This window comes from Bos indicus, chromosome 19 (assembly GCF_029378745.1).
Source record: "Bos indicus isolate NIAB-ARS_2022 breed Sahiwal x Tharparkar chromosome 19, NIAB-ARS_B.indTharparkar_mat_pri_1.0, whole genome shotgun sequence".
NCBI lineage: Eukaryota > Metazoa > Chordata > Mammalia > Artiodactyla > Bovidae > Bos > Bos indicus.
In genome coordinates this window covers 45,726,894-45,948,907 of record NC_091778.1, presented here as the reverse complement: position 1 = coordinate 45,948,907, position 222,014 = coordinate 45,726,894, and the positions used below count along the sequence as shown (strand labels likewise).

The 222,014-nt window shown below is 49.4% G+C and overlaps 10 protein-coding genes across 23 annotated transcripts; 5 read left to right on the top strand and 5 right to left on the bottom strand.

Annotated features, from left to right (window-relative positions):
* The first annotated feature begins 37,847 nt into the window (after nucleotides 1-37,847).
* Nucleotides 37,848-45,243, top strand: C1QL1 (complement C1q like 1). Its single transcript, XM_019980477.2, has 2 exons — nucleotides 37,848-38,732; nucleotides 44,598-45,243. Exons 1-2 carry the CDS (start codon nucleotides 38,136-38,138, stop codon nucleotides 44,775-44,777), a joined length of 777 nt encoding a protein of 258 aa, XP_019836036.2. The 5' UTR covers nucleotides 37,848-38,135; the 3' UTR covers nucleotides 44,778-45,243.
* A 7,061-nt stretch (nucleotides 45,244-52,304) lies between these two features.
* On the top strand, nucleotides 52,305-74,124 carry KIF18B (kinesin family member 18B). Its single transcript, XM_019982605.2, has 16 exons — nucleotides 52,305-52,457; nucleotides 62,307-62,633; nucleotides 63,178-63,335; nucleotides 63,653-63,757; nucleotides 63,963-64,073; nucleotides 64,154-64,351; nucleotides 64,814-64,990; nucleotides 65,601-65,675; nucleotides 65,802-65,902; nucleotides 66,530-66,716; nucleotides 67,074-67,201; nucleotides 70,415-70,620; nucleotides 70,855-71,380; nucleotides 72,310-72,399; nucleotides 72,940-73,043; nucleotides 73,280-74,124. The coding sequence occupies exons 2-16, from the start codon at nucleotides 62,315-62,317 to the stop codon at nucleotides 73,384-73,386; spliced, it is 2,592 nt and encodes an 863-aa protein (XP_019838164.1). The 5' UTR covers nucleotides 52,305-52,457; nucleotides 62,307-62,314; the 3' UTR covers nucleotides 73,387-74,124.
* Nucleotides 74,125-82,664: 8,540 nt separating this feature from the next.
* GFAP (glial fibrillary acidic protein) lies at nucleotides 82,665-91,964 on the top strand. Of its 3 annotated transcripts, XM_070773634.1 has the most exons (10): nucleotides 82,666-83,137; nucleotides 84,051-84,111; nucleotides 84,309-84,404; nucleotides 85,193-85,354; nucleotides 86,691-86,816; nucleotides 86,977-87,197; nucleotides 87,920-87,963; nucleotides 88,316-88,435; nucleotides 89,676-89,761; nucleotides 90,369-91,964. In XM_070773634.1, the coding sequence occupies exons 1-10, from the start codon at nucleotides 82,689-82,691 to the stop codon at nucleotides 90,408-90,410; spliced, it is 1,407 nt and encodes a 468-aa protein (XP_070629735.1). In that variant the 5' UTR covers nucleotides 82,666-82,688; the 3' UTR covers nucleotides 90,411-91,964. The 3 variants fall into 3 exon arrangements, with proteins under 3 accessions (XP_019837251.2, XP_070629735.1, XP_019837250.2); XM_019981691.2 differs by lacking the exon at nucleotides 88,316-88,435; XM_019981692.2 differs by lacking the exons at nucleotides 89,676-89,761; nucleotides 90,369-91,964 and having other exon boundaries at nucleotides 82,665-83,137; nucleotides 88,316-88,440.
* On the bottom strand, nucleotides 91,330-94,409 carry FAM187A (family with sequence similarity 187 member A). Its single transcript, XM_019981693.2, has one exon. The coding sequence runs from the start codon at nucleotides 93,965-93,967 to the stop codon at nucleotides 92,705-92,707; it is 1,263 nt and encodes a 420-aa protein (XP_019837252.2). The 5' UTR covers nucleotides 93,968-94,409; the 3' UTR covers nucleotides 91,330-92,704.
* Nucleotides 94,410-94,524: 115 nt separating this feature from the next.
* Nucleotides 94,525-99,374, bottom strand: DNAAF19 (dynein axonemal assembly factor 19). Of its 5 annotated transcripts, none has more exons than XM_019981698.2 (4): nucleotides 99,322-99,374; nucleotides 97,166-97,317; nucleotides 96,355-96,487; nucleotides 94,525-95,691 (listed from the first exon to the last, which is right to left on the bottom strand). In XM_019981698.2, exons 2-4 carry the CDS (start codon nucleotides 97,306-97,308, stop codon nucleotides 95,260-95,262), a joined length of 708 nt encoding a protein of 235 aa, XP_019837257.2. In that variant the 5' UTR covers nucleotides 97,309-97,317; nucleotides 99,322-99,374; the 3' UTR covers nucleotides 94,525-95,259. The 5 variants fall into 5 exon arrangements, with proteins under 5 accessions (XP_019837257.2, XP_019837255.2, XP_019837256.2 ...); XM_019981696.2 differs by having other exon boundaries at nucleotides 99,272-99,360; XM_019981697.2 differs by having other exon boundaries at nucleotides 99,278-99,360.
* A 195-nt stretch (nucleotides 99,375-99,569) lies between these two features.
* On the top strand, nucleotides 99,570-136,047 carry EFTUD2 (elongation factor Tu GTP binding domain containing 2). Of its 2 annotated transcripts, none has more exons than XM_019981689.2 (28): nucleotides 99,570-99,722; nucleotides 102,745-102,853; nucleotides 110,652-110,817; nucleotides 111,525-111,603; nucleotides 112,989-113,064; nucleotides 113,546-113,611; nucleotides 114,407-114,442; nucleotides 115,918-116,008; nucleotides 117,046-117,128; nucleotides 118,555-118,721; nucleotides 120,451-120,575; nucleotides 124,149-124,212; nucleotides 124,595-124,685; nucleotides 126,049-126,184; nucleotides 127,339-127,466; nucleotides 128,225-128,418; nucleotides 129,598-129,709; nucleotides 130,329-130,469; nucleotides 130,955-131,056; nucleotides 132,007-132,089; nucleotides 132,736-132,822; nucleotides 133,042-133,168; nucleotides 133,374-133,461; nucleotides 134,077-134,195; nucleotides 134,291-134,385; nucleotides 134,831-134,984; nucleotides 135,142-135,249; nucleotides 135,582-136,047. In XM_019981689.2, exons 2-28 carry the CDS (start codon nucleotides 102,749-102,751, stop codon nucleotides 135,675-135,677), a joined length of 2,919 nt encoding a protein of 972 aa, XP_019837248.1. In that variant the 5' UTR covers nucleotides 99,570-99,722; nucleotides 102,745-102,748; the 3' UTR covers nucleotides 135,678-136,047. The 2 variants fall into 2 exon arrangements, with proteins under 2 accessions (XP_019837248.1, XP_019837249.1); XM_019981690.2 differs by lacking the exon at nucleotides 99,570-99,722 and adding an exon at nucleotides 100,054-100,185.
* Nucleotides 136,048-136,415: 368 nt separating this feature from the next.
* On the bottom strand, nucleotides 136,416-139,011 carry HIGD1B (HIG1 hypoxia inducible domain family member 1B). 2 transcript variants are annotated; one of them, XM_070773636.1, is made up of 4 exons: nucleotides 138,918-139,011; nucleotides 137,947-138,148; nucleotides 137,181-137,315; nucleotides 136,416-136,556 (listed from the first exon to the last, which is right to left on the bottom strand). In XM_070773636.1, exons 2-4 carry the CDS (start codon nucleotides 138,044-138,046, stop codon nucleotides 136,492-136,494), a joined length of 300 nt encoding a protein of 99 aa, XP_070629737.1. In that variant the 5' UTR covers nucleotides 138,047-138,148; nucleotides 138,918-139,011; the 3' UTR covers nucleotides 136,416-136,491. The 2 variants fall into 2 exon arrangements, with proteins under 2 accessions (XP_070629737.1, XP_019837259.1); XM_019981700.2 differs by having other exon boundaries at nucleotides 137,947-138,097.
* Nucleotides 139,012-147,508: 8,497 nt separating this feature from the next.
* Nucleotides 147,509-180,561, top strand: GJC1 (gap junction protein gamma 1). 4 transcript variants are annotated; one of them, XM_019981969.2, is made up of 3 exons: nucleotides 147,509-147,978; nucleotides 173,902-173,977; nucleotides 174,912-180,561. In XM_019981969.2, exon 3 carries the CDS (start codon nucleotides 174,932-174,934, stop codon nucleotides 176,120-176,122), a length of 1,191 nt encoding a protein of 396 aa, XP_019837528.2. In that variant the 5' UTR covers nucleotides 147,509-147,978; nucleotides 173,902-173,977; nucleotides 174,912-174,931; the 3' UTR covers nucleotides 176,123-180,561. The 4 variants fall into 4 exon arrangements, with proteins under 4 accessions (XP_019837528.2, XP_019837529.2, XP_019837527.2 ...); XM_019981970.2 differs by lacking the exon at nucleotides 147,509-147,978 and adding an exon at nucleotides 148,328-148,522; XM_019981968.2 differs by lacking the exon at nucleotides 147,509-147,978 and adding an exon at nucleotides 148,826-149,079.
* LOC139177784 (uncharacterized) lies at nucleotides 148,003-148,956 on the bottom strand. The gene has a single exon (XM_070774451.1). It carries the CDS (start codon nucleotides 148,954-148,956, stop codon nucleotides 148,003-148,005), a length of 954 nt encoding a protein of 317 aa, XP_070630552.1.
* Nucleotides 180,562-197,192: 16,631 nt separating the features above from the next.
* ADAM11 (ADAM metallopeptidase domain 11) lies at nucleotides 197,193-217,829 on the bottom strand. Of its 3 annotated transcripts, XM_070773633.1 has the most exons (27): nucleotides 217,691-217,829; nucleotides 217,038-217,213; nucleotides 207,980-208,056; nucleotides 207,727-207,793; nucleotides 206,680-206,765; nucleotides 206,515-206,590; nucleotides 206,043-206,109; nucleotides 205,907-205,974; nucleotides 205,489-205,563; nucleotides 205,335-205,406; nucleotides 205,007-205,173; nucleotides 204,387-204,471; nucleotides 204,175-204,265; nucleotides 204,007-204,058; nucleotides 203,421-203,520; nucleotides 203,259-203,330; nucleotides 203,063-203,155; nucleotides 202,607-202,687; nucleotides 202,074-202,124; nucleotides 201,907-201,970; nucleotides 201,590-201,689; nucleotides 201,270-201,389; nucleotides 201,010-201,178; nucleotides 200,806-200,920; nucleotides 200,628-200,718; nucleotides 199,933-199,950; nucleotides 197,193-199,402 (listed from the first exon to the last, which is right to left on the bottom strand). In XM_070773633.1, exons 1-27 carry the CDS (start codon nucleotides 217,758-217,760, stop codon nucleotides 199,387-199,389), a joined length of 2,319 nt encoding a protein of 772 aa, XP_070629734.1. In that variant the 5' UTR covers nucleotides 217,761-217,829; the 3' UTR covers nucleotides 197,193-199,386. The 3 variants fall into 3 exon arrangements, with proteins under 3 accessions (XP_070629734.1, XP_070629732.1, XP_019838182.2); XM_070773631.1 differs by having other exon boundaries at nucleotides 197,193-199,950; XM_019982623.2 differs by lacking the exons at nucleotides 206,680-206,765; nucleotides 207,727-207,793; nucleotides 207,980-208,056; nucleotides 217,038-217,213; nucleotides 217,691-217,829 and having other exon boundaries at nucleotides 197,193-199,950; nucleotides 205,911-205,974.
* Between the last annotated feature and the right edge of the window lie 4,185 nt (nucleotides 217,830-222,014).

Genomic DNA, 222,014 nt, shown 5'->3' with positions numbered 1-222,014 from the left:
ACCGGAGGGGCTATGTGGGGGCAGGCGAGGACACAGCGGCAGACTGGGGGGTGTCAGGCAGCAAGCCCACCTGCCCCTGCGCCTTGAGTGGCCATAGAAGCTTCTCAGCCACTGCCCAGACCCCCACCCTCTCCCTGATGCTCACCTTGCATCCTGGGTTAGCCTCAGCGGGAAAGAGGCCATGGTGCTAGTGCTAGTGGGGGGCTTCCCAGGCAAGCATGCTGGGGGAGCAGACAGGATCCCTCCCCATTTCCTGCCCAAAGCACCCCTTGAGTCTCCTAGAAAACTGTTTTTCTGCCAACCTTCCTTCTCTGCCTCCAGCTCCAGCCCACCTGGGGATAAACTTTTGCTCCAGTACTAGCCCTGAGGAAGCAGAATTGGAAAGAACACCTGATTCTTCAGAAGCCCTGCAGAGCCTTCTAGTGGGATTTGGGATTATCTGCTCCAGGGATCACTCAGCCAGTTTTCCACCTATTAAATAGTTGAGATTTGACTACCGGCTAATCTTTCTGAGCCTCAATTTCCCCAGCTTGTCAAAGAGACAGTTGGTCCCAGCTGACCCCAAAGGTCCCTCCCAGCTCTGAAGCTTGAAGTTGTGTGCTGTGCTAAGTCGCTTCAGTTATGTCCAACTCTTTGCAACCCCATGGACTGTAGCCCACCAGGCTCCTCTGTCCATGAGATTCTGCAAGCAGAAGTACTGGAATGGGCTGCCATGCCCTTCTCTAGGGGATCTTCCTGATCCAGGGATTGAACTGGCATCTCTTAGATCTACCAGCATTGGCAAGTGGGTTCTTTACCACTAGCGCCATGTGGGAAGCCCTTTCAACTAATTCTCTCTGTGTCATCCTGAGGCTGGACAAGTCCCACCCTAGATTCTCGGTGGCCAATTCCAAGGGGACCTGTGCGCTCCTCTAAGCCTTGCAGAGCCCTGCTTCCCCAGCAGCTGTAGGGTCCCTCCCCATCCCTGGGCCGGAGCTCAGCCAGTTGCTAGGTAAGAGATGGAACCTGGGGTTGGAGCAGGGGGGGCAAGGGCGGGTGTGCCCACAGTTGAAGGGTCTGGAGGAGAGACATGGGAAGGTCCACCATGTTAAGAAGATTATCTACTTATTATTTAGTTTTGACTGTGCTGGGTCTTTTGCTGTGTGCAGGCTTTCTCTGGTTGCATTGAGCAGCGGCCACACTCTAGTTTTGGTGTGAGGCTTCTCATTGTGGTGGCTCCTCTTGTTGTGGAGCACAGGCTCCAGGGCTTGTGGGCTTCAGTAGTTGCGGCATGTGGGCTCAGTAGTTATGGCTCACGGGCTCTAGAGCTCTGGCTCAGTAGTTGTGGTGCACGGGCTTTGTTGCCCTGTGGCCTGTGGGATCTTCCCAGACCAGGGATGAAACCCATTCTCCTGCATTGGTAGGCTGATTCTTTATTAGTGAGCCACCAGAGAGGCCTGGCAGGTAAATTCTCAGCCACTGGACCAGCAGGAAAGTCTGAAGGTCTGCCTTTGACTCCATCTCCGTGTGTCTCAAGGAGGAACTTTTACCCATTGCCTTAACAAACAACAGGTTGGCACTTAAAAAAAAAAACTGCTTCCAAGCTGCCATTTTGGAGACTGTGCTATGGGGAGCTACTCACAGCACGACTGAATGTGCCCCTCTGCACGTCACCCCCAAGACGTGGGCACCTGGGATGCAGTGAGGACTGGCCAGGCCATGGTGGACCCCAACACCTGCCAGTCATCAATAAGCATTCTCCAGGCACTTGGTGGGCACAGGCGGAGGAACGGTGAGGCAGGTGCAGAGGGTATAGAAACTGTCCATTAAATTCATTCACCAGTTATTAATCACCTACTGGCTATTAGGTGCGGGACCAGTTCCTCCTGGGAGAAGCTGACAAGCTTCCGAGAGACAGGACATCCCTTCCCAGAATAACCTGGAGCTTTGAGACTTCACAGAAAAGATGGTGGGGGAAAAAAAAGCCTCAAGGTCTCAGGAGCCGTCAGTCTCAAATGATGAAACCAAGTGGACTTCCTGCAGGAAGTGTGTCTGGGCCTGGTTTGGCCATGGGGAGGTTGGTGGGCTTTCTGAGGGACCTCCCAGCTGAGACGCACTGGGAGAAGGGGCAGGGAGAGAAAAAAGGTAAGCGTCATGTTCATGTTCGCATCTTGGGCCTCACAACTCCCTACCCCAGGGGAGGGGATGAATTTTATGGTCTCCATTTTACAAATTAGGGTCCTGAGCTGAAAAACAGGTTCAAACATTTCCGGGGTCATGCAAAGCTATGAGGGACAGGAAGCAAGGTCTGCCTGTGCCCCTCAACCTGTCTTTCTGGGGTCCCCTGGGCTGGCCTCACAAGAGCATCAGCAGGCAGAAGCCCAGCGCTCTGTTGGAAATCAGGAACCTGGTTTCCGGGAGCTTCTGGGATCTAGGAGGCTGAAGGAATGAGATCTGAGACAAACAGGTCCCCACCCTCCTGCTCAGGAATGGAGTTTCAAAGGCGCAGATCACAGGGGAAAATTATATTGTCAAAGAGGAAAACCGGCGCTGCCATCCCTCCTTCACTCATTAATTTCTGGGGAAGTATGAGCTGTCAGCAAGCAGCGGCCTCCAATTCAAATTACAGAATTTGAATTCTTAATTTCTCCTAATCCATCAGTGAGCTGCCTTCCCGGGCTAATATTAGCAGCGCTAGCGAGGCTTGTCGTGGAGTCATTGATGTCTCCCCTCCTCTGAAGAAATCCCTAATCGATAAGGCTGGCCGTGGGGTGGGCCCTTCAGAGGCAGGCACCCCTCCTCCCCACTCCCTAGCTGTGTCCAGTCCCAGAACGAGAGTGCGGAGTTTAGGGAGGACCCTGGAGAGCAGAGGAGAGGTAGAGAAGATGGAAAAGACTTGGCACAAGGGAGGGAGGGTGAGATGGGAGGAAAGACAAAATTAGTGAGACTCAGAGACGGAGGGGCAGAGAGTGATGGAGAGACCAAGCCAGAGGCCCCAAGAGATGGATGGAGACTGAGGTGGAGAGGAGGGAGGGAGCCCTCTGGAACCCAGGGCCAAAGCACACACTTTGACTTTCCTCTGGGAGAAAACACAGCAAATCCAATGCAAAGCCCCATAAGATTCTCACGGTGCCACGGAGAGCATTATGTCCCAAGGAAAACGGGGGCCCCAGAACGCTAAGCCCACTTGTCCAAGGAGTGTTGTGAGACACAGATGTAAACAATAATGTGCCAGTCCCCTTCTTTCTCTCTCTGCCTCTCCTCCCTGTGCATCTCAGCTGTGTGACCCTTCAGAAAGACCACCAACCTCCCCACGGCCAGACCAGTTCAGACCCCCTTCCCGCCAGAAGTCCACCTGGCTTTGTCCTCTTGAGACAGATGGCTCCTGAATGCTTGAGGCCTTATTTCTTCACCATCTTTTCTGTGAAGTCTCAAGGTTCCACTTTGCCCAGAGGAGTTCTGGAGTCAGATGCTTTGAATCAAATCACAGTGTGAAGGCCTCCTCTGCCAGGAAGCCCTCTTGGTTTCTGTCCAGCAGCATCATCTCTTTCCAGATCCCCTGGAGAAGGGAAAGACTACCCACTGCAGTATTCTGGCCTGGAGAATTCCATGGACTGTATATAGTCCATGGGGTCACAAAGAGTCACACACATGACGGACTTTCACCATCACTTTACCTTTGGGTAATAGCGCCCTCCCCTGGTCAGCTACCTGGGTACTGGAGACACTCTACCACTACTCTGGACACGTGGGGAAAGCATGGGAGATGACCACCATTTGTACATTTCTTCTTTTTAAAAAAAAATATTTTTTATTTATTTGTTTGTTTTCTTTTTGGCTGCACTGGGTCTTTGTTGCTGTGCTGGCTTTCTCTAGTTGTAGCAAATAGGGGCTCCTCTCTAGTTGTGATGCATGGGCTTCTCATTACAGTGGCTTCTCTTGTGGAGTATGGGCTCTATAGCTCAGGCTCAGTCGTGGTGGGCCACAGGCTTAGTTGCTCCGAGGCATGTGGAATCTTCAGGGATTGAACCTGTGTTCCCTGCATTGGCAGGCGGATTCCATACCACTGAGCCACCAGGGAAGTCCCATCTGTGCATCTCTGATTTATCTCTTCAACAAGGCCAGGAGGTAAGTCCTATTATTACCCTTGTTGCTGGTGAAGAAGCAAGCACATTTATGCCATTTGCCCAGGGTCATGGGGCAGTGAAGTCGCTGTGTCAGGATTTGAATGCAACCAGGCTGACTCCAAAGCAAAGTGGTTAATACCATGTGACAGGATGTTGGGCGAAAATCTCAAGGAATTGTACCTGGTGTGGTCCCTGTCCTTGCTGAACTACGGAAGGGTGAAGGACACGCCAGGCTGGCCTTGTGATGTCCTCACAAGACCCTGGTTCCATCAGCCAATCCTTTTATTAACATCCAGACAGCCTCGTACCTTCCGCCCCCTCATCCAGCTCACACTGCTGCCTTCTGCCTTCCTGTCTCCCCGAATCTGATCCTTCATCCAGGAGGCCTGATTCACGTCAGCCCCTCAGCCAGTCACCTTCCTGTAGCCCCTGTCCCTGATCCTGGTGGCCTGTCCCTCCCTGACCTGTCCTTGTTCTTTCTGTGAATGTCCTGCCTGTTCAGCAAGTTGTGAGCCTGCCTGTGTACCCTCTGATGTCCTAGGGCCCAGCCTTGCCGGCTTGAGGACTCAGTAAATATTTGTGGACTTATCAACTGATTGATTGGTGCGGTCAGACAGGAGGCCTGGGACAAAGATGCCTGAGAACTAAGAAGTGTCCCTCTCACCCTGGGCCCAGTGTCAGGGAGCTGGAGACACACAGGTGGAGACTCCAGGGCCCAGCAGGTATGAATGGCCTCATGTGGACAGTGAAGCTCTCTGCTGGCCCTCAGGGGACCTTGTCTCCCCAGGTTGGAGGATTTGGGGATGCGACAGGGGAAGGGAGAAGAGGGGCCCCTCACCTTGGGAAGTGAAACTTACAGGCATCCCTTGAAGCTCCCTGCTCTCTCCAGGAGGTTCTGCCCAGGGTGGGAGGCAGACTCCAGACTCTTCCTCGGGGTCATTGTCTCCACCCCTTTCTTAGCTCTTGCTACTCCTCCTCTCCTATCCAAGAGGCTGAACCTGAATTGAACTATTTTGAGCCAAACCTCTGAATTATAGATGGTCTGGCCAGTAAGCCCGCCACTCCAGATCAGTGGCAAGGGGAGCTGGGAGGAGGCGGTCACTGCCTTCCCTCCTAGTGCGAGTGAGTCTGTGCAGGTGCCAAGTGGAATTCCAAGGGCTGGCATGCCCTAGTGGGTATAGATTTGGTAACTAAGGAGTTGTGGGTGTGCATGAACAATTATGGATAGGAGTTGTGGGTTCTCAGACATTTTCCCACTCTCTGAAGTTCCAAGATGGTGGACCCCTGGGCTCTGAACCTTGTGGACCCCAAAACTTGTATCTCGCCAACAACCAGGATGGATGGAGGCCCAGCTTCACGTGGGATGATGACACAAGTCATCCTGCCCTCATCCCGCCCCTGCCTTGGGGTCCTCAGGAGTCAGGTGGACAGAAAAGAGATGACGCTATCAGGGCCGGATCCATGAGGGTGAAGGAGTGGCCATCGACTGCCTGAGGACAGCAGCAGAAGGAGCATCAGGACCGCCTCTGGGTTCCAGCACCGCACACACTGGAACTCAGTTATATGTCACACACTTGTGTTGTTGCTGCTGTCCAGTCACTCAGTCACGTCCGACTCTTTTCGACCCCATGAACTCCCTGTCCTTCAGTATCCCCTGTGGTTTGCTCAAGTTCATGCCCATTGAGTCGGTGATGCCAGTTCAACACTTCTGTACTCTACTCCTATTATCCCCATTTTACTGATGTCGAAACTGAGGGTCAGAAAAGACTGTTCCTTGCTCAAGACTGCACACATAGAAATAGCAGAATCAAGATATAGACAGCTAAGAAAATAATAAGGCAAGTTACAGCCGAGGAGAAAATATTTACAATACATATATCTGACAAAGGTACAAAAAAATACATGTACATGTGACAATACATGTATAGCCAACGAACGTTCATGACTCAGTAACAAGAATACAATCTAATTTTTTTTCCTTTTTGATCACACCAAGTAGCTTGCAGGATCTTAGTTCCCCGACCAGGGATGGAACCCAGGCTGCATGAGTGAAACCACCAAGTCCTGACCACTGAACTGCCGGGGAATTCCCCACAAACAATCTAATTTTTAAATGGCCCAAAGAACATACAGAATGGCCAATATGCATGAAAGAGATATTTGACATCACTCATTATCATGGAAATGCAAATTAAAACCACAACAACTACCACCACACATCCATCAGAAGACTAACCATGCTAAGTGTTGGTGAGGTTGTAGAACAACTGGAACTCTCATAGGCCAAGAATAGAAATGTTCGATGGTACAACTACTCTAGAAAAGGTGATCTGTTTCTTTCAAAGTCAAACATACAATTACCATAGGACCCAGTCATTCCACACCCCCAAGAAACATCTTCACATGCAGACTTGCCCACCCATGTTTGCAGCAGCTTAATTCACAGCAGTCCAAACCTGGAAACAACGCAAATGTCCATCAACAGGTGGCCAAACTGTCATACATTCCAACAGTGGGATCATACGCAGCAATAAAAAGGTATAAACTACTGGCAAAACAACAACGTGGATGAATCTCATAAACATCATGAAAAGTGAAAAGCAGCCAGATGCCAAGAGTACATATTACATAATTCCATTTATATGAAACTCTAGAAAAGGCAAATCTAATCTGTAATGACAGCAGATCAGTAGTTGCCTGGGGCTGGGGGGAGGGTGGGGATTGACTGGGAAGGGGCACGAGGGAGCTTTTGGGGATGATGAAAGTGTTCTATATCCTGATGGTAGTGGTGCACATAAATTTGTCAGAACATCTGATTGAACACTTCAAATGTGTACATTTTATCGTATGTAAATGATGCTTCAATGAAGTTGAAAAAAGAAACCCAGGTAAGCTGAACTAAAATCCACACCTATAACTAATATACCCTGTGTCTCTCGAGGTCATCGTGGTTCAGTAGCAGGCCGCCTGGGCTTCCCAGGTGGCACTAGCGGTAAAGAACCCACCTGCCAATGCAGGAGATGCAAGAGACGCGGGTTCCATCCCTGGGTTGGGAAGATCCCCTGGAGGAGAAAATGGCAACCCACTCCCGTATTCTTGCCTGGAGAATCCCATGGACAGAGGAGCCTGGCAGGCTATAGTCCATGGGGTTGCAAAGAATCGGACACAACTGAAGTGACTTAGCATACAGCATGCAGTGGTCACCTCAGGCCCCTTTGAGCAAGAGAAGGGCCCTGTTTCTACAATTGATTACCTGTCCCCACAAAAAGGAAGCATCCAGCTTTCATTGGCCTTACTGTCCCTCCCCCTCCCACCACCACCCCAGGTGCCTTATGGCTTTCTCTGTAACCTTGGGAACTGACCACCTGGGAGTCTCTAGTTTCCCCTGGGGCCCCTCCTTGACCCATCCCAAAGGAAGCATCTCTGTAGCTTCCTAAAGTAGCATCCTGATGGGTGGACTGGAAACCCTCAGGGAGACAAAGTTTTTTTCCTTCCATACCAAGAGGTCCAGTCCACCCCTGTATATTCCCTCTCCCGTCCACCACCCAGGGACTGGTAATGAGCCTTCAGTGTAGTGGGAGGGGGCATGGGCATTCTGCTCTGGGGCAGGTACCAGGCTTACCCACTCAGCAACCCCCAAGGAAGGCCAGTCTACTGGTGCTCAGAGCCCTCAGACTTGCTTGCTATGGTCATCAATCATTTATTGAATGCCTATTAAGTACTAGGCTTTGAATTAAGCCCTGTGCCTGCATTTTCCCTGTTAATCCTCTGGATAAGCCTCAGAGGCTGGAGCTACTGTTGCCCTCATTTTACAGATGGGGAGGCTGAGACATCGAGAAGGTCAGTGAGACCACACAGCTAGCAGGTGGAAAGGAGGCTGACAATGGCCAATACTGTTAATTTCCCAGCAATACCTGTACCAGCCCCATCTGAATCCCTCGGGGGGCAGTTTAAAAATACAGATTCCAGGGCTTTCCTGGTGGCTCAGTGGTGAAGTCCGCCTGCCAGTTCAGAAGACACGGGTTTGATCCCTGATCTGGGAAGATCCCACCTGCCACGGAGCAACTAAGCCAATGCCACAACCATTGGGCCTGTGTTCTAGAGCCCATGAGCCGTAACTACTGAGCCCATGTGCCACAACTCCTGAAGCCCGAGTGCCCTAAAGCCAGAGCTCCACAGCAAGAGAAGCTGCGACAATGAGAAGCCCTCACACCTCAACTAGAGTAGCCCCTGCTCACTGCAACTAGAGAAAAGTCTGCACAGCAATGAAGACCCAGCCAGTCAAATATAAATAAATAAGATTAGTTTAAAAATACAAATCCCAGGATCCAGTGGCTAAGACTCCGTGCTCCCAATGCAGAGGGCCCAGGTTTGATCCCTGGTCAGGGAACTACAGTCCACAATCTGTAGCTAAGAGTTCACATGAAGATCACTAAAGATCCCGCTTGTCATAACTAAGACCCGGCCCAGCCAAATAAGCAAAATTAAAAAAAAACAAAACAGATTCCTGGGCCAGTCAGTCCTTTGCTGTGTCCTTATTTCCTCTAGATTCTCAGGGGTTTACGCAGGGAGAGAATCTGCTCTGCCTGCCACAGCGGGCTCCAGACTGATCCATTCCCACCCCTACCCCATCCCCACCCCCAGGTACCAGGTGCCAAGTCGCACGTGGCTGGGCGCATTGCCATTTCATCTGACTGAAGAGGGAGGCAGGGCCGAACCTGGTCAGGACTGGCTGGGGTCGAGGGCCGGCAGAGAAAGGAGATCTACAAATAGCAGCAAATTGCTCATTGATTTCTGTCCTGTTGGGGGGAGCCCTGGGACCAGCATGAACGGGATTGGGTTTTAACTAGAGAAGTGGAAAGGGCAGCTCAGCCGAAGGCAGGCTGGTAAAGCCAGGAGGCAGGCCCCCGAGCCTCAGAGGTGCCAGGGCCTTGACTGTGTGCCTGGGAGAGTCACACTCCCACTTCTGTCTGCCCCTGGGGATGAGGTTTCCTGGAAGACAGGCCCCAGAATCTAACTGGTGTGACCTGCCACAGGGAAAAGAGGAAAAAGACACAAGAAATAAACATTGCACAGCCAAAAGTGCCTGCTTTTCCAAGATGACCCATATTTCAAACATCTGGCCCCATCAGGCCCTGAAGCACACTTGACCAATCACACCAATGCTCTGATTTGGGGATTAGGAAGTAGTGTTCAGGGACTTTCCTAGAGGCCTAGTGATTAGGATTCCGAGCTTTCACTGCCGTTGCTGGGGTTCTATCCTTGGTTGGGCCGCAGGCTGCATGCCGCGGCCAGAAGAAAGAAAATAACGTTCATGCCGTGAAAGAGTGTTCAAGACGTCCCCTACCCACTTCCTTCAGTTTCGCCTGCACGCTAGGCTTCTTAGAACTGGTTCCATGTTCCCCCTCAGGGCTTCCCAGCTTTCCCTCTTTGTCTGCAAGGCTGTTTCCTCTTCCTGGAGGGTCTTTTCCATCAACTCTCCAGAAATCCATGTCTTATGCAGTCCTGAAGACCCAGACTCAACTAACTCTTGCCTCCAGCTGATACCTCCTGGCTGTTGGCAGCCTCCTTCTTTTCTTGACCTCCTATGGTCAGACCCACACAGGACCCACACTTCACTCCTGCCATCTCCCTTGAGTGTGTGTGAATGTGAAATGTTCACACGCAGAGGTCCATAGAAGGCTGAACTCCTGTGCTTTCTTCGTCAAGAGTGTGGAAAAGCAGGGACCTGGCCGTCAGGAGCCAACATCTTTTTTTTTTTTTGACTATGCTGAGGGGTTTGTGGGATCTCAGTTCACCGACCAGGGGTCAATCGAACCCGGGCCCTCAGCAGTGAAAGCGCAAAGTCCTAACTGCTGGACCACCGGGGAATTACCAGGGGCCATGTTTTAACCATCTCTGTCATCCTCACCCCCACAGCAGACAGTACAGCAGATGTTTGCTCCGTGGTCAGTCTTAGGCCTCAGAGAGTCATGGAGCTAGAAGGCACCACAGCAGCAGGGCTTCCCTGCTGGCTCCCTTCCCTGCTAGCAGTAAAGACCCCACCTGTCAATGCAGGAGATGCAGGTTCGATCCCTGGGTCAGGAAGATCCCCTGGAGAAGGAAATAGCAACCCAGTCCAGTATTCTTGTTTGGAAAATTCCACAAACAGAGAAGCCTGGCAGGCTACAGTCCATGGAGTCACAAGAGTCAGACATGACTTAGCGACTAAACTTGCTCAGAAAGTTCTAGTGATGGAAGCAGTCCTGGCATCACCCTAGGAGTTTCTATCCCACCGTCTGGGGGTGACAGGTATCTTGACTCCTGTTCGGTCTTCCTTTTCCTCCAGTTCCAATTCCTTCAGCTCAGAAGACCCCCATGTTTTCCCTGATTTGCCCTCTGTTCCGAGCCAGCAGACCCTGGGCAGCTTTCCACCCCTGAGAGCCCACCCTCCTTTTAAGCGAAGTCCCGATCCCCTCCATCCCCACCCCTCCAACCACCTGGGCAGACAGTGACTCTCCTTGGGTCCCCAAGATGGGGCTAGAGAGTAGAAAAAGGGTCCAGAATACAGGAGACTTTACCAGGCTCAGCCTTGGGGCCGTGCCCAGGAAGGGAAGGGAGGAGCCCGGACATCACCCCTCAGGGCGCCTGGGGCAGCAAAGTTCCTTGAGGGAGGAACTGAGCCTCCTCATTGGAATGATGGGGGAAGTGAAGGACATGGACTTCCCTGGTGGTTCAGTGGTTAAGAACCCTGCCTGCCAATGTAGGGGACACGGGTTCGATCACTGGTCCGGACAGATCCCACATACCGAGGAGCACCTGAGCCCATGCACCACGACTGCTGAGCACTCACTCTACAGTCCCGTACTCTGCAACAAGAGAAGCCGCTGCGATGAGTAGCCTGTGTATCACGACTAGAGAGTAGTCCCTGCTTGCCACAACTAGAGGAAGACGGCGGGCAGCAACGAAGACCCAAACAGCCATAGATAAATTTTAAAAAATTTTAAATAAAGAGAGAAACTGAAGGATGTGACTTCACCGTGGATACAATAGCCTATCAGAATCAAATCCAGGATCTGGTTTCCCATCTGGGATATGGATTCTCCTGGGCCCCGCTACCAAGGATGGCAATAGGCAGGGGTTGCAGTTGGCTCACGCAGGCCCTGGATGGGCCCTGCAGAGGATGAAGATGGACAGACAGCCGCCTAACCCTGAGGCCAGGGCTGGACCAGAGCTTCCAGGGACAGAGTGATTTCCTGTCACTTGGCCCCAGAGCAGCTGCTCCCTCAATTAATTAATGGCCCCCATTCTGAGGAATTGATGAAGGGGGATCACACACAGTGGCCTGTTGGAGTCTCCACGGAGCCTTTCATTAAGTAAGGGCAGCAGGACAGACGGCAGGGGCTGGGCAGCACACATGCCACATGCTGACAACCGTGCCCGCTGCCCCCTCTCATCTTCCTTCCTGTCCTCGCCGTTTCTTAGCTCCTTGCTTCCTCCTCCCCTTGCCCAGGTCAGCGCCCATCCCCTGCCCTTACAGGCCCCCTCTGCATCTATCCTCCACCCCTTCTCAGAGCCTCCCCTGACTCGTTCTCCTTGAAGTCTGGGTCTAGGAGGAAGTGGGCACAGAAGGTGCCCCCTTCCACCTACAGGTCACATCAAGGGTGGCAATCTTTTTTTCTGAGTATTTGTTTATTTATTGTTTATTTTTACTTGGCTGTTTTGAGTTTGTTTCAGCACGGGGGATCTCCGATTTTCATTCTGGCAGTCATGATTTTTAGTTGTTGTATGTGGAATCTAGCTCCCTGACTAGGGATCTGTCATGGGGGTGTATGTTCCTCGGTTCTTTGTCTCATCACAACAAAGATTTGGAGTGACGGACATTAAAGTCCTCGGCGTGTCACAGCTCTCGGGTCTTGGACAAACCGTACTACAGCTCTTAGGCAAATCAGTGTTACAGCTCCATTTTATTTAGAAGATAGCAGGAGAATCCAAGACTCGAAGAGAAGAGAGTGGAGGAGTGTGTGCGGAGGGGTGGGGGGAGAGAGAGAGAGAGAGAGCGCACGCACGGGGGAGAGAGAGAAAGAGAAAGAGAGAGAGAGAGAGAAAGAAAAGAGCGCACGCACACGGGAGAGAGAGTCCGAGAGAAAGTGCTTTGGCTCCTCCTTTTATATGTTTTTTCTTCCACCTGGGCCTGCCCTATGCAAATTGGGCTTAGCCAGGAGTGCTGTTTGTTCTGCCTGAAGTTTTCACTCTGGTCCTCGGACCTTCCTTTGACCTTCCTTGTCTTTTAGCCACCGCCATTTTGGACTCCTTTTCCCTATTCTACCTACCTAACAGATTGAACCTGGGGCCCTGCATTGGGAGGGCAGAGTCTTAGTCACTGGACCACCAGGGAGGTCCCCAGGGAAGCAATCTTGGGACTTTTCAGCCCAGCCTCGAGCCATGACCTGCCATAGATGGTCACTTCTGGCAACTAACATCCTAACTTGGGAGTTAGGAGGGTGATGGAGGTGTCCAGCAAGCAGCAGCCAGACTTCTCTGAGGACAGCTCAGGACAGTGAGAAAAGCCCTTCCCAGTCATGCTCTGCAGTGCTGGCTTAGACGAGTTGTTGGGCTGGTCAGATGGAGAGGAACAGGACAAGAGACCCAAAGGCGCCACTGCAGGCTGACTGGATGGGTCCCAGGAGCTGGTGGAAGTTCAGATTAGTGCTGGTCAGGGTTATGGCAGTCTAACTGTGACCAGCAGACATCTGAAGAGCTGCAAAAGCAGAGTCCAGCAGAAAGCAAGCAACAGCAAGTAGTCAGTGATGGGAGTGGAGACCTTGTTAGGTAGCATCTTACATGGTCAGTGAAGAGGGGTCAACCTAGGTGGTTAGTTTGAGAGATCTGTACAGAGGGTCATTCCTGGATGTTGAGGTAAACACGTTGGTGATGTGCAGCCAGTGATAAAAGAGCGTAGTAGCCTGCTTATTTAACTTATATGCAGAATACCTCATGCAAAATGCCGGGCTGGATGAAGCACAAGCTGGAATCAAGGTTGTTGGGAGAAATATCAATAACCTCAGATATGCAGATGATACCACCCTTATGGCAGAAAGCAAAGAGGAACTAAAGAGCCTCTTGATGAAGGTGAAAGAGGAGAGTGAAAAAGCTGGCTTAAAACTCAACATTCAGAAAACTAAGATCATGGCATCTGGTCCCATTACTTCATGCAAATAGATGGGGAGAAAATGAAAACAGTGATAAACTATTTTCTTGGGCTCCAAAATCACTGCAGATGGTGACTGTAGCCATGAAATCAAAAGACACTTGCTCCTTGGAAGAAAAGCTATGACAAACCTAGATAGCTTATTAAAATGCAGAGACATTACTTTGCCTACTAAGGTCTGAATAGTCGAAGCTATAGTTTTTCCAGTAGTCATATACGGATGTGAGAGCTGGACAATAAAAATGGCTGAGCGCGGAAGAACTGATGCCTTCAAACTGTGGTGCTGGAGAAGACTCGTGAGAATCCCTTGCACTGCAAGGAGATCAAACCAATCAATCCTAATGGAAATCAACTCTGAATATTCATTGGAAGTACTGATGCTAAAGCTGAAGCTCCAATACTTTGGCCACCTGATGCAAAGAGGAAAAGACCCTGATGCGGGGAAAGATTGAAGGCAGGAGGAGAAGGGGATGACAGAGGATGAGATGGTTGGATGGCATCACCGACTCAATGGACATGAGTTTGAGCAAGCTCTGGGAGATGGTGAAGGACAGGGAAGTCTAGGGCACTGCAGTCCATGGGATCGCAAAAAGTCGGACATGACTGAGCAATTGAACAGCAAAGCACATTGATGTCAGGCCAGTAGGAGTGGCAGATATTGGACAGTTCATTGGGTCATCAGTGTTGGGAGCCTGGGCTGGGTTGACAGGTCGTCAGTACTGCTGGGTCAGTATGGTCACTTGATTAATCAGTGTTAAGAGGTAGACGTTGGGATTTCCTTGGTGGTCCAGTGGTTAAGAATCTGCCTGCCAGTGCAGGGGACACAAGTTCGATCCCTGGTCCGGGAAGATCTCATATACCTCAGAGCAACTAAGCCTAGGTGTCACAACTACTGAGCCCATGCACCGCAACATGAGAAACCACTGTGATGAGAAGCCTGCACACCACACCAGAAAAAGCCCGAACTCAGCAATGAAGACCTAGTGCAGCTAAAACTAAAATACGTTAAATTTAAAAATAAAGAGTAGATGTTGAAAAGTCAATATGTGAAGTGCAAGTGAAAGTAAAGTTACTCAGTAGTGTTCGACTCTGCGACCCCATGGACTGTAGCCTACCAGGTTCCTCCGTCCATGGGATTTTCCAGGCCAGAATACTGGAGTGGGTTGCCATTTCCTTCTCCAGGAGATCTTCCCAACCCAGGGATTGAACCTGGGTCTCCTGCTTTGTACGCAGACGCTTTACAGTCTGAGCCACCAGGACAAAGCGGTCAGTTTCCAGTCTGAGGGCATGGCAGGCTCTGTGTGACTTTGCATGGTAACTGATAAAGCAGCTGAAGCTCAGCTCCTGGTTCCCTGCCCCAGGGTCTCCTCCAGCCCCAGACTACACTCCTGGCTTAGTCATAGCAAAGCTGTCCTGGGGCTGAGGTGGGGAGCTTAGTCTCTTGGGATTGTGGCCAACCTAGAAGCAATGCCTGGGGCATGGGGGATGGAGCAGGTTGGGAGCTGGAGTGCTTAGGGATGCAGCAAAGCTCCACAGGGGCTGTGGGCCTCAAGGCCAGGATGCTCATTGATGATTCGATTCCCATTATTGATGCTGGGAGAAGTTTCAAAAGATGGAATCGGGGGAGAGGATGGGGTTCTCATGGAGAAAGCGATGGCATAGCCTGGCCACTCAGAATACAAATGAGACCATCTGCTCACCTGGCCCTTCACAGCTGCCCCTTACAGTGCTGAGGGGAGAGGGGAGGACATGCTTCTGGGCATGCAATGAGCTGCAGATGTGGGTGTTGGGGGACCCCCGGTAGGCAGTGAGATGCCATTCTTGAATGGAGCACCCCAGCTTTGGAAAAGCCACAGATTTGCAGGCAGACGTGAAGGGAACACCAAGTTCGCATGGGGCGGTCACAAGGAGATGGATTTTGGCTTCCACTGGGGACAATTTGTCCAGAAAACCAGGCTGTCTCCATAAAAGAAAGCTTCCCTACTTCCAGAGGCACTGAATGCCATGGACTGGAGGTGTCCAAGTAGAATTTGGAAGACCCTCCTCGCAAAAAAGATGGTCTCTGAGGCACCCTCCTCCCACCAGCCCTGCCCCTATATGGTCATCAGGGTCCCCTGAGTGATGTGAATGGTGGGAAATGACCATAACCAGCCAGGGGCATTTGGTTGGTTCCCGTGAAGAGCAAGGCGTGGTGGCTCTGTTGACCATCCTGGATAAGGGGCCAGGCTGAAGGAAGAGTGACAGCTTGGGAGAGCTGCTCCCATGGGGAGCAGGTACCTGCAAGGAAAAACCAGTCGGCCCTTGGGCAGAAGCCAGGAAAGGACAGGATAACTCACTGCTAGGAGGTGGGGCTGGGGGTGGGGTTCAGGATGGAGCCAAAGCTAGAGCTGCTGCGACCCTCAGATCACAGGGGCAGAGGCTGGGGGCGGGGAGGAATCTGATGGGGGAAGCACGATCTCTGCCTTAGGTGAAGGTTGGTTTAACGGGGAAGACTCAGTTCCTGCCCTGGGAGCCCGATTTGATAAGAGAGATATAGTCTCTGCCTTGCGGAGCCCTCAAGTCTAAAGGGGGAGACAGTGCCTACCCCCAGAGTATCCATCCCTGGGGCAGAAAACAAGAGGAAAGTTGTCCTGATTGGAGCAGATAGGCAGTGCCCCAAACCTGAGAGCGGAGGCAGGAAGGTGGAGGCCAGCACGGCCCCAGGTCTGCAGCTGAGAGGGCTCAGGCTGAGGACCAGGCATGCTGACTTCTAGTCTCCGCCTTTCCAGTGCTGGCCTAAATTCAGCACTGCTGGCTGTGCCACTCCACACCCCATCCTCTGCTCACAGCTCTGTCCCTGGTGAATTATTGAAGATGCTCAAACCGGCAGGCCAGGGCTGCCACTCCCTGGCCAAGAGGTGGCATTCTCCAGGTGTGCCTCCTTTACGGAGCACACGTGTGCACGCTACGCCTGCTTGGGGTCCATGCCCTCTTCCCAGGGAGGCCCGTAGGTCTCCCTTATCCCCCGTCGCCTGAGCATCCCAGCCACAGGAAATCTCCAGGGGGATAGGCTTAAATGGGGAGACACTCCCTCTGCATCAGACTCAAATCCTCAACAGCTGCGGTGACAACTTGCTCTGGGACTCTGGGCAAGTCCCTCTCCCTCTGTCCCTCTGGATGATGGGTGGATTGGACCCAAAGGCCCCCTGGGTCCCAGTAAGCGCTGACCCTCTCTGAGCAGAAGGAATGATACAGAGCAGTATCTTGAGGCTCTGCCACTAAGCGACATGTGACCTTAGGCATCAATTTTACCTCCTGGAGCCTCAGTTTTCTGTAAAATGGGCACAAGAGGATAAAAGGACACAAGAGCTAAACTGCCTTCTGGGGTTGTTATGAAGACCAAGGAGATAAAGCCAGTAAAGTGCCTGGCACGCAGGAAGTGCTTGGGAAACATGACTCGTGACTCCTGCTTTTTGTTTCTCTGTCTGTTTATTTTAATACTTATTTTTATTTATGTATGTATTTGACTGCATCAGGTTTTAGTTGCAGCAAGTGGGATCTAGTTCCCAGACCAGAGATCAAACCCTGGGCACCCTGCATTGGGAGCTCGGACTCTTAGCTGCTGGACCACCAGGGAAGTCCTCAGGACTCTTGTTATTGTTGCTATTATTTCCTGCCCAGGGGCAGCAAGGTCTCTGACCTCTTCTCTGGATCCATTCCCCCTTCTCCAGGCAGCTCTGCCACTGCTGGGCCTTCTGCCCAATCCTTGCCCCATGTGATCAGCTCCCATAGAGCCCACCATTCCGTTCTCACAAGTGCCACCTGCCCACAGGCCCCCCCTTCCCGGGGACAAGGCTGCATAGCCCCCTTTCTCTATACCCGCTACCACTCAGAGGGTCCGGTCCCCCTCCCAGTCCCCTTCTCCTGCAATTATGTAGAGCAAACAAGAGCAGCTGATGGGAAAGGAGCTGCTATTAGCTTAACCTTTCGGGACTGGAGCTGCTGGGAGGAGATGGGGAGGCCCATGGGAGGGGGCTTTTGAAGCAGGTGGGGCTGGGGAAGGGAAGGGAGGCAAAGGCAGGGGCACTAGCTCTGAGCTCCTAAAGGGTAGGATGCAGGCCCTGAAAAAGTAAAAAAAAAAAAAAAAAAGGCGGGGCGCTACAGAGAAGGAAAGGAAGATGTAGAAGTGGAATTAAGGAGATGAACGAAGAAATAGTAGAAGAGGAGGGAAGCAGAGGAAAGGCGAGGAGACAAAGCCCAGCCCAGAGAGCTGTGGCGATGGTCCCTGCAGGCTCACCACAGTCCCAGGGTCTCAGAGGCTGCAGACAGGGTTACTCCATCTGACACCACGGAGAATTGTAGAATGAGGATTGTTGGAGCTGCCAGAAACCTCAGACACAGCACAGTCCCACTCTCCCATTTTACAGATAGAGAAACTGAGGCTCAGAGAGGGCTTCTGCACTTCCCAAAGTCACAGTGAATGTTCAGCGAAACCAGGTGAGCATTCAGGCCCCTGACTCATGACCCTGAGCTCCTCCCTTCACATCACCTCCCATCTGTCCATCCTTCCAAGCGGGCAAGGCCTACTTCACAGCCTGAAAGGGCTTAAATAGGGTGAGTGTGACCCACAGAAATGAGGAAACAAAACATAGAGAAGACAGAGTCCCATAGAGAGACAAAGTTCCCACTGGGCAAGACACGCAATGGCCTCTTCTCAGTATGTTTAATATTATGAAAGTGTGTACAGCATGTCCTTCCACGTGAATCAGGAAGACTTCAAAGAGGAGGTGACTGTGGTCTGGGGCTTGAAGAATGAATTGGAGAATGTTGTGACAATTGCAGTTTGCCCAGCAGGGTTGGCTCAGGTGCAAGTAGAAGCTGGGGTTTCAGAGGAGTTCCTTCCTCCTTTCTCCTCTGGGAAGGAGTCCTGGGAAGCAGAGTGAGGCAGGAGTGCAGGGAGGTGGAGAAGGGGCCTCAGCTAAGTGCAGGCCTCTCCCTCAGAGGTGGGAGAGGTGATGAAGGGGGTTCCTGTGAAATTGGTCTGGAGCTAGGGAGGTGGTCAGGTACCAGAGGGCACTCCTGCCTGTCTTCCCACCCATGTCTCCCCTGCCTCTTCCTGCCCAGTTCCAGTGGCCTAGCTAGGAGGGGGAGGAGCAGTAGGGAGTCAGAGATTTGGGGAGGCTTCAGAGTCTGACACAAGTGACGTGACTTAGCAGCAGCAGCAGCTGGGGTGGATGAGAGTTCTGCCTGACCTTGGCTTGACCAGGCCCTGAGGTCGCCCTGGACCTTTCACCCTGAAGCCCACCCAGGGGATCAGGGGAGGGGTTGGAGGGGGGCAGGGGGTAGGGAGGCTTGACTCACACTTAGCCCACAGCCTTGGTGGCGGTGGCGAGACAGCAAGGAATATTTTTAGGAGCTCATTAAACAGGGAAGAAAGAAAGGGAAGGGAAGGGAAGGAAGGAAGACGAGGATTATGCATTATTTTTCATCCAAGTGACAGCTCTGAGCATCTCCACTGGAACTGTCATGCAAAAGAAATGGCATGTCTAATATTATTACGGAACGGGAGTGAGCGTGCATGTGTGTGTGTGCGTGTGTAAGCACGTGTGCCTCCGGTGAGCACCTCTGTGGGGCAGGGGGCCAGCAGGTGAGCCTGAGAGTGATGACCACGTGTGTGCAAGCGTCGGGTCGGCGGGGGGGGCGGTGGGCAGTGTGTGCATTCAGGACGTGGCGTGTGTCACTGTGGGAGACAAAGCTGAGGCTGAAACTGTGGGAGAAACTCTGTGAAACTGTGTGTAATGGGGCGTGCAGACTGTGTACAACTCTGTGTAATTGGCTGTGTGTAACTCTGGGTGCGTGAGACGTCGCCGGAAAGCTTGTACCCCTGAAACAGTGGGGGGTAGGAGTGGGGATCAAGGGGACTTGGTCATCTCAGGTGAGGCTGCACAGATGGGAGGGGGGAGTGGGCATGACTCAGAGTCAACCCCCCAGAGAGTGATGGGAAATGGGAGGGTGAGGGCAGCCCTGGGACCCCCCCCCAGCCCCCCACCCTCTCACTGTCCCCTCTCTGATCCACCTGACTGCCCAACCACACTTGCCCTGTGGGTGTGAGTGCAAAGTTCTCTCTGAGCTTCAACTCTGCTAGGTGCTTCAGAGGGTCTCTTAGAATTTTCACCCCTTCTGGTGAGGCAAGTACTGTTATTACTCCCATTTCATGAGTAAAGTGCTCCCCAGGGTAACTGAGGCTCAGCAGGGTCAAGAGATTTCCCTGAAGTTGCTGGAGCTAGCAGGAAGCAAAGCTGAGATTTGAACTGGCCTCTGCTGAGTCTCCACTTGGCTTCACGGGACTGAAGAGCTGAGCACAGGGAGTCGAGGTTAGAGGGAAGGGGGTCAGCCTGGGGGGCTGTGACTGTGAGCTTGGGGTTCCAGGAGCCTTCCCAGGACTTCCATGGGGCTCTTGGGGGGTCTGTCTCACCATGGGTATTCAGTTTGGGAAGGGGACCCCGGAGAGCTGTTGGGATGCTCTGGAGCGGCTGGTCAGGCGGGGAGTAAGGAGATTCGCTTCCCTCAGTTGCTGAGCAGTGGCGCAGGCCATGCCGACTCGGTAACTAAAGCCAACCTCGTAAGTGGCTAATTGATTTCTGTTCTCTGATTAAATGTGCAGCACTTTACATGGCAGCAGAAGGAGGTCAGTGCTCCCCCCACTTCTCCAGCGCCGCGTGCGGAGAGACAAAGAAATTGATTTTCCAATCGATGCTTTGAGCAATGATTAAATGTTCTCTGCACAGTGGGCCTAATGAGTCCCCGAGGGGCGTGCCGGTCCTTTAATTAGAGACTCCCATAGGGGCCAGGGGTAGGAGCTGCCCTAGAGAGAAGGATCGGGCCAGGGGGGCGGCCTCACCACCCCAGGATAGGTGGGCTGCGCCTCTGGGGGACCATCCTCACCTAAGAGATGCTCTCTAGAGGTCCCTGAACATAGACTCTCTGTGGAGGGGTCCCTGGGTGCTCAGGCCCGTGCCAAGGCCTTCCTGCCTCCGCTTATCCCCAGCATCCTGGTAGCCAGGGTTCTTATTTCGGTCAGTTCAGCTCTTGTGTCCTGGCAGAGACCGGACCGGACAGGAAATGCACACCCCTAAGTGGCTGCGTTTTCATTGCCCAGCCGCCCTATTGGAGGAGCCGGCTAAAGACTTTAGAAATTCAAATGAGGCTCTCGGGGGAGAGCGGGGCTTAAACATTCCCCTGCGCAGGCGGCTTTATTGAAGGAATAAACTATATTTGCAAAGTAAGATATTGAGGCTGTCAGTTTCTCTTAGGGATATAATGAGATCCTGGGAGGGAGAGAGGCCAGCAGGATGGAGCTCCCGAGGGCGGGAGCTGGAGCCAGGAGCTGGGGTGAGCCGCCTGCCGTGGACCAGGCAGAGCCCCTCACCCTCCCCATGTGACTGCTCTTTGGTGAAACTCAGCCCCTCTCCTACCCCATGATCCTCACCTTCCCTGTCAGGGTTCCTGAGAGATGTTAAGGCAAGAAAATAGAATGGCCCTGCTGGCCATGGACAGAGAAGGCAATGGCACCCCACTCCACTACTCTTGCCTGGAAAATCCCATGGACAGAGGAGCCTGGTGAACTGCAGTCCACGGGGTCGCACAGAGTCGGACACAACTGAGCGACTTCACTTTCACTTTTCACTTTAATGCATTGGAGAAGGAAATGGCAACCCACTCCAGTGTTCTTGCCTGGAGAATCCCAGGGACGGGGAAGCCTGGTGGGCTACCGTCTATGGGGTCGCACAGAGTCGGACATGACTGAAGTGACTTAGCAGCAGCAGCAGCTGGCCATGGAAGCCCCAAGACAGCAGAGCCCCCCAAAGTCCCAGACATGCACACAAACTTATCCACCAGCTCTCCTCCCCTGTGTAGAGCTCTGTCCTCCGAAAGCAGAAGTAGAGGGCAGGAGTCAAGTCTCTGGTAGGGCCAGTCAAAATGGCCATCATCAACAAATCCACAAAGAATAAATGCTGTAGAGGGTGTGGAGAGAAGGGAACCCTCCCATACCATTGTTGGGAATGTAAATTGGTACAGCCCCTATGGAGAACAGTATGGGGGGGGCGGTCCTTAAAAACTAAAAATAGAACTGCCATATGGTCCTGCATTCCCATTCCTGGGCATGTATCTGAAGAAAATCATGATCCAAAAGGATACATGCACCCCGGTGTTCATTGCAGCACTGTTTACAATAGCCAAGACATGGAAGCAGCCTAATGTCCATTGACAAAAGAATGGATAAAGAAGATGTGGTACGTATATACAATGGAATATTACTCAGCCGTTAAAAAAGAATGAAACAATGCCATTTGCAGCATGCATGCATGGACCTAGAGATTGTCACACTGAGTGAATGATGTAGGTCAGACAGAGAAAGAGAAATATCGTGTGACATCCTTTAAAGAAATGACACAAATGAACTTACTTGTAAAACAGGAACAGACCTACACTTAGAGAATGAACTTAGTGCTTGTAGGTCGTGAGGGGAAGGATGCGGGCAAGGGACAGAGAGTTTGGGATGGACATATACACTCTGCTACATGTAAAATGGATAACCAGGGCTTCCCTGGTGGTCCAGTGGTTAAGAATCTACCTTGCAATGCAGGGGACACAGATTGGATCCCTGGTCCGGGAAGATCCCACATACCGTGGGCAACTGAGCCCCTGCACCACAACTACTGAGCCTCCTCTCTGGAACTCAAGAGCTGCAACTACTGAGCCACGGAAGCAACTATGAGAGCCTGTGTGCTTCGCGACAAAAGAAGCCACTGTAAGGAGAAGCCCATACACCACAACTAGAGAGGAGCTTACCAAAACTAGAGAAAGCCCAAGCGCAGCAATGACGATCCAGTGCAGCCATAAATAAAGAAACAAAATGGATAACCAACAAGGACCTACTGTATAGCACATGGAACTCTGCTCAATGTTATGTGGCAGCCTGTATGGGACGGGAGTTTGGGGGAGAATGGATACGTGTGTATGTATGAGTCCCTTTGCTGTTTACCTGAAACTATCACAATTGTGTTCATTAGTTATGAGATGAGTTCAGTTCATTTCAGTCACTCAGTCATGTCCGATTCTTTGCGACCCCATGGACTGCAGCATGCCAGACTTCCTTATTCATCACCAACTCCCGGAGCTTACTCAAACTCATGTCCATCTCATTGGTAACGCCATCCAACCATCTCATCCTCTGTTGTCCCTCCTGCCTTCAATCTTTCCCAGCATCAGGGTCTTTTCCAATGAGTCAGTTCTTCCCATCAGGTGGCCAAAGTATTGGAGTTTCAGCTTCAGCATCAGTCCTTCCAATGAATATTCAGGATTGATTTCCTTTAGGATTGACTAGGTTTGACCTCCTTGCAGTCCAAGGAATGCTCAAGAGTCTTCCCCAACACCACAGTTCAAAAGCATCAATTCTTCAGCGCTCAGCTTTCTTTATAGTTGAACTCTCACATTCATACATGACTATTGGAAAAATCATAGCTTTGACTAGATGGACCTTTGTTGGCAAAGTAATGCCTCTGCTTTTTATATGCTCGCTAGGTTTGTCATAACTTTTCTTCCAAGGAGCAAGCGTCTTTTAATTAGTTATGTCCGACTCTTTGTGACCCCATGGACTGTAGCCTACCAGGCTCCTCTGTCCATGGGATTCTCCAGGTAAGAGTACCGGAATGGGTTGCCATTTCCTTCTCCAGGGGATCTTCCCGACCCAGGGATTGAACCCGGGTCTCCTGCATTCCAGGTAGACGCTTTAACCTCTGAGCCACCAGGGAAGCCCTAATTAGTTATACCCCAATACAAAATAAAAAGTTTAAAAAGAAGACTCTGGTGGGGGCTGGGTCTGAGTCTAGGCTCTGCTATTTGCTAGTTGTTGATCTCAGGCAAGTTACTTAACCTCACTCTACCTCAGCCGTCTCATCTCTAAAATATTAGTACTGCCTCATTGGGTTGTTGGGAAGGTTAAATGAACTGTTACATATAAAGTACTGAGCATGCACCTATATTGTGAATGACACTCAATAATAGTAGCTATTACTAAAGAGGTGGGGGAAGATGGAGAGGAAGGTAGTGACCAGTCAACCCCCTTCCCTCCAGGAGGCCCGACCTTACTCTGATCATCACCATCGCCACCACTGTCACCACCACCTCCACTGCCCCTTCCTTCATCACCATCATCATCGTCTCCACACCATCATCACTGTGACTCAGATAGAGTCAGACACACAGCTTTGAGACTGAAGGGATGATCGAAGGGGTTAGAGAGAGTGGAACTGTATGGAATGAGTCCTGGCAGGCTTCTTGGGGGAGGGAGCCTTGGACAACATGCCACCTGGGCACTATTCTTTGTCTCCTCTTCCCTTTCTCACTAATTCCTGGGGGTCAAGGTGGAGCTATCCATTTTTTTTTTTTTTTTTTTCGAGCAGGAGACTAAGATCCAGGACCAGAAAAGGATGAAGATCAGACCCCCATGCTCACTACCTCAGAGCTCAGACAGGGGTGAGGGTGGAGGATGTTAGTTTCCATCCCTCCAGCTCAATGCCAGTCAGAGTGGCTGCAGCCCAGTGAGCAGGCCAGAGCCCACGGTCAGGTCTGGGGGAGGGGTGTCAAGTGTAACGGGTCAGGCGGCAGCTGGGCGTCTGTCAGTCTCACTCTGAGGCTGGGGAAGCAGACTGGAATTGACAGTGTAGAGGGTCACAGGAGGACGGGTGGTAGATTCAGAACCTGCCCTGGGGGCCTGATGAGGGTGGGGCTCTGTGCCTCTGTCAGGGCTGCAGGGGGATACATTGGAGGTCCTTCCATCCTCCTGAGTGAGACCTCTGCCCTTGCTGAGATCTGGAACAGAGAAAACAGCTAGGCTTTGCTTCTCACTGCTGCGTGACCTTGGGTAAATCAATTAACCTCTCTGGGTCTCCATTTCCCTACTGTTCATGTGGCATAAGAAGGAACCTGGGGCTAGGAGTCAAAGGACCCAGGGCTTAAGTAGCTTTCCATGTCTTACTAGCTGTGAGCTGGTAGCCAGGTCACTTGTTCTCTTTGAACTCAGTGTCCTTATCTGTAAGAGGAGACAGTGATCTCTGTGCACTGCTGTGGAAATGAAGTGAGCCCCACAGGGCCTGGTACATGGTAGGCCCTCAACAGATCAGCGGGAACTAGGCTTCTTCCAGCTGCCAAAAATCTGAGCACAGGATTCTGAAATGAGCTCCTACCACTGCTATCACTACCTCTACCACTCAAACTACTATTACCTCCACCATGACTTCCATCATCACCACCCCACCCCCACCAATACCATCTTTACGTCCACCGTCACCTCCACCATCACCACCATCACCCTCCATCACCACCTTCACCATCACTGCACCATCCCCAGCAATACCATTTTCACCTCCACCATCATCTCCATCACCAACTTCACCAACATCACCATCCCCACCAACACATCACAGCCTCCACCATCACCTGAATCACCATCTTCACCGTCACCACCCTTACCAATATCTTCACCACCTCCACCATCACCACCATCTCCACCACCCACCAATACCATTATCACCAGAACGGTCACCTCCATCACCAACTTCACCATCATCGTCACCACCACCACCCCACAACCACCACACGCACAAGAATGCTTGTTTATACTTGAGAGCCAGAGAGCGTGGACACAGAATGAAGAAAGGGGCTGTTTTCCGGAATGTGCAGGTGGTCCAGGAGGCAAAGCCAGATCTCTCCAGTCTTCTTACCTGCAAATAAGAGGCTTCCCTCAGAGTAGAACTGGACTCCTGGGAGGACTGCATGAAGTGCAGATTCCTGGTGCATGACTGTCAGGACTTCCCAAGCCCCAAGCCTCCCCTCAGTTTCCTCCCCCTGCCAGTGAGGAGAGAAGCAGTGCAGACTTCTGGCAAAGGGGTAGAAGAAGAGGCTAGCATGAATTGAGGCCCCCACAGTGTGCCAGGCTTAATATACATAATATTAGCTTTATTGGTGGTTCATACACTTAGTCTTTGGTGTTTTATATACTTAATCTCATTTGATGCTAAAGGGTACCCCTGTGACAGGTTTAAGTCACTGCATTTTATTTATTTATTTATTAAGTCACTGCATTTTACTTATTTATTTATCTCTTAGTATTTATTTATTTATTTAGCCATGTTGGGTCTTAGTTGCAGCACACAAGGTCTTCATTACGTCATGTGGATATTTCATTGCAGTGCACAGACTCTCTGGTGGTGGTACGTGGGCTCAGTAGTTGTGACACAGGGGCTTAGTTGCTCTGTGACACAGGGGCTTAGTTGCTCCGTGCCACATGGGATCTTAGTTCTCCAACCAGGGATCCAACTGGGATCCCTTGCATTGCAAGGCAGATCCTTAACCACTGGACCACAAGGGAGGTCCCTGCATTTTAAAAAGAGAAGGAAACTGCGACTCGATGAACGATTTGCTTGAGGTCACCCGGGCAGTGGGTGTCCAAGCGAAGAGTCAGTCTCACATGTACACTCTTTCCGCCATGCTTAGAGGGCATGGCTGCCCAAGAAGGCAGACCTGCAGAGGTGGAGAGGGATGAGAAGGGTTTTGATCCTGGAACGAGAGAGGGATTCTGTGTCATTTTCACAACATTCGGCTGCAAGAGCAGGACATCTGGATTTGTTGTTGTTTGTTTTTTCGTGTTTTTTTGGCTGGGCTGGTTGCATGCATGTGAGAGCTTAGTTCCCCAACCAGGGCTCAAACCCATGCCCCATTCATTAGAAGCACAGATTCTCAGCCACTGGACCACCAGCTAAGTGGTGACAAGAGCAGGACCTTCTGGGTTGCCAGGCGGGGTCCCTAGATATTGCCTCCTGGCCTCCTGGGGGCACCAGGCTTTGTTGTGCATGTGTTTACATGTGTGGGTTCCCCAGGTGCCTCAGTGGTAACGAATCTGCCTGCCAACGCAGGAGACTTGAATTCCATCCCGGGGTCAGGAAGATCCCCTGGAGGAGGAAATGACAACCCACTCCAGTACTCTTGCTTGGAAAATCCCACGGACAGAGGAGCCTGGCGGGCTGCAGTCCATGGGGTCGCAAAGAGTCGGACACAACTGAATGACTGAGCGTGCACGTCCTCACGTAAACACCGTGCAGGCTAGAACCTTGCCTGGCGTTTGCCCTGGCTCCCAGGAGGCAGCACACGGCCTGGCACCTGCATGAGTAATGGTTGTTGAGCAGATACGTGAATGAATCCATGAAAGCATGAGTTAATCAGGACCTCAAAACAGGGGTGGAAAGCTGCACTGACAACTGAAAAACAGGAAAACAGCAGTCGGCCTAAGTTTCCCCATTTTCCAAGCTTTTCATTATTATTATTTGTTTGCCTTTCTAGTTTTATAGAAATGGTTGCTCCCAGATGGCAGAGCACAAATTGACTGATTGATGCCCCAGAACTAATACCCTGAGACAGACCCACGGCGAGCAGGATGATTATTTAACTCAGCACCCAGGGGCAAAGTGTGGGGACATCATTGTGCGAGCGGGAAAGCAAATGGAATACAAGTTTATGCCAAAGATATGTTTAGTTCCTCCCAGTGACTTTCCTTCCCTCAAGCCCCTGCCTCAGGTGCGGGTTCCTGTCCACGTCTGCTGGATCCGGGGAATCCTGGGAGCAGAGAGTAGGCCCTGCTTCCCAAGTCCAGGCCGCAGGGCCTGGGCAAGGTTCGGTTTCACTGCCTGCTTTGGGAGGAGGGGGATCTGGTTGCCTCCCTCCCCCTCAGTGGCCCTGAGAGGTAAGGACAGCCAGGCAGGTCACTGGTCTCATCTGGGTCCCTGTGGGTGATGAGATGGGCACTGATGGGTGAGTTGGCAGCCAGGCTGGAGTGGCACAGCTTGCTGCCCTGGGCACTGTCTTCCCTGCTTGTCACCACTCCCGGCTGCCCAAGCAGCAAAGCAAAACCACAGTGACAAGATCCAGAGGGGAGAGGCTCCAGCTGGGGGTTGGTGCTGGTCTCACAGGCCACTGGAGCAGCAACGTGACAGCTTCTCATGGAGGGAGGGGGCCCTCTGTCCCCAGTTCCCACCCTGTCTGCCTTGACCCTTGTCCATCTCCATTCCCTTGGCCTGCCTTTGCGTCTGTCTTACTTCAGTTATGGGCTGTTAGCAGCTCTGAGGGGCTGTTAGTCCACACCTTCTCCCGCTCCCTTACCCCTTGACCTCAGGGCCTATTCCCTCCTGCTATACACACACACACACACACACACACACACACACATACACACCCCTCAGACATAAAACAGGAGGCTCTCTCCCAGGACCTCTGATTAAGACCTGTAAGGAGTAACTGGGATCTGGGGCTCCAATGGGTTTGTGAGTGTGAACTGGTGTGTGTGTAAAGCAGGTGCGTGTGAGAGTAAGCATCAACATGGATGTGGGAGTTAGAAAGTGTGTGTGCGCATGCCTGCATGTGACACTGAATGTACAAGTCTTGCAAGACTGTGTGTGAGGGCAGAGTCAGCGTGGTGATGGCTGCGTGGATGCACCGGTGGGCTGGGGTGAGGGTGCCAGGATTTGATGATGAGGCAGACTCTGAGGGTGGAAGCAGAGCCCGGGAGGTGGGGGGGCAGATGGACAGATACATCCTCTGAGGTGGGGTGTCTCAGTGTAGAGACGGCCGGCCCCCACCCGACGTGATCACCCCCATCTCTGCCATCCCGGCTGGGCTCCCTCAAATCAGGTCAGGGGGTGGGGAAGGCGGGGTGAAGTCGCTGAGCTCCATGCAGGGCCCCTGCCCGCTCCTTGGGCCTGTCAGCCACTGATCGGTTCCATGTTCCTATAAATATTTACAAATCCCAGCTGCTGAAGAACAAGACATTCTCCACCAGCTGGGGCTCCCAGCCTGGAAGCTGAAGGGGAGGGAATGTGGGGGAGGAAGAGGGGGCTGCCCTGGAGAGACAGGACCCCCAAGACCCCCGATTTCAGCTCCTAGTTAAGCCACAGATTAGCCTAGGCACCCCAGTGTCTTCCTCAGGGACTATGGAGCCAGAAATCCTCTCCCTGAGGCCTCAGCCTCAGGAAGTCTGTACCTCCCCCACCAGATGGAGAGGGGAACCTTCACAGCCAACCTGCGGCCTCCTATTCAAGTCTCTCATTCGAGGTAAGGGGAGGGTGCTGTGCTGTGCTTAGTCACTCAGCTGTGTCCAACTCTTTGAGACCCCATGGACTCAAAGAGCCTAGTAGCCCACTAGGCTCCTCTGTCCATGGGGATTCTCCAAGCCAGAATACTGGAGTGGGTTGTCATGCCCTCCTCCAGGGGATCTTCCCAACCCAGGGATAGACCCTTGGTCTGCCACATTGCAGGCAGATTCTTCACTGTTTGAGCCACTAGGGAAGCCCAAGGGGATGGCGGTCTTACTTTTTTTTCATTTTTTGGCCACCGCGTGCTCATGCAAGATCCTAGTTCCCCAACCAGGGATCGAACCCACACTTCCTGCCTTGGAAGCACAGAGTCTTAACCACTGGACTGCCAGGGAAGTCCTGAGGGGGTCTTACTTTTTAAAAAACACAGAGAATTTTCCTCGAGTCCCTGGAAGGTATTTTTTCTCTCCACTCAAAATCTTCCCCAGGAGAACAACCTTGTTAAATCCATCTGGATATTTCTAAACTGGAGGCTGGAGGACTCGCTGTTCAGTCACCCCTCCCCATCATAAGAGCCCCCTCAGTAGCCCTGAGGACAGCTTAAGCATGCTTACCTGATCTCAGGTGCCACCCCTTGTCACTTTCAGAGCTGGGCTGCTCGTGGGAACTGGGAGGAAGAGGGGCTGGGTGGGACCTTTCAACACCATGGCCCAGGCTGGTGGTCAGACACCCTGGTGAACCAGCTCAAGAAAGTAGCCCTTGTCAGGCAGAGATTGATTATTGATTACTGAGAGATTGATTATTGATTATTTCCTCCATAGCTGGCACCCAGCACTGGGTCAGACACACCACAGGTCCTCCAGCAATTGTGTGGAGTCATCAATCATGTGCCTGGATGTCCAAAGCAAGTTTTCCCAGCTTCCAGCTCCTAGTACTACAGGGCATGTGCCTGAGGAGTGGCCCTACAGTCAGTCCTAGGTGTCCAGGGCATCCCAGCACAGGCAGACAGGAACTCCTGTAAGCTGAGCTCACTTCCCCATCTTGGCTAGAATTTCGATTTGTTCGTACTGGACTTTCCTGGCCCATGGGACTCCCCTTGGCCTTGCCCAGGTAATACCTACATCCTGGTGTAGGTCTGTCCAGGAAGTCAAGACACTGGAGTGGGAGAAAAAGAAGGACAGGGACCTCCACAATATTGTGGGGGCTCTGGCTGCTGTGTGGAACACCCAGCTGGAAACACAGACCTAATGCAGCATCGAAGTCAGGCTGGCAGGTGCTGCTGCTCTGTGGCTTCCCATCTCCCTCTCGAGGGCCCAGACCAGCTGTTTTCACTAGGATCGGGGAGCCTAACTATCCCGATTTCACAAGATGAGAAGAAAGGGCTGGATCATGCTTAAAATGGCCAATCTCCTTAGGCCAGAGCTGTGATGAGGGGGAGAGAGAGGGGTGCAGGGTTCAGGGGCCACAGATGGGCACTTTCCTTGGCAAAAGGCACCTGGCCCCACCCCCAGAAAACTGTCCTTCCAGCTGCCAGAAAGGAAGAGCAGGGGCCAGGGTGGGGGCAGAGGGAACAGGAGGAAGACAGCCCGGAGCTGGCATGCCCTCTGGAAGAGAAGTCCAGTGTTGGCAGTGGTATGGGAAGAGTTAAGAATATTCCTAAAATAGTCCAGCCGGAGCCTAAGCCAGCCGGCTAGTGCCTTTCCCAGAGAGCAGATCTATAGCTGGAAAAGTCAGCCTGCTCTGTGCCCACCGCCTGCTGCCTGGCTGGGGTTGCTAATTAAGCCTCCCTCTCTCCACCAGTTCCTCTTACTTTAGCCGGCAGGGATGGGACTAAGCGGAGGGGCCACATCTTCCCAAGAGACAGGGAACTCCTGCTGGGACCAGGAGTCTTATGGCCAGACATCCCCCTCCAAACACGCCCCAACCTGGGTCATTGAAAGGGTCAACCTTTGAGGGGGTGGGGACCCCCCAGTAGCTCATTGAACACCATCTTCTCCTAGCTCTGTGCTTCCCTCCACCTGGGGCCTCTGGGGGTAATGTTGGGTCAGGGAGGAGGCAGGCTGCCTTGTTTCAGGGCAGGACCAGCTGCAAAATTTACTGGCCCAGAATGAAATGAAAATGTGGAATTGCGTGATCAAAAATTGTTAAGAACTTCAAGGTGGTGCTAGCAGAGCATTAAACCAAGTGCAGATCCCTTCTGAGTGCAGGCCTCTGTCAGTAAACAAGTTGCATGTCCACGAAGCTGGCATGGTCAGGGTGCATTTAACCAACATTTCCTAAACACCCACTGCTCTGTTCCACTGCCCTTGTGGCTCTGCCACCTCAGAGATCCCCTCTCAGTCACTCCTGTTCTCAAATGTATGAAGATGAGGTGCTCAAAGACCCCTCTCTGAACACGGAAGGGAGGCTGGGCCACCTCCCACCCCTTGCTGACTTGGACTCTCCAAGAACACTGCAGCGAGAGTTCCACCCCCTTCTCCGAGCTCCACCCTCCACTACTACCCTCAGAGGGTCTTTGGGGATTACCCAGTATGGGGGTGAGCAACCAATCCTCTTCTCCTTGCTCCCTGACCCCCACCGGTGGGGTCCTAAAAAGAGCCCCTGTGCGTCCCATTTGACTCTGTCTCAGACTGGCCAATGACCTTGGGCCAGCCAGTTCCCCTCTTTGGGCCTCGGTGTCCCTGTCTGTCAAAGGAGACTTCTCTAAGACCTTTTTAGACCCTAAGTTCTAGTTCTCCTGGGTGAGAATGCAAGGAAAGGTTTTTTTCTAGAAGTGGGAGGGCTTCCCAGGAGAAAGCCCTCCACAGTCTTCCTGGGGAGCCGGAGGCTTTCTCCCTTGCACCCCCATCTTTAGGCCTGGGGGTGTCTTCCCCAGGAGGCAGGAAAGCCAGCTGACCCCCATCAGCCAGGTCCCTCCTCCTCCACCCTCTCCCCAGGACTCCTCCTCCTCCCTTCCCCAACTCGGGTCTTGGGGATTTGGAGGCTCTGGGGGAGCTGAGGCCTGCCAGAGAGGGTGGGAAGCCCGTGCACTGTGCTGGCCGGGCGGGGCCTTCCCTCTGCTGCCTTTGCAAGAGGCTCAGCATAATTGCACTGCCTGTCACTCCTGCGTCCCGCTATCTGTCTCTCAGGCTGACCCCGCGCACCCGCCATTATATTGGTTCCTGTTGGGGCTGCAGAACCTCATTACTTATACATGCAGCTGGGAAATGCAGGCTGGGCTGAGGGGAGACGGCCCCTCCGATTAGGTCTCCCCTCCCACAGCTGGGGCCTTTTCAGCGCTGCCTCCCTGGAGCTGGATTGGGATGGCCTGCCCATCAGAAAGGGAGGGCAAGGGAGGAGGCCTAGGGCTGGGCAGGTCCCTAGAATCTTGGGGCAGGAGATCCAGAGTCCTTTGGCAAAGGAGCATCAGAAAACCTGCCTGTGACCTGGGTACCTGGGCTCAGACCACTTCATCCTACTCTCTCTTCCTAGGATATGGGGCTGGGAGAGGGGCACCTGAAGGAGGTTCCTCACCAACCTGAGTCCCAGCCTGGTGTGTCCTGCTTCCCCACCAAATGACAACACAACTTCCATTCTCCCAAATGTCCCCTCTTTAAAGAGGGGCTGCGATTATGGAGGCTTTTCCTCTGGAGGATCTGCAAGTGTCTGAGTTGAAATGTCACGAAGGGATTTTAAATATTTTAACAGATGACAATGAGGAATTTTCTTTTAAAGAGAACCACAGCCTCTCAGAGCTGCCCTGGACAATTCTCCAGCCCACAGAAAGAAATGGAAGCCCTAAAATGTGATAGACATCTCCAAACACACAAGGCAAGTTGGTGGCCTAACCGGGCATTGATAGCCAGTCTCTGCCTCTTGGTGCCCAGTTTCCCATTCTGCCCAAGACAGGACTGTAGACCAGTGGCATCAACCAAAAACCATAAATCTGCCCTTTTATACAACTGAGCCTTAACTCAAGCTGTTTTCATCCCTAAAGGATCTACCCTTGCTTTATCCACCAGGTATGCACCTGGTGGGCTGAGTGGTGAAGAGCCCCCACTCAAGGTCAAACAGACCCAAGTTCTAATTCTGACTTTCTCTCCTCCTAGCTGTGTGATCTCAGGGAAATACCTTCACCTCTCTGAGCCTCAGGATCCTCATCTCCAGTGTAAAGATGACAATGCTTATTATTCCTTACACTTCCAGTGAGTATTAAGTGAAAGAGTACATAAAGTGTCTGGCACATATTGGTACCCAGGTAATGGCAAAAACACTCATCCACCCTTCATTAATTTCATAAACATTTACTAATCTTTCCAGAAATCTGTAAGTCTCCTGCTCCCTGTTCTACCCCCATCCCATCCAGATCAGGCCACTATAAGCTCTCACTTCTGCTTTAATCCCTCCTCCCCACAGTAGCCAATGTGATCCTTGTAATCTGAAAAAAATCCGATACCACTCACCTGACACTCTTCAGTAGTTTCTAATTGCCCTTAGGATAAATTATACATCTCTTGTCACAGCCCATGAGGCCTTGCAAGCTTGTCCTTAGAACATGCTGTTCCCTTTGCCTGGAATAATCTTCCCTCCCTCCCTCCCTCTCTCCCTCCCTCCTCCATCTTTGGCAGCCATCCCTTCACCAGTGCTATCCTTTCATCAGGGTTTAACTTAAATATCACCTCCTCTAGGAAGCTTCCCATGATTCCCCACCTCCAGATGAATTTAGGCATCACTGCTGCATGTTCCTATAGCATCCCACACATTCCCAGGCAGCACATCCAGTTAGATAGCAGTTGTTTGTTTAAGTATCCAGGTTTCTACCATATGCTGTAACTACACAGGGTCAGAAGACTTTTCATGCTCATCACTATATCTTGTAGTAATATGAGATCAACTAATACGGGCTTATAGAATAAATGGAGGATGGACAAATGGATGAATAAACAAATGGAAGAAAGTAATACCTCTCCTGTAGAGTCCTCTGGGCAGGGAGTTTTCCATGGATACCTCAGAATACCTAGTGCAAGCCTCTACCCAAGCCTTAGTTTCTTCAGCTATAAAATGGGGGAAATAATAGAATCTATTTAGTGGGGCTATTGATACAAGCTATGTAATAGTTAATATAAGCTATGTAATAGTTCTTAACTTATCATTAATAGGCTGTTAAATTTAAATGAGATAATACACGTAAAGTGCTTAGAACAAGATCTCATACTTAGGGATGTCCCTGGTGGTCCAGTGGCTAAGACTCTTTGCTCCAAGTGCATGGGGTCCTGGGTTCAATCCCTGGCCAGGGAACTAGATCCTACATGCTGCAATTAAGAGCTCACATGCCACAACTAAGACCTGGCCCCGTCAAATAAGTAAATAATTTGTTTTAAATCTTGTACTTTACCCGTGGCTGATTTATGTCAATGTATGGCAAAAACTGCCAGAATATTGTAAAGTAATTAGCCTCCAATTAAAATAAATAAAATATCTTGTACTGAGTAAGTACTTTTTAAAAAGTTAATCATTCAGTTCAGTTCAGTTCATTTGCTCAGTCGCGTCCGACTCTTTGCGACCCCATGGATCGCTGAGCGACTGATCTGATCTGATCTGAATCGCAGCACGCCTGGCCTCCCTGTCCATCACCAACTCCCAGAGTTCACTCAAACTCATGTCCATAGAGTTGGTGATGCCATCCAGCCATCTCATCCTTTATCGTCCCCTTCTCCTCCTGCCCCCAATCCCTCCCAACATCAGGGTCTTTTCCAATGAGTCAACTCTTCGCATAAGGTGGCCAAAGTATTGGAGTTTCAGCTTCAGCATCAGTCCTTCCAATGAACACCCAGGACTGATCTCCTTTAGGATGGACTGGTTGGATCTCCTTGCAGTCCAAGGGACTCTCAAGAGTCTTCTCCAACACCACAGTTCAAAAGCATCAATTCTTCGGCGCTCAGCTTTCTTCACAGTCCAACTCTCACATCCATACATGACCACTGGAAAAACCATAGCCTTGACTAGATGGACCTTTGTTGGCAAAGTAATATCTCTGCTTTTCAATATGCTATCTAGGTTGGTCATAACTTTCCTTTCAAGGGGTAAGTGTCTTTTAATTTAATGGCTGCAATTATCATAGTATTTATCATTTCTTTCTGCCTGTTTCCCCTGCCAAAGTGTGAGCACCTCAGGAATACTGCTTAGGTCTTGATCATTTGGGGACACACCACCACAACCACCTCCCCACCTCCTAGGGCCCAGCTAGGTGCTTTCAGTAAATGTTTACTGAGTGAATAAATGAACGCAGATTTGCCAGCCAATGAGTCAGGGCACTGCACTCCCTTTCATCACTCACAAACCCAGACACACACTAATGCAAACAGTCTCTTACACATTCACACCCACTCACATTCATTCAAAGAACCCCAAAATACCACAGAACCACCTCCCAGCTTCCTGATGTCAGCCGTGCATCAAAGAAGAGCCTTACCCACTGTCCTGCATCCACCGTACTACTCCACCAATGCCCAGTACTCCCGCCTCACCTCTGGAATGATGGGGGCTGTAGGAGGAAGGAAAGCCAAGCTGGACCTTTAGCTCCCAGCATGGGCAGTATCCAGCTACAGATGGCACTCCCCTCCTCCCTTCCTTGGGGCTCACTTCTTTCCTCTGCTGAAAACCTGGATCCCTGGGCTTGGCACATTGAAGAAGAGGCCTGGGAACCAGAACTCCTGGGTTCCTTCCTCACTCATCTAGTCCTGTCTCTGAATCCAGGCGCATAGTGGGCCATTGTCCTCCTCTCCTAGCACCAGCACAGCAATTTGTAGGAAAAGAGCCAGGACGAGGAGACCCCATGCCCAGAGTGGTGGAAGGGCCTTAATGTGAAATAATTATATTAGCCACCCTTTACTGGGCACCTAATAAGGGTCAGATACTGAGGCCAGTGCTTTGTTACCTTCATGATAACTCATTTAATCCTTACAACAACCCTTTTCCTGAAGAATACCCTTGAGGAGCCGCTAGTTAGCCTAAAACCACCAGCTGAGACTGGCACGCAGGTCTCGAACCCCAGAATCATCAACTGTCAAGATTTAGAGAGTTGGGGGTGGGTGGGGTGGAAGTGCTGGAGGTCCTTAGGGATAAACCTGGGGAAAGGGGTCCTGGGATTCCGGGATAAAGGGGCTCGGAGCGCCGCAGCGGGGGTCACTCTCCTGTGGGTACCTGGGCGGGGCCGGGGCGCTACCCGCTAGCCCCGGGAGGCGCGGGGCGGTGGCCCAGGCTCACAGGCCAAGATGGCTGTTAATTAAAGTGCTGGCACCAGCTCCTCTCTGCAAAGTTTGAAGCCGTTATTTTCCACTCCAGCGAAGCGGGGAGAATCCGGCTGGGCTGACAGAGACGCCACACCGCGCCTGGGGAGCGGGCGCTCTTTCTGGGCGGGGGGCGGACCGCCCTGCCACACCGAGCGCGCCCTGGAACCCCAGGGCGAGGCCGGGGATGCGTGCTCCCGCCCCTCCGCGGCCTCGGGCGGCCAGCCGCAGTTTCACCGGCGGATTCTGGAAGGACTCCCGGTGGCGGACGAGCCCCGGCGGCATAGCGGAGGAGGGACCCGTGTGCGCGCGAACTAGGGGGCGGGGGGAAGCGGGCTTGTATATATCACACATCGATGACCGCGCACTTGTCCCTCGGGTCAACAGCCTGTCACTCTTGGGGGGAGTGACTTCCTTCTCCTGCGCTCCAAGCCTACCTCCTTTCGGGCAGTAAACGCTATCCAAAGACCCATCAGGAGGGTTAGAGGAGCTTGGAGTCAGGCTGCCAGTTTGAATGCCGTCTCTGTCCCTTAATAGTTGCGTGACTTTGGGCAAATCTCTTAACTTCCCAGAGCCCCAGTGCTCCCTCTGTGAAATGAAAATAATGATGGGCTTTACCTCTTTGAATTGCAGTTGAGATCTGGTGTGATGGTGTATGTAAAGCATTCAACACAGGGCCTGGCACACTGTAAGCCCTGAATAAAATGCTATTGATTGCATTTTTAGCTCCTTCCATGGTGAGGGGATCACTCTAACCAGGGCTCAGCTGTGCTTAAAAAGTCCTATCTCACCACCCCTGAGTTGACATCCTCTTGTCCCTGTCCTCCTCCCGGCTCAGGTGGGGTTAATCAATCCCAGCTTTGGGAGGGAAGAAAGGAAAGGGGCTAGAGGGTCATCTTTTAGCAGCAGCTAGTGGCCTCTGAATGGCAGAGCCCTCCAGAGTAGACTGGATACAGGAGGGTGAGAGAAGCAGTGGAGCAACATGAACTGGGCTTCATATAATGTGACAAATATTTTGATGGAAGCAGACGCCTTTTAGTTTATGCAACATAAACACTTTACTGCACTTGAGGACAAGGATTGCCTCATACAATCTGATGGAGAAAAGAGTTAGAAGCTCAGGAGGCTGGTGGCAGGGAAGGAGGGTGTGGAGCCAAGGGGCTGGGTGAGATCAACCCCTCTTGGAAGCTGGGAAAGGGGGCGTCACCAGCCAGGGACATGTCTATACTGGTCAGAATGGAGAAATTACCTGGGGTGCCCACTTTCTCAGTGCCCCAATTTCCCCCTTGTCTAAAAGCAGGGAGAAAGGAATTGATCAGAGTAAGATGGAGGAGTCCCTGGCCCCATCCCCAGGAAAAAGCAGCCTGACCTGGCCTGGAGCGCAGGGAGGAAGAAGTAGAGGTTAAGGAGGTATGGGTAGACGATCCTGCTCCTCCTGGGGTAAGGCGGTCCCGGGAACATCCAGGTCCCCCCCCCCCAAAAAAAAGAGGAGGGAGCAGCTGCGGTTAGTACTTGGAATTCTGTGGGCACCCTGACAGGCGTACCGGCCCACCTCCATCTCCCAAACAGGCGATCTGAGAGACCTGAGTGTGGACTCGCCCCATCGACGCCCTCCTGCCTTCCCCTCTTCTCCCCGCTCATAACACGCTTCCTTGTCCTTCCTTCTTGCTCCTCTCTTCGTCCTCCTCTCAATCTCTCTTTGTGCCCTGAAGACCGAGGCGCCCTACTGCAGCCCCCGCCTCCTGCGGGCAGTGGCCCCTCGCGCCTCTCTCTGCTCTAGGTTTTCTTCATACCAGACCCTCGAAGCCTCTCCTCTCCTAGTCACCCTCGGCGCTCTCTAGTTCTCCCTAGGGCTCCCTCTTCTACTAGTTCTTTGGTTCCTACTCGCCCCTTCTCTAGGGGAGCCTCTTCTGCGTCCCGGACTCTAGCCCCCTCTCTATCTCCAACGCTCAGTCTCTTGCTCGCCTTGGGTCTCGCGGCTCCAGCCCTCTACCCGGCGGCCCCGCCCCGAGCCCCGCCCCTCTAAGTGGGCGGAGCCACACCTCTCACAACCCAATTAGGCGCCGGCCCAGCCTTCAGCCCCACCCCTCGCGGCGCAGAGTGGGCGGGGCTGGACCGCGCGGAGGGGGCGGTGGTTCCAGCACCGGGAGGCGGGAGGAATCGGCAGCAGGCGGCTGCCGCTGCGCTCGCTCAGTTCGGCCGCGCAGCGGGAGGGAGGCGCGAGGCAGGAGCCGGCGGCTGGGCTCGGCAGCGCATCCAGCGCAGCGCGGCGCCCCGGGCCCGGCCCCATGCCCGCAGTCCAGCTGGACCGCCCTTGAGCGCGGGCACCTCGCCCGTGCCCCCTGCCGCCGGCACCATTGCCCCGACGGCGCGGCCGGGCGGCCCGGCGCTCCCCAGGCTCCGCGCCGGCCGGAAGACGCTGCTGGCGGCCGCCGCGGGCGTGGTGATGCTGCTGGTGCTGGTGGTGCTCATCCCCGTGCTGGTGAGCTCGGGAGGCCCGGATGGCCACTATGAGATGCTGGGCACCTGCCGCATGGTGTGTGACCCCTACCCCGCGCGGGGCCCCGGCGCCGGCGCGCGGCCCGACGGCGGCGACGCCCTGAGCGAGCAGAGCGGCGCGCCCCCGCCCTCCACGCTGGTGCAGGGCCCCCAGGGGAAGCCGGGACGCACAGGCAAGCCGGGCCCCCCTGGGCCCCCCGGGGACCCAGGTCCTCCGGGTCCTGTAGGGCCACCTGGGGAGAAGGGTGAGCCGGGCAAGACCGGCCCTCCCGGGCTGCCAGGCGCGGGGGGCAGCGGCGCCATCAGCACGGCCACCTACACCACGGTGCCGCGCGTGGCCTTCTACGCCGGCCTCAAGAATCCTCACGAGGGTTACGAGGTGCTCAAGTTCGACGACGTGGTCACCAACCTCGGCAACAACTACGACGCGACCAGTGGCAAGTTTACGTGCAATATTCCCGGCACCTACTTTTTCACCTACCACGTCCTCATGCGCGGCGGCGACGGCACCAGTATGTGGGCGGACCTCTGCAAGAACGGCCAGGTGGGCCCGCCGGGGGCATGGGGCTGGCCTGGGGGCAGGGCACCCAGGGAGCCCGGGGCCCACGGGTACGGACGGGCGCAGACGGAGACCCGGAGCGGCTTAGACATTACAGGCGGGGATGATCCAGGCTAGCGGGCACCCCTGATTCCTCGGCTTCTGGGCGCCAGCTCCAAGGCAAGTGCTGCTGGGCACCTGCGGCACGGAAATGCGGGAAATAACATCCAACTAATAATCAGAGCGCAGGCCGCGCGGACTGGCCCTTGGGGGCTTGGCCCGTGGGAAACAGCATCTCAGAGCTAGGATTCTGGTTGATACCAGCTAGTGGTGAGGGGCCGAATCAGGATGGGCTCTGGGGAAAGGCAGCGTCTGCGCCCGCGGGCGCTTGGGCGCACCGCTAGGCGCGCAAGCGGAGAAGGCGAGCTGTAGGAGATGTTTTGCGCACAAAGGCAAAGGGAGCCAAGCGCACAAAGCCTTAGCTACAATACATCCCCCGCCCTTAGGAAGGGACCATTGGGCAGATCTGCCACCCTCTGCAAAACCCGGGACTGCGCGGCCCCTTCCCACTGTGTCAGAGCTAAGCGCCCAAAAAGATGGCCAGAAGGGAAAAGTTTTTCCTTCTGAGGCAGGACAAAGAGGTGGAAACTCCCCTTCCTCTTTGCCTCTCAGCTGCAATTCCTGATTCCTGCGGTGTCAGGGCATCCTCTTCCTTCCCTATCCCCATCGGAGAGACCAGAGCGGAAGGCACCAAGCTCACGAGGTCTTTGGTACCTGGGACCAGCGATGTCTGGTGTTCTCCTTGGAACTGCTGCCCCAGGACCAATCTTGACCTAACCCTGCCCCAGGGTGGCAGTTTTACCGAGCTCCCTTCACTTTGGTTCCCCCTCCCTTCCCAGAGCTCCCAGACCACAGGTGACCTGGGGCCCCTGCAGTAGTCAAGCAGAGCATCCTTGTGGAAGCAGGTGCCTGTGTGGATCAGAACTAAAGCTTTAGTGGGAGTTGGGAGGAAATCTCCTGTGACTGAGACCCAAGGTCCTGCTGGAACCCTCCCACTGCAGCACTTCTTGAGGTGGACCCCATTTAGGGGTGGGGAAGGGACAGGCCTTAGAGTCAGCTAAAAGCCTGCCAGGTGCTTGTAAGTCTGCCCCTCTCCTCCCTCCCTTGCCTGCTCTCCCTCTTGTTTCTGCCTCTCCCCTTCCTCTTCCTCTTTCTCCCCTCTCCCCATCTCTTGTGCTTGCCTCTCTCCTCTGTCTACCAGTCTGATCTGTCTCTCCGTTGGTTTCTGGTCCCCCACCTCTGTGTTTAATCCCTCTCTTTATTCCTTGGGTTTCTCTCTCCCACTTGTGTCTGTCAGGCTTTCTGTGTCTCTCCTCTTTGTCCTTCATTCTTGACCAAATGGGAGGCCCCAGTATCCAGTGAGGACTCTCTCTGCAGACAGCCCCACAATTCCCCTTATTAATCACCAATAAGGGATTCAACAGTGTCACCTTCATCAGTGAAATTTCTTCCTTTCCCAAAGAAAGTTTGGGCTGGCACCAAGTTGAGGTTTCAGGGGGCTTGGACCACAGCTTGCCTGGATAGGGAGGTGGTCACCAGGCCACCAGTGGGCCCTACTGTGCTACTCAAGAGGGTGCCGCAGGGCCCCAGAGGTGAGACAAGAGGAGGCCCCAAAGATGGTGGGTGCTTGGGGCTTGGGGCAGGTGTACTTGCTTCAGTCAGTGGGAGGTGAAACCGACTCAAAAGGCTCTTCCTACCCCTTTAGTAGGGGCAGGGCACTGGCAGAGCCTGACAAGGAGGTGGCACCACAGGCTGGTAGAAGAAAGGAGGTGACTTTAACCAGGGGTTTCAGAGATCCAATATTTTAACAATTACTCAGACCATTTCCTGCCCCCCTCCCACACACACAAATCCAAGATAAACAGTGGGGTGACAGGCCCTGGACCTCCCCCACACTCTCTGTGACTTCTTCTAGATTGTCCACGAGACTCATTTCCTCTCACTAGTCATTCCATATGACTAGTTCTGAGCTCCGAGTAGGAGCCAGGTTTGGGGTTCCAGGGGTTCAGTCTGCTTGCCCTCCAGGACCACATGGTCTGTGCAGGGGAGACACAATAACACGCCCCTGCCATTATTGTGAGGGAGAGGAGACCGGGACCCCACTGACACTCCTGTCCTCAGATGTGTTGGCTGGAGGGAGTGATTCAGTGGGCCCTAGCTCAGACCAACCTGGTCTGGGGAGAGGATGATGAACCTCGGTCCCCTAGGGGACAAGACACAGCTAGGGAGAAAATGAAAGGTCAAGTTTAGGGAAAGGCCGGCTCAGAGGTGGAACAGGACATACAAGCCAGAATGTCCAGAGATCAAAAATGACAGGGCTGGGCAACGGGTGGAAACAGAAGGGAGGAGCCGGCTCCTCCCACGCCTTCAAGACCAGGGGCAGCCCTGGGCTCTGTGCTTTTCCTTCCTGGCTTCCTGCCTGCAGAGAGACTTCCAGAATTTCCTCTAGAAAGCAGAGCCGCGTCTGGGCCCTGGTCCTTCCCTGGGCAAGATGGAGAAAGCGGGGAGTCAGCACCTTCCTGCCTGGTGCTGGGTCCCTTTCCCTAGGGGTAGCTCTGAGTCATCGCTGCACGGCCAGATGGCAGTAAGGCCGGGTCATTATGACACAAGGACCTGAGGAGCCTGGGGAAGGGACTCGAGGCTGGAGCCAGTGCCCTGAGTGAGATGAGCTCCCTGCGGTTCCTTCTAAGATCCACAGTTCAGATGGTCCCCAGAGGATATGAAACTGATACACCGGGCTAGGGAAGGGGGGCTGTGGGGGGATGGTCAGGGCCTGTGGGAAGGGGAGTATTACAAATGGGCAGGGACTTGGACACCAGAGTCTGAGTGAGGGGGGAGGTGGTGGGGTGTGTAAATTGGGGACTGTGGTACACGAAGACCTGACTGGGGATCGGCCTCTCTGATGAGGGGATATAGCCTCCCTGCCCACCCCCCCTATCTTGCCGCTGTCCTCTCTGGCCTCTAATGCCTTTCACAGGACAGAGCACAGCGCCTGGCACAGTAGGAACTCAGGCATTGTGTGAAAGCACACAGGGGCCAGGCTGGCTGCCCGTGGGAGCCACACCTGCATACCTGAGACCCCAGCTTTGCTCTGGGGGCAGGGGCACATTTCCTGGGTTCTTGGCCCCTACCCCACCCCCACTCCAGACCTCTAATCAGACCAATGCCTCAGTTTCACTTATTGGTAGCCCTTGAGGAGGTGCTTCTCTTGTACCCCCACATGACAAGTCCCAGACTTGCGTTCCCGCTTCTACAACAAAATGAAATCCCCAGACTTCCCCTCGACCCCTGGGAGGGACTGGATGCCTCTACTATTTCCAGTCTTGGGCAGAGAATCAGGACCCCTGGGTTCCATTGCTGGCTCCCCCACCGTCTACGGATGGAAGAGCATTAATTCTCCCTGCTTCCATGGATAATTAGGATAATCACAGCAACAATCATGGTGATGAATAAATAATAAACATAAGCATAACAGTACTGATGCCTGTCACATCACCAGGAGATTCCTGATGACAGATGACTGTATTCTAATGGATCTGGCTATTAAGCAGCACACTGTTTTAATGAGTTAAGGCTAAATTAATCTGGGTAATAAAAATAATTGTTATTAGAAGTAATTTATTAGCAAAGATAATGAAATGCATGTGTAATAATAAATACCACCAGGATTAGGGCCCAGGGAACAATACAGAAGTTGGCTGCTTGTTTTCAGCTCTTTCCTGGTAGCTCAAAGCCCCATCTAGATTAAAAAATTTTTTTCCTTTGCCACCAAAAGGCTTTTACAATGGTGGCAGTGGGTGAGGCAGGATCTCATCCATTTTCTAAACAGAGAAACCGAGCTCCTTAGACGGCGTCCCTCCCTCATTTGATTTCCCCTCACCTTTAGCTGGACCAGGAGTTTTCCCAACTAAGTGCCCCCAAACAATTCCCTCCCAGGTTGGAGGAGAAAAGCTTGAGGGGTGAGAAGGGGCTGAAAAGATCTGGGTTTTCAATGGCAGACTGCACACAAATATGTCAGTCGGGTCCTTACGGTGCAACATTGTTGCTGAGTCAGCAGCTTTGGCACAGCCGACCTACAGTGCTGCCTCCCGATCAGGAGGGGGGATGGGTCCCTCTCCTGATCTGGCTTGGTCCAGCCCTGACTGTCAGCCTTTGGGGGTGCTGCCTTCAGGGAAGGGGCAGGATGGAGAGGGGCTGTTGAGGAGCCTGGCTGAGAGGACCCCATTCAGTGCAGACTCTCTGCCCATCCTCCACTCAGAATATCCAGGAGAGGCCCCAGATCAGAGGGCTCAGGACTTGCGTTGGCCTCAGCGGTTGGAAAGGAATGCCTGGAGAGAATGTGTCCATCATCCCACATCCTCAATATCTTATGATTATAGCTCCCCTCCCCCACCAATGATGTGTCAGGCTTCAAATCCAAAGGCTGGCGCTCCCCTGTCCCTCCTGATGCTCCTGCCTGTCCCTCCCCTATTCCATCAAAACAAGGACCAGCAAGGATATCAGAGCAGACTGAGGATCACAGAGGGATGTAAGGTTTCAGAAGGGATGATTCCTTTCTTCCCATCCACTTCCTTTCTACCACCTTCTACTGCCATAGGGGTGATGCCGCCGGAGGAGCCAGAAGTCCTCTTGGGATGGGGTAATAGTCACAGCTGTAGCTACAACTCCTTGAGGTGGGACGCAGGCCCAGCCTGAGCCTTGGGAGGGGAAATGATTCCCAGGCCTTTCATCTCACTGTTCTTGTGTGAAAGACTCCAGAATGGACTTCAGACAGGGAGTTGACACAGAATGGACCTCATACAAGGAATCCACACAGAAGGTCTCAGTACTAGGGTTGTTGCTTACTAGCAGCCTGGTATTGATCCAGGCCTAGACCTGTAAGGCCAAGGGGCAGTCTCCTGTCCAGCCACTGACATGAGAATGGGTGGATGTGGCTGAAATGTAGGCATCATTATTGCAATAAGGCAGAGGGGGTGGTGGCAGGGCAGGGGGATTTGCTTGGCTGTCTAGTAGTCAAGAATTCATACTCCCATTGCAGGGGGCATGGATTCGATCCTGGGTTGGGGAACTAAGATTTCATGCCACACGACCAAAAAAAAATTATATATATATAATTTTAAAAAGGAGAGAGAAAAGAATGATGAGAGGGGATGGCCTTCCATCCCTTGGGGGTCCAGAGAATTCCTCTCTGCAAGCAAGAGTTCCAGGCTGGGGATTCCTGGAGACACCGCTGAGGTCCTCAATGGGCCAGACAGAGAGTGGGGCTTCCCTAGTGGCTCAGATGGTAAAGAATCTGCCTGAAATGCAAGAGACCCAGGTTCGATCCCTGAGTTGGGAAGATGCCCTGGAGAAGGGAATAGCTACCCACTCCAGAATTCTTGCCTAGAGAAATCCCTGGACAGAAGAGCCTGGCAGGCTACAGTCTGTGGGGTCACAAAGAGGCAGACACGACTGAGTGGCTAACACTTCAGTGGGCCAGACAGTGAGACCTAGGGGAGTTAAGGAAGCCGATTACACTGAATTACACTGACAGTTCAGACCCAGATTACACCTGCCCTAGAAATCCAAGGCTCCTCTCTAACCCCCTCCCAAAACACAAAGTTAGGATTGCAAAAGGGCAGTGCTGGGATGATGGGAGGAAAGCAGGCTGACAGCCCTGATGGTGCCGCAGGTGGGGCTCTGGGACCCTTCAGATTCTCTCCCTGCCTTCCCTCTGACAATCCCCCTCCCTCCCGGACCCCACTTCTCTCCCTTCTCCTCCCCTACCCTCTCACACATACCCTTACTCTCCTAACGGCCCAACCCCCACAGGTGCGGGCCAGCGCCATCGCCCAGGACGCAGACCAGAACTACGACTACGCTAGCAATAGCGTGATCCTGCACCTGGATGCGGGGGACGAGGTTTTCATCAAACTGGATGGGGGCAAAGCGCACGGAGGCAACAGCAACAAGTACAGCACCTTCTCCGGCTTCATCATCTACTCTGATTAAGCTCCTCCATCCCCTATTCCCCCTGGGCTCCCCCTCCGGGTGGGGTAAAGGATGACCCATCCTCGCCTACCCCCTCGCAGCCCTCCCGGCTATGACGCCCCTGGCCCGTCCTCACCACCTTCCGGGCCGCAGCTAGCCCTCCCGCCGGCTCACCGCAGAGCCGGGTCCAGCGCGCCCTGTCCTCGTTCCTCTGGAGGCGGTGTTGACCGTCCCCGCCCCGGCCCGTGCTGTATATTTGTACAGTAAGATTGTTTATTGCCCACCCTACCCACCAGCCCGCCCCAGCAGGGGTGGGGGAGAGGCCTCAGCGGGTTCCTCCCCGTGCTCGGATGCGCTGCCCACCTGCTCTGGGGTAGCGCCGCCTGGGGGAGGGGTTGGTTGGGGGCTGGATGGCTTCCCAGCTACAGCCCTTGGCCGGCTGCTGCCCGTCTGACCAAAGCTATAATAAAACACTTCCACCCCGCTGGCTTTCTGACTGTGCCCTGGAGAGGAGTTGCAGGAGGGGACAGTGAACCCTGCACTCCTCCAGATGGGGAATGAGTCTACTGGAAGTTTCTCGTGGATCTGGGAAAAGCCAGAGTCAGAGGTGCTCCAGGAAGAGGTGGGCCAAGGGGCCCAAAGCACACCATGGCCCAAGAGGGTCGGGGCAACTGGAATAAGAGGCATAGAAGATAGCCTAGTTACATCATTTTCCAGGGTGGAAAAGCTCCATCTCTTTGACCTTGAAAGTCGCATCAGCATTGCACAGGCACAGCCAGGTTTAAATTAGGAGACCTGGGTTCTGGCCCCAGTGCCACCCTGTAGGATGCTGGCTAAGTCACTCTCTCCTGACTCAGTTCTGGGTTAGTGATAGCAATGAAAGGAACAAGCGTTGTATTAAACGCTGGTTGACCTTGACCCAAGCACTTCACCCCTGGGCCTCAGTTTTCTCATTATAATGAGACGTATCTCACTTGACTGAGGGTTAAAGAGGTATCATGTATGTGCTCAATAAACACAGCTTTTATTATTTATACATCACTTTAAAATTTGCCAAAGGCTTCCTAGTGGCTCAGATGGTAAAGAATCTGCCTGCAATGCGGGAGACTCGGGTTCAATCCCTGGGTCGGGAAGATCCCCTGGAGAATTTCATGGACTGGCAGGCTACAGCCTGTGAGGTGGCAGAGTCCAACACAGTCCGTCCAACACACACTTTCACATACCTGAAGTGAAAGTGACTGACACTTTCTTCTCATTCAAGTCTTCTCATCCAAGTCTTCCAAGAGCACTGGGAGGTTGGATGAGTAGATTTTATTCTTCTTCAAAAGAGGTTAAATAGCTTTTTAAATAAGACACAATCACTACGTTCTTGATTGCACTTGAATTCAAGAAGCCGTTGCTCACTGGAGACGACGCACCAGATCTCTTTGCCTTGTCACTGCCTCCCTCATCCCCTATAACTGGGGCCACGATGGTTGCACACAGGGCATTCCTAAATTATAATAGCTAATACTTAGAGAACATCCACTTTGTGTCTGACACCATATAAGAACTTTATAAATATTATCTCATGGAAATGTGTATGGAGTGGGAGTGGATTGGCAAGGAATACTCCCATGCCCTTTAACATGGATGCTGTTTTATCCATTTCTGATGAGGAAACTGAGGCTCAGAGGATAAATACTTTGTCAGAGTCACAAAGCTAGGAAGGAGCAAACATCAGTATTTGAACCAAAGACCATCCTCTTACCCAGCACACTGTATATCATGAAGATCTGGGGTTTCCAAAGCAGAACCAAGGAAGGGGGGCTTGGATGCAGCCCAGCGCTTCCACTCCAGCGCTGTCCTGTGGAGGCTTGATAGAACTTACAAGCATCTGCCCTGGGCAGCAGCCATGGGGTGAGCCTCTTGGAGAATCCCAAGGCTCTACACTGAGGGAGAGTTCCCATCTGGCTTCCCCCTCCCACCCCCGCACTGGCTCAGCTGGAGAGACAGGAAGGAGGGGTGGCCTCCCTCCCAGTCAGGCCCCATGTATGGACCCTTGTCATGGCTGGCAGACTTGAATGACTTTCTTTATCCTCTCTCCTCTCCCCTACTTCCCCCTACTGCCAGCTGTGGCCATTTAATAAAATTAGCTTAATACTTGTTCCTTCCCTGTGGGGTCTGGAGATTGAAATCTGCGGGTCCCCACAAACCCAATAAAACCCCTGGCAGGTCTGTCTGGAATGAGAGTTTCCTTGGGAAGCCTGATTAGATTAGCCAGCAACCCCCTCTTCCGCACCCCCCCCCCCCAGTGCCACCCACAGCCTCTTATGATTCTTTAATGGCTGCTCTGGCCCAAAATTATCCAGTCACTGCACCTGGGAGCCTCCTCAGCCCTCTCCCAGAGACCACAGGTACTGGCCTAGGACTCTGCAACAGTGAAAAGCATATTAATCATTTCTGAAGGGAGTGCCTGGCTGGCTGGCTTTTCTTTCTGGTAACTGGCCGATCCTCACGTCACTGTGAGAGATGGGACTAAGATCTCCACATTGCAGATGAGGAAAGCATGGTCTGAAGAAAATCCGTGACTTGTCCATGGTCACACTGCAAGTTTGTGACGCAACTGGGACAGAACTAAAGCCAAGAACTTTTTTTTTTTCTGTGCAGGGAACCGGGAGTGTCTAGCAGTGCCAGCTGTTTGGGGAGCATCTCCCCCATCAGACAGGGGCTCCCCAAGGGCAAAGTCTATTTTTGTACTCCTCAGACTTGGCCAACCTGAGGACAAGACTTCGTCTCTACCCTCAGAATGGGAAACTTGAAGGTGAGACTGTGCCTCCTCCATCAGCCCTGGGGTGGGGGTCCTCAAAGATAGTGTTTTGGGTGAGTTAAGGGCGAGGTGTGTATCCCCAGGGACTGGGGATGGGGGTGCAGTTTCCCAGTTGCAGAGTATGGCTGCCCTGTCAGTGGCTCCAAGGGTAGATGCTGTGCTTTTTCTAACTGGGGCTTTCTGAGACCAGCCCCTGGGACTGGGGGTTCCCTGAAAGCAGGCATGCGTCTCCCCTCTTCCTCAGTCAGGGGTATTTCTGGCACAGAAACATTCCATGAGGCAGGGCTGGCAGGTGGGAAGGAGGTTGGACAGGCAGAATGGCGGTTCCACTCTAGAGGAAGGAAGGAAGACGCCTCCCCAGGCCACCTCCCCTTTAAAAAGATGTGTGATTAATTAATGAATAATCTCCCTGCCAAGGGAGTGTGAGGATGGCAGTGCCCCCGGAGCTCACCCACATGAGAAATGGCAGGCCATCCTGTGCCCAGACGGCTGTCAGCCCTCAGAGTCCGTGCCACCCTGGTTTCTGGGGTCATGGGGAGCAGAGCAGGCAGCAGGAGCCCACTGCTGGGGGCTACCCTAATTGGATGACTTTGCAGGAAGGCCAGGCAGGTGTGCTCAGCTCTCCACTTCAGCTTGCTACAAACACATCTGCCAGGGTGAGGTCTAGGGGTTAATTGCCTCCCGCCTCACTCCTGGTAACCGATATTTCATTTACTGCTCGGAGGGGAAGCTGCCCAGAGAATCAATCGTGGACAAGCGTCCAGGAGACAGGAGAGCCTCGGAGGCATGGGAGCTGTTTCCCGGAGGATCTCAGCACCAGAAGAGGAGGCAGGAGGCAAGGACCAATTGCTCAAGGCTACTCTGGGGCTCAACCACATTCTGCTGACCCTGACAACAGCTCCAGGACTCCCGTGAGCTGGGAGAAAACCCCAGGGGTCCAGAGGCTGTGCCACTTCACCTAACTGTGTTGTTTCCTCTGCTGTGGTCCTTTCTGCATGTACTTATCCAGGTGCCCCCATAAGCAGTAGCAGGTTAGATGCTGTTAATAAGGTTATTTTCACAAGCGGTGAAGGTATATTTGAAAAGCGGAACTGGAGGTGTGAGCTCCTCGCTCCCTTCCAGGTAACAAACCTTAAAATCCTACAAATGAAGTGATAATAAAGTGGAAGTGAAAAGTCTACACATGTTTGGGACTGGGAGGGCGTGAAAGGGTTATTGAGAGGTGGCAGCTGGGGGGCTGACAGAAAAGGGACCAGAGGGCTCGCCACCCCTGTGCTTTTCACATGCTCCCTATTTGCCCCATCTGCCAAAACTGAGAATCAAAGCCACTGAATGGGTAACTCCCATTACACAGCTGGAGAAACTGAGACCCAGAGAGAAACTCCAGGTTGCTCAGGCTGGTTAAGGGCAGTGCTAGAACCTAAGACAGCAGGACTCAACAGACATGCAGAAACTGGAGTTAGAAAAACTGGGCTCAAGTCCTGGCTATGTTTGTGTTTAAGGAAAAGACATTCACTTTTCTGAGCCTCAGTTTCTCCATCTGAAAAACGGGCCTAATTAAAATATCACCCCTTGCATTAGAAGAACAGAGTTTCAGCCACTGGATGACTGGGGAAGTCCCATGAGAAACTATTTGTATGTTATAAAGCAAAATTCTTTTCTCTTGACCTCTGTGATCCATTTGTCAAACAAGCTCACTTCCCCTTCAGACCTCAGCTTCATGTCACTTCCTTCTGACATCCTCAGATATTTCCATTATAGCCCATCTCTCACGTCATTGTAAGTCCTTGTTTAATAGGGTGATTTCTCCATAGACTACGTGCTCTGTGAGTGTAGGAGGTGGGTGTTTATCAACTTCCCTATCTTCTTAGCCCACTTGTCTCATATTAATAAATACTTGTTGAATGAATGATTATAAGAACCCCCATTACCACTTCATTGAATGTCTGCAAGTTACTTTACGTATACTATTTCTAATCCCTGTAACAAGCTAAATATTATATTCTTTTTTAAAAAATAACTACAGAAACGGAGGCTCTGAGAGGCTAACTGACTTGCCCCAAAAGATCAAGCAAGTAAGTGTCCCCTTTCCACTGCCCATAGGAGGACCAGCCTTGGCTCCTTGCCTCACTATGACTCACCTCATCGTCTCCAGCTAATTGTCAGGGGCAGAATAGGACCAGGAAAGACTTGGCTACAGGGCATAAAAGGCTCCTATTCCACTGGTGGTTCCTGAGGACCCCAAGCCTTCAACCATACTCCAAACCTCTGTTAAAATCATATCCCTGTGAAGAGGGAGGGTATCCTTAAGTTGGAAGTCATTCCTTATTTTTTTAGGCTGCACCATGTGGCTTATGGCATTTTAGTTCCCCAACCAGGGATGGAACCTAGATCCATGGCAGTGAAAGCCCTAGTCTTATCCACTGGACCACGAGGGAATTCCCTGAAAGTCTACCATCTTGATCCCAAAAGAAAGGCAATGCCAAAGAATGCTTAAACTACTGCACAATTGCATTCATCTCACACGCTGGTAAAGTAATGCTCAAAATTCTCCAAGCCAGGCTTCAACAATACGTGAACTGTGAACTTCCAGATGTTCAAGCTGGTTTTAGAAAAGACAGAGGAACCAGAGATCAAATTGCCAACATCCACTGGATCATCGAAAAACCAAGAGAGTTCCAGAAAAACATCTATTTCTGCTTTATTGACTATGCCAAAGCCTTTGACTATGTGGATCACAATAAACTGTGGAAAATCCTGAAAGAGATGGGAATGCCAGACCACCTGACCTGCCTTCTGAGAAATCTATATGCAGGTCAGGAAGCAACAGAACTGGACATGGAACAACAGACTGGTTCCAAATAGGAAAAGGAGTACGTCAAGGCTGTATATTGTCACCCTGCTTATTTAACTTATATGCAGAGTACAGCATGAGAAACGCTGGGCTGGAAGAAGCACAAGCTGGAATCAAGATTGCCAGGAGAAATATCAATAACCTCAGATATGCAGATGACACTACCCTTATGGCAGAAAGTGAAGAACTAAAGAGCCTCTTGATGAAAGTGAAAGAGGAAAGTGAAAAAGTTGGCTTAAAGCTCAACATTCAGAAAACTAAGATCATGGCATCTGGTCCCATCAATTCATGGGAAATAGATGGAGAAACAGTGAAAACAGTGACAGACTTTATTTCGAGGGGCTCCAAAATCACTGCGGATGATAACTGCAGCCATGAAATTAAAAGACGCTTACTCTTTGGAAGGAAAGTTATGACCAACCTAGACAGCATATTAAAAAGCAGAGACATTACTTTGCCAACAAAGGTCCGTCTAGTCAAGGCTATGGTTTTCCCAGTAGTCATGTATGGATGTGAGAGTTGGACTATAAAGAAAACTGAGCACTGAAGAATTGATGCTTTTGAACTGTGGTGTTGGAGAAGACTCTTGAGAGTCCCTTGGACTGCAAGGGGATCCAACCAGTCCATCCTAAAGGAGATCAGTCCTGAGTGTTCATTGGAAGGACTGATGTTGAAGCTGAAACTTCAATACTTTGGCTACCTGATGCAAAGAGCTGACTCATTGGAAAAGACCCTGATGCTGGCAGGGACTGGGGGCAGGAGGAGAAGGGGACGACAGAGGATGAGATGGTTGGATGGCATCACGGACTCAATGGACATGAGTTTGGGTGAACTCTGGGAGTTGGTGATGGACAGGGAGGCCTGGCGTGCTGTGGTCCGTGGGGTCGCAAAGAGTCGGACACGACTGAGCAACTGAACTGAACTGAACTGAACCATCTTCATAGTAGACCTGTTAGGGAACTACGTCTTTTGCTTTCTTGCATGACTCGACCTGCTTATGGTCCTGTGTCGGGGTAGATCAGACTAATGAAAGGGTGGAGCAACTGGCTCCTAACAGCCACCACTGCTTCATCCTAATCAGACTAGATAGCTATCCCCTTATATATGATGAGGCTTAAGATGGTTTTCCATCCATGCTCTTCTGATAAGTCGGAAGGGCAGGATATTTGTCCCATTTTATAGATGAGAAAGAAGCAGCCAGAGAAACGGAAGTGACTTCCACAGTCTCAGCACTAATTGATGATTCTGTCACTAGGATTGGAATCAGACTTCCTGACTCCAGGGCAAGTCTCTCTCTTCGACCTCCACAAACCCCGGGGTTGGGGATCAGCCTGAGTGTGGCCCACCAGAATCCAAGTAGCTGGCCGCTGTGGAGGATGGAGACAGTGCTGCCCAGAGGTGCCCTAAAGTGTGCTACTCATACTCAACAGTATGTCCATGATAATCCTGACACTGATAAAGCCAAGTGGGCCATTCTCTGCCTCCGCTGGCTTGAAGTTCATTCTTTGGATGGTCGCGGAAGAGAAGAAACCCTGGACAGCAACTGAAAATCCCTTTTTGGATAAGTGGATGCCGACTGAGACCGCAGAAAATGCAGGTTTGAAAACGTGTTTGATGTCTGGCTGCTGCATTTTGATGACGAACTCAGTCCCAAGGGTAAGTGAGACAGGCCATAACTGCCCCCCTGGGTACCTCTACCCCATACTGGTTTCTGCTGCTCTTTCCGATCTCAGGCACACTCCCTCAAACCTCCAGCAAGCAGGAAGGCAAAGTGCGCAAGCGCACTGTGGACAACGCCCGCCACTGCCGAGCTGTATGTACTTTGTTTCTTAGGAAACAGCCAATCAGCGACCCGGGCAGCGACCAATGGGAAGCGCGGAAGAGTCGACCCGGCTAATTTGAACACGCGGCGCGGGCCGGAGGTTGGCGCGGGTAGGGTACTTGGGGAGGGGGCGATCTCTGGTGGTCCGGGTTTCCGGTCTGCTGCGGCAGGACCCTGCAGCGAGCGGCGACACCAGCGACGGAGAACCGACGAAGGGTAAGCACTGGCCCACGGCTGAGCGGGTTCCGCGGGCCCCTGCGCTCATGTCTGGACTCGCGGACCGACCTCCTGGCGGCGGCGGAAGCCGGAGCCGGGCCTCTGTGCAGTACACAGAGGTGCAGCCTGAAGACCAATCAGGTCCTGAGTGGTGGTCTCCGAACACTGCGTGGGGCGGTGCGGGGAGAAGTCGCTTCCTTAGATGCCTGCAAGGGAGATCTGGACCCTCTGCTTATTTGTACGGGACCTTGACTGGGGCCCGCACGTCTGCACCTCGGCCCAGCGCTCTGTACATCCGCCCTGGGAAAGGTCTTCTTACTCACACGTAAGGAAGAATTGGGTCCTTCCGCGCGCCGGGAGTGGAGACCTGGGACTGCACATCTGTATGGAGTAGCTAAGACCCTCTCTGTACATTTATGCAGAGCTGTTTGCAGAGCTGTGCCAGGGGCCGTAACTTAGTTACTGGGGCACCTAGTAAATATTTGATTGAATAAAGGAAGGAATGAAAGAACGTCTGCATGACAGAACACCAGGCCTTCTGCTGTTGTTTCTAGGATGCCCTTTCTCTTAGCTTTGACTCTTTAATGTACTGAAGTGACACGGAAAACATAAGCTTGGTCTGTCATGGGAAATAGGTTTTTTTGTTTGTTTGTTTTAACTTCAGACTGTGGATCTTCTGGTATCAGGGGGAAATGCCAGTAGGTCATATAAATTCTGATTATGTTGGCTAACATTTATTGACCTACCAGGTTTGAGTTAACCCATTTAATCCTCAAAACAACGCAATGGCATAGATACTTATATTTACATTTTACAGGTTAGGAAGCAGAGAAATTAAGCTTAGCTCCAAGGAGAACATCCACAACATTTTTCTGTATAAGCTTCTCCTGGGTGTTACCCTGCTTTCTCCAGTCTCATCACTATCCTTTCTGGTCACCAAATTCCATGCTTCAAACAACTACCAACATATCCAGTCCTTCTCTGCCTATTTCATGATTGAATTTTTCCACCCTCAGAGAGACTTTAAAGTGTCTCAATTTGTTGCTCTTTATATTTATTATCCAGCCTAGCTCCATTTTTTTTTTACCTTTTTTTTTAAGAAGTATGCAAGTAGCATATATTTAGAGGTATTTATAAAAATTGTCTCTGTCTGGCCACAAAGTGAATCTAAAGAGTTTTCAGAGTACTGTACAAACCATATTCTATTTCCACAAGCAGTTAAGCTTAAGATACAAAAGAAAAAGGAATAAACCCACACTTGGATTTAAAAAAAATTTTTTTAATGACTCAGTCAAATAGGATATCATTATTGTAGTTAAAAATAATTAGCATTAAACAGTGATAATGCCATTTATAAAACTTGGGTGATGCAGTTAAAGAACACTTAGAGGTAAATTTATAGTCTTAAATGCTTACATTAGAATATTTTCTTTTTCAAGCTCAAAGTGAGGCAAATATCCAATTTTAATAAGATAGAACAGAACAACAGAATAAAAGTGTAGAAAATAAAATGAGTTAAGGGCAAAAATTAATGAAATAGAATTTTACTATATAATAGAGATGATTAACTTAGCCAAGAACTGTATCTTTGAAAAGACTAATAAAAAAGCCAGACCTCTGGTAATATTAAGACTAAAGAAAAGAAACATGAAAAAATGACCTTAGGAATTAAAATAGGGACATAACTTTGGCTACTCAAAGATTAAAAGAGAAAGACTTCAGTGGGAACCCTTTTTGATAATGCTTTTGGGCAAATTTCTAAGAAAAACAGCTCACCAAAACTGATTCAAGAAGCTATGAAAATTTTCAACAAACCTAGGACTACTGAAGAAATTTAATTAGTTTAAAAACTACCTTCTATGCCATGCCCTGCGGTGCTAAGTCACTTCAGTCGTGTCCAACTCTGTGCAACCCTATAAACTATAGCTCGCCAGGCTCCTCTGTCCATGGGATTCTTCAAGCAAGAATATTGGAGTGGATTGCCATTCCCTTCTCCAAGAGATCTTCCCCACCCAGGGATCCAACGGGCTGTTTATGTCTAACCTGCACTGGCAGGCAGGTTCTTTACCACTAGCGCCACCTACCTTCAAGCACATTTATAAAACCCACCAAATTCCACCAGAAATATACAGGCATCTAAACAGGAAAGTTATGACCAACCTAGACAGCATATTCAAAAGCAGAGACATTACTTTGCCAACAAAGGTCCGTCTAGTCAAGGCTATGGTTTTTCCAGTGGTCATGTATGGATGTGAGAGCTGGACTGTGAAGAAAGCTGAGTGCTGAAGAATTGATGCTTTTGAACTGTGGTGTTGGAGAAGACTCTTGAGAGTCCCTTGGACTGCAAGGAGATCCACCCAGTCCATTCTGAAGGAGATCAGCCTTGGGATTTCTTTGGAAGGAATGATGCTAAAGCTGAAAGTCCAGTACTCTGGCCACCTCATGCGAAGAGTTGACTTATTGGAAAAGACTCTGATGCTGGGAGGGATTGGGGGCAGGAGCAGAAGGGGACGACAGAGGATGAGATGGCTGGATGGCATCACCGACTCGATGGACGTGAATTTGAGTGAACTCCGGGAGTTGGTGATGGACAGGGAGGCCTGGCGTGCTGCAATTCATGGGGTCGCAAAGAGTCGGACACAACTGAGTGACTGAACTGAACTGAACTGAAACATGTAGAAGGCAATGGCACCCCACTCCAGTACTCTTGCCTGAAAAATCCCATGGACAGAGGAGCCTGGTAGGCTGCAGTCCATGGAGTCACGAAGAGTCGGACACGACTGAGCGACTTCACTTTCACTTTTCACTTTCATGCATTGGAGAAGGAAATGGCAACCCACTCCAGTGTTCTTGCCTGGAGAATCCCAGGGACGGCGGAGCCTGGTGGGCTGCTGTCTATGGGGTCGCACAGAGTCGGACACAACTGAAGTGACTTAGCAGCAGCAGCAAACATGTAAAAACTCTCCCTGAAAAAAAAGAAAACATTTCCAGTCTATTTTGTTATACCAAAAATGAGGCAAAGAAAATTTCAAGTCATTCTCTTTTATAAATGTAGTTGTAAAAATCTGAAATAAGATATTAGTAATCAGAAGCCAACAATGTATTAAAAAAACTACATTATGATCATATTGGATTTATCGCAGGAATGGGAGAATAGTTTAATGCTAGAAGATCTATTCATACAATTTACACATTTACAGATTAAAGGAAAAAAACATATTCCATTAGGCACAAAAGTATAAGTCAATAACCATTTATGTTTTTTTTTAATGGTAAGCTGGAAATAGAGGCGGGCTTCCCTAATAGCTCAACTGGTAAAGAATCCACCTGCAATGCAGGACACCCCAGTTCAATCCCTGGGTTGGGAAGATCCACTAGAGAAGGGATAGGCTACCTACTCCAGTTTTCTTGGGTTTCCTTTGTGGCTCAACTGGTAAAGAATCTGCCTGCAATGCAGGAGACCTGGGTTCAATTCCTGTGTTGGGAAGAGCCCCTGGAGAAGGGAATGGCTGCCCACTCCAGTATTCTGGCCTAGAGAATTCTATGGACTGTATAGTCCATGGGGTCACAAAGTTGGACACGACTGAGAGATCTTCACTTCACTTCAGAAATAGAGGCAAATCTCCTTAAACCAACTAAAAAGTGAAATAATAGGAACATTCCCTATAAAATTGGGAAAGAGACAAGATTGCTCACTATTGCTGCTTTCTTTTTCTTTCAGTCTATATAATTTTACTTATTCAGTTATTTTTGGCTGTGCTGGGTCTTCTTGGTCTTCTTTGCTGTGCAGGCTTTTCTCTAGTCGTGGCAAGCCAGGGCTACCCGCTGGTTGTGGTGCGGTGGCTTGTTTTGTTGCAAAGCACAGTCTCTAGGGCTCAAGGGCTTCAGCAGTTGCAGCACATGGCATTCTATAGTTGCGGCTCCCAGGCTCTAGAGCACAGGCTCGATAGTTGTGGCACAGGGCTTAGTTGCTCTGCAGCATGTGGGAATCTTCCCAGACCAGGGATCGAACCTGTGTCTCCTGCTTTGCCAGGTGGATTCTTTACCACTGAGCCACCAGGGAAGCCCCTATTGCGGCTTTCAAAATTGTACCCAAGGTCCTGGCTAGATAAGAAAAATAAATGTCCTAGCCTGCAAGACAAGAAGAATAAAAAATGATTAGAAAGGAATAAACAAAACTGTCCTTAGTTACAGTTTTGTCTTTTTCAAAAAACAAAAGAACACAGTGCTATCTCTGCACTACCACCCATAGAAAGAAACGGTCACTTTTTCACTAAGGTTAGGGGAAGTGGGACTTGGAAAGGCTCAGGTAGAGGGCAGAACAGCCTTGGATGAAGAGCAGTGCCTCTGATGACAGGACAAAGTCAAGTTCTGGCCTTGCCACTTACCACTGATGTGACAATGTCCTTCCTGAGCCTCAGTTTGCTTTGTAGAGTAGGGATGTAACAATTGTATCAATAACTACAGAATGAGATTGTTGTGAAAGTTAAATGAAACACTTGTAAAGCACTTAGCATAGTGCCTGACACATAGTAAGTACTCAGTAAATGTTAGCTATTATATAATCGTAATTATTTTTAGGCTTTTGGCTTCAGCCTGGTTTTTCTGGCCTTTATTCGTTCATAGGACAAATATTACACAGTGTCTACTGTGTTCTGGATTTGGTTCCGAGTTATCTCGGGGTGCACAGACTGTATCAGCAGAGGGTCCTAATGTCTCGGAGCTTAAGGACAAGAAACACTGTGTTAGAGTTGTGAAGGAGCAATGAAGGGGCCACAACAACTGCTATAAAAGTACAACACCCAAGGATAGGCACCTGCCTTCTGAGCTCCCAGTGTCTGCAGGCAGACCCCCTCAAGTCCTCAAGCATTCTTCTTCAGGGGCTTCTGAGGAGCGTGGGTTTGTTTGTTCTATCCGTCCCTATGATGGTGGGCAGAGGAAGCTACCCTGAAAACAACCGAATTTTGGCTTCCCATCCCCAGCTTGGCAGCAAACTAGCCTCCGGGTTTTAATGAGCTGCCCCGGGTTAGAAACAGGACGTGACTGTGGCTCGCTCAGAACCCTGAAGATCTTATTAAAGAATCATCTCCCTTGTACTTTGGGCTGAAATGCTCTTTCCAACTGAGGATCAAAGCAAACTTGACAAACGTTCTCTCATTAATCTCCCATCCCCCTGGGGCAGGCGCAGATCAGTAGCTGTTCTCTCCAGCTCTCAAAGGGAGACGCTGATGTGACATCCATGAGGTGTGGCTGGTGGAAAGACCTCCCCAGCAGTCAGAGGCCAAAGCAGAGACCAGGACCCAGGTGTCCTGACTGGGGCCATGCCGGTGTCACCCTCCCCCTCCCCACCTCCTACCCCACGCCCCCAGCGCTTTCTCCGTAAGAAGGAAAACATCTCTTTAGGCAAACAGCCTGCCTCGCTGGCCCTCAGGAGGCGGAGAGGAGAGAACTGCAAAGGTTAGGCGCACTCTGCTGCCAGTGCCCTTTTTAATTTCCTGCTTTGAATGTGACGCTGCTCTGTGGTTCCTCCTCAGCTAATACCCTCTCCACGGGGAGCTGGGACTGGCCTTAAGGCAGCCAGTATAGACTCAGACTGTGGGACCAGGCACCCTCTGCCTTCACTTGCCTGGTCACAGGAGTGAGGTTCCTAGGAATTTCCTGGCAGTCCAGTGGTTAGGACTCTGTGCTTTCACTGCCAAGGGCTCAGGTTCGATCCCTGGTCAGGGTACTAAGATCCTGCAAGCTGTGTGGTGAAACCGAAAAAAAGTGAAGTTCCCTGGAGGAACTTCACATGCGAGGATAGGAAACAGGCATTCTGAGTGTCGAAAATTAGGTCCAGTCCATTTATCTGAAAGTGTTTGCAGAAGGCATAATGCTAGTTACATGAAAGGGATTATAATTATCATACAAACATAAGGGACCATTACAACAATGTAAGCATGAGAGCATAGTATATAATGTCATTACGAGGCAGTGTAGCAGGCTCTATGGCCAGACTGCCTGGGTTGGAACCAGGATTCATCACTCACTACCACTGGGATCTTGGGCAAGTTGTTTAACCCTTTCTGTCTCAATTTTGTCCTTGAAAAATGACTGAGAATGGTATCTATTAGGACTTACCTGGCAGTTCAGCAGTTAAGACTCCCTGCTTGCACTGTGAGGTTTCAATCCCCTGGTCTGGAAACAAAGATGCCTCATGCTGCCAGGTGTGGCCCAAAAGTAAAAAACAGATAAATAATAATAATAGTATCTATCTTGTGGGGTCACAACAGGGTCGAAAGGAGATGAAAAGTGTAAGGTGTCTAGAACAGTTCCTGAGTGGACACTTACCTATTATGTTTGTTATTGTGATGGCCTGATGGCTGAGACAGGAATAGAATTAATTCAACTCAGAAAGATAATCATTGGTTGACATCTGTGTTCTGTGTGGGGAAGAAGTTGGGAAGTTTAGGGGTGAAGGACAAGCGTTTGAAGTCAACTCGGTTCTGCCTCATCCCCCAAGGAAAACATGAGTTGTTGGCCGGAGTATTAGGTGAAATCCCACGTTTCTTTGCTGCATGACCTTGGTAATGGTGACCCGTTGGCAGAACCTACTCTTTCCTAGGAAAGCATTCATCTATTCCTATCCCCTCAACCTCGAACAGCTCCCCCCTGCCCCCACCACCTTTTCTTATCCCTGTTAATATATTCCTAGACTTGAGCTGGACTTTTCCAGGAATATCTGTGATTCCTGCATTCCAGAAATTCCATCTTTACCCTTGGTAGGCTGGCTTGAAGGAGAAATGAAAAAAGCACACAGGAAGGTCTGAGGGGAATTCAAGAGGGAATGCATAAATAAGCTTTTGGAATGACTACCAGGCAACATTAGGAAATCTATCCATGTCACCCTGTACAGGCACAGAGAAAGGAGAAACACCGTGTGATCATCTTAGCAAGTGCCAAAAAAGCATTCGATAGAATTTAGCACCCATTCCTAATGGGTAGTGGAGGGTGGGGAACTAAATATAGACGAGCTAAAAATAGAAAGTAACTGTCATTATTTGCAAACTTATCGTCATTTAATTGAAAAACCTAAGAGAATCAATGACAATCTAATAGAACTCATAAGGGAGTTCAACAAGGTGGCCAGATACAAGATCCGCATATACGAGATCCGCATACAGAAATCGGTAGCTTTCCTACGTTCTGGCAAAACGAATTAGAAAATGTAATTTTTAAAAGAGCCTATTTCCAATATAGCAAAGACTGTACAGTAACTATTTGTAAATCTATCAAGAAATTTACAAAATTTATGTGAGGAAAATAATGAAATTTTACTAAAGATTATAAAGTTGTAAATGATGAAAAGAGATACAATATTCCTATATGGAAGACTTCATATTGTAAAGATGCTAATTCTTGTATTAATCTAGAAATTCAAAATAATCTTAGCAGGATTTTTCATAGAACTTCATAAGCTGACTCTAAAATCATATAAAGATAAGCTGCCCAAGAATGTCCAAGAAAAAGAACAGTAAGGTGGTATAGAATCACAATAATTACAACAGTGAGTTACTGCAAAAGGAAAACAGAATGGAGAATCCAGAAACAAATTCATGTTTACATGAGAATTTAGTTATGTTAAATGTGGCATTTAAATTAGTGGAGAATGAATTCACTGTTTAATAAATGATCTTGAGATAATTGCTTGCCATTTGGAAAGAAAAGATATTTAGAAATATTCTCATACCATTCGCACACACAAAAGTAAATTCCATCTGGATAAAGACCTAAATGTAAGAAAGGAAAAGTATTAGAAATATTTTTTAAAAGTGTTTATTACTTTGGGGAAGGACTGTCTTCTTAAATATGACATAATAATAACAAAAGAAGAGGTTGACATATTTGACCATTTGAAAACTGGAAATTTCCAGTATGGCTGGAATAGGATATTTCTTCAAGAATGCGTAGTTGGGGTACTTCCCTGGTGGTTCAGTGGCTGAGACTCTGTGTTCCAATGCAGGCGGCTCAGGTTCAATAGCGGGTCAGGGAGCTGGAGCCCACATGCCACTAAATAGTGTGCGTGCCGCAACTAAACATCCCACGTGCCAAAATGAAGATGGAAGATCCTGCATGCTGCAGCTAAGACCAGGCGCAGCCAAAAAAATAAATAAAAATTTTTAAAAAGAGTACATGATTGATTTGATGCCAAGAATAATATCAAGTAATTTACCACGCCAACCAAATAAAGGAGAAAAAAAGCATATAATCATATCAGGAGATGCTGAAAGAGCATCAGATAAAGTTCTAGATATTCCTGATAACAACTCTGAGTAAAAGTAAGAACAGATGAAATTACTAGTATGATAATGACCTATTTGTCTAAAAGTCGAAAACTAATATCTCTATAAAGCAGTAAAGATCAAGATCCTTTAAGATCAAAAACAAGACAGGGGTGCCTATTTTCATCATTATTATTTAACTCAAGGGAATGCAATAGACAATAAATGAAATATTTAGTATAATCATGGAGAAGAAAGGGTAAAAAAATTATTTTCTGATATACAATTGTGTACTCAGAAAACTCAATAAGCTTTAATAAAAAACAGTTGGAATTAATAAGAGAGTTTGAGGATTGTAGGTAAAAGGCAAATATGTAAAAATCAATCATGTTTTTCCCTACTTGTGTTTACCGCCTGGAAATGGAGATTGGGGAAGGTATTCCATTCATAATAGCAATTAAGTTCATAAAGTACTTGGGAATTATATTAAATAAGAACAATGACATTAAAAAAAAAGAAAATATCTGAATCTACAAAAAATACCTGAACAAATCAAAAGGTAATAGCCATGTTCTTATATGAAAACATCTAATATAAAATAAATATCATATCAGGAGATGCTGATTATTTAATATTAATTAATTAATATTAATTCCAATTGTAATCCCAGCTGGGCTTTTTGAGGGGGAATTGGTTCTGAAATGGAGATGGAATTGATAAAGATAATTCTTAAAGTCAAATAGGAAAAAAATGATTGAAAATAGCCAAGAAAATCATGAAAAAGTAAGCTGGGGGTAGGGTTAGATCTGGCCTTGCTAGAAAAGAAGCAACTGTGGGCACTTCCCTGGTGGTCAGCGGTTCAGACTCCATGTTCCTATTGTGGGTGGCTGGGTTTGACCCCATGTCACAACCGAGACCCACTGTGGTCAAATAAATGAATAAAAAAAAATTTTTTTAAGGAATGGTGTTCCTTTTAAAAGGAACTATTGTGTTGGCATAGGAATAGACAGATTAGTGGAACATAATAGAAAGCCCACCTATACAGTCACCTGGATATGGCAAAGGTGGTATTTCAAGAGAAAAAGAGATGTGCTGTGCTGTTAGTCGCTCAGTCATGTCTGACTCTTTGTGACACCATAGACTGCAGCCCTCCAGACTCCTCTGTCCATGGAAATTCTTCAGGCAAGAATACTGGAGTTACTACACCCTTCTCCAGGGGATCTTCCCAACCCAGGGATTGAACCCAGGTCTCCCACTTTGCAAACGGATTCTTTACCATCTGAGCCACCAGGGAGGCCCAGAAATACTGGAGTAGGTAGCCTGTCCCTTCTCCAGGGGATCTTTCCTACCCAGAAGTCAAACTGGGGTCTCCTGCATTGAAGGCAGATTCTTTACCAGCTGAGCTACCAGGGAAGAAGAAAGATATTTGTTAGTAATTGGTGCTGGCATCAATAATTTTATTCTCTCGAGGTATAAAACGGAGATGAGCTGTAGAGGAGGTGGGAGAAGGCCCCTGAATACTAGACTGAGGAATACCCGGTAAGGCCTGAGTGAGATTGGTCCTCATCTCCATCGCCTCTGTGCCCAGGTGTTGCCATGGTGATGGCGGTGGAGGACAGCATGTTGCGGGTCGTGGTGCGGCTGCGGCCCCCCACTCCGAAGGAGCTGGAGAGTCAGCGGCGGCCTGTGGTTCAGGTGGTAGACGAGCGTGTGCTGGTGTTCGACCCTGAGGAGCCCGATGGGGGCTTCCTTGGCCTGAAATGGGGCAGCGCCCAAGATGGCCCCAGGAAGAAGGGCAAAGACCTGACGTTTGTCTTTGACCGGGTCTTCGGTGAGACGGCCACCCAGCAGGATGTGTTCCAGCACACCACCCACAGCATCCTGGACAGCTTCCTCCAGGGCTACAACTGCTCAGGTGAGCCCGCCTGCCCCTCTGCTGGGCACCAGATGAGGAAGGCTCTGGCCCTGCCTTCTCTGTGGGCCCCTCGCTCAGTCTTCTCTGGTGTGGGGGCCACTCTGCTGGGCCCTGGGGTACAATAGGTCAGACAGAGAGGGTTCCTGCCCTCTGGATGCTTACAGTCTAAAGCAGGGAGAAGACACGTCGCAAAATCACACCTGCAAGTGTGTGCTTATCAGCTGAGCTACATGAAGTGAGGGAAAGAACTGTGGGCTTTCCATAGAGGAAGCTACCCAGGCTGCAGAAGGTGCCCCGAGGAAGGGACGAGCTTCCACCCGTGGTGGAGACCCCTCTGCCTTCAAGTCCACAGGCCTACAGGGGGACCAGGAAAGGACATGGAGAACTCGACAGCTGGGAACGTGGGGGCTGTGGGTGGGTGGGAGCAGTGCAACCATGCATGCGAAAGGAAGCAAAGGGGTTTGGAGGAGGAGAGGGGCTGACCGGATGAAAATGCCCTGGGGGAGCCCTGTCACCACCCTCCTCCCTACTCTGTCCTCTCTAGTGTTTGCCTATGGGGCCACCGGGGCCGGGAAGACACACACCATGCTGGGAAGAGAGAGGGACCCTGGCATCATGTACCTGACCACCATGGAGCTGTACAGAAGACTTGAGGCCTGCCGGGAGGAGAAGAGATTCGAGGTGCTCATCAGCTACCTGGAGGTAGGGCTGTTGGCGCCCCAGGACGGGGCAGCCTCCTCCCTCATTCTCACAACCACCTGAAGAGGGAGTGGGGTGGAGCAGGCAGGAGGGGCAGAGAGTAGGAGGAAGTGGGAGGACGGGGGCCCAGAGGGCAGACACAGCTCCAAGAGAGACTGCGTGTGAACTGACCCTAGTCGTCACGTTACGTCATCTCGCAAGGGTCATTCACCAAGCATGTCTTGTCATTTTCTCTGGCCTGGGAATCCCCCAGCCCCCTAGGGGAGAGACTTCCTGACCAGCCTCTCCACCAGACCCCTCCCTGATTCCTTTCTCCTCAGGTGTACAATGAGCAGATCCACGACCTCCTGGAGCCCAAGGGGCCCCTTGCCATCCGTGAGGACCCCGACAAAGGGGTGGTGGTACAAGGACTTTCCTTCCACCAGGTAAGACTTGGGCTTAGGTGGGACGGGCAGCCCCACTGGTCCTCTGGGATCCCCTCACCAGGCAGTTTGGGGATGTCCTGGATCCTGTCGGGGTGGCAGTGGTGGTAGCATGGGGGTGACGTTGGTTCTGAAGAGTGGCCCTTCTGCTAGGGAAAAGTCCTGGTTGGAGAGACCACAGCCCCCTCCCTTCATGTCTCCTCTGCAGCCAACCTCAGCTGAGCAGCTGCTGGGCATGCTGACCCGGGGGAACCGTAACCGCACGCAGCACCCCACTGATGCCAACGCTACATCCTCCCGCTCCCATGCCATCTTCCAGGTGAGCAGGGGCCACAGGCCAGGACCTGAGTCTGGACTCCTGGTGGCCAGCATCCCCTCACCCCAGCCTTCTGCCCCCAGATCTTCGTGAAGCAGCAGGACCGGATCCCAGGTCTGACCCAGGCCCTTCGCGTGGCCAAGATGAGCCTCATTGACCTGGCAGGCTCAGAGCGGGCGTCCAGCACCCACGCCAAGGGGGAGCGGCTACGGGAGGGAGCCAACATCAACCGCTCGCTGCTGGCCCTCATCAACGTCCTCAACGCCCTGGCGGACGCAAAGGTAAAGTCGCACGGAGTCAGGCTCCTCCCCAGGGCAACAACCCACTGCCAAGGACGAGGGTCCCTCCCTCCAGCCCTGGGTCAAAATTCCCTAGTGGTCCAGTGGTTAGAACTCGGTGCTTTCATTGTAGTGGACCAGGTTCAATCCCTAGTTGGAGAACTAAGATCTTGCAAGCCCAGCAGCTTAGTCAGAAAAAAAAAAACAAAAGCAAAAACAGGGACTTCCCTGGAAGTTTAGTGGCTAAGACTCCACGCTCCCAATGCAGGGGACCTGGGTTCTATCCCTGGTCAGGAAACTAAATCCCGCATGCCACTACCAAGACCCAGTGCAGCCAAATAAATAAATTTTTAAATATATATATAGATACAAATATAAATATCCCCCAAAACCCCAAAGCTACCGAGTCCCGGCCTGGGTCTGTCTAGTCTAGACACTCATTCCACGCCCACCCACTGTCCCCAGGGCCGAAAGTCTCACGTGCCATACCGGGACAGCAAGCTGACCCGCCTCCTCAAGGACTGCATTGGGGGCAACTGCCGAACGGTGATGATCGCTGCCGTCAGCCCCTCCAGCCTGACCTACGAGGACACCTACAACACCCTCAAGTATGCCGACCGCGCCAAGGAGATCAAACTCTCGGTGCGTGCCAGCCAGGACGCCAGCCTGGGGTGGGGGTGTAGTGGTGTCGGGGGAGCCCCCAGACTGGGAAGAGGAGGGGATAGGACCCACCGGCTTCCTCCAGTACCTGGAGCGAGCATTCCCGCAAGGCCCAGAGGAGAGGTGACCCAGTCTTCGTCCTTCAAATACCACAGCGCTGGGATGGTTGAGGCTAAATTATCTCAAGAGGAAAGCAACAGAACGGAGTGGCCGAGTGTCAGCCAGTGATCTTTGTCAGATTTGTTTTTAGCAGCAGGCCCTTATTTTGGTAAAACAACATATAGTGCAGATAGAAGCAGAGTTGCCTGGTTTCCCCTGCCTCCCACAGGGAGCCCTGGGGCTCCCGGATCCACTGCTGCAAAGCCCCTGGGCTGGGGAGAGCGTATGGGTCAGGGAGCCCGGGGTCTCGGGGTCAAACGCAAGCTCTCCTCCTGCTGTATTAGGTGAGCCTCTGGCCTCCCCGTTTCCTCAGTCCTGAGGGTGAGCAGCCGGGGTGTGAGTGAGGTGCCTAGCAGTGTCTGGCCATTGGAAGTAGTTGCCAAAAGCTGCTTTGAATAAACAAACAGATCTCTCCCCTGTGTCCCCACCTCAGCTGAAGAGCAACGTGATCAGCCTGGACTGTCACATCAGCCAGTACGCCACCATCTGCCAGCAGCTCCAGGCTGAGGTGAGGAGCTGCCTGGGGAACTTGACCAGGGGGCAGGGCACTCGGGGGGCAACTCATGGGGGAGGTCGCTCTGCCACCACCCTGCGCTCAGCGGGGGCTCTGAGGGGATGGGCCACTTTGTTCCAGGTGGCCGCCCTGAGGGAGAAGCTCCGGGTGTATGAGGCAGCAGCCCAGGCCCCACCTCACGACGCTCCACGGTCCCCCAAGCCAGGCACTCCGCATCAACCGTGAGTTCTGTCACCCTGTCCTGCCCCGTCCTTTCCCCAGCCTGTGGAGGGCTAGGACTCCTCGATTCTGTTCTGGCACCTGGAGTTAGGGATTCTCATTCAGTGCCCAGCATTCTGATTGTCACCTAGAATGTTCTGTGCTGGAGGAGTAAATCACACCCCAGTCCATATAAGCAGCATCAGCTATTCACAGGAAGGTGCGTTCAGGGGGTGGGTGTCATTGTTTTCTGGGCTTCCCAGGTTGCACTACTGGTAGAGAACCTGCCTGCCAATGCAGGAGATGTAAGAGAAGCAGGTTCGATCCCTGGGTTGGGACGATCTCCTAGAGGAGGGCATGGCAACCGACTCCAGTATTCCTGCCTGGAGAATCCCATGGACAGAGGAAACTGGCGGGCTACAGTCCCCGGGGTCGCAAAGAGTTAGACATGCCTGAAGTGACTTAACGTGCCCACACGTTACCAGAAAATCCTTGACTCCTTCTTCACCCCCAGCTACTACCTACCTGTTACCTGAGCATCCAACCCCTTACAGACTCTGTACCATCTGAAGCCACAGAGATCCTGCCCCTCTCTGCTTTTCCCACTTGCCCCTGCTTCACACCTCGCAAACCTCTCCTTTCCTCCTTAGCCTCCCCAGCTGCCCCTCACCGTCCCATCTCCCCAGCCAGCCCCGCACCCCAGAGCTCCAGCCAGGGTCAGCAGTCCTTCAAGAGGAGAGCCTGGGGTCAGAGGCCCCAGGGGAGAAGGTCGTGGACGGGAACTCCTCAAATAGGGAGCAGCCCCCAGAGGACAAGGATGAAGGCCCGGCCAAGGAGGTAGGGCTTGGAGCTGGTGGGATATTGGAAGAAAATCCCCTCCCCCAACTCGTGGGTCCCTTCAGTCCTGGCTTCTCTGCTTGGATGGCTTATATCTCAGTCATTGGGAGACTTTCAGATTCTGTGCAGGAAGAACTAGTCAGATCCGGTGTGTCTGAAAGCAGGGAGCCTGTGTGTTACCAGAAAGGGAGGAAGAAGGGAGGACCTAAACTGGGAGAGAGAAGGACCCTACTAGGACCAAATCATTCCAGGAGCTGTCATTCCCACTCGTGGAGGATGGGTGGGTTTCAGGAGCTGTGCAGGTAAAACGAGGGAGGCTGCCCTGGGCTCTCTACCTGTGATACTCTTCCTGTCTAGATTCCAACCCAGGTGCCAGAACAGAACCTCAGACACCCATCGCCCAGGTCCCCTGACCTGACCGTGCAGCCCAAGCCAGTCGTGGACCACCTCCCACCACCAAACCTGGACAGGGACCGTTCTAAGCAGTAGGTATCTTCTTGCTCCTCTCCAGAGTCCAAGGCGGGAGGTGATGGGTTCCAGGCCCCCTGGAAGGAGAAAAGTGAAAGTCGCTCAGTCGTTTCTGACTCTTTGCAACCCCACAGACTGTAGCCTGCCAGGCTCCTCTGACCATGGAATTCTCCCTGGAAGGAGTACTGGTGCCAAGCATATCATAGAAGCTCTGTTTGTGTTTTAGTTAAAGAGGCAGGTCTTTATTTTTTTGGCTGTGCTGGGTCTTCATTGCTGCACATGGGCTTTCTCCAGTTGCGGCAAGCAGTGAATATTCTTCATTGCAGAGGTTTCTCTTATTGTGGCTCATGGGCTGTAGAGAGCAGGCTCAGTACTTGCGGTGCACGGGCTTAGTTGCTCCAAGGCATGTGGGATCTTCCTAGATTAGGGATCAAACCCCGTGTCCCCTGCATTGGCAGACAGATTCTTAACCACCACACCAGGGAAGTCCAAGAGGCAAGTCTTTTGTCATCCAGTTGTCCCATACCTGCCGTCAACAATTTGCTATTATCGCCTACTCTGTTTACACAGCAGCCTCTTTATTACTCTGTAGCTGGCAGTTTGACAAGAGGGAAGCAAAACACCAAATTCCATCCAGACAGCTGGCGAATGCCAAGGTAGGGCAGGGCTGCCTGGGGCTGGAGCTATGCTTTCCAGCCTAAGGGCCAAGCTGCCCGTGCTCAGCCAAGAGAAGTTGGGCGGCCGCTGAGGATGGGACGGCCTTCCTGAGTCAGGTGTTCGTCGTCTGTCTCATCGACAGATTGAGGCTATTTCTCCTCAGAAGTAAATACAAACCCAGAGAGAAATGGCTTTTGGACCATTCTTTCCGTGCTTAATAGAGAGGTGCTGCTAGTATTTTCTTCCTTGGCCCCCAGAACATAAATTCTCTGCCACTTAGCTTTGCTGCTGCCAACCCGACACCTCCCTCCACAGCACGCCTCACGCTAGGCAGTGTATTTAAAGCTTCTGGACAGAAGGGCCTGTTTAATTTTATTTCTTGTTGAGGAGTGTCTGTTCCCAACTCAGCAAAAATGCTGCAGCCTGAATAATCAGTGGCTTATTATCTGCCTCCTGCTGCCGACTCCCCAGGGCCCAGGAGTGGCAGGAATGTACTGGCGGGATGCCCCCGGGCCCCCATGGAACAACCACAGGCTGCCACTGATGACTCAGGGTCTCTTGGCCTGGAGTCCCCCGTTGCGAAGACGGGGGACACCAGGGTTCTCATTTCTGCTTTGCCTCTGATTTTGTGGTTTCTGGAAAGTGGCTTCAACTTTGGCTACGATTTGGGCATCACGGTCCAGAGCTAATAATGTTGTTTAGTTGCTAAGTTGTGTCTGACTCTTTTGCTCCCCCATGGACTATAGCCCACCAAGCTCTTCTGTCCATGGGATTTCCCAGGCAGGAATACTGGAGTGGATTACCATTTCCTTCTCCAGGAGATCTTCCCGACCCAAGGATTAAACCTGTGTCTCCTACATTAGGAGGCAGGTTCTTTACCACTGAGCCACCAGGGAAACAGAGCTAATAACAGATACTAATAAAAGTGATGGAAGACCCAAAGTATCAGGGGTTGTGGAACATTCTAGATCCGCAGCCCCTGATACTTGGGAATACCCTAACAACCAGATAATCGAAAATAATTTCACTTTGACTTTAGAATTTAGAATCTTAGACTACTGGGACACTGAGTAGATTTTAGATTTTCCAGTTCAGTGGTTTTTCAGAATTTTTTTTAGCAGCAAAGCCCTGTCTTCAAATGAAATCTTATCCTGAGGTCTAATATGTAGAACAGATAAAGCAGAGCTGTTCCATTAAAAATGTCCTCTGATGGGTTTCTTGAAACCTAAATTGAAAACTCGTGATATAGACCAACTCCCCATTTGCCGGGGCTACAGGACGAGAGGGACGGAGTCAGACCTGGGTCATCTGACAGCCAAGTCAGAGCATTTGTCCCTAGATGCCCACTTTTCTCAGTTGTCTTATTTTTGTATAATTTGTGGCTCAGGCAGATATAGAATGAGTTTCTGCAGTGTCCTTTTTAATTTATATCCTGCCTTCTTTCAAAGGGGCCTGGAGGCTGCTTTATAAAATGAGTTTGGGCTCCCTGTGCACACACTGAGGGCAGAGCTCAGAGATGCCCAGGCAGGTAGTGCTACCCAGGGATAAATGATTGGCCATGAATAATCCCCACTGAGATAATTGTGTTTATTCTTTTATCATAGGTGTGCCTCACAGAAAGAAAATTTGCTTTATTAGAATCTAAATTTATAACACCAATAATCACATTATCCTCGTAATTTCCTTTAAATGGCCCCTCAGTGCATGCAAAGTACATGTTAATACACACACACTCTTTCAGGATCCCAATTGTTAAATAGAAAGTGCAGGCTGAATGCATTTTTGAGGGTCTCCTCAGAACCAAAGATCAAATGGCCTGTCTTATTTAATCTCCTCTTATCCTAATGAGGTAGATGGCATGATTATTATTATTAGAATATAATAATTAGCTAACCTTACAGTGCTGAGTATGTACCAAGTACTCATTAAACACTTTATATCTAAAATAACCCATTTGGGGACTTCGATGGAGTTCAATGGTTAGGACTCTAAATTTTCACTGCTGAGGGTCCGGGGTTCAATTCCTAGTCAGGGAACTAGGATCCCACAAGCTGCCAGGCATGGCCAAAAATTTTAAAAATAACCCATTTCATCTTCCCAGCAATCCTATGAGGTAGCTGCCTGTGTTATCTGCATTTTAGGGATGTGGACACTGAGGGTGCGAGGTGATCCAGGGTCACACAGCTGGGAAGTGTTGGAGCTGGAATTTGAGCTGTTGGTCTGGCTTGAGCCGGCCTCTTCCCTGCGACCTCTCATGGCCCCTGGGAAATGGACTTACTCAAGATCACAGCACTCATAGGTGGCAGAGCTGAGAGGAAACTCAGACGTTCCGAGGCCACCCAGTCCCCTTTCCCCACTTCCCGAGTACCGTCTTTGTCAGGGGACATTTTTAGTGGGTGAAGCCTCCCACCATTACCCACGGTCATCTCCGCCAGCCTTGGTCTTCAGCACAACTGGGAGGGTGATGAGGCTGGCCAGGCGGTCCCGTCAAGGCAGGAGCGGTCCAGTGCTTGTGTGCTGCTCGTGGCCGAGAGAGCTGAGGCAGGGCGGGGACCCCCGTGCCTCTCTTCCAGGTTGGCCCTGAGGGTGCTGTGCCTGGCCCAGCGCCAGTATTCCCTGCTCCAAGCAGCCAACCTCCTGACCCCCGACATGGTCACAGAATTTGAGACTTTGCAGCAGCTGGTGCGAGAGGAAAACGCTGGGCCTGGAGGGGAGGCTTCTGGGGAGCCTGGCCCAGCCAGGAAGGCACCTCTGGCTCAAGAGCTGCGTTCAGAGTCAAGTAAGTCTCAGCCCTGCTCTGCTTCCTTCTGCCAAGGGGTGGCCACAGCCCCAGATGCATGGTTTGATGGGAGGCTGGACCCCTGGGATCATGGGCATCTGCACAGAGAGGCCCAGGAGTCACGCAGACCTGAGGAGTCAGGCGCTCCTGCCTGTCTCCTGTCTCCCCAGATTCTAGAAACTCTTCTTCCTTCAACCCCTGATCCCTCTCCGCACCCTCCTCCTCTCTGCCCAGAATCTGCAGGATACTCGGGCCCTGTAACTCGGACCATGGCAAGGCAACTGAGTGGCCTCACACACACTCTGGGGGTCCCACCTGGGCCAGACTGCACTCCACCCCAGGCATCTCGGGAGGCCACAGAGAAGAAGAGGAGGAGACCGAGCCCCTCGGAGCCAGACAGCCCCCCGGCCCCAAAACTGGGGACCAAGCGCCAGCGCCAGTCCCTCCTGCCCTGCCTGAGGAGGGGGACCCTGCCTGAGGCTCGGCTTCCATGTGGGCCCAGCACCCCCACGGGGAAGAGGGCCCCCTCTCCCTGCCCATCCCCTCGCTTCTGCCCAGCTACTGTCATCAAAAGCCGGGTGCCCCTGGGCCCTTCCGCTCTGCAGAACTGCTCCACTCCTCTGCCCCTGCCCTCTCGGGACCTCAATGCCACCTTTGACCTCTCCGAGGAGCCCCTTGCAAAACTGGGCTTCCACGAATGCATTGGCTGGGACAGTGTGCCCCAGGAGCTGAACAGGCTGGATCAGCCCTTCATCCCCAGGTGAGTCTCCCTTCCAGCCTCCCAACAGGGGATAAGGGGTCAGCAAGCGCCAGAGGTGCTATCAAAGGGAAGAGGAGACAGTCTGCTCTTGGAGTTGACTCTATGACTCTCTCCCTTTGATCTGACCAGCATCCTGGCCCAGGGGAGCAGAGGATGAGTTTCTGTCGAGGCATGGCTTCTCTTGGGGGTTCTGCCTTGTCTGTCTATACTTCAGAGCTACCAGCTCTGTGCTGGTTTGTGACATGCCCACAGTAGCTCACAGAAGCCCCCTGCCAGCAGGGAGTAGGAACTAACCCGGGATGCCCACCCCACTGCATCACTCAGGCCTGGCCTGAGTTCTGTGTTCCTCTGAGAAATGCCTGTTTCCACCGCTTCCACCCCAGATCCAGCCCAGCATCTGGAACTGGGAAGGGAGGGGAATCCTGAGAAAACTTTATTCGGCGTTTTCGGGTGGAAAGCTGCTTTCCCCCTTGCCCTCTGCCCACATGGAAGGGCGGGGGAGCAGTAGCCAGCTCAGGACCACAAACATGCTGCAGACTAACCTGGACTCGAACAGGCTGCAGACTAACCTGGACTCAGGAGGCCAAGGGTGGCAGGCTGCCCACTACCCCCCATCCCTCCCACAGCCCGAACCCTCCTCTCGGTAACAAGCTCAGAGCCAGGCAGGTGGAAGGGTGAAACTGTCTGAACTCCAGTTCCCTGGACACGCCACAAACTGACACCTGGATGTTCTCCCAGAACAGGGCTGTCACTCAGCTGTCAGCCGAGGCCGAGTGGGGCAGGGAGAGGAATCCGCCTCCTAGGAGAAGGGAACCTCAGAGGTCATCCCGTCCACCCTCCCAGCCCCACCAGCCTGGGTGCCGGAGGGGGGAGTGGCCAGCACCCATTTCTGGTTCCCTTCTGATCCCTTTGTCTCCCTCCCTCCCCAGCGCCCCCATGCCCCTGTTCACCATGAAGGGCCCCAAGCCAGCATCTTCCTTCTCTGGGACCTCAGCCCGCAAGAAGAGGCGCGCTGTGAGGTGAGGTTGAGGGGATGTGTGGGGTGGAGGCAGAGAAAGAGCTTTTACCAGGGCAGCAGATGCCCAGGCAAACTACAGGCCCTGCGTGTGTGTGTGTGTGTGTGTGTGTGTGTGTGTGTGTGTGTGTGTGTGTGTGTGTGTGTGTGTGTGTGTGGACCCCTTGGAGCCAGTAGTGTGGGGGTCTTGTGAGCAGGGCCAGCGACTGATGGTCTGACTGAGGGTCCCAGGTTCCTGCTATTATGGGATTATACTAGAGGTGGGTGTCTCCCTCCTTTGGTAAAGGCTGCGGGACCCCTCTCCATGAGGGAGACATGCTCGCTGGATAACCCAGGCAGTGGACTGCCCACCCCTCACCTCTACTTCCCTTCCAAACCCCACTCATCTCCCCTTCCTTTTGATGCCCAGTCTCCCCCTCCTCCCAAGGCTCGGTGTCTAGCTCTCACCACCACCACCCATCCCCCCACCCCTCCATAGTCCACAGACTTGGCTGTGACCTTCCCACCCTCCTTCCTTGCTTCCTTCCTTCCCCCCCGACTACAGTTCCTCCATCTCCCGCTCACTGGGAGTTGCCCGAGGCCGCAGCCGCATTGCCCGCCTTCCCAGCACCACCTTGAAGAGGCCAGCTGGGCCCCTGGCAATCCCAGGTGACTGGCATTTGGGAGCAGGATGGTCTGGGCCACAGTGGCAGATGGAGACAAGAAGTATGGAGGGGACAGGGTGGGCCGAGACCCGGGTGAGAGGAGGGCCTAGGGTCCTTCTAAGCACCTCAGGGACGCTGGTAGGAGGGGAGACATGGGTTTTGGGGTGGGGGAAGGGAATGGTGGGAGGTAGCCTCATTTTCTCTTTCCTCCCGACCTCCCCTCATCCAACTGGCCTGCAGAGCCCCCCTCCAGTCCCCACTACCCTGGAAACCAGAAGAACCAGGAGGAACTGATGGGGGTTACGGGGGCGCTGTCAGCTGGGAGCTGCTCCATCAAGGTGTCCTGACCACCTGGCCCCTCTTGGTCCCTGGAGCCGCCTGCATCAGGAGCCCTGACCTGCCTTCCTGGCTCAGAGCAATTAACGCCAACACCCTCTTCCTTTATTAACAGTCCTCCCCCAGCCGTTCATTCTGCTACTCACCCTCTTTATTAATCTCTTGTTACACTCAGCTTCTCAGCATGTATATATTCATTTGTGAGTGTTAACGTGTTGCTATTTGAAAGGGTGCTGCCATCATTCCCCCTCGTTTATAATGCCGTCCAGGCAGGAAGCTAGCTATGGGGGGCTTTGTGTCCTACCCTCTTTCCCCCACCTCCCACCCCCCCATCTAACACAGGGCTCTGTGCAGTGGAGGAGGGGTGAGCATGGGAAGAGGAGCAGATGGGGGAGAGTCCCAGCTTGGCTCTTCCTGGCTTTTAGAGAAAGGCCTCTTCAGCCCCATCCCCCAAGCCTGAAGCAAGAGCCCAGCCCCTTGCAGCAGTCCTAACGATGATAATGGTGCCTTGATTTCCAAATGAAAAGAGTTGATCATTCTTACCCTATTGTAAACAGAATATACACTCAGTATAAGAAGTGTAAACCTTAATGCTACCACCTCGATGTAAGAGCTATTGATTCTTGGGTTTATATCCTCTCATCCTTTATTTCTGCATATATACACCCACATATATATAGGTGGATATATATATTTTTTATTATAATGATCAATAAACCATCTCCATCCTTGGTGTGTGTTTTTCTCTGTATACCTAGATAGAATAGCAACCTCTTCTGACTCTTTAAGGCCTCAACAAACTTTATTTTTTTGGCTGTGCGGCCTAGGGAGATGTGGGATCTTAGTGCCCCGATCAGGGATCGAACCCTTGCCCCACTGCAGTGGCAGTGCAGAGTCTTAACCACTGAACTGCCAGAGAAGTCCCGAAACAATCTTTTTTTTTTTTTTTTAGAAGCATCTGGGTATAAAAACATCCCCATTGTGCCTCCTTTTGCACCCTTCTGGGTGGGACCTGCCCCTTATTCTGCAGCAGCACCTGCTACTAAAGGTCTCTCTTGGCGAGTGAAGGTGTGATCGTACTTGAAGGCTCATTCTATCCTCCTACAGCCTGGGTGTGGGTTGCCCAGAGCTCCACCATCAGGGAGAGCATTTCAGTGGTCCCCAGGTCTTAGTAAGACTCCAGGCTGAGCCCCCACCTGCTTGAACCCACCACAGTCCTCCTCCCTCTAGCTCCAAAAGTCCACTCCCCGTGTCATCCGTGGCTCTCCTCTCCACTCATTCGGATTGCGACAGTTCAACCCAAGTTTACCTCTGTCTCCCCAGGAAGACGTGGCTGACTGCATGAATGAATAGCGTAAACAAAATTACAGGAATCTTGTGTTTAAATTGCTTCTGAAAACAAACATGTTAAAGGCATTTAGCACTTTGTGAGTAGTGTGTAAATAATGCCGCTAATTTCAAACTGCTCTGGGGGTGCCTCCTCCCCTTTTACCTGGGGCACCCCTCCTCGCTCAGTTTCCATGCCTTTTTGGAGGAGCAGAGCATGCAAAGGGGTACCCTGCATTCCTACTGGCTGCAGGCAGCTCACAACTTCACGACCTTACGCGGTATAATGAGGAAATGGACAGAAAGGTTAACAAAACCTGCCCGAAGTTAGATGGCCAAGTGGCAGCTTCAGGACTCAGACCGGGGTCTGGTTGGAGCTATGCATGACACTGAGCTGCTTCCCTTTAGAAGTGAGCAGACATTTCTTTCCGCGAGCCAGGGATTTCCTCCTCTCCAATTAGTCTTAATGAGTTTTTTCCCCCTGTGTGCCATGTCCCACAGAAGCAGTCACTGCCTCACATCTGGACCCCCCAGCGGCCTGGTGTGCCGCCTTGACCTCAGGAGGCCTCGCTTCCTGCTGGTTGGATCGACATAGAATAACTTCTGCATTTCCTGGGGCCCTCACATACATTATCTCACTTGATCATCACCATCACCCCTGCCAGTGCAGAGGCAGAGAGCAAAGCAGCTGGTAACCAGGGCCAGGAGGGCAAGCTTCGCACAACAGGCTCCGTTGCAGGAGGCTGAAGTCACTTGGGCTGGGGGCCGCTCACAGCGGGAAGAGGCCACTCTTGACAAGGTTGTTCTGCAGCCGACCATTTGCTAGGCAAACACTCGTGGCTCCGTGGTGCAAAATGTGCTCTTGGGTGACCCATTAAATGTACAAAGACTCCGCTGATGGAGTTAAGCACGTGGGCTCCTGATCTCAATCACGGGGTCGGGCTGAGGTGTCTAGCTCACAAGGCGGCAGCCTGGCTGGTTCAGGGAGCTGGCAGAGGCTAGTGGGTTGGGGACAGCAAGCTCACAGCCAGCTCCCAGCTGACCTCCGTAGGCAGCGATGACACTCGGAGATCGGATTGTTCCATGAGAGGCGGCAATCGATGGCTCCCCCATCTGCTGCCCTAAGGCCCCCTCCCGCTTCAACCTGCCAGCCTTGGCAGGGAGGGGGACCTTGCTCTACTTCAGGGAGTTTAGAAGTTCTCTCTTTCCCTGATCTTCACAGCCACCCCAGGCCCCGCAGTGCAGGTCTGGGTCCCACCCAAGGGCACAAATTCCTGCCCCAGTTCAGAGACCCAGGCTCAGTGCCAGGAGCTGCAGACACAGAACAACATGAGTCAGGATGGAGTCCTTGTCACCTGTGCATCAGCTCCAACCTCCATCAGTATCAGGACCTGTCAGGAGGGAGGGACTGGGCTTTTCCCACTGGGTCCTCCCCACACCCAGCCATTGCCTTGGTACCCACAGGGAACTTCATCACTGCATGGGGATCCTCCTTGGCAGCTGCAAAACTCAGGCATCCTGCCTCCTAGACCCCTCCTCATCAGTCTTCAGACTCCCAGAATGTTCCTTTGGCTCTTAGCCTAAGTTTGGGGGATCCTGGTTCCTAGATAGAATCTAGGTCCTAGCTGTCTTCCCCTTCTCCATGTTTTTTTTGTGACTAGGGACCAGCAGGCCTTGGGATGGAGTTTGGGGGGGGGGGGTAGGGGGTAGGGAGGAACCAGTCATGCCAGGAACCTGGAGACCATGGCTGTGTCTTCCAGCTCATCCTGGGGCTCTCCCCAGCTTGCCCACAGTGCTGCCCTCCTAGCTCATCCTGTCCATTTGGAAGACCACTGGATTGGAAATAACACGCTGCCTGCCAGCCCTCTCCTCCCTCCAGGGACACATCTGGTCTCCGCCTCTCACTCTCAAAGGGACGCAGTCAGCCAGGGAGATGGAAGGGAGCATGGAGCAGAGCAGATCAAGGAAAGCAATTAGAGAGCTGGTCTCAGAGTTAGAGGCTGGGAGGTGGGGGGCAGGCTGGAGCAGGCCCTGGCTAGGTGGGGAGATGGGGCAGAGAAGGGCCCAAACTTATTAACCCTAAAGCAGCAGGCTGGCCCCTGGGTCTGTGAAGGTGAATGAGCTGATGCCTCCGAAGGCTGAGGGACCAGAGAAGAGAAGGGAAAGGAGTCTAGGTGTTCAGCTGAGAACCCTTCTGCAGCCACAGGAGTTGGATGCTTCTAACCTGCAGGGCAAGGCTGGGCACAGGCTCAGGATGGGAGAAGGAACCATCCCTGGCCCAAGGCAGCCGTCCTCCAAAAGAAGGATATCACCTGCCCTCGAAGCTCCCAGCTGACAGTGAACCATAGATCCTCTGATCAGAAGGCTCCCACCCAAGGAGAGAGACGGCTTCTGTCTGTGGTTGCCTGAGTCTGAAGTCTGATGAAGACATAGATATAGCACTGGGAAGACCCCATCTACTGGGAGCCTTGTCCTTGGGAAGCCTCAGGTTCAAGTGTAGAAGAGACCCATCCCCATGGGAGATGTTGACACACCAAGAGGTTCTCAAGCCAATGGAACTATGGGTCTCAAGTCCACAAGGTCTGGGAAAGGGCAAAGATGGAAGGATAGAGCCCACTGGGGGAGTCAGGGAGATGAGAAAGCAGGGTGGGAAACAGCCTCTATTCAGTCTCCGCTAGGACAGTGGGACCTAACTCTCACATGTTCCCTGGGAGACCCAAAGCTATAAACAGCTAGTGGTCTGGTGGTGAAGAATGCTGACTCCCACCTTCTCTTCACTGGCTGCCACCACCTCCCACATCCTGTCCACACTGCCGTTTGTGGGGTGCCCCTGCCCACATGCTGTCCCTGCTCCAACCCCAATGGAGTCGACAGGACATGGCAGCTCCCCTAGAAGACCCAGCTCCCACCCGTCCAGGCCCACCCCATCAGAGATGTGCTAACATGGAAACAGGTAAAGCACTTGGTGCATGCGTGCTAAGTCACTTCAGTTGTGTCTGACTCTTTGCGACCCTATGGACTGTAGCCTGCCGGGCTCCTCTGTCCATGGAATTTTCCAGGCAAGACTGCTGGAGTGGGTTGCCATTTCCTCCTCCAGGGGATCTTCCCAACCCAGGGATCGAACTCGTGTCTCAGGCACCTCCTGCATTGGCAGGTGAGTTCTTTATCACTAGCGCCACCCAGGAAGCCCCTGGTAGGTGTTATTAAATGGAAGCTAGGATTTGTCAAGCACTTGCTGTGTCTGGCTTTCACTGATAGTTTTTCTTACAACTACCTTGGAAGTAAGTTTGTCTAGACCTCATTATAGAGGTGTGGAAATGGAGACTCAAAGAAGGTTCCTGAGTCATCCAGAATCATACAGCTATTGAATGGCCTTGCTCTCTCCCCTAGAGGGCGCTGCCAGAGCAGTCAGAGGCAATTCTAGTGACCCCTCTTTTAGAGGTTTTAGAAAGCCTGGTGCACTTAGGGGTTTTAGAAAGCCTGAGACCAGCTTTCTTCCTGCCTCCAAAGGACTATGGCCACCAGGCTGCTCAGATCTGGGCAGCTCAGCACTGCCATCTAGTGATCACTCAGTTCCCTTCCTCAGGGATGGGTCCCCAAGTGCATGGATTCTGACAAGGGGTTGGCCAGAGACCCATGTTCCCTCCATCCCACTCATGAGGCCTGCCAACCACCATGCTGTGTCAGGCACTGGGAGAGCAGCAGGGAGTCAGTGGGCAGCAGTCGAGGGACAAAAGGGCCCCTTGAATTGGAGGCTGGCAAATTTGGAACATGCTGGGCACCTTCTGTGTGGGTGGAGGCCAGGTGGAGGGTTGATCTGTCCTGGAAGGTATTTGGGCTGTAGATAGGTCATCCTGGAAGATTCTGATGTAGAGGATGGGCATAGTGAGTGGGAGGTCATCTTGTCCCTGACTCAGCTTGAATTGTCCCCGACTCAGCTTGAATTGTCCCCAACTCAGCTTGAAATAGGACCTGATTTGGCTGAAAGCTGTGGGGAGGGGTGTCCAGGCGTCCTCTTCCCAGAGCCAGCATCATTCTTCTGTCCAGTCCAGAAGGCCATCCAGGGACTGGCCTGAGGCTTTGGATGACGAGGCTTCCAAAGATTAGGGAAGCAGGAGAGGAGGTGCCATGGAGAATGGGGCTGCAGCCAGACTGGGAGAAGGCGAGTAGAGGTAGAGGCTGGGAGCTATGTCTACCTGGAGCAAATGTGCATCACAGTATAATCTAGAACAAAGAGAGAGAGGGGACAGAACTGTGCAACAATAGGGCCTGGTTACATCCATGCACGAGCTTCCCTGGTGGCTCAGATAGTAAAGAATCTGCCTGCAATTCAGGAGACAGACCTGGGTTTGATCCCTGGCTTGGGGAGATCCTCTGGAGAAGGGAATGGCTACCTACTCCAGTATTCTTGCCTGGAGAATCCCATGGACTGAGGAGCCTGGCAGGCTATATAGTCTATAGGGTCACAAAGAGTCAGACACGGCTGAAGTGACTTAGCAGTCATGCACATTCATGCACATGGTGGAAAACCATGCAACTGTTAAAATGATGATGGTGATAAATATTTATGGATATGAAAAGATGTTCACAACATATTGTCAAGGAAATAAAAAGCAGATTACAAAATAATTTGTACAGCATGAGCCTACTTTTTAAAAATGAATTTATACATGTAGAAGAAAAATCTGTTTATATCTCCAGGTGGCAAAATGATGGCTAATTAATTTTTCTGTTCTGCTTATCTGTATTCTCTGATTTTTCTACAATGCATGTAAATAAAAGGTAATGAAGTTTTGACAAACGACCATGGCCAAATCTGTCCACCACCTCTTTGCTTCTGTGTGTGAACATCACATAGATAAGGGCTGAGTGTGGGGATGTGTCTGAAGGAGAGATAGGGGTTGACAATAGGGGGAAGGGAGAGGATACAGGTGGGTGAAAAGGGCCCAGTGAGGTGGCTGAAGCGGGTGAAGAGGGGGCCTCACCTGCTGCTGCTGAAACAAGCCGGTGTTTCACAAAAACAGTTACTGAGTGTTCCTGACAAGCCCTTTCTGCTTTGTTACAGCTTTTTCCTCCAGGACTGCTTTGCACTCATTTCAAGTAGATTTCACTTGGACAAAGAGAGAAGGCAGCACTGTGACTTGCCTGGCAGGCTGGAAGCGCAGCCACTCCAAGCCACGGAGAGGAGTTGGGACAAGGGCTTGTCCCCAGCCTTGTTCTTCCTCTAAGGTCACTCCCCACCCTCATCCTTCCTCAGTTCCCCAAACCACAACAGGATCAAGTCACTGGGTGCCCCCTTCTCATGATTCCCCTCCCCATGATACTCCTCAGGCCCAGCAGCAGACTCCGCTAAACAATTAGAAAGTCAGAAAATGAAGATCATGGCATCCGGTCCCATCACTTCATGGGAAATAGATGGGGAAACAGTGGAAACAGTGTCAGACTTTATTTTTCTGGGCTCCAAAATCACTGCAGATGGTGACTGCAGCCATGAAATTAAAAGATGCTTACTCCTTGGAAGAAAAGTTATGACCAACCTAGATAGCATATTCAAAAGCAGAGACATTACTTTGCCAACAAAGGTTCGTCAAGTCAAGGCTATGGTTTTTCCTGTGGTCATGTATGGATGTGAGAGCTGGACTGTGAAGAAGGCTGAGTGCCAAAGAATTGATGCTTTTGAACTGTGGTGTTGGAGAAGACTCTTGAGCATCCCTTGGACTGCAAGGAGATCCAACCAGTCCATTCTGAAGGAGATCAGCTCTGGGATTTCTTTGGAAGGAATAATGCTAAAGCTGAAACTCCAGTACTTTGGCCACCTCATGCGAAGACTTGACTCATTGGAAAAGACTCTGATGCTGGGAGGGATTGGGGGCAAGAGGAGAAGGGGACGACAGAGGATGAGATGGCTGGATGGCATCACTGACTTGATGGACATGAGTCTCAGTGAACTCCAGGAGTTGGTGATGGACAGGGAGGCCTGGTGTGCTGCAATTCATGGGGTCACAGAGTCAGACACGACTGAGCGACTGATCTGATCTGATCTGATCTGATGGTCCAGTGGTTAAGACTGCGCTTCCAAGGCAGGGAATGCTGGTTCGATCCCTGGTTGGGGAAGTGAGATGACAGATGCTGCGAGGCACTGCTAAGTTGCTTCAGTCGTGTCCGACTCTGTGTTACCCCATAGATGGCAGCCCACCAAGCTCCACCATCCCTGGGATTCTCCAGGCAAGAACACTGGAGTGGGTTGCCATTTCCTTCTCCAGCTGCGAGGCACAGCACCACCCCCCCCCAAAAAAAAAATTAGGAGTGGTGCTCATCTCCTCTCTCTGCCTGAGATTAACAGGGAAATCTTGTCAACCAGCCCATAAAACATGCCCAAATGAAGAGCACCTCCCCTGGTGTGGAGGAAGGGGTATTGCTAGGACAGGGGCTCAGGGGCTGAGCTGGCTCTGAGAGCAGGGGAGGGAACTAGCAGTCAGCCCTTGTCTGCAGTGCTGGAGCCCTGGCATTGCTGGGCCACCCCCCAGGGCCTCTCCTGGTGCCCACTAAATGACTCACCTTGGCACAGACACAGTGGTCAGGGTGGGCACAGAGCCTGCTCCCCGCAGCACCCCAGCTCCCCTCAGATGCTTTCCGAGAAGCTCTTTGAGCAAGGGGCTTGGGCTGAGTCCCGCCCAACGGGCTGGCAACTTGGGATGAAAACAGCACAGCCCCCTGCAGGGGCTGCCCTCGCTGAGCGATGCCCTCACCAGTGGTGGAGAACAAGGCTCCATTCAGCAAGTGCCCGGGAAAAGGGATCGGAGGCCCAGGCATGGGCAGTGGGCAGCAAGAGGGGGTGGTGCAGGAGAGGAAGGCTGCCTGCTTCCCAGAAGTCCAGGGGCACAGATAGGCTGAGGGCCTGGGTGGACCACCAGGCAACCAGATCGAGGGGGTGGATGGATCTGAAATCTCAAGGGGCCACAGGGCACTGGGCCCGGGCTCCCAGTTCAGAAGCACTGGCTCCTCAGTACCCAAACCCACTCATCCCCAGAAGCCTTTCCCAGCCTTTCAGCCTGATGTGTGGGAACTTGAAGGAGATAAATCCACTCTCACTGTGAGAGTGAGGTGAGAGGGGGCCAGGGAAATGGGATGTTACAGGGACAAAAATGGGAGTTGGGACAGCCAGCTCATTTATAAGTGCTTTGTGGAGCTGTCAAGGCCTGGGCTCTGGGAGGGGGTGCAGGGAGGCTGGGGTGAGCCCACTGAGGCTGAGCCCAGAGCTTCAGGGTGGCCCCAGGGGTGGGGGGAGGGCCTGGGAGTGCAGCACCTGCCCCCTCTGGCCCTATCAGGAGCCCCACATTCCTTCCATCATCCCCCCACTGCTAGATAGAGGCCTCGATTGACCCTCTAGACAAAGAGTTGGTTCTAATTCCAGCCCACAGCCCCAAAACTCCGGGGGATGGGGAGACAGCAGGAATGTGGACGCCTGCACTCAGAGGGGAGGATGGCAGGAATCTGTTGGGACTGAGGTGGTCAGGAAATCTAACACAGGCTGTTTCCTGAGTAGGGAACAGGTTTATTCTTCGTCAAGTTCCCAACAAATACCAGACACTGGAAGGAGAACGCTGAGGGAGGGCCTGGGTCATGGGATCTAAGAGTTAGAAGACAGGTCTGGGGTCATCTGGTCCAGCCCTTCCCTGACCCATGGTTCCAGAGAAAGGGTCTGCTTGCTCAGTGGTCAGGGTTTCAGACAGCATCGGCCCCAGGAACTGCCCACTAGCAGCTCTGTCTGGAGCCAGACCGAGGCTGGCATGCTCTGGTGCCCCTGCCTCGGGGCACAGTGGCCTCGGTGGGATGAGAGGCGTTCTCCCCGTGGCTTGGCTGTGGCCCAGCACCACCCCCTCAGGCTATGCCAGGGGGCGTTGCCAGGGGCAGCCTGGGCCGTGCCAGGCCGGTCCCCTCCTCCTTAAAGCCTGCACATCTCTGGAGCGGGCAGAGTGAGGCCAGGATGGAGAGGAGACGGGTCACCTCAGCCACTCGCCGCTCCTATGTCTCCTCCTCAGAGATGGTGGTGGGGGGCCGCCGCCTGGGTCCCGGCACCCGCCTGTCCCTGGCTCGAATGCCGCCTCCACTCCCAGCCCGGGTGGACTTCTCCCTGGCCGGGGCACTCAACTCCGGCTTCAAGGAGACCCGGGCCAGCGAGAGGGCAGAGATGATGGAGCTCAATGACCGCTTCGCCAGCTACATTGAGAAGGTGCGCTTCCTGGAGCAGCAGAACAAGGCGCTGGCTGCCGAGCTCAACCAGCTGCGGGCCAAGGAACCCACCAAGCTGGCCGACGTCTACCAGGCGGAGCTGCGCGAGCTGCGCCTGCGGCTCGATCAACTCACTGCCAACAGCGCCCGGCTCGAGGTGGAGAGGGACAACCTGGCACAGGACCTGGGCACCTTGAGGCAGAAGTGAGGAGAGGAGCCACAGAGGGGCCTCCTGAACCGGGAGGACTGAGTCCCGGGAGGGGGCGCCTGCAGGTCTCAGGCGGAGCTCTGCCTTCCTGTTCCCGTTTCCCGCCTTTAGGAGGGAGGGCGATCCTTGTTCTCAGATGATGGAGGGCCTGGGACGAGGCTCAGAGTCTGGTTTCCGGGGATCTGATTCCCAAAAACCTGCCAGGGAGCCGCTGTACCGTCAACACCTTCCCGCTGAGGAAAGCGGACAGTCAGGGATCCTAGTGGGCAGTCTCTCTGAGTTTTATTCACTGCGGGGCCTTGCGACTGTGCACAGAGAATACACTTATTTTTAGCTCTGTCTAGAGGAGGAATTGGAAGGGAAGATGGGGGTGCACCAGGAGGACTGGGCTGGGATACAGGCAATAGTGGAGACAGCAGGTAAGCCTGGCTTCAGAACACAGGTGACTCTGCCTGTCCCCAGCTTACGACCCTAGTCAAGGTGCTTCAACTTGCACAGCTGTAAGGTGGAGATCTTAATAAACCCATTTCTGAAGGTCACAGGAAATGCCAGGGGCATGGTCCTTGCCGAGCTGGCAGAGTATGCGTGTGTGACTTCAAGTGTGAGAAGACGTGTGTGTGTGTGTGTGTGTGTATGGCAGGAATGAGTATAGGTTGGTGGAAGCGCCTGTGTGAGCAGGAGCAGGTGCAGCAACCCTGATAAGGCACCTTGGTAATGACTTAAAGCACAGGCTCTTGTCTGCTCATCCTTCTGGCCAAGGCTCTGTCTAGAATACTTCTGCCCCTCACTCCTCCTTCTGCTCCTCTGGTCCTGAGGGTGGGAGAGTATCTCTCTGGCAGGGAGATCAGGGGAGGGGTCCCCACAGTCGTCAGAAGAGCCCAGACCCAGGAGTGTGTCTCTCTACCTCAGGCTCCAGGATGAAACCAACCAGAGGCTGGAGGCTGAGAACAACCTGGCTGCCTATCGACAGGTCAGGGTGGTGAGGAGGGATCGGGGAGGGAGAAAATGTTGATGGCAGCCCACCCAACACAGTCCCTAAGCCCAGCCCTCCAGAGCAACGTGCTCTCCCTGCCCCCCACCAGCCACAAAAGGAGAGATCAGATTAGACTAGGGAGCAGACAGGACGAGTCTGGGGTCAGAGTGGCCCTTTGCCCCACCCTGCTCCAGGAAGCAGATGAAGCCACCCTGGCCCGTCTGGATCTGGAGAGGAAGATTGAGTCTCTGGAGGAGGAAATCCGGTTCTTGAGGAAGATCCATGAGGAGGTAAGATCGGGAAGAAGGGGAAAAAAGGCCAACACAGAGACTGGAACTGAGGGAAAGAGATGGGGAGACAGAGACAGATATTCAGAGGGAGAAAGGGACACACTGACAGAGAAAGAAAATGAGAGACAGAGAAAGAGATGCAGAGAGAGACTGAGGGAGGCAGAGCTAGAGACAGATAAGAGAGCACCCCCAGCCCCTGGTAAGATGCACCTCGACACACACTCCACTTAAAGTGGGCCCTGTTGCCTCATTCTTCTTCACTACAGCCCTGTGAGATAGGGGTGGTTCCAGTGTTATCTCCTTTTCACAGAGGAGAACCCCGAAGCCCAGAGAGGTTAAAGAATGTGCTAAGGTCACACAGTTGGTCTCTATGACTCCACTCCCTCTGCCATCTCTTTCCATTGAAATGACAGCCATACATTAAAAAAAAAAAAAGACCCCACTGAGCTCTGACTTCAGATAATAGATTCAGAATCCATGGGCTCAGGGAACCCAGGAACCCATAGGCACATCCACACCACAGGACTCAGACATTCTTTCACGAGAACACAGACACGCTTCCAGTGCTCCTGACTTCCAGGCCTGGGAGGAGGACACCCTGGGGCCCCCAAACTAACCCCCTTCTTCCCTTATCCTGGACAACACCATTTCCTCCAACTAGGAGCATCCCATCTCCCCTAGCCAATGTTCGTGTCCAAGGGGCAGAAAGAAGAGGGCATGATGCTAGGGGGAAGCCCCAGTTGCAGCTGGTCCCTGAGGCCTGGCAACTCTTCTCTCACCCTGGCCAGGAGGTGCGGGAGCTCCAGGAGCAGCTGGCCCAGCAGCAGGTCCACGTGGAGATGGATGTAGCCAAGCCTGACCTCACAGCGGCCCTGAGAGAGATCCGCACACAGTATGAGGCAGTGGCATCCAGCAACATGCATGAGGCGGAGGAGTGGTACCGGTCCAAGGTAGCCCTGACTTTGGGCCAGCCTGCCTTCTCCAGGCAGCCCTCCTGGCTCCATACAAAAGAATCAGGGAAGGAGGGTGGAGGAAGCTGGGAGAGGATCCTCTTTGAGTGACTGACCTTCACCAAAGAAGTGAGGCGACTTGCCCAGGGTCATACAGGCAGTATTACTTCCAATAAGTACTTATTAGTATCTGTTGCTATTGACTACTAGCCAACACTCTTGTGTTTAGGCCCTATGCTTTGCAAGGATTATCTTACCATGAAGTAGGTACTGTTCTTTGATAGATGACAGAACTAAAGTCCAGAGAGATTAACCAATTTGACCAAACTCACACAGCTCCTAAGCAATAGAGCTGGATTTCTAACCCTAGCTGTCTCACTTAAGAGCCTGTATTCTTTTTTTTTAACTGTTTATCTGGGGGGCTTTTTTGGTCATGCCTCGAAGCATGTGGGATGTTAGTTCCTTGACCAGGGATCAAACCCATGCCTCCCGCATTCGAAGGGTGGGGCTTTAACCACTGGACTGCCAAGGAAGTCCCAAGCCCACATTCTTGATGCTTCTGCCATCTGCATCCTGGGTTATTGAGCATCTGCTGCATGCCAAGCTCTGCCCAGCATACAGAGACACATCTGACCAGGGAGATGTGATGTCACTCAGTCTGATGTCTATGAAGAACACAGCAGGGCAGGGTTTACACGCAATGTGGGAGCAGGACGGATTTCATGGGAGGCAGTGGAGCCAGGCGGGACTGGCAGCCTATGAACATAAAGAGAAGAGAGAAAGGGCATTCAGGAAGGGCATGCAGGACACAGCCTGAGTAGAGGCCATAAAGTACAGAAGAGTGGGGGCCCAGAGATCCTGGCCCAGGGCATGGAGCTGAGGAGTGTAAGTGGCAGAAGTCAGTGATGGTTCTGAGCAGGTTAAGGCGTGATGGAGCCATGAGGGATTCAGTGCAGGCTGGGGGAGAGAGGGTTATTAGGACCTGGTCTCTGCTCACCAGAGCTCCCTGTGTGTGACCGAGGAGGACAGGATTCAGTCCCGAGGATGGAGCTACTGGAGAGTCTGGGCTCTGTGACACCCTCTGCTCATTCATGCGTTCCCTCATCAGGCACTGAGCTAGATGCTAGAGAAGTGGCAGTGTCTGTGTCCATGGGCCACGGGTGACTGTGAATAATCCCACCCAGTGCCAATGGCGTGGGGTGGGCTGGAAAACAACCCTACTGTCCGGCCCATCTCCCTGATCCTCCAGACTGCGTACCAACCCCCGGGGCCCACTAAGCTCCCGCGATATGCGGCCCCAGACCGCCCTCCAGCATAAAGCCCTCTCCTCATCTAGTTTGCGGACCTCAACGACGCCGCCGCCCGCAACGCGGAGCTGCTCCGCCAGGCCAAGCATGAGGCCAACGACTACCGGCGGCAGCTGCAGGCCTTGACCTGCGACCTGGAGTCCTTGCGCGGCACGGTGAGCACAGGCGGGGCCGCAGGCGGAGGAGGGGTACGGGGTGAGCGAGCCGGGGACCTGGGACCTACAGCCCTAGCAGATGCTGAAGGACCGTCTGGGGCGGAGCTCTGAAAAGTTACTTGGGGCGGGGTCTCGGGGAACGGTCCGGCTCCACCCACAGAACGAGTCCCTGGAGCGGCAGATGCGCGAGCAAGAGGAGCGCCACGCGCGGGAGGCGGCGAGTTACCAGGAGGCGCTGGCCCGGCTGGAGGAAGAGGGGCAGAGCCTCAAGGACGAGATGGCGCGCCACCTGCAGGAATACCAGGATCTGCTCAACGTCAAACTGGCCCTGGACATCGAGATCGCCACCTACAGGAAGCTGCTAGAGGGCGAGGAGAACCGGTGAGCCCAGACAGGCCGCCTGCCCTACTGCCCCGCCCCAGAGTCGCCTTGCTCCCTTCATGCGTGCATGTGTGCTCGGACATGTCCACCTCTTTGCGACTCCCATAGATGTTAGCCCGTCAGGTTCCTATGTCTATGGGATTTCCCAGGCAAGAATACTGGAGTGAGTTGCCATTTCCTTCTCCAGCGGGTCTTCCCGACCCAGGGATAGAACCCACGTCTCTTATGTCTCCTGCTTTGGCAGGTGTGTTCTTTACCACTGCGCCACCTGGGAAGCCCCATCAGGGACTGTCTTACTCAGCCTCGTGACCAGCCCCCTCCTATCCCAGCGCCCAGCACAGTGCTCACCCAAAACACAGTTGGTATTCATAAATGCCTGATGAATGAATGGATGGATTCAATTCAGCCCATGTTGATCAGATCCTAGGGTAAGGACTTGGGTTATCTTCCAAACTAAAAGGCTCACTCCCCACCCTCCCAACAAAGACTGGACTTCTTTTCTGCTGACCAATCTCCTCTGCCTCCTGGGAACTCTCTTCATTGCTCTCCCCTCCCTGCAGTCATCCTCAGAGCACTGGCTGCTGGAGAAGCTAAGAGATGGGGGTTTGCCTTTCCTGGCAAGGAAAAGGGCCTCGAAGCTATCATGACGACCCTGGACCAGAATCTGGCCTGGGAATGTCCTCTGGCAGGCTGGTTACCCCTCTCCTTCTGCTGTCTTTCAGCATCACCATTCCTGTGCAGACCTTCTCCAACCTGCAGATCCGAGGTCAGTAGAACAGGGTTTTGTGGGCAGAGTGTTGGATTCCCGCCCCCTCCCCTAGGCCTGTGGGTTGCTCTTCTGGTCTGAGGCCGAGGACCAGGGCAGAGGGGCCCAATGCTCTCTGTGGGGACCTTCATTATTCACGGCACAACTTCCAGTCAGAACACACCATCCCAGAGCATTCCAGGTGGGGCTTGCAGCCACTCCTGTCCTGCTCTGCCCTTTGTCCCTCCTCCCATGCCCACTCCCCATTCCACTGCAGAACTGAGTGAGGGTCTTAACCTCTCTCCTGTCTGCAGATCCCTGTCCAGCTGAGTGTTTGATGTTTGTGTGTTTTTTTAACTGCTTGTCACTACAGGGGGCAAAAGCACCAAAGAAGGGGAAAGTCACAAGGTCACAAGACATCTCAAAAGCCTCACAATACAAGTTATACCAATTCAGGCTCACCAGGTTGTAGATGGAGCCCCGCCGGCTCTCGGTTAGCTGCCTGCCTTTTAGACATGGTGCTTTTCTCAGCTTGATAGGGAGCAAGCTCACCAAGCCCACTCTCCCCATCTTCTTGAGCTCTCTCCTCCCAGGTTTCCCTAAAGGGCCAACCCTATGTCATTTCCCCAGCAATCTCAGCACCCAGTCCAGGACCTGGCACAGGGTAAATGTACATTAAAGTAGTAGAGTTGGCCGGTGTTCAAGGTGCTAAGTCCTCAGGCACTCAGCTGAGATGCTCTGGGCCTCTGAGCAAACACCAGCTTCTGCCTCACCTCTTCCCATCACCGGGAGGGCCCCTAGAGTCTCACGGTGCCTGGCGGCCAGGCTCTTGGCCTGATTCCTCTTTCCCTGAGCCTCGGTTGTTCAGCTCAGGGCTGATTCAGCCCAGAGGATTATTTCCCTCTAGATTGCTGCTCTTGGAGTGAATAAAGTTTTATGTCCCCTGCTCTTAATAGTAAACATTAGTGAGTGTGACATATTATATTTTTCTCTCTGCAGGGGGGAATAAATTACTTCTTACTTGTATGTGGCCCTCAATTCTCAGCTGAGGGAAAATATAATTCTTCTGGACTAGAAATATAGGAACACTAGCTATGCATGTCCTAGGGCTTAGTTCAGTATCAGAAGAGTTAACCAGCAGGCCAGGTAGAGGCAATACTGCCACATGCCAGACAGAAAAGGGTCCTAGAGAAGTGGCAGAGAGAAGCAGGAAAAGGGAAGAGGGATGGGAGAGGGACCCATGCGTATAGAACATGAATCCGTGCCCATTGTTTTAAACACATTATTTCAGTTAACTGACTCACTACTTCTACCTAGAGAAGTAGGCAGCAGCATCCCCATTTTGTAGATGAGGACACTGAGTTTGGAAGAGGTAAATTAACTTACCCAGAGTCGTGTGGCTGAACTGGGACTCAAGCTCTGGCCTGCCTGACTTCAATAACCACATGCTCTTTCCTTGGCATGATGCTGGGTTGCCAGGGAGCCAGGGGCCAGGTGAGGGACTGCAGAGGGGCTGAAATGCAGCCAGGCCAAAACAGCAAGCAGGGCAGTGAGGGCTTGCTTGGCACCGTGGGGACTCAGGAGGTTGCCAGCCCCTCTGGGAGAGCCTAGGACTTCTCTGGTTGGATTGGCTTTTGTACTCACGATTAGGGGTCTCAGGGAGAAACCAAGGGTGGGAGAGGATGTCTAGGGCTCTGAGAACCTATGGAGGCCTCCTCTCCTCATGTCTGCAGAAACCAGCCTGGACACCAAGTCCGTGTCAGAAGGCCACCTCAAGAGGAACATTGTGGTGAAGACCGTGGAGATGCGGGATGGAGAGGTGAGGAGGGCAGGCCCAAGATTCTGGTCCCAGAAGGCTCCAGGAGAAAGCCTAGACTGGCATATAGAAGGTTCTCCATACCTCCCAAGAGTTCCTCTGGGAGGCTCTGGAAGAGGGGAAGGAGCCCGGATATAATTCCATTCCCCAGTCCCTACACTAAGGGCAGCCTAGATGCTTAGGCCATGGGACAGGGTCCTGATTCGCTTTCTTTCTCCCTTTCTCACCCTCAGACTCAGATGCCCCCACAGGCCTGGGGGAGAGAGAAAGAAAATTAGTAACTTTCACTCCCAACTTTCAACTTTCAGCTTGGTGAAAGGGACCTGGCAGAAGAATGGGAAGAGGAGATTGGGCATATCCCCTCCCCACCATACCAGCAACAAAACTAGCTAAGCTTACAACGGCAGCTCAGCATGTGCCAGGCAGATGTTTGCTAGATGTTTGACAGGATTAGCTCGTTTCCCCCTCTGACTGCCGCGTGGCGGCGTTCCGGTTACTATCATAGAAAAGTTGGAAGGCTGGGAACTTGTCCCAGGTCACATTGCCTAACCGTGGTGGACCTGGAGTCTGTGTGAGCTCCTAACTGTGGCACCTTCTGTGTCCCCTTCAGGTCATTAAGGAGTCCAAGCAGGAGCACAAGGATGTGATGTGAGCAGGACTCATCTGGCGGTCACTGCCCCACCGTGTGAGGCATCTGCAGCAGGAGTCAGGGTAGCTGTCCCTTCATCTGCTAGTTAATTTCCCCAGAATTGAGTTCCCACCCAATCCAGTTGCTCCTCTTCCTGCTCCATCTCTATGCCAGCTTGCCACCCTAGGCTCCAGCAGCATTAAGCCTGTCAGACAGCACCCACCCTACACCCAGCAACACTAACAGGGCACTCACCCCAAAGGGTGGCCTGGAGGGGCATGGCCAGCAGCTTGGGCTAGAATTGGGAGGGAGGAGAGAAAGCAGGGAGGGCAGAGAGACCTCATAAATCACCCTGCCCTCCGTATCCCGAACTTCTGTTGTCATGGCAACTGTTGCCAGAGCTGGAGGTGTCTGGGGCCTCCAGAATGGGGCCTTCGAGTTTCCTTGAGCTGCTAGAGGAAAACTGAGAGTCTGAGACAAGCAGAGGAAGTCCCCGAGGCAAGGTGGCCTTGGCCAGAGGCTTATTCTTCTAGACTGACTCTGACCAGTCTGAGGGTAGGTGGGGCTATCCTGCCAACTGGGAGAGTCAGCAGACAGAATTCCTGGCCTGCTCAGATCGCAGAGGGGCCTCCTGAGCGATGCGTCGAGTGTCTCAGGCCCACTGAGCTGCCACATGGGCATGCCGTGGGCCCGTGTGAGCTTGATTCTCTGTGCTTGGGGGAAGTATAGTGTAAGTGCAGAGGAAAGGGGTGCTGGGAGGGAGTAGAAGGGGGCCTTGCCCATTGCTGTGGGTACAGAGAGGTCAAGCCCAGGAGGACTCCAATACAGGCTGGAGTGAGCAGGTAGAGATGGTGGGGGCAGCGCTTGGGATGATGCTAGACATCAGAGTTGGGGTCGTGGGTGAGCAGTTACACTTGGCCTTTGGGTCGTGGGAATCAAGAAAGTGACTTATCCTCTTGAAGATGCTGACACAGGAAAGGAAGAGGCTGCTGTTCATGGGAGTGGGGCCTGCTTTGTCCCAGCCCTCAAGGCCCTTTCCTTGCTTTGTAAACCTTGTCCATCCAGGCCTGTGAGCCCCTGCAACTGCCACCTGACCCAGGAAACACTGCTAGGCGAAGCCTCTGTTGCCACCCAACCTCCTCTCCCCACAGTGATCACTGCTCTTCCCTAAACCAAGGCCCCTGTAGTCCCCTCTTAGTCAAATACAAAACATACCCACCTCCCCATGTTTTAGGTAGCACTTTATTTTATGATTTGGAACCTGAGGCCCATGCAGAGTAAAGACACTGGTTTGTGTTCCCGCAGCCTGGAGGCAGGAAAGCTTGGGGCAGACACTTTCACCCTGAGTACCTGTTCTGCTGTTCACAGGGAGACTAGTGGGCATGAGATGATCAGTGCCCACAAGTGGGGCTCTGAAGCCCACTCCAGGGTCCCCATCTCCGTCCAAGTCAGAGGGACTTAACTGCATACCCTTCCCCCATTCCCTCCTGCCACCCACTGCTGCTAACCTTTGGGGCATTGCTGCGGGCTTTAGTCACTGACATAAATGCAACAAATAAAGACAACTGCTGTGGCCTTCCCCAGAGTGGACTCTGATCTGTTCAGCGGAGGCTGAGGCTGGAGCAGAGGACAGGAAGCAGCCTCAGGCAAGACACAACTTGCTTCTTATCACTGATCATCTTGGGGCCCCCAGCACCCCCAGAAATGGCCACATGACAAATCCCACCTCCAACCCTGCTCTGCTCTCCAGCCCTGGTGCCCCATGCACCCACTGCCTTTGCTTCTGGCTCCTCTTCTCACCTCCAGCCCCAGGCTGGGTGCCATCTCTCAGGAAAGCCCTGAATTCACTCTCCACTTTCCTCACCCATTTCTCCTGTCCTGGTCTCTACCTTTATTCCCAAACTCACCATTTCTACCTGCTGGTCCTGGGATGAGGCTGGGAAAGAAGACAAAGAGGATATACTAGGTACCCCAACTCTTTTCTTCCTCTCTCTGCTACCTTCAGTTCAAACAGCACCCACTTGGCAATCCACTAAGGCAAGAAAATAAAGCACATCAAACACAGTCAACACCAGATAGCAGATAAATATTAGGTTACCTTCTTCCTTCTCTAAGCATGAAGTCAGAAGACACGTCACGTGCACTCCGACTACTTCCATCCTGGACTCAGTTCCCCATCTCCCACCTGCTTAGGCTTCCCTGCTTCCCAGATGAGGTTCCAGACTTGCTCACGAAAATGGGGGGCAGGTTCGCATGCCTCGCCCCCAACCAGAGGCATCTGGTACCATTTAACAAACACATTTGAGCACAGCTGGTCTTCAGAGCTGGGGGCGAAAGAGCCTGGGGGAGAAGTTGGGACAAAAACGGAATAAGTAACAGCAGCAACGACAAAGGTGAATGCTGATAAAGATGACCGTGATGAGCATGTAGCCTATCAGAATGAGCCCCAGGGCGGCCCGAGTCTCGGGGTCGGAGAAGGAGACCGGGTAGCGACCTGGAGATGTCACGCCCAGTCGGAACCCAGCAATGCGCTCGCCCTGCCGCCAGCAATAGTAGATGCCCCGGTCTTCCAGCTGGGTGAAGCGGATGTGAAGATGGTTGCCGTGGTCGATGAACACCCTCATGGACCCATTGACGCCCTTCAGGTACTGCGTGCGGTAGAGGTACTGGTGGTCCTTGTCCCAGGCCACGGCGTGCTCTGGCCGGGCCCCAGGGCAGGAGATGATGAGTCCATGGCCCAGCCTCTGCTGGTGGAACTGAATGGGCACCTGAGGCAACCAGGGCCGGCTGCCCACTTTGGACACATAGTTGAAGATGGCCATCACGCCCTCCTGGACCTTCTTCTTCTCGCAGGGCATCAGGCAGCTCCGAACCAGCAGCTCAGGGTTGTGGTCGCTGGCCTTGGCCCGGAGCTGCCTGGGCACAGCTCTCGAACCGCAAGACACCACGTTGGGCAGTATCTTGCGGTAGCGAGGAGAGAGGTCCGGGCTCTGCAGGTAGCACAGACCGATACGCCACTGCTCCCCGCGCACCCCGCAGCGGTCGCAGGGGGTCCACTCCCAGAAGGTGGTGAAGACGCGGAGGCTCCCGTGGTACTCGTCTTCCAAGGGTTCCTGGCCCTGGTCCTTGAAGGTAGCCACCATCCCCTCACTGCTCTGGATGTCCACGTCGTAGGCGTAAAAGTAGTCTCCCTTGCGGGTGCCGCAAAAATACAAGCCGGAGTCCTCCGGCTGCGCCCGGAAGACTAAGAGGCTGAACATGCGGATGCTGAAGCGGACCAGCATGTCGCTGCCCACGCGCACCTGGGCGGCCTCCGTCAGCACCCGCCCATCAAAGTCCGTCAGCACTTTGGTGTGGCTGCTGCCCAGGTGCTTCTGATAGTACCAGACGACAGCGGACACCTCCTCCGGCTTGCAGGGGCAGGGGAGCTCGAAGCTCATGTCGGTCAGGTAGGCCGCGTTGTCAAACATCAGGAAAGCCGGGCAGGGGGTCCTCTGAAAGATGTTCTCTTTCTCCACTATTTCAAAGGCCTGGAGGCTCCCCCACGCCCACAGGAGCACAGTGGTGTGGGCCAGGTTCATGCCTGTGCAAGGGAAGGGTCAGAGCGGGTGGGGCAAACCCGAGGCACTAAAGGCCTATGGGGCTTCTAGCAATCACTGCTGGGAGGAGGCATCTATATGAGGAAAGGATTAAGCAGCCAGGAAAAGAAGCAACAGTCTGCAGAGGAAGCTGCCATAGGCAAGGCAGTTGATTCCTAGTTAACATACAAGATGCCCTTCTCATGTTCCAGATGTGATCTTGAGGAGAAAACCATTCTAGAATCTGGCTCCCTCTCCCCTTTCTAGAACTCTAGCATTCTAGAACACTGGGTCAGGGGAAGCCAGGAGAAGAAACAAGGGCCCAGGTACAAGTTCGGGAAAATCTCTGCCCTTCTGCTTCAGGCTCTGCCCTGCCTGCCTGCCTGGTGGAAAGGTCTTCCCTTTGGTTAATCTGAGAGTTGAAGGAAACCCTCCCACCTGCACATTGGGCCATCTGAAGATACCTGGAGGCTGGCCAGGCCTGAGCTGAAGGCTTGGGGCTTTCTCAGGCCCAACCTGCATGGGAACTCAGCCCCTGGAGAAAAATATTCCACTTCAAATGAGGTAGCATTTGATCATTTATTGACTAAATGTCCATTCATTGGTTTCTGGTGATGAATACTCTTGTTTAAGGGCTATGGAGGATGAACTGGGAGATTGGGATTGACCATATGTAGACTACTATGTATAAAATAGATAACTAATGAGAATCTACTGTATACCACAGGTAACTCTACTCAATGCTCTGTGGTCACCTAAATGGGAAGGAAATCTAATACATATATATATATATATATATATATATATATATATATATATAGGTGATTCACTTTGCTATACAGAAGAAACTAAAAACATTGTAAGGCAACTATACTCCAATAAAAATCAATTTAAAAAAAAAGAACTATGGAGATCAGTATTTGTTAACCATGGAGGATTAACAATTTTGGTTTTTCCTTGTTTTGAGTGGAGGCTGCAATGGTGGTACCAGTGTTTGGTTGGGTGCTCACCCATATCTCAGGGCCATGGGCTAGCAGACTGGCAGGCTCTAAGGGTGGAAAGCAAAAGTCTTTCAGCTTGGCCCTTGACCATCCTGTAGATCTACAAAGTTCAGAATATGAAGCCCCCAAGGGGCTGGGGGAAAAGTGAAAATTCAGTTCCTGCTTTGGTTGTGAAAATTCTAAATCCAAAAGGGAATCCAGTGTGGGTTTCTGATTAGAGTCCTGCAGAGCCCCCAAGACCATCAAAAAATGCCTCTGATGACCAGTGGGGGCCTCTGAAGGTAAATGGTCCCATCAGTCCACGTGGTATAGCATCAGCAGCTCTTGCAGCAGACCCTCCTCCTCCTGAAGCCCACCCGGCTGCTCCCCCAGACCCTGCCCCTCCGAGCTGGGGGTGCCCATGGCCTGCAACTTCTGAAACAAGGCTCTGCAGCTCTCTCTCTCTGCACGGCTCATCAGGCTCAGGTTCAGGGTGAAGCGCCCAGTGCTGGCCAGGCTGTGCAGGATCCCCAGCACCGCCCGGCAATCAGCAGGCCTCACGTGATCAGCCAGCGCCACCAGCATCTCCCCTAGAAGTCCAAACCCCACGTCCATCTGGAAGAGGCGGCCCAGCTTCGGGCCCCCGAGCTGCAGCAGGGCCTCATAGCGCTCTGGCCCGCTGCGCAAGTGTCGCCGCCAGTCACGGTAGAACTCGGCTGAGGTCTCAGGCTGGAAGAGCGTTTTCTCCTGGGTCACAAAGGAAGGGAAAGAGAGTGCAGAGCTCTTCCAACTGCTCTGTGACAGCAAGGGGAACCCATGGGTTTTCAGTTCTGGTATTGGTCTCTGAGCACTGGCAAGGCCGCAGTCCCTGTGGGCCTCATTTTCAGATGAAGGAACAGGGGATGGGATGGGGAGGGAGGATCCCAAGAGGAAAAAATGCAGGCCATGATGTGAGATTCTCAGCTGTACCAGGACTTTCCTACTGATGAGTGTGGACATAGCCCTGTTCTACAAGTGTAAGTCAGACTTCACTCTGAGCAGGGTGGGGGTGGGAGGTATTTGGAAACTTCAGGAGGAGAAAAAAGAACTCAAGTGTTCAGGGTTTGACAGGCTGTATCTCCTTCCCAACCCTGCGAGAGGATCAGATTCTCTACCATATAACCCAAGGCAGGGCACCCCAAATGTGATCTGGGAATGCAAGCCAAGGGCTGATGGACAGGGGCCTGCCAAGTACACCTTTCTGACTTGATCTGGCAGGTGTGGGCTTCATCACCCACCGGTTGCTTTTCTTTCTGGAACTGGAGACAGAAGGTTGTTTCCGTTGGCTTTACATGAGACACAAGGAAAACCTATGTGTTGTAAGATAGGATGGGAGGCTGAGGGCAGAGATTCTTGCTGGGCCTCACCTACCAGGGAGAGTTCATTGGTTTCATCCTGGAAGGACCTTCCCTGACTAGTGTGACAGTTCCAGGGCACAGGCCTCTTTCCTCCCATCTTGTCCTTCTGTTCCAGCGGCTTCAGATGTGATGCAAGGACGATACCCCTATGGGCAAAGGCCAGAGATTAGGGGATGGACTTTATGCTGCCTGTAAGTATGAGGTGGCTGGACTCTGCATGAAACAGGCTGGATCTGTTGGCAAGCCCATATGAGAAAAATAACAGCAAAAGTAACTGATAACTTTTGAGCACTTCCCATGTGTTAGGTATCGTGCTCAGAATCTTATGTGCAATAACGTTTAATCATGACAATAGTTACACTCTCTTACAGATGAGGAATAGTGGCTCAGATAGGGAAAATAATTTGCATAAGATCACACAGGTAGCCAGAGAAGGCAATGGCACCCCACTCCAGTACTCCTGCCTGGAAAATCCCATGGACAGAGGAGACTGGTAGGCTGCAGTCCATGGGGTCGCTGAGGGTCAGACGCGACTGAGCGACTTCACTTTCACTTTTCACTTTCATGCGTTGGAGAAGGAAATGGCAACCCACTCCAGTGTTCTTGCCTGGAGAATCCCAGGGACGGGGGAGCCTGGTGGGCTGCCGTCTATGGGGTCGCACAGAGTCGGACATGACTGAAGTGACTTAGCAGCAGCAGCAGCACACAGGTAGCAGAAGGTAGGGCTAAGACTGAGCCCAGAATGGTCTGAGGCCAGGTGCATGCTTTTATCCACTATAGTAAACCAGAACAGGAGAGCCTGAGAAAAATGGCATTAAGCTGACCTGAATTCCTCATAGGAAGCTACCTTCTGTTCCACTGCCCGTAACTTGGCAGCATTCTCCCGTTTGTACTTCTCATCAGCAATGAGTGCAGCCTGCAGCTCTTTCTCCAAAGCCTTGAAGTTGATGACGTCATTCCTTTTCATGGCCCCTGCCTAGGAAGGCAAAGGAAATGAATGTCAAACAGAAGACGAATATCAGGGATGGGGGGGTAGTGGGCGTTTGCATCTGGATTCTTTGCCAGCCAACAAAACGACCCCAAAGCACTCTGGACATCTAGTCACTTATCTTGGGGTGTGTTAAAAAAATCTAGTTCTCTGTTTTACAGAGGGGAGCTGAGTCACACAGTGAGGTCTTACTTAAGATTTGTTGTCGCCGAAAACAGTCTTGACTTTCAATTTAGTGCCTTATCTTAATTTTGTTCTCTGCCTCTGAAAATATTTTTTAATTGGAATTTAATTGACATTAAATGTTATATTAGTTTCAGGTGTACAACACAGTAATTCAACATTTATATACATTACCAGATGATCACCACAATGTTTAGTTACCATCTGTCATAATTTAAGAGTTATTACAATATTATTGACTTATTCCCTATTTTGTATGTTACATTCTCATAACAATATATCTTATGGCTGGAAGTTTGTGCCTCTTAATCTATTTCATCCATTCCTCCCCCCTACCTTCCCCTGTAGCAACCACCAGTGTGTTCTCAGTATCTGTGAATCTTTCTGTTTTCCTTGTTTTGTTTTTTAGATTTCACATATAAGTGAAATCATGCAGTATTTAACTTTCTCTGTCTTAAAATACCCTGTAATACCCTATAACACCTTAGCATAACACCCTCTAGGTCCATCCACATTGTTTTAAATAGCAATTTTTCATTCTTTTTTATTCTGTCTCTAAAAATATATTAGTATTGGTGCTTTGGCTGAGGAAGCATTTCGATTTCAGAATTTAGTTCCTTCACATTTCCACAAGGACTCACTATATACAAGTTGCAATAGAGGCCCTCACAAAATCAGAACTACTGTAAGCTATTCTTGAGCCCAGGGATAAAAATTCACCCATTGCTAAGTTAAGCATTAGTCGTTCTGTCCTGTCACAGCTGCGACCTCATGGATTGTAGCCCACCAGGCAGCTCTTGGATGGTATCATCGACTCGATGGACATGGGTTTGGGTGGACTCCAGGAGTTGGTGTTGGACAGGGAAGCCTGACGTGCTGCGGTTCGTGGGGTCGCAAAGAGTCGGACACGACTGAGCGACTGCACTTAACTGAACTGAAGGCGGCTCTGTCCATGGAATTCTCCAGGCAAGAATACTGGAGTGGGTTGCCATTCCCTTCTCCAGTGTTATGTTCCCGATCCAGGGATCCAACCCGGGTCTCCCACACTGCAGGCAGATTCTTTACGATCTGAGCCACCAGGGAAGCACCCATCCTTAAATGTCTTTTAAGGAGGAAAGATACTTTCCACCTGAAACCAGATGCAATGATTGAGCAGGAAATCAAGCAGACGCGACAGAGGAAGGGGCTTAATGATTCCAGTTTTCAAATCCCTCTGTCCAGCCCAAGGCTGAAGCATAAATCTCTAGGTACTTGGGCAACCTCTTTAGTTCTGTCTATGTACTTCTGCAACTTCCGCATATCTGAGGCTGATTAATTCGTTCTGTAGAGAGATCACCTATACGAGTTTTAATCTTGGATCCGCATTTACTGCTGTGAGACCCTTCTAAACCTTACTACTGCTGCTCCGAGCTATTAGCTAAAGATCACGTGGCGAAGTCATCCCCACCAAACTCCTCAGTCCCTGGGATCTCCCAGGCAAGAATACTGGAGTGGGTTGTCATTTCCTCCTCCAGGGCATTTTCCTGACCCAGGTCTACAGCACTGCAGGCAGATTCTTTACCGTCTGAGCCACCAGGGAAGCCCCAACACGGAAGCAGGAGGTCTAAAACCAACCCTCCACCCTAACATGGGTAAGCGAAAGACCAAGAAGTAGGGTGGGCTGGCCAGGAACTGAACTCAGGTGTCCTGACTCCTGCCTAGTTCTGAGCCTTTCCCAGTCACTGAAAATCTAGAACACTTAATCCTCCTGCTCTCTGACCTTCACCCCAGCAGCCGGGGCCTCGGTTTCCTTTCTTTCTTTGGGGATACCCAGATACTGCCGGACGAAGTCAGCTCAGCGTAGACCACGCCCAGCAGCTGTGGTTGCCTAGCAACTGCTACAACAGCCTCCCACGTGATCGCCCCGAAGGCCCCCCCGGTCAGGGTGGCCCCGAGGCGCCTGATCAGATTCACGCCTCCTCAGGCCTCGGTTTCTTTGGAGCAGCCCACACCGTGGTTTGGGGACCCTCAGTTCCTCTTCTCAGGTTCTTGTGTCCGCAGCCGGGATTCCTCCGAGCTGGTCCACAGGCAGAGGGCTGCCCTCCCGGGAAGAAACGCGACCGCGGCGCCTGTGGGGTCCTTCCGAACGGCGGGCGCAGGCGGTGAGGCGGCGTGGGGCGGAAGCACGGTCTCCAGCGGCCGACTGGGAGTTTTTGGCTGAGCAACGGGAGGTGAGTGCCGCTGGTCAGCGTCAGGGGAGGCTTGCTCTGGTGGAATGGGAAATTAAATGTCAGATCTGGAAGAGATGCTATATGTTATATGCCACGTTCACTTTACAGATGGGTAAATTGAGGCGTGGAGTAGGATAGAGAATGAAAGCCCGCCCCCGCCCCCCCCCCCCCCCCCCCCAACCGATTCCTGGGTTCCCTGCGTGTCGTCCGTCTGTAAAACCCTTTCCCTGGGCAGGGGTCGTTCTTGCAGTGTCTATTCCCCTATCTTACTCTCTCTTCCAACTGTGCCGCCTTCATTTCTCTATCAAGCTCCCTCCGTCGTTACTCTGTGTTGCTTTTAGAGCCTGCGTTGTAGCGGGAAGCTGCAGTGAAGTTTGGTACCGAAATTCACTAGTTTTGTGCAACTGTGGGCAGGTCAGCTGTCTAATCTGTGCCTTGTTGGAGCCATACATTTCGTCATTCAGTAAGTGGTTCTGTTTTGTGCCAGGCACCCTTTTAAGTGAAAACAAACAAAAACAGTCCTTGCTTAAACTGTAGTTGGAGAGGTGACGGTAAATACATAGATACTTGTATATCTATGTATATACTTGTATATCTTGTATATACAAGAATAGATACTTGTCAGCTAATGATAAATGTTAATAAAAATAGTAAAACATTGAAAATAGGGGTTGGAGAGTGTGTATGTGAGGGGAGGAGTTTTTTAGAGTGACAAGGGAAGGTTTCTCAGAGAAGGTGCTGTTTTAGTAGAGACCTGAGTGAGATGAAGGAACAAGGTATACAGGCCCGAGGGAAGAGCATTTTGGAAGAGTAGTGCAATGGCCCTGAAGCAGAAATGATTTGGATTATTTCATGAACAGTCTTGTATAGAAATTTCTGCAGTCATTTCATAGGTGTCTTGGGAGAATGAAATGTGCACAGAGATGATAGCTCTTTGGAAATAAAAAGAATATGCATATGAAAGTTTGTGATAATTTACATTTTCTTATTAGTAGTGGAGCTATTATTTCTCTATTTTATCCACAGTCAGCACTCAACAAGGGGCACTGAAGGAGGTGGAGGGATTACCCTCATGGAGTAAATACCAGTATCTCAAAATTGAACGTTCTGGTCAGTTAACATTTATCCGGTGCCTACTTATGTGAAGTGGTGTCTTGGGCATTGGCACATGGGCACAAGGAGCACAGGGTTCCTGTATTCAAGAATGGCCAAAAAAGTTTTTTAACTAAGAAATACAAATAAAACAGACAAAAGAATGGCTAAAAAATAATGCCAGCTAACATTGACTGATCCTGGAATCGTGATGAATTCTTTACACAGCCTATTTTGTTTAATTCTCATAATGCTTTATATGATGAAAATTAATCACTTTATTTTCCAGTTGAAGAAACAGGCTTGGAGAGGTGAATAGCTTACTTAAAGTGACATAGTTATCATAGTTATTAAGTGACGAATTTTGGATTCAAATCTAGGTCTACCAGTTCCAGAGCCCTGACCAGTAATCCATGCTCTGGTCTGTTGTCTATTACTTGTAAGCTGTAGAGTTGTTGTTGAGGGTAATTAGTGCAGTTAACTACTGTTGATGACAGAAGTAAATGCTGATAAAGACACAAAAGGCTGTAGCATCATAGGTGAGTGAGAAATTGAGGCTCTAGGAAGACTTGAAGGAAATGGTCTTTGAACAGCTTTTTGAATAGAATTTCAATACTTGAAGTGGAGACAGCCCACAAGATATTTATTAACTGCAGAGAAAAAACAAGTATCTTTATACAGTGGAAAGGCCTGGTAGACACCACCATAATCAAGTGGTTAAGTTAACATCACCACTGATGGAAGAGATTAAAATCACATGCCACTTGTTAGGAGTTGCACTAAAAAGAGCACAGCCTCACTACTGTGATAGTCTTACCAAAAAAAAAAAAAAAAAAGCATAACGACTCTAATCATGAGGAAATATCAGACAAACTTAAATTCAGGAACATTCTACAAACTCACTAGCCTATAATCTTCAAAAGTGTCAAGTCATAGAAATCAAGGAAAGACCAAGGATTGTTCCAGATTGAAAGAGACTAAAGACATGATAGCCAGGTGCAAACATGGAGTCCTTTGCTGTGCAGGACATGAGTGGAACAATTTCTGAAACTTGTATGGGGGCCTGTGGATTAGGTGTAGTAATGTGTCAGTATTTTCTGATTTTGATGGCTGTATTGTGGTTATATAGAAGAATGTCCTTGTTTGTAGAAATCACACACACTAAGAGCAGGGGTTGGCAAACTTTGTCTATTAAGGGCCAGATAGTAAATATTTTAGGCTCTGAGGGCCATATAGTCTCAGAGACAGCTCCTCAGCTGTTACAGGGTGAAAGCAGCCACCGAGAGTATAAAAAACGGGCATGGCTGTGTTCTAGTAAAGCTGTTTTCATAGACACTGAAATTTGAATTTCATAGAACTAATTGTCATGTATCATGAAATACTGTTCTTTTGACTTTTTTTCCCAAATGTTTAAAAATATTAAAAAAATCATACCTTCCAGGCCGTTATGGGAACAGCCAGATTTGGCCACAGGCTATAGTTTACCAACTCCTGCACTAAAGTCTGAAGAGGTGATGAGACATTGTGTCAGCAACTTATTCTCAAATAACTTAGGAAAAAGTGATGTGCACTGTTTCTGCAACTTCCTGTATTTAATTACTTTAAAATTAAAATTCTTTTAGTATTAAAAAAAAAACCAACAAGCGGGCTGGGACTTCTCTGGCAGTCCAGTGGTTAGGACTCCATGCTTCTATGGCAGGGGGCGTGGGTTCAAGCGCTGGTGGAGGGAGGGGAAGAAGTGGGCAAAGTGTATGTGAACAGACGCAGGATTAGGACAGAGAGGAGGGAGAAGTACAGGGCTTTAGAGGAGCAGGTGGTGGGTTGATGTAACTGGAGAGGAGAGTGTGTGAAGGGATATGGTCAACCATAGGCCAGGGTGGAGGCCTCGGTTTCCTCACCAGCATCTAACTTTTCTCTTGTTGAATTTTAGCACCATGGATACTGACTTGTATGACGAGTTTGGGAATTACATCGGACCAGAGCTTGATTCTGATGAAGATGATGATGAATTGGGCAGAGAGACCAAAGATCTTGATGAGGTAAAACAAATATATTACTTTTTCTCATCTCTGTTTTTTAAAAAAGCAATGAAATAGTGAATCTTCTGTGCTCCTATAGTAACCTGTATTTATTTCTAACATTGCCCTTTTTATAATTATTATGATTTAATTTGGTTCTTATACTGCCCCTAAGAAAGCTTGACGTTCCAAAGGAGCATATAAGGTAATTTCATTGGTAGGGTGGTTTTATATTCTGAGTTCTAGTTCTTCAGGTAGTAGCTCTTCTTCCATTTGCTTGAAGTGCCTTTTGCTATCATGAATAGTTCTAACTTAGAAAAGGTAGTCAGCTCTTTCAAGGGCTGCTGTCCTGGGAGCTCCCTCATAAACTCAGGTTTTAAAGATGTATAGGGCCTTCCCTGGTGGTTCAGTAGTTAAGAATCACCTACCAATGCAGGGGACATGTGTTTGATCAGTGATCCAGGAAGATTCCACATGCTGTGGAGCAACTAAATCCGTGCGCCACAACTACTGAGCCAAAGCTCAAGGGCCCTTGAGCCGCAACTAGTGAAGCCTGCCTGAAATGAGAAGTCTGTGCACCACAACGAAGGTAGCCTCCACTCGCCGCGACTAGAGAAAGCCCGCGAGCAGCAACGAAGAAAAAAAATACACAAAAGCAGTGGAAAGGGAAGACACAGATTCCTGTGCCGCCTCTTCAGGAGAGTTACAGAGGATGAGGTTCAGAAGGGTTTGAGGCTTGCAGAAGACGCCGAAGGCGGCTTTTATGTTGTAGCACCGTTCAGAACAAAGTAAGAAGCACACCGATGAGCCCACTGTGCCTCGGTGGAGGCTTGCTATTAATGGGCCAGCAGAAGAGCAGGAGAAAAGTCTTGACTGCCATTTGTCTTCTTCATCAGAGAAACTGTCCTTCAAACCAGAAAAAATAGAATAAACACTGGAAAAAGAAAATTGAAACCATGTAGGTGAAAAGGGAGTAGCTCACACCTTTAGATGAGTTCAAGTCTCCAGGCCCCAGATGAATTGTGTCCTGGGTGGGATGGTGGGTGAGACGTTGCACAGGTAAGCTAGTAAGCTTAAGAAAATGAGGCATGGCCATGGTGCTAAAAAGTGAATCGGGAAACTCCTACTTTTCAAAGAGGAAGAAAAGGTACTGCCTTCAGAAACTATGGACTAGTGAGTGCTATGCATCCGTGGTAAAAATTATGGAAGGAATTTTAGAATAGATGACTGTTGAACACTTAGGAAGCCAGGATGAGTTTTTAAAATAATAAATTTCTCTTGATCCCATTACTAGATATAAGTCATAGGTATGTTGTGGATATTATGTGTATCCTGGTTTGGGCAAGGCATATATTTTTTTTTTAATAAACCAGTTTTCTTTTTTAAAATATTTTAAAGAGATTATTTTTCATTATACAAGTAACTCACGAATCCAGTTCAAACCAAATAGGAAGGCTTCCTTGATCTTCATTTCATTTCACTCCCTTTCCCCACTGTAATTCATGATGTCCTTGTGGAAAGACAATGCACTGAGTTATAATGCAATTTGGAGAGGTTCCAACCAGTTGAACAGTGGGACCCAGAGAGTGTTAGTTACTGGATCATCACCAGAGCTCTTGTGACATAACCCTGGCATCCATGCTTGGTCCTGTCCTTTTTAATCTTTTTATCAATGACTTAGGTGAAGATAGAGAAGAGAGGTGTATAAGATTTGCACATGACATAAGCCAGTATACTGGATGCATGCTCAGTTGCTAAGTCATGTCCAACTCTGTATGACCCTATGGACTACAGCCCGCCAGGCTCCTCTGTCCATGGGATTCTCCAGGTAAGAATACTGGAATGGGTTGCCCTCTAGGGGATCTTCCCAACACAGGGACCAAACCCGTATCTCTTACATCTCCTGCGTTGGCAGGCGGATTCTTTACCACTGAGCCACTTGGTATATATATATATATATATATATATATATCCTGGTGTGTATACATATGTGTGTGTGTGTGTGTGTATATATATATATTCTGGTATATATTCCAGACAATATACTGGATAACAGAATCTAAGGTCAAAGATTCTTGAACTTGAATCTTTGAATACTGAGCTAAATGAAGTCCATGAAGTCATTCAGTATTTGTCAAGTACTTACTGTTTGCAGGAAATCCTGATGCAGAAGGGAGCCAAGGCACTATCCATGCCCTCCCGGCACAGGCTCCTTGCCAGGAGAGATGAAGTACAAGCAAGGTTTATAATAGGATACAGGGAAGGACAAGCACTGTTTAAGTCCTAGTAGCTTGTGTCTGTAGGGACATCTCTGGTGATCCAGTGGCCAAGACTCTGTACGTCCAGTTCAGGGGACCCTGGTTCAATTCCTGGTCAGGAAACTACATCCCATATGTCACAACTAAGAGTTCACATGCCCCAGCTAAAGTTTCTACATGTGGTTGTTCAGTTGCTGGGTGGTGTCCTTCTCTTTGCGACTCTTTGCTGTGGACTGCAGCATGCCAGACTTCCCTGTCCTTCACCATCTCCCGGAGCTTGCTCAGACTCATGTCCATTGAGTTGGTGATGCCATCCAACCATCTCCTTTGTCATCCCCTTCTTCTCCTCCTGCCTTCAATCTCTCCCAGCATCAAAATCTTTTCCAGTGAGGTGTCTCTTCCCATCAGGTGGCCAAAATATTAGAGCTTCAGCATCAGTTCGTCCCGTGAATATTCAGGGTTGATTTCCTTTAGGATTGAGTGGTTTGATCTCCTTGATGTCCAAGATCCCTCATGCTGCAAAGAAAATCAAAGATCCCTCCTGCATACTGCAACTAAGACCTGGCACAGCAAATAATAATTATAAAAAAAAAACTCACATTTTTAGTAATAATATATAAGGAAGGGTCATTCCTGGCTAGATTGACCACAAAAAATACCTGAGGAAGTCACATTGAAAGTGGACCTGAAGAATGAGTAGGCATCTGTGGGGAGAGAGAGAGTAGAGTGATTAGTGATTGCCCAGGCTGGGGGCAGGAACTAGGTGGGTAATGACTAAAGGGTACAAGGGTTTTAGGTGGGGCGTGATACAAATAATCTAAATTTAATTGTGATGGTTACCCAGCTGTGAGTATACTGAAGACCACTGAACCGTAGGCAGATTGTGTGGCATGTGACTTAGATCTCACTGAGGCTGTTAACAACAACATAAACTAAAAATAAAAGCGGGGGGAATGGCTAAACAATGTTTGACTGTTTTCACCTCAGTCCAGAGGGTTGAGGGAATCATACTCTAGTAGAAGCTCCTCAGTATTATGGCTTGGGCGAGGCTCTCTCCTTGTTCAATGAACTCACGAATTCTTTCTATTTCATTCTTATATCTGTTACCACAAGAACTCTGGTGTACACATGCTTTTTTTACCTGTAGAAGTTACAAAGTGTGTATAGTTGCATGGTGCGCCTGAACTTTTTTTTCAATCTTTGTTTCTTTGGCTGTGCTCTTAGTTGTAGCACAAGAGATCTTTGACCTTGGGGCATCTGGAATCTAGTTCCCTGACCAGGGCTGGAACCCAGGCCTCTTGCACTACGAGCACAGAGTCTTTGCCACCGGACCACCAGGGAAGTCCCTCTTTACATGTATTTTTAATGTAGGTAAATGGTATCATGTTGTCTGTATCATTCTGTTTCTTGCTTTTGCCACTCAGTCTTGTGGTGAGTGATGTATTTTTAGGATCCATCCCTGTTGCTGTGTGTCTGTCTAGTTTGTGGCATCTGATTGCTGCTCCATTCTCCCTGATGTATATCACCCAGGATACCTGCCAGCAGCCTTCCCTCATCACAGATAATACTGCAGTGGCTATTCTCGGGTATACCCAGTTATGCTCCATGTGAACATTTCTGGGGGTTATATTATATTCCCTGAAGCAGAGTTGCTGATGATAGGGTTGTATATATACTTAATGTGTTTATACTGTCAGGTTCCTCTTCAGCATGGCTGTACTCGTCCAGACTTTCTAGCTGGGTGAGAATCCTATAGCCTCCTAGTCCACATAGGTGCATAGATTTTTTTAAAAATACTTTTTATGGAGGTGTGTAACAGTGAAGAGCTTCCCTGGTAGCTCAGCTGGTAAAGAATCCACCTGCAGTGCAGGAGACCCCAGTTCGATTCCTGGGCTGGGAAGATCCCCTGAAGAAGGGATAGGCTACGCACTCTAGTATTGGGCTTCTCTGGTGGTTCAGATGGTTAAGAATCGCCTGCAGTGTGGGAGACCTGGGTTCAATCCCTGTGTTGGGAAGATCCCCTGGAGGAGGGCATGACAACCCAATCCAATATTCTTGCCTGGAGAATCCCCATGAATAGAGGAGCCTGATGGGCTACAGTCCATGGGGTTGCAAAGAGTTGGACACGACTAAGCGACTGAGCACAGCACAGCAGTGAAGAGATACATAGGATTTTAATAATGGAGACAGGGAAGAAGGAAGGCTATTCTAGAAAGGAGTGGAGTTTGCAGGAACCAAAAGGTTTTGTTATTTCATCGTAGTCCTTTCTTGACCCAAGAGCTCCCTTCCATTACCTCCCATTTCCCTGTTTCCCTATTCGACTCATCTCTGAAGAGTTGTTACTTGCTGTCTCCAAATCCTTTTCTCCCTTTTTTCCCTCAAACCTACTTCTGTTCTTTGCCTCTCCCATTCCACAGAGATGGCTGTCGTCAAGGTCATCAGTGACCTCTGTGTCAGACCCCATCCTCACCCTACCTGCCCTGCCTGCAGCACCTAACCCCGCTAATTACTCCCTCTTTAAAACACTCTCTTTCCTGGACTTCCAGGGAACCTCTGGACTTTCCTTCTCTCTTCTGGCTGGTCCTCCTCAGTCTTTGCTGCTGGTTCCTCCTCATCTCCCTGACCTCCTAACTGTCAACAGGTCCCAAAGCTCCATTACTGATAGCTGTTCTCTGTCTACACTCACTCCCCTGCTCATCTTATCCAGTGTATCAAATACCTTCTATTAACTAAGGACTCTCAAATGTTATCTCCAGCCTGGACTTTGCTCTTGAACCTCAGGTGGTATGTCCAGCTTCCTATTTGGCATCTCTATTTGGTATCTAATATAGCATCTCAAACTCAGCATATCTAAGACCTAAACACAGAACTTCCCCACCCCCTGTCTCCTGCCTCCAATTACTCTCACTGTCTTCCTCATATCATTAAAGACAGTACATTCCCCAGATCAAAAACCTTGCCTCTTTTTTTTCACTCCACTTTGAATTCACTAGAAAATATTTTTGACTCTTTAAAAGTATATGCAGAATCCAGCCTCTTCTGACCACTGTCCCAGCTGCTCCTCTAAGTGCCATTTCTTTCCTACTTCACTGCAGTAGCCTTCTATCGAATCTCCCTCCTTCCAGTATGTTCTCAGTATGAGAACCAGAGTGATTCTTCTAAAACAAAAGCCTGACTGTATCACTCCTCTGCTCAGAACTTCTAGAACCGGACCTCTCAGCCTTGCTACCATTGACATCTGGGGCCAGGTAATTCTTCATTGCAAGAGCTGTCCTGTGTTTTATGGGATATTGATCAGTATCCCTGGCTCATGCCCAGTAGGTCCCCCCACACACACACCCAGAAATGCCTTCAGATGTTGCCAAATGTTTCCCGGAAGGCAAAATTGCCTTTGTTGGGAAGCACTGCCATAAAGTCAGATCACTTAGAATGATCCAGAGGATCCGACATGATCACCTGCTGTGTGATCTCAGCTCATACTGTTATCCCGTTATTTACTGAACTCTCACCATCCTGTCTTCCAACAGGAAACTGGCCTGTCTTGTGAGTAAATGCTATTATTATTGGAAGTATTCAACAGGGGCAGGAATAGGTAGAAAGATTTCCTTCATTTGATAGAGTTGGCTGTGTGCCAGACTGTGAGTTGAGCATGCAGAGTTGACTAGTTTTTACAGAGCTCCCATCCTGTGGGATTCCTGATGTGTGACATAGGGCAGGGCCCAGAAAAGTGCCTTCCATCTGCATCTACTTGTGACCAGTGGCCCTTAAGAAAGGGTTAGTTTTTTTTTTTCTTGGTTAGGATACATAGATTTATTTCTTTGTTATATCAGCTGACAGGGCCTGTAAGCAATTCCCTGGTGGCTCAGTAGTAAAGAATCTGCCTGCCAATGCAAAAGACTCAAGTTTGATCCCTTGGTCGGGAAGATCCCCTGGAGAAGGAATTCTCCAGTATTCTTGCCTGGAGTATCCCATGGAGGGAGGGGCCTGGCGGGTTTCAGTCCATGGGGTCCCAAAGAGTCAGGCTTAGGAACTAAACAGGAACAATCTAGCCCACGTTTAGTGCCCAGGTCTTGGTTCTGTAATCCCATTCTCTGATGAAGAAACTGGGACTCCTTAGATAAATGGCTGACTCTGGACAGGAGAAATACGAGATGAACCTGGAGCATCTTCTGGTGCTGTAAAGTAAGACGTGTTTAAAAACAGCAACCACACAACGATGGAGGCATATTGAAGGGACACAAGAGCCAATTAAAAGCTCCCAGTGACCAAAGAGGCAACAGCTTGAACAAAATTTAAGTATCACTGGATTCTTTCCCAAAGCATAAAATGAATATTCATGAGCTCATAATGGTAGAAATTAATAAATGAAGAGACCAATTTCTTTCCATAGGATTTCAATTAACTGATGTAAACATTCCACCCCTAAGAATACCACAACTCTACACTACTCTATATAAAATAGACAAGCAATAAGAACCCACTGTATAGCCCAAGGAACTTCACCCAGTACTTTGCAATGACCCAGATGGGGATAGAATCTAAGAAAGAGCAGATTTGTGCATGGGTATAACTGATTCACCTTGCTGTACAGCAGAAACCAGCACAACCCTGCATTCAACTGTACACCAACAAGAATTTAAAAAACAAAAACATAATTCCACTCTTAAGTGTAGGCTATACACAGTGACTTCATTCCAAAGAGTACAATATTGGGGAAAGAGGGTAACTTTACAGTGCAGAAACCTGCAAATAAGACCTTGGCTCGGTGATCAAGGTTAGCATCAGCAGTAGTAAGTCATATTGAGAATATACACCCTTGATGTGGGGTGAAAGTGCTGCTGTTCTCTGTGGTCATCCTTTCAAAATCCCTTAAGGTCTTAAGATCCCCAAATCCTACTTATGAGAAAAACTCAGTCAAATTCACTGAGAAAGTTTCTATAAAATGCCTTACTCAAAACTGGAGGCCATCAAAAACAAGGAAAGTCAGAGAAGCCTAAGAAGACATGATCGCTCAAGGTAGTGTCCTCAGTGGGATCCAGATTGTTTTTCTTTGTGTGACTTCCTAGGCACTGAGCCACCTTTTTGTGTCCCTTTGGTGCCTGTAGAATTTATTCCCCTGGGGTTTTGTTTTCATTACTTGGTGGCACAATGGTGTCAGACCTCTGAGGTCCCAATGGAGGAAAGTTTCTCACTCAGATCAAGGCATCTAATAACTCTCTGCACAGACTATCTGCCACTAATTTCCTGTCTTCAGGAGGGTTAAGAATGCTCTACTTTCAAGTCCTGCGGCTGCATCTGCCCAGAGTCCACAGCTGGCCCTTCCGCACATGTTCCAAGAAAGGGTTCATTTGAATCGGGAGAGTGGTCTGTGCCCGTGGCTTACAGTCTTCTCATTGTGGAGGATCACTCAAGGGTAGATCCTGCCTTGCTGACTCCTTAGTGCGGAACTCAAGAAGCTGCCAGGCGTGTGACGTTATTGCTTTTAACTCAGGTATTGTAGTCCGTCCCTGAGCAGGAAGAGGGCATGCCTCTTCCAAACTCCTTCCTGCTTTTGCGTTCAGGTCGATGAGGACGAGGACGACGACGATGTGGGCGATCACGACGAAGACCACCCTGGGATGGAGGTGGTGCTGCACGAGGACAAGAAGTACTACCCCACCGCCGAGGAGGTGTACGGCCCCGAGGTGGAGACCATAGTTCAGGAGGAGGACACCCAGCCTCTCACAGGTCAGTCAGAGGCAAAATCAGAATGGAAACCTCGTGTGATAGCCAGAAGCAGTCTGAAAAAGTTCAGTGAATGACATGACTCATTTTTCTTCGAGGTGCTATCTCTGGGTTGAGATTCAGTTAACCCTGCTTTGATATTCAATAAAACAGCTCGTTACTAAATAAATATGAGTTGCTTCTTTACCTAATATCTGTTTAGGTTCCCGAAGACTGTCTTTGAGTTCCCCCTCCAGTCTGTTCTGTTTTTCGTTTCCCATCCAAATAATGCCAGTTCCTTTAACCAATCCATCTCTTAATAAAGAGATATTCCACTTAATATCTTATTAGATATCTAATATCTTATTTCTTAATAAAGAAATATTCCACTTCCTTAATAATTGCCACTGATCTTCTGGGAAGTAGTTGCATTTTATAAATTAAGGGGAAGTTCTGAGCTGCATTCACCTCATCCTGTCCTGTATCCAGCCCCTCTCCCCTCCTCCCACGAAATGAAGTCCAAACACCTCAGTCCACAGGTCCGGATCCTTCACTGTCTCGTGCCAAACAGCATTCCCAGAACTTCTGCAACCTGAGTGGTCCTCGAGAATAATATAAATTGGTGTCCTATATCATCCATTCCAAAAGCTGAGTCTCATGGAATAGGGCCTTTGATTTTTATGCTTTATGCCTACCTGTACATCACTCCTTTTTTTTTCCCTTCCTCCTAGAACCCATTATTAAGCCAGTGAAAACCAAGAAATTCACTCTGATGGAGCAGACGTTACCTGTCACGGTGTACGAAATGGAGTAAGTTACAAGGTCTTGCGGCCTCTGCGCGTATATTGTGGGTTCGTTTTCTCACGGAGGTTGGAGGTAGTTTGTGGTTGAAGTAGCCAGTGGGTTGGGGGCAAGAGGTGGTGAGAGCAGTGGCATCCATTTGTGCCTGAGTCACTTTACTGGCTTCTCTCTGTGACCAGGTTCAGCTCTGTGGCTGGCTACCTGCTGCCAGATCTAGTCTGACAGCTTCCAGCTTTATTTGGTAGGTAAGAGGGCATATCCATGAACTGTTTCTTATTTATTAATTAGTTTATTGTTTAAAAATTGAGGTACAGTGTGGTGGTAGCTTCCAGTGTACAGCTCAGTGATTCAGATTCTTTTCCCTTGTATGTTATTACAGAATACTGAGTGTAGTTCCCTGTGCTGTGCAGTAGGTCCTTGTATGTACTAGTGTTTATACGTTAATCCCAGGCTCCTCTATCACCTTCTTCCTGTTTGGTAACCGTAAGTTTGTTTTCTATGTCTGTGAGCCTATTTCTGTTTTGTAGATAAGTTCGTTTTTGTTTTTTTTTTTAATTCTACATACAAGTGATGTCATATGATACTTGTCTTTCTCTGTCTGGCTCACTTCACTTAGTGTGATAATCTCTAGGTCCATCCATGATGCTGCACCAGTGAATTATTGTAAAAGCAAAAATCGCTTCCTACAATTTGCCAAAATTTTCCGTCATCTTATATGGTTGCTGAGATAGGCTCCATCTTAACTTTCTTCGTGGCTCTCCTATAGATCTCAGCTGTTTTCTCTTCTTCCAAACCTTTAGTTTGGTATTGGAAGCCTACCTCTGAGACAGACTGGGTATTGTACTTATCATTGGTAGGGCCGCCAGAGTCTGTTTTGACTTGGTAAGGTTGCTAGGTGTTTTGGGAACATAGCAACTCTTGATTTTGAAAAGGAGGCACAAGTAGGTATATGTGTGTGGAATAATTTAGACTATTCATACTGCAGACTGTTGGAAAAGATTTTCATGGATGAAATGCACTTATAAGGCCCTCGTATTGGGACACTTGTGAACCATTATTAGATAATGAAACTTTTTTTTCCTTTTTTTCAAAAAAAAAAAACCAAAACGTTGACATCTTGTCCAAAGGAGTGAGGTCCCTTCTCAAACAGTCAGCTCACCTGCCATTGTTCATACTTTCTTTTTTTTTCCCATTTATTTTATTTCTGGCTGTGCTGGGCCTTTGTTGCTGCGTGTGAGCTACCTGCTCCCAGGTCTAGACTGACAGCTTTCAGTTTTATTCTCCAGTTGATCTGAAAGTTGTCCCTGGCCAAAAATACCTAACACACCTCTGTGCCACTCGCCCGTTTGAAAACTGGCCAAAGCCCCCTTTTCTCTTTTCCTCTGTCCTTTCAGTTTCTTGGCAGATCTGATGGATAACTCGGAGCTCATCAGAAATGTGACTCTCTGTGGCCATTTGCACCATGGCAAGGTAAGCGGGCTTTTGGCTACTTGGAGCAGGGTTGCTCTTCATTTCTGCTCATTTTTTTCAGCCCTCAGAGTCACATGTTGGGGTCTGAGGCCTGAAGGCTGGACCTCCTGCCTCTGGGGGCCTCCGTGCCTATTGTGAAACTGAGCTGTGAAATTCCAGCTTTTTCTGAGCAGCAGATGGAAAGCTAAGCTACTGGCATGCCTGAGCCTTGTGTCTACATCTGGACAGAAGAGGGGAAATTGAGCCTTACTTTGATTTTGATTTTATAAGTTTTTATTTCCTGGGGGATGCTTGTCTAAGAAAGATTTCATCTTTCATTTGAAAATAATCCTGTGGCTTCATTGTTGATCCTTTGCTGTGCCATAATCCTCTCTGCTCTCCTCTTCCTCTCTTTATTCCTAAATTATATGGTGTACTGGGGGAAGGGTAGAATCGATTTTCCTTGGTGGGTGGCAGAACATAACTTTCTCTTCTCTTTCAGACATGTTTTGTAGATTGTTTAATAGAGCAGACTCACCCGGAAATCAGAAAGCGCTATGACCAAGATGTAAGTAGAAATCCTGTTCAGCGTTTAGGATGAACCATTCAGAATATACAGGGGTGGGTGTCTCTCTCCTTCCCCTTCCCCTTCCTTCTACCTTGCCACTCTCATTATAAATAATGATGCCTTAGGATTGTGTGCCTTTTAATGTGCTGTTTTATAATTGTAATTTCTATGAATAGCCCTTAAGAAAATGATTTCAGCTTTCTTGGGAACATAGAGAATGTTAACCTGCAGTATTTTGGGGTGATCTGTTCTTCACTTGGGATCGCTCCTCTGTTCTGATATATCCTGACTTTTATAGCCTATTCTTTCCTGTCATAGTATTAATAGCCTACTCTATAAATATAATACAATTGGACCTTGTTGCTTTCATCATAAATTTAAGTGACTCTGAATGAGGCCAAGTGTGGCTGCAAGTCTCAGTGCAATAAATGTTCAGTCTCCGCCAGATCGACTGTTTTGACATGCGGGGGCTCCACGAAGGCCAGCTATGTCTCCGTGTACCACTGCGAAGAATTCAGTGCATTTGTTATAATTTAGCTCTCCGGCCATACCTGGTCTTTAGTGACTTCCCCCACTCCCCAAGAAAACACATCAGGAAGGAGCATTTTCTATCTGGCAGGGCGCCAGTCTCATTGTCTGAAATGTCTGTAGGGACACCCTGTTATCTTCCATCTCTTCTCCTGAGGCAGAGACCCTGGAGCGGGGAGGTGGTGAGGGAAAGTGATTGATGGTTTGTGTGGGAGCGGAGTCTGAATTCAGGTGGTAACCACAGTTCTTCATTATTTTTATTTTTAGCTGTGCTACACTGACATCCTCTTCACAGAACAAGAGGTAAGTGTGCCTTTGGAAATCTGATTGTTGTTCACAGCAGTAGTAGTTTTGTAGGGAATGTGGAGGAGCCTTTATGATAACGGTTTGGCCCATACCACTGCCCCTCTCTCACTCCCACCCCTCACCTCTATCTCCCTGCTTCTCCTCGTCATCCCAAGATCTGTAACTTGAAAGAGAGCTAGGTAGGCAGACTGTCCGGTACAGGGGGGACCTTCGTATCCTTGGCTGGATATAATTAATAGGGCAAGTGCCAGGAGGTGTTGAGAACATTTATGCTCTAAGTTTTGCAGAAGCTAAACAGGATGTTTCAAATGACATCATCCTTAAAAATCTGCTGTAAGATGACTCCGTCCATATGTTGATCTCTGGGAGTAGCTTCTCTTGGTGAATGAGTTCGTCTGTCTTTGTGCTTTTCTTTCTGATTAAAGGAGTGAGTATACATCTTGGTCTTTGCCATTCCACCTGGTTGGGCTTTTTTTACATCTGGATCTTTGTCCCTCCCCTCCAACCCCTTCTGTTTCCCTGTCTCCTTAATTTCTATCTGGTAAATGACCACACAGAAAGCACAAGAGTGTAAGTATGATTAGCCAAAGGAACTGTAAGCAGTCCTGGCGTATGTTAAACACTCGACAGGTATTAGCTGTTGTTTTTATATATATGAATATATTTATATATTTGTGTGACTGAAGCTGTTTTAATACTTCGTTACAGCTTTTATTTTATATATATTATATATACATACACGGTTTGGTTTAGTCACTCAGTTGTGTGCAACTCTTTGCGACCCTATGGACTGTAGCCCGCCAGGCCCTTCTGTCCATGGGATTTTCCAGGCAAGAATACTGGAGTGGGTTCCCGTTTCCTTTTCTCATATATGTATATATTTAAAAACCTAAAATACCCCATATTGTTTCTTTTCACTTATATGGTGCTTAATTATTTTTGTTTACACTGTATGAGGAGGGTAAGATATTAGGACTCTAGATTCTCTACTAAAGTTTAGTACTGCTTTGCTGGACTTCCCTGGTGGCTCAGACAATAAAGAATCTGCCTACAGTGCAGATCCTGGGTCAGGAAGATCCCCTGGAGAAGGGAAGGGTTGCTCACTCCAGTATTCTTGCCTGGAGAATCCCATGGACAGAGGAGCCTGGCGGGCTATAGTCTATGGGGTGGCAGAGTCAGACACAACTGAGCAACTAACACTTATTTACTGCTTTGCTAGCTTGTTCATTTATTTTTAGCTTTTTGTATTTGAACCAACTCCTCCCCGCCCACCACCCCTCAACGCTGTTTAACATGCAGATAGTTCATCTTCAGGGTCATTCTGTGAGAGGCCTAGTTAAAAATCACACCCATTACAAGGAGATACATCAGGATAATTTACTAGCAACTGGAAAGACCCAGGAGCACCATGAACCCCTTTGGCATAGGAAGAGGCCTTGATCACTCTTGCCCTCTTTCTCTATGCTTTTCAGAGGGGTGTTGGCATCAAAAGTACTCCTGTGACAGTGGTCTTGCCAGATACCAAGGGGAAATCCTACCTCTTCAACATCATGGACACTCCAGGTAGGACATCCCTTGACCTTTCACCTTCAGAACCTTACCCAGCTTGTTTCTCGTGGTCCCACACTTTCCAGAACAGAACATTGCATCTTTGTTTTTACATTTCCTCGCCTTCGTTGAGATAATTTTCTTTTTTTAACTGTCTTTTTTGCATCTAATGAGTTAATTAACAAGCACTCTGCTCCAGACCTTCTGTTTTGTTCCTCTCTCGACTCTGCTTTACAAGATTTAAATTTGGGGGAATCTTATAGTCATGTATTCATTGGGGCAGCAAAGCTGAGTCACACATGGTCCTGGGCTCAGGCAGTCTCAGTCTTTCCATCTTTTGAAAGAGACTGGGGGAGCACACACCAATGGCTGGGGGACTTGCAGGTTACCACACATTGCCCTGTGGCTGACTTTCTCTTTGGAAAGGCCCAGCTCAGGGTTCTCCTGTTTGTTTGTTTTAATTTTTGTCCACAGCCTGTGGGACCTTAGTTCCCCTTCTGGGGATTGAACCCACACTCCCTGCATTGGAAGGTAGAGTCTTAACCACTGGACCACCAGGGAAGTCCAAGGCTTTTCCTTTTTTAAATAGGAAAACTTGGGTTTTGACAGATTGGCCTTCTTTGCCCCATCAGATGCCTGTTGCCCTCATACCTCTCAGCCCCCGACTCCCAGCCTGCACCCACCAGCCACCTTACCAGCAGCCTGTGCAGGCCCTCCTTTGCCCTTTTTCCTACCTCCAAATTGTCTTCGGTCTCACAGAACTCTACTCACTGCTGAGACTGGTTTAGTCTGTGAGTATGAATGCCTTATGCCCTCCTTGGTGAAACACTTCCTTTGTGTTTGAGGGTCTCCTGAATAAAAGCTTAATCGAAGCTTTTAGTGACTTTGATGCAGAATTTTATACCCTGCAGGGAGCTGTGGGGAGAAGGGAAAGAGAATATTTGTGGGTTTGTGTGCTTCGCAGCCCCACCCTGCCCCCAACCATGTACAAGTTAATTGTGCCTCATCCTGCCACCATACAAATTGTGACTTACTTGGTATTTGCTTTCCAGGACACGTGAATTTTTCTGATGAGGTCACAGCGGGCTTGCGCATCTCAGATGGAGTGGTCCTTTTCATCGATGCCGCTGAGGGCGTGAGTCTGCCTCTGTTTTTTTAGACCCCTCCTCCCTGTTATATTTGCCCCACATGATGCCCAGAGCTCTGAGGTAGCTGGGAGCTAGAGAACGTGAGAGTCTGTGGGATTAAGGTTCACATTTGCTGTAAAAATGAGGGCAGCAAATGAAAGTCAAAATTAGTTCTCATGAGTCTCTCACCCCCTACCCAGGAGGCTCAAAATGATCACCAAAATGCAAAGGTAAATAAAAGGGAAGGAGGAGAGTTTGAAATGTTAAGAGTTTGTCTAAGCTAAAGAGTTTGAAGTTAAAAGATCCAGGGTGTCTTTTATATTTCTAAATAGAAAGATTCCGTCATTTGACTTAACCTCATTCACATTGTCATCAGTGAGATAACCAGCAGAGGGAGCCAGAGTTGCCCTTTTTTAAAATTGACTTCATTTTGGAATAATTTCAAACTTGCTGAAAAGTTGCAGTAACACAGAGCAACTCCCCCTCATTTGTAATTCTCTCTGTACATGTACGCATGCACTCACATGTGTATGTGTGTTCCCCTTGTACCATATGAAAAGGAAATATTTCAGAATATATTTCCTAAGAAGAAGGGCATCACTTATGTAACCATGATAGGCTTACCAAAATCGGGGAACTTAACATTGATACAATTGTACAGAAATTTTCCTGTAGACCTTAGTCAGTCCCAATAAATGTCCTTTATAGAATTTTTTTTCCTAATCCGGGATGATGCATAACATTTAATTTTCATGTGTCTTTCATAGGAATGGTTCTCTTATCTTTCTTGGTCTTTTATGACATTGGCATTTTTGGAGAATATAGGCCATTGATTTTGTCAGTTGTCTTTCAGAGTATGTTCATGGCTACTGGGGTACATTACTTCTAAAATTTCTCACTGAACACAGATAATATACACCCATACATAACTGTTTCTATACATACATATTAAAAAACATTAAGGTAGTAAAAAAGGAAAAAATCAGTTTATCTTAATACCCACAATTCTTTTTTGTTTGTTTGTTTCGTTTGAACCTCGAGGCTTGTGGAATCTTAGTTCTTAATTCCCTGACCAGTGATTGAACCTGGGCCCACTAAGCGAAAGCACCAAGTCCCAACCACTGAACCGTCAGGGAATTTCCCTAATATCCACAATTCTATTTCCTCACCACAGCTTCCCAAGCCTTTCTTGGTTCCTTCTCTGGCACTGAGAAACTTGGCTCCCCAAATCATCAGTGTATTTAGTCATTTCTCAACCCTACAAGGTCACCTCTTAAAATTTCTGACTCTGCTGTTGAATAAGATACCCTCTGCTTCCCCCTCGTAATCTGTTTCCTCTCTTCCCCATTCTTCATATTTTAAGATAGAACTTTCTTTGACTCTGTGCTGGCCTGTTCTGCCCTCTTGCACTCATCCCCACCTTCTGTGCCTCAGGTGATGCTGAACACAGAGCGGCTGATCAAGCACGCAGTGCAGGAGAGGCTGGCAGTCACCGTGTGCATCAACAAGATTGACCGGCTGATCCTGGAGCTGAAGCTGCCACCCACGGATGCTTACTATAAGCTGCGTCACATTGTCGATGAAGTCAACGGCTTAATAAGGTAGAGGAGCCCCCGAAGTAAACCTCCTGTCCCTGGCACTCTGGTTTTTATAAATCTTAACCTTGAACACCTCTGGGGGCAACTCTGAGCTCTTGGCATGCGTTGACGAGCTTGTTGGACACAGCTGGAGGAACATTCTGTGACTCTGCAGGGTCTGACTCCCTAGCCTTGGCCTCATTAACTCTGCTCCTTAACCAGATAGGCAACTGGCCGCACATCCTCAGTTTATTACTGCGGTCAGTTCCCTGAGCTCTAGACTCAGTCTCATCTTCACCAGCCAACCATGTAAAGTTGGGCAGATTCCTTAACCTCTTAGAGCCTCAGTTTCTGCTTCTATAAAAAGAGAATAGTAGTATTTGCCTAATGAGATGTTACAAGAAATTAAGTAGATAGCTGACATAACATACTTAGCACAATGCTCAGTGATAATAGCTTATGGGTGAATAATGTCAGCTGCTATTATCTTATTAGCACAGACTCAGTAAGAGAAGGAGCTGTTGTCTTTTGTTTCTTCCTGAAGCTGCTTTTCAGCAAGATGGATTTGGGGTTTAGGTTAATAAGTATGAATGATGGTTGGGAGACCTTGGAATCATGGTGGCTTTGAAGAATAGGTTAAATATTTCTTAAGGACAGTTTAACCTGTAGCGGAAAGATGTACAGATAACTTCTTGAGGCCCCCTGCAGGGCTTGGGAGGAGCCTGTCCAGCTGAGAAAACTCCACTCCACCCGAGGATCCAGGACAGACCCCTCGTGGCCCGGGACAAGTTCACCTTTAGGAACAGCCCCAGTTTGCAGTGCTGGTTCTCAACAGGGGTATCTTCTCCCTGACACTGGAGAGGCTGAGAGTGACTGGAGCCCAGTGTTATAGCCAGAATCCAAAAGATGAAATGATCCACTTCTCTGAAGACAGGGCAGGGGTTGTGTAGGGCTAAATCATGATCTACTAGAACAGGAAGTTAGGAAGTCAAGAAGTCACATCTCAAGCGCCAAGCAAGAAATATCACCATAAATATATTGTTTAGAAATATGGAGGTAAATGCTCTAGAAGCAGCTTTTAAAGAAGTTGAAAACACTCACCTCTCGGGAGCATAACTTGGGAGTGTGGTAGGGGAGTGCTCTGTAGAAGCCAGTACTTGTATTTCTAGATTAAGAAATTGCATAAAGCAGTGTGTCAGGAAGGCTTGGGTTGATTCCTGCTGGTTTTCTTATAAATGCTGGTGAACTTGGGGGTACTGTGGCTTCTGCATGACTTTTAAGACTAAATGTTTTAACTTGAGTTTGTAAAGCAAAGCCAGACAAGACCATATGAGAATGGGGAGCAAAGTTGCTTTTTTTTTCATTCATTCATTCATTTACTTATACTGGTATTTCTGTTTGTGAAATTGAGATTTCTCAAATGTACTCCTGTTTTATCAAAGTAGTTTCATTTCCTGTGTTCTGAGGTGTTTGTCCTCCCAAGTTTCCCTTTGTCTGGCGCAGTTAACTTCTCCAGGATCATGCAGTATGTTTCCAGCTCTGGAAAATCATCTTGTTACTGGGAGTTAGGGAACAGCTCCATCATGTCACTTTCTTGGAGCCAGCTGTTGGCGAAGCTGTGTGTGTTATGCAAACCCTTTCTGAGGGCGGCTGCTGGAGAGAGGCTGTGATACCAAGTCCTGCCCTTCATCCTTCGCCTCAGGCCCACACTGCAGCCCAGCCAGCCCCACACTCAGGGTCATCTCTCTTTCAGCATGTACTCCACGGATGAGAACCTGATCCTTTCCCCGCTCCTGGGCAATGTCTGCTTCTCCAGCTCCCAGTACAGCATCTGCTTCACGCTGGGCTCCTTTGCCAAGATCTATGCTGACACCTTCGGTAAGCTCTGGCTGGCAGTCTGTCTCACCAGCTTCCCCAGAGTCCTGTGTGCGTTTCCTGCTGAACAGTTCAGAAATGGGCTGCACGCCAGAGTCCCTGCCAGAGAGAGCACTGTGTCAACTGTTACCAAGTCACATTTGGGGCTCTTTTTGGCCCTGAGACTCTCTTCTCAGGCTCAGTGGTCTCCAAACAGTAGAAGGATAAAGGTGCCTGGGAAGAAATGGGTGAAGAGGGGGCTCATACCAGGAACAAGAATCTCCTCAAGTGACACAGGTTTTGTCAAAAAGGAATTATCCATGCTCCCAAAGCCATGCAGGCCTTTTCCTCAAAGATGGAATCTCTCTCACCAATGGTGCTTCAAGCTGTCTTTCCAGCCGTATCCAGGCACATAAGGGGCTTCCTTGGTGACTGAGTCAGTAAAGAATATGCCGGCAATGCAGGAGACCCTAGTTCAGTCCCTAGGTCGGGAAGATTCCCCTGGAGATGGAAATGGCAACCCACTCCAGTATTCTTGCCTGGGAAATCCCATGGACAAAGAAGCCAAGTGGACTACAGTCCTTAGGGTTGCAGGAGTCAGACATGACTTAGCGACTGAGCCACCAGCACCACCAGGCACATAGATGTTTCATAGGCCTACTTGAGAACTTGGGTTGGATTCACAGCCCACTGGGACACACGGCAGAATGATTTTATATGTAGGTCCTTGGAGCCGTAGCACGCTGGGCCTTTGGAGCTGAATTCCAAAGATGGAAGAGCCCTGGGGCCAACATCCCAACTCTCAAGACAGTCCCACATGCTCCACCTCTGTGCCTCCTGGGGCGCCAATGTTTGTGTTCGCTCCAGTCAGTGGTCCTGCCTCACTTTCAGTGTGGAAATGTTTGCTCTGGCGAAAGTAACAGGCCAGTTGAAACTTGGTCTTTTTTTTAATGTGTATATATTTACTGCATCCTTATTTGGAAAAGTGAAAAATACAGTAAAATCTAGTCAAGGAAACAAAATTCACCCATAACCTCATTACCATAACTACTGCAAGCATTCAGATACAGTTCCTTCTTTCTCTGTTCAGTGTTTTACATCAGTGAGATCTTATTTCATATATAATATAATTACATAAGATAAATATTTACTTAGTATTAGATCATAAGAATTTGTCTGTTAAATCTTATCTATAAATACTATTTTGGGACTTCCTTGGCAGTCCAGTGGTTAATACTCCATGCTCCCAGTGCAGGGGATGTGGGTTTGATCTCTGGTTGGGGAACCAAGATCCCACATGCTGCACGGCACATCCAGAAAAAAAAAAAAAAAAAGATTTTCTATAACTGCTCATTGGTCCACTGTATGAATGTATACTTTCTCATCATTAGACATATATTTTGGTTGTTTCCAGATGGTTCTTCCTAAAAAATGGTTAGATGGACAATAAATGAAGATCATCTGAACAGGGTTCCAGTTTATGTTTCTGAATGTTCTTTGAATCAGCATATGAAGCAAAATCCAAGACTGTTTATGTAATTATATTACATTGATGGTTCAGTTTCTGACTGAAAATGGCCCTGAGCCTCAGGCGAGATTTATTACTCATCCTTTGAACCCAGTGTTTATGCAGACACCAGCTCTGGGCCCCAAGATCATTCTGAGACACCATGTATGGACTTGTAGAATGTCAGCCCTGGAAGGAGTCAGATCATCGAGCCCTTCCCCTTCATTTTCCATGTGGGAAAGCTATGCCCAGGGACACAGAACTTATTGGTGGGCTTGGAGCTAGAATGCACCTTGTGCTTTTTCTATGACACCATCCTGCCAGAACTGAAACCATGTCCTCCTACCAGGATTACAAGGCATGGTGAATGATCTCTGACCTCAGGGAACTTCCTCCAGTGGGTAGACAGAACTCCACAGTGATGAACAACAGGAAGGTGGTGTGGGCAGAATGCTGGTGGCCGCCGTAGCCGGGTGGGGTTGAGGGAATTCAGCTCCAAAGGCCCAGGGGTCTGAGAAGGCTAAAGGAGAGGGGGCTTGGATGGTAGAGAGTAAGGAGCCAGGGGTTCCGGACTCCCTGGGCTGGAAGAGGAGGCATCCTTGAGCCTGAGCCTGAGCCTGAGCAGCTGTTCAGGAACAGTGGATTCTTCATCAAGGAGAGGCATTCAAGCAGGCCTGGCAGCTTGGGTTTGGAGCACATGGAGAGAGCTTGGAATGCGGGGTTAAGGAGTTTAGACTTTATCCTATAGGGAATTCGGAGCTAATAAAGATTGGGGTGGAGTGGTGTGTGGAGGGCTGGCCTATCTTTGGCCAGAGAAGAAAGGGACATCTCTTTACACATTTTCACCACTATCAGATAGAGGATTGGCAATATTGGCTTGATGTTGACCATGAGATTGAGGGTGGGGGTAGGGGTCAATCAGAGAGATGTTTGCACTTTCTTTGTATCAGTGTTTATTTAACTTCTGGCACACACTGGGCCTGGTTCTTTGCCTACACAGCTCAGTCCAGGGATGATAGTATAGTGTGTGTTAAGTGCAGGAGTGGGAGGCATGTAAAAGACACAGTGGTTCACGGGAGAGGAAGAGTTTCAGTAACTAATAACGTGGGAAAGAAAGGAAAATATGGTCAATGAGCTCTGGACTTAGAAGATCTTGAATTTTAAAAGCCACAATGTCATTTCTTATTCTTATTCTTGCTTCTCTTCCTGGGGTTCCCTGCTGGTTCAGACAGTAAAGAATCTGCCTGCAATGCCGGGGACCTGGGTTCCATCCCTGGGTTGGGAAGATCCCCTGGAGGAGGGCATGGCAACCCACTCTGGTATTCTTGCCTGGAGAATTCCCATGAGGAGCCTGGCAGGGCTGTAGTCCATGGGGTTGCAGAGTCGGTCACGACTGAGTGACTAAACACACATAAAGATTAGGTTAGGTAGGAATATAGAGGGATAAACCATATATTTCCTGTTAATTTTTTAAGGTCTTGTGGGATAAACAAGTCCAATAAAATTTTCTTTAAAAGAAACATAAAAGCCACAGTGGCTTGGTTCAGTCTGGTGAGGATTAGCAGTTGCAGTCAAACTAAAAAAACGACACAAGGGCGGGCCTTGGCATCTTCTCTCCAGAGTGCCGGGTTCCAGAGTGTGGAGGGCTAGTTGGAGCTTTGGCGTGGTGCAGCTGCTGGAAGGTTGCCCACGCCAGCAGCAGAGCTTCCACGGATCAGGAAGGAATTGTAAGCATCACTGCAGAAGGGACAAGTTTAGGTGCAGACAGAGGGTAGAATTTAGGCAGTTGAGCCTGTTCCATTAAAGGAAAGAATATAAACTGTACCTTTGTCCATAGTTCAGTCGTAAGCTGCCTGGAGATGGAGCTACCTGGGTGCTCATTTTGGCTCCAGCATCACCTTGTCAGCTTCGGGTCAGTCCTGTCCCTTGTGCTTCAGTATCTTTACCTGCCTGCCTGGATGGAAGTGAATGTCTGGACCTTGGAGAGGAAGGTGCTAGAATTCCTCAGCTGGAAACCACTGGTGGCACATGAAACAGAATTCAAACAGTACTTTGCTAGGTAGATTATCATCGTATGGCTTTTCTTACAGGTGACATTAACTACCAGGAGTTCGCTAAAAGACTCTGGGGTGACATCTACTTCAACCCTAAGACGTAAGTAGAGTGTGGGAAGTGGACTCTCTGGAGGCATGATCCATCCTCCCAGTAAGTGAAAACAGAGAATGAGTTCTGGCCGTGAAAACCCACTTCTTGATTAAACATGAGCTACCATCTTGTCGCCTCTAAGTGAGCCGGCTTCGTGTGCTTCAACAGGGTTTGAGGCATTTCCCTTGAGGTCCCCACAGCTCAGCCCAGATGTGCAAAAGGGTCGTGACCCATGCCCTCTCAGGTGTCCCTGTTTGGAGGTTTGATGACCACACACATTCTTTCCTTTTGGCTTGGCTTTGCTCAGATGCAGAACTTAGAAAGTACACCCTTGGGGTTGGTGACACTGCCTTCTCCCTCCCAGATCCCCCGTAACTCTTGATCTCTTTAGGCGGAAGTTCACCAAAAAGGCCCCAACCAGCAGCTCCCAGAGGAGTTTTGTGGAGTTTATCTTGGAGCCCCTCTATAAGATCCTCGCCCAGGTGAGTATGTCGGGGCCCTCAGGTCTGCCCTTCTAAGCACAAGGTGGGAAAGCTGGTGACCTTGGACTTCTCCCCGGCCCTGAGCCTGCTTAGTTTTGTATGACTCAGTGTGAGGACAGTTAGTCAATCTTCTGGATCTTGAACACTCCAGTCTTTTTAAGTGCTGTTGAGATCAGAGTAAAGGAGGAAGATAGAAAAGGCACAGCCTAGAGAAATGTACAAAAATTTTGACTATTCCAAAGAATGTGACACTTGAAAAATAATAGTTTCAGTTACAGGGCTTTGCCTTACAGATATAATTGTTTCTCAGAGTCCTCCAGTTCTTATTTTTATACATACATAAAATATATATGTGTATTAAGATGTATACATACGTTATAGCATTATAACATTAGGAAAAGGGGAAAAAAGCTGGTGATAAGTGTTCATCAGGGAGAATCTGATGAAAGAATTTTGGTACATCCCATAAAATGAAGTATTTTATAGCCATTAGATGAATGATTATATGAGCTTGAATTTAATGACTGTTTTGGGCATGTATGTATGTGATGTTTGTCAGATTGAAAGGCATCAGACGGTGGCAAGGATGCAGCTAAACGCATGTGATGCTCCAAAGAAAAGAATATAATGTTGCATTTGTATGAATTTGTGCTCTCTGAGAGGCAGAACTAAAAGGGCAGTAATGTTGGAGAGGAATTTTTCATGCAGACCTTTTCTCCCAAGACAATTAACTTTATAACTGTGTTATGTGTCTATGCAGGTGTTTAATAAGCACTGTGCACAGTGAACACACACACACGTAAACAAAATGTGTGGGGCCATTCCAGCTGACAAAACAGTGCAAACATAGCAACGAGGCAAAACAACACGATTCAATTTATTAGTGCTGGAAAGTACTTCGTATCTTGTGTCAGACTAGAGTGGATTAATAAAAGAAATTTATAGCGCCTGTCTGCACAGAGACCTCGAGTCTGCTGGGGATGATTTAGCCTGGCCCCATCCTGACAGCCGATAGACTGCTAGGTGACCTTTTTTGGTTCCTTCCATTGCAGTGATCCTCTAAATCTAAGAAGTCTCTTAATAGGGAAGGAAGGGTATGGATTCCCTGAGTGGGATGAGATGCTGCTTCTCAGGCACCAGAGGGCAGCACTGACACTGGTCTGCCTGAGAGAGCCAGGTTTATTGGCTGGCGTGGGCATTTAACGTAGCTTCTACCAAAGATGTCCTTGAAACCAAATTGGTATCCTTGCCCAGAGCTCTCCGTGTAGAAGAGAACGCAGTGCAGTGACCCTTCCTATTGCCCTTTTGTGCTCCCTTGTCCTCTGGGTCACCCAAGCTGACGTGGTGTCTGATGCCATCACAGGTCGTGGGTGATGTGGACACCAGCCTCCCGAGGACCCTGGATGAGCTTGGCATCCACCTGACCAAGGAGGAGCTGAAGCTGAACATCCGCCCCCTGCTCAGGCTGGTTTGCAAAAAATTCTTTGGCGAGTTCACAGGTAAGAAGCTCGTCGTCATCACCATCTCCTCCACGTGTATCTTGGGAACTCTTCTTTAACCCTCAGTCAGGATACCGGTCACCTGGGGTTTTTTTTCTGAGCTGCTTTACTTAGTGGATGGTACCAGGAATTCTATCTTGGGAAAACAAAAGCAATTAAATTTCCCTTCCAGGAGGAGCATGCAAGTAAAAGGGAATGGAGAAGCAGATTCTGAAGTTGTGGTATTTTTGCCAGAGGGCAGTTGGGAAGGTAGACTTGTAGGTGTCATGAAATGGTGGGGAAAGCCCCCAACTAGGACTTGGGAGACGAGTTACAGACTCAGACCTCTCTTTCCCCTGAGCTCCTCTTCCTGGTATTTTAGTTATCCAGGAGGCAGTTGCTGTAGTAGGACAAGGACTAGACTGGCTGGGAGATGACCTGAGTCTTGATCTTCCTCTGGCCCAGTCCCATGGGGTCATCCCAGGTCAGCCACTCAATCCTTCTGGGACTGATTTCTCATCTGTAAAATCATAGGCAAAAATGGTGATGGCGCAGGGCTCTATCAGCAATCGCTTGGTTCTAAGTCTGTTGGGAATTAGGTTTCTGAATCCCCCGAAGTGCATAATTTTAATGGTTCATTTTGGCTGGCCATCCATCCAACAAAGGAGATCCCAACTAAAAGCGGACATGCTAGCACCCGAAGGTGCTAATGGAGGTTCTCTTGTGTGGCTTATTGGCTGTTAGAAAAAGAAAATAGCTATTTGAACAGAAACATGTGCAGTGTTTCCCGGAGGGAAGAGTCAGTTCGGAGATTGTCCTAAGTAGATCTATAAAGAAGAGATGAGGTACCAATTCGTGTAAGAGTTCAGTAAGTGCCTATTCACTGAAGGTCATGGACTGATACGGATATTTCCAAGTTTTTGTCAGTTCAGTTCCAAGGAGCCACTTAGACCTGCTTCTTGCTCTTCCTGGCATCCATGTGACTCCAGATCCTTTAGCAGCATGCGCCCAGGAAACAGGGTATCTTGTCTGCCCAGAATCATAGAACCATAGCTTTTAGAGCTGAAAATCAGTCTCTCACTGTTAGTTTTCTGACCATCGTGAGTGGATCAGAAGTCCCCACTCCCTTTCCCTGTGAGAGTTCATACTAATGGCCATCTCTTCTCCCTCCGCAGGCTTTGTGGACATGTGTGTGCAGCATATCCCGTCTCCAAAGGTGGGCGCCAAGCCTAAAATCGAGCACACCTATACCGGTGGTGTGGACTCCGACCTTGGCGAGGCCATGAGTGACTGTGACCCCGACGTAAGGAACATGGCCCCCCGGTTCTCTGATTTCCATCCCTGCTTTGTGGGACTCTGTGTTTTCAGTTGAAGGAGTAATCCCTTCTCCATCCCTGCATGGCCCTGCCCCTGGGCATAGTCAGAATGACTGAATTTAGAGCCCAGTGTTACCACTCCTGGTGATGTGATCTTGGGAATGTTGTTCAGGTTTTCTGAGTCTGAGAGTTTTGTGTATAAAGTGATAATAATTTGTGTGTGGAAGTTATGAGAAGTAAGTAAGATTTAAGAAAGGGTTGTGGTTGTGTTTAGCATGGTACATGACAGATAGGAAAGATTCAACAAATGGTAACTAATCTCACTGGTCCTGGCTTTTAAAACAATCTTTCCCAGTCATTCCTCAGGCATTCTCTAGTTTCTTGGCATAAACATTACAGCCAGTTGAGAATTACGAGTTTCTTCTTTGAAGAAATTTGGGACCAGTTAATGTTGTAGTCTTGCGAGTTGACAGTGTCCGTTTGCCATCCTAAACCTGCTTCTCTTCCCCAGTGCCCTCATCCCCTACAGGAAAAAGGAAGAGGGTTTTTTTTTCTATGCCTGTGACACGTCTTAACTCAGCGGGGGGTAGGCCTTGGTTGGAATTTTTTTCAGGAGATCACCACGTTGTCTTCTCAGTCTGGGCTGCTTCTTCATGGAGCTCAGGTCATTGCTGACAAGGGAAGGGGAGACGGTGGAACTTATCCAGAGTGTGTGTAGTTGAGGTGACACTGTCCCCACCTCCAGGGTCCCCTGATGTGCCACACGACCAAGATGTACAGCACAGATGATGGAGTTCAGTTTCATGCCTTTGGCCGAGTGCTAAGTGGCACCATCCATGCTGGGCAGCCTGTGAAGGTACTGGGGGAGAACTACACCCTGGAGGATGAGGAAGACTCCCAAATATGCACCGTGGGCCGCCTTTGGATCTCCGTGGCCAGGTACTACCATCCAGAGCCCCTAGATACATGCCTGGGCCTCTACACTGGGACTGCCTGGGCCTCTACACTGGGACTGCCCCGGCAAGCTGGAAGTGGTGGAGGGGTGGTCCTCCTTGGACACACACAAGCTGCTGGCTGCCTGTGATGGGGGTAAGGTGACCCTCCCTCAGCAGATGTGTTGACTTCTAGCTCTTACTGACTGAGGTTGCTGGGGTCACAGGGCAGCTACTGTTGGGATTGATGCCAAGACTGATGCCAGGATTGATGCCGGGAGACCTGCCTTTGCCTTTGGGATGCTTTGAATGAACTCCTGTAGCAGGATTTCTGTGTTTACTTATCTCAAGCCCTCCGTTCTTCTTCTGTGTTCCTTAAATCGTAACCTGCATGTCTCTTCCCCAAAAGATGTTATTTCCCAGCCTCCACTGGCTATTCTTTGACCAAGAGAGACAACTTTGCTGAATCCCTTGGAGCATCCCAATCTGCAGAATTAAACTTCGCTTGGACCAGGGGGCTGCTCGTCAGTTCATCAGCTTGGCATTTTAGCTAGAAAGCAGAACCTAGCCTGGTCTGTTCCTAGGGTGGCTGCTGCATCTTGCCAACAGCCCTTTCCCCCACCCCCTCCAGATGTACCCCATTCTCTAGAGGATTAAAGAGTTAGAAGAATTAGAAAATTAAAGAGTTAGGGGGTGACAGAGGATGAGATGGTTGGGTGGCATCACTGACTCAGTGGACATGAGTTTGAGCAAACTCCAGGAGATAGTGAAGGACTGCAGTGCTGCAGTTCATGGAGTCTCAAAGAGTCAGACACGACTTCACGACTGAACAGCAGGAGAGTTGCAGTATGTTCTGTGGTGCTTTTGACAACTCCTAACATTCCACCCCTGAGGCACTGGTTTGCTTACTGCACACATCCAGCTTGAATTGGATTTGCCTGTGTTGTGCTCATGAAGTACATTGCGTTTTTTTTTTTCATGGCACCTTCAGTTTGTAACCACACATATGTGTGGCCATATGATTGTTTAATTGCATCCCTCCCCTGGTAGAATGTATCTAGCTTTTTTTTTTTTTCTGACCCTACTCCTGGCTCAGTTTCTGGCACAGAGCTGGTGCTCAGTTAGGTTTTCTGGAATGAACACCCTGCTCCCAAGTTTCATTGCCACTTACTGGACACTGTTCCAGGTACCACATCGAAGTGAACCGTGTTCCTGCTGGCAACTGGGTCCTGATCGAAGGTGTCGATCAACCAATTGTGAAGACAGCAACCATAACCGAACCCCGAGGCAACGAGGAGGTAGAGTTTCTGAAAAGGCACCTGGGTTGGCTTAAGCTGGAGGATCACAGGGAGCCCAGCACACATGAGCAACAGGCAGCAGAACTCAGGGGAGCATGAACTGGAGTCACTGCTGCTTCCTGCTGCTGGGCCTCAGCATGGGCTCCACCTTCTAGATCCAATCCCCCTGGATTCTCCTTGGACTCAGCTCCTAGGAATTAGGAGGGGCACTCTTTCTCTCTCTCTTTTTTTTTAATATTTATTTATTTGGCTGCATCAGATCGTAGTTGCAGCATGCAGGATTCTTGTGTCATGCAGGATCTTCTGTTGTGGCGCATGGGCTTAGTTGCCCTGTGACATGTGGGGTCGATCTCCTGTCCCCTTCATTGCAAGATGGATTCTTAACTCCTGGACCACCAGGAAGTCCTGGAGGGGCTCTTTTTATTCTAAGTCTTCTTTTTGTTCTGCCAGCATACATGGGAAGACGTGGCCCTGCAGGTTGCCTCCAAGCAGCGCCCTGGCTCCCAGTGGGGGGGATAGTCCTCCCCCGAGCAGGCCCTCAGCTTCCCCCTGACCTCTGCACCGTCTGCAGCTGCTCAGGCTAGGTGTCCTCACGGCTCTGCTGTATTTTGGGTCTCAGGCTCAGATCTTCCGGCCCTTGAAGTTCAACACCACATCTGTTATCAAGATTGCCGTGGAGCCAGTCAATCCCTCTGAGCTGCCCAAGATGCTGGACGGCCTGCGCAAGGTCAACAAGAGCTACCCGTCCCTCACCACCAAGGTATGCCCAAGGCCACAGCCGCTGCCGCGCCCCATGAGCCCAGCTGGTGCCACTGCTGCTGCAATAATCAGGCAACTCTGATGCCTAGAAAGCACTCTTTGAATTGATTTTCCAGAAGATACACAGGGAAGAGTGAGTCATCCTGAGCCTGCCAACATACCTTTCAGAGGAGTTGGCCAGGGCTAAAGGGTTAGCCTATATCCACGGACACAATATTTTCTTCCTAAATGGCTGTGATGAGAATTCAGTCCATGACGTCACACCCAGTATCGCTGTGCTCGGTGGCCCAGGTGTCTTGAGGACTGACTTGTAGGTCCCTGCTCCCCACTAATCCTTCCCAAAGGGAATGGAACCAGCACGGTAGTGGCTTTTCCGATAGTGGGCTCGGCACCTCCTCCCAGTTTCTAGCCTTGTTTCCGTCTCTGTCTGCTGTGGCTGGCACGGGAGAGTCCAGCCTGTGACCCCCAGGGCTATCGTGTTTTCAGGTGGAAGAGTCTGGCGAGCATGTGATCCTGGGCACTGGAGAGCTCTACCTGGACTGCGTGATGCACGATTTGCGGAAGATGTACTCGGAGATCGACATCAAGGTGAAGCAGCTGCTGCTGTCTTGAGAGCCTGCTTGGCCAGGAGCTTGGCTCACAGCTTCAGGCTGATTGTTCAAGCAACCAAACCCTTGATTCCCTGGGAAGGTCCAAGGGGAGAGGGGTGCAGTACAGGAGGTGGTCTGCTTGGAAAAAGCAAGAACTGTTGCTCCCAGCATGGGAAGGATTTGAGATCTGGTTTGCCCTCTTTGGGGGATGTTATTCTCAATGTCTGCATTCAAAACCAAGGCTCCCAAGCCTGAGCTATTCTTGGTCTTTCGTTAAGAAAATAGTTGCATGACTAACCCATCTGTGCTGATCAGGGCTCAGCATGTATGGTTTCAAGGAGGGAGCAGGGACTGGCTCTTCTGGATTCCCTGTGAAACCTTAATATAGCCTCTAAATTAAACTGCCTGTCGCACAGCTTTGGTCTCCCAGTGGACACATTGTCTCCAAGGCTGTGGGGGTTGGGAGTGAGTGCCCTCAAGTGCCCTGTCTTAGCCAAGACTGGCGCTCTGAAAGACACCGGGTGTCCCGATAGGGGGCCATGTGGGAGCTTCCAGGAGGAGCCATGCGGCCAGGGGTCGCTGAAGATGGAATGGGCGCTCACCAGTCTCTCGAGCCAGTGCTGACAGACCCACAGGTGTCAGTGAATGGTGGTGGGACAGCTATACGGGTGTTGAAAGATACTTTGAGGGACTCTTAACTAAGGCCCTTGTTTGATCCTCCACTTGCTCTTGGCTCAGGAACATAAATTGTGCACTACGCTCAGTTTTCCAGGCTTCTCCTCAAAGGTACAGACTTTTAGCCCGAGCCTGCTGCAGTGCTTGTCACTAATTCTGATCAGGACGGGTTCTCACAGAGATAGTATCAGGGGAACCTCGTGGTCCCCTGTGGCAGGAGGTTGTCCTTCCGAGAAAGTGACACCTCGCCTGACAGTGTATGCTGTGTCTCAGGTGGCTGACCCTGTTGTCACATTCTGTGAGACGGTGGTGGAAACGTCGTCCCTCAAGTGTTTCGCCGAAACTCCCAATAAGAAGTAAGTTGCAGGGGCCACTTCCCTGGCGGTCTCGTGGTTAGGACTCCATACTTCCATGGCAGGGTGTGCAGGTTCAATCCCTGGGCGGGGAACTAAGATCCTAGATGCCACGCAGCACAGCCAAAAATAAAAGTAGAAGAACGCCAGGGGTCCTAGTGATCCTGGGACTCCCCCCAAGCCCACCCTAGCCACAAGCACTGTGAAAATAGAGACCCTGAGTCTCGAGATGAGGGTGCTTCTAGTACCTGAGTTTTATCCCAGCCCTCACATCCCTTTTGCCTTTGTTCACAATGCTGTGGAATTCTTTGCCTTAGTTACTCCCAGGGTGAGTGTCTTAATGGCCACTTCTCCTCTTTGTGTAATGTGACTATCTTAAAATCTCCCCTAGCAGCAACTCTGCTGTTTGACTGGTTAATATACTAATACTGCTTAAAGCTTTAAAAAAGAACATTTCTCCCCAAGCCTTACTTTTTTTAAAAAGTGATGGATTCAAATGAAAGAAGACAAGCCCTTTCTGCTCTGCTCTGCCCCCGTGGCTTTCCCTGATGTCACTGCCTTCACTCCTCCTTCTGTCATCCTCCTCTTGGGAACCACCCTCCTGCTAGTCCTGCTGACCCTCCTCATTACCTGTTTCCTTTCTGACCAGGAACAAAATCACCATGATCGCCGAGCCTCTGGAGAAGGGCCTTGCAGAGGACATAGAGAACGAGGTGGTCCAGATCACGTGGAACAGGTGAGAGCGTGGTTCCGATTCCTGGGCCAGACAGCACACCTGATGAGCTTCTGACGCGGCACACCCCCTCTCTGGGAAGTGCTTTTGCCTCCTCCTTTCGCAGTTGTCCCGGGCAGAGTGTGGGTAGCTGAGGGCACTGTTGCCCAGAAAGGCAGGATCTGTGGCCTGGGAACTGGCCATCCCAGACTGTCTGACATCATCATTCCCCTCCCTCTCCAGGAAGAAGCTGGGAGAGTTCTTTCAGACCAAGTATGACTGGGATCTGCTGGCTGCCCGTTCCATCTGGGCTTTCGGCCCGGATGCCACTGGCCCCAACATCCTGGTGGACGATACCCTGCCCTCGGAGGTACCGCAGGACTGGTGGGGACCATGTGGCCCTTGCTTATTAGCTCTTGAGTGGCAGAAACTCCAAAGCATTCTTCTCTTCCTGGAAGTACTGTGTGTCTTCCGGTGAAGAAGAGGATCCTTTTACTAGTGTGCCGACCTTCTCCCCACTATAAACTCTGGCTGTGGCGAGGGTCACTGCTAAGGGGCCCTTCCTTTCTGTACAGGTGGACAAGGCTCTTCTCGGCTCAGTGAAGGACAGCATCGTTCAAGGTTTCCAGTGGGGAACCAGGGAGGGGCCCCTCTGTGATGAGTGTAAGTTGACCAGTGCCTCTGCCTTCTCTGCCCGGTACTCTGGGGTCCTTGCATCTGGGTGTATAGTCCGGGTGGGCTCATCTTTGGGACGTGGCAGGAGACACAACTTGGGGCCCACATGGCTGTCCGGTGTCCTGGGCCAGCTTCCTCTCGTCTCCTTCCCCGTCCTGGTGGTACGGCTTGGTACATCCTAGAAATGGAAGTCACGTCTAGGTGGACATTTGCTCTTCATTCCTGGAATGTGTTTGAAGACGGATATCAGGAGGATGGGATTGAAGTGGTTTATGGAGCAGGACTGAACTCTGGGGACAAATGTGCAATTCCTAAAATTTACTCTACATCCAAAAATAATCAAATATCTGGAAAAGAAACACAAACTTCTCGAGACACTTTATGTGGTCTGAGTGTGTCCTGAGACCAACACTGCAAACGTCCGCCTACCCTCTGACCTCCATATACGCTGTTAGAATACACACCTGCAGGCTGATTCTGTACCACATCCCTTGTGGCTACAAGACAGCTTTGGTGCCGCAAGAGGCTCCTTGCTGCTCGGCCCCTGCACCCTTGACTAGCACCAGACCCACTCCCTGGGCCGCCCCCCCTTTTCCTTTTCAGTGATTCGGAATGTCAAGTTTAAGATCCTGGATGCAGTGGTTGCCCAGGAGCCCCTGCACCGGGGCGGGGGCCAGATCATCCCCACAGCCCGGAGAGTCGTCTACTCAGCCTTCCTCATGGTGAGCGAGCGGAGCTGTTCTGATGGGGGCCCTCGAGACTGCTGTCCCCCAGCTCTGCCCAAGCTGAGGAGCCCTGTCTTCCCGCTCTGCTGCAGGCCACCCCTCGTCTGATGGAGCCCTACTACTTCGTCGAGGTCCAGGCCCCCGCGGATTGTGTCTCTGCTGTCTACACGGTCCTGGCCAGGCGCAGGTAAGCCACCAGGCACCTAAGGAAGGGGGCGGCGAGCCTGAGTTCCAGTGAGAAGGAACTCAGAGAGACTGGCCTCCCCACACCCACCGTTTCTGAGGCCTAGGTTTACAGAAGGAAGCAGGAAAGGAATGTGGCATCCCCAGCCTTGCTACACATCGTAGTTTCAGGTGTCTCCTCGGACCCCTCCTCAGAGCGCTCCTGGGGGAAGTCGGTCAGCAGTGGGAGGGTCTGCAGGGCCTTGCCCTGTCAGTCTTCCACTCTTGCCCACAGGCCGCTGCCCCTTTGACGTCCACGGGGAGCTGTGGGAAGAGCCCGAGTCGCTCCCGCCCTCTGTGGGGCACTTGCAGTTATTCTTTTCTCTGATGGTCAACAGTCGGGGGTACATTGCTTCTCTGCTTTTGGCCTCCACAGGGGTAGGAATTCAGCCTTTATTTTTCTGTCTCAGGGGACACGTGACTCAGGATGCACCCATCCCAGGCTCTCCTCTGTACACCATCAAAGCTTTCATCCCAGCCATCGACTCTTTCGGCTTTGAGACTGATCTGCGAACTCACACGCAGGGCCAGGCCTTTTCCTTGTCTGTCTTCCACCACTGGCAGGTAAGAAGATGGTGCAGGCTGGCCACTGCAGTCTCCCACCTCTGCAAGGCCTTCCCCTCTAACCTGCCCACCTCCAGGCCTCCAGAGGGATCGCCAGCATCCTAGAGAAGCATCTTGCTTCTCAGCCTGGCAGCTCTGAAACCACTTTGCCTTTCAGATTGTACCCGGTGACCCTCTGGACAAGAGCATTGTCATCCGCCCCTTGGAGCCACAGCCAGCTCCCCACCTGGCCCGAGAATTCATGATCAAAACCCGTCGTAGAAAGGTATGTGTCCTCAGGCCCATGGCTGTCCCTCCACGCCCAGGTGGTCTTGCCAGGAGCTAGATCACTGTTCGTTTCTTGCTTTTGGACCCTCCTCCCAAAGACAGCATTTTACTGCACAGCGTGGGGAGATGTGGTCTTCCCAGGCTTCAGGCACCCAGGCGTGGGCCCGCATGCCTGGGAAGGGAGAGCCGTCTCCTCCTCTGTGACGATACCCTAATGGCAGGACTCCCGAAATAGCTCAGCTGACACATGCCCCACCCCCCGCCCGCCCCTCCACTCAAGCACAGCGCAGTCACTCAGGACTCATTTTTGCATCTGCCCTGTCTTTGCAGGGCCTGAGTGAGGATGTGAGCATCAGCAAGTTCTTCGATGATCCTATGTTGCTGGAGCTCGCCAAGCAGGATGTGGTGCTCAACTACCCCATGTGAGCGCCAGGCGTCATGGCAGCTCCCACTCCCCGCACTGGGCCACACCCTGGACTTGAAGCTGGGCCCTGGTGGGACTCAGACTCCACGTGGTCAGAGCATGTCTGGGGCTGCTGTGGCTGTCCTCAACAATCCTGGAGCCCCCAAGCCTCCAGCCCAGAGGGAGGAGCATTCGGCCTCCTGGTTCCTCCTATGGCCTCAGCCTGGCTCCATTCCCAGAGAACAGAGAGGAGCTCAGGGTCCAGGAAGGAGAAGGGGCTGGAAGTGTTGAAGCCCAACGGGCCCTGTCTTTCAGGATTTACGTGAAATTTTTTTTTTTAGTAAAAGTTTGACTGTAGACATGTTTTATAAGTGAACAGAACATTCTGACCTCTGCCTTGGTCCGTTCCTTTCATCCCCGCTGCTCCACCCTCTTCCCTTCAGGCTCGTCCTGGCACTTGGGTTCTGGGTCTCTGTCATCTCCCACGAGGCCTCCCTGTCTCTGCTCCCAGCTGCAGCCTTCTTCCTGCCTGGTCCCCAGAGAGGAGCACTTGCCTCTCCACTCAATGTTCCCATGAGCACTGAGGCCTCTTTCCCGCCCCCACTCCCATTCCTGTGGGTAGCACCTGAGAGGGCTGGGGAGTGGTTGGGTCTCTGGGGTCAGAGGTGTCCTCTGCCCCCGAAGATTGTCCTTGCCCTGGAGTTGGGGACCAGAGCCTTCCCTCGCTCTGCTGTCCACTGTGTGAAGAAGAGACGGGTGAGTTGCCTCAAACTCCTTTATTAGGTGCACACCCAGGATTGACTGACAAGGTCTGACTGCCCTGGGCCTGTAGGACTCCTACTTCTCCCTGGTATCCTGCGCGGTTTTCTTGATGTAGTCTCGGTACATCGTGTACACAGCGCCTGTGTGAGAGAAAAGGGAAAGCGCCCCATGACATCGCCCCCTCCACCCATCCCCTGGCTCTCCCGGGCGTCTGGGGGGCGCAGACACTAGCCGTTCCCTCCAGAGTCCACCACCTCCCTGCTCCTCTGTCCGCCCCAGGTCTCAACAGCTGCTACAAACACTTGGCTGCACAGCCTGGGGAGACAAGCCATGTGACAGTTGACAAAGCTCTTGCACGTATGTTGTCTGAGCAACCTCACAGCAGGGAGGGAGAGAGGCAGACCCCAATGCTTATTGCCATATTGCACATGGGGAAACAGAGTCTGAGAGAAAGGGACTTGGCCACTGTCACACGGCAAGGACGTAGCAGTCTGCCTTCTGATCCAGAGAGGAAGAGAAACGGCTGTGTGTTCTCTCACCTCAGGACAGACTCATAAAACAGACTGTGTACCTTCCCCTGAACACGGGAGAATAAACAGGAACCCAGAAAATGTCTCCTTATGAGGGTTTCACCAAGGCCTTGCTGTGGAGCCTGGTTTAGGGAACAGGGGCTGAACTCATGTCCTGTAACTGTCAGGGCTCACAGCCAGATTTTGCCTTGTCAGTTTTGCCCACATTCTCTCCCGACCCCACCAGCCACTCACCCAACATGATCGCGCCCACAGCACAGGCCTGTGCTGCCACTCGGGTGTGAATCAGGTGTATGGACATCTTGGTGGAACCCCGAGCCTTCAGCCGGTAGATCCGGTATGCTGCCACCAGCAGGCAGCCTCCCAAGCCTACAGAGGCAGAGAATGTGATGCTTGGGCCTCAGTCACCAAGCACACCGCTCTCCTGAAGAGAGACACTCACTAGGCCGACTGGGCGTCTGGATGACCAGCTGCCTTCCTGCTGCTGCTTTGGGGCGGGGAGCACCTGAGGGGACTGGGGAGTGGTTGGTGGAGTAGGGACTGTCATTAGAACACTGAACTGTTCTCAGTGATTTTTTCAAAGTGACGGCCTCCTTCCAATAACTGCCCCTCCCCCCCACCTCCCTGTACAAGTAGCCCATCAGCATGACTCTCCCACCTCCCTGAGCTCTTCTCCAACCACTGCCAGCCCCCATAGCTGTTCTCTTCCCCTCCCAGGGCCTCGGGGCAAGGGAGCCTGAGGGGGCCCCAGACTGCCCCTGCCCATCTTGACACTGTCGGCATCCCGTGTGCTTGGTTGGCTGCCACCTGCACCCCCCAGACTGCCTCTTCTATTGTCAGATGTGTCACCTTGCTCTTGCTTCACTCCCTTCTAGCTGTCGATTAGGCAGTGGGCAGCACCACTCGCGTTCAAGGCTTCATTCTTTGAAAGGACCAGGAGACACGTGTGCTCCAAGAGAAGGCCCCCTCCTCGCCCCCCGTTCCTCCCTTTCCCACTCACCTATAGGCACCAGCGGAGACTCCCTCGTCTTCCTCAGGAGCTTCTCAGACACACTGTCCTCGCCCTCGGGTGGCGCCCACCAGCCTCTGTTAGCAGACATGATTCTACACCCAGATGTTAGCAGCTGGGGCTCCTAGGCTTCAGCCCAGTCCTAGAAGGAGGCACCCGCAACAGTAAGAACTCCAGTTCTCGTTGGTCTGGGCTGGGAAGGAGGAAGTTGCCTGTTGAGACCTCTTAACGTGCCTGACATAGCCACTACTTGCTCCGGCTGTCCTGTGTCAGATGGCTGGACTACTGGTGCCATTTCTCCCATCTCTTCCTCTCAACGTCTGCCTCTTTCCCCAGCTCATTCCAGTTTCACTCTTTTCTCTGCCTCCCCCTCTACCATCTGCGTCCCTACGGATATGATCCTTGGGCCAAGAAAAGCAGCTGGAAAAATCCTCAGATGAGGGTGGGAGGAACAGGCCTTTATCCTTGGGTCCCCCACGGGCCTTGAGTCTGTGATGGTTGTTCCCAAGGGAGGTGCAGAGGAAGACCTGGCCCTGGGCAGCCAGAGCCATCCTGGTGTTACAGCAAAGGTGACCAAACCACCAGAGCCAGAGATTGAAATAATTAGACGTGGACTTGTGTATAGTTTCATGCAGATTTTGAACATTAATGGAACAAATTCAGGTCCCTGAGCTATTCTCTGTCTCTTGCAGGTCCATCTCTTGCCGGGTTCTTTTCAGGTGCCAACCCCCTGCCTCCCTGTCCTGGGGACCCTTACTGCTCTACTTGTAAACCCCTATAAATGCTCTTATCACAAACTAGATGGAGCCCCAGACTGGGGATTCTGCCTGCTGGGCTCCTCCTAAGTCTAACCCCAAGACAAAAGTCCCTGGTTGAGGCAACTTCTTATCCCTAGTTGCCTCTCTCCTCCTGGAGAAGCAAGGACTACTGGCCCCACAGGTCCTCAGCATGCTGGTGCTTACCCTAGGAGATGGCTAGAAAGTGGAGTGCGAGCAGTCTGGCTAAGGCTCAGCGTCTGCTGTTTTGAACTGGCCAAGAGCTGATGATGGAGCTGCCACTATGGGGTCAGGGACACAGTGTCCGGTTTTAAGGAGACTTTGAAGTCAGGAATGGAGATGGGAGGAGATAGGTCAGGACATCAGTCTTAACCCCCCATCTGCTGAGTTCCAGGCTGGAGCTCCAAGCAGTGTGCTCAGATGTTCGGTTATGTCTGACTCTTTGTGACTGTAGCCTCCCAGGGTCCTCTGTCCATGAATTTTCCAGGCATGAATACTGGACTGGGGTGCCATTTCCTTCTCCAGGAGATCTTCCCAACCCCAGGGATTGAACCCTCAACTCTTAGATTTCCTGCATTGGCAGACTGATTCTTTACCACTAGCGCCACCTTGTGAAACTCCAAGCACTGTAAAGTAATAAAAGATCAGATGGAGGGGATCCCCTATCTCAATTCAGTCTTTTAATCCTGTGGAGGTTCGTGGCTGGATCAGAGGTGGACTTGATTTGGAGAACTGAGACAGGAATATACAGGCAAAAATGGGCAGAGATCCTGAGTTTTCCCCCAAATTATATGGCCTCAAATACTCTTAAGAGGGGGACTTCCCTAGTGGTCCGGTGGCTAAAACGCCACACTCCCGATGCAGGGGGCCAGGGTTCAACCACTGGTCAGGGAACTAAATCCCGAATGCTACAACAAAGATTGAGGATCCTGCATGGCCCAACTAAGACCCGGCAGAGCTAAATAGTTATTTTAGGGCTTCCCTGGTGGCTCAGTGGTATAGAATCCACCTACTAATGCAGGAGACAAGGGTTCAATCCCTGGTCAAGTAAGATCCCACAACTACTGAGCCTGTGCTCTAGAACCTGGGAACCATAACTGCTGAGCCCATAACTACTGAAGTCCGAGTACTCTAGGGCCTGTACTCTGCAACAAGAAAAGACACTGCAGTGAGAAGCCCACGAGCCACAACCAGAGAAAAGCCTGTGCAGCAGTGAAGACCCAGCACAGCCAAAAATTAATAAATGTTTTTAAAAAATACTCAAGAACAAGTGGGATGTAAATGCCATAATTGTGGGAGACAGCCTGTCTGGTGTTGGTCTTGACCCCTCCAAGAATGTTTTCTGGACTAAGGAGATTTGTCCAAGAATTTGAAACAATTGTGACTTCCCTCACATCTCCAGAACCCTTTCTACTGCCTGCAGGCTCATGCTTAGGTTATGGAGAGGACCATGGCCATCATTAGCACCTCTTTTGTTTCAAGTATTCATATTTCAGAACTTTCCACCATTCTGCGCAATAAGTAGCAGCTTGTCCCTGGACTAGGAACTGAGCTTCTGAAAGATTAAATGAGTTATCCAAGGGTACACAGTGAGGGCTTCCCAAGTGCCTCAGGTGTGAAGAATCCCCCCGCCCATGCAGAAGCCACAGGAGACAAGGGTTCTACCCTGGGTCGGGAAGATCCCTCGGAGGAGGAAATGGCTACCCACTCCAGTATTCTTGCCAGGATAATCCCATGGACAGGGGAGCCTGGCGGGCTACAGTTCATAGGATCACAAAGAGTCAAGTATGACTGAGCAACTGAGCATGCACACACACAGCTAGTGAATGTCATAATTTGAACCTGGGTCTGGCTCACTCCAAAGAACCTTCTTGCTAAGAAATGGAGAAGGACCGGGTGCACTGTAGAGACTCCTACTCCATCCCAGGCCTTTGTTTCTCCCCCAGATTACTCTGTCCTAAAGCGACTTTTCAGCACTGGAAATGTGTCCAGCAGCTGATGTCTCTTTCTTCTCTCCCCAGGCCTCACTGCTCCAGGGAGAGACCCAGGGTCACAGTTGCTCCCCTGGGGCCTCCGCATATCCCCAGCGTCCCTGGGAACTCTCCTCCCAGGCATTCACACACACTCCTGTGCTGCCTCTCCTGGTCCCAGTGGTGGCTTGAATTCTCCAGAGATCAATGGTCTAGGCCAGAAGTGGGAGAGTGGAAATGTCTGGCTGAGACAGGGCAAGAATCAGGGCAAAAACTCCTGAGTAGTTTAGAGAACAGGGGCCAAGCTAAAGAGAGTGAATTTCAGCTTCTCCCTATTGAGATGATCTCCTTGCTGTCCAAAGGACTCTCAACTAAGATCTCACAAGCCTCGAGGTCAATATATAAATTAATAATTAATTAACAAAAAAGATGAAAAACTAAGGCTTGAGTTAAACATCTTGCTCAAGGTCACAGTAAGTGACAGCAAAAAGCACTAGACTTCTAACTATTTCTAAAATCAAAGCTAGAGAAACCTAAAAGGTGGAGGGAAAGTTTTGAAATAGAAGAAATAAAATTGCTTTTTATTTCAAAAACCTCTGAGAACACACAGTAACCAAAACTTCAAAGAACAGATTTCTGTAGAGTCCTGTTTTAGTAAACAGATAAGATAAAATTATGATACCATTTTTGTTAATACGCCAAGTCTTTAATAATTACTTTGATTTAATACTTTCTATATTAGTAATTCGCTTAATAAACCTCTTTCTTCCAGATCAGGTCACACTAATATAGATTCTAATTTAGAGGGGTCTAATTGAATGATGCAGACAGACTTAATGAACCCAGAGTGCAGGCCAGAGTCAGATGTGGGGTTACCTGCTTAACCGACTGCTCTCTAAATACCTGGTCTTACACCACTCAACCTCTTTTGAGTCTATATCATCATCTGTAAAATGGAGGTAACATCTACCCATAGGGTCAATGTAAGGGTTAAATACAGGTTGCTCAGTGGTAAAGAATGTGCCTGCCAGTGGGTTCAACCCCTGGGGCCAGAAGATCCTATCACATGGACAGAGGTCAGACACCACTGAATGAGCACGCACGCAAGGGTTAAATAATATGATTGTTAGAATTCCCGTCCACACTGCCTACTCCTTTTCTTCCAGAATGAGCAAGGTCTGGGGATGGGTAACAGGCTGGGGGAGAAACAGGAAGTCACTGACAACAGATGGGAAGCTTGCCATGTTCTGGGTGGCCCTGAATTCAGCACACTCGCATCCCTTGGCAAACCCCGTCCTCCCTGTTGGAGGGGCTTCCCTGCCCTAACTGGAAGCTTCAGGTTTGTTCTCCTGACTGTGTTGGGGGAAGGGAATGGGTGGGGGAGGGGGACTTGGACTTGAGGCTGTACACAATCTAAAGACACAGCTGTGCTATATATAGCCCGAGGGAGCTGAGTGACAAGAGTGGGGCAGCGAGGGAGGTGCCTTGAGCTAAGGAGTGCTGTGAGTGAGGGGGTGATGATGAATGATCTGGACAAGGAACAGAGATGCCCTGAGTTGGGGTAAGAATGAGAAAGACCCAGGCTGAAGGGCTAGGGTAATTACAGGGGAGAAAACACTGGGCCACAGAGTAGTTTTGGGGGGCTTGAGGAGTAAAGAGAAGGTAGCGGGAACAGGCCAGGGCAGTGGAAGTTTCCAGATGAGATGGCTAGGCTGAGGCAGCCTCTAGAAGGTACCTGGGGTAGGGAGGGTGGGGACATCCCCTTCTCTTTCTAAAAACAGGCACTGGTTCCAAGGACCTCGCAGCATTTGTTCAAGGACAGCCCCAAGAGCTACAGGCTTGGGCCAGGAAAGTGCCTTTGGTACCCACTAATCATTCTGGAAGAATAATCTCCTTGGAAGAAAAGCTATGACAAAGCTCAACAGCAAATTAAAAAGCAGAGACATCACCTTGCTAACAAAGGTCCATATAGTCAAAGTTATGGTTTTTCCAGTAGTCATGTACGGATGTGGATGTGAGAGTTGGCCCATAAGGACAGCTGAGCGGTGAAGAATGGATGCTTTCGAATTGTAGAGAAGACTCTTGAGAGTCCCTTGGACTGCAAGGAGATCAAACCAGTCTATCCTAAAGGAAGTAAACCCTGAATATTCATTGGAAGGACTCCTGCTGAAGCTGTTGCCCGAATACTTTGGCTACCTGATATGAAGAGCTGATTTACTGGAAAAGACCCTGATGCTGGGGAAGATTGAGGGAAGGAGGAGAAGGGGGCAACAGAGGATTAGATGGTTGGATGGTAGCGCTGACTCAATGGACATGAGTTTGAGCAAACTCTGGGAGAGAGTGAAGGACAGGGAAACCTGGCATGCTGCAATCATGGGGTCATGAAGAATTGGACATGACTCGGTGACTGAACAACAATAATCATTCTGGAGAGACTGCTCACATATTTTTAAAGATTATAAGAGGGTGTGGATAATGGTGATGGGAAGACTGAATGAGAGTGTAGTGATAGAATCATGTCTCATGAAGGAAGAATTTTGAGCTGTGGAAGACACCAGCACAGACCCCAGTACTAACAAATGGACGCACCAGAGGACTTGAAATGTTTTGCTAAAGTTCTGTGTTGGGTGCTTTTGAATACCCAAATTCCCCAAAGCACACTGTGAGAGGGGACTAATGTCTTGAGAGCCTACAAGATTTAGGTACTTCACATATTTAATCTTCACAACAGCCCCGACTGGTAGATATCGTTATTCCCACTTTACAGATGAGGAAATCAAGGCTGAAAGAGGTTAAGTTACAATCATATCATACCACAGGTAAATGGCTCTGCTATCCAAGCAACAATGATAATCACTATAGACTACCTTACAATGAAAATTTAACATACTACAATATGGTTTCCTGTACATTTCATCACATTCTCACACCATCTTAGGCAAAAATCAGGCAGCACAGTGGTAAAGAATCTGCGGACTAATACGGGAAACACAGGAAACGCAGGTTCAGTCCCTGGGTTTGAAAGATACTCTGGCGTAGAAAATGGCTATCCACTCCAGTACTCTTGTTTGGAAATTCCCATGAGCAGAGGAGCCTCAGGGGCTACAGTCCATGGGGTTGCAAAGAGTCGGACACAACTGAGCACATGAGCACTGAGCACTCACGCCATCTTAGAAATATGTGTAAATGAGGGGCTTTCCTGGTAGTCCAGTGGTTAAGACTCTGCTTCCAATGCAAGGCACGCAGGTTGGATACCAGGTCTGGGAATTAAGATCCCACGTGCCAAGTGGCAAAAAAAAAAAAAGAGAGAGAAAGGGGATACACATAAATGAATGTAAACAGCTGGGCAGGACAGACCTCTGAACCCAGGGCCTCCAGACATTCAAGGACTCTCACCAAGGCAGGGTAGCTCGTGACCCAGCACACTGGGTTCTGGGCGTGTCCAAAAGTCCCTGTCTGGGTGGTACCAGAGGAGATCTCTTCATCTCCCATATCCTTCTCCCTACCCCCAACTCCTGAGCATATTTCACGCATCCAAGCATCCTTCATTTGCAAGTAAATTGACCTTAACTTGAAATCCAGCATTAATACTCAAAAAACTGCTAGCTGGGCTCTGGGAAACACTGGTAAGGAGTCATCTTACTGTTTCTTTTATACTGCTTGTATTACCCATTCAAAAAATTCTTTGACCAAAAAAGAATCTGCTTTAAACAAAACCCCGGTGGCAGTAAGGAGTGGTATAATGTATCTCTCAGACAGGATTTAGCAACAGAACAACAACTACAGGTTAACTGAGACTGCTGGGGATTATAGCGGGGGGGGGGGGGTGGGAGTTGGGGGGTTGTGATAGTAACATGCCCCCTCCCAATAGCAGAAGGAATCAACAGCTTCTTATTCAGCTGGTCTGTGGCAGGCAGGGCTTCCTATTGCCAACAGGGAGCTTTCCCAAATCCTACCTCTCTAGGCCTCCGGTCCCATCCCCCAGGACAGAAGAATGGGCTCTGAACCTACCAGCCAAGTGGAGACCCTGGAAAATGTGTAATGGAAATAATGACACACTGCAGCCTTCAAGTTGACCCTACAGTTCCCAAACCACAGAGCCCCAGGGTGACTCTCAAGTTCTCAAACTGGGTTTTGATCCTTTCCTGCTTGAGCCCCATGTGAATAAAAAGTGACGTGGTTCTCACAGCACCCGGCTCCCTTGCTCCCTGCCAGAGGCTGGAAACCAGACCCATTTCCCCATCATTTCCCCGTTTGAAACGTGAGGATTTTTTTTTTCCCCCTTCCCTCTGGTAGTCTTTTTGTATTAGCCCACAGTGGCAAGCCTTCCTTCACGCATTCACTCTGTATACAATTGCCAAGCACCTACTATGTGTTGGGCTGGGCTCTAGGAGCTGTGATATAGCTTCCCTGCCTCCAGAGAGCTCATATTCTAGCAGTTGCCCTGATTTGCTCGGACCCTGGTCAATGCCTGCACCGCTAGCTTAGGTTTCTGGCCTCAGCTCAGCTATAACTGGATTAAAGGATGTCTCTGCTGCTGCTGCTGCTAAGTCATTTCAGTCGTGTCCGACTCTGTGTGACTACATAGATGGCAGCCCACCAGGCTCCCCCGTCCCTGGGATTCTCCAGGCAAGAACACTAGAGTGGGTTGCCATTTCCTTCTCCAATTCGTGAAAGTAAAAAGTGAAAGTGAAGTCGCTCAGTCGTGTCCGACCCTCAGCGACCCCATGGACTGCAGCCTACCAGGCTCCTCCATCCATGGGATTTTCCAGGCAAGAGTACTGGAGTAGGGTGCCATCGCCTTCTCCGAAGGATGTCTCTAGCATCCTTTAAAGGTGATAAGAGGAGAGGAAGGAGTCCTGACCAGGAGACAGAGTCTGACTACGTTTCTATTTTCTAAACAGTCTGCAAGTAAAACAGCTTAGCTTCCTTGGGTTTCATTTCCATCTTTAAAAGGTTGCTTTAGGGAATTCCCTGGCGGTCCAGTGATTAGAATTCTGAGCTTTCACTGCTGAGGATGCAGGTTCAATCCCTAGTGGGGGAACTGAGATCTTAAAAGCAGCGTGGCAAAAAACAAAAACCAAACAAACAACAAACTGGTTGCTCTACCTAGATAGAGACAAGCTGCATGCTTGAGAGTAAGATAACAAATATAGGAAGTGTTTGGTTCTCAATCTCGGTGAAGAACGGGTAATGCTAAAAGATGGAGAGGCTTCCCGGGCATGTCCATCCATGAATTTATAGGAAAATAATACCTAATAAACATTTGAGTATATATATATAATTTACATGTATAATATATAATACATATTTGTTTATATATATAGACTTACACAACCAAATGTTTTAAAAGGTTATTAATTGGTCTTAACATACCAAAAGTAAACTGCTGCTGCTGCTAAGTCTCTTCAGTCGTGTCCGACTCTGTGCGACCCCACAGACGGCAGCCCACCAGGCTCCCCCGTCCCTGGGATTCTCCAGGCAAGAACACTGGAGTGGGTTGCCATTTCCTTCTCCAATGCATGCAAGTGAAAAGTAAACTACCCCTATTGAAAGAGAACAGCTCAAATGTAGCAACTAAACACACCTGTGTATCTTGTATTCGGCATTCAGATCAAGAAGAGAACACCCCTCCCTTCTGGTAACTATCCTTTCCCTAGGATAACCACTATCCTTACTTCTAACAGTACAAATCAGTTTTGCCTGTTTTTGAACTTCATATAGATGGAAAGTTTGGGGAAATTAATCTGTCTTAAAGCTGCCTGTAAAGATTGTTCATTCTCATTGTTGTATTGTGTGAATGTAACATTTTGTCTATCCTTGCTGTGGTTGATGGACATTTTGGATAGTTTCCAGTTTCTTGGCTGTTACAAATAGTGCTGCCATGAATATTCTAGAACAAGTATTTTGTACATATTTCTGTGGAATTTCAGTAGAACTACAGATTCATAGTGCATTCCTAGGTTCAGCTTTAGTAGACATTCATTGCCAAATAGTTTTCCAAAGTGATTTGCACCAATTTATACTTGTACTAGCAATTGTTGGGAGTTTTAATAATGTAGTCAGTTTTACAACGATGTTGTCTCCTGTGTTATCTGTACTTTATTCTTATTTTCACATATTTACAGGGTCTTCACACTTGTCATTTTAATTTTTAAATATTTTTATTTATTTAGCTGCACCGGGTCTTAGTTGCAGCATGCGGGATCGTTACTTGCAACATGCAGGATAATTTTAGTTGTGGCATGCAAATTCTTAGTTGCGACATGTGGGATCTAGTTCCTTGAGCAGCGAGGGAAGTCCCCACACTTGTAATTTTAAATACATTTGTAGAGAAGTAACAATGACAGTGGGGAGGGCATGTGGCTCTCAGGACACGGCAAGTATAAGGGGAAGATAATTTAAATACCGAGGCCAAGCAGCTAATGAAAATGATTCAAGATGCTGAGTGGAGAGGAGCCTGAGCCTGGTAGACAGATGCTACTCAGAAGTAACTGCCAAGGGAAAACAGAGGCTCAAAGTGAGTAAAACTTTTGACTTTTTAGAGAAAAGCAGAAACACAGATTTTTAAAATTTGGCAACTAATTGACAATTTTGGAAAACGTCCTACTGGCCAAACAAAACATCTGTCAGTAGGCCAGATGCTCAGCCCTCAAGTTTGTTTTCAACCTCTGGACTGGCCTTAAGGGCTTGGCTTTCCGTCGGGGGTGGGCGGGGGGGAGGGATTTGACCTATACCAAGTCATCTCACTGGTTAAGTTTAATTTCCTCTGTGAACAAAAGGGTAAAATAAAAACCCATCCTTCAGTATGGTGATGGTCAATAAGATAATTTAGGAGCACTTTACAAAGTAAAGTACTCCTCCATCTCTTGAGTTCGACTTCCATTGTTATGCATGGACCCCTCCACTTAAAGCATTTGAGGAGTTTTCATATTCCTACGGTGCAGTTCAAGGTTCAAGTTACCTATTCATACAAGTTTTTAAAGGATCCCTTTGAAAATGGGATCCTGCCGGGATGTAGAGGGTTAAGAGGAAATGGCCTATTAGGGTCTTGCTAATTCGAGAAGTCCAGGACCTCAAAAGTATCTAGAACAGTAAAAGCCAAGCCTCGGAAGAATTACGACCATTAACCCGACGAAGGCCAGTAGGATCTTCGAGTAACTGCAGAGCAGAACCTAGAACCGGGAATCAGCGTCCGGTGTTACATCCCCTGGCCTTGGCCGAGCGCAGCACAGAAGACAACTCCGGGGCTCAATGGACCAACCCAGGATACCCAGGTAAGGCGTGTCTTCACGGCGCCGTTAGATGCCCGCTCGAAGTGAGGCACGGCCGGCCGGGGGCGGTTCCTGTCCGGAGAAGCAAGCTTGAGGAATGACCTGCCCCGGAGGTGAAGTCTGCGCCCACCCGGGGTCTAGATTCCTAGCTGGTGGGTCGCTCCTACACGTGCCGCATCTCGGACCGCTGGGGAGCGCGCAGACCCGACCGCGGAAAGTTGAACACTCGCGCGGCCGCCCGCGCGCTCCGGGCACCCCCCTCCCACCCCAGCGCCACTGGCAGCGCGCCCCCCGCTCCCAGGCCGCGGCGGGACGCCCCCGCCCCCATCGCAGCGCGCAGTGCGCAGGCGCCTCCCCGTGGCTCCGGGCGGCGGGAGCGGCTTCGGCCTTGGCCGGAGACTGAGGCGAAGGCGGCAGCGAAAGAGGTGGAGGAGGAGAGACGACGGTGGCGGCCAAGGCGATGGCGACGCGGGGCACATGAGGCGGCGGCCGGCGGGACGGGCCGAGGCCCGGCGGAGGAGGCGGCTCCGGGGGACCCCGCCGGCCGGTGAGGGGCGGCCGTAGCGCCGGCCGAGAGGCAGCGGGCCAGGGGCGGGGCCCTAGGGAAGGCGGGAGAACTTGTGAGGAGGCTGGAGAGGGGTCTGGGGCCCGGCGGAGAGTGCGGCGGGGGGCGAGGGGAGGGAGAGGACGCCACCGAGGGCTTCCCGCCGAGCCCCGAGGGGGCGTCGCGACCCGCTGTCCGCCGCTGCCCCCGGCGCGCCCTCCCCCTTTGTCCCCAGACGCGCGGTTCCCAAATTGGGAGGGAAAACGGCTCGGGGGTGGGCCCGGGCCGCGGCGGTCGCGCCGGGTGGGCGGGGAGCCCGGAGGACCTGGGCGCGCACTTCGGCGGTGCTCGCAACTCCTCGGGCGGTTAGGGGCGCAGGGCCGATCCGGGGCGCTTCGCGGGCTGGTCTTTGTCTCCGGATGCTCGGCCCCTGACATCTCTGCAGGCGGCGTGCCGTTCGTCTGGCTCTTTGCTCGAACATCCCTGCCGGGACTCCTGTCTCCGTGAATATTTGAGAGATGTAGTTCGCGGGCTTGGAAGTGAGGGGACCGGGAAATATGGTAATCACCTCTCGGTTAACACGTTTTTGGTTTTTTTTAAAACTTAAAATGATCTTTTTTCCCGCTTGGTGAAACTTTGAACGACCGGGATGTTGTGTGTGTGTGTGTGTGTGTTTTCCCCCTTCTGTCTCCAGATTCAAAATTACGGGAAGGCGCTAACACTGTGATTGTGGCCAGTTGTGTGGTTGGCGGCTGCTGTTGAAGCTTTGAGTTGAAAAGATTTACGTGATTGTATGGTTTAGAATTGTTTGTTCTTTTCTTTTTTTTTTTTTTTGCGACTGTTTCTAAGATTGGGATTACTTTTTCTTTGGGAAATGGGCGGATTTGATTTACCATTTGAAGGAATTTTTTTGTTAATTGAGAACCTGCAGTAGTACAGATTTCATTGTGCTCGAGCTTTACTTTGTTAGCATGAAGACTACTTGTGGGATCGAATAAATCAAGTTACAATAAGTTCTGGATAAGCGTTATCTTGTATGCCTGATTAGTCTAAAAATTATCATATGTTCGTGTTGTATATATGTTCCAGTGAATATATGTGAAAGTGTTGTAGAAATCAAACTATATGTGAAAAGGATTTTAATTCCCTTATCAACGGAGTACATTAACATCTGTAGAAAAAAAAGACAATGTATTTAGGAATCAAATCTTTTACTCCAAAAGAGGGCTTTAGGTATCATTCAGAATAAGAATGCAGAAAAAGAAAACTTAACTCCTGAGCTCCTGACTAAAAGTACGTGCATTGTGATTATGTTTGCCGGGTTTGTGTGTGTGTTTATTTTTTGGATTTTACCATAGTTTTGTGTATTGCAGTTGCTTTGGATTCCCTAAGTGCTGTGTAATGGCAGAATTAAAGAAACATGAACTAAGTCTTCTGGGTGAAAGGTAAAAAGCTCTGGTAAACAAGTCTGTCTTAGTTTTCACCAGATCATTGTGAGCAGAGTGTTGTAGGAAAAGGACATTTTGAAGAGAATATATGGTAGTTTTATGAAATTCTCCTTTTATTATTTGTCCTGATCTATGAAGAATGGTTTGATACTATTTACTAATAAACTGTTGGGTCCTTTTCCCAAGCATTTCAGACATCCTTTTCAAATATCAGTGTTCTTAACTTTTTAGGTTTGTGTGACTTTTGAATTGGTTTTCTTTTTTTATTTATTTAGCTGCACTGGGTCTCCCTTGCGGCATGTGGGATCTAGTTCCCTGACCAGGTATCCAACCCAGGCCCCCTTCGTTGGGAGCTCAGAGTCTTAGCCACTGGACCACCAGGGAAGCCCCTTAAATTGGTTTTCTACTTGTGCTAGCAGCCACAATGCTCTTAAAAAGGAGCAAAGGACTGAGTAACTTTCTGTTCAGTCCCTGAAGGTAGAATTGAGTTTCAGCCTTTAATTGAAAAGGTTTAAGAAGTTAACATATTTTTAGCATAATAATCTTATTTATAAATGCTGCTGTCCCTTACTAATTTTTATTATTTCATATCTGTATAAATTGGCCAAAGTGAAAGGATTCTGGGTAGTTCTCTAATTAGCTACTCCTTTCCTCACCGTCCTTTCAGGATTCACCTGTCAATTCATTAATTGGGATCCTAGACTACAAAATAGATAATTAAAATTCAGAGCATCTTTTTCTCAATAAATACCTAGTTCCATGATTTTATTCAGTGCAAAGTGATGAGTTCCAAAAAAGCTGGAAGTTTTTTTTTAAGTTCACATTTCAAAGTAAATGAAGTGTTTTCTTTTGTTTTTTGTTTTTTAAATATTAATTTGCATAGTTGAGTGCAGCTGGAAGTATCTTTACTTCTGAACTTGTGCTTTTTTTGTGGCATAGAAGTATGTGTGGCTCCTATCCAAAACACCTAGCAAAAATTTAGGCAAAGATAGGATGGAGTTACTTTTTTTTTTTCTTTTGGGGACCATTTCTTTGAGAATATATATAAGATAGGTTTTAGCTGATACCATTAACATGAAACTTACACATAGAAAACAGTTTTGAGCTGTTAATATCAGCAAAGTGTCAGTAGTTGTGTTTCAAGCATATTACTGCTGCTGATGAATTTAGTTTGTGTGGAAGTAAGGACCTATTAGGTTAAGTCTGAGCATCGCTATTTTCTACAGCTGTCAAGAATCAATGACCAGTCATTCTGGCTGGCATATGGTAGAGAACACTTGGGTTTATCATTCAGGTCAATAAAGTGTTGCCCAATGAGGTGTTTTTTTTTTTTTCCCCCCTAAAGACAAGGATGAGATCTTTATTTCTGTAGAATGAGTAGAACTCTTAGTTAAAGCCTGTTCTGTGAGGCTATATTGCTGTGACACTAGCAGAATTTGGACAAAAGTGTTCTGGTGCCCGTTTATTCAGTGAAATTCTCTTTTCAGTCGTGTACCTATGGTAAGCATTGAACTAGATACTGAAGATTCAAAGATGAATGTTGTGTGGATTTTGCTCTCAAAATGCTTAGAGTTTAACATGCCAAAAAGGCTTAGCAATCTGGAAATTATATAAAATCTTTGAAACAAAAAAATGTGTAGGATTTCAGAGGTTTTGTTTTTCTCTATAGAGATGGAATCAACTTCACATCCTATTTTCATCTAAATTGTAGTTAAGTCTCAGTCATAAAAATTTTCAGCTACATCTTTGAGGGATTTATCAGGTTTGATGGAATGTATTGTTACTTAACCAAGTTACAGCATTCCTTTTGGGAATGTTCAGAGTGAAGTGGGTCTGGACTCTTGTCTATTTTTAGGGAATTCCCCTTTACTCATTCTTGGACCTTAGATTCCTAATTGCCCATCTAGAGTAGGTGTTTATTTGGATTCAAAAATTTCCTTCCCGAAATAGTTTCTTCTCTTAGTTTTCTAATTGTCCTTCCTTGCTGTCTGGCTATTCCTGCAGGTCTCCTCCGCCCCCACCCAGATCTTTAATTGATGGTCTCTTTCAAGTCTTGGTCCTTAGTCTGCCTCCCTTCTCTAATCTTAACCATTGTGTGCCTTCAGTTACCACATATTTTTTTTTAATAGTTATTGATTTTTATTTATTTGGCTGTGCCAAGTCTTAGTTGTGGCACACAGAATCTTTTGGCTGCGGCATGGGAAACTCTCAGTTATGGCATGTGGGGTCTCGTTCCCTGACCAGGGATCAAACCTGGGCCCCTTGCATGGGGAGTGTGGAGTCTTAGCCCCTGGACCACCAGGGAAGTCCCACCATATATTTTTAATACAACCAATTCTTTATCTATAGTTCAGACCCCTTTTCTGATCCCAGCTGTCTGCTCAGTCAGCATCTCCACTTAGATACTCAGGTAGTTTGAACTGAGTTGTCCAGAGTGAACTCTTGATCTTGGTTCCAAACCTACAGCTTCTTCACTGTACCCTGTTTCATTAAGTGGCTCTGTCAACAATTTACTGAAGCCAGATTCTTGCAGTTTTCTTTCCACCTCTAGTTTCCCCATCCTAGTCTTGACCGTCTTTTCCTAAGACAATTATTATAGTCAATTTTAAATGGTCTTCCCTTGTTTTTTCACTCCTGTTTAAGAAAGTAAAAAATACAGTATTATCAGTATAGTTGAAGTCTGTTTCCTTACATGATGCACCTCCTCTCCCCTGACAACCGCTGTTGTAGGCCTCCTAACCAGAGGTAATCACCAACCTGAATTTATTATTCTCTGTGTTTCTTCATACTTTTACTATGTATGTATATACTCCTAAGCAGTAGACTCTAATCTGCTCCTCTCATATCAGCTAAAATTGTCTTTAAAAAGCAAATTTAATCGAGTCACTTATCTGAAAACTTCTATTGTTCTCCCTTTAAAGCCTTCAGTCTTCATTTTTAACAGGGTGTGATCTGGCCTTGCTACTTCTCCAGGATTATTTATTTTTACTTGCTTTCTTATAGTATATGGTCTAGCTATACTGATCTTTTTTCCCCCCATTCACTGAAGGTTCAGAGCTCACCCAACAGCCTTTCTACATGCTGTAGCTAATCTCTCTGGAAGGCAGCTCTTCATTCTTCAGAACTTGCTTAAATATCACTTCTGCAGAAAAGCTTTCACTGTGTGCTGTGCTGTGCTTAGTCGCTCAGTCATGTCCGACTCTTTGCGGCCCCATGGACAGTAGCCCTCGGGGCTCCTCTGTCCATGGGGATTCTCCAGACAAGAATACTGGAATGGATTGCCATGACCTCCTCCAGGGGGTCTTCCCAACCCAGGGATTGAACCCAGGTGTCCCGCATTGGAGGTGGATTCTTCACTGTCTGAGCCACCAGGGAAGCCCGTATTAGATTAAGACTGTCTTATAGCACCTTGTACTTCCCTTATGTAGGATAGATCACAATTTTAATTAGTTTAATTATTTGTATAGTACCTATTTCATCATTAGACTGTACTTTTTTTGTCACGCCTCCTGGCTTGAGGGATTTTAGTTCCTTGACCAGGAATTGAACTCAGGCCCCAGCAGTAAAAGTTCAGAGTCCTAATCACTGGACTGCCAGGGGGTTTATATGCCCCCTGTACTTTTTATGCCATAGACTATACTTTATATGCCATAAAGTCAAGAGAAATATCTGTCTTGGATGGCCGATATCCCTAACAGCTAGCTCATTTGGATGTTTACTAATTTCTTTTTTGTTTGTAGTTACCAGCGGTAATAAAGTAACTTCTGTCAGAGTTTTTGTTCTAACTAGAAGTCTTATTATTGTATTATTTTTTTTGCATTTTTGGTCTTATTTGCCAATACAGTGCTAGGTTTTTAGTAAATACTTACTGATGTAAACTTACTTGTATCCATGGCCTGATCAGTCTTAAGCGGTTTTAATAAACCAAAATACTATGATCACCTATGATGTAATATACATAGTGGAGACTCTTGCCTCCCAGGAAGATAATCACAGGCTTAGCCAGGTTGTCAGATGGAATAAAGAAATTGAAAATTAGTTTTTTCTTTTTTTTTAAACATATTTTATTTATTTATTTGACTGTACCAGGTCTTAGTTGCAGCATGCAAGATCTTTATAGCTGCAGCACGTGAAATCTAGTTCCCTCACCAGGGATGTAGCCTGGCGCTTTATATTGGTAACTTGTCCCAGCCACTAGGACCACCAAGGAAGTCCTGAAGATTAGTTGTTTTTGTTTTTGTTTTTACATGGTTTGCCTAGTTCTGATTTTAATTTCTTCCTGTTTGCTGGACCAAGAGTCAGTATAAATAATGTCCTAAGAAACTTGGACATATTATGCAATTATACGTTAAGGCTGGCATTGATAGTTTTGTACTTGGAGTATTTCACTTCACTGAATTTAAAAAAATTTGTTTAAATAGGTAATTACATAGTACAAAATCAAAGGTGTGAGAGGATTTACAGTGAAAAACAAGCCTTCCTCTGTTCTCTTCTCATTTACTCAGATTTCTTCTTTCTGCTAAAGCAGTTACTGTTTGCTTTTTTTGTGTGTGAATTCTTTCAGAGATATCCATACACTCAGTATCCCCCCAAATAGCATACTCTACACACTGTTCTATATCCTGCATTTTTCACTCATATGTCTTAGTTTGTTTCTTACTATTACCGATACAGCTGACTTTTTTTGTTTTTTTCATTACTGCTGCTGCTGCTGCTGCTAAGTCTCTTCACTCGTGTCCGACTCTGTGTGACCCCATAGACGGCAGCTCACCAGGCTCCTCTGTCCTTGGGATTCTCCAGGCAAGAACAATTACTAGATATGCTGTAATTGGTTTACGGAGTCTCTTACTGATAGCCTTTATATTGTTTCCAGCCTGTTACCAACAATAGTGCAGTGAATATTCTTGTGCAGTATTTTATATATCTGAACATTTCATTAGATAAATGTTGAGCACTGGAATTGCTTGCTGGATCAGAAAGTATGTGCATTTTCAATTTTGATGGATATTCCATCTTGTCTTTTATGGAAGCTTACCGTTTTACCCCACTTCTAGTAAAGCACAAAGAATGCCTATTTATGGGCTTCTCTGGTGGCTCATCGGTAAAGAATCTGCCTACAATTTGAGACACCTGGGTTCGATCCCTGGGTTGGGAAGATCCCCTGGAGGAGGGCATGGCAACCCACTCCAGTATTCTTGCCTGGAGAATTCCCGTGGACAGAGGAGCCTGGCGAGCTACAGTCCATGGGGTCACAAAGAGTCAGACACGACTGAGCGACTAAGCACGCACACACCTTATCAGTGATCTGTTATCAATTTAAAATTTTTTTCCAATTGGACAAGTGAAAAGTATTATATTGGTACAGTTTTAATTGTAAATCCTAATTACAAGTGATATTGAATATCTTTTCATGCCATATTATTAAAAGCCATTTACATTTCTTTTTCTGAGAATTGTCTCTTCATTGCAGGTTTTTTTTTTAATTGAAGTGTAGTTGATTTACAATGTTGTGTTAGTTTCTACTGTACAACAGAGTGATTCAGGTATATATATTATGTGTGTTCTTTTTCAGATACTTTTCCATTATGGTTTATCGTAGGATATTGAATATAGTTCCTTGTGCTGTATAGTAGGACCTTGCTGTTTATCTGTTGTATATATAGTAGTTAGCATCTGCTAATCCAAAACTCCTAATTTATCTCCCCTCCCTTTTCACCTTCAGTAGCATAAATTTGTTTTCTGTATCTGCATTGCATATTTCTATTGAGGTTTTTTTTTGTTTTAAGTATCTGTTGGAGCGCTTTATGTGTTAGAGAACTTAGGCTTTTCTTTTAAGAACTACAAATAATTTTAAGCATTTAGTATATCTTTTGAATTCTGTATAGTATTTTCTAGCGTTCTAGAATTTATATTTAATATAATTAAATTTGTCAATTCTTTCATTTGACGTCTAAGTAGTTTCATTTTAGAAAAGTCTTCACTACTTAGCTTATTACGAAAAAAATGTTCATTTCATCTAGCATATTGCTTTGCTTTTAATTTGAAATCTTGGATCTATTTGGAACCTAAAGATCAAACTTTTATGTTTAATTTTTTCTAGATAGCTACCCATAGTAGTTCAATATCATATATTGAATGTCCCATCTTTTTCCTGTTAGTTTGAAATGCCACCTGTATCATACATTTTCTCAGATGTCTTTTTAGGTCTTCTGAACTTTATTCTGTTCCAGTCTTCTAATCATTTTGCCAATTCCACCTTTTAAAGTTATTATAACTTCATAATATATATCTAGAGAAGCTTGTGTGCCCTTGTTTCTCTTTGTGAAATTTCCCAACCATTCTTACTATTTAATTTTACACATTAAATTTAGAATTAGTCTGGTTCCACAGAAATTCTACTGGTATTTTTAGAAATCAAGATTGAATTACATTTAGATTAATTTAAGAACTAATATTTTTATGATTGCTTTTGTATCCAAGAACACATAATGCTTTAAGTCTTTAAAGTATTTTGAGCATATAAGTCTTTTTTGTTACTTGGTATTCCTTGGTAGTATGTTTCTCGTGAAGCTTATTCCTCAGTATTTCATGTACTGTTGCTATTTTAAATGGAATCTTTAGTTATATAACTTGTATATCACTGTCAGTTTTTTCAGTGACCTTCTGTTTGGTCTTAAAACTAAATACTAAATTCACATAGTATAGGAAAAAGATCATTAGGTCTTGAGTTGTGTTTTAGGCTTTACAGCTAATTTGTTGAGTGATCTTAAGTAAGTCATTATGATCTTTAGTAAAATATGCGTATTAATCTCACACTGTGGCGCTGGTGCCAGTGCAGAAGACGTATGAGTTGCGGGTTCGATTCCTGAGTTGGAAAGATCCCCTGGAGGAGGGCATGGCAACCCACTCCAGTACTCTTGTTTGGAGAATCCCATGGACAGAGGAGCCTGGCAGGCTGAAGTCCATGGGATCGCAGAGAGTGGGAAGCAACTTAGCACACATGCACATTCTCATTTTTCAGAGTGAAAGCTTTGTATTTATTATAGGTTGAGCAATTCAAGCAGATGTGCACTTCTCAGATTTACTTGGAAAGGAAAGCTTTTATTTTTAAGTTTGGAAAAATTAGTAGAAATTGGTGGAATGTCTCAGTGCTTACTGAATTGTGTGTCTGAAGCCATTGTCACCTATCATACTTGAGGGTGGGAAAGGAAAGTATGTTTATGATTTGAGGTATATCCTGGGAGGAAAATTATGTATATGTAGCTTGCATAGACTTATTTTGGTTGCCAGTTAATTATGGTTATTAATTCAGGGAGAAATTTAAAGTGCCCTTAGTATTTTGAACCTCAGGTAAAATGCTCTTAGTAGTTAGAAGCTTTAGTTTCTACTGCTTTTTATTTTGCCTCAGAAACTTTTTTGCCGTTTGGTTCAAACTTACATACATGTCAGCGCAGTTTCTTTTTTTTTTTTTTAAAGCTATGATAACTCTTCTGTGATATATTCTCCTAATTAATTTGACTGTGCTGGGTCTTTGTCAGGGACTGCTCTTGGTTGCTGCGCCAGGGCTTCTCATTGTGGTGACTCTCTTGTTGCGGGGCACCGGCTCTAGATGTGCAGGCATCAGTAGTTGTGGAGCATGGGCTTCGTTTCCCTGAGGCACGTGGAATCTTTCCAAACCAGGGATGGAATCCGTGTTCCCCGCGTTGGCAGGCTGATTCCTGTCCACCGTACCACCAGGGAAGTACCAGTGTAGTTTTTGTTTGTTTGTTTGTTTTTTAAGGCGCACAGGCTTAGTTGCACTGTGGCATGTGGGATCTTCCTGGATCAGGGATTGAACCCATGTCTCCTGCATTGGCAGGCGGATTCTTCACCAGTGAGCCACCAGGGAAGTCCCCCCAGTGTAGTTTCTTCAGATAGGAAAATGGAGATGAGATCCGTGCTCAGAATAGTTCCCTTAGCAAAGCCTTAAAGTAACAGGTTATTTTGGTTTTAAAAACTCCATTTAAGGCAGTATATTAACATTCAGTGCCTTCTCTCAGGAGATAAATCTTTTGGGTTTGCACTGAGTCTCATGGGCACATTCTTATCCCAACAGAAGAATCCTTGATATGAGGTGAAGTGATTAGGACAGGAAGTATGAGTTTTGTAACGTTTTTACATGCCAGGCAAACATTTAATAGAATTCATAATGGACACTGGAACGTTTTTGGTGGCTGTTTTAATAATCATTTTCTCAAATAGATGTAGCTCCATTTATTCAGTATCAGACACTCATAACCAGCAGGTAGCAATGGCACAGTGCCAACAACTATGCGTTTCAAGGAAGTATTGAGGATGTTAATCTTCTGTGTTGCTTCTGGACCACTTTAGAGTGTGTTTCTAAAGAAATGAGAAGAGCAGCATTATGATACTAACTGCTATATAAGATATGTCAGAGAACTAATAACTTTTGATATATCCTTACAAATTAAGAATTACCCTGTTGTCTCATCATCCTATATTTTGCTCTAGGGTGAAATTTTATATAAGTTCTTTCCTGGATCCCTTTATGCAGGAGCGGTGTAGTAATTGTATCAAAGATTCTATGAGATAGTTAACTTTTCTGTGATATATTCATTATTTAATTAGGTCCTTATGAATGTAAAATATGTATGTATGCAAATATTATGAAATTTGTACCCTGACCTATTTTTTAAATTTCTCTTGGGGCTTTTGTTGCATATGAAAGCTTTGCCAGCTTCATTATTACATGTTTATTGTAGAATATACTGAAAAGCAAATAATACAGAAATCATCAAATATCCATCCATATTTCCATTCAGATATATTATTGTGAATTTTTTTTGTTTGATTTTTTTGTTTCTCTACTACATATGAGCATTTTCCCACACAATGAAACATTTTTAAAAAACAGATCGCAAATTGGCAGGCTTTATTCCGCTAATAAGGTGTCTGGCTCAGTATTAAATATTTATTTTTCTTATTAGTTGCCAACATGAAAAAAGGAAAAAAAGAGACAGGTGGAAGTGCAAATTGATAAACCCCCTTAAGAAAGGAACCAATCTACTTAGGCTGACATATGTGGACCGCACAGCTAGCAATTCTGGGTCTAGGCATTCAACAGAAGCATACGTATATTCACTGGAGGACACATTTGGTGTGTTCACAGTAGCATTATGCATAATAGCTTCAAACTGGAAGTTACTCAAATGCCCATCAGCAGTAGAGTGGATAGAGTGTGATATATACACACAATGGCGAAATAATAAAGCAAAGAAGATGAGTAGACTAGAGCTAAATGCAACAAGATTGGTGACTCTCAGCAGATGTTGAATCAGACACAAAAGTGTATTCTTTATGATTCTGATGTAAGAGAATTCATTCTGTGAGTCCATTTATGTAAAGGTCAAGGACAGGTTAAACCAGTGAGTCTCGGTGTGGTATAATATTGTTTCCCAAGGGGCCTTTGGCAGTGTCTGGAGACATCTTTGGTTGTCACAGCTGGAAGAGGCCAGGGACACTGCGATCCATTCTGCAATGCATAGGACCATCTCCCACAACAAAATATTACCCAATCTGTCAATAATGATGATTTCTCGTATGTAGGAAGGGGGCATAATTATGGCTGGTAATGCTTTGTTCTTGATTTCAGGGCTGGTTACTTGGTTATGTGAAAATTCATTGATCTGCACATTTCTGTTTGTGTACCTTTCTGTGCTTCCCTGATAGCTCAGCTGATAAAGAATCTGCCTGCAATGTGGGAGACCTCGGTTCGATTCCTGGGTTGGGAAGGTCCACTGGAGAAGGGATAGGCTACCCACTCCAGTATCCTGGCCTGGAGAATTCCATGGACTGTGTAGTCCTTGGAGTTGCAAAGAGTCGACACTACTGAGCGACTTTCACTTTCACCTTTCTGTAGGTATTTTATACTTCAATCAAAAAATTATCCCCAAATTGGGCTTCACATAAAAATCCAGGTTAAAGACTTACTTTGAAAGCTGTGACAATCTGATGACTCCAAAGGCTGAAGCTGATAAGCAGTAGCCCTGTAGTTGGTCCTTGTGTTGTCCAGGCCCCACTGTTCTGTTTCAGTTACTTGTATCACTTACTGGTATCTGGATGTATGGAAAATGTCTTAAATGGCTTTTCTGAGGTATAATTCACACACTGTACAGTTCACCTGTTTAAAATGTACTTCGGTATTTTTAGTAGACTCACTGGGTTGTGTAGCCTTCACCACAGTTTAATTTTAGAATATTTTCATTCCCTTCAAAAGAAACCCTGTACCTGTTACCAGTTACTCTCTACTCCTCCCCATCCTTCTCCGTCCTAGGCAACCATGAATCTAGTTTTTGTCCCTGTATAGTTGTATGAATTTTGTAATCTCTGTCCTAAAACAAGATTTTTGGAAGGACTGATGTTGAAGCTGAAACTCCAATACTTTGGCCACCTGATGCGAAGAGCTGACTCATTGGAAAAGACCCTGATGCTGGGAAAGATTGAAGGCAGGAGGAGAAGGGGACGACAGAGGATGAGATGGTTGGATGGCCTCACCTACTCAATGGACATGAGTTTGGGTAAACTCTGGGAGTTGGTGATGGACAGGGAGGCCTGGCGTGCTGCAGTCCATGGGGTCACAAAGAGTCAGACACGATTGAGCGACTGAACTGAACTAAAAACAAGATTTATAATGGTTGTGCAATATTTCCTCATAGAGATTATATCATAAATTACATAAAATTCTTCTTTTATTGGGCATTTATTTAAGGTAAATTACTAGATGTGGTGTTACTGATTAAAGGACATAAAACATTTTAAAATTTCTGGTGAATATTACCATAATACCTTCCAAAAAGGTTGTACCAGTCCAGCCTCACCATCACTGTATGATAATGTTTTTTGCAAATTTTGTATTGTGACCCAAGTCATATCAGAAATGTTAAATGTTTATTTTTGTTTTTCTCTAGACATGTCATTTTCCTAGACTGTTTGTTGTTCATTTGATTTGACCTAAGCTTTAAGCTGTTTTGGACTAGTGTACCAATCCTGTCCTTTTTTACATGAAGACCGTACCACTTACGATGCACTGTGAATGAACACATTATTCCAGGTTCCCCATACTTCTCCAGCTGGTTCCTGAAGGTTCTTACATTCAAATAGAATGGCTTTTTGCCAGCACAAATTGACACTTCAACCCACAATGGTGTATTTTGTTTCCTTGTTAGTTAATAGGGCCAAGATACTTTCTCTCCTTTATTTTATAATTTGACTTACAACAAATTTTAAATATTTGTTTTTCAAATATGGTTCATAGCCAAGAGCTCTTTTGAAAAACACGTTGTTTTCCTGTTTGTAATACATAGATTACTGTTTGTAATACATAGATGAAAGCTACCATAATGCTTTTGCTGAGAAATTGTCACTAGCTAGTTATTAAATATCTATTATCACTCATGCAGAATTAACTTCCATTTAAAACGTTCCAGTTAAACAAAACTTCATTGTAAACCCTTTAATTGATTCCTTGTGTCTGCACATAAAGCAGTCTCATTCAGGAGTGTGAATCACTAGCACAATTCTTAGTGGATCAGCTCGTAATCTGGGAGGCCCACATAGTTAATACTTGTGAATCATGATGAGTCAATACGGAAATTTTTCAGTTTAGTCCAACCGCGGATTTTCTGAGATGACTGTTTGGAAAATGCCTTTTTGAAAATTTGATGTCTTAATATTGTTCAGTTTTGGCACCCCACTCCAGTATTCTTGCCTGGAAAATCCCATGGATGGAGGAGCCTGGTGGGCTGCAGTCCATGGGGTCACTAAGAGTCAGACACGACTGAGCGACTTCACTTTCACTTTTCACTTTCATGCATTGGAGCAGGAAATGGCAACCCACTCCAGTGTTCTTGCCTGGAGAATCCCAGGGATGGGGGAGCCTGTTGGGCTGCCATCTGTGGGGTCGCACAGAGTCGGACACGACTGAAGTGACTTAGCAGTTAGCAGCAGTTCGCTGCTTGTTACTTTGCTTCTTTCCTGTCCTTGGAATTCTGAATTCACATAATTTATTGGTTGTTTTGTGAAAAATGATCTGCCCGAGTTGATTTTCATCACCTGTTAAGGACCTTAGTAATGATCTGATGAGATATTTTTCACTTAATTCACAAATGAAAAAGTGGAAAGAAATATTTGTTCCTGAAGTGCCTGTTAGAATCTCTTGGCTCTCAGGTCAGTGCTTACTCTCTGTTTCATAAAAGTCAAGGTTAGAATCACTTTACTTCCCTGGTGGCTCAGACGGTAAAGCGTCTGCCTACAATGTGGGAGACCTGGGTTCAATCCCTGTGTCAGGAAGATCCCCTGGAGAAGGAAATGGCAACCCACTCCGGTACTCTTGCTATTAGTTCATCCTGGATTTTTGTTTAGAAAAATAATTAAGATTTTTAAGTGAAAATGAAAGTGTTAGTTGGTCAGTCATGTCCGAGTCTGTGATCCCATGGTCTGTAGCCCACCAGGCTCCTCTGTCTGTGGGATTCTCCAGGCAAGAATACTGGGGTGAGTAGCCATTCCCTTCTCCAGGGGATCTTCCCAACCCAGGGATCGAACCCAGGTCTCCTGCATTGCAGGCAGATTCTTTGGAGCCACCAGAGAAGCCCAAGTTTTTTTTTTTTTAATTAGAAGGAGATTAGGACTTTCCTCGTGATCCAGTGGCTAAGACTCTGCACTCCCAACACGGGGGGCTCCAGGTTCGATCCCTGGTCAGGGAACTAGATCCCAGATGCTGCAGTTAAGACCCAGATTAGTTAAATAAATATTTTTTTAAAAAAGGAGATTAAAACTTTGCTCTGACACAACTTGATTATGCATTTGCAAGACATTTGAAATAGCACTACTTATTTTAATTTTTTAAATTTCCTAGTTAGTTCAGTTCACTGAGCATCTAAAAATTGACAAGGGAAAAGTTATATACTTTTTTAGTTCCTCTGAATCCCTTGGGAGCTTTTTTCCCTCTACATGAGTCTATGAGAAACTTTTTCAAAGAAATATATAAAATTGATATTTTTGGATTAATGGTGTTTTTGTGGCCAACGTTAATAGTAAAGAGATTGTAATGGAAAAAATGAGTCAGATAAACTGGAAAGTAAAGCATTTCCCTGTAGAGTCACTGTTCTATAAAAATGTTTAAACTTTAACAGATGATTCCAGTTATTTCTTCTAGTCTTTTGTTGTATAGCATATATAACACTGAATACCTCTTTATATATATATATAAAATATATATTTTATTTATTTGGCTGCACCAAGTCTTCAGTTGTGGCATATGGAATCTAGTCCCCTGGAAAGGGATTGAACCTGGGCCCCCTGCATTGGGAGCTTGGAGTCTTAGCCGCTGGACCACCAGGGATGTTTGTAAATACCTCGTGAATACAACTGTAGTTTTATTAAGTGTTTGTAGTTTCTTATAAACTAGTAATACTTTATTGCAAGCTTCTTGATGGTAGTAAATACTAATTGCATGAGTGAATTTTAGTGTTTTTTTTTTACTTTTTCATTGTGGTAAAATATCCGTAACATGAAATGTACCATAGGTCTGTAGCATGAAGTACATTTACATTGTTGTGCAGCAGTCATCTACATCTGTCTCCAGAACTTTATCTTCCCAGCTGAAACTCACTTCCCATTAAATGCTAACTCCCCATTCCTCCCAGCCCCTGGCGATCACCAGTCTATTTTCTCTCTATGAATTTGGCTATTTCAGGGCCCTTTTGTGAGTAGAAACGTGTAATATTTGTCCTCATGTGACTGACTTCTTTCGCTTAGCCAGCTGTCTCCAAGGTTCATCAGCACTGCAGCATGTGTCAGAATTTCCTTCCTTTTAAGGCTTAATAACATTGTGTGTGTATACCATATTTTGTTTATGTGTTGGTGGATGCTGTGTTGCTTCTGCCTTTTGGCTGTTGTGGTTAGTACACTGTGAACATGGGTGTACAGATACCTGTTTGCATCCCTGCTTTCATTTCTTTTAGGTAGACATCCAGAAGTAGAGTTTCTGGATCATATGATACTTCTGTATATAATATATTGAGAAAATCATAACATTTTCTGCAGCAGCTGCACCATTTTACATTGTCAGCAGTGCACAACAGTGATGCCAGTTTCTCCATAACCTTTTCAGCTCTTGTCTCATTTCTTTTAATAGTACCCATCTTTTTGGGTATGAAGTGGTACCTCACTATGCGTTTTTTGTCTCATTTGCATTTCCCTAATGATTAATGACAGTTTAAAACTTCTTACAATTTAAACACAGATTAACCCAAGTCTTGTTTGTTTAAAAATGCATTAGAATCATTGGTAAGGGAGTGAGGAAAACAGCATTCTCATATCCTTGATAGTGGAAATATTAACAGGTACTGACTTTTTGGAGGGGCCATTTGGTAATACATATTAAAAATTTTTGGAGAGATAGTGCATTTAAAAAAACTGACTTTTTCTTAGTAACACACATACACAAAGTTTTTCACAATTTGTACAACTTTGTACAAATTTCTTTTATACAAAGAAATTCTTTTATAAATTTATCCTAAATCTGTAATTGGAAATGTGCTTCCCTTTAGCTCAGGTGGTAAAGAATCTGGCTGGCATGCAGGAGTCCTGGTTCAGTCCCTAGGTCAGGAAGATTCCCTGGAGAAGGAAATGGCAACCCACTCCAGACTTCTTCCCTGGAGAATTCCATGGACAGAGGAGCCTGACGGGCTATAGTCCATGGGTTCACAAAGAGTTGGACACGACAAAGCGATTAACACACACACACACAAAGTCTTAAGTATTATCGTAAATCATTGTAAACAACTTAAATGTTTAACCGCAAATGTGTTAAATTCAGATTCAGTACGCCTGGGAGTGGGAATTGGGTAAGTAGGACCTGGGAATCGGCATTTTCAGTGAGCACGCTAGATAATTCTGATGAAGGTGGTCTGTGGACCACATTTGAGGAACGTTACTCGTCATTACTTAACATGCTTTACTTTCAGGTTTCATGGTGTGCTAAGCCCCTCTGCAGACTGGTCTTTGACCTCCCTGTTCAACCTTCTCTGCAGCTACTTCTCAAACATCCTCCGTCGTGTTCCAGTCTAAGAGCCGTGTGCCACTTTTTACTCACATCATGTTCTCCATCTGCCTTGCCCCTACCTCCCACCCCAGCTCTGCCTGATGAAACCATCCCCGTTCTTCAGAGACCCACTTGTCTTCTGCAGTAAGCTTAAACTTTTTTTCCGGCTTTATTGCAGTATAATTGACAGTTTATACTTTTTAATCTATAAAAATTAGTCTCTTTTCCTTCTCTGAGTATTTTCACATTTTGTACTTCTATTTCATTCATTGTATTCTGCTCTGAAATGATTGTGTTCATGGACAGTGGACATATTTTATATTTTCTGCCTCCTGTAAATCAATTTAGATCTTCTGTTGAATGTAACACACATATATTGAGTTATATATGAGGGCTCAGAGAATTTTTAGAAGCATGGACTTTCCTCTCAAGAAACTAATATTCCAGCAGAAGAAACTGATACCACTAACTTCAGTTTACTAGATTAAGTCCTGATATTGGTGGAATAAAAATTTATTATGGACTTTCTGAGGAGGAGATTAAATGAGGAGGTCTAGAAAACTTGAAGTGACCTTTAGGCTAGATCCTAAAGGATAAAAAATTTTCCCAAGTAGGAAATTGTGGAAAGACCATATAAAGTAGAGGAAAATCAATGAGCAGAGATTCAAATTTATTAAATTACTCAGTTAATAGTTTTTCTAAGTGCCAGGGTTATAAGAACAAAGTATTTAATTTGATTGAGGTGACAGATAATGAACAAGTTAACAAATAAGTGTTTGAGGTAGTGTTGAGTGCTCTGAAGAAAAGAAGGCAGGGCAAGGGTGTAGAGAGGATGAAGGATTTTATTTAAGTTTTTTTAACTTTAAAAAGTTTACAAAAGATTTATTTTCAAATCTCAAGCAGACTTTATTTTCTAGGACATGGAATGTTTTTGGGGGTGTTTTCTTCAAAAAGACAATATATTCCTTTGGTTCAAAAAATAAGACTATAAAAAGATATGTAATAAAAGTCTTAATTCTATCCCATTCCTCTTTGTCTCCTCCTCCACTTTTATTCATTAAAAAGAAAGATCCTTGTGTTTCCTTATAGAAATCTAAGCAAAAAACACAGATTGATATTTTTTCTCTTTATAGAAAAGATGTATACATATATACACATATACTTTGCTGTTTTCACTATTTGAATGTCTTGACTATCTCTGTACAATTCAAGGCATTTTGAATATCTTTTCTCATGTTTTACAGCCACGCGGTATTCTGTTGTGTAAATAGGCCATGGTGCATTTAACCATTGCTTTGACAGGGGACATTGAGTTACATAGGAACAGTGTTCTACTTTGATCATTCCCAAAAGTGAGGTTACTGGGTCAAAGGATACAGATTCACATATAATTTTGTAGGTATTAGTAAATTGCCCTCCCACCAGCAGTATTTGAAAACATATTTTCCATAACCTCTCCCACTTCAGGATTTTTGCCAGTATGATAGGAGAATTGTATCTCAGAGTAGTTTATTATTGAGATATGATTTATATACCCTAAAATTTGCTCTTTTAAAGTATACAATTCAGTGGTTTTAGTATATTCACAAGGTTGTGTAACCACCACTATTGTCTTAATTCCAAACCTTTTCATTATCCCCAAAAGATAGCCTATACCCATTAACGATCACAATCCATTTCCTATAGGCCCTGAAGTGAAGCTCAGTCGTGTCCGACTCTTTGCGACCCCATGAACTATACAGTCCATGGGATTCTCTAGGCCAGAATACTGGAGTGGGTAGCCTTTCCCTTCTCCAGGGGATCTTCCCAACCCATGGATCAAACCCAGGTCTGCCACGTTGCAGGTGGATTCTTTACCAGCTGAGCCAGAAGGGAAGCGCATAGGCCCTAACAACCACTAACTAACCTGTCTCTGTTGATTTGCTTATTCTGGACAGTTCATATAAGTGGAATCATACAATTGGTGGCTTTTGTGTCAGACTTCTTTCACTTAGCATTATGTTTTCATCCATGTTGCGCATTTTTTAAGGGGAATTTGTGTTTTTCTTTCTGTGGAATGTCTGTTTTGAACTCTTTATATATACTAGAGATTAGCTCTTTGCATATAAAAGAATTACTGAAACCTCTTTCCCCAGTTCATTGTTTTCCAGTATTGTTTAAATTGTTTTTTCTTTTATCCGTGGAGACACTTTTTATTTTTTTGTACTCAGATTCATCTTTTCTTCCCATGTCCAGAGTTAACAGATATCAACTACGTTTTATTCAAATACTTTAAAAAATCCATCTTGGCCCCACTGATTTGAGGGGCCACTTTCATTAGTGGCTTTTCAGCAAAGGAGTAACACATCCATTTTAGAGAGAGAATTCTAGTGGAGATACAGGAAAAAGGCTAAAGAAAGGAGAAGGTAGAGTGGGTATTCATTTATATCCTTTCAAGCTTTTTTTTTTCTTCTTCTAGGGTTTTGTAATGCATAAATTTTATTTGTTTTCACAGTATTGGGATAATATTGTTCTGAGTCCTGTATTTCCAGTTAATACATCAGGGACATTTTTATTGAACATATATTTATTGAGAGGGACTTCCCCAGTGGCGCAGTGGTAAAGAATCTGCCTGCCAATGCAGGAGACTTAAGAGACATGAATTCAATCCCTGGGTAACCCTGGGTCAGGAAGATCTCCTGGAGTAGGAAATGGCAACCCACTCCAGTATTCTTATCTGGAAAATTCCATGGATAGAGGAGCCTGGCGGGCTACAGTCCATGGGGTCACAGAGTCGGACACGACTTAGCGAACACAACTTAGTGACTAAGCACAATTTATTGAAAACCTACTACCTTTTTGTCAGGCTGTGGGGTTTTAGGTATTGGGGATAAAAGAACACAAAAGCCTGCCTTCAAGGAGTTTACCTTCTATAAACAAATTGTAAAATAGAAATTATGTGAGGGGTAAGTGCTATAAAGAAAAATTAAAGGAAAAAAAAAAAAAGAAAAATTAAAGGGCTGGAGAATGAAAGATGTTATTTTAGAGGAAAGTGGCCTGAGGAAAGTCATTAGGGAGATGACTTTTGGGCTGACTTGAATGAAGTGAGAGTATGTTCTGCTAATATCTATGAAATTAAATATTTCAAAGCAGTGAAAATAACAAGTACAGTAATCTTGAGGCAAAAGTATGACATGACTGGTATGAACAGGGGATTGCAAGGATGTAGGTATTCCTTATTCAGAGTGAGCGAGAGCGGAGGTTAAAGAGACCAGAAGTGTCCTAGCAGCTTTATGATAAAGGATGCCATCCGTAGACTGTGGTGAAGATTTGAGGTTTTGTTCTGGGAGAATTTTGAGCAAAAGAGAAACATTATCTGACTTGTTTTCTAAAAGCTTTACTCTGGTTGCTTTTTGGAGAAGAGACTTGGAGGGTTAAGAGGATAAGCTGCTGCTGCTGCTGCTGCTAAGTCACGTCAGTCATGTCCGACTCTGTGCAACCCCGTAGATAGCAGCCCACCAGGCTCCTGTCCCTGGGATTCTCCAGGCAAGCACACTGGAGTGGGTTGCCATTTCTTTCTGCAGTGCATGAAAGTGAAAAGTGAAAGTGAAGTTGCTCAGTCCTGTCCGACTCTTCACGACCCCATGGACTGTAGCCTATCAGGCTCCTCCATCCATGGGATTTCCCAGGCAAGAGTACTGGAGTGAGGTGCTGTTGCCTTCTCCGAAGAGGATAAGCTAGGGGACCAATTAGAAGACTCTTGCTTTTATAGTAATCTTGGCTAGAGATGAAGGTGACTTGGATCAGTATGATAGTGGTAGAGATTGAAAGAAGTGGTTGGACTGTGGATATATATTTTGAAGATACAACTGACAAGATTTGCTGATAGCTTGGCTATGGAGTGAGGAAAAAGAGTGAGGTTGTCTTGAAAATTTTGGCCTTAAAAACGTCATGAATGACAAAACTACTTACTGATTTGGGAAAACTGCAGACAGAATAAGAGTAACTCTTTGGAGGAGAGGAGGATTGGTTTGGGGTATGTTAAATTTCAGGTGCTTATTAGACATCCAAGAGAGGATGTAGAGCAGCAATTGAATTTAAAGTCTGAAATTCCAGGGAGATGTTGGGGCAAATGGGACATCGTTTACAGCTTGATTTCTGGTGAAGGAATCAACAAAGGGTGCTGAAAAGGATGGGCTAAGATAGAACAAAAATCAGGATATGTATTTAGAAGTTTGGAAAGGAGAAGTGAGACAGAAATAGAAACTGAAAAATAATAGCCAGGAGAGTTTGATTATCAGGCTGGCCAGTGCCTCCCTGCACCCCACTATAGGCAACTGCTGATGTGCTTTATGTCATTGTAGATTAGTTTGCGTTTTCTAGAACTTTTATAAATGGAATCATACAGTGTGTTCTTTTTTTTTTTTTTTTTTGCCTGACTTTGAGATTCATCCATGTTACACATATCAGTAGTTTATTGCTGAGTAGTATTCCATTGTATGAATATACCACAATTAGTTTATTCATCAACCTGATGATGGACATTTGTGTTGTTTCCAGTTTTTGACTATTACAGATAAAATTGTTGTGAACATTTATGTTCAAGTCCTTTTATAGAAATAGGGTTTTACTTCTTGCCTAGGATCAGACTGGCTGGATCATATAGTTGATATATGTTTGCATGTGTATGCTAAGTCGATTGAGTCACGTCCGACTCTTTGCAACCCTATGGACTACAGCCCACCAGGCTCCTTTGTCCATGGATTTTTCCAGACAAGAATACTGGAGTGGGTTGCCATGCCCTCCTTCAGGGGATCTTCCTCACCCAGGGACTGAACCTGTGTCTCTTATGTCTCTTAAATTGACAGGCAGTTCTTTACAGCAAGCTCCACTGCCACTGTTTTGCAAAGTGACCAGTGTTTAGAGTACCAGCTTCTCCACATCCTCACCAGCACTAGGTATAGTCATTCCTACCCAGTGAATGTCTTTTTTTTTTTTTTGCTTTTCAGAATCTCAGGGATCTCCTCCCATAGTCATTCTTTTTAATTTTAGCCATTGTGTTCTGTTTGTCCATTCTGTTTATGTGTTTTCTTTTTTCCATTTTCCTGTAATTACTTGAACGTTCTTTAGAATTCTGGTTTGATTTATTTACAGTATTTTTGAGCACATCTGAGCACATGTTTATCTCCCCTTTAACAACTCTAATCACTCCTGGACCGGATTTACCAACTTCTCTAGCCCCTATTCTCAATGTCCAAAGAAGTTATCTTTCTTAGTGAAATCATCATTTTTCTTTTCCAACTGCCAAGAAACCTTGAAGTTCTTTTGGGGCTTTTTATTTTATTGTTTTTGGGGGTGTCGTTTTGTTTTTTTAACTTGCAGTTCATTCTGTGTATAAGATCTTAAACTCTGAAATTTCCCCCTTGATCTTTGTGAGTTTACTTTATTATTTAGTCTAATTCTGATCCCCATGATTGAGATAAGGTGCCCTCGTCCGTGTTCACATGGGACCTGTACTTTGTTTCAACTCACATGTAATGTAATTCTTAACTAGTGGTTAAAAGCCCAGAATCTGAAGTAAGACTGACTTCAGATTCTAGCTTCACCTCTTAATAACTGGGTGATCTTGGGGAAATTTTAAAACCTTTCTGGGCCTCATTTCTTCATTGTTAAATAGACCTGATCATATAATCTACCTCCAGAGATAATCCAAATAATGAGCTTTTACGTTTGGTCTCCAAAGATGCTTTTAGTTTACAGAAAAAGGCAGTAAACTTTGACTTGATCCTGTTTAGGATATAGCTGATAGGAAACTCTTCAAATATAAATAATTTGGGGGGGATTACATAATTTATTACCATGTTGATACCAAGTAATTTTTAAAATTCTCTTTTCTAGTGTAAGACAATGTAGATTTGAAAGTTTATTTGGAAAACAGACTAAAAATAGCACGTTTGATTTCTGTCCAGTACATTTTATGTAAGCAAACATAATTTTCTTCAGTATGTGTTGTGTTGTGGGGTGGGGATAGAATCAAGAATACTTTTGAATTATGGGCTACCAAGAATTTTGCAGATTATTTAAAAAGCTATCCTAGAAAGAATATTTATTTAACAGATTGACTGGTGTGACTATATAAAGTAGTAAATTTTGGAGGAAAACAAATATATTTATATTAAATGTCAAATGCAGAATACATTCTGCAGATAAATGGGCAAAAGGATAGGAATAGTTCATGAAGAAGGAGGACTATAGGGGGAATGTATCCTGCTGTATTAAAAACATACAAATTGAGATATTTTTGAAATTCCATTTTGCATCTGGCAGAGTAGCATAACAGACAGTGCTGACGGGGTTGAGGTAAAATTGTAATTCATTGCCAGGCGTTGTAAATTGCTAGAACCTTTTTAGAAACTCAAATGACTGTACAGGGCAAGAACCATGCAGATGTACATTTCTTGTGTCCTAATTCTACTACTTTCTAGATTTGTCTATAGATAAATTCAGCCAAAGCATAAAGGATATATTCAAGAAGATATTAAGTGTCAAAATACGTATAAATCTGTTGGCTTTCCTAGTTGGCAAAAAGCATTTAGTTGTTCAGCATCCCTCCCCCCATCCCCACCACCACTCATCACACATTCCCATGTCACTTTCCATTCATAGATAGAATACGGAAATGATTTTTATTTTTTCATGAAAGCCATTCACAGTTAATTGCACACTCTGACTCCTTACTCTTTAACCAGGTTTGTTTGCTGAAGCAGGGATGCCAAAGAAGACCGTGTTCTGCCTGTTGTTGTTGTTGTTCAGTTGCTAAGCTGTGTCCTACTCTTTGCGACCCTGTGGGCTGTAGCCCTGCTGGGCTTCTCTGTCCATGGCATTTCCCAGGCAAGAATACTGGAGTGGGTCACTGTTTCCTTCTCCAGGGGATCTTCCCGGGTCAAGGATCGAACGTGCGTCTCCTGCATTGGCAGGCAGATTCTTTACTCCTGAGCCACCAGGGAAACCCTGTTGTTTTGTCTGTTAGAAGAGCAAAAAAGCGGTAATGAGAAAAGGGAGTTTTAGTGGTGCAACAACATGGTGAGACCACACTTGGCAGTGGCACAGTTTTGCTTAGAAATGTCGATTCCAGAACCCACAATTCTACTAGTTGACTTTTTTCTCCCCTTTCACTCCCTCCCACTTTCCCTTTCTACCCTTCCCCACAAATTTGAGTAGTGTACTCTGATATTTAAGCCTTTCTCTTAATGCTTACAAGGAGAGGAAAGGGATTTGGAAAAGGAAAGAGTATCGAAGGAAAAACCCACTGACAGCTCAGTAGATCCGAAGAGTGGTGATGCTGCCATTTGGTTGGGAAGCCTGTGGTTACGTTAGAAAGAAAACCACCCATCATCCATTTTATGAGATGCTGAAGTTGCAGTACTGTACACTTCGTTTATACTCAAGGTTTGGGGATAGGGTGCTGTGGCACTTATAAAACCTTTGGAAAACCAGGCTTTTAAGTGTTCAGCATTGTATAGGCCTGCAGCTTAACCAGTGTGAATGTGTGTTTCTAGTTGTGTTTAAATGACTGCTTTATTATACAGGCTTTGAAGGATTTGCCATTGATCCCCTCCCCCCAAAAAAGTTAAGATTATTATATGAAATACTGAACTGTTGAGAAATTATTTCATAGCAATAATTGTTAAAAAGATACCCATTTGTTTTTGGTACAGATGGAAGTGTAGAGAATGAGTTTTCTAACTAACCAATGATTGCACCTTCATGATTTGGCTTATTGGAACAAATAAAATTTCAGGCTTTAAGGGAAATGCATTAGACATGGCATTTTGGAAAAATGTGAGTCTAGACCTGTGGATGTGATTCATTATGGAAACCTGGCTTACATCACCATTTAAAGATTGCTTATTATTTACTTTTGTTTTGGTTTTATAACTTGTGTATAGAGTGAGAGGAGAACTGTTGAGCTCAGTTGGACATCAGTGCTGGAAACGAGAGTTGTACTTGAAGTCCTGTGGTGAAATACTTGTGTGACTGGATTCTTCTGTATGTAAATCTTGATACTTTCACGTTATGTAGATGCCTCTGAACTTTTTTCTTCTTCATTGACCTTTTGGGAATTGTTTTGGGATTTTTTCACATATCTTACCAAAATATTTTTTATTATTTTGAACATATAATAACTTTGAACATTCAGGGTTTGTTTTACATTTTATTTATTAAATGATAGCAAATGAGGATGATTTGTGACCATGGCTATCCCAGGGTTGGCAGAACTTGATAATGAGAAGTAATTTGTCCTGTGTATATACACTAGTAATCACAGTACAGGTGCAGATGTTTTCTTTCTGTGAGCAGTCGAGTCTGTGAATCACCTCCTGTGGATATGGGTGTCCCAGTGACAGGGAGCCGGCTGTTGGGTGTTGTAAATAAACAGCTTGCTCCTAGCTGGCTGCTCCAGAGAAGAGGGCAGGAATAGAGCACGCGGGATGAAGATTTTCTCAATGCCTATAATGACCCAGCTTAAATTCATTGAGATTTTCTGCTGTGGCTTTTTCGTATAGATGCCAGAGTTCATCTGTTTCAGATTTTCACAAATGATTCATCTTCCTGTCATATTTTCTTAGACTACAGTGAGTAAAGCATCTTCGAGTCACTTTTAGGTATTTTCTCCTACCATGATGTATTGGAGAAGAGAAGAGTGATATTCAAGCTCAGTCCTGTTTCCATCTCGTGCTGATTGATTCCTGTGGTACTGTACCACTGTTTCTCCCTGAAAATGGCATTCTGGTGATTTATTGTTTTCTGTGGGAGAAAACTTACGGCCTTCTCTTCTGTTTCTCTTCCAGAGAAAATCTGGAAAAGTTGTAAACAAAGCATCATTTCTCTAAGAAAATTTTGGATAGCAGAAATTCTGGATAACAGGTAAAAAGAGTATTTAAATTTCTTTGATGATGCTGATAATCAACTGTAATCTGCAGAAGTAAACCAAGAGAGGAAAGAGGGGAAGAGCTAGGTGTGCTTTGTGTCAGGGGTTGAATTAGGGACTTTACATATATTATCTTGTTTAGATGGTTTTTACCAAGATTCTGAACATAGATCTAAGAATCTCAGAATAAAACTAGCTTTGAAATGCTGTTTTAAGTAGATTTACCTATTGATTGGATTTTCTGTCTGCAGGCATTTTTTAACATCAACCATAAATTAAATACAGAAGTATAATACAGAATGCTAGAATCTGCTATGTGATGCACCCTAGCTAAGACTTCTGAGTTTCTGTCTTTTATTCTAGTTCTTGATCTTTGCCAGTTATTAATATTTGCAGCGATACCATCTCCTTAATTCTTTTTAATACTTTGTTACCAGATCCAGTATTTAAGTTTGCTAGTAAGGTACCTCTTCACAGTGGAGTCCAGCTCAAGCGTCCCCATTGTGTTCTCAGTGGCAGTCTTACTGTGGCTGAACAGGTGTGCCTTTGTCCTCTTCCCTCTATCTCACAAAATTCAGGAAGTCTAAGAAATAACACTATATGTAAAACATCCAGTATAAGTATATTAATTCTTAAATATACATTAAGAATTGTATTCCAAATGACAGCTACAATTTTACCTTTTAAACTAGAGAAGACATGAAAAGAAATCAGACTTCCCTAAGACCCTGTCAGCATAAACCAGTGCTCACAGACTGAGGTGAACGGCCCTTCCCGATGGTGGTGCGGCGCGTGAGGCGCTATTTATTCTGTCATCTAGTATGAGCCTTGAAGTTAGATTTCACGTATGTAGAGAAGTAGTTTCTAAAGATCAATAAAAAAGATTTTAATATTTGCTGATCTTCCTTTGGTCTTTTTCATTTTTGCCAGGGCGGACCAGTTTAGTCACCATGAGTTGGAGCTTCCTCACTCGCCTACTAGAGGAGATCCACAACCACTCCACATTTGTAGGGAAGATCTGGCTCACGGTATTGATTGTCTTCCGGATCGTCCTTACAGCCGTAGGAGGAGAATCCATCTATTACGACGAGCAAAGCAAATTTGTGTGCAACACAGAGCAGCCAGGCTGCGAGAACGTCTGCTATGACGCCTTTGCACCCCTGTCTCACGTGCGCTTCTGGGTGTTCCAGATCATCCTGGTGGCCACCCCCTCGGTCATGTACCTGGGCTATGCCATTCATAAGATTGCCAAGATGGAGCACGGTGACGCAGACAAGAAGGCCGCTCGCAGCAAGCCCTACGCGATGCACTGGAAACAGCACCGGGCTCTGGAAGAAACGGAAGAGGACCATGAAGAGGATCCCATGATGTATCCAGAAATGGAATTAGAAAGTGAGAAAGAAAATAAAGATCAGAACCAATCTAAACCTAAGCATGATGGCCGGCGGCGGATCCGGGAGGATGGGCTCATGAAGATCTATGTGCTGCAGCTGCTGGCCAGGACCGTGTTCGAGGTGGGTTTCCTGGTTGGGCAGTATTTCCTGTACGGCTTCCAAGTCCACCCATTTTATGTGTGCAGCAGACTCCCTTGCCCTCATAAGATAGACTGCTTTATTTCTAGACCCACTGAAAAGACCATCTTTCTTCTGATAATGTATGGTGTTACAGGCCTTTGCCTATTGCTTAACATTTGGGAGATGCTTCATTTAGGATTTGGGACAATTCGAGACTCGCTAAACAGTAAAAGGAGGGAACTGGAAGATCCGGGTGCTTATAATTATCCTTTCACTTGGAATACGCCATCTGCTCCCCCTGGCTATAACATTGCCGTCAAACCAGATCAAATCCAGTACACCGAACTGTCCAACGCTAAGATTGCCTACAAGCAAAACAAGGCCAACATCGCCCAGGAACAGCAGTACGGCAGCCATGAGGACAACCTCCCACCCGACCTGGAGACTCTGCAGAGGGAAATCAGAATGGCTCAGGAACGCCTGGATCTGGCCATCCAGGCCTACAATCACCAAAACAACCCCCATGGTTCCCGGGAAAAAAAAGCCAAAGTGGGGTCCAAAGCTGGGTCCAGCAAAAGCAGTGCTAGTAGCAAATCCGGGGATGGGAAGACCTCCGTCTGGATTTAATCCTGGCTGGGCTTAGAGCTTGTGCTTTCGTAGTTCGTGGTAAGCGGCGGCTCACTGAAGAATGACTTCCGTTGAGTAAACATTGGGCTCTGCTTATCTTCAGGGATGCTGTTGGCTCATGATCCAAGCTCAGGGGACTCTGAAGGTGGGGCTGGGACAAGGGGGAGAGAACGGGAAACACAGCGTTCCTGGATATGAGTTCCAGCAATAATACAGTTGCAGAACTTTACATTTGTGTCTTCCAGATCTGGAAAAGAACAGATATATTTAAATCATTCTTGTTGAACGGTTTTTGTATGTACAGTATTATGGTACTTTTTTTTTTTTTTTAGTATGAGAACTTTTTTTTGTATTTGTACATTGGACCACTGTAGTTATACTTTTATATTAAAGGGGAAAAAAATCCTTAAGGTAATGCCTATTAGGCTAGTGTTATTACTTTGTTCAGCAAACTCTACCCGGGGTTTAAAGTTTTAATAGATGCTATACACCTAATAAAAAGTGCCTCTCGTGTTACCGGGACGATTTCAGATATGTGAGGAGCTGAAGGGGGATGAGTCAGTTCTTAGCCTCAGAGAGGAAGTCCACGGTAGAAGGAGATCTCTCTCTGACTTGAGAAATCTTTGAATCTTATTCATATGCCCAGAGTTGTATCTAGTCTTTGAAAAGCTATTTTTGTTTCAAGTGATTCACTGCAGGAGTCCTTTAAATACCAAGCCTTGCTTTGATGGTGTGTATGTAACGTCAGTTGTTTCAAAAGTCTGATGCACAAAGGTGTCCTCAACCAGTAGCAGTGTGGAGACTGCGGCTAGAACTGTTCTGAGATTCCTCTATCACCAAGCAAAGCCATGCCTAGAAAATAAGCCCTGATGTTTAGTTGTGGGCCTGTCTGATTTGCCTTAAATCTGAATCAAAAAACCTGCCTCTGGTTTCTTAAGATGCCAGTGTTGAATATTTTCTTTATATGTTAACAATAAAAATACGAAAATTCCCTTCTAGGCTAAAAATTAATCAAAGCCATTTATACTGCATGTGGCAGAAGGCCTAAGTTCAACTTCCTTCTTATCATTTACCATGGAATTTTTATAATTTACCTACTTCTGCCAAAGTGGGTTTCTGCCCAGAAGACTAGTTCAGACCTGGGAGTCTATCTGTAAATAGTCTGAAAGAGAATTTCAGTATTTATTCAGTATAGGCATATCTGTTTGTCAGTGACAAGCATTCATGTTCACATAACACCCATAATTTGCAGTATATTTAACTGCCATTTTCAACCTTCTGTTGGATAACTTTGTTCTCTCTGTCATGTTCACATCATTTGTCTTACAGTTTAAGAGCTTCTGAGTAAGAGCTTGGTAAAGATTTAAAGGAAGGAGATTTTGCTTCACTAGGGAGCATTTCATTTGGGACCTCTCACTCTTCTCTAACAGAAATTTAATTGCAAGCCACCTGTAACTTTGAAATTCCAAGAGTGGGTTTTATTTTTTTGCTCTTAATTTTTAAGTGTCAGTTCTTTGTTATTTAGGAGGGTCTTAGAACAGCATCCTGTGTATAGTTCTTTTTTCTTTGTTCTCCATTTCTCCCCTTCCCCCAAAAAAAATTCAGTTGAAAATTTAAGCTTATCTTCTAGCCATGCATTTACATTTATTTTGCTTTTTTTAATCTGTAAATTTTACCCAAGAGAAGCTCCTCAGGATCTCTAAACACTTGAGCAAAAGGTCACCTCCAGTGAGACTGAAGGGAAAATTTCAGAAAATGACTTATATGTGTATATATCCTGGATAATTACCAGATCTGCACAGTTTCCTTCAAACAAAGTGTTACTAAAGAATTTCAAGTAATCATTCTAAAACAGGCAAGATTTTAAATTATTCAGGCTGGCTAAGATAAAGAACTACCAATAATTCTTATGTCAGTAGAACTTCATGCAGACTTCTGAACTGAAGGACAGAAAAAAATACACGTAGGTTCATGTCCATCTATTCAGAGCCTGAGGGAGAATAGAGTGGTTTTGCCATTGGGAGGGTTGGGAATTTGAATGATAGGAGAGGGACGGAGTCAAGCAAAAATGCCAGGCAGACATTCGGCGCCAGAGGCATCCACTTAGTTTCTACAGGCAGGGCCTCCGGTGTTTCATCTTGGCTTGTTCTGATGAGAATGTTATCTTTTGTGTCTGGATAATTCTTCAACTTCCTCAAGTACATAGAAAGATATTCTGGGTCACCTTCACATGTGTTCAAATCTATTTTTATTCTCTCACTAAAGTTCTAATTATGACATAGATTTCCCAACTCTGACTGCTTCCTTAGTCCATTTCTTTTAGCCTTTGAACATACAAATTTGCCAAAACCATTCTCACCTAATAACATGTCAGTGGACCTACATTAAGAAAATGGCCCTTTCAATGTCTGGCTTAACCCACTGAGTGAATAAAAATATTGTTCCAGTTACTATTCTGGAACTTGCAAGTGTTTGTATAAACAGCATTTTTTTTTTCCTATCAAAATCACATTCCTTTGAATTGCTGTATAAGACATGCTGTCTTATGACATGCTTCTCCAAATAGTAGTTGAGTGCTTAGTCCTTCACATACTATAATCAGGATATGGTCAACAACATGTTTATATTCCTTAATATACCATCATTTATTCAGATGTGTGTCCTTTATAAAGCAAACAGGCTTTTTTCCCTTAGTTCAAATTTGAGGGACGAATTAGATAGCATTTTCCTCTAAAGAAATGTTAATGTTCATTTTGTGGCTTCCTTTTGCTTTCTGCCTTAGTTTTGCTAGCTTCTATTTTGTTCATTTAAAACCACAGGCGTGTTATTTCATTAGAAGTCAGTTTTTCTGGGGATTCTCCTTGACTAACATCTGTAGAATTACTTTTGATAAAGATGAACTTTGTCATCTAAAATGGTTCTCACAGGTTAGAACTCCCACACATCTGTCTTTAAAAGGACACCTATGTCTTTGAAAAGAAAAATGTCATCATTAGGTACCTTAACTGTCATTTCTTTGTGGTATGAAACTAAGCAATTCCCTTTACTTTTCCAAGTTCCAGTAGCCACCTACCTCTCAGAAGTGTTACGGAGTAGTTAGAGAAAGCCTCTGGTGAAAAGTATTAAAAGACCAACTGTTGGTCATTGTCTGAGCTTGAAGCTTCAAAAAAATCATTGAAAGAACTATATGATATAGTAAGAAGTCCTTCGGTGCTCTTTATCACAGGAATCAGTTGTTGAAAACACTGAACTTGCTCTAGCAGCTTATTCCGAGAATGGACTTAAATGTTATTCCTATTAGTCATACCTATGGTTTACCCGTTAAGCTTATAAATGTCCTGGCTTTGTGTTTTCCATCTCATTTATGGGACTGTACACTTCTAAAAATAATACCTATAGTTGAGGATAAATTTTTGGCCAGGCAGTGTTTGGTAAAAGGCAAGTATGTTATACTTGAACCTACTTCAAGAAATGCCTTTTTATAAAGCAAAGGTCTTTCCTGACTGTGAAGTAAAGTACCTGAAGTCAGAGATACCCAGTTGCTGGTCATTTTGCTTGGAAGGTTCCAGATATTGATTTTATCTTCATAAAATCATGTAATTTCATGAAGAGTCTTACCACCTAAAAATAAGCTCCTGCACTTATACAGTGCTGAGTTTGGAAATAAAATTTCAACTCACCTACGTATCATAAATCTGTAATAATTCACAGTCACCATCAAATGTTAGAATCATTAGGTTGACTTGCATACTTGTCACTCATTCTGGCCATATATCATGGAGAGTTGAAAAGATTTTATTTGTTGTCTCTAATGCAGTTGTGTTGTTTTTGTTTTTAATAATGGTGTTGAGTTTGGTTCATGCACATTCCATGTTAAGAATCATACTTTTAAAAGAAGCAATCCATGTATTCCAAAATGCAGGAGTCCAAACAGAAGAAAGCCCTACCCCTGTACAAAGTCTCTACAGAAATGAAAGAAGTAAGAGTTCTGCATTTCAGGCTTGGCTTGTTGAACCAGCAAAGACATTTGGCTATAATATGCTTCCAAGACCGGAAGTGTTTTTCTTCATTATACTCTCAATTGTGTTCTCTTCAATAAATCTCTTACAGAAGTCTCTACCTCAGGCACTGTTAGATATGATTAGTGTATTGATACTGAAAAACTTAGCTAGGACGTCAAACTCTTAAAGGTAATTTAAATGTAAAATTCAACTGTTAACTAGCAGTTTAACGTCATGTAATGTTCAGTTTGGATACTGTATGAACAACTAAGGAGTTACCCATTCTAGTGCCAAAGATTACTGGTTACTAATTTCATTCTGTACAGTTAATGTAAAACTTTACACAGTGGGGACAGACTCCTCTCAGGGCCTTGTCTCTAGGAAGATTTTTGTTGGTTCTGAATGTTTGTCATTTCCAAATACAGTTTAGAAGATTCATATGTGGTCTGTGCATCTTTTTCGAAACTTGAAAATTCAACTGCCAGGACGTGTCATTTTGAGGATTTTTACCCCATCCTTTGTATAACATAGTGCCCGAGAGCTTAATGGTTTACACAGGAAACCTGATACGGAAATCTCTTCCAGTACATTCACCTGTAAGTTGATCTCAGTGGGAATGCAGGAGCAGGAAATTTTCAAAGTAGAGGCTTGGACTCAAAAGGTACCACCTGATTTTTCATAGCTGTGTTGGAATTCCTCTGGGATTGCTGTGGCTGAAAGAGTTTGGCATGTTTGTGGCATCTCCATCTGGGGAGGGTAGATGACCTTGAGAGGGTGGGGGTATGGGGGAACACGCCCCTGGGAACAAACCACATCTCTGGCTCCCCTTGGTTCTGGACTCCTGGAGAAGAGTGCCTTCTGAGAGGGATGCCTGTCACAGATGTAGACCAGTCTTGGTGTGACTCATCCACTCTTTGAGAAGAGAATGGTGTGGGGGAGGGCTGAGGAGAGGGTAGCCTTTACTGCAACAATGCCCTCTGTTCCCCCAGACACAGAATCGCTGACAGACTGACAGAACAGGTCATGCATTGAGCGCACCCTCAGCAGCACAGATTGTAAACTGGTCAGCCAACCATATTTGGTAATAAACGTGTGAGCCATTTGAAAGCTGTTAGAGCTGCTAGTTTGGAAAGAGGTTTCTTCAGCAGATTTGCCATCAGAACAGAGACTAGTACCTGGAAACGGTGTTGCATCCAAGTTAAAATTGGTTTTCTTTGCCATGCAGAGTTTAAAATAGTTTTTCTAAGGTTTTGAGGGCTTATACCAGTCTTAACATGTAAGACTGTTTCAGGGTTGGAAGCATATTACCCAGGAGCGCAGAGCATACAGAGGTTGAGGCAGAACCGAGAACAGACCTGGGTCTGCACACTGATTGCCCAGTGGCTCCATCCAGCATCCTTTGGTCTTTTCCTGGAGAAGTGCAGAAGCCGCTGTTGGTGGGGCTGTCGTGGTGGCTGGGGGTGGACCGTGCTTGGTGGACCTCGCTGTCTTCACAGCATTTTTTCCTAAATGTGACCACTGGACCACCTATGAAGAAGTAACAGGGAATGCCTGTTCAGATGTTGGCTCCTTGGACCCATCAGGCTCAAATAGTCAGAATTTAAAAGTTTTCCAGGTGATTTTTTTTAAAGAATCTTTTATTAAGGTATAATTTAAACAATGTAAAATTCATCCTTTGAGCATGTAGTTACAGATGCGTGCATTGAGTAAGCTACTACTGGAAGATACAGAAGTTAACATTTTCCAAAATTCTCTATAGGTGATTCTTATGTATATTAAGGTGTGAGAACTGCTTATCTTAGGAAAACAATATAAACATGAAGTGTGTGCCAGAATAAAAGGGAGAGGGGGATTGATTTGAGTCATCACTGTTCAAGGAGGTTTAAACCAGACAGACCACATGAATGTCATCTTGTGTCAGCTCAGAACGATGGCTGTCTGGAGTGGAGGACTGGAGATGACTCAGAAACTGGAATCAGCTGAATAATCCATAAGTGATTTGGGAGAGGGGCAGGGGCTACCAGGAAGAAAGCTATCTCCAGCTAGATGTTTAAGCATGTTTTCTAAATTTTTATTGGAGTGTAGTTGACTTACAATGTTTTGCTTCTGCTGTAGAGCAAAGTGAATCAGTTATATATATATGTGTGTGTGTGTGTATATACTTTTTTTTTTTTTTTTAAGATTCTTTTCCCATATAGGTCATTATAGAGAACTGAGAGGGCTTCTCAGGTGGCTGAGTGGTAAAGAATCCACTTGCCAATGCAGGTGACATGAGTTTGATTCTTAAGTCAGGAAGATCCCCTGCAGAAGGAAACAGCAACCCACTTCAGTATTCTTGGCTGGGAAATCCCATAGACAGAGGAGCCTGATGGGCTACATTTCATGTGGTTGCCAAAGAGTCGGACATGACTTAGCAACTAAAACAAGAGTATTGAGAAGAGTTTTCTATGTTGTGCAGTAGGTCCTTGTTAGTTATCTATATAGTGTAGTGTGTATATGTCAATCCTAATCTCCCAATTTAAACCCCTCCCCACCTCCACAAGGCATAAGTTTTCAAAACATCTTCCAGTAGGCATTCCGGACTTGCACTTTATCACTATGACTAGACCCAGAACCGTCCCACCTTGTATGTGAACAAGTTGGTACCACTGCTTCCGAGTTTCTCCACCCTACATTTTATGACTTCTTTGAGGAAAGTAGAAACAGGAAGTGACTCAGGTTGGAAAACAAAAGAGAAAAGAGATGATGGTGACAGGCATCTGCTGTCAGTTGGTTTTCTCTCCTGCCTTCTCAATTCCAAGGAAGTGCACAGCATTTCCTTGCTGTGCCCTTGACGTGCTGTGCCTACTTTCACTGAGATTTGGGGATTGTGAAAAAAGCCCATGGAAGCCCACTGCTAGAGCCTCGAGGAAAAGCTGACCGGATTCGCTCTTTACCCTCGGCCGAAGCTTCTACAAGTAGCCTTGTCTGCTCTGCGGGGCCATCACGCAGGGTATGGCTGGCTGACAGCCTTAAACTCCAGGCAAGGAAGAGCCAAGCAACTGTTCATAACCGATTTCAGTGCATAGCCAGTGACCTGAATGGGACCTGACCATGGGGAAAAATGATACAGAACTAGATTGCTTTTTTCAATTTTATTTTTAGTTTGTGTAGTCAGTCCGGTGAAAGTGAAATTTTATCTTTGCTCTGGAAACACTGAAAAACACTGACAGGGAGCTCCTTCGGCCTGGCCCATTTTCCGGAAAGCGTGTTGCAGCTGTGGCTTCTGCCCAGTGGGCAGAGACTGATGTTTGATCCTGGACCCAGGTGCTGCTGAGAGCGAGGACAGGTCTCAGCCTGACTGCAGAACCCTCTGCACAAGGATTGGGACTCCTTAAGACACTTTTGATGCCAAAAGCCATGGAAACAGGGTGAGTGTGAATTGTCAAAGAATTGTACTCCACATTCAGATGGGAAAATAATCACAGACAAGGGAGCTATAGCCTTTGAACCAGCTGTAATTACAGACCAACTTGTGTTGAGTTCCAGTGATCTGCTTTGGGGTCTTGTTGACCCAGAAGAGACAGAGTGTGGAGTGGGGGCTGCTTTTCTTTTATGTTAATTGACCCTAGGCAATGAGCAGCCACTCAAGCCAGCTCTTTGAGTTGTCAGCTATGATCCCAGGAAATAGCTGCAGGAAAGAAGGGTAGAGCATTTAGCATAGATCCAAGCTAAGGGCATGGAGGGGTGGGGGAGCTGGGCAGGGGGAGGGGCAGTTGTGTGGTAAGGAGAACACCCGCCATAGCACAGCTGGGTACTCCCAGAGAAGGTCGGTGTAGATTGACCTGGAATAGATGTCCTGGAGCCCATCACCCTTGATTTAGGCTTGCCAGATAAAACACAGATGCCTGATTCCATTTGAATTTCAGGTCAATAGTATATTTTACATGGGACATGCTGGTATTTTAAAAATTATTTGTTGTTTATCTGAAATTCAAATGTAACTGAGTGTCCTGTATTTTTATTTGCTAAAACTGGCAAACCTACCTTGATGCAACTCAGACATGTGTTCTGAGGCCTGATGACAGAGGATGGAGAGGTTTCCCTGGTAGTCCAGTAGCTAAGAGTCCGAGCTCCCAAGGCAGGGAGCCCAGGTTCGACCCCTGGTCAGGGAACCAGATCCCACATGCTGCAGCTAAAGACACTGTGTGCCAAAACTAAGACTCGGTGCAGCCAAATAAACATGCAAAAAGAAATAGAGGATGGAAAAGACTTTAGTCAACTCTTAGAAAAACTGAGCAAAAGCCATATGCTAAGTGTGAGCCACTTCATATGGAGAGTAAGAAACGAGCGATGAGGAGTGCTTTTTGGTCTTCCATCTTTATAGCAGTTCTCTCGATGCAAACCATTTGGGGGATTTATGATTTTATTAGTAACAGTTTAATAACCATATCAACCCAAGCTCAGGCCAGCAACCATCCGCCTTTAAACACACACGCACATACAAACCTATTAATCTATCAATCCCACTTCTGGGTATATACCCAAGAATTGAAAGCAGAATCGAAGAGATGTTTACACACCAATGTGACTTGCAGCATTTTTCACAATAGTCAGGAAATGAAAACAATTCAAATGTCCATCAACAGGTAAGTGGATAAAGAAAATATGGTACATATATATCATGGACTAGTTCAGCCTTGAAAAAGGAAAAGATCCTGTCACACGGTTGAGCCTTGAGGACAACATGCTAAATGAAATAAGCTTGTCACAAAATGACAAATACTGTATGAGTCCACTTACGTGAGCGATTTAAAGTACTCAACATCAGGGAAACAGAATAGTGATTGCCAGGGGGCTGGGAAATGTTGAAAGTTCCGGTTTTTTGAGATAAAGTTGCAGAGATGTGTCACACGATGTGAGTATAGCCATCACCACTGAACTGTACACTTCAAAATCACTGAAGGTAAATTTTACATGATATGTTTTGCAACTACCACAATTAAAAAAGGATAAACCTACTGAATAAAATCATAAAAGAATTTTGACCAATACTAAAGGATCTAAAAAAGTAAAATGTGGAGACTTCCCTGGTGGTCCAGTGGCTAAGACTTCACGTTCCCAATGCAGGGAGCCTGGATTCGATCTCCAGTCAAGGAACTAAATCCTGCGTGCTACAACGAAGACCTGGTGCAGCCAAGTAAATATATATATATTTTTAAGTAAACTGCTCCCTCATATCGTATTCACATTCCTCAGAGATAATCACTGTTTAGCATTTCCTTCCAGAAATCTTTTTGCACATACAGGCATATACATGTGCCTATTCTTTGTTTCAGTTCAGTCTTAGCAAACCATTTATTCAACAGAATTGCAATTGTCTTTATTAATAGACTACCGGACCTCAAATCTAAAATTGGTGGCAGCAAAATTAGAGAACTTAAATTTAATTAATTGTCTGGAAAGGGAACACTGAAATTTAACAGGAACATCTGCTAGTGTACATATTAATCTTCCATGAAGATGATAACTTATGTACTATAATACAGACTTTGAAATGAAAGAGCTCTAAAGATTTTTTAAGCTCTTAAAATTTATGGAGTATAATTAACAGACAATAAATGTGCCTGTTTTCAATGACTTGTGTCTTTTTTTTAACACAAATACCATTGCCTGGTGTTTTTTGGTTATTCTGGGTTTTTAAAAATATGTGTTTGTTTATTTGTCTGCACTGGGTCTTAATTGTGGCATGTGAGGTCTAGTTCCCCAACCAGGGATCAAACCTGGGCCCCCAGCATTGGGAGTGTGGAGTCTTAGCCACTGGACCACCAGGGAAGTCCCTGGTTACTCTCTTTTAATGACATTTTTCCCGATTATAAAAGTGTATTTACACATTCCTTATAAAAAACTTGGAAAATTAGAAATAGAGAAAATGAAAAACATTGATTATTGCCTGTCCCTAAAAAAACCATTATCATTGTCTCTCTTCAAAAGCATGCAGGCACTCATTCATCTTGAAACACAGAAAAGTATGAAGGAAATAAGAACAGTCTATAGCTTGCACACTTAGATTTTCCTTGCTGGTATTTAAAAACGGATATACATGCTTGTGGGCTTCCCTGGTAGCTCAGTTGGTAAAGAATCCACCTGCAATGGAGGAGACCCTGGTTCAATTCCTGAGTTGGGAAGATCCCCTGGAGAAGGGATAGGCTGCCCACTCCAGTATTTTGGGGCTTCCCTGGTGGCTTAGTAAAGAATCCGCCTGCAATGTGGGAGACCTGGGTTTGATCCCTGGGTTGGGAAGATCCCCTGGATATCCACTCCAGTATCCTTGCCTGAAGAATCCCCATGAACAGAGGAGCCTGGCGGGCTGCAGTCCATGGGGTCGTAAAGAGTCAGACATGACTGAGTGACTAAGCACAGCATACATGCATGTGTCTTAAAAATTCAAAGTACTAAAACATGTTAAGTGGATAAAGAGTAAATATCCCTTTCTCAAGTTTTTCTTCCCGGGTGTAACAGCTGGCCCTTTTTTGTGAAACTACCACTGGTTCTCCTGTGCATATGTCAGCTTACATACAAGGTGTCATCCTACAGACAACCTCCACGTCTTATTTTTTCACTTCCTACATCTTGGAGCACTTTGCACATCATTTGTAGACCTGCTTCGGTGTTCTAATGACCACTCTACTCGGCACAACCATGGATGGGTGCCTTCAGCTTCCTACTTTCTGCTCCCGGCAACCCTCAGCACTGTGTTCTCTCCACAGGAGAGATCACTTTCCAGAAGTGAATTTGTAGTGCTTACCAAAACAGAGGACCATGCAGGTGCTTGATGGGGAGGGCGGAGTGTCTTCAGCTGTCTCTCCAAGTGTAATGCCTTAACATCTTTGTGTAATACATTCTCTGAACAAGGACTGACATGTAGGTTTGGCCCCTTCCTAAAAACTAAAAGCTGTATTAAATTTAGTCCACATCACTTTATCAGATTTAACGTCTACAGATTTGATTTGGCAGGATGAAGGCCAGTAAACATTCCTAGCGTGGTCTGCTCAGAGCACAGTTACTGCTTCTGCAGATGTGAGGTTTCCTCATCAAGGATGGGAATGGGCCCGCTGCTTCGGCTCTCCCGGTCATGACAGGCTAGAGTATTCTGTTCCTAGGCAACATACTTTAGGAGGAACATGGGTAAGCTGAAGGGTGTCCAGAGGAGAGTAACAGGACAGGGCAGGAGCTGGGTCCCCATCCCTTCAAAGGACATTTCACGAATCCAAAAGGATCTTTAGCCTGAGGGAGAGAAGACTTGCACTGGGGAAATAGCAGTGTTCTTCACAGTTAAAAGACTGTCCTGGGAATTCCCTGGCGCTCCAGTGGTTAGGACTCTGCGCTTCTACTGCAGGGGGCACAGTTTCGATCCCTGGTCGGGGAACTAAGATCCCACAGATCTCATGGCAAAAAAAAAAAAAGACTGTCCTAGGAAGAGGACACTAGTCGGGAGAAACCAGAGAGAGGCTGAATGTGGTTTCAGTTTTTTTGGTAAATTTTCTCTAGGGTTTTGAGGTGGTGTGTTTCCCATTGTTGTAGGAATTCACACAAAGGCTAACTTGGGGGTTGTACAGGAGGAATCAAGCAGGAATTTGGACAGATACTTTCTCAGGTCCCTCTCATCTCCACATTCTACAATTCTGTCTGAATAAACAGGATTTTAGTCTCCATCCCCTTTTCAACAACATTGATTGTTAGGGTTTGTTTCTTTTTTTCCTCTGAAGCTCCTGGAAAGGCTGGAGAGTATTTTAGTAAGTAAACACTATAAATCTTTGAAGTTTATGAATTGTTCAGAAAAGGGAAGAACCCACAGAAGTCCTTTGAAGCAAGTGGCTGGCTCTTGAAGCAGCAGGCCTGTCCTGGGCCTCAGGAATGACAAAGGGTTATTGTGTTAGAGTCGTGTGTTAAAGAGTCCTCACCTCCAAGGATGTGAGGTGGCCCCATATAAAAACTGTGGAAGATGCAAAAAGAGGGAAAATGAGACTCCCTGGGTGCCATCGCAGAACTGCGGAAAACAGGACCTTTACATCAAAGTTAACAGGGACTTCCTTCCCTGATGATCCAGTGGCTAAGACTTTCTGCTGGTAATGCAGGGGGACGGGGTTCGATCCTTGCCTGGGAGCTAGATCCCACGTGCCACAACTAATGATGCAGCCAAATAAATAAATAAAAATTTAAAAACCAAGAAACAGTGACAAATGAGTGTTACAGGCAACATAGTGAGTGAAAGTCATTCAGTCGTGTCTGACTCTTTGCGACCGCATAGACTATACAGTCCATGGAATTCTCTAGGCCAGAATACTGGAGTGGGTAGCCTTTCCCTTTTCCAGGGGGATCTTCCCAACCCAGGGATTGAACCTAGGTCTCCCCCATTGTGGGCAGATTCTTTACCAGCTGAGCTGCAAGGGAAGCCCAAGAATACTGGAGTGGGTAGCCTATTCCTTCTCCAGCAGCTTTTCCCCACCCAGGAATCAAACTGGGGTCTCCTGCATTGCAGGCAGATTCTTTACCAACTGAGCTATCAAGGAAGCCCAGCATATTGAAGGCACATCAGGGAAGGCAACATAGTGGGTTCAAGCGGATGTGTCCTCTAAGCCTGGGTTTCCATGTCTATCAGCGGGGGCTAAAATAGCCCTGCTGCATTTGGTGAGTGTGCATACCTGCTGAGATGCCACTCTGGTGCCCGGTCTACAGTAAACACCAGCTAGGGGCTGTGAGCTCTCAGGCTTCATACGTGAGGGTGCTTGATGGGAAGATTGGTGTTTCCACCAATAAATCTGGAAAGGCTCAGAGGAAACCTGATTGAGGGAGAGGCTGTGACATTGGGAATATAGTCCCAATTCCTTCTATACAGTGGCAAGTCAGTTATTCTTTGTGTTGTATGTTTGAAAAGAAATTTCCAGAATGAGCACATCCCGTCGGTTATGTCTCAAATGAAACCATTTTGCTTCCACACCCCAAAGATCACTCAATTCCAGATTAAACTTCAGTTAAACAGAACAGTTGTGAGCTAATCTGAGCTTCCCTGGTGGCTCAGATGGTAAAGAATCTGCAATGCAGGAGACCTGGGTTTGATCCCTGGGTAGGGAAGGTCCCTTGGAGAAGGGAATGGCTACCCACTGCAGTATTCTTGATTGGAGAATTCCATGAACAGAGGAGCCAGGTGGGCTTCAGTCCATGGACTTGAAAAGAGTCAGACACAACTGATCGACTAACAAACAGGACAGTTGTGAACCAGTCTGGATTTTCAGGCCCAATTTTATGTTTCCCTATTTTCTATTTTTTGCCCCCTACCCAACACTCAACCATCCAATCCAGCCTTTTTTTTCACTTGACAAACAGTAAGTACCATGAATGTTGCAGGTACTAGATTACATGCTGGGAAAGGGACATTGTAAAAGGCAGGTTCCACCTACCCATCAGGGAGCTGATGCTGTCTAGGGGAGCAGGACAAGTTTCATGATGGCATGTGCTGTATGCTCTGACCTAGGAAAGGAGAACTTTAAAATACTTCACAAACATGTTGGGAAGACACCCAACCCAGGCTGGCTTTCTGGAGCAAGCTGCATACTTTGAGACTTCAAGGATAAATAGGCATTAGCTGGATAAAATGAGGGTCAAGACAACAGGGAGAAGTTCCCAGGATAAAAAACTTCAAGGAACTGAAAGAGATCCCCAAGGTTGGAGTCTGGGGGAAGGTGGACCCAAAATGAGCTGGAGAGGCAGGTAAGGGGTGGACAGGTGAGCCAGAACTCTGGGTTGAGGAGGGATTGGAGAGGGGATGGCTGGAGGAGTGGAGCTGGCCATCACCAGGATCCAGATGATGGGATGGAGAAGGAGATGAATTTATAGTTGACAACCTCCAGTGTTTGCTCCAAGGACTGAATGATTGATGAGGAAGCGTGATGGTGGGATCAGCCAATTCTCCCTGGCGGTCTAGTGGTTAAGAGTCTGGACTCCCACTGCAGGGGACACGGGTTCAATCACTGGTCAGGAAACTAAGATTTTGCATCCTGCAAGATGTGGGGAGGGCTGGGGAGGGTGGTGGAGGGTAGAAAAGAAGTGTGGCTGTGAAGATACAGGGCCAGGGATCTTCTGGTGGTGGTGGTTTTGTTTTCAAAGATAGAAAGGTCTTGAGTTTGGGAAGAACTAGAAGATATCAGGGGAGAGGGTTAGGAAGTAGCAGAACAATGTCCTGAGAAGATAGGATGGGTTGGTGTTCAAAGCAAGGAGGGATTGACCCTTGTGGGGAGGACCCAAGAGCACTGGTAATAATGCAGGTGAGACTCTGGCAGGGTCTTAAGAGAGGATTTCAGACTGAGTGTAAAGTAGAAGGGGAGCGGAGGCAGGATGGGGTGAGTTTTGTAGGGAGCAAAGGAGGTGGGATTAAATAATGGGGAGTGGGAAGAGCACTGACCAGCTAAATGCAGGTGTGTTTGTGCTGTTTTCTTGAGTGCCCAGCTGAGGTTAGAGACCACAGGTCGTCTTTTTGTTTTATTTTGGTTTTCATTTATTAACTTATTTTTAAATTGAAGTATAGTTGATTTATAATGTGTTAATTTATGCTGTACAGCAAAGTGATTTAATCATACATATATGTACATTCTTTTTTTAAAATTACAGTTTATCATGGGACACTGAATATGGTTCTCTGTGCTATATGGTAGGACTTTGTTGCTTCTCTATTCCATTTATAAAAACTTACATCTGCTAACTGTATCCGGTCTCATCACTTCGTGGCAAATAGATGCTGAAACAGTGACAGACTATTTTGGGGGGCTCCAAAATCACTGCAGATGGTGACTGCAGCCATGAAATTAAAAGACGCTTGCTCTTTGGAAGAAAAGCCATGACCAACCTAGACAGCATATTAAAAAGCAGAGACATTACTCTGCCGACAAAGGTCCGTCTAGTCGAAGTGATGGTTTTTTCAGTAGTCATGTATGGATGTGAGAGTTGGACCATAAAGAAAGCTGAGCACTGAAGAATTGATGCTTTAAGACTGTGGTGTTGGAGAAGACTCTTGAGCGTCCCTTGGACTGCAAGGAGATCAAACCAGTCAATCCTAAAGGGAATCAGTCCCAAATATTCATTGGAAGGACTGATGCTGAAGCTGAAACTCCAATACTTTGGCCACCTGATGCAAAGAACTGACTCATTTGAAAAGACCCTGATGCTGGGAAGGATTGAAGGCAGGAGGAGAAGGGGACAACAGAGGATGAGATGGTTGGATGGCATCACTGACTTGATGGACTTGAGTTTGAGTAAGCTCCAGGAGTGGGTGATGGACAGGGAAGCCTGGTGTGTTGCAGTCCATGGGGTCGCAAACTGAGTGACTAAACCGAACTGACATCTGCTAACCCCAGCCTCCTACCCTATCTCTTCCGCAAACCCCTCCCCTTTGGCAACCACCAGTCTGTTGTCTATGTCCATTTCTATTTTGTAGATGGTTCATATTTTAGATTCCACGTATAAGTGATGTCATATGGTATTTGTCTTTCCCTTTCTGACTTACTTCACTTAGTATGATGATCTCTAGTTGCATCCATGTTGCTGCAAATGGCATTTTTTATGGCTGAGTAGTATTTCATTGTATATATGCACCACATCTTCTTTATCCATTCATCTGTTGATGGACATTTATGTTGTTTCGAGACTATGGATTTGTAATGAGGTCAACTCAGACAAGCCTGGGAGTCTCTCTCCCCCTAAGATCAGCCCTGCCTCCCACCACCCTACACATGTACCCTCAACCACACCTCAACTTGGGAATGACCCCCAGAGAAGTGACAATCATCTCTTGAAGAAACAGGAGTTTTCTGGGGTCAATTTCTTACAGTCTGTCCTCAGTGAAGATGCCAGAACACTTTCCTAATGTGGCCTCTGGGATGATGGTGGCCCTTACTCTCAGCAGCAGCCAGGATCGGCAGCTCAACCTGGAGGAAGTTGCAGGGGTCAGGCTGAAGAAAGGCAGAGCGGGAGTTTATTTTTAAACCCAAGTGGGCACTCCAGCTGCCAGGGAGGAGCAGACAGCTCTTGGGGAGAATAGAGACTGGCAGCTGGTCAGACACTTGTCAGGAGTGCTGCAGGCTGCCAAGTGGGCAGGGGTTCAGGTGGCTGAAGGCCAGGACTCTGCCTGAAGGGTCACCCGGTGGGAGGGGTGAGGGGAGCAGCAGTTAACTTTGGAGCCCAGGAAGGCAGTGGGGACTCAAGGCCCGAGCCCAGGGACCCTGGGGCTGCCCTGGGGCCATCAATGTACTGAACACTCCCGGCGTCCCTCCGGGTTGGGGTGGAGGGGTCACTGGGGAAATCTTGATTCACGGTCAGATGGATCATGTGAATATCTTTTTGCAAGAGCAAAGGGCAGTCAAGCATCAGGGCTGTTCTGTCGGCACTCGAGGGGACCGAGTGTGCCTTGTGCCCTTACAGCTCATCTGGAATGCAGAGGTGGCCAGGGCTTTGCAGCCTCATCAACCTCAGGAGGCAGGGAGAGGCTTCTGCCAAGTTCAAGTGACAGTGAGCCCTCTGGACGACTCCCGCCCTGAGGGCTGCCAGCGCACGTTTCCAGAGCTGTCACCAGGGGAATGGCGTAATATCAAAAAAGGACAATGACAGCTTGAGTCACAGTGCTGACCGACATTTATTTCCCACCTTGCTTTCGACATCAGGAGGTCTGTAGAGCCCCCATGAATGTAGAGCTAAGGTCAGGTTTCAGAGGGTCTCTGGACTGGGTGGGAACTCCTGGGGGCCTGAGCTGACCTCAATCCCTTAAATGTATCTGTGGCACCTCAAGAAATGAGACTTCCCTGGTGGTCCGGTGGCTAAGACTCCGCACTCCCAATGCAGGGGGCCCAGGTTCAATCCCTAGTCAGGGAACTGGATCCCACATACCACAACTAAGACCCAGGGTAGTCAAAGAAATAAATATATACTTTTTAAAGAAATGAGACTAAATCTTCATCTTCAAAAGGCCAAATGCTGAAGCTGTTACTGACAGCCTATGAACTCCTTTTGGCAAGAAGAGGTGTCCTCGACACCAAGCCGTAGGCCCAGGGTTGCCTCTCTCCCGCTGACCTTCTGAAAATGTTGATAGAAGTTGGACTCTCTACTTACAGAAAGTTCCCGGGGGCCAGAGCCATACTCAGAGGGCAGGACACATCCAGAACTCTCAGTCTAGGTGAATTTAAAATTCCCCAATCCTATCAAAGTCCTCCTAGCCCCTCTTTTGCCTTCTAGAAAGGTACACCCAAGATCCCTCTGACCTTATGTGAGGTCTTGCCCCTGGCAGCTGGTTCAAACCTTTCTTGGTGTACTTTGTTTCATATTTCAGGTCCTTGCCTGATTTCCAAGTTGCCTGGGTTTGATACTGCAACTTAGTAGCATTAGTTATTGTCTAAACCTAAGCCATTCATTCTGGTGGCTACTGGCCACACCTGGCAATTGAGCGCTTGAAACATGGCTCACCGGAAACTGAGATGTGCTTTAAGTGAAAATACATTCCTGATTTCAAAGACAGAGTGCATAAAACAAATAAACCCAAAAAACACAAACCAAAGAGACCAATGTAACATCTCAATGATTATGTTGATCGTGCTAAGTCACTTCAGTCGTGTCCGACTGTTTTTGACCCCATGGACTGTATCCTGCCAGGCTCCTCTGTCCATAGTATTTCCCAGGCAAGAGTCCTGCAGTGGGTTGCCGCTTCCTAATCCAGGTGATCTTCTGGACCCAGGGTACATCTGCATTGGGCAGAAGGGTTCTTTACCACTAGCGCCACCTGGAAAGCCCATATTGGATTTAGTAAAATGTATTAACTTTACCTACTAGAAATTTTTATTCTTTAATTTTATTGAATTTTTTTCTCTGTGCTTCTGTGCTGTTTTCGTTGCTGTACTTGGGTTTTCTCTAGTTGCAGCAAGCGGGGCCACTCGTCACTGTGGTGCGTGAGCTTCTCACTGTAGCGGCTTCTCTTGTTGCAGAGCCCCAGCTCTGGGATACAACGGCTGCAGTAGTTGCAGTTCCCAGGCTCTAGAGCCCAGGTTCAATAGCTGAGGCAGAGGGGCGTAGTTGCTCCACAGCATGTGAGATCTTCCCAGACCAGGGATCGAACCTGTGTCCCCTACACTGGCAGGTGGATTTTTATCCACTGTGCCACCAGTGAAGTCCAGAAAAATTGTAAATGCATACATAGCTTGTATGTGTAGGCTGCATTCAATTCTGTTGGACTGCATTCAGTTCTGTTGGTCTAGACACTGGGATGAGCCAGAATGAATTTGCAACCCTTCCTTCAACTCCACGAGTAGACTCTAAGGTGCCAATGTCCCCAGCTTTGAATCTTGGTCACCTCCAACTCATGAGGACACCAAAGGGACCCACACATTAGCTCAAACAAATAGAACTGGGGATTGAGATCTGCACCCATGATCCACCCAGAAATTCTCAACAGGGACTTCCCTGGGGGTTCAGTGGTTAGCGCTCCCTGCTTCCACTGCAGGGGGCATGGGTTTCATCCCTGGCAGGGGAACTAAGCTCCTACATGCCGAGTGGTGTAGCCAAAATAAATAAATAAATAAATCCTCAGCAAGCAGGTCCTGGTTTAGAGAGGGAGACTCAGACACACACTGGGAGTCATTTTATCTACTTTTTTGTTTCTACTTTTGAAAAACCAGATACCCAGGAATTCCTTCAACAGGTGGTCTTCAGAGCAAGTTTAATTTCTGGTTCCACATCACACTTTTTAGGCACCACTCTGTCAGAACTGCCTGACATGTTCTAAGCCAAAGTAAGTACAGGTTTCCCTGCTGTCCAAATTAGAGCACTCCTAGGAGAACTTTCATAAACCAAAATGGTGTAAAGCAAAGAAGCAATTACCTTAGGAAACATCTTGCTAACACATGCACAAAATAAATTGAGATAAAGTGCAGATGTTCACAGTTCAAGGCTATGTGGTTTAAAAACAGAAAAAGGACTTCCCTGGTGGTCCAGTGCTTAGGACGCTGCACTTCCACTGCAGGTGGCATGGCTTTGATCTCTTGTCAGGGGAATTACGATTCCTCTTGCCATGCATCATGGCCAAAAAAAGAAAAACCCAAATGAACAGAAAAAGCTATGGCTGTTAGATGCTGAGTGTGGTTCCTTCTGGTGTCACTCTCACTCCTTGGGGTGCTCGAGGCCTCTGTAAGAGCTACTGCAAACAGGTGCTGAGTGCTATTTAATTAAATCAAAAATCCTCTTCAAATTTCTTTCAGTTAGGAAAACAGGTACTAATACAGGTCTCTTGTAAAAGCAAAAGGGCATAAAGTGAACTTTCACTAAACGAGGGATGCCTGTAGTTTTCCAGTTATCTGTCTGGGCCAGGTCTGATTGTTCCATGCCAGCCTACAGAGTCTGACACCTGGGCAGATGGGGGAGTGCTGGCATCAGAGGTGCTACCTCCCTGGCATTCCCGCTGCACCCCCTCGTACCTGCTCCCCTCTGCAGCCTCCTGCATCACTGTGCACCCATGTAAATAACAGGGAGCTCTGGGGGCTCCTGAGGTTGAGAGGCAGGTGTGAGTGGTGGAGCACTGACCTGCAAGAGCCAAGTGCCAAGCCTCCCCTGAGTCCCCTGCCACTGTCTGCCAACAACCGACAGTTAATTTATTTTTGGCTGCACTGAGTCTCCATTGCTGTGTGCAGGCTTTCTCTAGTTGCAGTGAATAGGGGCTACTCTCTGTGGTGAGCGGGCTTCTCATTGTGGCAGCTTCTCTTGTTGCAGAACATGGGCTCTAGAGCGTGGGCTCAGTAGTCGTGGCACACAGGCTTAGTTGCCCCTCGGTATGGGGGATCTTCCCAGACCAGGGGTCAAACCTGTGTCCCTCACATTGGCAGGTGGATTCCCAACCACTGGACCACCAGGGAAGTCCAACAGCCACACTTTTTACTATCTGAAGTGTCAGCTGTATACACATCAGACCAAGTTTGAAGGTCACCACGGATTGGGAATTGATAAGGGGTTTGGACAGGGATGGAAGAGTTGAGAGGCAGAAGCGATGATGCTGTAAGTAGGGTTTGCAGCCCAGAAGAGAGAAAACAGGGCGAGCCTAGACTTCAGGTCATGACTGAGGTTGGAGATGGATTCTTGTCGGGCTGCCTCACCTGTGAACCCACTGGGGGAAAAGCTGACCTTCTGCAGTGGGGGAGTCTGGGGGCAGAGGTTCCAGATGTGCTGGGGGACTGAGATGCCGGAACAGGGTGGGAACCAGGAATCCAGGCCAGCACTGCCCAGGTCGAGTCCTGCTCTCTCTGCACGTGACCGGAGGGGTCCTGGGGCCTCCTGTCCTGGTGAGCAGCTTCTAGCTGCTCACTCTCCCAGGTCCCTACTGCTGCTATTTCTTGCTCCCGTTATCTCCTCTCTCCCATTCCCTTCCTTCCTCCTCACCCCAACCTCTCTCATCTTATCTTTCCCCTGAACAAGCAGGACTTTCAGAGCCAGATATCTCCAGGCCCAAAGCATCCGGAGGCCAGGATGGGAAGACTAGGTTCTTGGCTCAAACTTGGCCCCCAGTGTGGGGAGGGCTCTTGGCCTTGGCTGTGCTCAGCCCCTTCCTGCCCCAGGCACAGTGAGGCAAGAGTCAATTCTCTGAAGGCCTGAAATGAAAGCACAGCACCCTTGGGACCAGAGAGCAGTTTGATCCAGCTTTCTGGACTCTTTTGGGAGGTGAGGAGAGTCTGGCTTCAACCATAAAAGGGAAGTTGAGTCTTCTGCCTCTTGCTAAGATGCTTTCCTGCTCAACTCCCATCTACTTTGCTGAAACTGGAAAGGACAGTTCTCTTTGTTGGGAGAGTGAGGAAGCGGAAGGGCCAGGCCCTCCACCCAGTCGGTGCCTATTTCCTGGCTGGGAATGGAAAACTATGCTCCTTCTTTCCAGTCTCCCAGCGCCCAGTCCTGGGTGCTCCCTTCCCGCTTTTGGTGTCCAGTCATCACACTCCCTCCAGGGCCACGGAGCACAGGGGAGGGTCCTGGCCACAGTGTGGTCATTCACAGAAAGGAGACACAGGCTGGTGTGAGTTCCGTGGAAGCCCTGGGACGTGATCTTTAATGGACGTTCCTGTCCCTGCCTCCCCACCCCGAGCCCCAGATGACGTATTTACAGGATGCTGTTTGGAGCCAGTTCCAGGCCCACGTCAGTGTGCCTCCACCCCTCCCTGGGCACCGCCAGGGTGGGGGCTGCCAGGGTGGGGCAGGAGGATGCGGACAGCTGGGAGCCAGGTGGACTGGTCACAGGAAGTCTTGGGTTCTCCACACCCCATCCCCACCCCATGTGCACGCACACACAGACGTGCCCGTGTGTGCAGAGGTATTCACGCTTGTGCGGAGATGTGGATCCAAATGCTTGTGCCAGATGCATCGCCACCTGTGTGCACGTGAGTACCACAAGAGGCTGCCTTAAGGTACCCCCGCAATAGTGCAAAACCCAGCCCTTAGCTTCCCGACCCCGCCTCAGCTTGTGTGGCTGGCTGGTGGGGCAGAACTGGCCAGAGGGGTACCCCACCTACTCCCTTGCTTGGGCAGTGCCAGCTGGAGCTCAGTATCAAGGACCGCACTGCAGATGCATCCAGCCACCTTAAAGGGTGTCAGTGGGCCTCAGTCCCCAGTTTGCCCTGAGGCGTGGTACAGATAAACTGGGAGCCATTTCTTCCATGATTCCTCCTCAAAGATGCCCCAGAGGAACTAAGACAGGCAGCTCAAAGACCCTGGGGGTGTTCAGAAACCCCTGGGGAGGCTCAGGGGTATCCCTGGGCAGAGGAGCTCCATTCATTTGTGGCTTTCATCCAGAAGGTAGCTTGATCCCCAGCTTGCCCCTGCCGGCTGGTTTTTAGCAGTCAAGGAGCCAGAGCTCCTATGTCCCAAGTGAAGGTCATGAGGAAAGGCCATGGGCAGGACCGTGTTTGTGGGGGGACTGAGGAATTCTGCCCAGCCTCAGCCTCAGGTTTGGCTGCAGTGGGGATCAGATCAGAGGACTAATGGGGAAAATGACTGTAAACTTACTACTTGGCCCTGGAATGGGGTTAAGGAGCAGAATGGGCTTGACAGGGCCTTAAGGACGTTTCTGGAAGCTGAGGATCAAACGTTAAGACTTGCCTTTTCCTACTTCCTCTTGCACATCACAGGCAGAGCCCCTAACCCTCCAGGCACTGGGCCACCCCTGGCCTTCCCTCCTTGGGACAGTGCTCCCCCAGCAGATGGCCTGGGACCTCCAGGCCATGCCAAGGGGCACTTAAACCCTGAGTCAGCCCCAGCATCACCCTTCTTGAAAGGGGGAAGGTGCCATGTTATTTCAGGGACTACATATTCTAGGACCCTACCCTGCTCCCAAATACATGTGTCCTGGCAGGGACAGCAGGACGACTGTTTGGGAATTGAAGACAATCTGGGACGTGTGGTCGCCGTACCCATAACCTAGGCCTCGGGCACGGAACAGGCAGCTTTGGTTTGATTCAGCACTCGGACTTGTCTCCAAGCTCAGCAGGGCTGGGCGGAGGGGGTGCGCAGGGTTGCCGGGCCCCTGCCGGGCTTGCCACGTTCAGTGAGAAGATGCCAGGTGTGACCACCCCTGTGGGGACGGCCAGAGTCACACCCCTTCGGGAAGGGCCAGAGGGATGGCCAGGCCTCAGCTCCTTCAGTCCCTCCTGAAAATGTTGAAATATCCCCACAGCTGCCTGGCCCAAGCACCCCCAAAGTTACATTCATCAGTTGAGATTCAGTTAAAAAAAAAAAAAAAAAGAAAAAAAAAATAAATAAAAGGTTGATGTCAGCTCCCTCCCCCTAGGTTCCAGAGAGGTTAGACCCTCCCTGGTCCCAATTGCCTGGTTTTGAGGTCCCAGCTGCCTGGTTTTGAGGCGGGGCCATCCCAGGCCACGCCCACCACTGACTGCGTGCCCTCCCGCCGCCCAACTTGAGCTGTGGCAATCTGTGATGATGGAGGCTACATTCACAGGAGGAGAGTTGGTGTGCAAGGCCAAAGCCGCATGAGGTGGGGTGGGGGACCATGAGGAAAATGCCCTCCAGGCCTAGTCCACCCTGGTGGTGTGAGGGCAGGGCCACGACCCGGCCCCAAGCCCCTGTGGGGCCAGGAGTTGAAGGGCTGGGCCCGGAAGACATTTGCATGGTGCCTCCCTCCGTGGCTGGGCGGGGGCAGCCTCCTGGTTCTGGGCGGAGATGGTGGGCGCCAGACTCGGAGGGAGGGTGGGGTGGCACTTAGGCCCCTCCGGACCTGGAACGGAGAGGGGGCATCAGGGGAAGATATGAGGCAGGGCCTAGAGGGAGAGCACCCCCACCTCAGCCGGCCCCGGGAGGTCAGTGCTGGGCCCTGGAGGCAGCGAGTCACAGGCTGGCCAGGGAGGGGGTCTGGCGGGAGGTCAGACAGTGGCAACATGAAAGACAAAACGGATGGGACGCAGAGGTAGGCTCCCTTCCCTGGGGAGGAGTGGTGGTGGTGGGGCGCGCACAGCTCCAGGTCCACGGGGCCAGAGGTGGGTTGACCATTGGAAGGGCAGGAGTTAAAGTACCAAGGCCTGAGGGGTGAGTGGGCTGGAGAAGGGGGCACGGGGCACGTTGAGGACTCTCTTCCTGGAGCGGGGTTCTCCCACCCCGGGAGTGACAGCCGTGACCGCAAGGGTGGGGGAACCGGCCCCAGCTCCCCATCAACAGAATGCGAGGTGACGAATGAGATGGAGGAGACAAGGACAGCGGGAGGGAGAACGTGGCCGGCGTCACACTGCCCCCTGCTGGGTCGGGTCGTACCTTCCTCGGCGGATGTTTCTTCAGGAGCCAAAGCGAGGCGAGGCAGAGAAAGGAAAAGAAGCCTTCCGTGACCCTCCCCTTCTCCCAGGGAGGGGCCTCCGGCTCCCAGGAGACACCTGGCCCCAGAGATGCTAGACATTCCTTTGTCCCTAGACGCTAATGACAAGTCCAGGGATGTTTATCCCAGGTTCAGAGGAAACAAAAGAAGGGCAGGTCCAGGAAAACCTACAGAAGTGGAGTCCTGCATTTGAGTCCTGACTGCAACTAACTCACCGCCTGACCCTGGGCCTCGGGTCCGTCCTCTGTACAGTGAGGGGTTACACCAGCTTGAGGGCCTCCAATATGGATGCCCACAGAACAGCCATTAGGGCCTGGGGACTGGGAACTCAGGCAGCCCCTGCTCAGCTCCGCTCTGTGGCCAAGCTGGGAGGCACTGAAGAACAGGGGGACCCAATCTTCTCATTTTTCAAGAGAAGCTGGAAATCTGGATTCTTAACATAAAATCCCCGGGTTTTAAAAGTCTGAGTAACTGATTTTTTTAAATATAAAAACAAGACCCTGTGGGCTGGCTTGGCTTGCAATGTGTGAGCTCTGGTTTAGCTAACCTCTCAGGGAGGTCCCCTCAGCTCCAACAGCCTGGGGTTCTGATAACCCTGGGGGATGCAGGGGGTGTAGGGGGCGTATTTGTGTCTTACTTAAATCCCCAGCCCGTGCCACCCAGGACGATGGCTGCAACCAGAACAGCCCCGGCGATGGAGCCGATGATGATGTTGGTGCCGCTGGGACCTGGGGAGGAGAGCAGGGTAGGGTTGGCCGGGGCAGGCATGGAGAATGAGAAAGACAGAGCCCCACCCTGGCCAGTTCCAGCCTCACCCTTATATCTCTCTGTCTCCCCCGTGGGCGGAGACGTGGGCAGGGGGTTGTGGATACTGCAGTCTTTGCCCGTCCAATCTGGCTGACAGATGCACTTGCCTTCGTTGCTGCAGACCTAGAGGTGGGGTGGGGCCAGTACAGGTAAGCAGGGCCCAGTCCCCTCTTATAACCCCCTCCTGCAATCCCTGGCCTCCAGACACCCACCCCGTGGTGGGAGCAGATCCGGCGCTCGCCACTGCCTGGGCAGGTGCTGAAGTTGAAGGCAGAGGCTGCCAGGCAGCGATGGTCCAGGCACAACATGTTGGGCCCGCAGGCTGTGCCATCCTCCACGTAGCTCAGGTCTGAGCCATCAGCCAGCTGCACATGACCGCCCCTGGGGAGATGGCACAGCGAACCTCTGCCCTTGCCCTCCACCCCCCACACAGCTGCAACCTCCCCTTCCCCAGCCATGGTCCCAGCCACACCTGCAGTCCAGCTCCTTGCCCTGGTGGTAGAAAGTGACGCTGCTGATGTCTCCCCCTAGATCCCCCAGCCGAGGAGCTCCAGAGATGTTGACACAGAGGAGGAAGCCACATAGCACATCCCTGTTCATGTAGAGACAGTGAGACCCAAGTCTGACCTCAGACCCAATTACAGACCTCATGTCTGCCCTCTCCCCATCCCCCGATTTTTCAGTCTCCCATTAGGACTCAACATCCTGCCCCATCTCTGAAAAATCCCTGCCCAGCCCCAGAGCCCCAGCCTCTAAACTGGGATGGCCCAACCAGAAGCTTTGACAACTTACTGTTTATTGCACTGGACCCAGCCTGACCCCTTGCGCCCACAGTTGCCACGTTCTGTCCCCTCCACATTCAGCTTCTCATAGCAGAAGCGATCAGCAGCCGCTGTAGGGAGAAGAGGCCAGCGTCACCGTAACCACTCCAGAACCCACCTGAGACCTCAGGCCTGCTTCTCCAACAATGGCCTGACTCCAAGTCCAGCTGAGTCACTGAGATCCTGGGGAGCTGCATATCTTTTGGAGGGGTGTTCAGCCAGAGCCTGCCCCCCTCTAGCCTCTCAATTCCAGTATCCAGATACCTTCTCCCATCTCCAAAGACTCACCATGGCCCCAAAGGGCCTGGCACTGCCGGTCCCGGGTTTTGCAGCGACCTCCGTAGCAGCGGCCCTAAGGGACAATCAGGAGACAAGGGACAGAGACACTGAGGACAAGACAGGACACTGGACTGAGCCAGAGACCGAGACAGGGCAGAGCTTCCATCCCTTCATACCTGTTCGTGATCACAGTAGTAACCGTCCAGCTTGTGCAGGTTAGGTGGACACTGTGGAAAGAGGCACTGGACTGAATAGAGCTGCCCCAGGACTGGGAGCTAAGTTCGGCTCCAGGGAAGAATAAAGGCCTGCCAGGTAGGGGCTCTGGCCCAGGGTCCCTCCATATCAAAGACAAGAGCAGAGAACTCAGATCACATGGCTTAGCAGGTCCCAAAGCCTCTCCAGTCTCCATCAGTTTTCTGCACCTACTTCACAGGCCTGGGAGTACTCGATGACTGGCATGTAATAAGGATTTAGACATTAAATAATATTATTATCCACTGATATCCCTAGTACACACCAGGCATCTAGCCAGACTATAAATACTGGTCGAATGATTGGAAGAGCAAAGCCAGGAGGCATGAAAAACTCATATCTCAGACGAGAAACAGCCTGATCAGCGGTGGCGACGCCAGCAGCCGAGAGAAGGGCTGGGGAGGGAGATAGTGGCCGCCTCGCTCGGGGGTCCGCAGGGCAGCCGGGACGGACGGACCTGGCTCGAGTCCCCGGTGCAGGTCTCCGCGATGTCGCACTCGTTCACAGCCTCTCGACAGGACACACCCCGCGGCTCGTACTAGAGAAGGCATGCATTGCGGGGTTCAAGCAAGAACCACGCACTTCCGCGTCTTCCCGCCTCCTCGGCCCCACCCTCTCCTCGGCTCCGCCCCGGACCTCTCCCTACCCACTCGCACCGTCCCCAGGTCCGCTCACGGTTCCGTCCACCCCACCACTTATCATCAGGTGCTCCGCCCCACTCCCGGTAGCCCCGCCTTCAATAGAACGTAGGGTGCCGCACACTCCACCCCTCTCCTTTCCCATTGGCGCTTTCTTCGCGTTAAGCCCCGCCGCCCCTACGGCCCCACCTCCCTAAGTCCCACCCTCTACATGTACTCTGCCCAGTACCTCCCGGTCCCGCCGCCTTTCCGCCCCTGCGGCGGGTACCGCTCACCTTGCAGCGGCGACAGCAGAGACCGTCGCTACACATGGCGTCGTGAGTCAGAGTGCATTTCTTGCAACAGTTCCCTCCCGCGCGGCTGCACTCCTGAGGGACACCGAAGGCGAGCCCTGACCCTCCCCACCCAGACCCTCCCTCGCCCACCCCCGCGTCCCCCGCCTCCCACCTGGCGCCCGCACCCGTCTCGCACCTGCACCGAGCCGCAGTCGCACTCCTCCCCCGCCTCCACGAAGCCGTTCCCGCACTCAGGCGGGTCCAGGAGCTGCGGGGATGGGGTGTCGTGTCGCGAGTCTGGCCAGGACCCTGCCCAAGCCCCGCTCCCACGTTCCTCGCCCTGCGGCTGGTATTATACCTTGAGGGGCTTGTTGAAGAGGCAGCTCCCGCCGCCCTCCTGAAGAAACTGGTTGTACTCGTCGATGCTGCAGCGCGAGAACTTGCGGGGCAGGTAGAACCTGGGTAGGGGTGAGGGGACCGTGCTGCCGAGTGCCCGCCGGCGCACCCTCTCGCCCCTTCTCAAGATTGGGATGGGGTGCACCGGAGGACTCGGTCACTGTCTCGAGGAGGCTGAAGATCTATGTGCTTGGACACTGCACGAAAATCCTCCCGCCTGCCCATCAAAGGGCAGTGGGCAGGGGATGCCGCTCCAGTTGACTCCCCGAAACTTCAGGACTCCGAGAGAGTCCGAGGGAGGTTTGTGAGCCGAGGAGGTGAGGGGCCTCCAAACGAGGCTTTGGCGGCGCCCAGTGGGCGACTGTGAATATTGCAGCCTGGACAATTGTGGCGTCCGGCTAGGGAATGTATGTCTCCCTGTACAGTGTCCACAGACAACTGCGTTTCTTGGAATTCTGAGTGGTCCCGAGAGCAGGGTCTCTTGAGGTAGCCAGGTCCAGAATGTCACCCAATGCTCACCCTGCGGCTCCCTTTGCCCAAGAACTCACCCAGTGTCTTCCATGATGCAACCCAGCCAGTTGTCCGGACATTTGCAGTCCCCTGCAAGTTGAGCCAGGTGAATGTAAGGGAGGGTAAAAGACGGTCCCCCTTGTGTGGACACCCTCTTCACTTCTAGAATGTGGGTCTGGGCTGGGGGTGAGGGTCTTCACTGATACCTGCCGAGCTCCGGTGTTTATTCCACATCATGCCCAGGTTCTGCCCCAGCGTCTGGGCCAAGGTCACCGCCATGGCCCCCATGTTGTCATACTTGGGGTGAAGAAGATGGAACCCAAAGATGTCTACATCCCTCCAAAAGGCACAATGTTCATGCCCTTCGCAGCCCCCTCCCTCCAAGCCCCCACCCCAGCCACGCCCCCACCCAGCTTACCTCGTTCACACCCCCTCCCCTAGACAGCGAGCAGATGCCCCCCACGTAGGCAGCCCCGCTGCTGGTGCTCTGGAAAGTTCTGCCCCTGGAAGAGAGAGGGTTGCCAGGAGAACTGGCTAGCCTGTTCTCCCTGGTGGCTAGCCTGGGCTGTGAGGGGAGACAGGTGAGCCCCCATACCAGAGCCCCTCCATGGGGAGGTGATGAGCAGTGCCCTCCATGTCAGCCTGTGTGACTCAGGCAAGCCCTTTCCCCTTTTGGGTTCATTTGCCCATAAGCCAAATGAAGGATTTCTAACAGGTCATCTCTAATTGCAAGGACCTTTTATCAGATTTTTCTCCCATACCAGGGCATTGGGTCCCTGAGAAAGGGATGCTGGGACCATTTGAAAGGGGGAGCAGGGTGAAGGGGAGGTAATGGGCAGAGGAAGGTCACAGGGTAGGGAAAAGGGGCCTCAGCCTAAGAGGCAGGGGAAGATGACCAGCCACTGTTGCAAGGGCAGGTACAAGGGGATCCCAGTCACCTCGCCCTGCAAGAGCACCTGGCCCAGAGCCATGTTCAGTAACTCTGTGATCTGCAATGATCAACAGAAGCTGGCAGGGTCCATGGAGTGGGGGACTCACGAGAAGAGGTGGGTGGCATCACTGGCCTCAGGCAGGCCCTCCCGCCTGTAGACCATGAGCCTGGCCAGGGTCTCCAGGAGGTCATCCTGAACCTGGATCTTGTCCCCATCTGCCCACGTTTCCATGGCAACCAGCACGATGCGGGTATTGAGCTGCTCCTTGTACATCTGTGCCAAGAAGGGAGAAGATGAGGAGGGGGTTGGAGGTCAATCTGTCCGTGCAGGAAGTTGGGGTCAGAGGCTGCCTATGCCGTCGAGCGCTCACCCCAAGGACATGTGCTTTAGTGTGGGGCGTGGGAGGAGAGGGGAAGGCAGGGAGGGCTGCTCACCACATCTGCCAGGTTCACCACGGACTTGGCAAAGTTGCTGGTGAGGACCACCGACTGCCGCATCTGCCCGAACTGGGAAAGAGGGTGGGCAGAGGGCTGGGCTGCTTCCAGTCCCTCCTCCCAAAGTCACCGCCCCCTCTGCCTGGGAACATACCAGCTGGTGGTCATTGATCACAATCAGCTCCACGTACTTGGTCTCACTGTGCACTGTAGGGTGGCCCCGGCGGACCTAGGGGGAGGGTGGGCACTTGGAATCAGTTCCCTCCACGTCTGGTCAAGCTGCAGACAGACTCTAGAGTGGCTGGGCTCCAGCCAGGAACAGTACCAGCTCTCCACTGGCGGGGGCCCCATCCAGCCTTGATATGGGACAGGCAGCCTCGGTTTGCCCAGGACGGGGATGTGTGCAGACACTAGCCTTAGGGAGTGGGGTGGGGGGCTTCCTCCCAGGGGTGTTCTCTGACCTCCAACCACATCAGTCAGAGCCCTCCTTTGCCCCAGCTACAGATGGGGATATCCTGTCTGGACCACTGCCCGAGGTCTCTGCAGTGGGAGGTCTGTGCGGGCCCCCGTACCTGCCTTTTCCTTCTCAGCCTTGGCCTGTTCAGAGGAGCAGGATGGTCCGGGGCAGCAAACAGGCAGCCTGGGGGGAGGGTGCCGGTGAGGGGGGCACAGCCGGCCCCCTCCCTAGCCCCGCTTTCCCTCCCTTACCTGGCTCCCTGCATCCGAGGGGGGCTGGGAGAAGAGGGGTCCGGTAAATGAGGTGGGGAAGGGGTCCCTGCAATGAGGGGAAATGAGTTCTTGGGGGGGCTGGCCAGGTCTGCTCTGAACCGCATTGTGGGGGGACATCTCCTGCCCTTCCCCCCACCCCACCCCAGGGTGACCCAGCACTGGCCGGAGCTCCCATGTCGGATCTGGTCTCCCAGATGCTCAGATTCCAGGGTCAAGACCTGGGGGTGCCCTGAGAGATAGGGGCAAAGGACACTGGAGCCTGGTGGGAGGTTACTTGGAGGACAGAGGGGACATTGGAGCTGGGGGGCATAGGAGGAGGGAACCAGAGCTGGGGTCGCTGCAAAGGGCAGTGAGGCTGAGGTTACCAAGGCGGAGGAGGGTGGGGGAGGAAGGAGGCAGCCGCAGCCACTGAGATGACAGCCACTGGGACGACGAGTGGGGAGGGGCTCACCTGGGCGTTTTCCCAAGGCCCGGCCATCTCTCGGGGCTCCACGATGTAGGTGAAGTTCCCATCAGAGAAGACCCCACTGCAGTGAGAGAAACGCAGCTCTCCACCGTCCCCACCGGCCCCAGGCCTGGAGGCTCCTCCCACCACCCAGCCCCTCCCCACACTCACTGCAGCCCCTGGCAGGTGGAGAGGGCAGCAAAGGAGTGGGGGTTCCCTCGGAGCTTCCCCTGGTAGTAGCAGTGGTCTCCAGCACCCTAGGGGAGCAGAGAGCGTGATGGACATGCCCCCTTCCCAGCATGAAGGCAGGAGGATGCGTGAGGGCTACTGAAGCTGCCCGTGTGGTGTGAAGGTGGCTGGAAATCTGGGGACCTGGAGTCTGGCTCTGCTCTGGCTGTGCTCCTAATTGGCTGTTTCACCCTGGGCAAGTTCCTAGCCCTCTCTGGGCCTCCCTTACCTCATCTACAACATGAGGACCCTGGAGCACATCAGTGCCTCTTAACCATGAACTGGGGCTGGTACAGGGGTCACAGACTTCTTTGAGAAGACTAAATGACATTCACATAGCACCTACTGTGTGCCAGGCAGTGTTCTAAGTGCTTACCATGGATCAGCTTGCTTAATCAGATGAAAGCTATGGGCTCACTCCCGACACACACACACCATTTCACACATAGTGTGTTCACAGATGCCACAGCCTCCATGGACCACCCTGGTCACGTGGTCTGCGGTCTGTGAGGGACTGAGCAGCGTGTGTCCTCCCTGCTCGGCTCGTGGGTCAGACGGGACTGACACCCCCTCGCCTCTGCTTCCTGCAGAATTACTTGTGCTCCAGTTACTGAACAAGCTGGAGGGGGAGGGCCGAGGCTATTTATAGACACTCATTTATCTTTGCTCACACCCCTGGGCCTTCGGGCCTGGGACCCTGGGGTCCCAGGGAGCCAGGAATTCCTGGAGCCTTGGTGCTGAGCAAGATTCCGGCCATGGAGCACTAGGGGGTCCTGAAATGTCTCCAGGCTGGCAGACAGGCTGGCTGGGGCTCTGTCCCCTGGAGTTGGGCAAGGGGAGCTCAGAGCTCCACACCATTTGACAGGCTGCCCGGACTCTGATCCTGGAGGGGCCAGGCCAATCCCCAGTGCAGAGTATACCCCCAAGCCCACCTCCACCGACCACCTTCCCCATCATTCCACCTCCCTGACCCCTTCCAAAGGCACTCACAGTGCTGTGCTGGGTCAGCCCCTCCCGGCTGAAGTGGCGCTCCACGTATTGTGAAGAGAGAAGGTGACTGGAACAGAGTGGGCAGGAGGAAGAAGGGGGTCAAGGTGGGGCTGGGTCCTGCCTGGGACCCAACCCCTCTCAGATCCAGGCCCCCTGCCCCAGCTCAGCCCCCAGCCCCCACAGCCACACAAGCCCAGGCCATGCCTTGCCCACCCGCGGAGTGCTCAGCCCCTGGACTCCAGGCCACACTCACTGGTTCAACTCCAGATCCAGAGTGAAGTTGGAGTTGAAGGCTGGGATGACGAAGCTCACCTGGGCCAGATGGACAGGCTGGGAGAAAGGAGGGAAGGCAGAAGGGGAGTTGACCTGGGGAGGCCTGGAGGTGGGAACTGAGGGGCCAGGGAAACCCGGGTACAGGGAGCAGCCCTGGGGAGGGGATGGCCCAGCCCCGGCAGCTGTGGGGACCACTGATTTGGAGGGAAGATGCTTTCCTCTAAGCTCATCTTCCTCCAAGACCCTGTTCCTTTCCTGAGGTGGAGGGGCAGGTGTGGGCATCCTTAGGCACTGACCTCCCTGCTCTCTGGGTGCCAGCCCATGCTCTCTGGTGTAGGTGCCTCCCTGGAGCCAGTCTACAGGAGCAGCAGGGAAGGACCAAGGCAGCTCAGCCTGCCCACTGCCTCACACCAGACCCTCCCTGCTGTTGGCAGGGCCACCCCCACTCCCAGGTAGACTAAAGGGAGACCCCTAGAAGTACCATGGGAAAGAGGCAAACAGGAGATGGGGTGCAGTGTGACCCCTGGGCCCCACTGAAGCAGGTCCCTCAGCTCCTCCCTATGTCCCCCTCCCTACATTGGCCCCAGCCTCCATTTATGGAGGAGGCTTTGTACGCTCCAGACAGGGTTAGAATTGATCGAAGGGCCACTGGAAGCTGGGGTGATGGGCAAATACCAGTCTGTCTGGAGGAAAGAACTTGGCTCCTCTACCCTCAAGTCCATTGCCCTCTGCCTCGCCCAAAGCAGCTCATCTTTAATATTTCAATCCCATGGTTAATTTTTAAACACGGAAGTTTTCCCGATAAATTTTTCAGAGGGGCCTTTGCCGTGGGGCTGGGAGGCTCCAGGTTGTCATGGCAACGTACCAGGCCTGAGCAAGATGGCTGCCCTCCCAGGCCTGGGCGCCCAGCTACTGTGGGGGGTGGGGGCTCCAGAGCTGAAGCTAGTGAGCCTGGAAGGAAAGCGACCCTGAGATAAGAAGGGGCAGGAGAGTCTGGGCTGAGTGGGAGTCGGCCTTCTCAGCTCCCATGTCCACCGCAAGCCTTAGGTCTTACAAGAGATCTGGAAGCAGGAGAAGGGCCTAAGCAAGGCTGGAGCCTTCTTCTCATGCCCGTCCATTCAAGAAGGGTAAAATCCAGATCCCCAGATGAGGGGCCCACCACCAAGCTGTACAGATGTGAGGAAGTTTGTTGGCTGTCTTTTTTTGTGGGGGGAGTAGGTTACAAGAAGGAGGGGAGCCCCAGTGTCACAAAACCCTGTAGCCTGGAGCGAGGCGGCTTCCTGGTCAACTGCCTAGACTTCTACTCTTCATGAGCCTTTGGCATGTGCCAGGCACTGTTCTAAATACTTTACGTGTGTGCGTGCTCAGTCGTTAAGTCATGTCCAACTCTTTGCAGCCCCATAGACTGTAGCCCGCCAGTCTCCTGTTCATGGAATCTTCCAGGCAAGAACACTGGAGTGGGTTGTCATTTCCTCCTCCAAGGGATCTCCCCAACCCAGGGATCAAACCTGCACCCCCTGCATCTCCTGGATTGGCAGATGGATTCTTTACCCCGTCATCACCTGGGGAGCCTAAACTACTTCAAGAATCATCATATTCGATCTTCTCAACAAACAACCCAACGGAATAGATGCTACTGTTATCCTCATCTGACATATGGGGAAACTGAGGCACAGAGAGGCTAACTAACTTGCCCATGGTCATAAGACTAAGAAGTGGTAGAGCTGGGACTCAAGCCTCAGGAATCAGCTTCTGGGGCCTTTTTACCTGGAAGGTGAGGTAAGGTAGAAGTGGCCCAGTGTCCATGAGAGGCCCTGGGAATCAGGGTGAGAGTGCAGAAGGGCCAGAGCCTGGGTCGGGAGCCCTCTGAGCCCCAAGGACACGGACTCACCCCATCCCAGGTTGACTGAAGCTCCAAGCCTCATCCTGAGCCCCTAGAGCATCGATTAGACTTGAAATAGAAAGTCAAGGACAAGGAGTCACTGCTTCTTCCTCCTCACCTTGGCCTGGATCACCTCTGCTTTCCCCTGTCCCTGGGCCCTGACCAGCTCTGTCCCCAGTACCCCACCTCCTTGGTCTGGCCCATCCCTGCCCTCCCTCTCCCCTTGGGGGACTTAAACCCTCTCTGCCTTCCCCACCCATTCCTGTCTGGACCACCTCTTTTCTCTCCTGCCTTTAGGTCTGTTTCTACTTGTTCATTCTGGCCCAGGGACAAGCCTCTGTCCCTGCTCCTATGCTGGCCACCCAGGCGAGCAACCTGTCCAGGCCCCTTGCCTTGATTCCACTCTCGGAAGCTGGTGGCCTCAAGGATAATCCAGCAAATTCTCTGAGTTCAGACTTTTTCCCCTGAAAATGGTAAGAGGAGCCTAGATGCAAGCCTGTGAGGTTGGCTTGTGTGGCAGAGGCTGTCTGGGCTCAGAGGATTCTGGAAGGGGCGACCCTGGTGCTTGCAGAATCTCCCCCACTTAAGAAGTCGGTGAGCTAACCCACCAGGCTCCCCTCTCTCTGTGCGGACCAAGCTGACCACCCCCTCTGGAGACAGTCACATCAGTAGGGGAGCAGACCCCAGGTTCTCTCTGTCCTCAGCCCATCTGCAGCCTGCCGAGGCCTTGTCTCCCTCCCCACCTGGCAGGGCCTAACTGGGGGCTGGGCGCCTCCCCAGCAGCTTGTGTCTTGTGTCCCAGCAGGACACAGGGCTCAGGCCAGGAGGGGACCTGGGGCAGTGCAGGGCTGCTGCGGGGGCTGGGAGGCAGGCCCAGGAGAAAGGGGAGGGAAAGTGCATAGTTGTACAGGTCTGCCTGACCTGGCCGATGTGGGGGACACGATGGGGACACCCTTTGTTTGCAGGAAGGGAAAGATCAGGCAAACCCACCTCAGTCCCCAGGACCTCTGTACCCCAGGTGGCTGGAAGGGGGCTTCTGCTGGCACCAGAGTCCTAACCCCCCCAGCCCACCCTCAGTTAAGATTTCAGCTCATGTTCTATTAACCCAATTGCTCCTAGCATGGCTGGGCTCCTGCCCCAGCCTGGCCCGTCCCCGACCTCTCCTGTGATCCCTCAGTCCCTCCCTTGGGAGCCCCTAGTGTCCCTGACTGCCGTCCTCCCCTGCACCCAGCTGCTGGTGACAGCCGACCAGGCCTCCACCCTGTGCCCTGAACTTGCCTCTTGCTCCCCGGCCACTGGCTCCCACATGCTCAGGCTCATTTGATCTCAACCCGCCCGGGCCGTCTGGTGCTCATTTTATAAGTGCCAGGGAGGGATACTTGGAGGTGACTGGCCCAGGGCCACACTGGGGGAGGTACTGGGTCAAGGCTCACCCTCAGGCTGGTGTTCCTGTTGCTCACGGCCTCTGTGACCACCTGACTGCGGTGACCTTGCCCACCCCGAGGTTTCCCTGTTGCCAGTTGGTCCACTCTCCAGGAATCCGCTTGCCCACCACCAGATAGAATGCAGAGGTCAGGAGATAAAGACCCTGCTGAAGTTCTAGAATGTCAATACAGGTACCAGGGCTCCTCTCTACACCTATGGGGAGGTGTAGAATCTTGGGGAGGAGTCTTGGAGAGTCCTGTGGGGGAGGAGGTTAAAGGCCTTTCTGGTTCCCAAATGCCCCAAAATTCGAACATCCAGGTGCTACTCCTCACGCAGCAACCTGAACCCCTCCCTCTGAACCTCCATCTCTTACAGGACCTTCTCTTCCTCACCCTCATCTGTGACCACAAGCCTCCACCCACTCAGCCGACAGGGCTCTGAAGTGAAGTGAAAGTGGCTCGGTCGTGTCTGACTCTTTCTGACCCATGGACTATACAGTCCATGGAATTCTCCAGGCCAGAATACTGGAGTGGGTAGCCTTTCCCTTATCCAGGGTATCTTCCCAACCCCGGGATTGAACCCAGGTCTCCCACATTGCAGGTGATTTCTTTACCAGATGAGCCACAAGGGAAGCCCAAGCATACTGGAGTGGGTAGCCTATCTCTTCCCTAGCAGATCTTCTGACAGGGCTCTGCTCCTCTCTATTCCTGGACCCTCGGGCACACTGATTTCTTTGGTCACTGATTCCACTTTTCACAGGGGTGGCACGTAGGCCCCTGGGGCTGCAGATGCACCCGCCCTTTTTCCTGCCCAGGAGCCCCTACACTTATGTTGTAGGAAAGGCATCAGAAAGAATGAGTGAGCTGCTTACCCTCTCTGAGCCTCAGTCTCCCCACTGGTAAAATGATGTTGTCATGAGGACTAAAGGAAAGCCCTCTTTAACATGTTATTCTCACAAAGGTTGTGCTTAGTCGCTCAGTCATGTCCTACTCTTTGCGACTCCATGGACTGCCAGCCCTCCAGGCTCCTCTGTCCACGGGGTTCTCCAGGCAAGAATACTGGAGTAGATAGCTATTCCCTTCTCCAGAGGATCTTCCCAATTCAGGGATAGAACCCAGGTCTCCCGCATTGCAGGTGGATTCTTTACCGTCTGAGCCACCTCACAAGGGTTAGTAATAATAAATGAAGAAAGAAGTGTCAATGTTCCAGCGGAACTGAGCTTTGAGGAATTGGATAAACCATGTGGGCTGGTGGTAGCAGATGGGGAGGAGCCAGAGAGGCAGGAGCCCCGACCTGGGAGAAATCCCCCCCGCCATTCCCTGCCCTGGTCACTCAAGATGCAATGAGGCTCCACTTTTCAGCAGGACCATGGGAGTCCTGGGGAGTGAGCACAGTTGGGCCAATTTCTGATAATGGAATTTGACCTAAATGCTTGAAGACAGAGTCACTTCCTTATAGGGTCATTAGTCTCTCTGGGGACAGAGTCTGGGCAGCTGGGTCCCTCTAGACAATCAGGAGGGTGCTTAGGTGAGGCCAAGTCCACAGGTTAGTCTGGCTGGAGAGGACTCAAGACACCTGCCATGTTGCCCCCCCACCCCGCAAACCTGCCTGGAGTCTGACAGGTAACCCTAAACACCCTAGCTCCTGTTTCTGGCACCCAGCGCTCCTGCCACACCTGGCCCGGGAGGGAGGGCAGGCCTGACAGATGTTGAACATCTGCTCTTGCCGGGTCCCAGGACCCCTGACACCCATCATCTCCTCTAATCCTCCCAGCAGTCTGGCAAAGCAGGGACCACTGTTACCCCCATCTCATGGGTGGGGAAGGTAGGGTTCAGAAGGCTTGTCCAGGTCACTCAGTCAGAAGCAGGGGAGCCAGGACCCACAGAAGCTGTCCTGCCTCAAGCCACAGGTGTAGCCTTTCAAAGGGAAACTGAGCTTCCTGAATGAATTCTCTCTGCCCAACCTCAAGGCAGGGCTGGTTCATGGCCCTCCCTGGAGCAAGCTGGACTCAGCGCAGATCCCAGCCCTGGCTTCCAGCCACCAGTCTCCTCCAGGAACCCCCTCCTGCCTCTGACCCCAGGGCAGAGCTGTGACCTTGGCCGCAGAAACCACAGCACAGCCTTGGCCCAGGGCAGGTGCTAGGGCTCCAGGCACAGCCTATGTCTCCCTGCCCATGACTGCCATCTTGCAAGGGCAGGGGAACTAAGGCTTGCTTAATTGCCCCCCCAACCCTCTTCAGCAAGACAGCATGAACACCGCAGCACACACCCTTGGTCAAGGGCTTCCAGGTGGGAACTGATGGTCGGGACAGCCCTCACAGGAGCGCAACCCAGTGACTGAGGTCCCCTCCTCCAGCTGACTCACGGCCCTGGGACCCTTCACCCCTCTGTTCACTAACTCACATCTTGCCCTCTGTTTTGTTCTGAAGGAGGCTGGGTTTTTCCAGGGGGAGGCACAGCCCACATAGCAGCTTGATCCCTTCAGAACACATATAGCCTCCAATTCATTCAGCCCACTGACCCAGGTACCCCTGTGCAGTGAACAACCAGCTCGACTGTACACTGTAGCCCAGCTCACTCTTCCACCTCACTCCCAGCTGCAGCCTCCCGCTGATCACAAGTTTCTGCACTTCCAGAAGCTCCCCCACCTCTTGGCCCTAGGCCCAGCCTGCTTGCAAACTGGACAGAAGTGAGGTGTTGAAGAGAGCTGTGGCAAAGAGGGCAGAGGCCCCTGGCCCCCTCTTTGCTGTACCCCTGAGTGAGAGGTCAGCACGCGCTGGCTAAGAGGGCTGCCCTGGAAATCGGTCTGACCATGCTACTTAAGTGCTGTGTGACCTGGAGTACTTCACTCTCGGTGCCTGTTTCCTCATCTGTGAAATGGGAATAATAATATCCTCACCTCCTGGAACTGGGTTGAGGATGTAATAAATTAATAAGACACAAAGGCAGAACAGTGTCTGTCCCACCAAGGGCCCAGTAAATTTAAGCTTTAATTTCTCTAGCTTCTAATTCCTTCCTGGCCAGCTTCCCTCTCCCTGGTCCCCACTCACAAAAGTCAGGACTTTCCCCATCACCACCTCCTGGAAGTGGGTGGGTCTGAGATGAATGTTCTCATCATCTTGATTTGAGGGATCCAGAAGCTAGGCCTCAGAAAGGTGCAGTGGCCAGCCCAAGGCTGGAGCAGGTGAGCACCCCGGATCCCCCATCCCACCCTGCCAGCCAGCATGTGTCTCCCAACTCGCCATGTGACCCATAGCAGATGGAGATCTTGCTGCTGCCCCAACAACTTGCTTTGCTTGAGGTCCCAGATGGGTGCAAGAATGTTGGACAAAACCACACAGTGGCAGGGGTTGGGGGGCACTTCCTTTGGGACACCGGGCTCAGGGCTGCGCAGGCTCCACCAAGAGCCCCTGAGGTTCTGAGGCCAAAAGTGCTCCAGGGAGAAATGCCCAGCGGGAGCGGGAGGCATTCCGGTGAGGAGGGAATATTCCAGAAATCTCATCTTGTCTCCCTTGGTCCTCCTCCACCTTGTGCTGGGTAGGGTTGGAAAGTGCCGCCTGTGCCTAAATCCAGAGAGTGCAGAACGGCACCATGGGAAGAGCCCTGGTCTTGGAGAAAATCACTCCACTGATAAAGGTCTCATTGACTGGGACTTCCCTGGTATCCAGTGGCCAAGATTCTGTGCTCCTAAAGCTCTGGGTTCAATCCCTGGTCAGGAACTGGATCCCACATGCCAGCTCTAAGAGTTCTCATGCTGCAACTAAGACCTGGTGTAGCCAGATTTATATATTGATATATAGATATATTTATATATAGATATATCGATATATAGATATATTTAAAGATCTCATTGACTTTGGGCAAGTTACTTAACATCTCCGAGCCACAGTTTGCGTATCTGCAACATGGGTAGACAAAAGTTACCCGCCTTACAGAGTTGTGAGAAGTCCACCTCAGGGGAAACAAGTACCCACAAGGCAGGGCAATGAGTCAGTCTCCTGGGGAGGCTGAGGTGAGCTCCAAGGGAAGGGAGGGAGATCCCCACTGGAGGTGACTGTGACCACTGCCCCACAGATCCACAGAACCCTCCACTCCTGCCCTCCAGACACCCTGTTTGGCTTATTCAGACTTGGTCAGGCACACATGCCAGCCACTCACCCAGCAGAGCAATACCCAAAGAGATTCCCCCATCCTCTGTGCATCCCGTACAGTCTAGTTGCGCCCATCCTGACCTCCCCTCTGTCACAGGCACCACCATACCTCAGAATCCTGCCTGTGACTCTCTCTTCAGGAAGGACTAAGCTGAAGGACCACCCACTTTTCATTCCTCCCTGGCCCCCCAGCTTTCCCTCATCCCTGTCCTCTGATCCCACTGTGGCAACAGCCCCTCCTACAATCTGGACATCCCCTATGATACCAATCAGGAGACCCAGAAGCCTGCAACAGAAGTCAGCTCCCAGCCATGGTTCACAAGCAGGGGGCCACCAGGGGAGAACGTTGGACTGAGGACCAAACCCAGCCAGGATGACCCCATCCCTGGCCCTGGGACCATCCCTACTGCCCATCTACCACCTGCCAGGGAGCCTGGGCAGCCTCCATCCCCTTACCCTCCCTTCTAGCCCACCTTCTTCTCCCCCTCCCCTCTGCCCCTCTCCCAGGCCTCCCTGCTCAGGACCATTAAACACCCCCTCCCCTGCTCTCTCAGGCACTGCCCTGAGTGATGGTCCATCTATTATGCATGCTGCCTTCCTGCTCCATTCCATTTCCCGACTAGCTCCCCTGCACCCCCACGGCCCCCTCCACCCCCCCTAAGGGCTTTTAACCAAGTACATTAGGCAGGGCCAGATGCCAGTCTGACAGATATCCATAATGCTAGCCTCCGTTTCCCTCCTTCCTCTCTCTGCCCAGCTCGATTCACCTCCCACCACTCCCAGCTGCCAAAACTTCCCAGACCTTGGTGGTACCCTTCCTCTGAGTCTCTCTACTCCTCCTGTTTCTGCCAGGCCTCACCATCCCGCCCTCACCGCCCCTGTTGGCCTGGCTAACTTTCAGCTTCAAGCTCCTAGAGAGCCGAGGCGTGCTGAATGAATATTCCATCTGGGTGATTATTATTCACATGATATTAATTAATTATTAATTGCAATTAATCTCCTTCATTTCTAACCTTCCTCAGGGAGGCAGGAGGGGCCTGGCAGCTGAAAGGGACAGGGGGTGAGTGGAGTTGGCATTTGTGAGTGAGCCTGGGGCCTCGAACATTTTCCCAAGGCCCCACCCACAGTAAGAATGGGGAGGAGAACAGCGGTTCTATCAGTGCACAGGGGGAAACTGAGGCAGAAGTAAGCACTACGTTGGTCCCTCCAAAAGCCCATTGACAGTGGCTGTGGCAGAAACCCAGGAGCCCGAACCGCTGACTTCCTCCTGCCTCTCACTGCCCTCCCCAAGCTCCATGTGGTGTAGCATCGCTTCTTTGGACAGGAGAGGGGGCTGGTGGAAGGCTGACCAAGGCTGGACTGAGCCCGGGGCCTTCTGGGTCCTCTGAAGGCAGGGAATCCCCACCCTGACGGGAGGGGGCCTGGAGAGGGGCAGGCAGGTGCTCCCACTAGTGGGTTCTAGCACCCTCTGGGTAGCCCATTGCACGGAAGGGGAGGCGCCCAAGCCCAGGCTGCCCCGTGGTCGCCCCTGGGCTCTAAGGCCTGCTTCAGCCCCCTGGCCTCACCGCCCGCCCCACTCACCGGGCCGCCCGGAGGCTCCTGGCGGACCCTGGTATCCAACTGCTGCTTTCGGACCTCTCCCCCGGAGCTCTCCCCCACCAGACGGCTGGGCTCAGTGATCTCCGGGGCTTCCGGGCCCCCCAAGTGTGGAGAGACCCTCCAGCGCAGAGCTCCAGCAGGACCCCAGGTCCCCACACCTGGGGAGAGAAGGCCATGGCTGCAGACGGATGCCCACCGGTGGGGCAAGAGACCAGGGCACGGGGTGGGTACGGCACGCCCCTCCCCCACTCTGCTGTGGCCCTTGGATCCCGGGGGTGCGGGGGTTCTGGGTGGGAGGACCTGCTGCCCTGCAGAAGGGGAGAGGGGCCAGGAGCTGCTGCACTCCAGCCCGGCCGTCACGACTGCCCCCCCCCGCCCCCAACCCCATCTCCCCGCGAAGCCGCAGAGACCTGCAGACTCCACGGCCGGCGACAGGGGGCTGGCCGCGGTGGGGGCCAGATGGGGACAGGTGGGTGCCTGCACCCTCCCTCCTCCCCCGCCCCCCGCCCCCCGCGCTCTGGACCGGCTGTCACCCCGAGCACTGCAGAAAAGGTGGCTGCAGTAGAAACTGCCGCAAAACCCGGGGCGGGAGCAGGGAGGGGGCGCCGGGGCCGGGCCTGGCGGGGGTCACTCACCCGGCGAGGGGAGCAGCGGCAGCAGCAGCAGCGGCAGCGCCGCGAACGCCCAGCGCCGCAGCCGCCTCATGGCTCGCTCATAATCCTCAGGGTCCCGGGGCTGCGGCGGCGCGCGGCGCGGGCGGGCGGGAGGAGCGGAGGGCGGGGAGGCGCGGGCTGCGGGCGGCGCGGGCGGGGGCGCGGGGCGGCCGGGCGGTGGGCGCGGGCCGGCGGGAGGCGGCGGGGAGGGCGCCCGGCTCAGCGCGCTCCGGCCGCGGCCATCCCGGCGGGGCGGCGGGCAGGGTTAAGAGCCGAGCGGCGAGCACGTGAGCCGAGGGCCCGCCCCCGCCCCCCGCGGGCCCCCCCAGCCGTGCAGGGCCGGGGCCGCCGCGGCGCGAGGACAAAAGAGGCGCCGCCCGCCCGGGACCTGCCTTCCCGCCCCTCCTCGGCCCCCTCGGCAGGTGCAGGGCGGGGCGCGCCGGTGTCCACCTCGCGGTACCCGCCTCAGCCTCCCTTGCTTGGAGAGCTGCGAGGACCCGTCTGTTCTTAGGGGGCGGGAGGCGGGGTACAGAGGGACCCCCGGGTTCTGACCCGGAGATGGCCCCTCTGGGGCAGATCCATGGCTGCCCTGCCTCGGTGCTCCCAGCTCCGGCTTCAAACCCAGGAGGGGGCTTCCTTGGAACCAGCCCCAAGCGCCCCGCTCCACCGAAGGCTGGGGAGCCAGGGACAGGAGTGAAGGGCAGGGGCTCTTGTGGCCCGCAGCTGGCTCCGGCCTTTGGGATCTCCCTTGGCCGAGCAGGGCATTGGCGGTCTTCTCAAACCAGACCCCTTTCTATCCAGCAATTTCCTTCTTTGGATGGATGATACCCCAGGGTCTTCTGGCTTTGCTGCCGACCTCCGAGGAGGTTGGCTTCCCCTCTCTGGGCTGAGTGCCTCACACAGGGTACCCTGATATTTTCCCCTTCCCCCAAATACATAACTAGCCAGGTAATTTACATGATGGTAGTGTGTCCCATTTCTGTCCCTCCATTTTGGCAGTCCACATCTTTGAGGAGCAGAAGATACCTCTGGAGCCCACAGCCTCCCCTCTCTGCCAGACTAGGTTGCCCTGGCTACAGACCATCTGGCCTCTGTGCCTACTTCCCCAGCTGGGCCCCCAGCTTAGCTCCCAGACTCCCAAGCAAGATGGGTTCCCACTGGGGCTCGGGATGTCTGACCCCTGCTACGGGGTCCCAGGAGCCAAAGATGGGGTAAGGTGAGGTGGTAAGACATGAGGTCCACTGGTGAGGCCTCGCCTTGACTTTGTGCCCCAGACCAGAGCATCCTTGCACCCACAATGGGCAAGCACAGGTCACTGAGGAAGGAACAGGAGTGGACACAGGGAGCCCCTTGCTGCGTCCTCTGCTTCCCTGGGGACCCAGGGACTCTGTCAGGGAGGGTGCTGCCTTTAGCTTGTGACAGCACCCACCCCACCCCACCCCCCAGCTCTATTTTAGGCCCAGGAGAAGTGAGAAGGCGATTTCCCAGGAGGCTCTGACATCAGTGCTGGGAACAGGGCGACTCCCCTTCCCCCCATCCAACCACCTGCCATTCCAGACCCAGATGCTCAGCAAGCCTGAGTTGATTGTTCCTTCATCCTGGAGACATCTTGGAAACCTTCTCCAGGATGTATGGGCTCTGGGGAATTAGGACCTACTGTGTGATATTCCCTGGAAACCTACAATTATCCAGGATGGGGAGACCATGCTTCTCACTTTACAGGTGGGGAAACTAAGGCTCCAAGAGGCTGCAAGAGTTTCCCAAACAGCTGGGTGGTGAGAGGCATATCCCATTCTTCAAGTTCCCCTTCCTCCCCGTATCCTCACCTCTGCCTTCTGTCTGGGACTTAGAAGGGACTGGCCCATCTACTCCATCTAGCCCACCCTTCACCCCCACTCACCAGAGTGAGCCTGTAGTACCCTACCCTCACCATGCTACAGGGCCTCCCAGGAGAAGTGGGGTTGTCATTTCATAGTCTGGATCCCCCTCCCCAACATGCCCAAAACCACACAGAGACCCCAGTCTGTGGCCCTGACCCCCAAGGCTGAGGCACAGTCCTGACTCTGTGGCCATGTTTCCTGGGGCTGCTTGTTGGGGAGAACTTGCTGACCCTGAGTGACACGTCTCTGGTAGCTTTCTGGACCAGCTCCACTGGTGCTCAAGTGTATGGACTGTTGGCCTCCAATAGCCCCTTATCTCCCTGGGTTCCCAGCTCTGAACAAGCCTAGCTGGACATCTTGACCTTCCCTTGACCATATCCCACTCCCTGCCCTGAGGCCCGTCCCTGAATGTTGTCCTCGGGGTTAGCTCTGATGCCAGCTGCGCACCTTGCCCAATCAGAAGGCTTGTTTCAGATCCCTCACCCAACTTCCCTGCTGAGGTCAGGGGCTGCAGGCAGCCTTTCCTCAGACTGGGAAAGGAGAGGTGGGGTGGGGATTGTCGCCAAGGACGGGTTCTCTCCTTAGATTGGGGGCCCTGAGGGCAGGGCCTGTGCCTCCCCCTCAAAGAGAGGTTAGTTTTCCTGGGGGGTGCCCCCCCCCAACAACCTCACAGCTGTGGCGGGTCCTTTGGACCCTCGGCCCAGCGCTTGTTTCTCCCACTCGGAAGAAACCAGAGGTTGGTGGCCATTGTCATCTTCACACCACCCTTGGGCCACCCTCTGGGGGAGCTCTTAGGCTCTGGTCCCCCCCAGAGCCCTCCCTCAGGAGCCCCTGACCGTCAGGAGGCTGGGGCCTCCTTCCCCTGTGCAGTTCTTCCTGCCCTTCAGCCAATTTTCCCTTCAAATTGTTCTGCACAGGGGCCAAGCTGGGCTGATGCGGGGCGAAGACCTAGTCCCACCCAGCAGCAGCTGCAGGTTAGGGAGGGGAGTCTGCTGCCCTGGACCTGGGGGGGCTCAGTGGGCAGGGATCCTGCTGACAGAGGCCCCCCAGACCCCCGCCTAGTCTGAGAGGCCTGCAGCAGAGGCCGTGCCAGGCAGGGAGGCAGGGTGAGAGGTGGGAAAGGGCTCCAGGAAACCCACTAGGGTCCCAATCCTGGTTAACAGCTGTGTGACCTGGAGCAAGTCCTCCAATCTCTCTGAGCCTCCGTTTCTTCACCTGGGAAATGGGGCTTCAAAAGTGCTCCCCAACAGGGCTGCAGAGGGATAAGTGTGTGGACGAGCCTCTGGAGCTCAGAACAGCGCCTGGTGACAAGGGTTCACTCACCCTGAGCTCGCAATGTTCACGTCGCCCTAACACTCCCGGGGAAGAAACTAGCTCCTGGCCATTGTCCAAAACCCAAGGGACTCCTTTATGGCTTGGGGGCCTCGGTGTCCCCTCTACCCAGCACGCGGGGAGACTGAGGACATGATACTGAGGGGTCGGGGAGTAGGGAAATGCCCGCAGCACTAGAACAAGGAGTTCCTTCTGCCGCCTCCCAAGGCTCATCACCGTCCTTTTCAACCAGGAGAGGACTGCTACTGTCATTTGAGCATCTCTTGGAGGGAAGCCTCCGTCTCCTCCCTCCTGGCTGGCTGGATGGCCTCCTCCTTTTTGTTTACTTGTTTATTTATTTATGGCTGCTCTGAGTCTTGGGTTGCCGCGTGGGCTTTTCTCGTGTTTTCTCTGTGAGTGGGAGCTACTCACTAGTCGTGGTGCTTGGACTTATTGTGGTGGCTTCTCGTGTGAAGCACAGGCCCTCGGGTACTCAGGTTTCAGTAGTTGCGGCTCCTGGGCTCTAGAGCACAGGCTCAATAGTTGTGGCCCATGGACTTAGCTGCTCTGAGGCGTGTGGAATCTTCCTGGACCGGGGATTAAACCGGTGTCTCTTGCATTGGAGTCATGCTTTGCAATTGTGCACCCAAAGGCCCAAAAGCACAGTGCTCCCCTGCCACTTCTGCCCAATGCAAGCGATCCTCCTGGAGTTGTGGAGAACCAGCTGTTGGAAAGTCGGGGAGCTCAGGGATGGGGTGTCTCATACAATCCTTTAGTGGCTTCATCCACAGATTTACACTGGAGATGGGGCTTTGGGTCAGCAAGCCATGAACAAGGGAAATGAGTGAAAATCAGCTCCATTGAAATTTCTAGAACAGAGGACTCGCAGGTGTGTGTATGTTGGTGGGGGCTGAAATACGTTTGTTGAGTGTTTACAATGTGCCACGCACCTCACCAACGTATTTAATTTTTTAAAATATATTTTTATTTACTAATATTTATTTCTGACTGTGCTTGGGTCTCTGTTGCTGCGTGGCCTTCCTCTAGTCACCGCGAGCGGGGGCTGCTCTCTGGTTGTGGTGTGCAGTCTTTTCATTGCGGTGGCTTCTCCTGTT

Bases quoted from the DNA above. Each gene is read 5' to 3' on its own strand.
- DNAAF19 (XM_070773635.1), bottom strand. From the start codon at position 98,338: ATGTCCATCGAGTCGATGATACCATCCAAGAGCTGCCTG. The intron at 97,318-98,299 runs GTGGGCTACAAT...TTGCCTTCCTAG, and splicing joins TACCATCCAAGAGCTGCCTG to GCAGGGGCCATGAAAAGGAA. The intron at 96,488-97,165 runs GTCAGCTTAATG...CTTTGCCCATAG, and splicing joins GCTTCCTATGAGGAATTCAG to GGGTATCGTCCTTGCATCAC.
- FAM187A (XM_019981693.2), bottom strand. From the start codon at position 93,967: ATGAACCTGGCCCACACCACTGTGCTCCTGTGGGCGTGGGGGAGCCTC.
- GFAP (XM_070773634.1), top strand. From the start codon at position 82,689: ATGGAGAGGAGACGGGTCACCTCAGCCACTCGCCGCTCCTATGTCTCC. The intron at 84,112-84,308 runs GTCAGGGTGGTG...ACCCTGCTCCAG, and splicing joins ACCTGGCTGCCTATCGACAG to GAAGCAGATGAAGCCACCCT. The intron at 88,436-89,675 runs GTTAGCTGCCTG...TCATGTCTGCAG, and splicing joins TGGAGCCCCGCCGGCTCTCG to AAACCAGCCTGGACACCAAG.
- C1QL1 (XM_019980477.2), top strand. From the start codon at position 38,136: ATGCTGCTGGTGCTGGTGGTGCTCATCCCCGTGCTGGTGAGCTCGGGA. The intron at 38,733-44,597 runs GTGGGCCCGCCG...CAACCCCCACAG, and splicing joins ACCTCTGCAAGAACGGCCAG to GTGCGGGCCAGCGCCATCGC.
- EFTUD2 (XM_019981689.2), top strand. From the start codon at position 102,749: ATGGATACTGACTTGTATGACGAGTTTGGGAATTACATCGGACCAGAG. The intron at 102,854-110,651 runs GTAAAACAAATA...TTTTGCGTTCAG, and splicing joins AGACCAAAGATCTTGATGAG to GTCGATGAGGACGAGGACGA. The intron at 132,090-132,735 runs GTAAGTTGCAGG...CTTTCTGACCAG, and splicing joins GCCGAAACTCCCAATAAGAA to GAACAAAATCACCATGATCG.
- HIGD1B (XM_070773636.1), bottom strand. From the start codon at position 138,046: ATGTCTGCTAACAGAGGCTGGTGGGCGCCACCCGAGGGCGAGGACAGT. The intron at 137,316-137,946 runs GTGAGTGGGAAA...CTGCCTCTGTAG, and splicing joins GTCTCCGCTGGTGCCTATAG to GCTTGGGAGGCTGCCTGCTG. The intron at 136,557-137,180 runs GTGAGTGGCTGG...TCTCTCACACAG, and splicing joins TGTGGGCGCGATCATGTTGG to GCGCTGTGTACACGATGTAC.
- LOC139177784 (XM_070774451.1), bottom strand. From the start codon at position 148,956: ATGTCAGGGGCCGAGCATCCGGAGACAAAGACCAGCCCGCGAAGCGCC.
- ADAM11 (XM_070773631.1), bottom strand. From the start codon at position 217,760: ATGAGGCGGCTGCGGCGCTGGGCGTTCGCGGCGCTGCCGCTGCTGCTG. The intron at 206,591-206,679 runs GTGAGTGTGGGG...CTCTCACTGCAG, and splicing joins TCCACCTGCCAGGGGCTGCA to TGGGGTCTTCTCTGATGGGA. The intron at 199,951-200,627 runs GTAAGACACAAA...TGGCTCCTGAAG, and splicing joins GGCACGGGCTGGGGATTTAA to AAACATCCGCCGAGGAAGGT.
- KIF18B (XM_019982605.2), top strand. From the start codon at position 62,315: ATGGTGATGGCGGTGGAGGACAGCATGTTGCGGGTCGTGGTGCGGCTG. The intron at 65,676-65,801 runs GTGAGGAGCTGC...ACTTTGTTCCAG, and splicing joins GCCAGCAGCTCCAGGCTGAG to GTGGCCGCCCTGAGGGAGAA. The intron at 70,621-70,854 runs GTAAGTCTCAGC...CTCTCTGCCCAG, and splicing joins AGAGCTGCGTTCAGAGTCAA to AATCTGCAGGATACTCGGGC.
- GJC1 (XM_019981969.2), top strand. From the start codon at position 174,932: ATGAGTTGGAGCTTCCTCACTCGCCTACTAGAGGAGATCCACAACCAC.